At 42.5% G+C, this 237,152-nt stretch overlaps 4 protein-coding genes across 4 annotated transcripts; 2 read left to right on the plus strand and 2 right to left on the minus strand.

Annotated features, from left to right (window-relative positions):
* Window positions 1-18,289: 18,289 nt before the first annotated feature.
* PPP1R3F (protein phosphatase 1 regulatory subunit 3F) lies at window positions 18,290-59,677 on the minus strand. Its single transcript, XM_032211690.1, has 4 exons — window positions 58,456-59,677; window positions 32,777-32,832; window positions 28,005-28,081; window positions 18,290-21,994 (listed from the first exon to the last, which is right to left on the minus strand). Exons 1-4 carry the CDS (start codon window positions 59,586-59,588, stop codon window positions 20,894-20,896), a joined length of 2,367 nt encoding a protein of 788 aa, XP_032067581.1. The 5' UTR covers window positions 59,589-59,677; the 3' UTR covers window positions 18,290-20,893.
* A 39,379-nt stretch (window positions 59,678-99,056) lies between these two features.
* On the plus strand, window positions 99,057-103,555 carry FOXP3 (forkhead box P3). Its single transcript, XM_032210913.1, has 4 exons — window positions 99,057-99,242; window positions 99,979-100,055; window positions 100,884-100,982; window positions 103,131-103,555. The coding sequence occupies exons 1-4, from the start codon at window positions 99,062-99,064 to the stop codon at window positions 103,368-103,370; spliced, it is 597 nt and encodes a 198-aa protein (XP_032066804.1). The 5' UTR covers window positions 99,057-99,061; the 3' UTR covers window positions 103,371-103,555.
* A 497-nt stretch (window positions 103,556-104,052) lies between these two features.
* On the minus strand, window positions 104,053-138,163 carry CCDC22 (coiled-coil domain containing 22). Its single transcript, XM_032211094.1, has 18 exons — window positions 138,082-138,163; window positions 132,037-132,116; window positions 128,762-128,939; window positions 127,518-127,650; window positions 127,316-127,422; window positions 126,383-126,467; window positions 124,577-124,746; window positions 121,544-121,750; window positions 121,261-121,317; window positions 118,293-118,412; window positions 117,169-117,288; window positions 115,372-115,488; window positions 115,163-115,264; window positions 113,791-113,898; window positions 108,198-108,293; window positions 108,054-108,113; window positions 106,087-106,161; window positions 104,053-104,472 (listed from the first exon to the last, which is right to left on the minus strand). Exons 2-18 carry the CDS (start codon window positions 132,084-132,086, stop codon window positions 104,359-104,361), a joined length of 1,899 nt encoding a protein of 632 aa, XP_032066985.1. The 5' UTR covers window positions 132,087-132,116; window positions 138,082-138,163; the 3' UTR covers window positions 104,053-104,358.
* Window positions 138,164-142,476: 4,313 nt separating this feature from the next.
* Window positions 142,477-231,893, plus strand: CACNA1F (calcium voltage-gated channel subunit alpha1 F). Its single transcript, XM_032210685.1, is given in 49 exon segments — window positions 142,477-142,480; window positions 144,265-144,523; window positions 144,615-144,720; window positions 146,346-146,485; window positions 148,989-149,131; window positions 151,237-151,389; window positions 152,187-152,383; window positions 153,088-153,191; window positions 154,059-154,225; window positions 159,415-159,495; window positions 160,872-160,966; window positions 162,904-162,923; window positions 163,008-163,168; window positions 166,860-167,085; window positions 168,421-168,628; window positions 170,807-170,927; window positions 175,043-175,124; window positions 176,160-176,214; window positions 179,786-179,846; window positions 182,214-182,343; window positions 183,597-183,726; window positions 183,896-183,955; window positions 186,282-186,388; window positions 186,558-186,645; window positions 186,962-187,069; window positions 190,477-190,529; window positions 191,059-191,205; window positions 193,809-194,010; window positions 195,577-195,735; window positions 196,639-196,749; window positions 198,640-198,762; window positions 202,844-202,984; window positions 203,444-203,509; window positions 204,019-204,110; window positions 205,786-205,945; window positions 208,133-208,260; window positions 209,882-209,978; window positions 210,065-210,167; window positions 210,968-211,069; window positions 211,468-211,598; window positions 211,799-211,939; window positions 221,607-221,818; window positions 222,346-222,477; window positions 224,268-224,431; window positions 227,140-227,252; window positions 228,814-229,013; window positions 229,056-229,128; window positions 231,061-231,190; window positions 231,275-231,893. Coding segments are annotated over 49 exon segments (6,084 nt in total). The 3' UTR covers window positions 231,373-231,893.
* The last annotated feature ends 5,259 nt before the right edge of the window (window positions 231,894-237,152 follow it).

Below are 237,152 nucleotides of genomic sequence, written 5' to 3' on the forward strand. Positions count from 1 at the left end.
AAATTAACTTTGTAAGGGACTTTCTAAATGGGATAACATCTTTAGTAAACTCATTCATTCCCTAACCGTCAAAATAGCCCCTAATCTGAAGTGTGCAGATACATAAAGATCTATTTACATGAAGGCATTTTTACCTGTGTGGCAAAGATCCATTACAAATTTCAGCAGTTTTACACAATGTATGATCTATGATTCCTTGTTCCATCGTTTTCTCACAAATCCACCCCAAACACATTCTTGCTGATGTTCACTGCTCAAGGCTATTTTCTATAGCAGTCTCCCCCATCTTGGTACTCGGAAGATGTCTTGGGACTACAATAATAATCCACAACCATAATGAGCAAAGGCTGGGCTGGCAGCCCCAAGATAGCTGGAGAACATCAAGCTGGCAAAGGTCTTTTTCTATGTCGCACAGCGTTTTGCTAGCATCTGAACAGTATTCCGGTTGGGCTTTTTCCCCCTTGTTCAGATTCTCTATCCTATTGTCCCATATCAAACTGTTTCAGCCAGCTATGCCTACTAAAAGGGGCATTTGGTTTAAACTAGGCTTTCTCCTGTCCTGTTACATGTAGCTTGGTTCACTTACTTCTGAAGGAAATTAAGTTTAAGTTTAAGTTTTATTTTATTTATATGCCGCCCTATTCCCTGAAAGGGACTCAGGGCGGCAAACAACTTAAACGGGAAGGGGAAATATACAAGTACAAAATAAACATATTAAAATGACCAACAACCACACCTGTCGAGAGGGGAGGGGAGCTCATCAACCCCAGGCCTTCCGACACAGGGAAATTGTCTGTTTGTGATCCATTGGTTTGAATTGCACAGGTTGATCTAACAGGGACATGTAATTAGTAATTTAATAAATTTATACACCGCCCAATCCCGTAGGACTCCGGGCGGCTTACAAATACAAGAGTAAAATAAAAAATAAAATATAGGGAAAAACAAAAAGAGATTTAAAAACAACACACCATGCACTCAAACCTAGATGGGGGCTGGACTTCATTCGTGGGTCAACAGCCCCAGGCCTGCCGGAACAGCCAGGTTTTAGTGGCTTTTCGGAAGGCCGAGAGAGTGGGAAGGGTCCGGATCTCTGCAGGCAGATCGTTCCACAGGTGATAATTCTGACTTGCAATGATGAACCTTTCCCCAACCTGACAGTTTCCAGGCTGCAGTAGGGGATCCTCCAAACCTATGGTCATCAGTTAGCTTGACAAAAGGACAAATTTACATGGATTTGGGGGACATAAGAACATAATCAGTGCCTGCTGGATATTGGACCAACTAGTCCAGAAATCTGCCCTGACAGCAGTCATCCAACTCCATACAGAACTCCCAATAGTGTCTCTACATCAGAGATAATCACACTGCCATTAATAGCTATTAATTCCCCCAACTTCCCAGAATTGGTCCAAACCTGTTTTGAAACCAGTCAGCGCCGCCTCTCATAATAGTGAATTCCAAAATTCAATTGCATGTTGTGTTAAAATCTGTTTCTGTCCTGATACTTCCAGGATTCCAGGTGACCTCTGTTTCTAATACTTTAGGAAGGGGAAAATAACAATTTCTTGTCCAATTAATTCACAACTATGCATAATTCTTTACACTACAAGCCTATCCTTTCTCCTTGCTAAACTAGAAAACCTCAAACATCACAACTCTTCTTCATAGGGGGAAAAAAAGGATATAGCTCTACTATATCCTTTTTGAGCTGTAGCACTCAGTATTCCAGATACAGTTGCAACACACACACACTCACACACACACACACACATATAGTGTCACAACCCCTGGTAAGCCCCAATTATGGGAGGAAGCTAACTGCTTCCATCATCTGTCAATCGGCTCGTCACAAGAGTCCATCACGACAGAAACCCAATATTTTTACTGTTGCCTTTGTTATATTTGTGTTTTTATTTGTGCTGATAAATAAATAAAGGGAGACTAGTATAGATCTATTTCAAGTAAGGGTATGGCTAGCTGATGAGAGCTAAATAGCTTGAAATAGATCTATACTAGTCTCCCTTTATTTATTTATCAGCACAAATAAAAACATATATATATAACAAAGGCAACAGTAAAAATATTGGGTTTCTGTCGTGAAACCCAATATATATAATACCTTATAAAACAGGCACTCCTCAACTTGCCACAGTTTGTTTAATGGCCATTCAAAATTACAATGGCATTGAAAAATGTGACTCATGACCGTTTTTCACACTTACGACCGTCGCAGCATCCCCCATGGTTAAGAGGATCAAAATTCAGATGCTTGGCAACTTTAATTTAATTTAATTAACCACATTTATATGCCGCCCAATCCAGAAGGACTCATATTTATGACGGTTGCTATATCCTGGGGTCATGGGATCCCTTTTTGCGATCTTCTGGCAAGCTAAGTCAAAGAGGAAGCCAGATTCATTTAAGAACCATCTTACTAATTTAATAACTCCGGTGATTCACTTAACAGTTGTGGCAAGAAAAGTTGTAAAAATGTGGGCCCTAACATGTTTTGGGTCTTTTTACAGCACATATACACTATACCAACACCTTCATTGCATTGCATGATGTTACTCCAAGATCTGAAATGTATTTCGAACATAAATTACTCCAAGATCTCTCTCCTCATTAGTCATTATTAGTTTTGGTCCCATTAGAGTTTAGGAATAGCTGAAGACAGGAGCCACAACTATTTTAAGTGCTCGTGTTTGGCCCAACTCTTGATCCCTGAACTAGATTTTTCCCCTCAGATGGCAAATTATTCTAAATTCTATACTGCAGAGTGTGTCTAAGACAGTGTTTCTCAACCTTGGCAACTTGAAGATGTCTGGACTTCAACTCCCAGAATTCCCCAGCCAGCGAATGCTGGCTGGGGAATTCTGGGAGTTGAAGTCCGGACATCTTCAAGTTGCCAAGGTTGAGAAACACTGGTCTAAGAACTATTTTGCACAGTTGAGTCCCTGTCTATATAAGAAGAAAGTACTGTCACAGGAATAGAAGGGGTGAAGGACCCCAGTCAAGGCCAACCAATTGGTATTGTAGGAGTGACACCTGAATAGCCTTTGGTGTTTTGTTTTCTTGCAGACATTTCATTACCCAACTAAGTAACATCATCAGTGGTAGAAGGGAGTGAATTTACCCTCCGTTTATATATAAGTGGCTTGCTGTATCAGGGTTGGTGAGTTTGTTCTTGATGGTATCTTGATTACGCTATTGTTTAGACTGTTGGATTGACTTTTGAGTTGTTAGTTCCTTGATGGGAATATTGTTTACTGCTTGTAGCTGGCCTGGCATTAATCCTGGTGTTAATCTCTGCTTATCTGGGTGTTGATACAATCAACAGATCTGAGGATAAGCAGAGATTAACACCAGGATTAATACAAGGTCAGGCATCAAATAGTAGACAATATTCCTGTCAAGGAACTAACAACTCAAAAAACAATCCAACAGTCTAAACAATAGCGTAATCAAGGTATCACCAAGAACAAAGTCACCAACACTAACAGGGCAAGCCACTTGTATATAAACGGAGGGTAAACTCACTCACTTCTACCACTGATGATGTTACTTAGTTGGGTAATGAAATGTCTGCAAGAAAACAAACAAGCTCAGAGCCCACCAAGGACCCCACAATTTAAACCTGAGCTACAAATATTCTTTTCTGGAGTGGCACCTGTCAGCCATAATGGAGAGTGGGATGTTAATCAGGAGCTGCATTCTTCAACAGCAATACCTATTCTTATTATAGGTTAGGTTATTAGGTTATAGGTTATTATATAAAAAGAGCCGAGGTGGCGCAGTGGTTAGGGTGCAGTACTGCAGGCCACTTTAGCTGACTGTGATCTGCAGTTCAGTGGTTCAAATCTCACCGGCTCAAGGTCGACTCAGCCTTCCATCCTTCCGAAGTGGGTGAAATGAGGACCGGGACTGTGGGGGCAAGTTGCTGACTCAATTTTGCTAAAAAAATTGTAAACCGCTTAGAGAGGGCTGAAAGCCCTATGAAGCGGTATATAAGTCTAATACATAAATAAATAAATAAATAAATAAATAAATAAATAAATAAATAAAAATATAATCAGTACCAACACACTCAAAATAATATTGGTAAAATACATTTAGTAACACAGCTGCAATTTATATTAAGACTGCTTCATGAACTTTTGAATAATCTTGAAGGTATCCAGAAATGCATGGGCCAGAATTAATGCACAAAATGAGACACATTCATTCTAATCTGAGTCATATAAAGATTTGGGTCTATCCTATTCCATGTGTACATCAAGTGATACACATATAAAGGAAAAGGTCGTGTTGAACATGGTTGACAGGGCAACAAATGTTAATCTTTCTGCCTATTCCATTTCACTGATTTCTCTCATCTGGATGATCTATGAATAATTAGGCTTAATATGAATGGCAGAGATGCAGCATGTTAAAAAATATACATAATTTTATAATTATGAAGTACAAATTGTTTTTGTGGAAACTGATTGAATTGTAGAATTTTATAATTCAATGAAATCCAATTCATGAATAAATCAAGAAAAATAATATGGCTTATAGATTAATACATACATTTATGCAACAATGCACCCTTGTTCACTAAATAAGGTTCATTCACAAAAATGGCTGTATACATTTGGGTGACCTGAAACAAAAGCATCTTCTAAAGAGCCCCCCCCCAGGCAATGCAAATGCATAAAGAGAAATTTCTAATATAATTATAAAGAGAAAGTTTACTGAAATCAGGATTTAATGACTGAATAAACCTTAAGAACTATATTGCACAACATACTCATTCAACACTTGGACCCATATCCTCATGCATGCCTCATATCCACACTTATACATTCATTTACATACAGTGATTATTTACACATAGGTAAGTGACACTTCCAGTGAAATATACCTGCTACAATAAACTAATGAAAGCTGATTCTGATACCGTGCCACATTAAAAACATATTTTTTTCTCACCAGTTTTTACATACATAAGCACTTTGGGTATTTATGAAGAGAAAAGCAATAGTTACTTAAAAAATCCTAGTAAGCACCTATTACTCTCTTAACCATAGAAATTATAGCTCTACTTTAGTGTCTAGAATAACTGAAGTTTCTATGTAGATTAACAGTTGATTTATTAAGATCTTAGAGAAAAGCAAATAAATATAAATTCCTGGTATTATTTTATTAGATTACCTTGTGACACATAATTGGTTTACTGCTAATTTTAAAGCAGGAAGTGTAGTTATTAAACTCTTCAGACAGACCAGCAATGTTTTCTTTACCTTAGTGATAGGGGAGTAATATAATAAAGTTGTATTATTTCTGACTAATAGTTTACTCAACCTTGCAAATAAATTGGTTATAGTTATAGTGCACATGATTGGTTTTTAGTAATCTAATTTCCAAGTTTATATATCCTTCTTATTTAATCTCTGAAATACAACTAGGTAACTTTTATGAAGTTTTCTAGCTAATTATATGAAGATTATTTACTAATCAAAGATATCTAGATAAGTGGCTATCTATGATCGTGTTATTTATATATCACTTTTCCTTCAGGTGTTTTATCCATGACAAGGTTATATCCATGGCACTCTCTCCTTCCCTTTCCCCCCCAAAAACAACGAACCTGTGAGGTAGGTTGACGTGACAGAGTATGACTGGCTCAAGGGTGAAAGACAAATTTGCTTCTTGTATACGAGCACAATTGTTGGAATATTTGTTCCAAAAGAAATTTGTCTTTGACAGAACTTTAGGTGACAATTTAATAGCATTGAGCTCAACACCTCTGAATTAACATCAGAGTGACACAAAACAAGGTTTTTATTAATGTTGTTTTATTGTAGTTTGTGATAGGGATTTTGATCCAGATGTTTTCAAAAGAAATTTTTTTGTTTTAAACATAGCTTACTACCAATTTTGGTTATAGCATCAGGTGGGTGGGAAGCAGTGGTAGGTTTTAAATTTTTTTAGAACCTCTTCTGTAGGTGTGGCCTGATTTGTGGGAGTGGCTTGCCAGCCACGTGACCGGGTGGGAGTGGCTTGCCAGCCGTGTGACTGGGTGGGCGTGGCCAACTTGTAAAATGTGGGGAAACTCACTTAACTACTCTCTTGCTTAGCAATCAAAAATGTTGGCTTAGAAACTCTGGCATTGGAAGCACGCAAGTCTTAAAGCTGTCAAGTTATGAGACCCTTTTGCACCCCTAGCCCTTTAGAAAACAAACCCTAGGGGTGTTCAAACTTGACAGCTTTAAGACTTGTGGACTTCAACTCCCAGAATTCCTCCTCCAGTCATGTTGGCTCAGGAACTCTGGCATTGAAGCATGCAAGTCTTAAAGCTGTCAAGTTACAAGAGCCTTGCACCCCTAACCCTTTAGGAAAAAAAAAACCCCACGGGTGTTCAAACTTGACAGCTTTAAGACTTGTGGACTTCAACTCCCAGAATTCCTCCTCCAGTCATGTTGGCTCAGGAACTCTGGCATTTGAAGCACGCAAGTCTTAAAGCTGTCAAGTTACAAGAGCCTTGCACCCCTAACCCTTTAGGAAAAAAAAAACCCCACGGGTGTTCAAACTTGACAGCTTTAAGACTTGTGGACTTCAACTCCCAGAATTCCTCCTCTCGCTCTTCATCTTGATGATGTGCGGACGGGCGGGAGGGGAGGGAGCTGGAACCAGTTTTAAACGGCACTGTAGATTTGTGGAACCTTTTCTATAGAAGAGGATAGAACTGGCAGGAACCCACCCCTGGTGGGAAGTGAGGGAGGATCAATACCATGTCTCAAAATCAATGTACTTCTTTTGACAAAGCAGCTTATCAAACTGGGTGAAGAATCCTTTCGATTCAGTTAACAGCTTGCTAAAGACAAGCTAGGCCTTAGTGGATGAGAACAAAGGGATTTTACATTTTCCTTCCCTCAACCTACTTCATCATTCTGCACCCACCGAACTTTAGGCCTTTGTTATATTTTTACCACTTATATTATATAAGTGGTAAAAAATAAAAAAAAGAACGTATACACTGGGCTAATGGAATTGTTGCAAAAGTGTCTGGGTTTCATAGACAGGCTCACGCCTAGGTAATTGCTTCTCAAGTGACGATTTGGAGGTGGGATGATGAGCTTTCAGCACGAGATGTGTTCAGTCTTTCTCCTCTGCTTTCCATGTTTTTAGAGAAATGCATATATAAGATACCCTCGAGGAAAAGCCACCATGGATTGAAGACTGGGGGGGGGGGGTGTTTCAAGAGCAACAGGGCACAAAAGACCAAAAGATTAGCAAGCAGGGATCAAGGTAATTCTTGCAAAATGGAAATAAAGACTCCCACACCCAGCTTGATCACGAACACATGGGAATGATTTTTTTTAAAAAAAAAGAGCTGTCCCCACCCTTAGCTTCCTCCCCCCTCCCCCCCATGTAAAGGAAGAGAGGGAACAGGTGGTGGCTCCATGGAGACATCTGAAAAGGAGTGAAATGGAAAAGCAATACAGGGGAGGAGGCAGGAAGACAGAGATGGATGAGTAGGAGGAGAGCGGGGGGGGGGGTTCCTATTGTGGCGGCTAGGATGCAGAGTGCATAGGATAGGAAGCGGATCCGTGTGTGTTTGTCTCTTGGTTTGGGGAGATAGCAATAAGTGGGTCTACGAAGAGGTGGAGATACAGGAAGAGAAATACACAGGAGTGTGTGTGGTGGGGGGGGGGGAGAGAGAAAAAGCAGGAGGGGACTTTTCAAGGAATGGCCCTAGACAACAATCCCGCATCACCAGTTTTGAGCATGCGGTTTTGTCTAGTGACTGGGCCTGCTCCCCTCCGCTTCTCCAGTCTGGCTCATCAGAGGAGTGGTAGAAATACTATCCCAACTGGCTGACTGGGGGGGTGGGGGTGGGGGGTACGTGACATTAGATGGACGGCACTCGAGAAAGGCTGCCTCTCCATCCGTGGTACCCTGTTCTGGTATCTCAGGGGGTTCACACCCTATCTAGGGAGGGTGGTTAGGAATGCCCCAGAGCTGTTGCCTTGGAGACAGGGCCAGTCCTTCTCCCAGGAAAAGAAATGGGGCTGGGGGAAACTGCCATTTCAAAGGATTCCCCCACCACCACCACCATCTCCCTTGTCTCTTCCTGCAGGCCGTGATCCTGCCCCCCTCCCTCTATTGTCAGCCTGGGTAAGGTATAAGGAGCTGGAAAAATAATCCAAGCCTTTACCGTTTTGTGTTGTTTTTTTCCTTCTTCTTCTCTTCCTGTGATTTTCTTCTTCTTCTCTTCCTGTGAATGATGTTGACTTGCTTAGGAGAATGGCAAAACCAGCCCTTGCTGAGGAGGAGGAGGAGGAGGGTTGATGGGGATGGAGAGCAGAGTCTGCCACCAGCTTAAAGGATGCATCCAGAAGAACTGAGCTCCGTTTGCCATGTCTGGACCAAGGTTACTCCATCATCATTTTTTTTTCTTCCCACCGTGAAATTTAAGCGGGTCTAGTCTGACTCCCCCCCCCCCAAAAAAAAAAAACAGACAGCAGCAAAATCCAGTCTGCTAGGTTTTTCCTTCTGCCGGGTCCCACCTTAGATTCAGTCCATTTCCACTAAAATCCAACCAGCAGGAAGCCCCCCCCCCCCCCCGTCTCCCTTTAAGCCAAAAAATCTCCAGACTGATCCATTCTTATGTCAAAAAAAAACACCCCAAAAACAGACGCTCATCAATTCTTCCAGGGATTACTTTCATCGGGGTAACCAAAGCATCAAGATACACCCTTCAAAATCTCACAGCTCTCAAAAACTAGCTGTGGCTCGATTCATATATATATGAAAATATATATATATATATATTCTTTTCCAAGTGGGATCCCACCAGGAAGGGGAACCCCCCCCCCCAACCCCCCAAAAAAATCCAACTGCTCCTTGTCGAAGTGGAAGTCAAGCCATCTTGGTCCCGGTCTACCGGAAGATTCTTTAGCCCGGGAGAAGGGAGAGGATTTTAGGCCCCGGCATCTCCGGGTTTCGTGGGGAGAAGCCGCCGCCGGTGGTGACTGTCGGTCCAGGTCCGCCAGACGGCTGCCATGGGGGAGACAGAGAGAGAGGGAAAGGGCAGCGTGTTGCAGGAAGCGGCGTTGGATGAAATGGCTCTGGAAGCTTAACAAGGGAGGACAATGGACAGAGAGAAGCGCGCCCGCTCGCGCGCGCGCGCGCGCCCCGTGTGCGTGTGCCTGTGTGTGAGGACGCGCGCTCGCGCCCCCGTCTGTACGTGTGTGAGTGAGAGTGTGAGAAGGTGGTGCGGGAGAGGGAAGCCTCGGGAATTTCCGGAGAGCTTCGGCCCCAGCGGCGGTGGGAGGGATTTTTTTTTGGGGGGGGGGGGAGGAGGGAAGCATCCTTTTTTTTCCACTTGCAAGAACCAAGAGCAATAATATAATAATAATAGCAATAACAGTAGACTTATATACCGCTTCATAGGGCTTTCAGCCTGCAGTGCTGCATTTAACCACTGCGAGCAATAGCAATAGCAATAATAGCAGTTAGACTTGAGGAATGTAACTCAGCACAATGATCATTAACCTGAGCCTTCCTTCATGAGATTTGCCACGTAGCAATAGCAATAGCAGTTAGACTTATATAGCAATAGCAATAGCAATAGGAGTTAGACTTATATGCCGCTTCATAGGGCTTTCACCCCTCTCTAAGCGGTTTACAGAGTCAGCCTATTGCCCTAATCCGGGTCCTCATTTTACCCACCTTGGAAGGATGGAAGGCTGAGTCAACCTTGAGCCTGGTGAGATTTGAACCGCCGAACTGCAGAACTGCAGTCAGTTGGAGCAGCTGGTGGAAAGTACCAAGTGCCTCTGGGGGTAGGGAGGGGGGGGGTGATGTGATGGGGACCTTTGATAGAAGCCAACCCTCAGATCCGGGAATTTCGGCTTTTATGGGTCATTCACCAGCAAAGGAGGCGAGGGCTTCGTTTCTAAACTTCTGGACTAGGTCCGAGGGTCGAAGGGGGTCAACATTGCTTATGTAGAGAAGGGAAAGGCAGGGAGACATAAAAAGGACACGCACCTTGTCTAGTTCAATTCCCTTCTTCGCCCCCTCACCGGCTTTTAATACTATAACCCACCGCCCTTCTTTCCAATGCAATCTCAACACTCGGTTGCCAAGTCAACCATCGGAAGGAAAACTTTTGCAAATTAAACCTTAAGAATGCTCCTCCCTGTCTCATGCTCACAAGTGCACAACAATTACAGAGTGCTGCATTATATGGGGCCACAAAGGATACCTATGGCAAAGCATATTTAAAAAAAAAAAAACTTTCAGAAATTCTTTTTAAAAACTTGCAGGAATTTCAGGTGGTGGGATTGATTGAGATTGATTGAGAGTTTATTTATATGCCGCCCTTTTCCCTGGGGGGACTCAGGGCGGCTTACAACTCGAAGGGGGGGGGGAAACAAACATTTAACACGTAAAACAGTACATAATTAAAAGCACAACATTCGTACCATTCGGGTGGGTTACAGTCTTTAGCCCCAGGCCTGACGGGATAGCCAGAGTTTAAGGGCTGTGCGGAAGGTCTGGAGGGTGGTGAGGGTACGAATCTCCACGGGGAGATCGTTCCATAGGGTCGGAGCTGCCACCGAGAAGGCTCTCCTCCGCGTGGTTGCCAGTCGGCATTGACCGGCAGATGGAACTCGGAGGAGGCCTAATCTATGGGATCTGATTGGTCGCGGGATGAGCACGAGGGCTTCGGCCCCACCTAAAAAAAAAAAACTTGTTATGAATGCTGCTAATCCAAAACTCTCTTTTCTCCAGAAGTTATAAATATATATAGACCGTTCACGGTAAAAAAAAAAAAATTGCTTAGGGAAACCAACAAAAAGTAAGACAAGTCTAGCATGCAATATTATTGTTAAAATTATCGGCTTTGTCTTGTAAGAAGTTATCGCCCAGCCCTCTCCCAGAAAAATGAAATATCCTAGGAAATATTGAAATAGCAGATTATTTCTCTGGATGTGAAAAGGAAGAAACCTGTTTTAAAAGACAGAATAGCTGCCTGTAGCTTCCTGCCCATCCCTACTTTGTCAATGGGCCATTAAGAAGGCTAAGCTAGTCCACTTTACATAATAAAGGCTTCTCCACTTCAGCTGTAGAGGGGGTGGGATTAAAGCATGATAATATTGGCCCTTTAGCCAACTGACCACATGGCATCTGAGAACTCAACCAAACCTCCATTCAAAACACAGCCTAGAGAGTTGCTCCTGCATGGCCTCATAGAGCCGAGGTGGTGCAGTGGTTAGGGTGCTGTACTGCAGGCCACATCAGCTGACTGTTATCTGCAGTTCAGCGGTTCAAATCTCACCGGCTCAAGGTTGACTCAGCCTTCCATCCTTCCGAGGTGGGTGAAATGAGGACCCAGACTGTGGGGGCGATATGCTGACTCTGTAAACCGCTTAGAGAGGGCTGAAAGCCCTATGAAGCGGTATATAAGTCTAACTGCTATTGCTATGGGTGCCTGACAACCAATCAGAATACATTTCTTACACAGGAACAGGAAGCAGAGAGGTGGGACTAAACAGGGTATAAAAAGCCTAGCAAGCCCCTCCCTCAGCCCTTCTCTTCTTCTCCACCAACATTGAAGCATGTGATCACCTTTTCTGTTCAGGGCTCAAGCCATGTGGTCCTGTCCAACAATAAACCATCTTTCCAAGCAGCCTCCGTGTCTCCAGTGTCTTTTTCCCCACTTGGAGCCGAACCCAGAAGGACATTTCTTTCATCAGTTTAAATGCTGTTTAATAATATTTTGTTCAACCTTTGGTTTGGCGCAGAAATCCATATTAAATAATTCTTGACAGTAGCTGCAAGGGGAATCCACCATCTACCTAGAACATAAACGTGGCCCACTGTCAAACACCTTTTATTATTGCATTTTTCCCCCCAATCCAAATCTACCTTGTAATTTGTAGCCAGTATTTCCCAATCTGGAAGGATGGAGAATAGATTTCAGCTTTCTGGATGGTAATTTCTTTTTTTTTCCTTTATGGGATTAAGCATTTACAATTCCTTTTCTCCCTAGTATTCATTTTCCAATCTTATGAGTTTTGTTCACATTCACTGTAACTGTTCTGATGAAAGAAATGTCCTTCTGGGTTCAGCTCCAAGTGGGGAAAAAGACACTGGAGACATGGAGGCTGCTTGGAAAGATGGTTTATTGGTGGACAGGACCACATGGCTTGAGCCCTGAACAGAAAAGGGGATCACATGCTTCAATGTTGGTGGAGAAGAAGAGAAGGGCCGAGGGAGGGGCTTGCTAGGCTTTTTATAACCTGTTCAGTCCCACCTCTCTGTTTCCTGTTCCTGTGTAAGAAATATATTCTGATTGGTTGTCAGACTCCCATGGGGCCATGCAGGGGCTACTCTCTAGGCTGCGTTTTGAATCCAGGTTTGGTTGAGTTCTCAGATGCCATGTGGTCAGTTGGGGCCAATAGTATCATGCTTTAATCCCATCCCCCCCGGATGTGAAGTGGAGAAGTCTTTATTATGTAAAGGGACTAGCTTGGCCTTCTTAATGGCCCATTGACAAAGTGGGGATGGGCAGGAAGCTACAGGCAGCTATTCTGTCTTTTAAAACAGGTTTCTTTCTTTTCATATCCAGAGAAATATTCTGCTTTTTTAATATTTCCTAGGATATTTCATTTTTCTGGGAAAGGGCTGGGTGATAACTTCCTACAGTTCCAAACTTGTCTGAATCCTTTTTTAGGTGTAGTGCTTCAGCAAGGCATAGGATACCAGATGAGGTCTGACCAGTACCAAACGGACTGAAATAGTGTGTAAACTAAGTCTCCAGAATTAGAATCTCAGCATGATCAGGAGAAGGGTTGCAATGAGCATTCTGCTGCAGACACGGATGTACACATCAACACTCTGAATCATGATCAAGAATGCCCTGATAACCAGTGACAATATTTGTACATCACACCATCGCTGGTCCCAATCCAAAGTCTAGCATATGTACTTTGGTTTCCTTCCAGTTCATATGCTGCAATCAAGTGCATGGAGTTTGTTCAGGCTAAGTCAGTGAATGGCAAACCTTTTGGGCTTAGTGTCAAAACATTCAGAAAAATGTCTAATTTGATTCTGCTGTGTGTGTGTGACATGTACATACACTGAACAGAAGAGACACAATTATTTGTGTATTTGTTTTTTTAAAATGCAGACAAATTAAGGTAACTCCAGGTCGCACGAGGCCTTCATTCTTGAAACAGCTTCAGAAATTTTCTTCCACAGGCTTGTAATCTCCAGAAAGTGTGAAAGCATACTCCATTCTCACGATTCCCAGTGGCTCTGGAGGCAGCATGTTGTCCAGAGGCATACCCCCATTCTCACAGGGGCTGTCCACAACCAGTGAAAATTGTGTGTGAATAGGGTGTGCTTTCAATAACAGTTGTTGTCAGGTAATGGTGAACCAAAATGTAAATAGCGTGTCACCTTTGACACACGTGACATAGGTTTGCCATCGCTGGTCAGATGGTTTCCAGTAACAAAATGGGACACAAGAAACGTTTCCATACTGGGATGCTGTTCCTTTTTGGGAAATGCCACTCCACCCATGAAAATATTGGAAGCACCTGTCCCATTCCCCAGGTAGCTTAACAAGGTTGGCCTCAGCAACTAGCATTTTGAGATTGATTCTTTATATTATACATCTTAATTTAGGCTGCTGGGAGGCAGTAATATTCTTTTTGCCAGTTCTCTGCACTGGTGCTGTTTTTTCCACCCCATGTTCAACTCCTGACAGTGGTCCTCTTCTGGATAGGCTGCTCATCTCCATAGCTTCAAGCAGTTGATCTAACTTTTGTCAGAATGCTGTCACCAAAATGCTGTACAATTGAATGACAGCTACTGGTTTACATGACTTTTAAGAGATTAGACAAATTCATGAAGAGTAAGGCTATTAATAGCTGCTAGCTGTATGGTCCGTCTGCTATTTCTAAGTTCGTAAGTAATGCATTATAGAATGTTACTTGATGGAAATGTGACTGTCTTATATAGGCTTTCCAAAATGTTCTCCTTACCCACTGTGAAAAACAGAATATTGGATAGCCCTTTGTTTTGTTTCAGCTCTGATTGCTTTGCCTCATCTGGATTGGCTGCCTTTGTTGAAGGGACCATTTTGGATTGTCTCCCCCTCAACTAGGGGAGACATGAAAGGAAAAAACAAGATCTGGCCTAAGGGGGTGCAGGCAGCTAATGTCCTTTTGTAAAGTAAAAGATGTTGATTGCAAACTAACCAGAGCAGCAGTCTCCTGCAAAATAAATCCAATGACTTGTACATCCATAAACTTAGATATTTTGCCATCCTAAAATAGTCTTATGCTCCTGTTACTGACAAGAAATTTCCCAGCCTTCATTGGTGATTTATTTAATATTTTTCAGCAAAGCATTTATTTGCTCTGATATTTTGTTTCTAACCAATTGCTTCTAGATGGAGCATCCCAAAGGGAGTGAAGAATACCTCCAACAGACCGATCAGATCCCACAGATTAGGCCTCCTCCGAATTCCATCCGCCGGCCAATGCCGGCTGGCGACCACCCGGAGGAGAGCCTTCTCTGTGGCTGCTCCGACCCTCTGGAATGAGCTCCCCGTGGAGATTCGAACCCTCACCACCCTCCAGGCCTTCCGCAAAGCCCTTAAAACCTGGCTGTTCCGACAGGCCTGGGGCTAAAGAGTTTTTGCCCCCCTTCTCGAATGGTATGGTTGTTGTATGTTTTTAAATTTTGTATTGTTATGTCTCGTCTTTTTTATCCCCCTGTTTGTATCTCCTTCCCTGATTGAATTGTGAGCCACCCTGAGTCCCCTTCGGGGAAAAGTGCAGCATATAAATGTAATCAATCAATCAATCAATCAATCAATCAATTTACTTGAACATGTGTAAAAAAAATTCTTCCACGATGTTTGGAAAAATTTTCCAAACATTGTAGAAGATTTTTTTTTACACATGTTCAAGTAAATTCTTGTTGCTTTGCCTATGTTGGGTTGACTTCCCACACTGAAATCCAATGCCAAATCCAATGTTGGGTATTAATGTCTGTACCCTGTGATAGACACTTTACGAAACAGATTGCCAAGTTCTTAGATATTGCTAATCACCTTTTTTCTGAGCCAACTTCAATGGTTCTTTGCAAGAGTCAGCTTGAATCAGCAACTATGCGTTTTCAGGCATATTGAATTGTACTATATTACCGACTACCCGATTTCTCTATTTTTCTCCTGAAATTCATGCGTTCCAAGTGTCACTGAATCCCAGCATCCTTTATTACTGGTCACGTTAACTATAATCAGCAACACTGGGAGGGCCCCAAGTTTCCTGCCCTTGCTTGAGCTCGAATGTCCCAATTGGGACTGAGATAAAACGATTGTGGAATGCCAACTTTTAGGCTCCTTTTTCCTGATAATGACAAGTTAAATAATTTAGGTTTCAGTGCATATCACCTATTGGAGAAGAACAGTCTCTTGAAATAATATTATTGGGTTATTAACTGAATCAAAGGAAGGAAAGGGGGAATATGGAGGCAAATAGTTGGGGGGCTGAGGCTTCCAAATAATCACGGCAGAGAGCAGTTACCCTAACCTTAACCCATTTGTTGCAGTTTCCAAAAAATTCCCAAGGACACAAGTGCTATATAGTCAGGATGTTTATTAGTGCTTCTGAAGCAGGCACAGCTCAAAAGGATGTACACACATACACATATAAACACACCCACACCCACACACGCATACGTTAAGTCCCATCCAGTTCCTTGCTCTACAGTAGCAGATACATAACAGATCCCCTGCCATGCTCCCTATAGCCTGCCATGCACAGATCTCGTTCCATAGCAAAAGACCTGGCTGAGGAACATGATCAAATGCGGCAGCCTCAGTCTAGGAGATGGAATCCAAGACATCTAAAGGGCTCTATCTTGCGTGGCACGACAAAACCGCGGTCCACTAAAGCACGCCCGATTAAAGCGCGTACCTGACGTCATCAGCAGCGCGACAAATATGACAGCGGAGAAAAAAGGGCACTTTAAAAAGCGCTTTTAAAGCAAGCCGATTCACGTAAAGGTAAGGGTTAGGTTTAGGTTTAGGTTAAGGGTTAGGGTTAGGTTTAGGATTACGTTAAGCGTTAGGGTTAGGTTTAGGGTTAGGTTAAGGGTTAGCGTTAGGTTAAGGGTTAGGTTTAGGTTAGGTTTAGGGTTAGGTTTGGGGGGGTTAGGGTAAGGTTTTCACGTTAATTTTAACTTTACCACTCACAGCGTGATGTTTTCGTCGCGCTGTGATGACGTCAGGTACGCGCTTTCGTTGAGCGCGCTTTAGTCTACCGCGGTTTTGTGGTGGAACCCTATCTTGGGGGAAGGCTGCTTAAAACAAATAAGGCTTCTGGGGTTGTAATCTAATTCCACACCATGGGGTGATTGCAAAATTGAAGAAAGAATGCAGAGTTGTTGCTTTTAAATCATGGACAAACGTACCACTGCTAATTCTCCTCTTTAGTGTTCTCCAGCAAACTTAAGTTTCAAGGGCTGAACAAGATAAAACTACTGGACAGAACCAGCTGCTATACTACAAGAAGAGGTCAGCACAGCCTAAAAAAGCTAGCCACAAAAAGGGTCAAGTAAATCACTCTCTCATCCCCAATAAATTAGACATCTGGGCTATCGCAACCGTCTATCTGACCATTTTTAAATAATTCCAAAGTCCAAGCAATATAGTTTACTCTTACACCGATGAGCTGATTTAACACATGCAGTGTTATAAGAAAACCCTTGAACTTTTGTTAAATTCTGATAATTTTTGAATTATTGGCCAGTGTCTAAAGATAACTTTCAGTGTTTCTGACCTTACTTTCTACCATCTCCATTAACCTATTCTTCCAAATGACTGTGCAAATATAGTACTCTTCCCTCTATTCCGGATATCTAACAATATAGGCTATTATCCACAAAAATCTATGCTATATTATATGTAGGTCTTTAGGTTGTCATAGGATTCATTTTTGCCTTGCTCTAGTATACTCCCAGAGTATAATGTTGTTCTGAAAAATTACCTGGACTTTAGCAAATATAATATTGGAAATATAATGAGCCTCTATGCATAAATGGAAGGAGTTAGGAACTTGGCTCTCCTAGCTGTTTCTGTCTTTCATTTTTCATGACCCGGAAAAAATGTGTAACTTGTTAATGTATTATAAAGAGTAGCTGTAATTATTACACATTCTAACCTGTTGCATACAATTATATTTGTGCACTCTTACATCTATTTAGTTTCAACATTAATTATAAAGATTACCCAAACTTCCTACCTCCTCTGAATTACATTTTATTATTGCTGCTCAGAGAAGAGAAACCACTGATTTTTCTATAATAATGTTGGTGAAGAGTTAGTATACAGGATCAGGTGGGAGCAAAGATTTATACATTAACGCAGATACACAATGGTGGTTATAGAGATGATTTTTTTTTATAACAACCTGCAATCTAGCTCTTATTGATACTATGTTTAAAGTACACAACACTGAACTGAAGGAAGGTATTACTGAACACACTTCATTTAAAAATAAAGTACACGTAAGGAAGAATCTAGTATAGCTTTCTTGCACAAACTCTAGCTTCCTACACGCAGATGGAGAACCTTGAAACAACTGTTACTCTAAATTGGCCAGCTGAATGCTGAAAGTTAACAAAAACAATATAAAGTAAAAGCACTAAAGTAAGCCTGGTTTTACAAGAGCTAATCCAAAATACTTTGAAATTGGGTATCCCCCCAAATCCGCAGAAACCTCTTATTAATTAACATGAAGCACATTCCGCATATAAATTCTCCTGCACGTTAACTTATATGACCAGGAGCTGCGCGAAAGCATAGGAATGTTTTATGCAGATATTTTGCATTTCAATACAAGTTGTGCAGAAGAATTCTCTGAAGGATAATACTCCATAATGTATGTTTATATCCCACTGTGCAGTCCGTAATGTTATTCAACAATCTGCCACCAGAGGCAGCCTGCGCATTTATGAAGATTTTGGCTCTGGCCAGTGTTTCTATAGACCTGTGAAGTATAATCAATGCTTGCTCTGTAGTTGAGCTACCAAATAATTTTCAGAAACTTATGTGGTGTGGAACATGTGTAAGACGTATTTGTTTGATGAAGGATCTGACAGTTTGAATAAGGCAGAAGGAACAATAGTAGGACATCAAAAAATGTTAACCATGGGACAATTAACAAAAGAATGTGTACATTCTCACTCTCATTCACTCACTCACTCACTCACTCACATAGCCGTGACTGCTAATTACATTCTGATCTCAGATTTTATCTGGAAAATACAGATATATTTTTTAAGGTGACTGATGTCAGGACAGATCTCTCTTCATGAAGCACAAACAGTATTCCACTTTCCAAGCCTCCCTATGTTCCTTAATTAAGAGCATTCACCAATGGATGGGGAAAGCAGGGCCGTGTCTCTGGATCAGCAGACAGAAGTGGCTTCAGAACCCATACAAATATCTCCACTTCCTCCACAAGGCCCCACAAGCTATATCACAGCAGCTGCTGACAGTACAACATTCAAGAGGAAGTTAATGAAAAACATTTAGCAGCATGAAAGCGGGCGGGCTTCCTTCTTACAGCAAGTTCAGTGCCATTTCAACCTATTGCACATAAAGACACGGGGTATTTCCAATCTACTCCTTTGCTGCAGACATCGAACACGTGTATATATATAAATTATTTTAATCTTCTGCAAACCCACCAGCCTGGGTTTGTACTGCTAGTTGTTAATAAATAAAATCTCTATCTTGGGATGAATTCTACGGTAGAAAAAGTCAGCCTTCCCACCAGGTACAAAAATAAATATGGGGGGCCATCTGTTTTTAAGGATCTTTCCTGTAGTCCTCTATGCTGGACCCTGCCACTGGCAGAGAAGTGAAGGATCCAGGAGTGAAAAGGCGTCCTAGATGCACAGACAGTCAGCAGTCCAAAGTTTCTTCCTAAGAAGCTGGGTATGGCTCAGGATAGGGGGCATGAATGGCTGTCCGATTGTTGAGGCCATCTGGAATGGTTGTGATTGTATTTTGCAGAAGCTGTACGGGCAAAAAAAAAAAAAAAAAAGCTGAGAATGCTGCCAATCTTCTTTGGAATGGAAAACTTCTGTCTGTCTCCCTGTTTCATTCAAATCATGGGAAATTACAGAGAAGTGGAGGATTGCACAAATCCTTCTGAAATCAGGTGCTCAACGAAAGTGCTATTTTGCCTTTGGACTTTCCTTGTTTAAATTCACTGAGGCTGGCACAGGAGAACATTCTGAAAGAAAGTGCTTCATGATATTTTCAAAACATATTTACAATTTCCCAGCCTTGTAAAAATAAATGGGGATTAGGGGGTCATCTGTTCGTCTTTTTCACATTGATAGACTGCTAAGTCACAGGGTAGTGTCTTCAGGTTTAAGCCTACATTCTTTCCCAAAGAGCCAAGGGAACTTCCACAATAGATTAGCACTAGGCAGGGGGGGGGTGTCATTTTTAACTCAATGGGATTTTTGTTTGTTTGTTAATGCAGAATTCACTTAATTAGTAATCATTTCTACTTGCACATGAGAAAAGCAAGATAGAAACTGAGCTAGCTAGTTGATTTCTCCAAATCTCTTTTGTTAATGCAGAATTCACTTAATTAGTAATCATTTCTACCTGCACATGAGAAAAGCAAGATAGAAACTGAGCTAGCTAGTTGATTTCTCCAAATCTCTTTTGTTAATGCAGAATTCACTTAATTAGTAATCATTTCTACTTGCACATGAGAAAAGCAAGATAGAAACTGAGCTAGCTAGTTGATTTCTCCAAATCTCTTTTGTTAATGCAGAATTCACTTAATTAGTAATCATTTCTACCTGCACATGAGAAAAGCAAGATAGAAACTGAGCTAGCTAGTTGATTTCTCCAAATCTCTTACACAGAACAGGTTGGAACTGTGTAATATAATAAAACCAGAGGCTCCTCAAACTTACTAGGAATTTACCGTAGTTGCCAAACTTTGCATTAATATATAGAGAATGGGCATATAGAATTTAAATAAAACATTCTATCTTAAGTTTTACATGGGCCATTTTGACTTTTTTCCTTAGAAATGTAAATGTTTGATTTGTTAAGATTCTAAATAGTCTGAAATTATCCCTTAATATTGTTCTGCTTTGTCACAAAACAAGTTACAGTCAAAGCTCGCTAAAAGCGTATGTCTGTAAAAATAGCAAAGAATATGGTTATTTTAGGAAATGTTTGCCTCATTCTCAAATTGGAAATAAATTAATGACTTACTTCTTATAAGTAAGTTAATTGGATTTCATCCAAGAACCTGAAAGAGGAAGGCCAAAAGCAGAGACAAAGTCTACTAAATCTTAACAAGGAATTTTGTTTTTAAAGGCGGAAGGGAGAAATATTATTCTGGCTCTTTTGAGTAGGATTTGAGGCTGTTCAAACAAGGCATACTCAATTGCCTCTATTTGAAAATGAAGGGTGGACAATGCTGTTACTTCTAACCTTCTTGATTAAAATGTGCAAAGGGAGAAATGGGGGGGGCTATTGGGGGCTTTGAGCCCACCGTCACCTGCTCTGGGCCTTACAAATGTTACCTTCAAATCCAATTTCATGGCGAGTTTCACATATAGCTCATTTTTTATTGTCCAAGCAATTCATCTCTTATACCAGATGATTTAATAAAAAATAAATAGTTCTGAACCTTGGGAAATTTAGGATCGACGTGCCATTAACTCCAAAAAGATCTGATGCTACTGCCAAATTTTTAGCTGGTTCAGGTGAAACGGGGATAGAGCCAAGTTACAGATCTTCTCGCGAGCCTTTGGCACTTCTGAGAGCCACACTCAATTATGAGAACCAATCCAAAAGGAGGTATAGTGTAACGGCCACCAAAGGCATGCAGCTGTTGAAAACCATGGGAAGGAAGACAAAGAGGCTGAGGAACCGCAGGGAGCGTGTCAAGATCTTCTCAAGTTCATTATGAGGAGCGGGACTGTTTTCAGGGGGCTTGTGGACACAAAGGCCCTCGCCCAGCCAGAGGCTGCCATGCCCTATCAAGAAGCCCTGGCTCTTGCCTTGTCCAGGGGCATCAAGAGGGCTGGATGGCAGGTCTGTGGGCCGCTTTGGTAGGGGCGCTAGTGTCCGGGCTGGAACTACAAGGGGCATCACCATAGCCTCTGGAATTAGTGGCCTCAAGGTGTTAGGTGCCACCACTCTCAAGCTGGAGTCAGAGTCCTCCATTGGACTCTGCTGGACATTTCCCTCTTCCAGATGATTTAGAAAGCAGCCTTCTAGTAAGACTGGTGGGCTATCACGGCCTGTTCCCACCACCTCAGGTGGTCCCTGTGTTGCATAACCTGCCATAATCCCCTCCTCCTCACTATCTCTGGAGTCATCGCCCCGTTGCTTAGCATAGTACAGTGTGATCTCGTTTGCCAGGGAACTGTTGAGTGCTCTCTCTGGGCCTGTCCAGTTGACTATGAGGTCACGATCAGTCAAGACACTCTGACGCAACGCAATGAGAGACGGCACAGGACTGGCGTTGTTGCCTGAGCTCTCCTCGGACCACTCTCCTCTTCCTCCAAGCTCCTCTGCTCGAAGCCGGCTCAGATGGGACAAGTAAAGCTGTTCCAGTTCTCGATCTATGGCATCTTCCTCCAAGCGATGGGGCAGCTCTTGGTATCTTCTCAACTGCTCCTCCATGCATTCTTCCATGAAGGAGCCCTCTGTGGTGAGGTCACCCTTGCTAAATTCAGGAGCAGCATCCCACTGTCCCAAGGAATGGGGTTCAGGACCTAGCATGAAACCCAACGGCACTTTCAGCTCCTCGTGAGATGTAGTGTGGACCCTGATAGCATGTCCCTGTGGGGAATCAGTAAAATCTACGAGATGATCTTTAGAAGGGTCCTTCTTTTCTGGTGAGTTAGTAGTGATTGTGAGCTCTGGAATCTAGGCAGTGAAGGAAAAAGCAGAAAAAATAGACAAAATGTGAAAAGGAGTAGTAAAATAATATATTTATCTATATTATTGAACGCCGAATGCTCATAGCTACCTATGGAGTGGTAAAAACAGAGCATTAAGTTTCATCAGGAGAGTAAGGAATGTGCCTTTTTCTGCCTTAGGTGTTATGGCATAACAACCCCAAAATTGCATACCTCTAGAGGAAACAAACACCACACTTTACTTCCCAGTTCCATTTGCCCCAACAGGTATTGATTTAATCTCTTTTTCAAGCACACTACTTGGAAAAAATATGTTGTAGGTCAGAAAAAGTGTACATAATTGAATGCGCTATTCTAAAAAGACCTATAAAATCTGAAGTTCAAGCTCTTTTACTACCTATTTTTTAATTGTCCATCTTTAAGAGAAGAAAAATTACCATGTTTTATTTATTGAATTTTAACACCCATTACTTCTTCATGCTCAAGGTAGCATACATTGGTATGATCACTGTACTATCCTGTGAGTAGTATGAATCAAAAGAAAGTGACAGACCAAAATCAGCCAATAAGTTTCAATTATCAAACCAGGTTCATCCGTCTAACTCTGCAATTTTAACCACCATGTAACAGTTGTTTGCTGCCAAGATTTGGTAGCTTGGTGGCTTTGAAGGTTGAGTGGAGGGCTACAAAAATTTAGGATTAGATACAGCCTATAGGTTACAGGATCCCAATCTTATTAAAATTTTACTCTCAGTCTGTATCAAAAGTGTTAATTTTTAGGATAAAAATGGTTACATTTTAGCAAGAACCATTGGAAAATAAAACCTGTATATAGAATTAATGATACATTAATTTTAAGTGCACAATACTTATTTCTCCTCAGAATGTACTGCTTTATTTAAATGAATGAACATCATATATTTCTGCAAGGCAACGCTGATTAAGATGGTTATGTTAAGCAACAAGATAGTAGCCAAACTATATATGATGTACTTATGAGAACAGCAATTTTATTATAAATATTATTCCAGCCTCTGTTCTGTTATTTATGATTTTGATGTTGTTCTTTCCAGAACTAGTACATTTTTCATCTTTTTGTTGGCCTTGGTTTCTAATAATAGATTACAAATTATTTTATCACTTCTTTGTTTCAGTCTTCTTATATTTGCAATGGACAAACAATTTTTTCCCAGTAATCCTGCAGCTGTTGGCCCTAGTTTCTCAACCAACAGTTCTGAGTTCTGTAAACCAGCACTCCCCAACCTTTCTGAGTTGGTGGCCTGGCACACGCGAGGGGCAGGCACACATGCAGCTTCATTTGTGTGAGTGGTGGGCACAAGCACCTGTGCCCGCCACACACACAAGTAGGGCTGTAAGTGTGGCCCAGTTGCAAATAAGCCATGGTACAATAGTGGGCCATGGCCCACAGGTTGGGGACTCCTGTTGGAGACCATTTAAAAAATAAATGGTTGGAGTTGGAAGGGATCTTCGAGGTCTTCTAGTCCAACCCCCTGCTTAGGCAGGAAACACTCTACGACTTCAGACAAATGGTTGTCTAATCTTTTCTTAAAAACCTCCAGTACTGGAGTACCCACAACTTCCAGAGGCAAGTCATCCCATTGATTAACTGTTCTCACTGTCAGGAAATTTCTCCTTAGTTCTAGATTGCTTCTCTCCTTGATTAGTTTTCAGCTATGGCTTTTTGTTCCACCTTCAGTTGCTTTGGAGAATAGATTGACACACACCCCTCTTCTTTGTGGCAGCCCCTTAGATATTGGAATACTGCTATCATGTCATTCCTGATCCTTCTTTTCATTAAACTGGATATACCCAATTCCTGCAACCATTCTTCATTTGTTTGTTCCCAGACCCCAACTATTATCAGATCTTCAGGAACTCCAACACCTAAGCATGTCCTTGTTGACCTAGGCAACAATCAATCCAGTATAGTTTTCTGTTCTGACCCCCCTCCTCCATCCAGGAACCAAAGCCGAAACCAACGTAAAGGAGAAGGTTTCTTTTAATCAGTCAAGACTCTCGTTGGCTGCAAGCCACATAAACAAAGAGATAAGCACTCTGGCAGCAAGTCCTACAAACGTAAGCAGCAATACAAAACAAGCTCTCACAGCAAACCAATTCTCCAAGTTGGCTTCTCTTCATCGTGAACGTTGACTTCTGCAAAAGGGCGTGGCACAAGCAGTCTCTTTTATAATCAGGAGAGGATCTTAATAAGCATCAACTGAGCGTAATCATCTCCTATAATTACGCAGTTGTTTCTGCCGCCGAGTAGCCCTTCGACGGCGTGCATCCCGAAACAACTCACAAGTGTTTTCCTGATCCCTCCCTCTGATCCAAGGCTCCAGTGCTACCTGGTGGCCAACCAGTCTCTCCTCGCCCTGCTTGGAGTCGGCACCCTGTCCAGGGTCCTCCACCTCCTCCAGGACCAACTCATAAGACCCCTCGCTGTCGGAGTCTGATGGCAGCTCCAACGGCACTGCCGGGCCACAACAGTTTTCTATAAATCCCATTTCGCCATATTGTTTATGGGAGAGGCATTCTTTGTGTAGCTTCTCAGATGAGACTGGTCCGATATGGTTGAAGCTCTGCTGTAGCTCTTAATTCTCCACAGAACATGCAAGCCCCACAACCATGTTAAGGGTGTGCCTCATATAAGAAAATAAGTGTTTAGCTTTTTTGATTCAAGTGCTTTTTTAAACTGACTTTCTTCGGTGAAGGTTTTTGGCTTTTCTTAATGTAGTCATTCAAGCCATGCTTTTCTTCCTCCATAGTTTGTTTCACTTGTAAGAGTCCTCAATCCCCTTCAGCTCTTGGCAAATGCAGCCAATCAATATCACTCTTTCGATCCAAAGCATGGTGCACTGTCATTAGTTTTCTTGCCTTCCGATCCAAGTTAACAAATTCTATCTGGGTCCAGTCAGCTATTCCTGCTGTATCTTTAATAACAGGGACTGCCCCAGTATTATTTGCTTTGATAATGTTTCCACCATTTAGCTTTGATTTCAAAATTTTTCAAACACATTTGATATATTTGAAAGAAGTATTTTCTTGTACTTGTTTCTGAATAAATTGGAAGCTTCTAAAATTCCCAAATGTTTGTAGCCTTCTTCTGCTGCTACTACCTTAATCAAATCTTCATTATCTAAGTTGCAGTCCATCATCTGCAACAATTTTGCCTGCCCTTATGGCTATGGTTGCATACTTCTCAATGCCAAAAAACACTCCAATATCTGTTTTTTAATAGAGAATCCAACCTTTGTTTTTCCAAATAATTTTAAATCATCCATACAGAGTAAATATGAAATTTTCTACTCCTTTTTTGACAATTCATATCCATAATTTGTTTCACTCAAAATTGTCATCAGAAAGGCCATTGATACTTTACAGTAAAGCTGATGAGTCACTTAGGAAAATTCCGCATTTGATTTCAACTTCTCCTAATACTTCACTTTTAGTTGTCGGCTTCCTTCATCAAAGCTTCATCAAAATATTCATAAATTGCTGAATGTTTCTAACGATTGCAAAAACTTTTGAGACATTTCTCAATCCAGCTTTGTGAAACAGAATTGAATGCCTTTTTATTTTCTATTCCAAGCAATGAACAATTTTGTGTTTTTTTAAATCCTTTAAAACAATCTCATCATCAATAAGTGGTCTTTGGTTTCTCTAAAACTTCTGCAGCATCCTTTTTGTTCTATAGAGTGTAAATCACTACTTTTCAAATAGCTGTAGACTGATATATATATTGCTTTGATAAAAGGAAATTGGATATAAATTGTAAACTATGATTAAGAAAGGAGGTCTAGAAACTTTGTTATTAAATATAATCATTTTTTAAAATTAAGAACGTGTCATAAAGATGTAATGCTACTGGATGATAATGGAAACAGTTAACGGAATGCCATTATGTGATTTTTCTTACAATTTTGGAATATTTTATATAAAAGGACGTAAAAACAATTATAGTCAAATGAAGGTTGAGATATGATGATAGTAATATATATAAATATATTTGATTTAAAACACATAACTTGATATGAATTGTAGGTGATGACTGTGGAAGGGATGCACGAAAGTTTTTTTGTAACCAATTGACACACTTTCTACAATTTGTAATGGAAGATGGTTTTGTGATGTTTTTTGTGTTTTGTTTGTCTGTGTTTATTCAAAAATAAAAAATTCTTTAAAAAAAGAGAGAAGGCAGTCCTTACTTTATCGAGGCTCTGGGCTAGAAGGGAGCAAGGTGGGAGGATGGGTCCTCTTTTAACAACAGTGGGATTTGGTTAATAATGGCAACGGGGACTGCCTGGCTTGCTGTTGCCAAATGATGTGGTCATGTGATGTCACACTTTACAACTGCATTACTTAACAATGGAAGTTCCAGTCCTAATTACAGTCGTCACCCAAGGATTACATGGGGGAAAAGAATATGGGGAAAATTGTCAGCTGAATTAATCAGAAAACTGCTCAAATGGAAACATGAAATATAGATACAAAGTTTAAAATATAATTGAATGCACCTTGTTACTTATGTCTGTATGATTGTATATCGTCATTAGGTATTACCATTTTTTTGGAGTATAAGACACACTGGAGTATAAGACGCACCAAGATTTTGAAAGGGTAAATTTTTTAAAAAGGTTTTTGCAATTTGCAGACCTCCCAAATCCTCTGCACGCCTCCATTTTGGTGAAAAACGAAGTATGCAGAGAGTTTGAGAGGCCTGAAAAGTGCTCCTGGGGCTGGAAGGAAAAAACGAGCAAAAAAAGGGCATGCATAGCCTTTAGGCGGCTTGTAGAGTGCTCCTGGGGGCTGGGGGCAAAAACGAGTTAAAAAATGGCCCGTTTTTCACTGGTTTTTACCCTCCCCAGCCCCCAGGAATACTTTGCAGGCCTCCCAAACCCTCTACACGTCCATTTTTGTGAAGGGGCGGGGTTTCAGGAGGCCAAAAATGCTGTATTCAGTGTATAAGACGCACCAGATTTTTACCCTCTTTTTTGGGGGGGGGGGGAAAGATGCGTCTTATATTCCAAAAAATACAGTATGTATTATTTTGTACATTAGCATAATTATTACCTAAAATATTGCACAAAGTATATGGGTTGTCCTCGAAGTTACGGCTATTACTCATTCAGTGACTGTTGAAAAATATACCGGTGCTGAACGAGATGGACCAGTTTATGAAATTGTGGCCTTTGCAGCATCCACATGGTCACATGATTGTGATCCGGGTGCCTGGATGCCATTCTTGCAATTATGCCAGAACGAGCTGTACTCATGTGATCACCATTTACAATCTTACTCTGTAGCACCTCTGTGGTGGCCCCCACCAGCCCGCCCATACTCTGTAGTGCCTGTCTGCAGTCCCTGCTGTCCCACTTGTGCTCAGAATTACCTGCCCACAGCCCCCACCAACCTGCCTGCATTCAAAAGCACGGGCCTGTGGCTCCTGCCAACTGCCTGCAGCTTGCCCATATTCAGAAATTCTCTCTCTGCCAATCTGTCTGCACTCCTCTCCAGCTGCCCCACGCCCTGTAGCACCTTCCCGCAGCTCCCCCCCCCTCCTCAGCACCCACCTCCCCATCCACCCGGCTCCTTGCCTGCGACTCCTGCCACTTACCTCTTAACAACCCATATGATCCGGAGGCTATGATGGCAACTGGGACTGTGATTGCCAAGCAGCTGATCAGAAGCCAGCTCTTGGCCTCCCGGCACGCCGCCAATCAGCTGGTCTAAACAGCTGGGACTGCTGCTGCCGTTCGCTGCTGCCGCTCGTCGCTGCTGCCGCCTCTCCAAATCCCCCTTCCCCCAGATATGGCAAACCCCGCTAGGGTTTGACACAATGTGCTTTACGACTATACTGCTTAGCAATGGAAATTCTGCTCCCAATTACTGTATTATCATAACCTTTTTTCTCATGTGCTATATAAATATGTGTTGATGTGTATGAAGAATCAGTGGTGTCAAAGTCAGGCCACTCTGACTTTGTTGCTCTTTACCTGTTTGATTGGAGTTGAAAGCTGCACCACAGAAGAGTTTGGAAATTCCTTGGATAGATTTCCTTCAATACTTGTTTCTGTGATGAGAGAAAGAGAGAGGAAATGTATGGTGATAACAGGGAGAGAAAGTACAGAATCGGCATTCAATATGGAGGACGATTTATTGGCCACTCACATTCTCAGAACTGCTGGATAGAATCAGAAAATTGTACTTCTGTGAGCTCAGAATGGGATCCTGGACATCCAGTTTCTTAATAATCTTAGTTTATAAATATTTTAAACATTCTTTTAGAAGCCCCTACAGTCAGCATTGAACTTATATAATTATTGAATAAGCACCAATCTACAGTAACTAACAAATCTCAGAATTCAGTTGGCAGAAAGGCCCCAATTTTTTTCTTCTTATTTGTATCATAATGTATATTAGAGCCGAGGTGGTGCAGTGGTTAGGGTGCAGTACTGCAGGCCACTTCAGCTGACTGCTATCTGCAGTTCAACAGTAAAAATATTGGGTTTCTGTCTGGATGGTCTCTTGTGACGAGCCGATAGACAGAGAATGGAAGCAGTGAGCTTCCTCCCATATTTGGGCATACCAGGGGTTGTGACACTAAATACACACACACACACACACACACACACACACACACACACACACACACATATGTCCAGACCTTCAGATCTGGAACCAACAATAATTAGCACTCTTGTTCTTCAAATCCATGTATTTTCAGTGGCCTGGTACTTCAAAGCTGATACACAAAGAACCTTATTTTTCATCCTAGCTCATCCTGCTTCACTTTTTTTGCCATCTAGGACTTGGGATATCAAGGGGAAGTGGGCTATCAGACATTCTTGTACAGCAATGAGCCTGAAATCCGACGCCTTCTCCTCTTCCTGGTGGAGAAGTTCCCACGAGATGCCTCAGAAGATGCCAACCAGCCTGTGGGTATGGAGGACTCTGGGGTTTGAAAGAAAAGTCAGGACGCATCAAGGCCGAATCTACAAATTGTAATTGTGTGTTTAAACTGCTGTTCCTTGCAGGCAAGTCTGCCACTCTTCACAGAGCCATTGCTGATGCCATCAAGAGACAACTGGCCATCCCATGGGTACCCCCTGCCTGCCGCACTCCTGGCTTACAGCTTTTGCAGGTTTGTTTCCCGCTCCTCAGCTTAAGCCGATAGCTTGATAAGCAAGAGCCGAGGTGGCGCAGTGGTTAGGGTGCAGTACTGCAGGCCACTTCAGCTGACTGCTATCTGCAGTTCGGTGGTTCTAATCTCACCGGCTCAAGGTTGACTCAGCCTTCCATCCTTCTGAGGTGGGTGAAATGAGGACCCAGATTGTGGGGGCGATATGCTGACTCTGTAAACCGCTTAGAGAGGGTTGAAAGCCCTATGAAGCGGGATATAAGTCTAACTGCTATTGCTATTGCTATATCAGAGTTTCTTAAACAGTTTTCACTCAGGACCCCTTCCTACTTTTAAAATTTATGGAGGACCCCCAAAAAGCTTTTGTTTCTATAGTTTATATTTATTGATCTTTATCATATAGCTAAGTCCTTGACTTACAACCACAATTGACCCCGCCCAATTTCTGTTGCTAAGCAAGATAGTTGTTAAGTGAGTTTTAACACGGTTTATGATTTTTCTTGCCACAAACAAGTGGATCACTGTAGCTGTTAAGTTAGTGACATGGTTGTTAAGTGAATCTGGCTTCACCCCTTATTTTGCTTGTCAGAAGGTCACAAAAGCTGATCACATGACTCCGGGACAGTGCAACCGTCATAAATACATGCCACTTGCCAAGTGTCCAAATTTTGATCATGGGGATAGTTGCAACAATTGTAAATGTGAAAAGGCTCATAAGTAACTTTTTTCAGTGCTGTTTGCAACTTCAAACAGTCACTAAAGAAATGGTTGTAAGTCAAGGAATACCACCCTGCATTAAAAATTAAAATTGATGCATCTCCTGCCACTATCACTTCTCATGATTTCAAGTGGGAAATTTTAATATTATATTAGTTTTCAACAAATAATTTTGATTTGACAGGAATATATGAAATAAAATATAGATATAGATCTTTAAAATATGTAATATTATATATAGATATAGATATATAGGGGGATATAGGTATAGATCTTTTAAATATGTACAACTCCAAAAAGATTTTGAATACAAACTGATCTAAAATGAAAATATACAAGTTTAGAAAATACAAAATTGAACATAATTTTAGAATCCAGAAACATCTTAATTGAATGTTCAAGTTTATACTACTTTTGGGTAGTCTGTCAAGCCATCAAGATATAATAGAGGAAAAATTTGAATATTAAATTACTTTTCATTTTCTGTTGACAAAACACACTTTTCAGTTTGATTTTTTTTAAAAAAATTAAAAAATAAACTGAAAATTGTTTGATTTCAACAATAAAATAAACCGTAGAAGAAACAATTCAAAGGAACTGCCTGTACGATTTGTTCCCCTAGAAGTGTGTTAATTATTAAACTACAATAAGGTTTCTCCTTACAACAATCTGAAGAACAGCTTCACATTCACCAAGGACTGTGAAATGTATTGTGGGAACGCTAAGCTCACCACCATTTTTTGAATTGCTGATCCCAATGCTGTATACTTTTCTGCTGATACCATTGCTCCTAGCTGTTCACCTTGATAGACAAGGCAGAGAAAAGAGGAAGGAGAGAAATTTCAAGAGAGAGAAATCTAAGTTTCTCTTCGAGGCTCAGAGTTGATTTTTTAGCTCTTTAAGTCTTAGCAACAGGCTACAATTGTACATACAAATTACTTCCAATTTACTATAATGATATGCAGTTTGTTTACCTGCCATTAGATTATTACAACTTTAGCAATCAAATTCCCGTAATGTTATTGCGCTATATCCAAAACATTTGTAGGATTCCATGCAGCCTTAATTGTGCTTGAACTCTGTAACTATTCCTTGCAATCCTTTCCCAGAACTACCTCTGTTCTCTTGCCTAGCCCATGTTTACAGGATGAGAATCCCTCACTTCCTTTCTTGAACCATTTATGGTTTTATTTGCTCAGAGATGTATTTTATTTTATTATTTTGTTTCATTTCATTTTAGCGTGAGATAAACACACACCAGAGGTGGGTTTCTGCCGTGGATTTGCCCTGGATCAGGTGCACTGGTAGCGGTGGCGGCGGGAGGCTTCGCCCACTCAAGACAGTGGACATATCCAACACACCTTCCTTCTATTTTCCTCAGAACAACCACCATGTGGGTTGGGCTGAGAAAGAGGGGTTGACCCAAAGTCAGATTTTCATGGCTAAGATGAGACTTGAACTCACGGTCTCCCACTTTCTAGTCTGGTGCCTTAACCACTAGACAACCCATTTCTTTTGTACAGAGATAAACCATTAAGTCTATAAAGTACCAGTTGAGATCAAACTCTGGTTCCACGCATGAAAAGGAACAAACTATGAACTGTGGAACCTTCTTCCACTTTTGGTATCTTGGAAGAAGATACAACCAAGTGATTAATTTTGAGGATATATAGAATATATAGATTCATATAGAATATGTATGAAACACACAGAACTACATACCATGTATGCTCAATTTCTTTTCTTTTCCTTGTCTACATGTTTCCAATTCTTCCCCACAGTCCAGCATTTTCACCAATACTTGACTTATTTGGCATCCCTTTGAATTGGCTTTACTACCAAAAGATTTCACTGGGACAATTCTGTCTGCCCCTCTGAAAAAGGGCCCAAAATCTGATCTCACATTAATTAATTAAGAAATCATAAGAAAGGATCCAATGTGGTTTCAGGACTATCTGCTATTCATATGCTGAGGATATCTAGCTATATTTGTCCTTTTTTGGCATGCTGAATGTGGATGTCTCAAGATCCTCCCTGTGCTGATTTCTAAAGTGTAAATAACTGGTTTTGGAAAAACAAACTGAAGCTAAATTTGGACAAAATGGAGTTTTTTCTTGATTCAAAGACTTGACTTCTTTAGATTCCAATACTGATATGCTCAACATGCCAATAAAAGATTAGCTTACAGCTAATTTTGCTTTTCCACAGTGGAGCCCAGTCTATGGAATTCCTTGCAATTGGAGCTGAAGCTGTTCCTTGCATTGCTACAGTTCTGAAAAAGTCTCAATGTTTCTTTTTATTTAAGTTTTTCATATATGTTAATGAATTGTAAGCATGTTTTTAATCATGTAATATTTGGCTTTTATTGATCATGTTTGAAATGCAAAGGCATGGTTTAAATACACATTCTTTGAATGTTTGGCAAATGCTGCTTTTCTCGTCTCCAAGCCCTTTTTTCTTTTGTGGCTGGTACATGTCTATATTAAATATTAAACTCAATGGTTGTTGAACTAATACTCCCAGTTTAACTTTAACTGTTCCTCTTTCTGTTTATATGTATCTACTCTCAGTGCATTCCATGCCGCTGGCAAAATTACATTCCAGCATCCAGCATCCATCTGTACACATGTAAATTTGAATGGAACTGTGAATGGGTGATCTGTTGTAACATTCCTAATTTTTAAAAAACTCCAGAAGGAGAATTGAAGGTATTTTCCCAGTTTAGTAGATATAACAAAATAAAAGCTCTCCTGGATCTAACCCAAAGGCTTCATTTAGTCCAGCATCCTGTCTCAATGCAGGCATCTTCAAATGTTCAATGGAATTATTTACTTCGTCTGTATTGATCACAGTGACATTTTCTTCTTTGCCCTCAAATGCCAGGCGAAGAAGATCCAGCGAGCAACTTACCTTCAGAATAAATATACTGAGTTATGTCCTCTACTTGCAGCTCATTTTCACCTGACCTGCAACAGAAAGACTTTGTGAATACTGGCTGTTAGGAGACACATGAATTGTTGATATGATCCCCAAGACAAATAGGTATCAAATACGTATTGCACAATATGCACTTTTGATGCAGTCTGTGTTCTCTGCGATTTAAAGTTTTCTTATTAATCAACTTTATAAAAGCACTGATGATGTATTTCATGTGCTAAAGGACACATTGGGAATCCAGAATGGGACTGGTGTGCACAAGTTCCTGATAATGAAGGGCCTGGAGAAATGAACTTAAATTCATCACTTAAATATATTAGACCACAGAATATTTCTTTCTATATTTCACTGGGAGATTTGAACTCAGTTGGGACTCTTTAATAGGAGTTCAGGAAATGCTTCTGAACATGTGTAGAGTACTAAAAGAAGTAATTAGCAGCAGGTCCCAGCTATGAATAAACACAAATATACATTCATCATATTAATATATATGCAATTCTATCTATATGTCTCTTCTATTTAAACAATGGCTTCACGAGAGACACAGGCAGGAGGGAGAAAACAGGTAGTTCCTTAGTTTATTAAACATAAGAGTCTTACTTTACTACTATAGGCTGGATGACAGACATAGTATGAAAGAAACCTTCCCCTTACCCACAGAGGTGCTTACAAGTTTGTGAATCCATTTGAATTGTTAATATTTTTGCATCCCTGTATCTCTTGCCATTAACCTTAATGGTCCAAAGGTTCATAGATGGAAAGAGATAATGCAATCTTCCCTTCTCATCATCTGGAACACACATTCACTATTTCTATCCTGTTTGTGTGACTTGTGTGGTTGTGGCTTGGTTGGCACATTAGCAATAATTTGTTTTACAGGATAGTACTGTAATCCTTGCTCTTGTATATCCTGTTTTGCAGTGTCAAGGACTATCTGTACTCTTATATGTAACTTTCACTGCTGTACCCAAATTTGATCTAGTTATTGTTGACACATATGAGTTTTCCAAGTGCCTTCTATATTTACTGTTATCAGATGAGGATTGCTCTTCTTCCTTTAGGAATTTAGCCTCCATAGGTTTGTTGGCTGAATTGGTCACTGAGCCATAGACATTTTAAAACGACCATAATTTTCTGTTTCTACCTGAAGAAATGTTTTTCTTACTCAGCTTTTTCAAACTATAACAGGAAAATGCTACCAAGCTCTTCCCTGGCTGAGTCTTTCGGAATCTTCTTGTCCTGTTTATCCTCATTAAAACTTATTAAACCATCAATGTTAATTCAGGATAAAGGTGTCTTTATTACTTATAAATCTCAAGTTTAGACAGGATCAGCCTTGCTCTGTTCAAATCCTTCCTTAAACGACACTTGGTTTAGTTTCTCATTTCAGGCACTGACAGCCTGCTTTTATTTCATAAATGCTTTTCTGTAGTTTGCTCATCAGGTTCTGAAAGAATTCCTGGGGGCTGTTCCATATGAATCTCTAATTCTCCCTGTAAGTCTTTAGTTGGTCACCAACTGTGCTTCTCCTGCTGCTATGCCTAAGAGCATCCTGACTAAAGTCACTCTGTGAGTGAGATGGGAGGTATCTAAACTTTACAAATAAAAATAAACTATGCTTCATAACAGAGGCAAAATTCATCATAGTCCTCTTTCTTGTTTGGGATTATCCCTAGTCCAACCATCTGGCTTTGTAGCAGTATACTTCTCCATTTGATCTTGAAGCCTCATCTGCATTGCATTGGTTTTGTTCTGGCAGGTAATTTTTATTTTTATTTTATCCTGCCTTTATTATTATTTTTTTCAGATAGAAAATTTGTTTATTTTCCATTTTCATAGCATATAATCACATGTATACTATTACATAGTCAATATCATGTTGTATTATTAAGTAATTACATCAATTCATCTTACCATCAACTAACGAAGGGAAAAACAACAACCAATTATTGGCTCTTCTGCTCTCCATACACCATATTTATACCTTATCCGACACTTTCTTCCCCCTCTCTCCTCCCCCTTTCTACATCCTGTCTTCCCTCCATCATTTTCTATTCTACTTCCCCTTCCTTTCTCCTTCTCCTCTCTCCCCTTACCACTCCTCTTTATACACCTCATCTTCCCCCCTCACCCTCTCTCCTGTCCCTCTCTTCCTATCTTTCTTCTCTCCTCTGCTTCCCACTCTTCTACATCCTATCTTCCCTCCATCATTTTCTACTCTACTTCCCCTTCCTTTCTCCTTCTCCTCTCTCCCCTTACCACTCCTCCTTGTACATCTCATCTTCCACCCTCACCCTCTCTCCTGTCCCTCTCTTCCTATCTTTCTTCTCTCTTCTGCTTCCCCCTCTTCCTCTAATTCACTTGATGAATTTCAGCTTCTGAGCAAACTCCCTTTTGTGTTGATGGTATTTATAATTCCATTTCAATATACATAAAAAAGAAAAAATAGCAGTATACATGTACAATCATAATACCTTAAAGTCCAACACCCCCTTTATTATTTTTATAGATAACTCAAGACAACAAATTACCATAGATGTAATTAATACATTTCTACATTAGACTTAGATGAGGGAATAGAAGGGGAACTCATCAAATCTTCAGATGATACCGAGCCGGCAGGAATAGCTAACACCCTAGATGATAGGCTCCAGATCCAGGTGGATTTTGACAGACTTGAACACTGAGCCCTAACTAACAAAATGAAATTCAGCGTAGCAAAAAGTAAAAGTATTGCACACTTAGGCAAGAAAAAACGAAAGTACATATATAGACTGGGTGAAATCAGGCTTAATAGCAGTAACAATAAGAGGGATCTTGGAGTCTAAATGGACAACCAATTAAACATGAGCCAACAGTGTGCAGCCAAAAAAGCCAATGCAATTCTAAATTGCATTAACAGAGGGATTCAATCAAGATCACGTGAGGTACTACTGCCACTCTATAAAGCCTTAGTAAGACCACACCTAGAATACTGCATCCAGTTTTGGTCACACTATAAAAAAGATGTCGAGACTAGAAAGAGTGCAATAGCAGTAGACTTATAGCAATAGCAGTAGACTTATATACCGCTTCATAGGGCTTTCAGCCCACTCTAAGCGGTTTACAGAGAGTCAGCATATTGCCCCCAACAATCTGGGTCCTCATTTTACCCACCTCGGAAGGATGGAAGGCTGAGTCAACCCTGAGCCGGTGAGATTTGAACCGCTGAACTGCTGATCTAGCAGTAGCCTGCAGTGCTGCATTTAACCACTGCGCCACCTCGGCAGAGAAGAGCAACAAAGATGATTAGGGGACTGGAGGCTAAAACATATGAAGAACGGTTGCAGGAACCGGGCATGGCTAGTCTAGTGAAGAGAAGGACCAGGGGAGACATGATAGCAGTGTTCTAATATTTGAGGGGCTGCCACAGAGAGGAGGGGGGTCAAGATATTTTTCAAGGCACCCGAAGGCCAGACAAGGAATAATGGATGGAATCTGATCAAGGAGAGATTCAGCCTAGAAATAAGGAGAAATTTTGTGACAGTGAGAATAATCAACCAATGGAACAGTTTGCCTTCAGAAGTTGTGGGAGCTTCATCACTGGAAGCTTTCAAGAAGAGACTGGACTGCCATTTGTCAAGAAATGGTGTAGGGTTTCCTGCTTGGGTGGGGGGGTTGGACTAGATGACCTACAAGTTCCCTTCTAACTCTGTTATTCTATTCTATTCTGTTCTGTTCTGTTCTGTTCTGTTCTACATAATACTCCCTCCTCCTCCTATTTTCCCCACAACCACCACCATGTAATGTGGGTTGAACTGAGAGAAAGTAACTGGCTCAAAAGCACTCAGCCAGCTTTCATGCTAAGGCAGGACTAGAACTCATGGTCTCCTGGTTTCTAGACCGGTGCTTCAACCATTAGACGAAACTGGCTATTGTTACTAAATGTTATTTATCTAGTTGCCAAATGTTATTTTTGGTAAGAGATTCCATCTCTTCACTTGCTTTTCAGTTCCCAATTTCATTTCATTTTAGATGGCCCCCAAGTCTTTACTTCTTCATTTCTTTTCCCTTGGCCATAAGTAATAGTTTATCTGGTAGGAAGGGCATCTCTCTTTGTTAGATATCTCTGAACTGCATCTCAACTAGTGCTGAAACAGGCTGTAGTGCTGGTTTGAAACCACAGGCAAGGAACAATTGTGGTGGTATTGCATACTAGTAGCTGCTAAATTCAAATTGCCAGCTGGCTTTACTTTCTCATTAAAGTAAGTCACACTTATTATTTTAAGCCTTCTAGTGGGTAGATCTAGGATCCCTCTATTCTTTTGTGTCAGCTGCATACCCATTACTGTAACACGCTTTACATGGGGCTGCCCTTGAAGAGTGTTCGAAGACTCCAGCTGGTCCAGAATGCAGCCGCGCGAGCGATCGTGGGTGCACCCAGGTACACCGACGTCACACCTATCCTCCGCGAGCTGCACTGGTTACCCATTAGTCTCGGATCCGCTTCAAGGCGCTGGTCGTTACCTATAAAGCCCTTCATGGCATCGGACCTGGGTACCTGAGAGACCGCCTCCTGCCGATTACCTCCCATAGACCTATTAGATCACACAGGTTAGGCCTTCTCCGGATCCCATCTGCTAGCCAGTGTCGGCTGGTGACTCCCCGGGGGAGAGCCTTCTCTGTTGCAGCTCCAGCCCTCTGGAACGATTTCCCCGTGGAGATCCGGACCCTCACTACCCTCCCGGCCTTCCGCAAAGCCGTTAAGTCCTGGCTGCTCCAGCAGGCCGGGGGGCTTTCGAAATATCCAGCCCCTCGGAAATTGTGACTGTTGTACATTTTAATATGTTGTCTTGTGTATTATCCCCCTCCCTTGTTTTATTGTAAGCCGCCCGGAGTCCTTCGGGAGTGGGCGGCATACAAGCTCAATAAATGAAATGAAATCCTTGTTCAACTGTACTTCAATTTCCTTCTTTTCTCTTTAGAAATATAACCACATACTGTAGATCAAGACATTCTATTATTATTTAAACCAAATTTTCTGTTGAACCATAGCTAACAAGAATTGGCTTTAATGACTAGCCAGTTTGGAAGATAGCAGAAATACGTTTCTTCCTGCCATTTCTGATCCAGGCCTTAGTCAACTAGCATGCTGCTATAGAGAATAATACTTTCTTTCTGTTGATCCATTTTGTTCTAGTGCAAAGTCTTATGAATGATCCCATTTTCCTTTAAATAATTAGATATCTCTTCACTCAAAATTCAGTTGTTATCAGAGCATAAATTGACTTTCTTTCAATAGCACTTAGACTTATATATCACGTCACAGTGCTTTCACAGCCCTCTCTAAGCGGTTTACAGAATCAGCATATTGCCCCCAACAATCTGGGTCCTCATTTTACTGACCTCGGAAGGATGGAAGGCTGAGTCAACCTTGAGTCAGTGAGAATTGAACTGCCAAACTTCTGGAAGCCGGCAGTCAGTAGAAGTAGTAGCCTGCAGTACTCCATTCTAACCACTATGCCACCATGGCTCAAAAGTGTTTTCTATATAAACCAGAAACTGTCTGGATTGGTGACACTTCGTCCTTATGCCCTCTCAGACAGAAACAGCAAAAAACAAGGTGTTTCATCAAAGAAAATGATAAAGTCCCAGTTTCCTCCATTTGATTCAGCGGGGAAGAAAGAGAGGTCAGCGTAGATTTGCTTATTCAGAATACTGCTGTGGTGCAGCATTTCCTGTGCTTTCAGTATTTTTTCTTATATGTGATTCAAAGACATTTACTAAATAAATAGCAATAGCAGTTAGACTTATATACCGCTTCATAGGGCTTTCAGCCCTCTCTAAGCGGTTTACAGAGTCAGCATATTGCCCCCTCATTTTACCCACCTCGGAAGGATGGAAGGCTGAGTCAACCCTGAGCCGGTGAGATTTGAACAGCCGAACTGCAGAACTGCAGTCAGCTGAAGTAGCCTGCAGTGCTGCATTTAACCACTGCGCCACCTCGGCTCTCTGTACAGAGATGTACAGAGCAGCATAGCTTGGCATATTTGTTATGCATGATTTCAAAACTGATGGTCAATTCTTCCCTCTGTATCTGCCTGATTTGCTCTATATTCTGTTCTAGTCTTCTATGCCAAGATTCAGCGCAATTTCTCTTGCCTCCTTTTCAAGCTCAGCTGGTTGCCTCTTATCAGAGAATTACTCTGAAAAGTTTAGATTCTAACAATATTCCTTTCAACAACAGATCTCCAGCTCTTGTTCTTATTGAGCAATTTCCATCCGCAAATTAAACTCTTATGTATCTTTCTGACTGCATAATTAACACTCAATCATTTGGAGCTCAAATCTGGAGAGTACAGTGCAACGTGTAAAGCAATTGTCTTTTCATCAGTCTACATTTTATTAGCCTCCCTAATCTCTTGTGAGCTTATTTGCTGTCTGTTTATTCCTGTATCTGCCCTTTACAGCTTGTTTCAAGAGTCACAAAAAAAATCCTTATTTTAAAACATATAGTTGTTCCTCTATGTAAGTAAACTGAATTGAGACTACTCTGAATTTTTTTGTTTCTTACTCTGAACAATTCTTTCACAGAGTGCATTATTCTTTGCCCTTTGGGTTTAGTTCTGTTCTCTTCTTCACCCTTTCCCCATCCTGATCATTTTTCCTTCTTTTGAGAGAAAAACCCTTGATATTGGCTTGAACTCTTTCCATTCACATCTTTAAAGCGTTGGGAAGACCCTTTAAACCAGAGGTGTAAAACTTGTGGTGTCACATTGATTCATTTGATGTATTGCGACTTTTCCCCCCTTTATTAAAACGGGGGAGGGCGTGGCCAGCGCATGATGCATCCGGCACATGGGCCGCGATTTCGATACCCCTGCTTTAGATCCTTTTCAGGTAAAATACCCTCAACTGTAATCTGCTGTTGCAAATAAAGCTGGATTTTTCTCCAGTTTTCAAATTATCTCAAATAATTTCTCTTATTAGGGATTCCTGCACTCTATTTTGGATATTATCTGATCCAAAGTAGGTTTTCCTATTGCTTGCTTCAGCATATTAAAACATTGGGACATAAACATCACAAGGAAAGCAACTTCTATATTACTTCACCTTGCAATACACATTATTTTAAAGCAGTTTTGCTTGGATCAAGCATTTGGTTCACATAGTATGAGATGCTTGTGCCATCTTGCCATCTTAAATAGCACATTGTTTTTCATTAAGAAGATGGAACAAGCAGAGTTTTTATAGGTAAGTTTCTTTAATTACTCCCAAACCTCACTCACGGTTGTCAGTTCCTTGATATGAATAAGCATATCATTATTTCCATTTATAGAAGTATGTACTTTCTGTTAAGTATTTTCTCTTCCTGGCTTCTCAGGATCTTTGCCTCTTATTTTGGGTTTCCAGAACTTGCCATTTTCCAAAGGTTCCCAAGAATAATTCCATACAGGAAACCATTTTTCCCAATCCTGGCTTTTGAAATTTAAAATAAAGTAAGAGGTATGTTATCTCATTCAGCTGCATTTGGCAGCTGCTTGCCAAGTGTCAAAAATTGAAAAGATCAACTGAAAATCCTAACTGGGCATTTTGCCACCCTAGTCCTGGGATTTCTGCACTTATTTTAGTAATCCTTAATTCCAGATTACCTATTAGTTCATAGTTTAGAAGCTGGTCTCAACCTATAATCCTGTTTGAAGTCAGCATTACCCCTTGTTAGAAGATGTGCTCCTGAACATATACAGAGTACTAAACAATACTGGGTCACATTTGCAATGAAGAATGCTCATAATATATTTGACGGATGCAGAATATAGTATTTGAAATACAAGATAGATTTCTCAATACACAGGATAAGAAAACTGCACTTTTATCCAAACTACATGTTGAAAAAAAAAAAAGAGAAGAAATGCCCTTGTCTCTTAAACATAGAGACCAATAATAGGCTAGTGAGAGAAAGACATATGGAGAGTACATAAAGAGTACACTTCCCTCACATCTATGAGAATTGAATGAAATGTACTATCTTCAATGTTGTACATCACCAATAGATGGCAGTCCTGATGTGATAGAAGCTGTAACATGTTCTTTAGCATCTGCCCTTTCATTTCTGGGTGAAAATTTGCTGTGAAAAAAAAGTGAGTTGCTGTGAAAAAAGTTGCACTGCTATTCTTTATGAAAGGGAAGCTGCAGTGGGTTACACATCGTGTACTTTTAGCAGCCTGCTGTGATTGAAATGAAGTTGAAGAAGTCTCTCCAATTGAAATTCACCACCAAATGTAGGTTATTTAGGGTGATGTCATGAATACTGTGCATTGCTGCAGAAAAATATATATTTAAAGCAAGATGATTCCTTGCAGGCTGAATCCAAAGATGAAAGCTTCAAAGGTTGAAAATTGTCAACAATTGTTACTTATACAATAAGAATGAAGGTGAAGAAGTTGTTTCCTTCATTGTGACAGCCAATGAAACATAAGGGTCATTGTTGTGATCAAAAACAAAGTATCCGTGTGTGGTTTAACTTCACAAATCTGCACATGAAACAAAAATTCAAAACTGAAAGGGTTTTTAGGAAGCAGAAGGTATTATTTACATGAATTTTACTGAACCTGGCACAAGTAGTGACTCAAAGCTTTAAAACAAAATTGAACACAAGAAGAAATTTTGCTGCAACTTGACTAGGCTTCAAACCTGATAAGCCATCCAAGAGGCAATTGTGAAGTTGCATATCGCTATCTTACTCTATCTGTCATAGGGTCCACACTTGGTACTATGCAATTTCCATCTTTTCCTGAAATTAAAAAAAAAAAAACCTTCATGGGCATCTGTTTGATTTAAATAAAGATGTAGAGAGAAAAGACAAAGTATGGAGTTCTTTCATAATAATTTTAAAAAGTTTGCCCATTGTTGATAGAAGTCTTCAGCAAATGGAGGCGATTATGGGGAAAAAGAAATACAGGGTACAAAAAAGCTCATTTCAAGGATTATTTTCCTGTTTCATTTCTTTAAAATATCCCTATTTAAACTAATAGCAATAGCACCTAGACTTATATATCGCTTCACAGTGCTTTATGGCCCTGTCGAAGGGATTTACAGAGTCAGTCTATTGCCCCCAACAATCTGGCTCCTCATTTTATGATCTTGGAAGGATGGAAGGCTGAGTTGACTTTGAGACAGTGAGAATTGAACTGCCGAATGGTTGGCAGAAGGAGCTTGCAGTACTGCATTCTAACCACTGCGTCACTATGGCTAATATTATGGAAATGGAAGAATTACTTTTCATTCAAGTCTCCATTTGCCTTAATGGTCATCAGTTCTCTTAAATGCAAAGAAATAATGTAAAAAAAGATTCAAACTCTGGATATTCCTGCAGCACTCAACCCAAAACATGGAAATCAACTGTCACAATGAAACTGTGATTTGTGGTCAAGACAAAAGAGACTCTACCTTCAGCATGTGGGAATGTGATTTGTACAATATTGAAAAACACAGCTTTACCAAAAGGCCACCGTGGCAATAGATCAGTAACGACCTTAAAAGTCAGGAGACAGAATCCTCTCCCCTTCAACCTTTGCTTTTTCTTTTTAAATCTGTTTTACTTATTACAGAAACTGCGAATGAAACTGCTGCTAAAACCAAGAGATTGACAGAAATCCAAAGCCAAGCTCTGAAGCTGGCATATTTGCATACTTCCCCCAGATTGTTAATTATGTCACACAGCCTTCATAAGTTTCATACTGTGGTTTGTGGTAAAAGACACAGGTCTCGTGTGTCTGTGCAAACATCTCTTGCTTTCTGATTTAACCTATAAAAACTGGAGTCAGAAGCTGTGAGCCTCTTATGCAGAAGAGACGCAGGTTACTTCAAAGCCGTGGAAAGTGGTTTGAAGTATGTTAGGTAAATTTAGGATGACCCAAACTGAAGACGTCGTCCCTCCATAGAAAAAAATATGCAGTCAAAAATCCGGGTTTGTTATATCATTATCTCTGAAGGGCTGAGCAGTAAACGGGATTGAACTGGTGATCTTTGTTTAGCGTGGGCCAGAGTCACTTGTCCCTTCTTGGTACCTGGCTCCCCTCCAGATGGGATACTATATGTATGGATGTGAGTAGCAAATTAGAGCCGAGGTGGCGCAGTGGTTAAATGCAGCACTGCAGGCTACTTCAGCTGACTCTCACAAATCTCACCGGCTCAGGGTTGACTCAGCCTTCCATCCTTCCGAGGTGGGTCAAATGAGGACCCGGATTGTTGTTGGGGGCAATATGCTGACTCTGTAAACCGCTTAGAGAGGACTGAAAGCCCTATGAAGCGGTATATAAGTCTAACTGCTATTGCTATTGCTATTGCTAAATTGAACCACATTTTTGGATGCTGAATGATTTACTGAAGCATTCGGGTGCCAGATACAGTCAGGTATTTTGGATGTGTGTCATTGGTCATTACCCCCAAAAGCCCACTGGTCACACCACACATGCACGCGCACACAAACACAAACACACAAACACACACAGCCATATGCTTCCCCACCACTGATGTTCAGAAAGTGATTGAAAATTCAGCTGTTCTCTCAGGCCTTGGGACAGAGTACTGATTGAGACCCTGTTAGATGTTTACCTTCTGGATGCTTATGATGTTTTGTTTTTTAAATTTAAGTCATCTAGAATCATCTGGAATTGGCAGCCACTAGAGTGTGTTAAATAAATAAACACCCCTCTAGTTTGGAATACTGCAAATCCCCTTTTCAAGGAAAAAGGAGGGTTAGAGGAGGATAGGAATTATGAGGAAGAAAATAGACAGTAACATTACAGTAGTGATGAAATAAGAGAGAGAGTAGGGTGCTCTCAGGGAAAGAGCAGTCACAATTCTTGGTTGCAGTGCAGTGTTCTAGGGTTCCACCACAAATGCGCGCACAACAAAAGAGCGCCTGACTAAACCGCGGTGTCTAAAGCGCGGTGACAAAACCGTGCGACAAATGAGCGACTAATTAGCCCTGAAGCGCACCGACAAAAGCGCGCCGACAGAAGCGCGCTGTAACGTAACCCTAAACCTAAATGTAAATCTTACCTTAAATTAAATTGCGCTTCTGTCGGCGCACTGTTGTCGGCGCACTGTTGTCAGCGCGCTTTTGACATCGCGGTTTTAGCCCCGCGCTGTTGTCGGCGCGCTTATGATGTTCGCGCTTTTGTCGGGTCACGTTGTTCTAGCCCCCTGTACTTAGCCCCGAGGCCTAGTCACCAGAGTTTCACTGGCTCTGGCCTCCAGCTGCTGCTACATAATACAAGGCCAGCCTGTAATAATGCCTACCTCGTTCATTTATTTTCTTTATTTATATAATGATGCCTATCTCTTTCATGATTTTACCCAGGATATCAATACCAGTTTTGGTAAGGCATACCAGGTTGGTCTTCTCATCGTCTTACCGTTGGATGAGAAAACCCATCTGATATGCATCACTAAAGCTGACTTGGTGGAGAAAAGAGGTCCTCGTTTGGAAATATTCCCACCTGGATTTGGCATCAGGGTGTAGCGGCAGAAAATGGCTAGTGTCATCCAAAAAGATTGGCGGCTTCCAGGGATACTGCTCCAGAGACAATGGAAGTGAGATCCTGTTTGTGAAGTGAACCTTAAGGCTGAGTTGGGTAACTTCAAATGTATTAGTGCAAAGTAGTACAGAGAAGAAAGTAAATGACAACTGTTTATAAACACGTCAGCTTAGTCTGGAAAGATAGGAGGAGGTCAGGAAGAAACTTATCATTAACTCTCTTTGGTATAAGCGGGAGGGGAAAAGAAACTCTTGTCAGGCCTTCACAATTCTGTTATTATAATCCATATCCTTGAAGTAGCATTCTAGTAGCTCTTGCAATGTCTCTTTCCTAATCTTATTTACCTCAAAAGACCACTTTACTTGCCTACCTGAGCTACTCAATGCTATGGCCAAGTTTTACCCAGAGTTCCCTAGACCTATGATTCTAGGGAACTTCAAACTGTCTTCTCTGGGCTCAAAACCAGAGATAACTTGGAAAGTCATAGATTAAATCTAGGTTATTGATGACCTAGATCACATACTAGATCTGGGTTTTCTCTTGGAATTGTAGTAACATGATATAGAGCTGTGAATGTTGTCATCAGTCCAGTGGTGGGTTTCAAAAATTGTTCGAACCTACTCTGTGGGTGTGGCCTCCTTTGTGGGAGTGGCTTGCCGCCCATGTGACCGGATGGGAGTGGCTTGCCGCCCATGTGACCGGATATGAAGATGCCGACGACACTTGTCAGAACCACCTTAAATTACCTCACACACAGCACTGGCATGCATAAGAATATGATGTAAACTTGTTTTTTAAAAGGCATCTTTGGTTTGCGTTAAAACAACTTCAACACACGCAATGTTCTGATTGCACCACAAACGCAGGAGTCATCCTTACCTTTCACAGAGGCACTGAGTTTTATAAATATGAGCATGAGGGTGTAGAATAATCATATCCAAGGACCAGTGGTGGGTTTCAAAAAATGTTGGGACCTCTTCTGTAGGTTCTGCTTTCCGGGTCCACTGGTGGAACCTCTTCTAACCGGTCCGGTAGATTTGACGAACTGGTTCTACCGAATAGGTGCGAACTGGTAGGAACCCACCTCTGCATCAGTCCCTTGTCAGTCACTCCCTGCTGACCTTCAAATTGATGCAAGGAGAAAGTACCTATTTGGCCAGGGTGCCCACCCAGACACTTGATGGGGGCCGTGGGGGTCCAGAGGGTTGTCCCTGAAGCTTCGTTGCACAGCTCAACTGAGGCCTTAATCATTGTTTAGAATGAGCAGAAGACAATGGTTGCGGATCAAATTATGCCTATATAGATTCTGTCATGACTAAGATCCAAAATGTGGGCAAATTGGGCTACATCGTGGTAAGCAGTACAGCAGGCTAATTCTGCCAACTGCCAGCAGTTCGATCCTGATAGAGCTCAAGGTTAATTCAGCCTTCCATCCTTTCAAGGTCAGTAAAATGAGGACCCAAATTGTTGGGGGCAATATGTTGCTCTGTAAACCGCTTAGAAAGGGCTATATAGCACCATGAAGCGGCATGTAAGTCTAAATGCTTTTGCTACACCAACGGATTCATCAGTGGCAGGCCGTTCCTTTGCCACCATCTGTTCTACCAAACGTTTTGCTCATGAATGCTCAGTTCAATGCCATCACAAGCCTTGCTGCAATCTCACTACTCTGTTACTCCAGCACTTTCCCTGCAGCTGTTACTCCCTCACTTCCCCACTATTGTATCTTCTGCCAAGCCCCAGTTTGTGCTTCATTCCTAGGCATTCCTCTTTAAGCCTTACATATGATTACATGCACTGCATCGGCCACTTGCCAGCCTACTATATGGACATTTACACCCCCTGGTTGGAGCCAAGACATTTTCTATGTATGTGGATCCCAGATAATCTCCAGACTCTGAGAAATGAAGTGGCACAAGAGACATCTACACCATCGCTGGAGAAAGAAAAAACTTACAGGCCAGGTTATAATGCTGACACAACACTGATCAGATTTATGAATTACTGGCAGGCTTCAAACAGGGGTGGTGTACCTGTCTGAGCCCTCCCTGATCTCTCAATTCCTTTGAAACAATCAATGATAGTATCTATCTGGGTCAGCTAAGGGAATTGGGATCTCTTCCTGCACAACTGTGACATTTACCCGAGGAACTACCGCCACTGGCCCTCCCTGGCCCTCCCCAGTCCATTTTGCTGCACTCTCCATGGTCTATATAGGCTATCACTCTTCATGTTGGTGGTGGAAGATGGGGCTCCTCCACCTGTACTGTTGTCCTTCGTCCTCCTCCTGGCTCACATGAAGTGTTAATACCACCTTATAATGCCTTGATAAAAATTTGGAGTATTGCATCCAGTTTTAATCACCACGATATAAAAAAGATGAGACTCTAGAAAGAGTACAGAAAAGAACAATACAACACAATAGCAGAGTTGGAAGGGACCTTGGAGGTCTTCTAGTCCAACCCCCTGCCTAGGCAGGAAACCCTACATCGTTCCAGACAAATGGCTATCCAACATCTTCTTAAAGACTTCCAGTGTTGGGGCATTCACAACTTCGGGAGGCAATTTCTGTTCCACTGTTGAATTGTTCTAACTGTCAGGAAATTCCTCCTCAGTTCTAAGTTGCTTCTCTCCTTGATTAGTTTCCACCCACTGCTTCTTGTTCTACACTCAGGTTCCTTGGAAAGTAGTTTGACTCCCTCTTTTTTGTGGCAACCCCTGAGATATTGGAACACTGCTATCATGTCTCCCCTAGTCCTTCTTTTCATTAGGCATACCCAGCAACCGTCCTTCATATGTTTTAGTCTCCAGTCCCCTAATCATCTTTGTTGCTCTTCTCTGCACTCTTTCTAAAGTCTCCACATTTTTTCTACATCGTGGCGACCAAAACTGAATGCAGTATTCCAAGTGTGGCCTTACCAAGGCCTTATAAAGTGGTATTAACACTTCACGTTATCCCTCTTGTTTATGTAGCCTAGAACTGTGTTGGCTTTTTTGGCAGCTGCTGCAAACTGCTGGCTCATATTTAAATGGTTGTTCACTAGGACTCCAAGATCCCTCTCACAGATACTACTATTGAGCAAGGTATCACCTATATTTTACCTGTGCATTTCGTTTTTCTTGCCTAAATGTAGAACCTTACTCTTTTCACCGTTGAATTTCATTTTATTAGATAGTGCCCAATGTTCAAGTTTGTCAAGATCCTTCTGTATTTTAAGCCTGTCTTCTGGAGTGTTGGCTATTCCTGCCAGGTTGGTGTCACCTGCAAATTTGATGAGTTCCCCATTTATTCCCTCATTCAAATCATTGATGAAGATGTTGAAGAGTACTGGGCCTAAAACAGAGCCTTGGGGTACTCCATTGCATACTTCCCTCCATGTAGATGCAGTTCCATTGAGGACTACACATTGAGAGCATGAAAGATGATTAGCGGATTGGAGGCTAAAATGGTTGCAGGAATTGGGTATGCCTAGTTTAATGAAAAGAAGGACTAGGGGTGACATGATAGCAGTGTTCCAATATCTCCCAGGCTGCCACAAAGAAGAGGGAGTCAATGTATTCTCCAAAACTACTGAAGGCAGGACAAGAAGCCATGGATAGAAACTCTACATACACATTAAGCAAAAAAAAAAGCAGTGAATGTATTTTGTCAGCTGCAAGAATTAGGTGTTAAATCTACTAAACTATGGTCACCTCATGAGTAAAATAGTTGCCATAAACACTACTAAAACTTAAAACATTATTTCTGTCCTGACCATATTCAGGATAAATTTGATGCACCAAAATCACCTTCTGGTGGCTGAGAATCCTGGAAATTATGTTCCAGTATATCTGCAGGGCTCCAGAAGGGAAGGTTAGAAGAGACTTTTCCATAATTTCTTCCCAAAATTGTAAAGGATCACCTGAAAAAAGCCAAACTTTTGACAAAGCCAAACTTACAAAGGTCATCACTGAACCTGCACATGAATGGTGGTGGGTGGGGATTTCTGCTGAGAGTGAAAAATCAAGATGCAACCTACTCATTTTAAATACTAACATTAGAATAGCAACAGACCACAATGAACAGTTGTTCCCATTGAGGGTGGGAAATTAAATCATTGCTTACTTTTTTTTTTAATTCTTCCGTCTACTGAGACACCTTATAAACCACACTTAAAGGTTTTTGCAGACATGTTTGCAACTCTGTTTAAAAAGTATTTTCTCTTTAGATAATAATAGGTAAATTTCCATGGTTCTTTCTCTGTATAATACATTCTATTGCATTTTAAATTGTATAAAAAATTGTTATATACCTTATGTCAGGCCTGCAATTATATTCTTTTTAGAATTTTAGCCTGCCACACTTTCTCTTATTTCAATATGCTGTTTCATTAGTATAGTCGATGGGAGGGGGGAATAGACAGGAGTAGGATTGTGGAATGTATTGTTGTCATTCTTTACTAGAAGACCAAGGTCATCTTTTGTCTCCGCACTTTTACACCTGACCGGAAGCAACTGGGTGGAGACCCCAGCGTGGAAGAAGATTGGACCATGTGATGGATTGTGGGTGTGGGGACAAGATCATGAACTTTTAACTGGGTGGGATTGTGATGTAATTTCCAGAATTGGGATTAACACAGATGTGCTAAGATGTCTACTTTATTAAATTGGAACTTTAAGGATCGTTAAGCCTTGGACTCTAATTTAATTCTACATGATACTTGGAACGCTGACATCTTAGTACAGGAATCCTCAACCCCTGGCCTGTGGACCGGGACCGTGTTGTGGCATGCCAGAAACTGGGCCGCGCAAACACGCAAAGCCCCATTCATGGAATGCAGGCAGCGCACAAAACCATGCCACATCTGGTCCACAGAAAAACCTCTCTCCAGGGAACTGGTCCCTGGGGCCCAAAATGTTGAGGGTCACTGCCCTAGTATACAATATGAATCATGACAAGTGGCAGAAAAATGTGTTAAATTCTTTATCTTTAAACTAACTACATAAAAATCAACAAAGTATATGGAATTAATAGCTACTTGAAAAGCCACTCAAGTTGTGATAGTTGTTCATTTAAAATATTTAATTCTTTTCTCTAGCAATCTAACCCTGGATTTTTATAACCTGGATTTGCTAGTAGCGTATTATGTTTGTATTCTATTAATTTACAACTATTTCTGTAATCCTTGTGCCAAACTGTTCTATATTTTTCTTAATAGCAATAGCAATAGCAGTTAGACTTATATATCGCTTCATAGGGCTTTCAGCCCTCTCTAAGCGGTTTACAGAGTCAGCATATTGCCCCCAACAACAATCCGGGTCCTCATTTTACCCACCTCGGAAGGATGGAAGGCTGAGTCAACCTTGAGCCGGTGAGATTTGAACAGCCGAACTGCAGAACTGCAGTCAGCTGAAGTAGCCTGCAGTGCTGCATTTAACCACTGCGCCACCTGTGTGAACCTGCTTCCTAGAACACCCATGTATTGATCCTTCCATTAAATCGTATCAATTCTGCCTTAATATCCATCTGTTCCATGAAGGTTTTGGCACTACCCACTTGTTCTACCCTGTCATGCCCTGTATGAAGCTGTTTGCACTTTATATTTATTGTGAATGAATCCAGGTAGCTATACTTGTTTTAATGATGATAGTAAACAAACCACAGAAGCTCCTTTCAAAGTATGTTTAGTGTAGGGCTAGGCAACAGATGTCATTGAAGCCCAAAGGCTACAGAGGGCAAGATGACATTATAATGTGGATGAAGCTGTCTCTCAGATGCAGGTGCAGGGACAGAATTTTCTTTCTTTACTACAAGCCCTCATGCTTCTTAAGGCAGTGTTTCTCAACCTTGGGGACTTTAAGTCCTGTGGACTTCAACTCCCAGAATCCCCCAGCCAGCACAGCACAGCTGGCTGGGGAATTCTGGGAGTTGAAGTCCACAGGACTTAAAGTCCCCAAGGTTGAGAAACACTGTCTTAAGGTTCTTTTAAAACTATGTCATATGTAACTACAAGACTGAAATAACTGCTAAATGGAAGAAAATAATTTTCTGGACTAAAAGAAAGTGAATTTAAACTTTCTGAGCAAAACATCAGCAACCTCAGATAGGCTGGTGATACTACTCTGACAAATGAATGCAAGGAAGATTTGTGGAATCTCTTAATGCAGTTGAAACAAGAGCCTGCAAAAGCTATTCAATTGTTTTAAAAAAAAACCTAACATTATGTCAACATGCAATTATAGCAGTGTTTCTCAACCTTGGCAACTTGAAGATGTCCGGACTTCAACTCCCAGAATTCCCCAGCCAGCGAATGCTGGCTGGGGAATTCTGGGAGTTGAAGTCCGGACATCTTCAAGTTGCCAAGGTTGAGAAACACTGAATTATAACCTAATGAAAATAGGCAGAGAAGCAAGTGTAGTAGTAACAGTTTATTTTATTAGGCACAAAAAATTGTAAGGATGGTGACTGTGGCCATGAAATGAAGAGATATCTGCTGCTTGAGAAAAAGATTGAAGATAGATCAAGACAAAATACTAATGTGTTGTACACCGTAGTACAAAATACTAGTGGATGTTGGTTTTCTGATTAGGTCATCTAGATGCAGCAAGCCTAAATGATACGCGTATGACTCTTTATTGTTGCCATTGACTTGCAAAACAAACTAGAAAAGCATCAATGATGGTGGGTAGCCTGAAGGCTAAATTCTATGAAGAATGGTTAAAAAAAACTGAGTATGTTTTGCCTAAAGAACAGAAAACTAAATGTGACATAATAGCAGTATTTCAATGCAATGTCACATGAAAGGAGGCAGAAGCTTTAAAAACTTTTAAGGACACTGACAAGGAAACCCAAACCCATAGCAAACCTAAGCAAAATCCATCTAGAGCTAATTGCAAAAAAAAAATACTAGTATTAGCAACATAGAATGGTGACAAACCTCCCAATGAGATTGCATTTTTAATTGCCTCCTTTATTGGATAATATAAAAAGTGCCAAGAGAAATAATATGCCATACTTTTTCATGTTATCTCCATCATCGCACCTGTCGGTACTAAAATATTCAAGGACAATCTTATCTTCCCTAGAGACATCCATGCTTCACCTGGCCTTTAAAAAATGATATCAATGGGGGTGGAGTGGGGGAAACCTGATATGCTTCAAGGCAAAGTCCCAACCTCAAACATACCGGGAAAAGGGGGTAAAGGTCATGATAATAGCGTAAAATCGGGAGGGACAGACCCGAGGGACGTGTGCGTGCCTGCTCGCGGTCATTCGATTGCGAGCTTCAAGTTTGTTGCTGCGCAATGTGAAACAGAAATTGTTTTGAGATCCCTTCAATACTCAAGGTTCATATAAACGGTAAATTTTCAAACTTTTTTCATATATAAGGCGCACCGGATTATAAGGCGCACTGCCGGTTTTTGATCAAATTTTAGGATTTTCAGTGCGCCTTATGGTCGTGAAAATACGGTACTTATTTCTGGCCATGTTTCTGGGCCCTCATCATACGTTGGGACCTTTCCAGAAAAATAGAGATGGAAAATTCAATTATCTATTTATAAATTTGCCCAGCTACCAAGAAAAGTGACCGAAATAAATGAAATATAGGAATTATCCCGGAACTCGAGAATGAGTAACTGAGAGAACAAGATCAGTTTGCCTTTTAGTAAATTCCACCAGGAATTCCAGCATTGTAGTTAGACTGAGAAATCAAAACAAAACGAAACACCATGGAAGAAAACAATGGAAAATCACTTCTATTGTTATCAAGGAACTATCGAATATAACTGTGTGGTATCCATATGCTCATTAGGAACTGAGGTTGACTTGAAAAATATGGCACCGTTTTGCAACAGTGCAACATGTCTGAAAATCCACACACCAGTCCCCAAAGTCTCCTGGTGTCAATAAGATAATGGATTGTTACGATTTTAGAAATAATACTGAAGGCTTTATGACAGTGTTTCTCAACCTTGGCGACTTTAAGTCCTGTGGACTTAAAGTCGCCAAGGTTGAGAAACACTGCTTTATGAAAAGGATCCCAAACTACCATAAGAAATCTATGCCTAGGCAACGAAACACCTGTTTGAGCTTCCTCAGATATAATTACAACATGGCAAAACAATAGTTGAGTCTCTCTTATCATCCCACCCTAAATGCAACAGAAACACAATTGTTAAAATTCAGATTCTCTTCAAATTTTAATATTTCCTAAGGGGGATGGGGCTGAATCTACATTTCTATCCAGCACTTCACATGAACACAGAATAATATTCATGATAAATGGACACCAGCTGAGTGTTCAACCTCCTCTGGTCTTCACCAGATAGAAAAATGCTTTATATAAATGCTACATTGCATCTAGGACACAGAACTGTGGAAGAAATACATTTCATCCATTTTGTAAGTTATGTTTTTATTATTTATTTGTGAGGCAGGCAGACAAGATCATTCTTTCCCATTTTCCCCCGTGACCCGACAAAAGCGCGAATGTCAAAACCGCGGCGCTAAAACCGCGGCGCTAAAACCGCGATGTCAACAGCGCGCCGACAGAAGCGCGATTTAAGTTAAGATAAGGTTTAGGGTTAGGGTTAGGGTTAGGGTTAGGTTTAGGGTTAGGTTACAACGTGCTTCTGTCGGCGCGCTTCAGCGCTCATTCGTCGGCGCGGTTTTGTCACCACGGTTTAGTCAGGCGCGCTTTTGTTATTTGCGCATTTGTGGTGGAACCATTTTCCCCATGTTCTGCTCTTTATATAGGGCTCTATATCCATTGACAAACCTATTCCATGGTTCCCCTAGTATGTTTGTAAGAAAAACTCTTTCTTGGACTGATCAATATTCATGAGCACGTAGTTACTCATAAGGAACTTTGCCTTAAGTCAAACTTCTCTTAACCACCCTAGTGGGAGTGCCTTCCTTTCTCCTGGATAAACAACTAAGATAACAATCTGCAGCTATGTTTATTACTTTCCCATACCTAAGCACGTGCTCTATGCCTTAGTTGTAAGCCTTTAAGAACATAAGGTGAGGGACCGCCTCCTAACTACACACATTAAATAAATGGAGTATGGTCCTATTTCAGTATCATAAGAATCAGATATGTTGCTTCCAGATAAGAACTCCTTAAGTCTACTAAGCAGCTTTTTATACAGCATTTAGTATACTAGTCAACAAATTCCCAGGTGTGGTGGGGTTTCTTCCCTTTCCTTTTGGTAATAGATAAATCTGGTTCAGCAATGGACTTTGCAGGCCTATCCTTTGTATTCCTTCCTGTTAAAAGTCTGGCAGGATCAATAACCTCTTAACTGACCTTTGAATAGGCTCTCTAAAGTAATGCAACTAACCCCTATCCCTACGTGTTGAGGAAATGGAACCCAATATCATAGAGGAGGAAGTATTCTGAGCACTCAATCAGTTGCCTAACTGCAAAGCCCTAGGAGTTGATGTAATTCCTGCAGAGTTGCTGAGACCAGTGCCAACAAAAGCACTGGCAAGCACTTTGCCAAAGTGTATGGAAGTGTGGTCAGTGGCCAAAAGAATGGAAAAGGGTCAATATTTATCCCAATATCAAAGAAAGGTATACGAAAGACTGCTCTAACCAACAAGCCTTGATGCCACGTATGAGTAAAATTCTCTTGAAGTTAATTTAGCATCATTTGAATTCAACTGCCAACAGGGAACTGCCTGATACACAAGCAGGATTTCAGGGTTCACCGACAAATGCGCGCTCGACAAAAGCACGCCGACAAAACCGTGGCGAGAAAACCACGAGGTCAAAATCGTGCCGACGAATGTGCACAGAAGCGCGCCAACAAATGCACGCCATCAAAAAAACAACACAATAACCCTAACCCTTACCTTAAATTAAATCGCACTTTTGTGGGCGCGGTTTTGTCGGTGCGTTGTGGGCGCGTTTATGACATCGCAGTTTTCTCGCCGCAGTTTTGTCGGCGTGCTATTGTTGTCCGCGCATTTGTCGGGTCACGGGATTTCAGAAAGGAAGAGGAATGTGTGATCATATTGTCAATCTATGTTGGATGGTGGAAAAAGCAAAGGAATACCCAAAAGATCTCTATGTGTGCTTCATTGCCTATACATGGAATTGACCATGAAAAGCTCTCAAAGAACTGAGAATATCACCACACCACATCCAGCTCATTCAGTCATTGTACTCTGATCAGGCAGCCACTGTAAAAATGGAATATGGAGACACAAAATGGTTCAGAATTGAAAAAGGCACTCAGCAAGGTTGAATCTTGTCACCTATAACACCACCCAACATTTACACAGAAATGGTTACGAGGAGTGGACATTTAGAGGAATCTACCATTGGGGTTAAAATCGGTGGTAGGAATATCAACCTCAAATATGCAGGTGATATAACATTCCCTGTGGAAAGTGAGAAAGATCTGGAGAGGTTAATCCTGAGAATCAAAAATGAAAGTGAAAAAAATTGAACTGCACCTTAACATCAAGAAAACAAAGATAATGGACAACTGCAGAGAACACATAGGTCAGAGTGCAGATCGACAATGAGACCATCAAAACGGTAAAAAAAAATTAATCTTCCTGGGCTCTACAATCAACCAAAGTGGTGACTGCAGCCCTGAGATCAGAAGGCATATAGCGCTTGGAAGAACTACAATGTTTAGCGTGAATAACATCTGAAAGAGTAAAGATATCAGCCTCGCAACCAAATTCAGATTAGTTAAGACAACAATTTTTCCAATTACTACTTATGGCTGCGAAACTTGCATTCTGAAAAAGGCAGATAGAAAAAGGGTGGATGCATTTGACCTGTGCTGTTGGAGAGGACTATTACACATCCCATAAGCTGCAAAAATAAAGTCCTAGACCGAACCTCACCCAAAATATCACTTGAAGACAAGATCACCAAACAGAGGCTGTCCATACTTTGGTCATGTCATGAGAGCAGATTCACTTGAAAAGACAATCATGCTGGGAGTAATCAGTGGAAAAGACTAGAGCCGAGGTGGCGCAGTGGTTAGGGTGCAGTACTGCAGGCCACTTCAGCTGACTGTTACGTGCAGTTCAGCGGTTCTAATCTCACCGGCTCAAGGTTGACTCAGCCTTCCATCTTTCCGAGGTGGGTGAAATGAGGACCCGGATTGTTGTTGGGGGCGATATGCTGACTCTGTAAACCGCTTAGAAAGGGCTGAAAGCCCTATGAAGCGGTATATAAGTCTAACTGCTATTGCTATTGCTAAAAAGGAAAATGGGCTGCCCTAGCACCTGCTGGGTGGACCTTATAAAAGATGATAATGGGATGACAATCACCAATGTGAAGGAGGTGGTGCAAGACAGAGGGATATGGAGAGTGCCTATCCATAGTGGCAAAGGATCAGACATGACTGATGACTATGGGTTGAGGAGATGATCCCGTCACAATCAACAGGAAACAGAAATATGGACAAAACCAGCAAACCAGGAAAGAAAGAAAGTTTAAAAGCTTCAGTAGTGTTTTGTCTACCATGGCCAGGCTGATGATAAAAAAATCAGTTTATTTCTCCTCCCATGTGTACATTCAAGTATATATAACAGTGTTAGAAACATCTTAGATTAATTAAAAAAAAATACTAGGTTGTAATGATTTTTCCCAATTTTTCCCAATATATACTGTATGAACAAAGTAAGGTAATTCCAAGAAAAAAAGCCTACTGCAGAATCAGATGGAAAAAGCTTTGGAATGCTATGCTTATAAAATATACACCACTGGTGATAATCACTTGTTGGTGACCATCTTCTTTATTACAGTACATAGAAAATGAGTTGTTACTTATGTTGGTTCCCAGTTCTGGTCTAGAGAGGGCTGTTTTCACAAATGGTACTGAAAGGAACAAACTCACTTGCTGTCAATATTTCTTACACCATAATAAAAAAAATATTTCTTACAGTAAGAAGTTAGGCTATTTGATCAAAATAAGGTACTCAGAAATCGTGACCCGTCAAAACCGCACTCGACTAAACCGCGCCCGATTAAACCACGTCGCTGACGTCATCAACAGGGCGACAACAGCTAGCATGGAGAAAGAAGGGCGCTTTAAATAGCGCTTTGAAAGCAAGCCGATTCAACTTAAGGTAAAGGTTAGGTTTAGGGTTAGCTTTAGGGTTAGGTTTAGGGTTAGGGTTAGGTTTAGGTTAAGGGTTAGGGTTAGGTTTAGGGTTAGGTAAAGGGTTAGGGTTAGGTTTAGGGTTAGGTTAAGGGTTAGGTTTAGGGTTAGGTTTAGGATTAGGTTTAGGGGGGTTAGGTTTAGGTTTAGGTGTTAATTTTAGGTTTAGGGTTTACAGCGTGCTTCTGTCTCCGCGCTGTTGTCGCCCTGTTGATGACGTCAGTAACGCGGTTTAGTCGGACGCGGTTTAGTCGAGCACGGTTTTGTGGTGGAACCCTCAGAAATTGACAATTTGGTACCCTTAATGACACATCAAAAACTCCTGCACAGTTCATTAGGTAAAGTGAGCAAGATTGTGTCAATCAGAAAATCTGGAGCTATCAGTAAACATACAACATGTGGACAGGAAGCTATGAAGTGCTCATGGTTCATATAAACCCCTGCCTTGATAGCAAATTGGTACAGTCCCTATGTATATTTACCTCTGAAATGAAAAATAGTCCTAAGAAACCTAAACCAATCAGGGCCCCAAGATGCATACAGGTAGCCCTTGACTTATAGTCACATTTGGGACAAGAACTTAGTGATATAAATGCCCGATTTGACAACTTTTTTTGCTATAGTCATTAAGCAAATCACACAGCACTTAAGCAAACCTTGCTTGCCCCATTGACTTCGCTGGTTGGAGACCAGCTAAGGAGGTTAAAAATGGTGATCATGTGACTTGGGAGACTAAATACATGCCAGTTGCCAAGCTCCTGGATGTTGATCATGTGCCTATGTAGACATTGCACCAGCCATAAGTGCGAGGACCAGTTGTAAGTCACTGTTTCCAACATCATTGTAACTTGGACAATCATTAAACAAATGGTCACAAGTCAAGGATTACCCTTATGTGCATATTTTTAAGCCATCCATGTTGGTTCATTTGTGGCTGGAAAAAGTGCTGCATGTGCAGCCGTTGGTTTTACTGCATACATAAAGGTAGGGAACCTCCCATAAAACATTTTTTTCATAATCTGAATACAAATGACTACACTATGCATTTGCCTTAAAACAGTCCTCTTCAACTTTCTCTTTTTAAACCTTTGCCCTTTCTATAATTAGCAAAATGATGCTTTCTGGATCATGTGTGAAAATACCTTGAGGATTAACTGGAATAGGACAGGATGAATCTCAACACCTTCTTTGCTGATTGCATTATCTTTAGCGATACCCGTCTCACGTTTATGAGAATGTTCATTTTATTCAGGGTAAAGCAAAAACTTCCAAGGATTCTGCCTTAGGGTGAGCGTGTGTCTTTTCATTAGGGCATTTCTAATCTTTTACCGGCAGAAGTACCTTAAATCCGGAGATCTCTCTTTATTTATTGTTATTCCATCATTGCCGATTCCTGATTTCAGTTTGATTACAGAGACATATCCCGAAGATCTTGATTCATACATCAACCACCACCCCCACCCCAAAAAAATCACTGTTCAGGCACTCCCACTAGCAGGAGGATTCAAGCAAGAGAGACTAAGCAGTATGCATCAGCACTCTTCCTCCTTCATAGTAAATTAGATTTCTTTGGAGTGCAGGCTTCTATCACACAAGAGTACAACTAGTAAGTGTCATTTGCGTAATAAAAGAAAACAGAATCTAGAAAATAGGCAAGAATTTGAAACAAACTTCTCTTTAGTTCCTAAACACCCTTTTTTTCTTCTTATCCATTTGTGTTCTTAGCCTATGAAAGGTTCGAGATACCTGAAAAAGATACATAGATTAACTGATAATAAACATATTAGATTTTTTAAAAAGCCCTTGATATAAATTCTATGGGAATGGAGTAGAAAAGCAAAGATACTCAGTCTTGGGAGTACAACTACAGCTCACTTCATCTTTGGGGTTGATGGGAGTTAGAGAGGCCAATTGTTCTGGAGGGCACTGCATTGGAGAAAGTTAGATTACAAGAATAGAACTGATAACTCAAAGATGCACTTTCTTCAGGTAGATGAAAGGCATTGAAAGTATTACCTGATTTTGACTGGCCTCATACAGCTCTTGAGCCGACGTGATTCACCTTCTTTAGAAGACCTCGTGGGTAGAACGTGGGTAGCCGCCGCCCCCTTCAGCACCACACTATAATTCTTGCCCTGGTTATTGGCCCAGTAAACTCCTTCTTCAGTCTGATAGCGCACCACAAAATCAAGCCGGGCTCCTCCTTCTTCCTCATCTTCCTCATCCTCGTCGCCAAACTCCAGGCGGAAGGCAAAGCGGTCAGTCAGGCCCCCATCTGGCGACCCCCCTGGAATATAGAGGGCGGGGTAATCCCGGTAACTTTGCCACCGGTCCCTGCTGGCCCGCACATGCACAGCCTTGTGGTACGAAACGTTGAGCACGCGCACCGTGCCACGAAGCACTCGCAACTCTCCGGGCTCAGGTGGCAAAACTTCTTCCAATTCTACCTTGGCCTGGCGCAGCCGCTCAAGCTTCTCGTCCTCATCTCGCCCCACCGGTTGCAGCACAAAAGATGGCAAAAGGTAAGGGGTACCTGCGGAGGGAGGGAGGGAAGCCAAGGCGGGCACCACCTCAGGGGGGGACTCTGGGGAAGAAGAAGGCGGCGGCCAAGGCTGGTAGCGCCGCCAGCGTGCCAAGGGCAGGCCCAAGGCGTCGGCAAACAGCACGTGCCGGCCCGCGGGGTGCTGAGAGGGCTCCTCCACCGGGGTGGCGGCCGCAGGGGCATGTTGGGGAAACAGTCCAGGGTGCCCTTGGGCATGCTGGGAAGGGAGCCCTGGGCTGCCCTGCACTGCATGCTGGGAAAGTGGCCCAGGAGGCAGGCCTGGGGGATGCTGAGAGAGTGGCCTGGCCGAGCAAGGGTGCTGCTGGTGGTGGTGCCCGTCATCCTCCTCCTCCTCCCCGTCGTCCTCTGACGAAGAACAGCAGCTCTCTGAGGCGCTGGGGTGCTGAGGCCTGGGCACCGGGGAGGAGCGTGGCATGAGAGCCCGGCCTGGGGGATCTTCCTCCTCTTCCTCCTCCTCCTCGTCTTCCTCGTCTTCCTCCCCGTCCTCTTCCTCCTCCTCCTCCTCCTCGGCCGCCTCCCGCGTGAGAGGCAAGGGAGGCTGTGGCGGCGGTGGCGGGGAGGAGGAGGAGGCCCCCGCGCGAGCCATGGCGGGCGGCTGGGAGAGGACGGCGGCGGACTAGCGGCGCAGACAGCGGCTTTGCTGCTATTGCCGAAGCTGCCGGGCGGGCGGGGGGGCGGAGGACGGCGACGACGGCGACGACGACGACGGCGAGCCGGGGTGGAGCGAGAGCCGGCAGAGGGAAGGCGGAGCGAGCGGAGAGGGAGGCGAGGGACGCGGGGGAGTCGCCGGCTGGTGTCAAGGCAGGCTAGCGGCTGCGCCAATCGGAAAGCAGAGCGTAAAGGTGGGGAGGGGGGCTGTATGCGTGGAAAGACCCTCTCCGTCTCCCCTTTACCCGAGGGGAAAAAAAAAACAACCCCGCAGGCGGGCGACCCTTAGCCGGCATCCGCCAAAGCCGATCTATTGCCGGCCGAACGCGCGGATAAAGCGGAGGGAAGGCTGAGCGCGGCGTCGCCCGCCTCCTCCTCCCGAGCCAGACGGGCTGACCGCAAGCCAGGGACGCAATGTGAGCTGGATTGGTTGCGGAGGGCGCTTTATTTTATAATCTCCGAACATCTGTCGGAGAGGAAATGGGGAAGAAAGGGAAAATCAGATAAGCGGTGACCCGCGCCTGCATTTTTTTTTACACCAGGACGTAGATCTAAGAGGAGGAGGTAAAGTCGGCAGCGTAGTAGTGTTTATCCCAGGAGAAGGGACTCTTTGATGCCCGTGCAGAGTGTCGGGGTGTTGTTTTTTTTTTGTTAAACGTGATCTCCCAGGCCAGGCGAAATGAAACCTCACCTGTAATAAATGCATGCTTTTTATTGCCCCCACGTTGTTCGTTGAAAGTCCTTCGGGATTGGGCGGCATATAAATTTTATAAATAAATAAATAAATAATCAAATAAATAAATCAAATAAATAAATTAAATAAATAAATAAAATAAAAAGGGTTACAAATCCAATATGGAGAAGTGCATTCAACTAGATCCAGTTCTCAAATCAGATTGATCCGAAATACTTTATCCCAACTGTATATGTGGGATATTGTTTTTGTTAAATGTGATCTCCCAGGCCAGGCGAAATGAAACTTAGAATAATCCTCACCTGTAATAAATGCATGCTTTTTATTGCCCCCACGTTGTTCGTTGAAAGTCCTTCGGGATTGGGCGGCATATAAATTTTATAAATAAATAAATAAATAATCAAATAAATAAATCAAATAAATAAATTAAATAAATAAATAAAATAAAAAGGGTTACAAATCCAATATGGAGAAGTGCATTCAACTAGATCCAGTTCTCAAATCAGATTGATCCGAAATACTTTATCCCAACTGTATATGTGGGATATTGTTTTTGTTAAATGTGATCTCCCAGGCCAGGCGAAATGAAACTTAGAATAATCCTCACCTGTAATAAATGCATGCTTTTTATTGCCCCCACGTTGTTCGTTGAAAGTCCTTCGGGATTGGGCGGCATATAAATTTTATAAATAAATAAATAATCAAATAAATAATCAAATAAATAAATAAAATAAATAAATAAAATAAAAAGGGTTACAAATCCAATATGGAGAAGTACATTCAACTAGATCCAGTTCTCAAATCAGATTGATCCGAAATACTTTATCCCAACTGTATATGTGGGATATTGTTTTCGTTAAACGTGATCTCCCAGGCCATGCGAAATGAAACTTAGAATAATCCTCACCTGTAATAAATGCATGCTTTTTATTGCCCCCATGTTGTTCGTTGAAAGTCCTTCGGGATTGGGCGGCATATAAATTTTATATATGGGTTGTAAAAAAAATCTAATAGATACCTTTCACCCTGGTTTCGCTGATAACGGATAAGAGCCTGTGGCCTAATGGCTAAGATCTCTGCCTAGTATGTAATATAGCCCAGGTTTGAAAATAAAAAGGGTTACAGATCCAATATGGAGAAGTACATTCAACTAGATCCAGTTCTCAAATCAGATTGATCCGAAATACTTTATCCCAACTGTATATGTGGGATATTGTTTTTGTTAAAAGTGATCTCCCAGGCCATGCAAAATGAAACTTAGAATACCCTCACCTGTAATAAATGCATGCTTTTTATTGCCCCCACATTGTTCGTTGAAAATAAAAAGGGTTACAGATCCAATATGGAGAAGTACATTCAACTAGATCCAGTTCTCAAATCAGATTGATCCGAAATACTTTATCCCAACTGTATATGTGGGATATTGTTTTTGTTTAAGTGATCTCTCAGGCCATGCGAAATGAAACTTAGAATAATCCTCACCTATAATAAATGCATGCTTTTTATTGCCCCCACGTTGTTCGTTGAAAATAAAAAGGGTTACAAATGCAATATGGAGAAGTACATTCAACTAGATCCAGTTCTCAAATCAGATTGATCCAAAATACTTGAACCCAACTGTATATATGTGGCATATACATTTCAGAATTAAATCCATATATATTGGACGACAGCTGTTTAAATTTATAGGAGTTAAATATGGTTTACTTTAACATTTAAAGTATACCCAAAAGGATTAATTAAAATGTATTTGTATTCATATACTACCGGTAGTATGATAAAAACAGCAGTTTGGGGTTGCAAAATTCTTGAATAGGTGTATATAGAAATGCCCTAATATGTCAAATAATTGTCATCTTTTTTGTATTAGCATATTATGCAAGGAAGCAGAAAGGGGGTTGTTTTCTCAAGGAAGGGAGGCCTTCACCATTTGCCCATCATTGAAGACTAATAGATTTGTTAAAATAACACTTGTTGGCTGACAAAAGTGAGGAACCCCACTACTTCCTTCCACTCATATAATTTGGAATACATCAGGTTTCATCACTGCTAGTTTTTAAATACTTTTGCTCTCTATATAAGAAAAAATAATTAAAATAAACATAGTAATATTAAAATATTATTCCCAAAGAATTAACCTAGATTTTTATAAAATGGTTACATTTGTGGACAACACCAAATTGTTTAAAAAGCTAAGACAAAAAAGGCAGCAAAGATTTGCAAAAGATTCTCAATGGTAGAATAAGTATTAAAATAACAAATTTTGTTCCACACAAACATATATAGTAGAAAAGGAAAGATTTTTCTTCCTCATACTACTAGAAACTAGAGTTTCCCAATTAAATTGAACAAATGATGTTAATGATTTATTAAATGTATATGATGCTCAACTGCCTGCCCTAGAGAAATACGCATTCATACAGTACATAAATAATTAAATTCATTTCTATATGGTAATTGAAGAAATGAATGATGCATAACATTAGCAATCAATCAGAATAGCTGTATTTGTATTTGATAATCTAAGGAGACAATGAGAAGAAGAAAAAGGGGCACTAAGGATGCAGGAGGGAAGAGGATTTAAAACAGAATTATATACTTATACGGACTCTACTGTAAAATAATCCAGTAGGAGGGCTGTTTGGAGATATTGCTGCAACTAGAGCTCTGCCAGATGTTTTAGAGAGAGTTGAAATATTTTGGTGGATATTAAACGTCCCCATTTATTTTTAAGCTTGGTTGTTGCAAAACACTACTATGTTAGACTTATGGCTGAGGATATTTTCATAGACATGTATGAAGACTCAGTAATGAGACTCCACCATACTATTCTATTCATTAGATAAAATTGCACCATTACATTTGCTCATAATTGGTCAAGATAAGGCAGGCAAGAATCAGACATTTTTTTCAGTAAGCAAAAAACATTGAGGCCATTTCTGAATGTAGTCAAGATGTAGAAATAAAGGATAAAAGTTTCTGCCAGGCCTCTAGAAAACTATAGAATCCAAATAAGATTACAGCAATATGCAGATAATAAAGATATCACCGTAGTTTATTTCCCTCCCTACGTCTACAAACAAGCCATTAGAGAGCAAAGAACATACATGTGATGTGATGCTTACTTTTTGTTAGAAATAAGGTAGAATATGCCATTCAAAGGAACCAAGTTGTCTGCAGCCAAGAGTTTTTGAATGATGGAGCTATACTAGCTACAGAAAATGGCATCAATTTCCGAGCAAGATATGAAAGGTGAACTAAAAGAATTAATGAAGGGCCTCTCAAAAATTGTTTGAAAAAGCAGGCAAGTTGTTTTAGTCATGTTTCTATAAGACGCAGGCCTAGAAAGACTAGATTGTTATGCATAATATTTACACTTCACACAGCACAAGTCAATTTGTTACCCAACTAACAAAATGTTAAGAGATTTTTGTATCAGGTGAAGAATTGTTTTACCTTATATAGATTATATGGTCTTATTTGATCAGAAGTGACATAATTTCTTTAAAGTCGCTTGCAAGTGCAGAATAGAATGTATTTCATCATGTGTTTTTAAGTTCCCATTGTTTTATCTCTACTTTTGTTATGTTTTTGTTAGGCTTGTCAATAATATTGCTAATGAAGATTTTTATCATGCTTATTCTGTTTTCAGAGCTGGTGCTAAATCTTAAACAGAGGACTGCTTTTGTTGGCAATGTAGGGAAACATTAAATGTATATAGTATGAATGATTTGATCACTCCTTTCTATGCCTGCAATTCATTTGTGAGAAGTAGCTAATTGGGGGGAGCCCTAGAAAGTGCACCTGCTGTTGTTATAAGTGATGTTTGTAGTTTGTATTCAGTGTAAAAACACAACCTCATTAGGCAGAATCAAAATCTTTAGATTCTAGACTAGAGTGAAAATCATCCTGGAATTTTGTGCCCAATAAATCAACTCCCAAAACTGAACTATTTGGAAATGGATTGATTACCGACTCTTGCCTCTTCACTTGCATATAACAAATGCAGTAAATTATATGGATATCAATATAGTTTTATATGTTTTTTTTATTTATCAGTTATATTATAAGAGCCAAGGTGGCGCAGTGGTTAAATGCAGCACTGCAGGCTACTGCTAGATCAGCAGGTCAGCGGTTCAAATCTCACCGGCTCAGGGTTGACTCAGCCTTCCATCCTTCCGAGGTGGGTAAAATGAGGACCCAGATTGTTGGGGGCAATATGCTGACTCTCTGTAAACCGCTTAGAGAGGCCTGAAAGGCCTATGAAGCGGTATATAAGTCTACTGCTATTGCTATATTGCACTATTCACAGAGCCCCTCTTTCAGGGCGATGGGTGGTTTAGAAACATGAAAAACAAGCTAGCAGGCAAACAAACAAAAAATTAATTGACACTTTTTACTTCTGCTGAATCTAGGTAAGTAATGCTTCTTAAATCATAGGAAATTAAATTTGCAGATAGTATTGCTAAATTTCTGAATATTGAGATGTACTAAAACCAGGAAAGAAAGCAGAGCCTTAAAAAGGGTGGTTTTTTTCAAATGTATTTATTGTTTGCTTAAAATTATATCAAATCAAATTAATGCTCCCAAGGAGAAGTTCGCACAGAAATTTGTGGATCAGCTAAAGTTGGCTACAGTTTGGCATTTATATGGAATTGCTATAAATCATTTTATCATATACATAAATTCAAATGTACAAATGTAAGTGTGCGTTTTTTTAAAAAAAGCGAATCTGAATCCTTTGCAAACTATTACACATCCAGTAAATATATTCTTTCCTAATTCTTTTCCGTAGAGTCCTATAAACACCTGGAGTTAGTTTTATTTTTTTTTGCCAAGGATACACAATAATTTTGAGTTGATGGGCAATCTTGGTCTTTGGATAACATGTTGGTATAGGACCTATATTGCTATGTGTGTCCCATACCAAATTTGATTTGATTAAATTTGAAATTAGTTTACTTAAACTTGAAAATAGTTTAACTAAATTTGGAATTAGTTTAATTAAATTTGAAATTAAAAATTGAGTAATTTTGACTAAACTTTGGAAAAATCAACAGTTTTTAAATTCTCTCTGGATTGTATGTAGGACAAATTGTATCTATTAATTTAATAGCAGGATTCAAAAAAAATAATAATATCAGGACATTCCAATACAGATTTCAAAGTAGTTTTAAATATATATATATCAGCGAAGTTGAGGGAAAAACTCAGGTCTCAATTGATTTTTAACACATCATAAAATGCTTATAATAAAATGCTTGTTTTACATGTGATCCTGCAACCAGATAACTACCCTTTCTTTCTGTCTCATTACTCTTCCATCCTTATTTCAACTGTACTTAAGTCTTGTCCCTCTATGCATCTGAAAAAATAAGCTGGGGTTGATAAAAGCTTATGCTTTTTAATAAAATATCTTTTTATATAACTTGCATTGAAAATGTTTTAACAAAGTTAAAAAAATAAAAATAATAAAGATTTTTAAAAAATGTTTCCTATTTTCATTATTTACTGTGCTTATTATTCCTTAACAAAATGTCTTAATCTGATCTGGGCTACAATACTAGATTTCTGAAATTTCTCTTTGAAATGATTAACCAAACCTTCTTTCCATTTCTTAACATCTTGTTTACGGTGTCAGTGAAGTCAACCTAAAAGATATTCTTTCAACATCTAATCCACAAAATTATTATTTTTTGCCTAGTGTATTTGTCCCATGTATTTTTATTTAATTATTTTGATTGCAATTAAGCTATAATTGTCGATTAAAAGATGAGATATCAAAATGAGTCGATCAGTAACGTGCGAGTTCTTTGTGGAGATTATTTTTTATTTGATTAAAAAAAAATGAAAAGCTCTAGATTTAGGCAGGCACAATCATCAGGAAATGAAAATGTCAGGTTGATCAAAGCCTGGGGAAACTTTAGAGTTTCTGAAGCAAATTCCACTTTGCTGGTAATACCTTAAGAATGCCAATTATCTCAGGTTCCTAGTATGATGGAACTAACAAAAAGTTGTAATTCAAAGTAATGAACAACAGTCAATTATTTTATCACTGTTGCTTTAGCAAACCAAATATTATGAGCAATTGTACAAAAAACTAGCACATCCTCTTTGTCAGTTACCGTTGTATTCTTAAATTATCTCCTCCTAACCTCTAATAAAGCATTAGAGGCTTTAGAGAACAAGGCCAAAATATTACAGTTTGGAAAACCAAATAAAATTAAAAGAATTTTAATTTTTTTAAAAGACCCAGGTATTAACTAGTTATTACAACAGGCAGAGAAAGCTAGTTCAGTTGCATTACAAACAGAATTAATGTATACTTACAATATACTTGATATATGTATATAATTTATACTTACAAGTTGAACAAGTAGTAAATTTACCAAAGGTCCAAGATGAGGAGGAGTCTCTGAAAAACGTGTAGAAGCTAAGCTAGTGATCTCTTGAGTCATATTTTTAAATTTATTTTTAAACCACCTGACTCCTCTTGGCTCTAGTTGGTTCACAGTTAATAACACAAGAGGAATAAAATAATACAACAATAGAAACAAAGAACAGAACATGACATAACCCAGATAATAACCAAAGCAAACTTTCAATACCTAGAAGGAGGCTTCAGTCACACTCGCCAAAGATCTGGGTGAAGAGCCAGGTCTTCAAGTTCTGAAATACCATCCAAGTGAAGACTATCTGAATCTTGGGGAAGGAGGGGAGTTTACTCCAGAGGGCAGAAATGCTAAAACAATCCCATCAATGATTTTCAGGAATAGATAGTTATTCTGGTTAATTTAAGAAATAACAGTCCATGATCACAGACATTTCTGATAAACACTTATTACATTTAATGTATTTGTTTATATGGTGATCAGCAGATGGAGTACACCAAAAATCAAATTGAGTATCTAATTGCTAAAAAAACGGAGCAAAGACATGATCAGGTGCTGGCTGTGAGACAGGACATGAATTGCTTATCTGTAAGTTATAAATTAAGAAGAAAGGAGGAGGAGGAAGAGGAATGAAATTAAAGAAGCCATTAAAACTGAATGTGAAAACTGAACTGCCAAAGATGAAACTGAAGAAAATTTCTTCAGAACAAACCAGAGGTGGGTTCCTACCAGTTCGCACCTATCCGGTAGAACCGGTTCGTCAAATCTACCAAACCGGTTAGAAGGGGTTCCAACAGTGGACCCGGAAAGCAGGCCACACCTACAGAAGAGGTTCCAAAAAATGTTGAAACCCACCACTGGAACAAACCATGGAAATTGGTAAGAGTGGAAGCCAAAACCAAGAAATACAAAGTTCTGAGGAAGGAAACGAACCAAGAATTTCAGAGAGTTGTTAGAAGACACAAGAAGCAATATGATAGCAACCTCTATATAGACACCGAAGAGGCAAAAACAAGGAAAATCTTCAAACTGACCTCCAATCTCAAATTGGTAAGCCAATAGATGGATAGTGATTCAAACAAGATCAAATGAAGATGGAAGGCGTATATTGAAATACTGTACAGTAGAGGTGTCAACATCTAAGATAACCAAGATTTTTACAGTTATCTCTAGCACTCTAGAAGATGAAATTAAATCTGTACTCCAGTCGTTAACAGAGTCAGAAGGCTTCAGGAACTGACAGAATACCCACAAAAATATGATAAGCAACAGGGGAAAAAATCAGTAAAAGTTCTAACCAAATTATGTCAGCAAATCTGGAAAATAATGCTGTGGTCAAAAGATTGGAAGAGATCAATCTTGATTCCAATGCCATAAAAGGAGACTCAACATAGTGTAGAAACTATAATACAATATCCTTAATTTCATACGTGAGCAAAATAATGCACAGGATCATCCAGTGCAGCAAAGGATGCTCTGTATGGAAAAGGAGATGCCAGATGTTCAAGATGGCTTTAAGAAAAGCTGAGGAACATGAAATATTCCTGATAAATGCTGAATAATTGGGGGGGGGGACACAAAGAATACAAAAAAAAAACCCCAAAGCAGTGTCATTATAGGAAGGTCTTTAATTGTGTGGATCATATCATGATGTGGAATGTGCTTAGAAAAATGGGAATCCCAATATATCTTTTGTCTTCAGGGGAAACATATACACAGGTCAGGAAGCTACAGTACAGATAGAACTCGGTAAAACAGGTGACACTATTGGGAGAGACGTGGCTGTATACTTTCTCCACTTATATGCTGAATATACTAAGGGAAGCTGGATTGGAAGAAGATGAATAGCAATAGCAGTTAGACTTATATACCGCTTCATAGGGCTTTCAGCCCTCTCTAAGCGGTTTACAGAGTCAGCATATCACCCCCACAGTCTGGGTCCTCATTTCACCCACCTCGGAAGGATGGAAGGCTGAGTCAACCTTGAGCCAGTGAGATTAGAACCGCTGAACTGCAGATAAAAGTCAGCTGAAGTGGCCTGCAGTACTGCACCCTAACCATTGCGCCACCTCGGCTCTATAGGGATTTAAAACTAGAGAAGGACATTAATAACCTTTGCTGATGGCCAAAAAGGCAAAAATCTGTAAACTAGTTTTAAAAAGTCAAGGGAAACAATGACAAAATGGGACTAAGATTATGTATAAATACCAAACTAATGATAACTGATTCAATTCCACTCTTAGACTTGACAATGAAGATATTGAAGTGGTAGGTAGTGTCAGCCTCTATATCGCTTGCTTGCTATTGACTGCCATAGTAACGGGGAGGGAGGGGGTTTATGGTATTTGGGAGGGGAATCGTGCTGGTGAAGACATCGTGAAAAAGGGAGTTTTGTTCTCACCATCTCCTGCACATGCTGAAGGCTTGTGTTTGGGTTTGGTCAAGGCCAACTGTCTCTGCTTACCAGCTGGATGAGGCCACCTGAAGATGCACCCCACATGACATCCTTGGAGATTGGACATTTAGGCCAATCTGGGGGGAGGGATTTGGGTAAACTTTTGATATGCACAAGTTCGCTCCTTTTTGGCTCAGATCTTGCTTCACTTTTGCTGTTTTCACTTCATATCCAGTAAAAGTATCTTTTCTCTAAATCAATGGAGTTGGGGGGGTTCCCTTTCTTGGATTTTGAAGGAGGCACGCTTGACAGGTAGCTTCAACATTAACTATCAACAGTAATATTGTAAGCCTCCCAGAGTTAACCTGTGGAAAGATGGGCAACCATCTAAATTTAATAAATAAATAATAAACCATTAACAATAAAGAACAAGCAGTCAAGAAATATGCTGCAAAATAGCCCTTGGTACATTAGCCATGAAAGCCACTGAAGAGATTTTCAGATGTTGTGATGCATTTGGGTTTACAGAGATGAGACTCATGCATGCAATAGTATTCCCGGTGACCTTTATGGAAGTGAAAGTTGAAAGAAACAGAATAAGAAGAGTATTGACACTTTTGAACAGTTAGGGAGGACTCCTCAGAGTAACATAGCTGAGAAAGCAAATGGATCACCGAACAAATCAACTCAGAATTCTCATTTGAAGCACATACTACCACCATCAATTTATCATATTTTGGACTTATGGGAAGACGTAGTTCTCTGAAGGACGCTTTGATGCCGAGAAAGGTAAAAGAAAAGAGAGGAATAGGAAGGCCAGTAGCAAAATGGAGGGACCCAGTTACAGTTGTAATGAGTGCTTTATTGGGAAACCTGAAGGAACAGATTGCCATTGAGAACATTTAACTTTGCGAGACCACTAAAATGGCACACATTGATTTTCAGTTAATGAAAATCAAAGGCCAAGACTGGAAAATACCAGATAAAAGTTGCTGATTCCCCACTCTTGCATAGCACTTCTGATCATTTTATTAGATTTGGGGTTTCAGTGTTTTTTTTTTCTTTTCTAACAGATCAGATTCATGTTTACTGCTAAGTGAGAATTCTAGATAAACAGAGAGAGGTCTGCACTATAACTTATACTGTGATTTTTAATACACACAGTATTTATGTAAAGCGGAAATTCTTTTGCAAGTTTGGGGTTGGAAATTTAGCTTGGACCCTGTGGAATGTAATTACTCAAACTTAGTTTTTTTTTTTTTTTTTAAATACAATGATGCAGTTCTGTGTATTTAGCATTGCAAGCTGTAAATTGCTGCAAATATTTTTCTTAAGCAATTTTTTTTTTCATAGTTAATCACATAGAAAAAGACAGTTTGGTGTAGTGATTAAAACATCAGGCTAAAGCAGTGTTTCTCAACCTTGGCCCCTTGAAGATGTCTGGACTTCAACTCCCAGAATTCCCCAGCCAGCATTCGCTGGCTGGGGAATTCTGAGAGTTGAAGTCCAGACATCTTCAAGTGACCAAGGTTGAGAAACACTGGGCTAGAGATTGTGAGTCCTAGTCAAATCTTAGGTATGAAGCCAGCTGGGTGACTTGAGTCAGTCCCTCTCTCTCTGCCCTAGACATGAGGCAAGGGCATGCCACTTCTAAAAAACCATGCCAAGGAAACTTCAGGGACATATATACATATATCGTCACACACACACACACACACACACACACACACTCCCTCCCTCCCTCCCTCCCTCTCTCTCTCTCTCTCTATTTTGTAATTTTCATTGGGATGTAAGTCCTTTTAATTCTGTTTTTTTAATGGATTTACCCATCACCACTACCTAAGATTTTAATCTCATTGCTGACTTAAGTATATTCGTTGATACTTTATTTGTGAGATTGAAAATGCAGAGTTTAGGAAATGAACAATGTCCTTTGATGGATGGAATGTCAAAGATATCCACAAGTTTATACAGGAATCCATTTAATTACTGAGCCCTTCCCCTGATTTAATAATTCATTTTCAATGAGAATTACTCTTCTTCGGTCATATATTAAGCATACTGTATTGTAATCTTTGTGTTTATAATGTAAGCAAATCATGCCATACTTACCAAATTTTAATAGGAAAATTCTAAATAAAGTAAGAGGAATTATAATGGCTACATGTTGTATGTCTAAGTACTAGATAGCATTGCTTTGTTTTGAATTGGAATGCCTCAACTATCATTTGAAGCACTATATGTAACGTGGAAGATACTTACTATATGTTTTTTTTAAAGAAACACTACTGAGTTGTCAAAGGAGAAACATTTTAACAAAGGGTGGGTTTATATTGATATCTAAGTAACATTCGGTTTTAGCCTAATGAATATGGGTAATGCTCAATTGTAAAGTAGTTCCTATTTATAGAAAAAGACCCCAGATGCATCCAAATTTCAAAAAGGCCATTAGAAGAATATTTAATAACAGGATGTTTATTAATCTGGTTTAGAAGATCACAGGCCTCACAAAATATGTTTGTCCAGTGGTGGTTAGGATTTTTGGTGTTTTGCTGATACCCTGCTTCATCTAGCATAAATCATTCTCTCCTCTTCTCTCTAACATAGCTTCATCTAGCATAAAACTTTCTCTTTATCTTACTCTAACATAAGTTGCTGCCAGTCTTGCTTAATTTCGGGTTGAATATTTCTTATACACTAATTTTACCTTTTTAAGAAATGAAACCTGGTTGATAACTCTAAAGTTTCAGTCTCATTTATTCTTCTGCTGACCAGCTTTATTTACAATGTGCACACTGGGTGAAGGTTATTGAAATTGAAAAATTTACACCTCTGGAGCGGTTAGAAAGTAATGTGCGCTTTGTATATCATGACACACATTAATGTGCCAAGCCCTGTATTTACTTCAAGATTATTTCACTGTGCCTAAGAATGCTAATATGTTGTTCCTATTAAATTTCCTTCTTTTTTTGTTGTGTTTTCAGTGACTCAAAATTCCAGATTCCATTAATTCCATTAATTCATGTTAATCTGTTGCAAGAAAACAATAGTTCATTTCATTTAATTTATTGAATTTATAGGCCGCCCAATCCCGGAGGACTCCGGGCGGCTTACAGAAATGAAAAATATTAAAAAAGGATTATATATTTTCAGGTGTAGCAGTTTTATTGAATCAGACATTTAACTTAGCTGTCTCTAGTCTACAAAAATCATACCATTAGAAAATTGCTAATCTTGATGATAACATAGGATTTGTTGTGGAGATTAGTATGATTACTATTGATTGCTATTACTATTAATCCATTAACCACCCAAACGATCTTAAAGCCATAATTCATTCTTACCATAATTTAGCCCTTTATCTAAAGTCCATATTCTGTAGAGAGAACAATCTCAGAACAAGCCCAGTTGCTCTGTCAGTTCCTGTAGTGCAAGTGACAGGCCAATTTCACTTTCTCAGACAAGGTTATAGGCAAAAGAAAGAAGAAAAAAAGAGATAGTAAAAGCTTATTGAGGGAGGGTTGCTTACCTCAGTTATTTGTATTTGTTTATCTTTAATGTCAGATTGGAAATTGCCCTGTACAAAAAGAAGAGTCTAGGACTTCTCCTCTCTTTACAACATCCCCCCTTCCTCTTAGGGGGGATGCCCCAGATGTCTGGGGAGGGACTATGGAGGATGACGCAAGAAGAAACATCAATAAAAAGAAATAGACATAGGTGTGCTAGTTCAGAGCAAGGTCCCATGTCTATAAGCATCTATCAAGTCACCAGCATATCCGCTGAAGGTCCCAAGAGGATGAGGCCACCAAAATATCCTAAGGTGAAAAAGGTAAGGACGAGTGGAGTTTTTCTCACTCAAAATATGAATCGGATATTTAAAAAAATGGTAGTGGGAGGAAATTATTACTTGTTCACTTATTAAGTTGTCTCAGATGTGTTAGGGACATAGCTAAGAATCAACTTACACATACACACACACACACACACACACCCTAAAGTAGTACATATTCAAAATGCCCTTGGGGATATATATTTGTTTGTTTATGTAAGCAGTGGATTAGAAACTAGGAAGGACAAACCCTTAACCGCTAGGTACAACAGAGCACAACTTGATGATGTGGCTTTTATACCTATCAATTTGCGCACACAATCAGTCATGCATTAATGTGTTAATTTCAGATTTCCCAGAGAAAATAAAAATGCCTGAGGGCAAGCAATCATTGTGTCAGTCATTGTCAGTGTGTATGGCTGTGATCAGATACATATTTAAACCCTGTAGACAAACAAGTAATGGACTGTTTGCCTAGATTATGCTCTCCTGAGCATCTCAAAAGGATCTCAATTCATTAAGAATTGAGAAATGCACAAATTCATTAAGAAATACAAAAACAGCTGTATTTTTATTTGCCCCTCTCCCTCATTCCATTTTTTATGCAACTTCAGGTACTAACTAAGAAGAACCTGCAATGTATTTGAAATATATTCAGGCCAGGAAATCAAGATAAATACTGCATAACTTAAAACAGTTGCAACCTTTCTGGCAGATATCAATTACATGAGTCCACCATGCCATTAAACAATGAGCTACTAGTAGTTAGTGGAAAAATTATCAAAAACAATAATTACATTATAAAGTAGAAAATTTCACAGCTAGGTAGGAAGATAGATAAAGTGAATTCAATTATTAAAGTGACAAATTTTGTTGGGAATTTGTATCTTTCAAAATCCATAACAGATTAACAGAAAATTACAGGCTTGGTAATTGTGTATAATGAAGTATGAATTTAAAAAAATATATATTAAGCTATTTTTTTGGAAGAGGAGTGAAACAGTGGAAGAGGTGATCTTTTTTTCTGTATCATTTTTTTTCCTGCTGAAAATCACTATTTACTCTGTGACTTTCTTGGTGTGTAATTATAATTACAAAAAGCACACGGTATTTTCAGAGAGGCTGAACTGAAAGTCCCTCAAGTCTGAAGAGAAAGTTAAACTCCTCTTTCTCATTTTACTTTTCTCATCTTTGGTGTTCTCTGAGCTTGGTTGTTTTCTTGCAGAAATTTCATTACCCAAATTAGGTAACAACATCCGTGCTCAGATGATGTAAACATTCTGTGCAAAATATTCTCCTTTATTGGTACTTTTCTGATCATAATTGCATTCACTGAAGATTTATTTTTGTGGGAAAATTTCCATTAGATGTTTCACTGAAGTCAGAATTATATTCAGACTGTTCATATAACCCTTTATCATTAGTATCAGAGCTAGTACTTAATTTCATATTGAGGAAACATATATTCCTTGATCTTGATGCGTTTTTCCAAAGGTCACCCCTTGAATTAGACTGAAGCAAGAATTTCTGGCTGGCTGATTTGGGTGTTAGGGATTGTTTTCTTTATATATATTTTTCTCTATATTTTTATTATTGAAAGGGAGGGCGAACACTTGCAGGATTTTCTGCCTCAGGTGCCAAAATAATTCATCTACCAATGTCAGTTGTTTGGGAAGGGAGTGGTGCTATTTACTATTTTCATTCCAGAAAGCAAAATGTCTTAGACTGATACATTTTGAGTATGCATAGTTATGTTTGCATATCTCATTCAGTGTCAATGAATTCAGCAAACCAGAGGAGTTACTTTCATAGTTTATTTAGGGCCGGGCAACATATTTTATGATAGCCCAAGGCCAAGCGGGCCAGATGAAAAATGACATGGGTAGCTCATGTGAGCAGGGCAGAATTGTTTGTTCCCTGGGTTCTGAATCAATTTCAAAAAATACAATTCTTTAAAAGCACTGGTAAGAAGAACTGCCATATCTGGGATTCAAAAATCTGTATGATCACTCAATAGAACATAGTTTTGTGTATCTCTTTGCTACTTTTTAAGGGTCTTCTGGAATTTTGGCAGTGCAGATATAGATGCCTGATTTTTAGGTTTATTGAGGGCTTTCACCACAGTTTATATCATGTCTATTTGTTTTTCAAACAGTGTTAGCTCTTTTTTGGAACTTAAACTATCGATTTTGGCTTTTGTCAATTTTTTGTCTCATATTGGCCTGAAATTTTACCATCAATTATTGTTAATTGTGGCAGGTGAAGGATTGGAAACAATTAAATGAATGGTCATTCTGAGGACAGCCCATGCTTCTTTGGTAACTTAGTTCCCACAAGCCTGATTCAGTAGGATTCATGAAGCTAGACTTCTGGCTTGTAGTCCTATGATATCTGAGTTGAAACCAAGAACCAAGATCTTCAAAAAAAACATTTGATTGCCTAGCAAGACATTTCCAATTTATATGTTACACTAAATCAGTCTTTCTAAAACTTGACAACTTTAAGATGTGTAGACTTCAACTCCCAGAATTCCCCAAGCAGAAGAAGGAGCGATTAAGCAGTGGAGAACTACATAAAGCTCATTCACAATGATCCAAAATTCACTGTGTATGACAATGCTGGCGGGTAGCTGTGAGTGACACCTTTGGAGCCTTCCAGCCAGTGGTGGGTTTCAAAAATTGTTCAAACCTACTCTGTGGGTGTGGCCTCCTTTGTGGGAGTGGCTTGCTGCCCATGTGACCGGATGGGAGTGGCTTGCCGGCCATGTGCCCGGATATGAAGATGCCGACGACACTTGTCAAAACCACCTTAAATTACTTCACACACAGCACTGGCATGCATAAGAATATGATGTAAACTTGTTTTTTAAAAGGCATCTTTGGTTTGCGTTAAAACAACTTCAACACACGCAATGTTCTGATTGCACCACAAACGCAGTAGTCATCCTTACCTTTCACAGAGGCACTGAGTTTTATAAATAGGAGCATGATAGTGTAGAATAATCATATGCAAGGACCAGTGGTGGGTTTCAAACATTTTTGGAACCTCTTCTGTAGGTGTGGCCTGCTTTCTGGGTCCACTGGTGGAACCTCTTCTAACCGGTTCAGTAGATTTGACGAACCGGTTCTACTGAATAGGTGTGAACTGTTAGGAACCCACCTCTGCTTCCAGCACACAAATTCATTGCCCAGTCATTTAAAAAAAAAATCTGAAGAAGACAAATCGTAGAACGAACAGTAAGAAAATATAGGATAATTAAATGTGGAAGATTACAGTCTGAAACCTCACCAGATTCTATGAAAAGAAACAGAATATGATTGTATGGCTATGTTTCCAAAGTTAGTTAGAAAGAACAATTACTTTCTCGACTGGTACCTTATGAAGTCATCCTGTGTTTTTCTGTGATCCTTACTTTGTAGGATTAACATGATTGAAACTCAGATTCTTTAATTCCCTAACTTCCCTAACATTTTACCTTCTTCATCACTGTATGGGACTTCTTAAATCTCACTCTACTAGAAAAAAAAAAGGCTCCTTTCCTGAATATAAAACTTGTGTGGATTATAAGTAGAAGGCAAATAGCAATAGCAATAGCAGTTAGACTTATATACCGCTTCCTAGGGCTTTCAGCCCCCTCTAAGCGGTTTACAGAGTCAGCATATTGTCCTCAACAACAATCCGGGTCCTCATTTTACCCACCTCGGAAGGATGGAAGGCTGAGTCAACCTTGAGCTGGTGAGATTTGAACAGCCGAACTGCAGAACTGCAGTCAGCTGAAGTAGCCTGCAGTGCTGCATTTAACCACTGCGCCACCTCGGCTCTCCCTACCTATGACCTAGGGAAAAACAATTAGGTAAACAACAATGGCATGATGACAACAGCCTCTTCTTAACACACACACACACACACACACTGTACTATACATCTGAAAGACCAGTGAAGGACTTTGATCTTTGCTTGCGAGGCACTTGAACACAAAAGCAGAGAGAGTCCGAATAATTAAAGAAGGATGGCTTATGAGAGTTTGCAACCCCTGAAACAAAAAGTAAGATGGAGCCACTTCTTCATCCTAACTAGACTAACAGTTGAATGATTATAATGGAATTGAATCCTCCGTGACACATGAAGGCCATGGGGTAGACTTCTGGACTCAATGAGACTGCTGCTGCTACTCACCATCTAATACTACTCCACCAACTATTGTATCCTAAGGCAATTCTGCCTAAAGATGAAGCCAGCCTCTTCTAAATTAAGTACTGAAGTGAACTGGAAGCACTATTAAAGCCCGATTTCTTCCTTCTCTTTGTTTCTTATCTGGGTTCTCTACATTGTGTGACTTGTTCTTTACACTGAAAAACTGAATACATTGATAACATCTGAAATATCTGCATTTGGATCTTTATGACTGAAACGGTGCAAAGCTATGTTTGGATAAAGGAAAATTATAAAGTGATGGTGTCAGTCATTTTGGTCTCGGATATTTTGCATTTGCCTGGAGCTGACATTTGGGGTAATCCAAGACGGGGCCAAAGAGTTGGTGTCCGTGAATATGAAAGGAAACTTGCTTTCCAGGACAAGGTGTTTCAGGTTTCTTTCCATTCAATGCAGCTAATTTCCGAAAATTGATAGATTATCTAGAGGTTGTATGCATGTATGGGTTTCTGATCAGATGTGGATAAAGCTGTATAAAATATTTGTGTATGTATTCACAACAACCAATATGTTCTATTTTTTCCTAATTATTATACTGCAGGTGCAAATTGTGTGGATTGTGTATTCAGTTCAACAACCAACTAAATGTGTGTGTGAGAAAAATATGTAAAAGAAATCTATTTTCTGAAAGAACCTCAGGGTTCCTGCGAGATGACATTTATATTGTATTTTTTAAAATCTTTCTTGACTGTCCAGAGTTGGCTTTGTGAGATTAACCACCATATAAAACTATTTAAATAAATAAATTTCTAACTGCTAAGGCTGTTCAGGGAAGGCTGGAGACTCTTGTCCTTTTTTTGTTATCAATGTTATATTTTAATTCAGTTAAAAAATGGATTTTTTCCCCACAAAAACAAAAGAAAAATAAAAGTGTATAAATAAAGACACAAACTTTGTTTTGATGAAAGAAAGTTCATTGTGTCTTAGTATTTATTGGCATCTCCTTTTCTTAAATTTAGATTCAAATGGGAGACCACCAGGGAAAACTGGGGAATCTAAAGAACACGATAATAAATTAATTCCATGCTGACCAGAAAATTACCCATGGTGATTTCAGGATCTGAGCTTAACTCAAGGGTGTGCTTACCATTTCTAAATTGCCATCTCAGAATTTCAATAAAAACAGGAAAAGTAATTTAAGAATATACTACGGGGAAAAAAATAGATTTTCTCATTGTGAGATCTGCCTGAAAACACCTGCATAAATACTTTAAAAAAATAAACATATTTAATTCAGTAACTTGAATTAGGTTGTGTAAAAGGTGATTTCCCGTTCAAGTACTAATTTAAGAAAAAGGGATGCCAATAACTATATGAAGTTATATGGAAAAAAGATTCTGGAATTTATTTTCCTCTTATTTTTACAAATATTATAGTTCTATTCTTAATTATTTTTCTTCTGAATTAATGCAAAAACGAAGTTAATACATATTTCAATGTTAGCTTTCTATAAGGGACTTTATTTTTATTTGTTAGACATGCTACCAAAACTAAAATTCTCTAAAATAAAATACTAAGCGGAGATGTTTCTAAGATGGATGTTTCATGGATATAGTGTGCTGTATATAAACAATTGAACATTAAACCTGTATGGACTGATTGGTACTCACTATACGAGAGTTACATTTTGAACAGTTTGTCAAATATTGTAGGATAGTTTTTTTTAATTATCCTGCCTTTTTTTCATTTACAACCCAAGGCAGCAAACATATTAATACTTCTTCACAACAACATCCCTGTGAGGGGAGTTGGGCTTTATACCTATTAATTAGGGAATAAACTTCATAGAACTTAATGGATTTTTTTTTCTGTGTAGTCCATGGTTGTAACCCATATAGGAGGAAATTAATTCACTAAAGTCAGTAGGACTTATTTTTGATTAAAAAGTGATAGGATTGTGCTGTTAAAATGCTTTCTCTGCTTTCAGTGATCAGAATTTGCAAAAGAAATGGAGACAGAGGACAGCTTTGACTGATTAATGCACGTAGATAAGTTTTAGAAATATATACCTAAGAAATATCAGAAAATGTGAAAGAATCTGAAATACATTTGGAAAATTTATATAGGGATATCCTTAAACAACATGCACACCAATTTGCCCTTTTTATAGTTATTCTTTTTTGATGTTGTCTTTTGGGATTTATCACATGTGTAGATACAAGTGCATGGATGGCATGATTATACATGAAATATGCTTTGTGTGGTTTAACATAAAAGTCAGTCTGATATACTATGTCATGTTTTTATGTCTCAAAAGAGGAAAGAAAAAATTAAGTCATTGTGTGTAAAAGGGCAGGTTGACAAAACAAAGAAGAAAGATTAAAATTTTCACATTTTCCATATACCACTTTATAGTCAGAAAAAGAAGAAGAAAAAAATACCCCTGATAAGCAGATTGGGCTATGACAACTCCTGTGGCTTTGACAGTGGCTTCCTCACAATATAAATACTGATTTGTTTTTGAGGATTCTTCACTATATATCCATCCACTGACCTCATCTGATCTGAAAAGCAAAGCCCCCGGCGGTAAGTTCACTTGGCTTTCCAATTATTCTGAAAAATCAAACTATCAAAGATTTTATAACGTGTTTTTTTTTTTTAACCAATTGGATTACCTACATCGCCAACTGTATTCTATCCAATTCAAAATAGTATCTCACAATACTTGAGGGGACATTTAGATTTTCACAAAACGTGGTTTACTCAACCAACTCCATGGATTTTATATAAACCAATATAAATTGGATACAATGTTTGCTCCAAAATTCAGGATGTGTGCTGATGTTGTCAATGTCAATGAGATGTGCAAATTGAGATGGCATTAATACTGACACTTCTGATACCAATACAAACTTAAAATTTTTGTATTTTGCAACAGGATCTCAACAAACGTTGCAAAAGGAATTGACTTGTAAAATTAATTATCTAAATACTGGCTTCTTAAATACTGTAGTTAGGAAATATGTATTGGGGGGGATTTCAATGTGTTTAAAATATATTCAGATTTTCTGAATAAGCTCAATGCCTTGATATATGATATATGAGAAATGCCCTCTTAAATTCATTTATTTTAATTGAGATATGCTGGGTGGTATTCTAAAATTCAATGTTAAAAAATGTCAGATCCAGAGACTGTATTTTTTCTCAGGCATTCCTGTGTTTGTTATAAAGTTGTAGCAGTTTGAAAGAATGGAAAACTTCCAGAACTCTATGCATCTGATGCAATGAGCTACAGTTCACAAAACCTTATGCAGTTTATGAAATTTGTAGTTAGAAAACATGCTATCAGATTTCTAAAGCAGACATAACTATTCTTTTTTTGTTTGTGTCATAGAAGCATGGGCTATTCCAATTAAATTGATTGTCTATAGGTTTAGGATCAAGAAAGAAAGAATTTCTTCTAACAGGATGGGTTTAATTTGGGAAAAGCCACTGTCAATGCAAGACAGTGATGATGCAGTGATTAATTCAAACAGCTACTTAAAATAATTATACAGAGTTATTAAAACCTATTAGTTTGGCTATGTGGAATTTGTATACTTGGAGGCAGCATGCCTAAAGATTAGATGCTGGACATAAATATCATAATGGCTGTTATTTTAATGTTGGGCTTGTTGTTTCACAAAAGCCTCTGGCTGGACAGTGGTGAAACCAATGGTTGAAAAAATTGGAAAACAACGTTTTATGGATTTGCTTAAAAAAAGTCTTCATAACAGTAACAGATATGAAGGCATCTCTTCTATGAAAGAAAGAGAATGCAGTATTTGGCCTTCCACCGAAAATACCAGAGAAAGTTCCACATGATGAAAAATTCAATAATATGCAAGCAGCACTTTGAGGGGTGTGTGTGTGTGTGTGTGTGTGTGTGTGTGTGAATCTGAATTATCATTGAAGCAATTCACAATCTATGAATGTTTAAGTTCTGAATTACTTGCCATTAAATCGAAACATGTTTTTCTGTTTATGTATTATTTAAATTCCTACCTCTAATGGTAAGCCAACATTCTTGTTGAAATATATGTGCCAATATAGATAAAATTACACATGCTATAATACATGTAGAAAACATTTCTTTTGTTTTTGGAATTGTAAATGTCTTATTTATTTGCATTAAAAATATAGAAAGTTTCTCTGAAAATGATGGAGGACTAGTTAACCAAGATTTTATCTCTCTGAACTATTGCGATCTGAAAAGGTAAAACTAGGATATATAAACAGTTCGCAAGAAAGAAAATAATAATAATAAAAAAACTTACAATCTCATGTTTTGACTTTAGGTTCATCTGTCAGTTGTGAATACAAGCAATTATGTGATAGTAGTTAATGTTTAAATGTCAGTCATAATTTATGTAATAAATAAATTTGACTTAATTTAAATTATATCAGATAATTTAGTAACCATATGAATTACAAAATCACAAATGGGTTTCCAGAACTCATATACTAAATCAGTTCAGGATCTATCTTGTAATTAATATTTTCAATATAAACTTTTGAAGATCAATGCTGTGACAATAGATTTTGCAGTTTTACAACTGTAACTGAGAGGTTGAAAGCAGTACCGCATAGTACATAAAAATTAGGGTAATTTTTGAGCAAAAATGTAAACGAGAGGCAGGAATTTAATTTTTATTTTTTCCTTTGCTCTGCTGCTTATTTCCACTCTATTTCCCCCCCAGAGAGTTTCAGATTTTGTGCTTCCCTGTTTTACAGATGGGAAAAATTGCAGAGGAGATATAGGTGGATCAAAGTAATTGTTCTGTGTTCTTGGTACTTCTGTTTTTTTTTTTAGTATTTGTACGCCACCAAAGCTGTTAAAGTCATTGTATGTAATATTTATACTATGTAAAGTTTTGGATACATGCATTTATGCAAACTAATCCAACCCCTGGCTTAATCTATAAATTTAATGGTCAGTGAGTTGTAATTTCTGGATCATGTTTTCATGAAAAAGGTTTTTATTTTCCATTTTTTCATTTTCATACACTCACATATATACTGTGCATAGCTGGAGCCATACAACATTAAACAATAATCGCAGCAATTCCTCTTGTCAACAATACCCCAAAAAATAGAAACCCAATATACCTCTTCCACTCTCCGTACACCTCTTTCTTCCACCCCCCTCCAACTTTCTATCTTCCCTCCATCATCCCCCTCTACCCTACTTCCCCTCCCCCTCTACCACTCCTCTCTCCCGATCCACTCCCTCCCTTCCTTCTCACCCTCTCTCCCATCCTCTCTCCCGCCCTCTCTACCCATCTTTCTTCTATCCCACTCCTTCTCCCCTTGGTGTATTTCCACTATATGTCAATGTACTTAACTTATCCTATTTTTACAGAGAAATTAAAGAAAAACAGTATACATGTGAGGTTGCACTACATTGAAATCTAACACATCGTATCTAACCAAGTATATATCCCTCCCTCCCCCCCAACAACAATCATGTTTTGATTATAAGGTAAACAGCATTGCATATGATACAACAATGCAGAATTAGTTGTTCAATTTCCCATGAACAGAACTTCCTAAAAATAAAAAAATAATAATTAGTGGTTTTATTGAAATCTCATGTACAAAATGGTTCACCACAGAATTTCAACGTATTATTTAATGTCAGCTTGGAAGAATTGTCTAATTCTATTATCTAATAATTAACATGGACATCATGCATATAAGTATATTTTTAATGGGGACATTTTTACAGCTTTGGAATTAAAGAGTTTGAAAAACAGATGGTTAAAATGGATTTTCATGGACCTTCCAAGGCTTTCTGCTGCCATTTATCCAAGAAAATCAGAAGGGAAAGTTCATTTAAGGATTGTCATTCTCACAAAATCCTCTTTGTCTCTTTTTGTAACAACATTCAACCTTTAGCAAATAACTTCCAGCCTATTAATTTTAGGGCAGCCATTCAAACATGTCTTTCAAAAAGAGAAGTCAAGAAGTGGGACTCTTATAAATAACAGTTTTTTTGTTTTATTCTTCAGGTATCCACATTTTTGTAATTGCAATTATAACGGATTTGTTGTTTATTGTGGCGTTATAGCCTTTTTACTGTAAGAGGGAAATGTAAATTGCTTAGAATCCCTTTGACTGAGTGTCATACACAATCTAGTAAATAAATTTAACAATGTTTATAGATAATCCTGATCTGTAAAAACTGCAGACCCTGTTCCATGAGGTGAATTTGAGAACACGTGGTGTAAATTAGGCATTTCTGGCTCATCCATTTGCCAAGAGGGGAATTTTTAACCCCATAGAAGGTGTTCAATACTTGGTTTGACGTACAGGAAAGTTTTTATGTATGGTATCAACCGCTTGTGACATACATTTTCGGGGAATGTGGACCAGCGGTTTGCAACTCATTTTGTGAAACCATTTTCTTCTCATTTCTTCAAAATAAGCGTAGGGTTTGGGTTTGCAAAGCATGCTGATGATGGGTTCAAAATTTCAGGAGGCAAATGAGTATGACTTAGGATGAAATAGGATGAGGCCAGGAACAGAAATACTATATTACAAGTTTGGGATTATAGGAGGGGATACATTTTTACATTTCGATGACTCCTTTTTGTTTCCGCTGTGCAATACTTTCCACTGATAACAAATGCGCTACTGTTTTTTCATGTAGTCCTTAGAAAGTATGAAAGTCACAACTATGTAAATTCCAAATCGTCACCTGCCAAGCAAATATTCAAAAGAGACACTTCTTGAAACAAACTAATTTAATAGACTTTTTTTTAATCATTGCATTTGTTTCTGAATCAGTTCTAGGATCTATTATAGTTCCCTACTATAGTTTACTATACTGAGATACTAACAAAGGCTTTTTGGTAATTTCAGTGATTTTTTGTTTAGATTGAGAAACAAAATATAATTCATAAAATAATGGTAAACCTAGAAAGATGAATATACATGTTATGGCCTTTTCTGCTTGAGTCATATGGAACTAAATAGAGGAGAGGATTATAGTATAATGTATTTAGTATGACCTGATTCTTCTACATTTGATTGATTATGTGCATTAAGTCAGTGATGATTCTTAGTGATATAGATAGATTTTATCCATGAATACTTTATTACTTTGAAATTATTTTTTCCTCCTTCCCTATTTACCTTTGTATAAACCCACTGTGGTAGATCTGATTATTGAGGGAGAGCTGTCTTTCCCATGATAATTTCTTTTTCAAGAACATTATATATTCATTTTTATAAAGGATTTGTTTCCTACCAATAAACATCACATATTTTTGGAAACTGTATGTATTTAGGTGCAATACTTTTTTTCAGAAAGTTTATTTCATTCAGAAATTCTGCAGGTTTACATTCAGGAGATATGCCTGTGAACAATTTGTATTTTCAAATATCTATATTGTATGCATAGAAGGAGTTTATTTTAATGATTGATGTTTATTATTTCAAAAGAGGTTTTATGATATGTTAAAAATGAATGCTGCACCTTTTTAGCTCTATTTTATCACCTGGCAAAACACTTTCATATGCCAATGACCATCAATTCCCTGAGGTTAATATATATTTGGATTACTGAGAAAAAAAATATTTTTTCTGTAGCAAATTTGCGAGATTTGGGGAAAATGTGCAAACATAAGTTATAAGCAAATATGCACACTCATTTATAAAATCCAAGTAGAGCAAGCTTCTCAATGAATACACATGGATGTTTAAAGCACATGTCATATATACAAGCCATCTTTTCTTTTTGGACTTCACACTTTCCTGCCACACTTTCTACTGTGGAAAAATGGGAGGGGGGATTATATGGAGTTGGGTGATATGTAGCCATAATAACATTCTTCTTAGAAAGTCAAGGTCATCTTTGTCTCTGCATCTGGCTGGAACTGTATGGGTGGAATCTGTCTTTGTGGCAGTGGAAGATTGGATCATGATGTGATGAACTTATGGGTGTTGGGGCAGGATCTTGAACTTTCAACTGGGTGGGAAAATCAGGAAGTTTTCTGATTCAGGTTTTCCCAGATGTGCCAACATGACATTTCTAATAAAGTGGAACTTTGAGGAAACACAAGCCTCAGAGTTTTATTTTGTTGTTGTTTTTTTCTTGTAATAAATTAGGATTTCATCTATTTCGGGGTTTTTTGAGGTTTGATAATAGCAAAAACAAGTAGCACGCTTTCTTAAGAAATTGCAAATTTGGCTGAAATTTATATTGCACAGCTGGTTTAAAATAGGGAAAGTAATGATTCTACAGTTAAAATAAATTATTTTCGAAAGATTGAGACTGTTTAACAAAACAATGCACATACGAACTAGAATAAAACTACAACTTTTAGGATGCCTCGCAGTCTCCTATATTAGGTTAAGCTGCCATTTCCTTTGTGGAAAAGGAGACACAGCAAACAGGATAAATTGCCTACAACTCCCAGAAGGCTATGCAGAAAAGAGCCACAGCTTCTTTGACTCGACCCCTTTCTGGAAAAATAAAATTATACTATACTTTTATATGCCTCCTTCTCACTATCAAGTGACTCTGAGCAGCTTGCACAATTAAGTTGTACAGTACAGTGTTGTGGCCCGGCAGGAGCCGTTGGAGCTGCCACCAGACTCCGACGGCAAGGGGTCTTATGAGTCAGCCCTGGAGGAGGTGGAGGACCCTGGACAGAGTTCCGACTCCGAGAAGGGCGCGGAGAGACTGGTTGGCCACCAGGTGGCCCCTGAGCCTTGGATCAGTGGGGAGGAGACAGGAATGAGTGATCCAGAAAATACCTGTGAGTTGTTCCGGGATGCACGCTGTCAAAGGGTTACACGGCGTCAAGAACAGCTGCATAATCACCAGAGATTATTACTCTCAGCTGATGCTCATTAAGATCCTCTCCTGATTATAAAAGAGACTGCTTGTGCCACGCCCTTTTGCAGAAGTCACGATTCAGAGAAGCCAACTTGGAGAATTGGTTTGCTGTGAGAGTTTGTTTGCATTGCTGCCAAGGTTTGTAGGACTTGCTGCCAGAGTGCTTATCTCTTTGTTTATTTTGGGCTTGCAGCCAACGAGAGTCTGGACTGATTAAAAGTATTCTTCTTTACGTTTGTTTTTTGGCTTTCGTTCCTGGACGGAGAAGGGGGGGGACGGTCAAAACAGTAATCCTTTTAAGGCAATAGGAAACACTGCTTTCCAGTTTGAGGAGAGTTTTAGAATGTATGTAGATTCTAGATTGTATGTCGAAAGTAGACTATAATGGAACTACCCTCTGTTTTTGCAAATATTTCAGGTAATACCATAAGACTTTCTTGGGAATAACAATACTGGAACTGAGAGGTTGTGAAGCAACACACATGTTGAAAGTATATGTATATTATTTTTAGAAAAATGGAAATAACATTTGCCCTTCTCTTTGTTTCTCTGCTAGAATAGCAAAAAGTGTGTTTTTAAAATTTTATGTCAGAAAGAGAGAGAGGAAGAGTCCAAGGCAGTTACTGACATTGCTTTTCTCCCCCAGCACTTTTAAGACTTGGGTCTTGACCATATAGGGGCTGCCCTTGAAGAGCATTCGGCGACTTCAGCTAGTCCAGAATGCGGCCGTGCGAGCGATTGTGGGTGCACCTCGCTTCACCCACGTTACACCTATCCTCCGCGAGCTGCACTGGCTGCCTGTCGATCTCCGGGTGCGCTTCAAGGTGCTACTTATCACCTATAAAGCCCTTCATGGTAGTGGGCCTGGGTATTTGAGAGACCGCCTACTGCCAATTACCTCCACTAGACCGATACAATCGCATCGATTAGGCCTCCTCCGAATTCCATCTACTAGCCAGTGCAAACTGGCAACTACCCGGAGGAGAGCCTTCTCGGTGGCTGCTCCGACCCTCTGGAACGAACTCCCCGTGGAGATTCGGACCCTCACCGCCCTCCAATCCTTCCGCGCCGCTTTGAAGATCTGGCTGTCCCGGCTGGCCTGGGGTTAAGATTCCAACCCCACCCGAATTGTGTGACTGTTGTGCTCTCTTTTAATATGTTGTATTGTTTCCATATTGGAATACTGTTTGTCTTCCCCCACTCCCTTTCTGAATTGTGAGCCGCCCTGAGTCCCCCCAGGGAAAAGGGCGGCATACAAATAAAGGAAATTTAAAAAAATATATATATAGAAAAAAGATGGTTGAAGCGTACGTTAATTTGATTAAATTTTATTCCAGATATCACCAATTCTCAATGCCTGGTCCCAAAGCACCCTGTTCGCAAAGTTCCAAGATAGTATTTCAACCTAGCCTGAGAATAACTAACCAGAATCGACCATCTGTGGTGATACGGGCTGCATCATATAAGCAACCAGTAAGTCATTGTATGTGACAGTGAAGGTGGGCCTGTCATGTAGCTGGTGCATCCATTTCTGTTGTTTTGCTTTCAGACAAGGTTTTTGTGGAAGTGGCTTGCCCATGCCTGCTTCCTAGAGCTGAGGGAGACCATCCAGTGGCAGGATTCAGCCGATTTGGACCGGTTCACTAGAATCGGTTGTTAACTGTTTGGTCAGTTCGCCGAACCGGCTGAAGCTTCACCCCATTTGGGCCTGGAGGCCTCCCTGGCTTGTTACAGGCTGAAATGGAGCCTCTGTGAGCCTGATCCAGGTCTCCTAGGCCCCAATCAGGCCTCTGGAGCTCTTTTCTGGCCTGTTACAAGCCAAAATGGAGTCTCCATGGGCTCACTTATTCCTCCCCAGCCCAACGGGGCCGGGCGTCCATCACATGCATGCACGCAGCATGCACGCAGCACGTGCGTGCTTACTTACCACCTGCGACACTCCAACTGCTCAGTGGAGCGTCGCGCAGGTAGCGTACACTCTGTGCGTGTAAGACCCAATCAGCTCAAATACAGATAAGGAAGGTGGGTGGGCCCTCCAGAGCACAGTACCAGCAGGCACTGGTACACCTGTACCGGAGTGTACCGGTCGTATCCCACCACTGATAGGCAGGCTCTATTATTTTTGTAACTGGAGGATTCCCTGCATAATGAGAGTGAGGGAGTCCTGCCTTATCATCACACAAGTCCCATGTCATGCCCATCCCGCCTACTCCCACCCAGTCACATGACCACCCAGCCGGTCATTAAGGCATAGAACCGGTTGTTAAATTATTTGAATTTAATTCACTGATTAAATTCCACTGAAATCCCCCTTCTCCAGAGATAGTAGCTTGATCTTGGGTATGCATGTAATTTATCAAAAATGTTTTTAATACTGCCTTTCTTGGCAGCATTCATTTGCTAATAAAGGAGATAAGATTGTAAAAGCACCAGTTGTTTACACACTGAACATAAATATATGTACAACATTAGCTTACCAGATAATAGAAGATCAAAAGATAACTTGGTGTTTCTACATCTTTGCAGTTCTAGCTCATTAGCAAGTCACAACATTTTCCACACAATCCACTGAACTGCTGTACAAACTAATGGGTTACCTATATGCTCATTAGCCTTTAGAGTGACATGTGAACTAATTCTATACTTTTGGGGCCATCAAGTGGCAGATATTTGCCTTGTAAAATGTTGAGAATCATAGAGCTGTCTGGACCCAGCAGTAAAGGGCATGGTTTAAAAATGTGTGCTGAGCATGTGTCCTGGATATAAGAAGAAGGGTTCAGAACAGTTCTGCTTTATCCTCATTGGACATCCTTCACAAATCGGTTCCACCACAAAACCACATTCGACTAAACCGCGCTCGACGAAACCGCGTAGCTGACGTCATCAACAGCGCGACAACAGCACGGAGACAGAAGCACGCTGTAAACGCTAAACCTAAAATTAACCCCTAAACCTAAACCTAAATCTAACCCTAAACCTAACCCTTAACCTCACTCTAAACCTAACCCTTAACCTAACCCTAACCCTAACCCTTAACCTAACCCTAACCCTAACCCTTAACCTAACCCTAAACCTAACCCTAAACCTAACCCTAAACCTAACCCTTACCTTAAGTTGAATCGGCTTGCTTTCAAAGCGCTATTTAAAGCGCCCTTCTTTCTCTGCGCTCGCTGTTGTCGCCCTGTTGATGACGTCAGCGACGCGGTTTAATCGGGCGCGGCTTAGTCGAGCGCGATTTTGTCGTGCCATGTCACAAATCCAGATGTGTTGGGGCTCGGACTATGAGTTAGGTAGGCTTAGAAACGCTTCAAGATTTGGGGCTTGGTGTTCCAGTATTCAGTTTTTAATCCACACATTTTTTTACTCTCCGCAGAACACCCATGTGGATAGGAGTCAGCAGTTGCAATTCCCCCTGCCACTTTCTGGCTCAGTCTTGCCACCAAATCTTCAGCCGGCAAGCTCAAACCATGACTTAACATCTCGTAAGTAGAAGCTGGGAAAACGGCACCTGTAGCAGGGGTGGGTTTCTCGCCCCGTTCCAACCGGTTTGGTTGGAACGGGGCCGGCGGCGTCCTTGTGCACGCGCGCAGTGCACGCATGCGTACTAGCGTCCGTGCGATGCTCCAGCTGCTCCTGGAGGATCGCGCAGGCGCTGTATGCATCCTGCGCATGCGTGGAAGCGCAGAACTCGTCAAAACCGGGTAAGAAACGCGGGAGGGCGGGTGGACCCTTCGGCGTTCCCGGAAGTTACAGGGCGGGGCATAACCTTTTCCTAGGGGGTCACAGCAAGATCGACAGCAGTTTACAACTTCCGCGACACCTCATTTTAAAGCCCATAAAAAACTGAATTGAATGAGCTATTAAATGTTAAATTTGCTTTAAGAATGGCTGGAAAATTCGATTCGGAAGAACAAAGGATCATTGACAGAATAAAATGCATTGCCTTTCGAGAGGCTCGCGATGCTGGAGCGACGTTTATCAATCGAAAATGGATTGCAAAGAAATTGAAACGTCATCCGGATTGGGTTACTGATAATCATACTGACTATTAAATCGTGTCAATAAACTCAGTTTTTGATGGGCTTTCGAATGGTGTATGAATTATTTGTGTTGTTATTACAAGTGTTGCTGTGACCCCCTAGGAAAAGGTTATGCCCCGCCCTGTACTTACTTCCAGGTTCGCCAACCAACCGGTTCGCGGGGACCGCCGCGAACTGCCTGAAACCCACCCCTGACCTGTAGCCTGGAGCTTCTTCCCTGCCTTCCTCCTCTTCCTAACCAGTTTTGTTTCAGGGATTAACACTGGGAAAAAGGACTGGGCTCACCAGTCTGCTCTTACTACATCTGCCATCAGAGAAAACGCCCAAGGAAAGCAGCTTCGCACAGATGCCACCTCTTGCCTGCACCAGTACCAGGAAAGGTGAGGCAGTCTATCTTCATTACCTCTGCCTACTTCTTCCACCAAAAGCATCCCTCCCAGATATCTCTGCAAATATTAAAGCGGAAGCTTTGCTGTTTCCCATTGCAATTTGTTCCTCTGCTGCACTTCTCGGTGTTCAGAAAGTTTTGCTAATCCCTTTGAATAGCAGAAGATGAATGCTACAGATGGAATTATAGGCTGACTCGTCCAACAAGGTGAGATGATTCCTGGGGAATCAAGCTGGCTGGATGCACCATTTGAGTTGCTCCATATGATCTGGGAAAAAAGGGGTAGTGGTTAGGGCATCAAGTCAGAAACTGGGAGACCATGAGTTCCGGTCCTGCCTTACACACAAAACCAGTTGGGAGACTTCAGGCAAGTCACACTTTCTCAGTTCTAGGGCATAGACAATGGCAAACCACTTCCAAAAAACCTTGCTAAGAAAGCTGCATGGATTAGTACAGGCAATGGCCAGGAGTCAAAACTGAAAGGCTCATTGTCACTATTCGATATTCAGTTGTTGGTCTACTTGCTTCTGTACAGGGAAATTGATCTCTCTGTGGTGATTTTATCTTGTCCTCTGGCAGGGAAAAAAAAGTGTTTGACCATGTCTGCATTCAGCTTACTTACAGTAATAGGGGTTCACCGACAAAAGGGCGAACGACAAAACCGCGCCCGACTAAACCGCTGTGACAAAACCGCGTGTTCTAAAGCGCTCTGACGAATGAGCGCTGAATCGCACCGACAACAGCGCGGTGACAGAAGCGCGCTGTAAAACTGAACCTAACCCTAACCCTAAACTTAACCCTAAACATAACACTAACCCTAACCCTAAACGTAACACTAACCCTAACCCTAACCCTAACCCTAACCCGAACCCTAAACCTAACCCTAACCCAAACCCTAAACCTAAACTTAACCCTAAACCTAACCCTAACCCTTACCTTAAGTTAAATCGGCTTTCTGTCTCCGCGCTGTTGTAAAGCGCCCTTCTGTCTCCGCGCTGTTGTCGCCGTGCTGTTGTTGGCGCGTTGATGACGTCGCGGTTTTAGCGACGCGGTTTAGTCGGGCGCGGTTTTGTCGTTCGCCCTTTTGTCGGGTCACGGGTAATAGGAACTTCTACACTGGTGTTCATATACTAGTTCTTCCTGTTCATTCACATATCACAGAATGACTTAACGTACAGTAACATGCTGTAGAGGCAGGACACTGCTTCAACTAGCAACTAGCTAGTTAAGGCAACTAGCCCTGCTACCAACCAAACCCACATCTGCAGTTCCACTACAGCTTTCAGATTTCTCATCCAAAATGCCGGGAGGGAATTCTGAGAGATATGATCCAACGCATCTGAAAGAGGCTAGAATGGAACAAGTGACTCAAACATTATCTGCACAACCCTTGCCTGAATGGAAATCTAAAGGACTTCACAACCTTCGGTTTGGACTCTAGGCTCAGGCAGAGTTGGAATGCTCCAGGTCCCATCCATTTAGTACCACCACCGAATTGGACCTAGGAAGTCTATTTTCTTTCTCATAGCACCTCCCTCTAGAGCAGTGTTTCTCAACCTTGGCAACTTGAAGATGTCTGGACTTCAACTCCCAGAATTCTGGGACTTGAAGTCCAGATATCTTCAAGTTGCCAAGGTTGAGAAACACTGCTCTAGAGCAACACCTCCCCATCCCCAAGATATGTCTGGCCCTCCCTTGGCCCTGCTTCTGAAAACCAAGCTTTTCCCCAGACCTTAGATTAGAATGTGTATTGGATCCTATTTGTCCTTCATTGTTTTTTTTTTTTTAATTGTTTTTTTTCTCCCTCAGTGTTAAGATTTTGAAATGGTATTTTATATCATCTGAAGAGTTGCGACTGTATAATTTATTTATTTTTAAAAGCAATAGCAATAGCAGTTCGACTTATATACCGCTTCATAGGGCTTTCAGCCCTCTCTAAGCGGTTTACAGAGTCAGCATATTGCCCCCAACAACCATCCGGGTCCTCATTTCACCCACCTCGGAAGGATGGAAGGCTGAGTCAACCCTGAGCCGGTGAGATTTGAACAGCCGAACTGCAGTCAGCTGAAGTAGCCTGCAGTGCTGCATTTAACCACTGCGCCACCTCGGCTCTTGAAAATGTTGCACATATAGGCTAGACAGCTGCATGAAAAAGTTTTCCAATTATACACACATTTTTCCCTGTATAGATAACCTGATTTGGAGAGCTGAGTTTACTGCTCCATGTGTGCTCATTCATTAGTAACGTGGCAATACGTGGGCCCCATACCACAAATACAACGGAGGCATGCTTGTTTTAAAAAGTTGCTGGGGATGAATTCTAAAACATTTTTAGTACGCTAACCAGCCAGTATGGTTGAACAAATGAAATTATGTTGAGACAACCTGAGATAAGAGATACTGATGTCTGAGAACTAACTGGGCGGTATAGGGCTGTTATTTGCTAGCTTCTGCCCTAGTTAAGAGCCGAGGTGGCGCAGTGGTTAGGGTGCAGTACTGCAGGCCACTTCAGCTGACTGCTATCTGCAGTTCGGCGGTTCAAATCTCACCGGCTCAAGGTTGACTCAGCCTTCCATCCTTCCAAGGTGGGTGAAATGAGGACCCAGACTGTGGGGGCGATATGCTGACTCTGTAAACCGCTTAGAGCGGGCTGAAAGCCCTATGAAGCGGTATATAAGTCTAACTGCTATTGCTATTGCTATTCCATTCTTCTCCCATCAGATTCTGCCAACCTGGTGTGGCCCCTCTCCTCTGCTCATGGACAAAGACAGTCTTTTAAATATAAGAGTTGCCCTTAGGATGCACATTATGGGCTGTTTAGAGATTGACCAAAATAATAACTCAAATTGTGCTGTGAAGGGACCTTCTCCTTGGCTTGGGTGGCTTTTCACTTTGCTCTGTGTCCAGATAGGCTCAATTCCTCAACTGCCACATTCAGCCAGGTCCCTCTTTCAGCCAAGCAAACATTGCTACCATGGTGCCCCACCACCACCAAAGCTCCACTACCAGAACCTCCAAGTATTAACCTCTAATTTGAGGGTCAAGGACAGAACATTAGGAACTAGCAACATTGATTACTCTACAGATAGTTCTCGATGTACAACACTTCATTTAGAGTCTATTCAAAGTTACAATGGTACTGAAGAAAGACATGACAGTTTTTCATAGTTAACGACTATTGCAGCATCTCCATAGTCGTGATCAGTGGTGGGTTTAAAAATTGTTTGAGCCTACTCTGTGGGTGTGGCCTCCTTTGTGGGAGTGGCTTGCTGCCCATGTGACTGGATGGGAGTGTCTTGCCGCCCATGTGACTGGATGGGAGTGGCTTGCCGCCCATGTGACCGGATATGAAGATGCTGATGACACTTGTCAGAACCACCTTAAATTACCTCTCACACAGCACTGGCATGCATAAGAATAGGATGTAAACTTGTTTTTTAATAGGCATCTTTGGTTTGCGTTAAAACAACCTCAACACGCGCAATGTTCTGATTGCACCACAAACGCAGTAGTCATCCTTACCTTTCACAGAGGCCCTGAGTTTTATAAATATGAGCATGATAGTGTAGAATAATCATATCCAAGGACCAGTGGTGGGTTTCAAAAATTTTTGGAACCTCTTCTGTAGGTGTGACCTGCTTTCCGGGTCCACTGGTGGAACCTCTTCTAACCGGTTCGGTAGATTTGACGAACCGGTTCTACCGAATAGGTGCGAACTGGTAGGAACCCACCTCTGATCGTGATCCAAATTCAGATGCTTGGCAATTGACGTATTTATGATGTGTCCCAGTGTTATGTGATCACCTTTTGCGACCTTCTGACAAGCAAAGGTAATGGGGAAGCCAGATTCCCTTAACAATCATGTTACTAACTTAACAACCATAGTGATTCTTTTAACCACTGTGGCAAGAAAGGCCGTAATATAGAGCAAAATTCACTCAACAGTTGTCTCACTTAGCAACAAAAATTCTGGGCACAATTGTGGTCATAAGTTGAGGACTACCTGTAGTATCAATTTTAAGTGCACAGAGTAGCTATTTTTATAATGCATTTTCTTTTTGCAATCTAATCTGAACAGTACCAAAAGCAATTTTTTGCAGCTGCTGACAATCTTACTGTTCTATTAGAATTTCACACCTCTGCATTTCTGCTCTACGATTTTAATAGCTACACAGATTTGCAGCACATAAATTTAATTGGGAAAGACAAAAGAAAGCTTCTGTTTCCAACCTCAAATTATGTTCTTTTAGTTAAGATGCCACCTCTAAATCATAATTGCAACTTGTAGTGAAGGTTAAGACCCAGAGCTCTAATCCAAGTTCCGATGAACCATCCCCACAAAATGAGAATGCAACTCTTGCAGACTTGTTTCTGGATTTCTCAGCTTTTTCCTGAAATGTCTTGCACTATCAACTTTGAAGGGAAGGCCTATGATTGGTGATGACTCTGGCAATTCCTATTTCTGTATTCAGTGGATGGAAGGAGAATTCTAGGCTGAATGCAATCATTTACACCAGTGGTGGGTTTCAAAAATTGTTCGAATCTACTCTGTGGGTGTGGCCTCCTTTGTGGGAGTGGCTTGCCACCCATGTGCCCGGATATGAAGATGCTGACAACACTTGTCAGAACCACCTTAAATTACCTCACACACAGCACTGGCATGCATAAGAATATGATGTAAACTTTTTTTTAAAAAGGCATCTTTGGTTTGCGTTAAAACAACTTCAACACACGCAATGTTCTGATTGCACCACAAACGCAGTAGCCATCCTTACCTTTCACAGAGGCACTGAGTTTTATAAATATGAGCATGATAATGTAGAATAATCATATCCAAGGACCAGTGGTGGGTTTCAAAAACTTTTGGGACCTCTTCTGTAGGTGTGGCCTGCTTTCCGGGTCCACTGGTGGAACCTCTTCTAACCAGTCCGGTAGATTTGACGAACCGGTTCTACCGAATAGGTGCGAACTGGTAGGAACCCACCTCTCTGAGTTACACCCACCAAGCAAAACAAAATGTTGCCCTACTGCTTCTTCAGGATTCTGTCTTGAAGTTGGCCCTGATTAGAAGCAACCATAGAAGTTTCAGTTTCACATGCCTGGATGAACGCAATCAAGCTGTCTATATTCTGCACAAAGTAGTTATTACGGTGCTCCATCTTGCCCAATGTGCACGGGTAACTCAACAGTGAAATACCACCAGAGAATGACCATTAAAAAAAACCCAAACCCTTGAGGGTCAGTGATCAATATGGTTTGAAAAAAGTGGTAGTTGGGTGATATGACTAAAATGGTCTGTGTTTGTTGTCGTTTGCAGAGTCACATACAGGGAATGCAGAGCAGATAATAGTGGGTGGCAAATTCAAGAGGAGTTGGTGCGCAAATTAGAAGATCAGGTGAGTGCGATCTTGAAAGAAAGGCACATGCTTAAAGGAAATCACATTCCTCTGATTAATCTAACTGCACCTAGCCTACACCATCTTCCATAATTCTTAATTATGGCTATAGCAATAGCAGTTAGACTTATATACCGCTTCATAGGGCTTTCAGCCCTCTCTAAGCGGTTTACAGAGTCAGCTTATTGCCCCCAACAACAATCCGGGTCCTCATTTTACCCACCTCGGAAGGATGGAAGGCTGAGTCAACCCTGAGCCGGTGAGATTTGAACAGCCGAACTGCTGAACTGCAGTCAGCTGAAGTAGCCTGCAGTGCTGCATTTAACCACTGCGCCACCTCGGCTATACTAGTTGGGGGATTCTGGGAGATAAAGCCCATAAAACTGAAGTACCCAAGATGATCTAAATCAAATTGAATTCTCCAAGTTATGTCACTTCCATAACCAAACACAAATAACAAGAGGTATTATGAACAATTTCAGGGCAACCCTTAAGGTAGCAAACCTAGCCCTTCCAAATGGGGAAAACCCTCAAAGCAAGAACACCGCCCCCAAATAGCCAAATATAGTTCAATCCCTAAAAAGTTGGAAAGAATAGACTGGAGTTACTGCAAATACAGATGAAGTACAATTTAAAGACACTCCCAAGCTCTGGGCTCCTTTTGGAGCATAAGACGCACTGGAGTATAAGATGCACCAAGGTTTTGAAGAGGCAAATTAAAAAAAAAGTAGGTAGGTAGGTAGAGAGGGATAGAGAGGGGGAGAAAGAGAGAGAAATTCAGTAAGTAGGTAGGGAGAGAGAGTGAGTAGGTAGGTAGGTAGATAAAGGGATAGGGAGAGAGAAATAGCAAGAGATAGAGAAATACAGTAGGTAGGTGAGGGGGAAGAGAGAGTGTAGGTAGGTAGGTAGGTAGGTAGGTAGGTAGAGGGATAGAGAGAAATAGAAAAATACAGTAGATAGGTAGGGGGAGAGAGAGTAGGTAGGTTGGTAGGTAGAGGGAGAGAGAAAGAGAAATAGAGAAATACAGTAGGTTGGTGGGGGAGAGAGAGAGTGTAGGTAGATAGGTAGGTAGAGGGATAGAGAGAGAAATAGAGAAATACAGTAGATAGGTAGGGAGAGAGTAAGTAGGTTGGTAGGTAGAGGGAGAGAGAAAGAGAAATAGAGAAATACAGTAGGTAGGTGGGGGAGAGAGAGTGTGTAGATAGATAGGTAGAGGGATAGAGAGAGAAATAGAGAAACACAGTAGGTAGGTGGGGGAGAGAGAGTGTGTAGATAGGTAGGTAGAGGGATAGAGAGAGAAATAGAGAAATACAGTAGATAGGTAGGGAGAGAGAGAGTAGGTAGGTAGATGTTTACAGGAGTATTTATCCATGTGCTGAAGAAGGAAATCACTGACAATCTGCAGCACCTAAGACTGTTTCTGCTAGAACAACACTTGATCAATGTAATTCTCATCAATCAGTTAAAGAGCTTTCCAAAAGGGAAAAAAACGTTTTTGCACTCTGCAAACCTCCCCCAAACGGCCCATTTTTTTGTGAAAGCAGGCCCGTTTTTTTCTTCAAAAAAAAGCATGAATAGCCTTGGGGGGGGGGGAGCTTGTAAAGTGCTCCTGGGGGGTGGCGTAGGGCCAAAATTGAGCAAAAAATTGCCAATTTTTCACGAAAAAAGCCCTGGTTTTTGTCAAAAAAATTTGCATGCATAGCCTTATGGAAGCTTATCGAGTGCTGCTGGGGGCTGGGGGGGGGCAGAAACAGCCCATTTTTTGCTCATTTCTGCCCTCCTCAGCCCCCAGGAGCTTTCTGAAAGCCTCCATAAGGGCATGCACGGCCATTTTGGTGAAGGGGGTGGGGCTGCGGGAGGCAAAAAATGCTGTATTCAGTGCACCCAGATTTTCAGTCTTTTTTTTTTTGAGGAAAAAAAGTGTGTCTTTTATACTCCAAGAAATACGGGGTATATGAAGAATTTTCCTTTAATATGGGGTTAGATAAAATGATAAGTGGGAATATGCATAATGTTTCCTACATATTTTCAAAGAAGTTGAAAGGTTCATGCTCGTCCCTCTGGAACGAGCTCCCCGTGGAGATTTGGACCCTCACCACCCTTCAGGCTTTCCGCAAAGCCCTTAAAACCTGGCTGTTCCGACAGGCCTGGGGCTGACGAATTCCCGTCCCTGCTCGAATTGTGTGGTTGTTGATTGTTTTTAAATTGTTGTAGTTGTTTTCCTCTTGTTTGTATTCCCCCCCCCCCTATTTTGGTTTGTGAGCCGCCCTGAGTCCCTCTGGGAATAGGGCGGCATAGAAATGCAATAAATCAAATCAAATCAATGTAGAAACTGACCAGTGGTGGGATTCAAATAATTTAACAGCCAGTTCTCTGCCCTAATGACCAGCTGGGTAGGCATATCTCGATGGCCATATGACTGGGTGGGCGCGGTCAACTCAACGTCACTCACATTGATGGGCTCTTCACCTTAACTGTGACAATGTCATAAGGGTTAACCAGAGAGGCAGTTTCTGTAAGCAGGGCAATAAAGATTAGGCTAGAAACAACACCAGAATGTTTCCTTCCTGCCTTCCTTACAGGATTAGCCCTGTAAAGTGGGGAAAAACAAAAGGAGATTTCTTCAAGGTACTAATTATGACCTTTAAAGCGCTCCATGGCTTAGGCCCAGGGTACCTGCGAGACCACCTACTGCCACCGTTAGCCTCCTATCGTCCAGTGCGATCCCACAGAGTTGGCCTCCTCAGGGTGCCGTCGGCCAGACAGTGTCGACTGGTGACCCCCAGGGGGAGAGCCTTCTCTGTGGGAGCACCTTCCCTCTGGAATGAGCCGCCCCCGGAGCTTCGTATAATCCCCGACCTCCGGTCCTTCCGACGCGCCCTAAAAAGTTGGCTTTTCCAGCAAGCCAGCCTGGCCTGAACAAAACAAATCAAAGTATTGATTACTGTTAATTTTAATTTGAATTCTTTTAAAAAATGTGTCATTGTTAATTTTAATTGGGTTTGGGGATAGCCTATTTAATTTCTTTTTAACTTTTGTAGTATGTCTTTCTTTTAATGTTGTACGCCGCCCTGAGTCCTTGGGAGAAGGGCGGCATATAAATCGAATAAACCTCAAACCTCTTCCAACAACCGGTTCTCTGAACTGCTTAGAAAGTTAACCATCGGTTCTCACGAATAGGTGCGAACTGGCTGAATCCCACCACTGAAACTGACCTTAGTTTCCCTGTCTTTGTTCTGTGATGCAGCTGGCACAAGAAAAGCAGAAACTGGCTGTTATGAGGGCAGAGCTAGCATTGACCTCCCATTCACAGCTTCCATATGGGTCAGGGCTGATCTTCTCACCACAGACCAAAGGGCCAAGGAGTGAACTTGTGAATGGGATCTGTGTTTCCAATCACCATGGGTTCTACAGCAATTCAGGTGAGAAGTGCGTTGTGGGAGACTGGAGGCAGGATTCCATTTTCTAAATTTCAAATGTTAAGATTACAGAAGTTTGCTATTTGTCTAGAACAGGGTGGACGGTTGCAAAAACCCACCTGGGATGCATAAGGCTGAAGAGACAGCATAAAAAAAAAGCAGAATGGTGTAGGTAGATCCATTTTGATTGGAACAGCTGGACCTACATTCTAAGTTCTGCTTCAGAATTCTAGTTTCAAACTGGAATGTAATCTAGGTTTTTACTTTAAACAAATCAGAACAATTTAATTGCTTAATATAAAGCAGTGGTTCCCAAACTTGGCAACTTTAAGACTTGTGGACTTCAACTCCCAGAATTCTCCAGCCAGCAGCTGGCTGGAGAATTCTGGGAGTTGAAGTCCACAAGTCTTAAAGTTGCCAAGTTTGGGAACCACTGATATAGAGGAAGTGCCACTTAAAAGCTTCAGTCCATTGATAAACAAGTTTCTGTGCTTTATGAGACTGCTCAGCACGAGGGTTAGAGCCAATAGGAAGCTAACCAGCTTCTGGATGTACCTATACAGTAGTGAATTTTTATTTGCTGTACCTGAAGACTTGCTACAAATTGTTGGTCAGCTTTTACATCTATAGAAGCAGTATCAGGTTTCTAATATTTAGAAAGAAAATGCAGAAAGGAAATAGGACCGGAAGACTCCAGAAAGCAGAAGATTGCCTGACTAACTACTTTTTGTCACCACAGTGAAAAACCCCAGCATGGACTATTACCGGCATACCACAACCCGCCCACCCTTCACATATGCTGCCCTGATTTGTTGGGTAAGTTATTGCAAAATATGCTAACTTCACACAAATAGCAAGAGATTATTTTAAAACAGGATGCATACTTTTGCAAACTCATTCTCCTCCAATCCTACTTTCTTAGAGTACTGAACGCACTTGCAAATGATGCTATGTTTCCCATGCTCTTGCCATACACATTTTCTCTTCTTAGCTACAGCAGTATCCCACATCCACAAATACCTATTCTCTGTATTTAAAAAAGTCACATTTTACCAATAGCTATTTTTGTAAGCAGCAACTTCCGATGTCCTACAGAAGTGCAAAACTCTCTTTAAACAGGTTGTTTGGGGATGGTAAAAATAACATTGGGGCAAAGGGTTCCACCACAAAACCGCGTTCGACTAAAGCGCACTCGACGAAACCGCGTAGCTGACGTCATCAACAGGGCGACAACAGCGCGGAGACAGAAGCACGCTGTAAACGCTAAACCTAAAATTAACCCCTAAACCTAAACCTAACCCCCCTAAACCTAATCCTAAACCTAACCCTAAACCTAACCCTAAACCTAACCCTTAAACTAACCCTAAACCTAATCCTAACCCTTAACCTAACCCTAACCCTAACCTTAAGTTGAATCGGCTTGCTTTCAAAGCGCTATTTAAAGCGCCCTTCTTTCTCCGCGCTGGCTGTTGTCGCCCTGTTGACGACATCAGCGACGCGGTTTAATCGGGCGTGGCTTAGTTGAGAGCGGTTTTGTCGTGCCACGGGGGCAAAGAAGCTGCTGGTTTTCCTTTGCACACAAACACACCAATATCCCTTTCAATAAACAGACACACTATGAAGTACTGATGCTATGATTTGCAGGCCATCCTAGAATCTCCCAAGAAACAACTCAACCTGAGTGAAATTTACCGTTGGTTCAACAATTTTGGCTACTTCAGACACAACACTCCTACCTGGAAGGTGAGTTGAACTCAGGTTTGAACTCAAAAGAGGAAAGATAAAACTGAAGTTTGTGGGAAAAGAGGTGCTTCCATATGAAATTGGCAAGAAAAACCAAAGGAACAGAAAGGAGAAAGAAATAGGTGCCTTACAGCTAAGAAGATCCGTGTGAATTTACACATTACAGTGAATTTACACATTACAGCTAAGAAGATGTGTGTGAACTTCAGAATTTGGAAATAAGTCCCTCCTAAGTATTTCAGTTTAAAATGTAAATGAATCACAGAAACACATCTGGTTACAATCACCTAGTAAGTCACCTAGGCAAGATGGGCAGCATACAAGTGTAATAAATAAGTAAATAAATAATAGACCAGTGATCTGATTTGATAATAAAGAGCCAAGGTGGCGCAGTGGTTAGGGTGCAGTACTGCAGGCCACTTCAGCTGACTGTTATCTGCAGTTCAGCGGTTCAAATCTCACCGGCTCAAGGTTGACTCAGCCTTCCATCCTTCCGAGGTGGGTGAAATGAGGACCCGGATTGTTGTTGGGGGCAATATGCTGACTCTGTAAACTGCTTAGAGAGGCTGAGAGCCCTATGAAGCGGTATATAAGTCTAACTGCTACTGCTACTGCTATTGATAAGAGCAGCTGCTGTTATAGAATGTTACCTAGCTCTGTAATAGCAGTGATGTGTGGTGAGGTTTATGGCTGGTGAGGCAGTCCTCTCCCCCGACACCCCACTGACTAAAGCACTTTCTTTTTCCCCGCCTGAGCTCACACCAGCCCGCCTGAGCTCTGCCGCGAGCTCAGGCGGGCAAAAGAAAGTGCTTTAATCAGTGGGGTGTCGCGGGGGAGGAGAGAATGCCTAAGCATTGCATTTATTAAAGAAAAAAAGGAAATTTGAAGGAAAAGAGGGAGCATGAGGTGGGGGTGGGGGGCATCAGAAACGGAGAAAGAGGAGAAAGCGGGAGCGCGACGCTGCAGCTTTAAATAGAACGACAGAATTGAAGCCTCTAAAAAATGCGCCCTCTACTAAGAGGCAGCAGAACTGCGTGCCTCAACTACCTCGGGATTTTTTAGGCTTTTAACCCTCGCTTAACTCTGCTCGAGCGCCTAAAAAGTCAGACTAGATGAGGCATGCAGTTCTCCTGCCTCATAGTAGAGGGCGCTTTTTAGAGGCTTTTTTTAAACAGGCAGTCATTCATGGCGTGGCAGCAGCTAGCTAGCCTAACCTCAGCACTCACCTTTTCCCGTTTACATTTTTTTTCCTTTTCATGATTGACAGTGGTGAAGCTGTGCCTCCCCTGACTGCACGTCACTGTGTAATAGTCCCTAAACATATTCCTGCTAACAATTTATAGAAGATTTGCTTTAAAAATTAACTTCAGAACAGACCAAAGTTAAGAGGTTGAAAAACAAATAAAGGAGCATTAAGACCAGACTGTAAAAATAGCCTTGATATATCTGCCCATTGAAAGCATGAGAAAGATGTTATTGACTTTTTTTTAATTTCCTTTGTCTTAATATATTTTAGACTGTTTGTTAAAAATCTACACCGTGTACGGGCTCTGGGAAGTCGAGGGGGGGGAAAGGGAGGTGGGGTCTTAGGGGGGAGGGGGGAGGGGGGATATATAGTATGTGCTAGATTTTAAAGTAACACAATTGCACTTGTATACTGTTGCTCTTTAATTCCAGTGTAAAAATAGGACAAGCTGAATATATTAATAGATAGTAGAAATACACCGAAGGGAGGAGTAGAGGGATAGAAGAAAGAGGGGTAGAGAGGGTGGGAGAGAGGATTGGAGGGAGGGTGAGAAGGAAGGGAGGGAGTGTATTGGGAGAGAGGTGTGGTAGAGGGGGAGGGGAAGTAGGGTAGAGGGGAATGATGGTGGGAAGACGGAAAGTTGGAGGGGGGCAAAAGAAAGGGTGTATGGAGGGTCGAAGAGGTACATTGGGTTTCTATTTTGGGGGGTATTATTGACAAGAGGAATGGCTGTGTTTATTGTTTGTACAGTATATGTGTGACTGTACGAAAATGAAAATGGAAAATAAAACACATTTACATGAAAGCATGAGAAAGTTGAGAGATTTTGGAAGGCAACCTGAATGAAGACGGACTACCAAGAATGCAAATTTAACCATCGCTGCCTTTTTTTCAATCCACAGAATGCTATTCGACACAACCTGAGCTTGCACAAATGCTTTGTGCGAGTGGAGAACGTCAAGGGAGCTGTTTGGACAGTGGATGAACTTGAGTACCAGAAGAAAAGAAGCCAGCGTTGTGCTACTTATCCATACCCAGTTCTGTTCAACCAAGGAGTAGGGGGTTCTGTTGCACCATTGGAATCCACTGCCCAGCCAAGAACACGTCTCTCCACCTTTCTGGTTTCCCAGGAGCCCCTGTGAGATGAGCTGACTCTCTCCCATCACACACAAAGTCAGCAGTGTTCAAGATCCTGTTTCCAAGCTATGGATGGAGAAGCATCGAATTTGGAGGCAGAACATCTGGAAGCAGAGGCAGCCCGTGGCACGACAAAACCGCGGTCCACTAACGCGCGCCCGATTAAAGCGCGTACCTGACGTCATCAGCAGCGCGACAAATAAAATTAAAAATAAATTAAATTAAAATTAAAATTAAATTAAAGCAAGCCGATTCACATAAAGGTAAGGGTTAGGTTTAGGGTTAGGTTAAGGGTTAGGGTTAGGTTTAGGGTTATGTTAAGCGTTAGGGTTAGGTTTAGGGTTAGGTTAAGGGTTAGCGTTAGGTTTAGCGTTAGGTTAAGGGTTAGGTATAGGGTTAGGTTTAGCGTTAGGTTAAGGGTTAGGTTTAGGGTTAGGTTTAGGGTTAGGTTAAGGGTTAGGCTTAGGGTTAGGTTTAGGGTTAGGTTTGGGGGGGTTAGGTTTAGATTTACACGTTAATTTTAAGTTTACCGCTCACAGCGTGCTGTTTTCGTCGCGCTGTGATGACGTCACGTACGCGCTTTCGTCGAGTGCGCTTTAGTCTATCGCGGTTTTGTGGTGGAACCGAGGCAGCCTACACTGGCCACGCGCTGCAGTGTTCTGTTAATTCATAGCAGCATTCCTAGTATTCTGAATAAAGAAAACAGAAAAAGGGGAATTTTATTGGGTTTTTAGAAGAAAAGGAACAAGGGCCTTGTTTGAAATAATAAATGGAGGAAAGAATGTCCCCATTGCATATCTGTTTCTCCAGGGTTCATGTTGTGCCCGAAATGTGCTGCACTTGGATTGGTTTTTGCAATCTAGGCAGAGCCTGGAAGAATGAAACCCGCTCACTCTCCCCACTTTTTCTGGCTAGAGGCACAGGAGAGTCTTAATGAAACGAGCTTGGTTGGGCCCTTGAACCATCTAGAACTGTGTTATCAAGATGGGATCTTCATGTCTCTCGGGAACGGCTGAGCAGTGATATATTTTCCTGCTTTATGGCCCGATAATCTCCAAGGATCCTCTCCAAATTGCTCAGGGTTTTCTTGCTGGTTTCACTCTCAATCTGGAAAGGGGAAACAAACAAATAGGGGGGGGGGGCATTATTTTTGACGGGAGGCACCCCTGCACACTCTGCAATCCATCATGCTGAATTAATCCGTCAAAAAATGAAGAAAAAAAAAAAAAAAGGAAAATAATGGCATTCGCTTCCCAAATTATCACTTTCACACCAGCACACCCCTTTTCTAAAATTAAACTTTTATCCTTAATTATTACAGCTTTTAACTGTAAAAGGGATATCTGGAAAAGATTTCAAACCATTTTCCCAATAGGAGGTGGGAAACCTTTTAGTTGATGGGGGAACTTCATTTAAACTTTATTTTTATGGCATGATTATCTTCAGCTATCAAGCGCTGCCATAACAGAATGGTTAAATATCCAATGGTAACACCAGCATTTCCAAACTACTGAGAGGGATGTTTTTGTAGGCTTTGGTCATCTTATAGCCCAAAGGTGATTTCTATAACTTTTCAATATAACTTTGACATCAGCATCAAAAACCTTTTGGTAGTTTGCCATCAAAATTCAGTGGTCAGAATTTGTGTGTGTGTGTGTGTGTTAAAGGATACTGTGATTTGCTCACACATGTCTTGGAAGGTCTGTTTGATACTGCCAGGCTAATCATGTATCTAAAATTGCAAATGCTTATCAGGAAAAAAAATTTTTCTACTTCTGCTTTTCTAATCAAGAGTTAACAAAATTATTTTTAAAAAACTGATTTTGATTTTATTCCTAGGATTGCGGGGTTTTTTTTTGTTTTTTGTTTTGCTAGATCAGGTTATGTTAAGAACCCACACCAAAACCTTACATTTGAGGTTCCCAAACTGTGCCCCATGGCATCCCCAGGCCACAAAGCAAACTCACAGGGCACTGTGTGAGATGTTTTACTACTTAATAAATGGACCTATTAATGAATTTGCTGTGATGCCCCGGGGCACTGCAGCACCCAATTCGGAACTGCTAAGGATGCCATGAACCAAAAAATGTCTGAGACTGCCTATTCTAGACAAACATAAAAAAGAATTAATAGGGATTGTTGTATAACACTGAACAAAAAACTTTATTACTCAAGAAACAGACAATATACACCACAAGATATATGACCCGATTCCTAGGGTCATAATCTTATTCCTGCTTAATGGAGAGAAAAGAGAAACTGAGCAGGCATTCATGGTCCTACTTCAGGTCTAGAGGGATTCTGGCTTTTTAATAGCTGCCTCTATAACAAGAGAGTGGGCTTTTCATTAAAAATAAACAAAGGATACTTAACGTTATTCCCAATTTCAGCTGAATATATTAGGGGATTGCAGAATCAGAAAGCAACACAAATTATTACCAACCTCCATCATATTTTATACAGCGTTTAGAGAGACTTTCACACATATTCTCTCACAAAGCAACGAGGTAGGAGAGAGAGAGCATTACGAGAAAGCTATCAGAAAGACAGAGGGGCAGGTATCTCTATGCAGAAATGCAACTGTTCAAGAGCTATTTTATTTCAAGGAATGAACAGCTGGCAATGGGCTGAAACTAACAAATTTCAAATACATACAAATAGTGATAGCTGTGAAAGCCATAATTGTTTCCATCTGCCACCTGTATTTCAAGTCAGACCCACCTGCTCCTCAAGATCTCGGATTTCTCGCAAGATGGTACCCGTGTCCTCAATCGTCTGGATCAGTTGACTGCAATTCTAAGGGAGAGGCAGAAATGGCAGCTTCAGTGGGGAAGGGTCCCAAGGAGGTAGAATAGAATAGAATAGAATTTTATTATTTGTATGCCGCCCTTCTCCGGGAGGACTCAGGGCGGCGAACAATTCAAGGGGGAAAAAGGGGAACATAAAAAGACAAAATACAAATAATAAAAGTAAACAACAGTCGCACAACCATACATGTCGAGAGGGGGGGGGAACTCATCACCCCCAGGCCTGCCGGCAAAGCCAGGTTTTGATGGCTTTTCGGAAGGCCTGGAGAGAGGTGAGGGTCCGGATCCCTGCGGGGAGTTCATTCCAGAGGGCCGGAGCTGCCACAGAGAAGGCCCTCCCCTGGGTAATAGCCAGGTGGCATTGGCTGGTAGATGGCACCCAGAGGAGGCCAACCCTGTGAGATCTAATGGGTCTGTGGGAGGTAATTGGCAGCAGGCGGTCTCTCAAGTACACTGGTACACTGCAGTGTGGACCATCTTGGGTATATAACAAAGCTAGGATTACATTTACAAGGGCACTTATGTGAAGTACCCTAATAAGATTATATACCCACATCACATACCTGCACTCATACCATGATTTTGTTGTGTCTCGTAGGCCTATCTTTCAAGCTGTCCAGAAATATGACTGGTGCAAAGCATCCCCGCTGGGATGCTAAGCCGTGTAAAAATTCCAATATATCAGTCCTGAAATATCCAGTTGCGAAGTATTTACTGGGCTCAAATCAAGATCCTGGTTTTAAGCCTTAATACTTGTAGCTAGACTACGCTGGAGACTGCTTGCCTCATTGTTCAACCCTCCCAGATGGGCAGTTCAGGCTCACTTGTATGGTCCATAGCCAAGACCCCTCTTCTGCATTGTCTTTAAATAGTGGCAGGGCTTTCCTGGAGGAATGGCATGGGCATGGCTACCTGTGGTCCTTGGCTTATTTTCAACTGCCTTTTACAAGCAAGCCATCTCTAAAAGATATCAGACCCTTCCCTAGCAGCAGGGGTGGGTTCCTGCCAGTTCTAACCTCTTCAATAGAAGAGGTTCCATAAATCTACAGTGCCATTTAGAACCGGTTCCAGATCCCTCCCCCCCCCGTCCGCACATCATCAAGATGAAGAGCGAGAGGAGGAATTCTGGGAGTTGAAGTCCACAAATCTTAAAGCTATCAAGTTTGAACACCCCTGGGTTTTTTTTTTCTAAAGGGTTAGGGGTGCAAGGGTCTTGTAACTTGACAGCTTTAAGACTTGCGTGCTTCAATGCCAGAGTTCCTGAGCCAGCATGACTGAAGGAGGAATTCTGGGAGTTGAAGTCCACAAGTCTTAAAGCTGTCAAGTTTGAACTCCCCTGGGTTTTTTTTTTCTAAAGGGTTAGGGGTGCAAGGGTCTTGTAACTTGACAGCTTTAAGACTTGCGTGCTTCAAATGCCAGAGTTTCTGAGCCAACATTTTTGATTGCTAAGCAAGAGCATTGTTAAGTGAGTTTCACCACATTTTACAAGTTGGCCACAACCACCCAATCACATGGCTGGCAAGCCACTCCCACAAAGCAGGCCACACCTACAGAAGAGGTTCTAAAAAATTTTTAAACCCACCACAGCCTCGCAGCCTCCTAGAGGGAGATTGAAAGATAACAGGGAAGGGAAAAAAGAAGTGCAGGGAAAAGAAAAAGAAGGGTATCAGAGTAGAAAGATACCTCTATTCATTATGCACATTGTTCCCACTTTGTGTCCCGCAACAGATTATACCGTATCTTTAGGAAACAGCCCTTAAAAAGACGCTGCTGTTCTCTTGCAGGAATTTCTCTTCTCTAGGTTCTAAAAATCAATCTATTTCTCTCTTGCGCACACCCATAAACATCTGCTGTGTATTATTGCGATAGGAAACCTCTCACCTCATGCAAAGCTGCCAAATACTTATAGGCCTTCCTCACAGCCTCATCCCGCTTGGCATCCTGTGGAAAGAGACAAGGGGAAGACGTTAGCTTCTTCAATCTGCCCCTTCAGTGCTCTTCCCTCTTCTGATCCCCAGCCATTACCTTAAAAACCAACTCATCAGTGACAGCGAAAGTCCGGTCCAGCTTCCCAGCAAGGCTATTAATTTCCTTTTGGAGCTCCTTGGTGTCGTGTAAGATCTTGGGAAGGAAAAGCAAGTAGCCACAGACATAAAACAGCAGCAAAGCCTTTGCAAATGAGAATTTAACAGATTTCATAATTGCCAATAAGAAATCTTTGAACAATGCTAAAATAATAGCAGCAATTATTGTAAACACCGTTAAGTGAAGAACCTTCCTAATAATCAAAGCTCAGTGATGAGACAAATAGCCTTTGTCCAATATAGACAGGCACAAGTTGAGGGCCCTGTTGAGAAGAGAGGGACCATTACTGAAAGAAGCTGATGAAGCTTGCTCAGTGCCACCATTTTTGATTGATGCTGTATGTTTGGTTAGGCAGAAATGTTAACGAGTTCAAAGATACTGGCACAATAGCAATAGCAGTTAGACTTATATACCGCTTCATAGGGCTTTCAGCCCTCTCTAAGCGGTTTACAGAGTCAGCATATCGCCCCCCAGAATCTGGGTCCTCATTTGACCCACCTCGGAAGGATGGAAGGCTGAGTCAACCCTGAGCCGGTGAGATTTGAACCGCTGAACTACTGAACTAGTAGTCAGCTGAAGTGGCCTGCAGTACTGCACTCTACCCACTACGCCACCTCGGCTCAAGAAGAGTCCAGACTTCCAGGAAGATAGGCAATTTATTTATTGCACTTAAAATTCTATTTTTGCTCTGAGAATGCATCAGTGGGGAATCTCCCCTCATTTTACATAGTGGGCAGATGGCCTTGAGGGACAGGAAGAAGAGCTGGGACCAAGATAACGGTTAGATAAAATACTGAGACCAGGGGAGGAATGTAACCTTAGTAAACAAACGAGACTCTAGTTTTCACAAAGCCAGAGAGGGAGGTGGAAGTGCATTTAGATTTGCACAATTCTATTGCTTGTGATGGAATATAATCTTGATTCCCCAGGAGGAAGGGAGGGCATTGCAGAGGAGCAAAAGACAGTGAAGTTTAGATAGTTTGGCTGGAAGGAAGAGAGTTAATTCCCTAGAAGTTCTCAGGGTATATCTTTAATGATGCAAGTAGTTTGCTTGAGTTTGGCAAGATCTTTATCTATAGGTGAGGGGCAGGAAATGGTTAGAAGAAGCTCAGTGTGGTTTTTCTAGGGGGGGGAGGGGGTTGGAGTCTGATATTACTACAGTTTTACAATTAAAAAATAGCATGGCGCTGCATGGTATTAGATTCCTCGCCTGATTTATCCTCACGTTTTACCATTCACGTGGGCTCTTTTGGGACGTGAGAATGTGATCAGACCCAAAGCACCAAAAGAGAGGATACTTACACCTGGCACTCTAAAAGGTTCTATACTTTTTTGCCAATGGAAGTGGCAGAGTACTTGTAAAATCGACAAAGGGATTTTCATACATTCCTCTTGGATCCCAGCCAGGTGAAATGACAGATAATCAGAAAACTATTTATCACACTCACTGGACTCAACCAAAGTGAAGGAGAGTCAGACCACAATGAGCTTTTGCACAGAAGGAATTGGAAACCACCTGTACATTATAGCTGGGCGTTATCCTTGTATGCATACGCCTGCTTCTTTATCTGTTACCTTTGAGGGAGGCAGATATGCTTTATACAACACTGTTACTCACTTTAGTGGTGGGTTTAAAATTTTTTTAGAACCTCTTCTGTAGGTGTGGCCTGCTTTGTGGGAGTGTCTTGCCAGCCATGTGACCGGGTGGGAGTGGCTTGCTGGCCATGTGATTGGGTGGACGTGGCCAACTTGTAAAATGTGCTGAAATTCACTTAACAACGCTCTTGCTTAGCAATAAAAAATGTTGGCTCAGGAACTCTGGCATTTGAAGCATGCAAGTTTTAAAGCTGTCAAGTTACAAGAGACTTGCACCCCAACCCTTTAGAAAAAAAAAACCCAGGGGAGTTCAAACTTGACAGCTTTAAGACTTGTGGACTTCAACTCCCAGAATTCCTCCTCTCGCTCTTCATCTTGATGATGTGCGGACGGGGGGGTGGGGTGTAGATGGAACCAGTTCTAAACAGCACTATAGATTTGTGGAATCTCTTCTATAGAAGAGGTTAGAATAGCAATAGCAATAGCAGTTAGACTTATATACTGCTTCATAGGGCTTTCAGCCCTCTCTAAGCATTTTACAGAGTCAGCATATCGCCCCCACAGTCTGGGTCCTCATTTCACCCACCTCGGAAGGATGGAAGGCTGAGTCAACCTTGAGCCGGTGAGATTTGAACCGCCGAACTGCAGATAGCAGTCAGCTGAAGTGGCCTGCAGTACTGCACCCTAACCACTGCGCCACCTCGGCTCTTTTTAATGCCAAAGTGAATATAGTAAACCGAGCAAATAAAACCATATCCAATGGAAGAAGTCATAACTGTTGAAACGGCTTAATACAAATGACAGCAACACACACGAAACGACAATGCAGGAGGGGGGAAAACCCTCTGGGTGAATAAGTACGTCTTCAGTAATGCTGACATTGAAGAAAATTGGTGCCAAGCCAAACCTGGCAGAGAAAGAATTTGACACTGTTGTCAAGTGTATCTATAGATTTGACATGATTAAGATTTGGGGGTGGTGCGTATGGAGAGGATAAAGATCGCCTTTCAAAAATCACCCCAGTGTTAAAATGCAGAGCGATGGTATGGCAGGAAGTCTGAACAGATTCTGTACCTTCCCTGGCATGGCCCTTTCACTGTGTCAAATATGCTGTTCTCGTGACAGCTCAGCACTTCAGCATCTGGCTGAAGTCATATGTTGAACAAAAGACATGCTAGAGGGTTTAAAAAAAAAAAAAACCAGCAATCCATGTCTGCAATTCATCAGCACATCCTCTGAAGACCCAAAGCCCCCAATAGTAAGTTTTCCAATAATACGTTTTGTTTTAAAACTGGGGTAATTTTAAAGGGCAATTTTTATCCCCTCCCCCAAACCAAAAAAATAATAAAGTATACTTTGTGTTCTAGTCATTACTTTTAAAGCCCTACATGGTATCGGACCTGGGTACTTGAGAGACCGCCTTCTGCCAATTACCTCCTCACGACCGATTAGATCCCACAGATTAGGTCTCCTCCGGATTCCATCAACTAGCCAGTGTCGATTGTCGAGCCCCCCCGGGGGAGGGCCTTCTCTGTGGCTGCTCCGGCCCTCTGGAATGATCTCCTCGTGGAGATTCGGACCCTCGCCACCCTTCAGGCTTTCCGCAAAGCCGTTAAAACCTGGCTGTTCCGGCAGGCCTCGGGCTGACGAGTTCCCCGCCCCCGCTCGAATTGTTGCGGCTGTTGATGAGTTTTTAAGCTGTTTGTATTTGTCTGTCTTTTCGTTTTTTGTATTTCCCCTTTCCCCTCTTTAGTTTGTTAGCCGCTCTTAGTCCCCCCAGGGAATAGGGCGGCATACAAGTTCAATAAAACTAAACTAAACTATTGTCACCACTGTTAAGAGCAGACCTTAGCATAGCTCTTAAATCTAAGAAAATAGCGTACCCCTATAAAAACCTTTTAAGATCCAGTATTTCCCTCTCTGTTGGTATAACACAATTTCCACTTGCATCCAAATGCTATTATTCCTGAAAGACTTCTGTATAGCATTCCTAAAAAGTTCGTTAGTTTAGGCAGTAAAATTTATAGCAGTGTACAGGAAGCAGGAAGTTACCAAGGACTCATTTTACCATTACATCATCCTTGTTTCTAGATTGGGCTGGGCAACAGGTGACCAACCAGACAGTGAGTGGCCAACCAGTAGAAGATAGCTATTGGCATAGTAAATGCAGAATAAAACATGCTGCAAGGTTGGCCTTTTAATTGTTTTATGCTTAGATTATTATGCTTAGATAATAATCTCTTGGCAGGAATTTCTGATTCCTCTCTCGGTCTCCTGATCTTAGTCCACAACAGTACTGCTTAGATCAGTGTTTCTCAAGCTTGGCAATTTTTAAGATGAGTGGGCCTCCTCAACTCCTAGAATACCCCAGGCAGCATGGGAGATGGATGTGGGATTTACAGTACAGTGCTTGAGGATCCAAGTGACAGGAAGATCACTTAGGTGCCAAAATGTCCTCCCAATTGCTACCAACCCTGAACATATTATAGTTAGTCCTCCGTGACCCGACAAATGCACGCACGACAAAAGCGCGCTGAGAAAACCGCGACATCATACACGCGCCCACAACGCACCGACAAAACTGCGCCCACAAAAGCGCGATTTCAGTTAAGATAAGGGTTAGGTTCAGGGTTAGGTTCAGGGTTAGGTTCAGGGTTAGGTTCAGGGTTAGGTTCAGGATTAGGTTTAGGGTTAGTTTCAGGGTTAGTTTCAGGGTTAGATTCAGGGTTAGGTTCAGGGTTAGGTTCAGGGTTAGGTTCAGGGTTAGGTTCAGGGTTAGGTTTAGGGTTAGGTTTAGGGTTAGTTTTAGGGTTAGTTTTAGGGTTAGGTTCAGGGTTAGGTTCAGGGTTAGGTTTAGGGTTAGGTTTAGGGTTAGGTTCAGGGTTAGGTTTAGGGTTAGTTTTAGGGTTAGTTTTAGGGTTAGGTTCAGGGTTAGTTTTAGAGTTAGGTTCAGGGTTAGGTTTAGGGTTAGGTTCAGGGTTAGGTTCAGGATTAGGTTTAGGGTTAGTTTCAGGGTTAGGTTCAGGGTTAGGTTCAGGGTTAGGTTCAGGGTTAGGTTTAGAGTTAGGTTTAGGATTAGGTTTAGGGTTAGGTTTAGGTTAGTTTTAGGGTTAGTTTTAGGGTTAGTTTTAGGGTTAGGTTTAGGGTTAGGTTCAGGGTTAGGTTCAGGGTTAGTTTTAGGGTTAGGTTCAGGGTTAGGTTCAGGGTTAGATTCAGGGTTAGATTCAGGGTTAGGTTCAGGGTTAGGTTCAGGGTTAGGTTCAGGGTTAGGTTTAGGGTTAGGTTCAGGGTTAGGTTCAGGGTTAGGTTCAGGGTTAGGTTTAGGGTTAGGTTTAGAACTCGCAGTTATTGCTTGTTTTTGAAGGCGCGCTGTTGTCGGCGGGCTTCTGTGCTCATTTATCGGCGCGATTTAGAACTCATGGTTTTCTTGCCGCGGTTTCAGCGGCGCGCTTTTGTCGAGCACGCATTTGTCGGTGAACCTTAGTCGTCAACTTACAACTATTGATTTAGCAACTGTCTGAAGTTACAACAGCACTGAAGGAAATTACAAGGACTTACAAATGATCTTCCCAATTGTGAGTGTCACAACATTCCCATGGTCACGTGGTCAAAATACAGGCACTTGGCAATCAGCATGTATTTACAATGGTTGCAGCATCCTGGGGTTACATGATTGTCATTTACAACCTTCCCAGCTCGCTTCCAACAAGCAAAGTCAATGGGGGAAGCCAGGTTCACTTAACAGCTGCAGTGATTTACCGAACAACATGGCCAAAAAAAAGATTGTAAAATCAGGCACAACTCACTTAACCACCCCTTTGGTTAGCAATGGAAATCCTGATCCTAATTCTGGTTGTTAAGTCAAAAACTACCTGTCCAGCGGATTTACAGCACACACATTTGATGCTTCCCAGATACAGCTGTTTGAGTGCTTTACCTTTGTGATCTCTTCCTTCTGCTTACAGATGTTTCCAACAATCTCCAGGATGCGCTGGGTATAGGCAGAGCGAGAGATATCTTTGGGAAGAGATTCCACCTCTACAAGCTGCACATGGAGAGAAAACGGGGAGAGGAGCACAAGGGTAAGTTTGTTGTTCTGAAGGAATTAAGTATTCCTGGCACAGTACAGTATCACACTTTTGCGAGCAGGAATTGAACCATGGAATATTTAAAATTTAGCTATATTGGCAAGCAGAGATATCAGATAGGAATAGTATTGTATCCTAGGAAATCATTTTTTTTAATAGTTAGTAACATTTATAGGACCTACAACATTTCTAGAAAGGCTCTATGTAATGCATTTTCACCCCATGCAAAATATTTTGTCATTTCCCAATTAGAAAAATTAGAACAAACATTAGGGAAAGGTAAAGGTTCCCCTAGCATATATGTGCTAGTTGTTCCCAGAGCCAAGGTGGCGCAGTGGTTAAATGCAGCACTGCAGGCTACTTCAGCTGACTGCAGTTCTGCAGTTCGGCGGTTCAAATCTCACTGGCTCAGGGTTGACTCAGCCTTCCGTCCTTCCGAGGTGGGTAAAATGAGGACCCGGATTGTTGTTGGGGGCAATATGCTGACTCTGTAAAACCGCTTAGAGAGGGCTGAAAGCCCTATGAAGCGGTATGTAAGTCTAACTGCTATTGCTATTGCTAACTCTAGGGGGCAGTGCTCATCTCTGTTTCAAAGAACCAGCGCTGTCCGAAGACGTCTCCGTGGTCATGTGGCCGGCATGACTAAATGCTGAAGGCGCACGGAACGCTGTTACCCACCAAAGGTGGTTCCTATTTTTCAACTTGCTTTCACACTACCTCCACAGAAATTGTGAATGTTGGTTTTGTTTTTAATATGTTGTCTTTGTCTCATTCCCCCCCTTCCCTTGTCTTTTGTGAGCCGCCCGGAGTCCTCCGGGAGTGGGCGGCATACAAGACAAATAAATAAATAAATAAATAAATAAATAAATAAATAAATAAATAAATAAATAAATAAACAAACACTGCTAGGTTGGCAGAAGCTGGGACAAGTAATGAGAGCTCACTCCGTTACACCGTGCTAGGGATTTGAACCGCAGAACTGCTGACCTTCTGATCAACAATCTCAGCGTCTTAGCCACTGAACCACCACGTCCCTATCATTAGCTAATATGCCCTAATTAGAAAAGACATGAAAGCAGGAAGCTAGGTGGAAGGACTCTAGCTGTCATCTAGCTATCATCAGTCATGGAAGGAACCATTGTCCCAATCACTCTCCTATGTATGGCAAACTATGTTTTTGCAAGGATCCAACTGCAGAAACCAGCCAGACACATCACCAACCAGTTGTTTGTAGAGGTCATCCTTGCGCTTAGTCTCATCAGCGGCCAATCGGATCCTCTCGTGCAGCTCCCTGATCTCCAACAAACGCTGTGATGATTCCATCTGAAAGGGGAGGAGAGGGTCAGTATCATCAGAAGGTCGGCATCATCACCACCACCAAGTCTCTCTTCTGAAGAAGGCTTTCCCTCACATCCCTTTGCTTGCATCACCTCCTTGGAATCGTGGAGAGCCTTCAGTTCTCGGAACTCCTGGATGAGTGGCACCCGATGTTTCTCCCATTGGGCCGCCAGCTGGATGACTCTTTGCGCACTGCTCTCAACCAGCACCTGAAGGATGAAACAAGATGTTGGGACCCATAGCAGAATTCCCAGCTCTCCTCCCATCCAGATATTTGCTGCTCAATGTTCTCTTCCGTTCATAGAAGAGCAGGAAAAGAAAGAGAGATAGGCTGCTTGTCTGCATGCACTAAACCCCTTTTTCCTCCACAATTACAGGAGGAGGTTAGATGTTCTATTCTCTTCGAGTAGACAATTCCACCCTTTGGAATGGCCAGCTAGCAATACTGAGAATAACGAACTGGGGAGGTTGTAGCAAATTCATCTTAATAAAAGTTTGTTCCAAACACGGGTCAAGTGTTCTCTTTCCCCATTCCATCTACAAGGACCAGCTTTTCTTCTGTGGCACGACAAAACCGCGCTCGTCAAAATAGCGGTGATAAAATCGCATCGCTAAAGCCGCGATGTCATCACCGCGCGTCATCACCGCCGCGACAACAGCGCGGTGACAGAGGGGCGCTTTAAAACAGCCCGGCGGCAGAAAGCGGATTTAAATTAAGGTAAGGGTTAGGATTAGGTTTAGGGATTTGTTTTAGGGTTAGGTTTAGGGTTAGGTTAGGGTTAGGTTTAGGGTTAGGTTTAGGGTTAGGTTTAGGATGCTAAGTGCTTGGGAATGCGCGGATTTGCCCTCCGCGATTATCTCATCGCGGTAGAGTCGCGTTTTTCCTTAGCGCTTCGAACGGTGCGAATTAGTCTTCGCACTTATGTCTCCGCGGATAAGGGCTTCGCGGATTTGTGGTGGAACCCTTTTCTTCCACATTCTCTGCAATCCATATCCACCTGTTGTGACTCAGCAGAAACCTGTGAGTTGTTTAGGGATGCAGGATAATGAGCAGCTGTTGCTCGTTAGGGTCTTCTCCTGCAGATAAAAGACTGATGGTGCCACGCCTTAGTTGCAGAAGCCTTAGTTGCAGAAGTCAACGTTCCTTCGTTGTTCTCTGTTCGTGTGTAACCATTGAGAGAAGCCTGTAGCCAAGTGTCTGGATTCACGTAACTCTGTTTGGTATTTAGTTTGAGTGAAGACTTTTTGTAAGAGCCGTTTATCTATGTTTATTTTGGGCTTGCAGCCAGCTTGAGCCAGGACTGATAAAGACATTCCTTTACAAGCTTTGTGTGGCTGTAGTTTCTGAACGAGCAAAGAGGGGGGTCAGAACATCCACCAATGGTCTGCCCTTTGCTGCAGCCATTGTGAGCAAGCCATAGAAAAGGCTGTGATCTCCCTTTCCAATGGCTCCAGTTACAATTATTTTAGAACCATTTCAGGGGTGGGTTTCAACTGGTTCGCGGCGGTCCCCGCGAACCAGTTGGTTGGCAAACCCGGAAGTAAGTAACTTCCGGGAACGGCGAAGGGCCCACCCGCCCGCGCTCCTTACCCGGTTTTGACGAGTTCTGCGCTTCCACTCATGCGCAGGACGCATACAGCGCCTGCGCAATCCTCCAGGAGCAGCTGGAGCATCGCACAGACGCTAGTACGCATGCGTGCACTGCACGTGTGCACGAGGACGCCGCCGGCCCCGTTCCAACCGAACCGGTTGGAACGGAGCGAGAAACCCACCCCCGAACCATTTCCACTTTTCATTGTATTTTCCGTTCCTGATTATTTGTACTCCCAAGTGCTGTTTTCCCTTTTCAGTCTGGCTCCTCTATCACTTCCCCACTTCCTGTTGTTACCTGTAGCTTAGCCATGTTGTTCTCAGCGTCGGGCAATAGTTCCACGGTGCGTCCTTTCACACGCAGGATCTGTTCCTGCTCTGTCACCCCCATTTGCTGTTGCCGTACTTCCCCTTCCACCTGAGGAAGGAAGGGATTCCTCTCAAAACAAACTCTGAAGGGAGCCCAGATAGCATTCTCACAGTAATATGACTACAAACTCCTGGGAAATTCCGCTACGTCCCATTTATTTCAGAGGGATTTTCCATAGGAATTTATTTAGCGATGTGGATCATTGCTGACTCCCAAATCTCTCCACAAAGTCTCCCTAAATCATTCCATTGCCATCCCGCATCACAGGTTTTACTAAAAATCCAGCTTTCATCCACCAGCCTTTTCCCTGCTGCAAGGCCTTGGGGTACAAAGGACACTTGACAATTCTTGATTGTCTTGTGTCAGACTTGATTACTGTAACGCGCTCTACATGGGGCTGCCCCTGAAAAGTGTTCGGAGACTACAACTGGTCCAGAATGCAGACGCGCGAGCGATATCAGGTGTACCGAGATACACCCATGTTACACCTATTCTCCGCGAGCTGCACTGGCTCCCTATTGGTCTCCGAACGCGCTTCAAGGTGCTGGTTATCACCTTTAAAGCCCTACATGGCCTAGGACCCGGATATCTGCGAGACCGTCTCCTGCCACATACCTCCCAACGGCCGATAAGATCTCACAGGGTGGGCCTTCTCCGAGTGCCGGCGACCGGACAATGCCGGCTGGCGACTCCTCGGGGGAGGGCCTTCTCTGTAGCTGCTCTGACCCTATGGAACGATCTACCCCCAGAAATCCGGACCCTTCCCACTCTCTCGGCCTTCCGAAAGGCCACTAAAACCTGGCTATTCCGGCAGGCCTGGGGCTGTTGACCTCATGAATGAGGTCCAGCTCCGCCTACATTGTGTGCATGACGTGTTTCTTTTAAATCTGTTTCTTCTTCTCTATTTTTAATTTTTATTTTTTTAAATTGTATTCTGTAAGCCACCCGGAGTCCTTCGGGATTGGGCGACATATAAATTCATTAAATTTCAATTTTCTTTCTTTGGGTTAGTACGGTCCATCCAGATGACAATAACATTGCTGAGTTCTCACCTGTGTGAGGGTCAGCCCCAGTGTGGACATCTGGCCCTCCAGTTCCTCAATCTGTGCTATGAGATGGCTCAGTTCACTTTCCAAATTTTCCAGTTCTGCTGCCTGGTTTTCCCGGAACTCCTGAGAACAAAAAAGGAAAAAAAAAAGAGGAGAGAAATCAAAAGGATATTCATTGAAAACAGTGGATTTCTAAGTGCTGGAATTTTCTGTTCAGACATTCCATTCTTATTCTTGCTTGCGTTCTGTAAAACAGACAACGTATACTCTGTCAGTGGGCTTTAAACAGCTTTATATAAGAAACTGATTTTTGTGTAACTGGGCTCCCTATTTTTCCTTTGGACATAAACTATCCAAAAGGAAACCAGGTTTCATACGACAGCAAGCAATTAGAGGCTCATGAAATAAGTCAGCTTGGACTCAATAAGCTTTGAAGATAGCAACCAATGTCTTCCGACACATTTCTTACTTCTCCCTTCCAGGGGTGGGTTCCTGTCAAGTCTAACCTCTTCTATAGAAGAGGTTCCACAAATCTACCAAGCCGTTTAGAACCGGTTCCAGCTCCCTCCCCCCGCCTATCCGCACCACGCTTGCCCTGCCCGCCGCTCACTGATTGGCTGGCTCACCTATCATCCCGCCCACCTCTAAGAGTCCTATCTAAACCTTAAAGCCTTAATGCTGTCAAGTTTGAACACCCCTGGGGTTTTTTTTCTAAAGGGTTAGGGGTGCAAGGGTCTTGTAACTTGACAGCTTTAAGACTTGCGTGCTTCAATGCCAGAGTTCCTGAGCCAGCATGACTGGAGGAGGAATTCTGGGAGTTGAAGTCAACAAGTCTTAAAGCTGTCAAGTTTGAACACCCCTGGGGGGGGGGTTCTAAAGGGTTAGGGGTGCAAGGGTCTCGTAACTTGACAGCTTTAAGACTTGCGTGCTTCAATGCCAGAGTTTCTGAGCCAACATGACTGGAGGAGGAATTCTGGGAGTTGAAGTCCACAAGTCTTAAAGCTGTCAAGTTTGAACACCCCTGGGGTTTTTTTTTCTAAAGGGTTAGGGGTGCAAGGGTCTTGTAACTTGACAGCTTTAAGACTTGTGTGCTTCAAATGCCAGAGTTTCTGAGCCAACATTTTGGTTGCTAAGCAAGAGTGTTGTTAAGTGAATTTCACCCCATTTTACAAGTTGGCCACGCCCACCCAGTCACATGACTGCCAAGCCATTCCCACTCGGTCACATGGCTGGCAAGCCACTCCCACCCGGTCACATGGCTGGCAAGCCACTCCCACAAAGCAGGCCACACCTACAGAAGAGGTTCTAGAAAATTTTGAAACCCACCACTGCTCCCTCCCCTGATTTTGTAGCTATCTTTATCCGCAGTCTATCATTCAGGCTTATAAGGTACAGTCAACAGAAGAACAAGGCTGTACAGTTAACTTAATGTTGTCATATCTTTTATTCGCTTTTGCTGAAAGCTTCATGGCTTCATGTATTTGTGCTCCAACCCTTTGGGATAAGGAAAGCCAAAAGTAAATTAAAAGCCATATGCATTAGGAACAGTGCTTCAAAGCATTTAGCAGGATGTCTCTTTGCCTTATCAGGGAGCCTTTCCTGTGCAACAATGCTATACATTTGCTTTCAGGACTCAGCACCCCCCACACACCATATTAAAATTCTGCAGAAGAGTTTCTGTTTTGTATTTGAAGTACCGTATTTTTCGGAATATAAGACGGACCTTTTTCCCTTCAAAAAGAGGCTGAAAATCTGGGTGCATCTTATACACTGAATACAGCATTTTTGGCCTCCCGAAACCCTTCACCAAAATGGCCATGCAAAGCCTCTAGGAAGCTTTCAGAGAAAACAGGCTGTTTTTTTTATCAATTTTGGCCCCCTCCTCCCCCACCAGCCCAGGAGTATCTATAAACCTCCTAAAGGCTATCCATGTCCTCTTTTTTTGATGAAAAATGGGCCCGTTTTTGCAAAAAATGGGCCGTTTTTTGCCCCCCACCCCAACCCAGGAACACTCTAAAAACCTCCTTAGGGTTATTCATGCCCTTTTTTGGGGGGGAAAAAAACGGGCCTGTTTTCACAAAAAATAGACCGTTTGGGGGAGATTTGCAGAGTGCACAAACTTCTTTTTTTAATTTGCCTCTTCAAAACCTTGGTGCGTCTTATACTCCAAAAATATGGTACGTATAAATCAAAGCTTCTGAAGAGGAAGGACACTCCCTGAGTTTGGTAGCTGAGTGTGAAATCAGCAATTTATGGCAAGCAGTATGCAAACCTGAAAATGGGGCACCTTTGAATAGAATATTAAGATGCAAAATAAGACGCCTCACATGTTGTGGTCAATAGTGAAGGATACCTACTAAAATTCTATGCAGTAAGAGAAGCCACAAAGTCACAGCGGGCCGCCCAATTAAAATGTGCTCTCCAGCTTGCTCTTCTGAAACATCCTACAATACGTAAGCAATCCTTTTCCAAAGAATGAGTTAAAGAAAATGGGTTGAACCCACCTCTCCTACGGTTCCACCACAAAACCGCGCTCGACTAAACCGTGCCCGACTAAACCGTGTCGCTGACGTCATCAACAGGGCGACAACAGCGTGGAGACAGAAGCACACTGTAAACCCTAAACCTAAAATTAACCCCTAAACCTAACCCCCCTAAACCTAATCCTAAACCTAACCCTAAACCTAACCCTTAACCTAACCCTAAACCTAACCCTAAACCTAATCCTAACCCTTAACCTAACCCTAAATCTAACCCTAACCCTTAACCTAACCCTAAAGCTAACCCTAAACCTAACCCTTACCTTAAGTTGAATCGGCTTGCTTTCAAAGCGCTATTTAAAGTGCCTTTCTTTCTCCGCGCTGGCTGTTGTCGCCCTGTTGATGACGTCAGCGATGCGGTTTAATTGGGCGCGGCTTAGTCGAGCGCGGTTTTGACGGGTCACGCTCTCCTACATCTTAAAATTGCTTACCTGTTCCGAGGTCCGAGAGTTTGGCAAAGTCTCAACCTGTGTTGGGATTTCTGCATCCTGTTGGGGGAAACAATGGAAATGGAAGGTCGGCTTCGGGTATTTTACTTCTTCTGCCCTTCCCACCAACATTACTTTGACCAATAGACTTCTCCAACTGATGCCCACTGGAGAATTCAAGTCACACTGATCGACCCAGAGCAAAGCAGCAGCTCTGCCACGCGCACCCTTGTTTAAAATCCTAATTTCCCCATCTCAAATTAAAGTCAAATATTTCCCCTCGTACCTGCTTGTAGGCCAAATGCTGAGTGTGGGTGAAGCGAGAGCCCTTGGCTAATGCACCAGCCTGCTCGTGGCCAGCACCGAACGTCTCCAGTAGCTGTAGCAGCTCTCGGTTGGTTGTTCCTTGTTGAGATGGGCCAGCACGAGAAGCTTGTCGTAGCTGGTCCAGGAGTCGATGGTGCAGTCGTTGATGTTTCCATTGGCGGTATTCCTGAGAAAGGGGCAATATGGGGTGAGGGGGGGGGCAGGTGTGTGTGTCAAGTTAAAAGAATTAAGAGTGGGAAGTTATGAGCAACATCCCTGGAAATAGCAACCACCCACACTCTGTTTGCTGCAAGTTAATTTTATTTCTTTATTGCAGTAGCAGAGTAGCTACGTCCTTCAAATATCGCTGAACTGAAACACCCGGCAGTCTTTGCCAGTGCAGTCAATTAAGAAAGTTGCCGAAATGTTTACTTCAATAATATTTGATGGGGGTGGTGGTCCCCAGCCCATAGGTGCAAACTTCGGTTAGATTCAGAGTTTTGGAAATCAAATAACACAAAACATTTTAAGGTTTATCTGCACAGAAAACCCCACATCTAGCGAGGCATCCTGCATACTCTGAAAAAAGCATTATGAAGGACTTGTGGAAAGGTGCAATCTGAGGAAAGGAAGAGATTGAATTGAATTGAATTTATTATATTTCTATAATAAAAACAATCAACAGCCACACCATTCGAGCGGGGACAGGAACTCATCAGCCCCAGGCCTGTCGGAACAGCCAGGTTTTAAGGGCTTTGCGGAAAGCCTGGAGGGTGGTGAGGGTCCGAATCTCCACGGGGAGCTCATTCCGAGGGCCGGAGCAGCCACAGAGAAGGCTCTCCTCTGGGTGGTCGCCAGTCGGCATTGGCCAGTGGATGGAATTTGGAGGAGGCCTAATCTGTGGGATCTAATCGGTCTGTTGGAGGTAATTGGCAGCAGGCGGTCTCTCAAGTACAAGATGGCTTAGGACCAGCCTATCTGCGAGACCGCCTACTGCCATACACCTCCCAATGGCCGATAAGATCCCACAGGGTGGGCCTCCTTCGGATACCGTCAGCCGGACAGTGTCGGCTGGCGGGCCTCCGGAGGAGAGCCTTCTCTGTGGCTGCTCCGACTCTTTGGAATCAGCTACCCCCAGAGATCCGGACCTTACCCACTCTCATGGCCTTCAGGAAAGCCGTTAAAACCTGGCTGTTCCGGCAGGCCTGGGGCTGTTGACCTTAGTGTTAAGGTCCAGCCCCGATTAGAACGAATGCGTGTTGTGAATTTTAAACTATTTTTTTACTTATTTTGCTTTTCTTTTTTTTCTTCCTTCTCTGTAAGCCGCCCGGAGTCCTCAGGGATTGGGCGGCCTGTAAATTTAATAAATGAAATAAAGAGAGGAGATTGGCCCTTCTTCTGCTTGGACAATCTCTGAAAGCAGGTAGGAAAAAGGGAATTTGGACATCAGAAGGGCAATAAACCAAGGATATATTAAGTATGCCCAGGTAAACTCTGCAAGCTGCACGGCTTGTCAGTTTGCTTCTGGGTGCAATTCCAGGTACTGGTCATTACCTTTAAAGCCCTACATAGCACGGAGCCCGGTTACTTGAGGGACCACTTGTCTCCCATAGTATCTGCCTAGTCAATTCAACCTTGCAGGGTTGGCATGCTCCTAGTACATTTGATTGAACAATGTTATCTATTGGGACCTTGGAAGGGTACCATCTCTCCGTGACCCGTCAAAACCGCGCTCGACTAAGCCACGCCCGATTAAACCGTGTCGCTGACGTCATCAACAGGGCGGCAACAGCCAGCGCGGAGAAAGAAGGGCGCTTTAAATAGCGCTTTGAAAGCAAGCCGATTCAACTTAAGGTAAGGGTTAGGTTTAGGGTTAGGGTTAGGTTAAGGGTTAGGTTTAGGTTAAGGGTTAGGGTTAGGTTTAGGTTAAGGGTTAGATTTAGGGTTAGGTTAAGGGTTAGGTTTAGGGTTAGGGTTAGGTTTAGGGTTAGGTTAAGGGTTAGGTTTAGGGTTAGGTTAAGGGTTAGGTTTAGGTTTAGGATTAGGTTTAGGGGGGTTAGGTTTAGGGGTTAATTTTAGGTTTAGGGTTTACAGCGTGCTTCGGTCTCCGCGCTGTTGTCGCCCTGTTGATGACATCAGCAACGCGGTTTAGTCGGGCGCGGTTTAGTCGGGCGCGGTTTTGTGGTGGAACCCCATCTCTCTACAAGCACCTACAGTATACTCTGGAATGAAGTACTCCCTGAGAGCAGGATGGTCCTCACTCTGCTACTGTTCAGAAGACCTGGTTCTTTACCCAGGCCTTTGGCAAGGGAGAGGGACAGCCCTTGCTTCACTCCATCTGGGCCTGCTCCTCTTGTCATATTTTATTATCGATTCTCTCTTGTGTTTCATTGTTGTTAACCGCCCAAAGATATTGAAAGTTAGGCAACACACAAGTTTACTAAATAAGTGTAATACATTAAGCTGAATTGGGCAAATCCTTCTTCCAGCCTCAGTTCCTCCTTCCATATAAGGCTCTCCATAAGGGGGCTGAGGTTTTGTGAGACAAAAATGGGAATCATTAATGGTTGCTGTTAATCCTACCACCAGTGGCCATGAAGCGGTAGGTAGGTAGGTAGGTAGGTAAGGTAGGTAGCTTCCATTCACGTCTCGTGACCCAACAAATGCGCGCATGACAAAAGCCAGCCGACAAAACCGCGGCAAGAAAACCGCGATGTCATAAATGCGCCCACAACGCACCGACAAAACCGCGCCCACAAAAGCGTGATTTAAGTTAAGGTAAGGATTAGGGTTAGGTTCAGGGTTAGGTTTAGGGTTAGGATTAAGGTTAGGGTTATTAGGTTGTTATTAGTTGTTTGTTGAAGGCGCACTTTTGTCGGCACGCTGTTGTCAGCGCGCTTCTGCGCCCATTCATCGGCACGATTTCGACCTCGTGGTTTTCTCGCCGCGGTTTCGTCGCCGCGCTTTTGTCGAGCCCGCATTTATCAGTGAACCTTCACTTCTTACTGCCCACCTCTGGGGTCATGCGGGAACCAAGCCCCTGGCTCTTCCACTCGCTGTCCCACTCTTGTGCCGCACTCAGCTCAGTCATATTAAGCTCCAACAGGGATGGCACCAAGGATGCAGGCTGAGGAAGCTGGGCTGACACAGGAGGCAGGAATTTGACAAAGAATTCTCTCCTCTCTAGGGAGAAGAAAACAACTCCGGTCACATCGAATCAAAGGGTTAGTATTTTCTTTCAAAATCCCAAGTGGACAGATGGCTATTTTTTTTAATTGAGAATTTTGAAAAAAAATTTTTTACAAATATTTACTTCCCTCCCTTCACCCTCCCCCCCAACCTTCCTCCCCCCCCCAGACTTCCCAGAACCAATACAGTGTATAAATCTTTAACAAAAACATTCTAAAATAAACTTTAAAAAAAGTTAATATCATCTTTCATTTGCGCTTTAACTCCTCTTTGCTAGGCTAACTCTAAACAGATTATATCATTCCTTGTTTCTTCAGTCATAAACTATCTGGAATTTCTTAGTCCCATATTTATTTTGAGTATAGTCAATCCATCTTCTCCACTCCACAGTTTATATCTCTCGTTTGAATGGTCCTTGAGATATGCTGATATTTTAGCCATCTCTGCTAGGTTTGTTACTTTCAATGTCCATTCTTGAATAGTAGGCAAGTCTTCCTTCTTCCAGTATTGCGCCACCAACAATCTAGCTGCGGTTATTAAGTGCAAAATCAGGTTAATCTCTACAACTGTACAATACCTAACAAGAATAACTGAGGGGTAAACTTTATCCTTTTTTTAAGAACATTTTGCATAATCCACCATATTTTTATCCAAAATGCTTTAACCTTTTTACAAGTCCACCATATATGATAGTATGTAGCATCAGCACAATCACATCTCCAGCATTTAGGTTGTAAATTCGGATACATACAGGCTAGTTTTTTAGGATCTAAATGCCATCTATAAAACATCTTATAAAAGTTTTCTCTCAAATTTTGGGCTTATGTAAACTTTACATTTCTTACCCAGATCTTTTCCCATGTATCAAACATTATTGGTTCTTCAAAATTTTGGGCCCACTTTATCATACAGTCGACAGATGGCTATTAAGTACACAAATGAGAAGTTTCCACAATATTGTGAAAATCCTGCAGTTTTTGCATACACGACCATCTCCTGGGAGATGAGGTGGGTTTTTTTAAAAAAAGAAAAGAAAAGACCTTTGTCATATTTCAGTGTGAGAGGCTCAAGAGTAATGTGCATACACTGCCTGTGTGAGTATTCTGGAAATTTCTCTCTCTCTCTTTTTTAATAACAGAAAAGCAAGACAAAAAAAATCACCTACATAGATGTAAGACGCATCCAATGCCTGTTAAGCGAAGAACCCCGGAAAACTGGAAATCTCAGATAAAACTACAAGTTGTCTGAGCAGGAACACAATGTCCAGGTTATATCCTGGGTTTATTTTTAAACATGTTGGATTTCCACAATTCTCAGTTACACAATCCAGCACTTGCTGCACACTAAATCCATGTTTGTGTGACTGTAGAGAATGCATAATATTTCACTTTTTAACCAACTTCCTGCTCTTCTTCTGTTGTCTCCTACGCCTGAAAATTGTAAATGCCTTGAGGTGCATTCTTTCCCTCTCATTTGTACAGCATCATGTAGGGAACTTCGCAAACAGCCCCACTCCCGTTGTTGCTGCCCATTGTTTTCAAGGAGATGAAATCTGCAGGCTACGCCAAAGAGAACAATTCAATCTCAAGAACAGTATTACTTTTTCCTGAGTCAAGAAGCAGAAACCCACCTGGTGATACTTTCCCAATAAACGGGTCTGACTCTTGTGGCAGGATCAATTGTTGCGCCTGGAACGGTTTCATTAAGCGTGAACCCTGGCAAGAATGAAAGGAGGAAAAAAGGCCTGAAGAACAAATTATTGTCTTTAAAAAGAGAAAGAAAACCAAGAAACATTATAGAGCAAAAAGGGTTGTATAAGGATAAATGCAAGAATTAATGCTGGAAACAAAAAAATGCATAAACAAAGCATCAAAGCCGAGGGAGAGAGGAAAACAGATTCCCCAGTGGAGTGTGCACACCGGGAGAGAATATCCCTGCCTTTTTTGCTTGCATTTGCAAATCAGTGAATATATGTTTGCTTAATTTAATATCTCTCAGTACGTTTTGTTCAGAATGCTATAGCTGGGGTGGCTGTAGACTTTGAGGAACTATTATCAAACAGGAAGAGAAATATTGTTGTGAAGCAGAAACGAATGAAAAAAAAATACTGGGAAAAGAAGATGGCTGATCTGGGAGTTAAGGAAAAGACTCAAGAGTCACCCTGGGCTTCTGCAAAATCTTTCTGCATTTCTCCAAAGGAGCTTTATAAATTCATGAGGATTAGAAAACTTCTTTCAAAAGTTTTGGTTTTCCAAGGAGCAAAAATGCTGTGCCAGATTTTAGCAATAGCAATAGCAGTTAGACTTATATACCGCTTCATAGGGCTTTCAGCCCTCTCTAAGCGGTTTACAGAGTCAGCATATCGCCCCCACAGTCTGGGTCCTCATTTCACCCACCTCGGAAGGATGGAAGGCTGAGTCAACCTTGAGCCGGTGAGATTAGAACCGCTGAACTGCAGATGGCAGTCAGCTAAAGTGGCCTGCAGTACTGCACCCTAACCACTGCGCCACCTCGGCTCTTGCTTATCAAGCCATTGGCTTAAGCTGAGGAGTGGGAAACAAACCTGCAAAAGCTGTAAGCCAGGAGTGCGGCAGGCAGGGGGTACCCATGGGATGGCCAGTTGCCTCTTGATGGCATCAGCAATGGCTCTGTGAAGAGTGGCAGACTTGCCTGCAAGGAACAGCAGTTTAAACGCACAATTACAATTTGTAGATTCGGCCTTGATGCGTCATGACTTTTCTTTCAAACCCCAGAGTCCTCCATACCCACAGGCTGGTTGGCATCTTCTGAGGCATCTCGTGGGAACTTCTCCACCAGGAAGAGGAGAAGGCGTCGGATTTCAGGCTCATTGCTGTACAAGAATGTCTGATAGCCCACTTCCCCTTGATATCCCAAGTCCTAGATGGCAAAAAAAGTGAAGCAGGATGAGCTAGGATGAAAAATAAGGTTCTTTGTGTATCAGCTTTGAAGTACCAGGCCACTGAAAATACATGGATTTGAAGAACAAGAGTGCTAATTATTGTTGGTTCCAGATCTGAAGGTCTGGACATATATATGTGTGTGTGTGTGTGTATTTAGTGTCACAACCCCTGGTATGCCCAAATATGGGAGGAAGCTTACTGCTTCCATTCTCTGTCTATCGGCTTGTCACAAGAGACCATCCAGACAGAAACCCAATATTTTACTGTTGCCTTTGTTACATGTGTGTTGTATTTGTGCTGATAAATAAATAAAGGGAGACTAGTATAGATCTATTTCAAGCTATTTAGCTCTCATCAGCTAGCCATACCCTTACTGGGATTTGAACCTGGGCTGTATTACATATTAGGCAGATGTGTATTGTTACCTCACACATCTGATGAGAACTAATATTAGAGGAAGGACTAGTTTATAATAGTTCCACACAGCAAGGACCTCAGGTTTAAAAAGAGCAACTTATGGCACTAGAGACCAGGAGATTTTTACCAAAATGAAACTACTGCAGGAGACAATATTTCATCCTTCATGCATTAGGATCAGTGGTGGGTTTCAAAAAATTTTGGAACCTACTCTGTGGGTGTGGCCTCCTTTGTGGGAGGGGCTTGCCGGCCATGTGACCTGATGGGAGTGGCATGCCAGCCATGTGTTTTCTTTCTCTCTCTCTCTCTCTCTCTCTCTCTCTCTCTCTCTCTCTCTTTTTCCTTCCTTTTGTCTCTCTGTCCCTTTTTTCTTTTTTTCTTTCATCTCTCTCTCACTCTTTTTCTTTCTTTTTTCTTTTTTGTATTTATTTATTTCTTCCTTTCTTTCTCTTTCTCTCTCTCTCTCTGTCAGTCAGTCAGTCAGTCAGTCTGTCTGTCTGTCTCTCTGTGTGGCAATGGTGGGTTTCAAAATTTTTTGGAACCTCTTCTGTAGGTGTGGCCTGGTGGTTCCTGGTGGAACCTCTTCTAACCGGTTCGGTAGATTTGACGAACCGGTTCTACCGAATAGGTGCGAACTGGTAGGAACCCACCTCTCATTAGGATCCACTTACCTGACATGCTTGGGCCAGGCTCATGCCGATCCGAAAACGGGCAGACATGCCTGGAGGGAGAACATGGCTCAGATTTGCTCCCACAGAAGGATTGATGACCCGCAGGCAGCGTACCACAGATTCAACAATCAATTCGGTAGTGAACTCACGGATGCTCTGAACCTCCTCTGGAATATCCCTAAGTGGGAAGATGAAGGGGGGGAATGGTAGAGCAAATATTATATTCAGCATCAACTCACCTTATACTTCTCCTTTGCTGGGAGAGGAAAGCCTACGCTTTTTTCTCACTCTCAATTCTTAAACTGCAACAGAAACTACACTAGCATCCAATAAGATCGCACAGGGCAGGCCTTCTCCGGGTACCGTCAGCCACACAATGCCATCTGGCGGCTCCCCGGGGGAGAGCCTTCTCTGTTGCTGCCCCGGCCCCTTGGAACAAGCTACCCCCTGAGATCCAGACCCTCCCCACTCTTCTGGCCTTCCGTAAGTCTGTTAAGATCTGGCTGTTTCGGCAGGCCTGGGGCTGTTGAGCCTGACTGAACTTCAGCCCCATTATAACTGAGTGCATGTTGTGTTTTTCTGTTTTAAACTGTATTGTTTTGGTGTTTTTAATATTTTTAATATTTTAATTGCTTTTATGTAAGCCGCCCGGAGTCCTTCGGGATTGGGCGGCATACAAATCTATTCAAATTACAAAATTACAAATTACTAGAGAGCACATGTCTGTCCAGCATCACAGTCAAAGGTGGCCTCTGAGCTAAAAAATGAAACGTGAATAAGTTAATGGACTCTTATGTTTTAGTACTGTTGAATCTTAATAGGATTTCACTCAGTCGGTTATCTGTCCAAGCTGCCCAGTTGTGGGGGGTGTCGAATAAAGGTATAACAGGAAGAAAACCAAGAGAAGAAAAACTGGAAAATAAGGAATAATTGCTCTTCCTTGTATGTTTAAGCATTTTCCTAGCTCCAGAGCTCCACTACAACTGAACAGGACTAATCTTCTATAGCAGTGTTTCTCAACCTTGGCAACTGGAAGATGTCCGGACTTCAACTCCCAGAATTCCCCGGCTGGGGAATTCTGAGAGTTGAAGTCCGGATATCTTCAAGTTGCCAAGGTTGAGAAACACTGTTCTATAGCTAACAATTTCGTCAGAGTGCCATTGCTCATTCAGTGTAATGAATCAGGTTACAATCCCAGACATGCCTTTACCAATTAAACATTGGGGTCCATAGCTGTGAGCCAAGCTGCTATTTATCTCAGGCCCCTGCACCCTCATTTGTGTTCCAGAAATACCGAGTGCTTAATGAAAGATCAGCATGAATTCTCGTTTGAAAGAGAGTACAGTGACGGTACTGGGATTCTGCAAAAAATGCTAGTTGTTTTCAGGACTACTGTGGTTAAGACCTGGCTAGCCTGCCAGGCCTGGGGATAAAGATAATCTGTCCCCACCCGAATGATGAATGAATATTGCTTACTATTTTACTTCTATGTATTGTTTGCGTCTATTGTTTGTACTCCCCGCTTCCTTATTTTATGTAAGCCGCCCTGAGTCCCCTCAGGGAAAAGGGCGGCCTATAAATATTAATAAAATCCTAAATCCTAAATATCTGCATGCCCATTTCATATTTTGCTGGATTTATTGCTTTCTAGCAAGCTTGCACAACTCATGACTCACCAGCCAAATGTTGCACGTAGCCACGTAAGGGCAGTCTAGGAAGAACTGAACACGAATCTTGGAACTGCAGAGATAAAATGGTCTCCAAACTTTTAGTGGAGCACTATAACTGACTGGGGTTTACCTTCAATCAGAGGGGTTATTAATCTTATGGATCTGCTCTTTAATGCTAATTATTATGGCTATTCAAAGGGAATCAGGGGATTGCCGGTAAGGGTTTGCACTCCAATGATTAAGCTATTCATACGTAGTTGCTAAGCAACTGTCAGTTGCTTCCTCCCACACGGCATTCAGAAGCAGTGAAATACCTACATGGCCAGGATATCTGCAAGATAGCCAAGTTCTCTAATAGCAATAGCAGTTAGACTTATATACCGCTTCATAGGGCTTTCAGCCCTCTCTAAGCGGTTTACAGAGTCAGCATATTGCCCCCATAGTCTGGGTCCTCATTTCACCCACCTCGGAAGGATGGAAGGCTGAGTCAACCTTGAGCCGGTGAGATTAGAACCGCCGAACTGCAGATAACAGTCAGCTGAAGTGGCCTGCAGTACTGCACCCTAACCACTGCGCCACCTCGGCTCTTCTCTAAGCTAAGGGTAGAAACCAGAGCGACCGAGTAAACATTTTGGACATGCCACCTTGATTTCTTATATTTTCCAGAGCTCAGAGGAAACTTTTCCATAAAGGCAGTGGTGAATCTGATCTCTTGGATAATTTCGATCAGTCCTTTGTTCCATGGATTTGATTTTATTACAGCCCATTATATTGGAGCTCTAGTTCGATTTTCTAGGCACCTGCAGATTTTTATGTGTTCTGTAACAGAATGCAAAACTGAAATAGGGAGCAACATGTCATCTCGTTGCATAAAAGTTGAGAAGATGGAGTTTGTCTTTAGAAGGGCAACACCAGGACTGTAGATTAGCAATAGCAATAGCAGTTAGACTTATATACCGCTTCATAGGGCTTTCAGCCCTCTCTAAGCGGTTTACAGAGTCAGCATATTGCCCCCACAGTTTGGGTCCTCATTTCACCTACCTTGGAAGGATGGAAGGCTGAGTTAACCTTGAGCCGATGAGATTAGAACCGCTGAACTGCAGATAGCAGTCAGCTGTAGTGGCCTTCAGTACTGCACCCTAACCACTGCGCCACCTCGGCTCCCTTAGATTAGATTAGAAAGAGTCAATGGCAAACCATTTCTTCACTACGGTCAAAAAAATACTTTGTGCGTCCATGAAGTCATCATCCAAGGTGGCGCAGTGGTTAGGGTGCAGTACTGCAGGCCACTTCAGCTGACTGTTATCTGCAGTTCGGCAGTTCTAATCTCACCGGCTCAAGGTTGACTCAGCCTTCCATCCTTCCGAGGTGGGTAAAATGAAGACCCGGATTGTTGGGGGCGATATGCTGACTCTGTAAACCGCTTAGAGAGGGCTGAAAGCCCTATGAAGCGGTATATAAGTCTAACTCCTATTGCTATTGCTATCTCTCAAGCAAAACTTAAAGGCATCTTTGCAAATACAAAGCTCCCATATCAAATCACTTCCTTGCTATTCCCATCCAACAAACATACACGACACGGCACAGGTAAAGATGAACGCTTACGTTCCAGAGAGGCGGAGGGAATGTATCAGTATCTTGTCCACTTCTTCCATGATGCCGTGACATCTAGGACAAAGGAATGCCTGGTAGAAAAGGATGACCCAGTGTTACAAGACGGCCAAAATTTATAGCAACAAAACTCAAACAAGGAGTTTTCTTTTTTAAATTTTTTTTTTTATAAATTTTTATTTTAAACACATAAGCACATCAACAGAAACAAACACATGACTTAAAAACAACATAGGAACAATAAGTCCCATCGTATATCATATCTGGGTACTTGAGAGACCGCCTGCTGCCAATTACCTCCCACAGACCCATTAGATCTCACAGGGTTGGCCTCCTCCGGGTTCCATCTACTAGCCAATGCCATCTGGCTATTACCCGGGGGAGGGCCTTCTCTGTGGCAGCTCCGGCCCTCTGGAACGAGCTCCCCACAGGGATTCGGACCCTCACCTCTCTCCAGGCCTTCCGAAAAGCCGTCAAAACCTGGCTTTGCCAGCAGGCCTGGGGGTGATGAGTTCCCTTCCCTTCTCGACATGTATGGTTGTGCGACTGTTGCTTATTTTTACTATTTGTATTTCGTTTTGATGTTCCCCTTTCCCTTTTTGGATTGTTCGCCGCCCTGAGTCCTCCCGGAGAAGGGCGGCATATAAATAATAAATTCCATTCCATTCCATACAGCAGTTCCGTATCGGTTTCTTTGCAGTTAGTGTTTTCCCTTCTATACATTTCTATCTTGCGTTCATAATCTCCTTATTCGTTATCCATTTTTATGTACAATTCTTTATTTATATATACTGAGCTACTTATGACCAAATATTATTTACCTATATTGTGCTTTATATTTTTACTGTCATTTATTCTCTTACATACAGTTATAGGTATACATTCACAGTTATTCTTTTTCTTTGCCATTCTTATACTATTATTATTCCATTTAAAAGGTTATAAGGTATAGTTTGGATTGCTTTGTTTACACATCATTCGCACCTGCCGTGACACCTCCTTATTTTCTCTTTCTTTTCTTTCAAACAAGGAGTTTTCAAGAAACCTCTTCATGTCCTTGGGGGATAGGGACAATTCTTTATCCCCCCCACCCCCCCAGCTCTATTTGCCAACTGCATTTCAGCTAGCAGATTAAGAACCCATGAGTAAATTCTCAAATGTTACTCATCTACCAACAGTTTTTACTTCTCTGGTGCTCTACACATAACCTTTTACATAATTTCTGGCACTCAAATTACCTAAAAAAGAAAGAAAAACTAAAAACAAAGCATTTCCAATTGATAAAAAAAGGTCACTGCTCAGTTAATTCAGTTAATTCTTGCTATGGTGATCCAGCCTAGATTGTAGCCCGAATTTACAGAAGTGTCAAACTGGTGGCCTGTGGGCCGGATCCATCCCACAGAGGCTACACCCACCTGAGTTCCGCAAAGGCAAAAAATATCGCAATACATCATGTGACATGATAGAGTTTGACACCTGTGATTTAGGACAATGATTTCTGGTTCTCTTATGCACACAAGATTCTCTTATACACAAGAATATATAAGAGCTACCACCCTAAATCAGCTCAAGAAATGTAAAGGGTCTCCTCTGTTACAATAGTGTCCAATAGATCTTTCAAAAAACCAAAAACGGGACTCGCAGGGGATTGTGGCGCTCAAGGTTTGTTGGTAGAGTCTCAAATTCAGTATTAAGCTTTTTTTTTTAAATGAATGTCTATACAGCTTTCCTGCTAATACTTCTACTGATGCCCCCCACCCCTGATAGAATTCTTATTTTAATCAAAAAGTGAACTCTACTAACCAGGAGGGTGAGGGGGGGGGGGAAGCCTAAAAGGCCATTAACTTGGTTTAAACAAGGTTCAAATTCGTTACTTATAAAGCCCTGCATGGCATCGGACCTAGGTACCGGAGAGACTGCCTCCTGCCAATTACCTCCCAAAGACCGATTTGATCGCACAGGCTTGGCCTTCTCCGGGTTCCATCTGCCAGCCAATGTCGGCTGGCAACCCTCCGGGGGAGAGCCTTCTCTGTTGCTGCTCTGGCCCTCTGGAATGAGCTCCCCATGGAGATCCGGACCCTTACCACCCTCCCGGCCTTCCGTAAAGCTACCAAGTCCTGGCTGTTCTGACAGGCTGGGGGCTGTTGAGATATCCAGCCCCGTTTCAATTGTGAATGTTGTGCATTTTTAATTTTTTGTATTGTCTTATTTATTCCCCTTTCCCTATTTTATTGTGAGCCGCCCGGAGTCCTTTGGGAGTGGGCGTCATACAAAACTACTAAACAACAACAACAACAAATTGCCCCCGTTAAAAATCAAATTGCCCCCCTGGGAACCACTGCACTAGACTAAACTGGCTCAAGATTATGATTTATTTTTTTACATCCCTTCATCTTCTTTCAGCTGTGGCATCACTAATAAAGGCCAACTTCTTCAATGTATAAACAGCTATAAAACAAGCAATGGGACCCAGAAACAACATAATGTAGTTCACGCAGTCCGTACACTAGTGGTGGGTTTCCAATTTTTTGTAGTACCGGTTCGCTCGCACGACGCTTCTGCACATGCTCAGAAGCATCCAGCCGGGTGGGCGGAACCTCCCACCACTGCTACTACCAGTTCGTCCAATCCAGGCCGAACCAGAAGCAACCCACCTCTGCTGTACACCTATAAAGTGCTTGTTTAATTTTGGCTATCCACAATGCAGGAACCCAGCGACTTTGATGTCACATGACGATGGTTTTGCAATCAGGTCAGTAGCAATCAAACTTGGAGTGGGCAACACTCCTACTCTGCTGCTTGGTAAAAAAAAAATGAGTTGCTCTCTGACAACACCACACTATTCCCACTCCCAAAAATATATAGCAATTCTTTTTAGAGATGGAAAACATACAAAGACAGGGTTATTTTTGTCCTTGCAGACCAATACCATGGTACTGTAAGTCAACATCTGTATCCTTCCCATTGGAGCGTAGGGATGAGATATGGGGCTGAAACAACGTTGCTCACATTTATGATTATCTCTGGAGAGAGTGGGATGGAAATAGTTCATCCATCCTTGCAGGGCTGGGTTTCAACCAGTCCGTGCAGACCGGTTGGTCAATGAACCCGGAAGTAAATAACTTCCGGGAACGCTGAAGGGCCCACCCGCCCGCCCGCGCTCCTTACTGGTCTTTGAAGGCTTCTGCGCTTCCACGCAGACGCATGGCACATACAGTGCCTGCGTGATTCTCCGCGAGCAGCTGGAGCATCGCACAGGCGCTAAGACGCATGCGTGAACTGCGCACGTGCACGAGGACACCGCCGGCCCCGTTCCAACCGTACCGGTTGGAACGGGATGAGCAACCCACCACTGCATCCTTGCTGTCCTTGATCTCTCAATAGCTTTGGATACCATCAACCTTGGTATCCTTCTGAACTGGCTCCAGGAGTTAGGAGTTGGGGGAATAGTGTTATGTTGGTTATCCATCCAAAATCAGTTGTAGTCACTGTTGGGGAGAGAAATCTGTTTAATGGCCTCTCTTGTATAGGCTACCATACATCTCTCTCCATTCTTGTTTAACATCTACATGAAGCTACTGGGTGATGTCATTTGAAGGCATTGAGTAAGGTATCGTCAATACACTGACAATACCCAGGGTCATATCTCCATCCCTGGCTGGCCAAGTGATGCCACACAAGGCAAAGGCAAAGGGTGGGCAAAGGGGGAATAGAAAGTTACAGCACAGCATAGGGGAGAGAAAGGGCATGTGTGGGAGTAGCTGGCTCACATAGTCCATGTTACATGAGGCTGCATCGTGAGTCCTGGCCATTTAGGCCGGAAAGATGTTTCTGGTGCGATGTTTTTGCATCCCTGTGTATGTGTGTTTCAGACAGCAGAAACTGCCCTGCACACACACACCCGGAATGGATTCCAACACTGTCTCAATGCCTGGAGGCCATGAGGCAATGGATGGGAAAGAACAGGCCCTAACCAGATGGAGCCGTGTTTGGTTTTATGCTTTCTGGATCTGGTGGTTTTTCAATTTTAGTTCTGGATGGGTTTGCATTGCTACAGATAGAACAACGTGTACAATTTAGGAGTTCTCTTGGGATCCTAGCTACTGTGCAACAAACAGGTGGCAGTCATGACCAGGGATTGGGAAGTAATTGCACAGTTTTGTGTTGTGCCTCAATTGTGGCTCAGGAGGTACTGCACCGTCACTCATGTTTTGATCAACTCCCAAGTGGATTACTGCAATATACTCCACATCACGGGTATCAAACTTGATTACATCACATGACGTATTTCAACACATCGAAATGTTTTTTGCCTTTGCAGAGCCCGGGGTGGGCGTGGTCCATGCGTGATGCATCCAGCTCTCGGGCCATCAGTTTGTCACCCCTGCCTACATGGAACTGCCCTTGAACAACATCCAGAGATTTCAGTTGGTCAAAAGCGCAGTGGACTGGTCAATTATAGGTGTGCCTTATACTCACTGTTTCTACTCATCCCATTCGGTTGGGCAGAAGGAGCAGGCTCTCAACCCTGTTGAACAAGGACTGTCATCTAAGAAGACCCGGGAAATGTGCATTCTCTATGACTAAGCCTGCCCTCTAAAACACCATATAACCGAGGTCACATTGGGCCTCGGTCTGCTCACCATTCAGAAAGCTCTGAAGACCAGGTTATTTTCCAAGGCATGGGGATTGGGAGAGTAACTGGACCAAGGGTGGGTCCCTGCCAGTTCTAACCTCTTCTATAGAAGAGGTTCCACAAATCTACCGTGCCATTTAGAACCGGTTCCAGCTTCCTCCCCCTGCCCGTCCGCACATCATCAAGATGAAGAGTGAGAGGAGGAATTCTGGGAGTTGAAGTTCACAAGTCTTAAAGCTGCCAAGTTTGAACACCCCTGGGAGTATTTTTTCTAAAGGGTTAGGGGTGCAAGGGTCTTGTAACTTGACGGCTTTAAGACTTGCACACTTCAATGCCAGAGTTCCTGAGCCAACATGACTGGAGGAGGAATTCTGGGAGTTGAAGTCCACAAGTCTTAAAGCTCTCAAGTTTGAACACCCCTGGGGGGGGGGATTCTAAAGGGTTAGGGGGTACAAGGGTCTTGTAACTTGACAGCTTTAAGACTTGAGTGCTTCAAATGCCAGAGTTCCTGAGCCAACATTTTTGATTGCTAAGCAAGAGCGTTGTCAAGTGAGTTTCACCATATTTTACAAGTTGCCACGCCCACCCAGTCACATGGCCAGCAAGCCACTCCCACCGTCACATGACCGGCAAGCCACTCCCACCCAGTCACAGGGCCAGCAAGCCACTCCCACCCAGTCACATGGCCGGCAAGCCACTCCCACCCAGTCACACGGCCGGCAAGCCACTCCCACCCAGTCACATGGCCGGCAAGCCACTCCCACCCAGTCATATGACCGGCAAGCCACTCTCACCCAGTCACATGGCCGGCAAGCCACTCCCACCCAGTCACATGGCCGGCAAGCCACTCCCACCCAGTCACATGCCTGGCAAGCCACTCCCACAAAGCAGGCCACACCCACAGAAGAGGTTCTAAAAAATTTTTGAAACCCACCACTGAGCTGAATTCACACTCTTAGTGTGTATAGGCACCACGATAGCTATTTTGTGTTTCAGTTGGTTGTGATTATTTTCTACACTGTATTTATATTGTATCTTTTAGTCTTTGTCAGCAGGGCGGTCTCAGAAATCGATTAAAATAAAGATATCAGAAAGCAGCCTACGACGCTTTCCCAACCTGCGTGTGCAACCCCAAAGGTTTTGGCCCCAGCTGTTCCCTTGCCAGACAGTAAATGCATTCGCCTCCTGCTGTCCAAAGACCCCCCCCCCCCCAATAAGCCACCTAGAAGCCCCAAGTCCACTCCTCTCAAAGGCGAAGTCCGAAGTCTTTGCAAAGGAGCCATTCAGCCCCAAGAGGTTGCTCCAGTTTTTGGAAGGGCTGCAATAAAACCTAGCAGGCATTTCAGAAGGTTCTTTGCAAGGAAACGAAAGAAGCCGCGGGGGGAAACAGATCGAATACTCACCGCTCCGAGGTGGGCCAGGCACTCAGTCACAGGACCCACCGCAGAGCACGATGGGAACTGTAGTGCGAATCTCCCTCCTGGCCTCCCCGCCCCCCTCTCCCCCCACTGCGCTTTGCACGTTGGGATTTGTAGTGCGGGCCCGGCGGGCAATAAAAAAGCGCTGCAATCCCGGCCGTTGGAGCAGCGATATTATAGATAGACCAAACACGGTCGGAGAGGGAATTTCCGCTCTCGCTGCGAATGTCATTGTTCCGAAGGAGTCATTGAAGCCCGCGGAGAAATATACAAGGTCTTTAGTGCAGTGGCCTCCAACCTTGGCAACTTTAAGACTTGTGGACTTCAACTCCCAGAGTTCCTCAGCCAGCTTTGCTGGCTGAGGAACTCTGGGAGTTGAAGTCCACAGGTCTTAAAGTTGCCAAGGTTGGAGACCACTTTAGAGACCCTATGGTGGGCTCTTTCCTAAAGGGTTAGGGGTGCGAGGGTCTTGTAACTTGACGGCTTTAAGACTTGCACACTTCAATGCCAGAGTTCCTGAGCCAACATGACTGGAGGAGGAATTCTGGGAGTTGAAGTCCACAAGTCTTAAAGCTCTCAAGTTTGAACACCCCTGGGTTTTTTTTTTTCTAAAGGGTTAGGGGTGCAAGGGTCATGTAACTTGACGGCTTTAAGACTTGCACACTTCAATGCCAGAGTTCCTGAGCCAACATGACTGGAGGAGGAATTCTGGGAGTTGAAGTCCACAAGTCTTAAAGCTGTCAAGTTTGAACACCCCTGGGTGTTTTTTTTTTCTAAAGGGTTAGGGGTCCAAGGGTCATGTAACTTGATGGCTTTAAGACTTGCACACTTCAATGCCAGAGTTCCTGAGCCAACATGACTGGAGGAGGAATTCTGGGAGTTGAAGTCCACAAGTCTTAAAGCTGTCAAGTTTGAACACCCCTGGGGTTTTTTTTTTTCTAAAGGGTTAGGGGTGCAAGGAAAGAAAAGTAACTTTCTTTTCAAAGCAGTTTTGCCCGCATTTTTTCCCCCACGCCTATTTTATTTCATGTGAAAAGTGATTTGCGGGTAATGCTGCTGCTTTTAAGAATTATCCTACAAATACCGATTAATTTCTCTCCGATTGAGAGCTGTTGTGTTGAAGACGTTAATTTACGTGCAATGCAATCCCTTATCGGGGATTGAACGAATGAACAAATGTTCTTTTTAGCTTTCTGCACCAAACGTTCCCAACTGATAAAACACTCTCGGGTAGCTGCAATGAATCCCTGTGCGTTTCCTGTTAAATTCACTTCCTAAGGAGAAGACAGAGGGTAGGAGTAGGGGAGAAGTAAGGGAAGGAAGAAGGGGAAGGAGAAGAGGAAGGAAGGAAGTAGAGAAGGAAGGGAGGGAGAAAAGAAAAGAAAGGGAAAATAAGGTGAGATGTGGAGGAGAGGTAGGGGAAGAAGAAAGAGGTAAGGAGAGGTGGGTGGGAGGGAGAGAAAGAGAAGGAGAGGAGGGAGGAAGAGAGAAAAAGAGAAGGATAGAGGGTAGGAAGGAGAAGACAGAGGGTAGGAGTAGGGGAGAAGTAAGGGAAGGAAGAAGGGGAAGGAGAAGAGGAAGGAAGGAAGTAGAGAAGGAATGGAGGAAGAAAAAAAAAAAGGGAAAATAAGGTGGTGTCATAGCAGATGTGAAGGATGGTAAACAATACATTCCAAATTATACCTTATAACCTTTTAAATGGAATAATAACAATATTAGAATGGCAAAGAAAAAGAATATGTGAATGTATACCTATAACTGTATGTAAGAGAATGAATGACAGTAAAAATATAAAGCACAATATAGGTAAATAATACTTGATCATAAATAGCCAAGGTGGCGCAGTGGTTAAATGCAGCACTGCAGGCTACTTCAGCTGATTGCAGTTCGGCTGTTCAAATCTCACCGGCTCAGGGTTGACTCAGCCTTCCATCCTTCCAAGGTGGGTAAAATGAGGACCCGGATTGTTGTTGGGGGCGATATGCTGACTCTGTAAAAACCGCTTAGAGAGGGCTGAAAGCCCTATGAAGCGGTATATAAGTCTAACTGCTATTGCTATTGCTATTGCTAAGTATAAATAAATAAAGAAATGTATATAAAAATGAATAACGAATAAGGGGACCAGGAATGCAAGATAGAAATGTATAGAAGGGAAAACACTAACTGCAAAGAAACCGATTCGGAACTGCTGTATGATATACGATGGGACTTATTGTTCCTATGTTGTTTTTAAGTTATGTGGTTATTTTTGTTAATGTGTTTATGTGTTCTGTTGATGTGCTTATGTGTATAAAATAAAAATTAAAAAAAAAAAATTCACTTCCTAATTCAGATGCATTTCATTCATATCCTGGCTTTCTTCTAGGAGCAAAACGTGAGCGGAATCCTCAACGTATCCTCACGGCAACCTCATAAAGTAGCTTGGATTAAGAGAAAGCAGCTCTCTTAAGGTCACCTCCTGAGCTTTTATGGTCAAATTATAGTGACTTGTCTCTGGGTGCTATTGTCCCAGCAATAATCTCAAGGTTAAAAACGTGCGCGCTCTTTCCAAGTTATCATCCCACGAAACAGTGGAAGCATCCGCATTTGCATCATTTCTTCAATGATTCTTATTCATATCTTATTTTCATTTGTGGGGAGGGGAAAACAAAGGAAAACGTCAATGAACGCAGAAGTTCGACGCATTGGTCTCTCTAGATGATATTTATGGTTCGGCTATTTATGGTTCTGCTATGCCCTTTGTAAAGCAAGCGGGGACGCAGAGCATGCCGGGGGTTGTAGTCTTTCTGTGCTATTAAGCAAGCAAGGGGAGGAGGGCAGCTAGAAAGCGGGCAATTAGGAGCAGCTGTCTCCTAGCAACTGAAACCTCGTAATGTCAGCCAAATTTCAGCCTTAGGCTGAAAACATTTTCCCTCAACTGCATCAGGTTATAACCTTCCACCACTTATGAGAAAGTAAATTAAACGCGCCCTAACTGACTGCTAAAAAGGCCACGATCGCTTCCTGTTAAGATATGTGATTGGACAGCATTGCAGTTTAATTAAAAATGCAAATATTGGCCAGCTATCAAACCTGGCGGCCACACACACTGTGTATGACACACATACATAACAGGCTGGGATGGAGAGTGAACGCCAAGGTAGTTTAAAACAGCCCTCATGAAATATGTTGATGCCTCAAAGCTGGAAAATAAACTGCTTGATTAACACGGAGTTTCTCTTGCTCATTTAATGGAACCATTAAGCCAGTGTTTTTCAACCTTGGCAACTTGAAGATGTCCGGACTTCAATTCCCAGAATTCCCCAGCCAGCTGGCTGGGGAATTCTGGGAGTTGAAGTCCGGACATCTTCAAGTTGCCAAGGTTGAAAAACACTGCATTAAGCCAACCAACCAATCTTTTCTTGTTAGAGAAAAGTTCCTGGAGGAATCTCATTCTTCACTTGCAAAGAAGTATTGCACATTCCTCTCCTTTATTTTTTTTAATCATGCAATATTTATAAGAATATTTCAAGGTGAAGTTTGTTTTTTTCATACAAAGGTACCTTTGCAGCATTTTATTGGCTGGGAGCACACAGAAACCCTGTGATTATTTCCTTGCCTGAGTTAGGTGCATATTTCTGGCTGCTGCAACTTTACCTGGAAGAATCCTAAGAAGAAAAACTAATGTATTAACTATAAATTAACTATATTTTTATGGCAGGTTGATAAAGTATTTTGTTTATTTGTTTCCCTTACTCTGGAATAATAAGTTTGTTATATTTATTATATTTCTTAACCACCTATCTTTTTGAGATATCCTCTTTTATAAAAACAGTTGCACTATAATTGTTACAGTAAGCAGAACCAATTGCAACTACCGGTAATTAAAATTTACAATTTTAAAGGCTTTGAGGAACAAAAGGGTTGTAGCTTGAATTTGCAAATACTAGGTACTGTAGATACATTTAGAATTTTATAATTGCTTAGTGTTACTTTTATTGGGACTGCAAATGTGTGATTGATGTTATGTAATTTTAACTTCTAGTTAATTTTTATTTTATTGTGTCTAAGATTGTTGTAGATATTAGAGTAAAGGTGAAATTGATTAAATCTTTGTAAGTATATTTGTAACAGTTTTCTCTATAAAATGCCCTCTTCCTGGCAAGCATTCATCTACCTTCGTTTTTTTTTTCAGGAGCACTTAGAGAAGGCCTCCAATTGCAGGATTTAGATATGGGCAAGATGGTCTTCCAGGTAAATGAACCCTGAAGTAGATAAACAAGGTTTGGATGGTGTTTGTACCACATATGGAACTGTAAACTAACTAAATGTCCTTTAACCTAACATAGAAACCCAGCCCATGTAATTAGTTTATGGTTTAGCAAATCCATTCAGTAAGCTATGGGTAAGCAGGTCATACAGATGCAACCCTTGAGTTAGAATTCCAGAATGCACTGTTCTAGAAAATCAGCGAGCAGATAAATTCAGGCAAAGCTACTTGGAAAAGGAAGGGTAGGTGCACCGGACTAATATAGCAATAGCAATAGCAGTTAGACTTATATACCGCTTCATAGGGCTTTCAGCCCTCTCTAAGCGGTTTACAGAGTCAGCATATTGCCCCCAACAACAATCCGGGTCCTCATTTCACCCACCTCGGAAGGATGGAAGGCTGAGTCACCACCTTGAGCTGGTGAGATTTGAACAGCGGAACTGCAGAACTGCAGTCAGATGAAGTAGCCTGCAGTGGTGCATTTAACCACTGCGCCACCTCGGCTCTTATAAAAGACTTGAGCTGTGTTTGTCCATGCACTGACCCACAAATTGGCCAACTATATTTTAGCCCAGTGTGTATTGGGCTGAATTCAGTCTCTGTGGTTAGTTCAGTGTGTTGTGCAATCCTTACAAAGTGAATTCGTTGATAAACTATGGTGTGCGAGCACATTTAAGCCATCTGTTCAATTTTTGGTCATAGGAAAAAATTTATATGCAAAAGCTCAACTATTCTGTCCTGAACATATTCAGTTGTGCTGTCTTGCATTGGGATAAGGCTGTATCCCTTTTCTAATGCCCCAGAAGATCATGACTACTCTCTGGGCCACATCCTGTTGGTTGATTGGGATGTCCCCACCTCTCCACAAACTGTGACCTAACCAGCTGTGGGCTCCCTCCTCCCTTCCCCCTGCGCTGCCCTTTAAAGTAGGCAATCTGCCTTAATCCTCAACCCAGTAAGGGAACGGAGGGAGAATGACGGAGAGGGAGCAAATGAGCACGAAGCAGACACAAGGGGGAAATCTGGTTACTTTCTGAAAAGCCCCTACAGTGAAAGCAAGAGGTGCATCTGGGGACTGGTACTCCCTTTTCATGAGGCCATTAGCTTTTAAGTTGGCCCTCCTTCCCCATCTGGGGAGAAATACTAAAATAATGGAGATCCTTCCTTGCACAGTGGAGAGATAATCGATCTGAACTGTAGAATTCTTTTGGCGAATTTACACAGCTTCTTCCCTTTTACACAACCAACCTGCGAGATGTTTAAGTCGGAGTGCAACGGAGGACGTGAGTAACCCCACGTTGATACGTTTTGTTATAGGAGTAAGAGTGTGGACAGATGGAGATTTTACAGGGCAGCCTACGCATATCGAATTAGAAGCATATATTGGATAGCATCCTCTGGGGCTTGTTCCAAAAATTAGTAGAACTGATTAGTAGTGGGTGTTCAAATAAACAGGTTTGTTGGGCTCAATAAAGGATGGGCAACTTGTAGCCCCACTGTTAGAAGATTGGACAGAACTTTGATGTTACAATAGCTGTTTGAAATAAAACCCTGTCACTCTAGTAAAGTTAAAGTAAGGCATTTGTGGCACAGTTTGAGATTGGAATGGTACCGGAATAATAGAAGTGTATAGATTTGATAGTAAAATCAATAGGGGATATACACTGGGACAGAAATGCAAGAGAAACTTATAAATAGATTGACCTCATAGAGGCCTTCAGCTTGCATTAATTTTCTGGCTGAAGCATGCTGTATTGTATTTTACATTAACTGCTTCTCTTTTTTTCAGAATTTTTTTTAAAAAGAGGAGATTAAAGTTATTTTGCCGCTTCACTCACACTTGCACACAAATTTCAAATAAGATGATGGGGTCCTACTTAATTCCTCCTGTCTCTTGTCGCCATACTCTTCCTTTGCAGCATTGGGCTCTCCAGAGGCACCACCCCAATCAGCAGCCGAGGCTTTTGTGGAAGCATCAGGCCAGGCCATAGCATGGACGCTGACGAGCGGGGGTTCAGATACATTGGGCTCGACTGGCAGCATTGCTCAGAAGAAGCGTCAGCAGAACAAGCATAAGCCCCAGGGCTCCAACGTGGCGCACCGTTCACCACGAGCCCTCTTCTGCCTACGTTTGAACAATCCCATCCGCAGAGCTGCTATCAGCATAGTAGAGTGGAAGTATCCTCAATTTGCAAATTAGGAAAGGAAGAAAGGAGGGTGGGGCGGGGGGGGGAATCCTGTTTGATACCTTAACTTGAACGTCTTCCAGACCTTTTGACATCCTCATCCTTATGACAATCTTTGCCAATTGTGTGGCCTTAGGAGTCTATATTCCTTTTCCAGAAGATGATTCCAATGTCTCCAACCACAACTTGGTGAGTGCCTTTCCTCAAGTTATGAGTGGAAAGGAAGTAGATGTATGAGCAGTGAGAAGAGTGCGTGGACTTAATGAATGAAGCATGGACTTTGCACATCAGACTGAAGATCTGAGTTCCTTTACAAGGCTTTAAAGTGTAGAATTGAGAACTGTCTCTGGAAGGCCTCTGGAGCCTGAAAAATTGCTGCTAATTGCTGTGTTAGAAGGATCAACAGACACCCAAAGACAGATTCCTGCAAATTTAGGAAGCCTGATTTTGACTTCTGCTTCCCGGTTCTAACGCTACTGTGTTAACTATAGTTTCTTCCCAAAAAATCCTGCACAACAGCCTCTTCACTCCTTTCTTAATGGTTCCATCTTTACCTCTTGATTTCTGCTCAAGGCCATACCTTAATACTAATTAAAACTATTATCTCCTAATAGGCATTAATCTACCCATGTGACTCATGGCAGCTGAGGTTACAGTTTCCCCTCTCCACTGCCAAGTCAGATCAAAATCTTAATTATGGGAATAGATTAGCATAAAAATACAAATTTAGAAACTAGTATATAGTTTTTAGTTATGCAAGTATCTGAAAAAGCAATTTTTGTATTTAATGTTTTTATCCCTTTTACAGTTTTTAAAAGACTCATTTTAGATTTTATTTTTTTTATATAATATAGTGATTTTAAAAATGTTTTAACCTTGTTTGTGTAATTTTTTTTAAATTGTATTTTTTATGCTGATCTACAAGTGTAATAAATATTTGAGTTGACCCCAATGGACATACCACTCTGGTTCTGGTCACTCTGACTAAAAGCTTTCAAATGCAGCTGTTCATCTGCTTATTGCAGCTGGGGTCAACACTAGAGTTGGAATAAACTCTAGAACTCTCAACTTCCTTGGAATAAATCCCAAATAATCCATTGACAGAAACTGGAGATGATGACTGCTTGTCTCTCTGAGGCAAAATTCAGAAACACCTGTAAGGTCAAGCACAATCCAATTTCCTAATCAGTTTTGGTGTGTGTGTGTGTGTCTTAAGCATGAAAAGTTGCGCAATTCATATATAACATTTGGTGAAAGGGGAGGTATTTCATAAATTATGATGTCAAGGCAGAATTGGTTTTAACCAATTAGTTTGCTACGTGAAAAGTGAGCATTAATTGGTACAGAAGGCTGTGCTGTACATTCTTTTTTCCAGCACTTGGAAGAAATTTGATAGGAAAAGAATATGGAAAGAATAGGTAGACCTATGCTTCTTTTTTGCTCTGTGTATTGCTTCCCTAATTTTGGATGCTAGGATCTGGGCAATTTTGCAAGATGTGTTTCTGTGTGTACAGATGTCCAGCATGCTGCGCTTCTATCATTTGTGTCTTCAGTATATGCCTCTCTTCTTTCCTAGCAGGTTCGGTAAAGCACTCGTGGTGGTGTTGAACTGAAATAGTGTTAATCCAGATAAATCCTTGTCATTTTTCCCTGACTGGAATTTCCAGTCCTTTTCAGTATGGGTTTCCTGGAACCTACAATTTGGATCTTATAAACAGCTCTGATTTTGGACTATTTGTCAACACACTTGGTTTCAAAATACAGAATGCCAGTATAACTCGGTATTCCTGCTGCTATTCCTCCCAATTCTACAGGAACAAGTGGAATATATTTTTCTCATCATCTTCACAGTGGAAACTTTCCTCAAGATCCTTGCCTATGGTCTGGTCATGCATCCCAGCGCCTATATTCGCAATGGCTGGAATCTTCTTGATTTTGTCATTGTTGTAGTGGGGTAAGTTTTTTAAAACAGTATTTATTTTATTTATTTATTTATTTATTTATTTATTTATTTATTTATTTATTTATTTATTTATTTATTTATTTTCTTCTTAACAATTTTTCCCTACTGTTGACAATATACTTGAAGATTGCTTTTTTAACATCCCATAGATCCATCTTATCTTACGACGGTCCTACTTCTTCTTCCCTCCCTCCCTCTTTCCTTCCCTCGTTTCTTCTCTCCTACTCCCCTTCCTTCCCTCCTTCCTTCCCTCCCTCCTTCCTTCCCTCCTTCCTACCCCCTTTCTTCTCTTCCTTCCCTCCTTCCTTCCCCCCTTTCTTCTCTCCTTCCTTCCCTCGTTTCTTCTCTCCTACTCCCCTTCCTTCCCTCCTTCCTTCCTTCCCTCCTTTCTTCTCTCCTTCTCTCCTTCTTTTCCCCCTTCCTTTCCTCCTTCCTTCCCCCCTTCCTTCTCTCCTTCCTTCCCTCCTTCCTTCCCTCCTTGCTTCCCTCCCTCCTTCCTTCCCTCCTTCCTACCCCCTTTCTTCTCTTCCTTCCCTCCTTCCTTCCCCCCTTTCTTCTCTCCTTCCTTCCCTCGTTTCTTCTCTCCTACTCCCCTTCCTTCCCTCCTTCCTTCCTTCCCTCCTTTCTTCTCTCCTTCTCTCCTTCTTTTCCCCCTTCCTTTCCTCCTTCCTTCCCCCCTTCCTTCTCTCCTTCCTTCCTTCCCTCCTTGCTTCCCTCCCTCCTTCCTTCCCTCCTTCCTACCCCCTTTCTTCTCTTTCTTCTCTCCTTCCTTCCTTCCTCCTCTCCTTTCCCTTCTCTCCTTCCCCTTCCTCCCCTTTACCCTTCCCCTCTTCTTCCCATTCCTCCCCTCTTTCCTACTCTTACATTCCCTCCCATTCTTCCTCTGCCTTTCCCTTTCTCTTATTTTATTTAGTATATGTGTTTGACTCACAGTGGTCTGATTCTTCAATATAATTTCCAAGTGAATCATCTGTTAATATAAAAGAAAGAAAAAATCTATGAATACATTGGAAAATAAAATCTAGCTTTAGCTTAAGTGGAAAGAAATAGAGTAGGCAGTTCAAGTAAGGATGTACGGTAGAACAGAAAGTTAAATCCTGTCCTGAGTGACTTCTTGTGCCTTAAAGCATTGCAGAGGAAAATGTGTTTGTTATCCGAGTATTATAATTGGAAAAATGCAGCTATCATGATTTTTCCTCCTATTACATTTTCAGAGTAAAACATGCCATTATTTCATAAGAGGCAATGGAGCTGTCTGTATTTTTCTTCTGATGAGGGAAGAAACAGAGTGGCTTTAATTTAAATAGTATAATGGCTTTAATTTAAAAAGGAGGTTTCTTCATCACTTCGTATTACTTGTAATACTGAAACTAGGTTTATGCATGAACTTTAACACTATATAAACACCATATTACTTGCCTCTTGAAACTGAGGTGACACATGTATATGTTTTGCATGCATCTTGTTTAACAGACTCTGAAGCAAATTGTCCATTGGATTGTATTAATTTTTTAAAAACATGGGCATAGACCAGGAGAAGCAATTAGGATTGTCATTTGGCATTAGGTTTATAGAACATTTTTAAAGGGTGGGAGAAAGTAGAACTAGAAAAATGTACAGTAGCTTCCCTGTGGAATTCTTCACTGACTGGAGGCAGGGTCCCACATCAAACTCCAGATCACATTGTGATCGGCTGTAAGCTGGGGGCATATACCAATCCAGTGTCCATTTTCCCCCCCCATGTAAACTGTGCTGCACTTCAATGGTCAGATGGCCTAGATGTCGGCATCTGAATATAGATCTTTTTAACAGTCATACTTTATTGTGTTTTTTTATAATCTAGGCAAACTCTTTATAGTGCAAGTCCATGCATGATATGCCATACGCTAAATAAGTTAGCAATAGCAATAGCAATAGCAGTTAGACTTATATACCGCTTCATAGGGCTTTCAGCCCTCTCTAAGCGGTTTACAGAGTCAGCATATCGCCCCCAACAACAATCCGGGTCCTCATTTTACCCACCTCGGAAGGATGGAAGGCTGAGTCAACCCTGAGCCGGTGAGATTTGAACAGCCGAACTGCAGAACTGCAGTCAGCTGAAGTAGCCTGCAGTGCTGCATTTAACCACTGCGCCACCTCGGCTCTTAGTACAGTAGTTAATACAGTAGTTTGTCAAACATTTCTAACACTGAATTGTTTAGATGATAGTAGAGTCATTTAAAAATGATTTGATTCTGACTGAAATACACCACTCACTCCTAACCTAATTTTCCCCTACTTGAAATGTGACCTTAGCTCTCAAAATTCTTTAATGAGCAAAGCCATTGGTAGGAATTCTGGAATTTAAAGTTAACAGATCTTGAGTTACCTAGGTGGAGGATACCGTTTGTATAAGGAACCCCAGTGATTTCAGAATGCTAGTGAATGGAAACTTGGTCCATCTTCCTGAAATCAATCTTCCCCTGCCTTGTCTTGTCCTTTGTTTTCCCTATAGTCTCTTCAGTGTGATTCTGGAACAATTCTCCCACAAGCCTGGGGAGGCCCATCACATGAGTGGGAAGCCGGGTGGCTTTGATGTCAAAGCCCTGCGAGCTTTTCGTGTCCTGCGACCTCTGCGTCTGGTCTCTGGCGTCCCTAGTAAGCATCTCCTGTACTCATGCTTCTCAGACATATGCCTATGAGGGAAAGACTGAATAGGAAAAAAAAATGTCCCTTGGTATGCACTTATATGTTGTGAGGCTAAACTCTGCTGACTGTCTCTTATAATCAGTGGTCTCCAACCTTGGCAACTTTAAGACCTGTGGACTTCAACTCCCAGAGTTCCTCAGCCAGCTGGCTGAGGAACTCTGGGAGTTGAAGTCCACAGGTCTTAAAGTTACCAAGGTTGTCTTATATGACTGCACATTACGAACTTCATTATATATGATTGTTTTATTGCTGCTGATTTCACAATGATCGTACTATACTTTTTGTTATATCTTACTAAACACAGAGGCTGTTACCTCTGTTGCAGAGGTGGGTTCCTACCAGTTCGCACCAATTCGGTAGAACCGGTTCGTCAAATCTACCGAACCGGTTAGAAGAGGTTCCACCAGAAAGCAGGCCACACCTACAGAAGAGGTTCCAAATTTTTTTTAAACCCACCACACACACACACACACACACACACACACAGAAAGAGAAAGAGAAAGAAAGGAAGAAAGAAAAAAAGAAAAAAGAAAGAAAAAGTGAGAGAGAGATGAAAGGAAAAAAGGAAAAAGGGACAAAGAGACAAAAGGAAGGAAAGAGAGAAAGAGAGAGAGAGAGAGAGAGAAAACACACGGCCGGCAAGCCACTCCCACCAGGTCACATGGCCGGCAAGCCACACCCACAGAGTAGGTTCGAAAAAGTTTTGAAACCCACCACTGCTCTGTTGCCACTGTTATCCCTACGATACTTTTTCAATAGCAGTAGACTTATATACCGCTTCATAGGGCTTTCAGCCCTCTCTAAGCGGTTTACAGAGAGTCAGCATATTGCCCCCAACAATCCGGGTCCTCATTTTACCCACCTCGGAAGGATGGAAGGCTGAGTCAACCCTGAGCCAGTGAGATTTGAACCGCTGAACTGCTGATCTAGCAGTAGCCTGCAGTGCTGCATTTAACCACTGCGCCACCTCGGCTCTTTAAGAGGCAACTTCAAGAGGCAACTAGACACTTTGTCAGGTTTTCCAACTCATTTGTTATTGTTCTACAGTACAATTTAAGACCACGTTCCAGCTGATAATAATTCTTCTGTACTATATCAGAGATACTGAATCACATAGAACTAGACACGTATAGGACTATGTGTAGGTTTATATGCTGGTGCATTGCACAGCCTGAAGTGCTCTCCATTTCATCATGGCTGTTCTTGACGCAAGCTGTGTACTTCCTCTTCAGGGCCACATGACACTATTACTTTGCCATTCTGACTCCACGCTGTATCCTATTATTAGTGATGCATAGCACGCTGTTGGCTTTGCTATTCTCTGCATCTCTGCATGATAAATTCTAATGGACTACCTTGATGATGATATATATGAAGTTTAATTAGGCGATCTAAAAACAATTGACTTCCGTGTCTTCCACAAATCTGTATTGTGGAAGGGCAATATCTCCCAACTGTGGCAACTTTAACATGGGTGGATTTTAACGAGGGGATTCTGGGAGTTGAGCTCCACTCATCTTAAAGTTGCCAAAGTTAGTAAACCTTGTGCTAGGGGAAAAGAGAAATTCTTCTATTCAGCACTGTATTTCTGGGATGGGCCAGTTGAAATTGAACCCTTCAATTTCAAGGGGAGGAGTAGAGGGAAAGAAGGAAGAGGGGTAGAGAGGGTGGGAGAGAGGAATGGAGGGAGGGTGAGAAGGAAGGGAGGGAGCGTATCGGGAGAGAGGTGTGGTAGAGGGGGAGGGGAAGTAGGGTAGAGGGGAATGATGGTGGGTAGACGGAAAGTTGGAGGGGGGGGCGAAAGAAAGAGGTGTATGGAGGGTCGAAGAGGTACATTGGGTTTCTATTTTGGGGGGTATTGTTGACAAGAGGAATGGCTGTGTTTATTGTTTAATGTTATATGGCCCCGGTTCTGTACAGTATATGTGTGACTGTACGAAAATGAAAATGGAAAATAAAACTATCTATACATAAGAAATTGAACCCTTCATGCTGGAAGATGTTCTTGTGCTCTGAAAAGCTGAAGTTGTATCCTAAACATTTCTGTGTTATAGGTCTGCATATTGTCTTGAATTCTATCATGAAGGCCATGGTGCCACTTCTGCACATAGCCCTACTTGTCCTTTTTGTCATCATCATCTATGCCATCATTGGCTTGGAGCTCTTCATTGGTCGCATGCATAAGACCTGCTTCATCATTGATTCAGGTCAGGTATAATTCACCAAGTATAGCACAAGTTTGTCAGATCAATATTTTAAAAACTCCGGATTATATAAAATGACAGCCAAAATGTGGTTTTCAGAATAGCCTTCATTGCATCCTGTGGATAATCTGTATTTTTATTGCCCGGTAACCCTAGGCAAGGGAACGTGACCACTTTCAAAAATAATACATTTGAAAGTTAGTTCAAATATGAAATAACTGGAGGAAACAATTCTGCTTTATCCTTGTAGAACAGGGTACAGTATTTGGATAAATTTTCTGAAATGCAAGTTTTGGTTGGAAAGTATTCATTTTGAAGATTATGAAAGGTTTCTGTAACACATCTTTTCCTACTGGTTTGAATAATTTTCCATTTTGATTGAAAGATCTTTTCAAGATAAGTCATACGTCCTAATCATGTGCCTAGATTTAAAAAGCAGTATGCTAATACATTTTTATGTTGGATTTAACGAAATAACAGAAATTGTAAGTCAATTTTATTCACGTGCCTCCTTTGGGTGGCCTAGGGCTATAGGATGGGGAGATTTATAAGAGATTTTTAGCATACCTTGGAAGTTGATTCAGCTCAGCAATAAATCTGTTAGATCAGTGGTCTCCGACCTTGGCAACTTTAAGACCTGTGGACTTCAACTCCCAGAGTTCCTCAGCCAGCAAAGCTTTGCTGGCTGAGGAACTCTGGGAGTTGAAGTCCACAGGTCTTAAAGTTGCCAAGGTCGGAGACCACTGTGTTAGATGATCTTGTTTCTCTCGTCACTGTGATTCATCTTCTACTTGTTGCAGATCTGGAGGCTGAGGAAGACCCATCGCCTTGTGCTTTTTCTGGACACGGTCGGGAATGCACAGTAAACAATAGCGAATGTCGTGGCAAGTGGGATGGACCCAATGGTGGAATCACCAATTTTGACAACTTCTTTTTTGCCATGCTTACTGTCTTCCAATGCATTACCATGGAAGGTTGGACGGATGTTTTGTACTGGGTAAGTTATGGCCTTCTGGGCAAAGGAACAGGACACTCCTCTGTTCATACTTCCTTGTAGTATGTAACTAGTGTCACAACCCCTGGTATGCCCAAATATGGGAGGAAGTCCACTGCTTCCATTCTCTGTCTATCGGCTCATCACAAGAGACCATCCAGACAGAAACCCAATATTTTTACTGTTGCCTTTGTTACATTTGTGTTGTATTTGTGCTGATAAATAAATAAAGGGAGACTAATATAGATCTATTTCAAGCTATTTAGCTCTCATCAGCTAGCCATACCCTTACTGGGATTCAAACCTGGGCTGTATTACATATTAGGCAGATGTGTTAACCACTAAGCCACAGGCTCTCCTCCTTTATCAGCTGAGCCAGGGAAATAGGTATGTAATTAGTGTCACAACCCCTGGTATGCCCAAATATGGGAGGAAGCTTACTGCTTCCATTCTCTGTCTATCGGCTCGTCACAAGAGACCATCCAGACAGAAACCCAATATTTTTACTGTTGCCTTTGTTACATTTGTGTTGTATTTGTGCTGATAAATAAATAAAGGGAGACTAGTATAGATCTATTTCAAGCTATTTAGCTCTCATCAGCTAGCCATACCCTTACTGGGATTCCTTGTAGTAATTCATACAATTCAGCCTCTCTTGATGTATGATTCCTTAAGTATTTTTTTTTTGTTTGTTTGATTACTTCCAGATGCAAGATGCAGTGGGTCATGAACTACCGTGGGTTTATTTTGTCAGCCTTGTCATCTTTGGCTCTTTCTTTGTGCTTAATTTGGTTTTGGGTGTGTTAAGTGGGTAAGTCAGATTTGGAACATTGGACATGTGACCAGAATGTATTCCTCCTCCTCAATAGGGAAAAAAGCATGTAAACTAACGTTTACACATCTGCTTAAATTGCACAAACATTTTTTTTTTCCATATTTGTGCCTATCCTATTTTTGTTAAATATGAATCAAGGGCAAAGAACTGCAGAAAGCATTGTCTGGAACTCTTGTCTTTTGAATTTTTTATTCAGATTTCAGCAAATATGGCTTACACGTTTTCAAGTCTAGCCACGAGAGATGGAATGTGGCTCTGTGTACTTTTGCATTTTTAGAACAGCCTTCTTCCTCATTAGAAAAACCCTAAAGGATCTAGAATAAAAAGGGAAAACAGTAGAAAAAAATAAGTAACAGGTAATGTCCCATGTTCTCATCATCTAATTACACGTGAGATATATGAAGGAAGAGATCAGGAAAAATAATTGGACTACAGCTAGGAGATTTGAATTATAAAACAGGTTCAGGAAACAACTTATAAGAGCCAAGGTGGCGCAGTGGTTAGGGTGCAGTACTGCAGGCCACTTCAGCTGACTGTTATCTGCAGTTCAGCGGTTCTAATCTCACCGGCTCAAGGTTGACTCAGCCTTCCATCCTTCCGAGGTGGGTCAAATGAGGACCCAGACTGTGGGGGGCGATATGCTGACTCTGTAAACCGCTTAGAGAGGGCTGAAAGCCCTGTGAAGCGGTATGTAAGTCTAACTGCTATTGCTATTGCTAAACGAGATCTAAAGTTAATACTCTGCACGTAATAGCTAGCTGCATCAAAGGCAAGGAGAGCTTTCTTAGAAATTTTCAGATGTTGTCCAAACAGTCAACTAAATTTGACCTCTTCCATCCAAAGGGAATTCTCTAAAGAACGAGAGAAGGCGAAAGCCCGGGGAGACTTCCAAAAGCTACGAGAGAAACAACAGATGGAGGAAGATTTGACGGGCTACCTGGATTGGATCATGCAAGCAGAAGACATTGAGCCTGATGAAGACAAAGATGAGACAAGTGAAAAGCATACTTGTAAGAGCTTTCAGGACCATTCCTTCCTTGTTTGCTAGGGACTGTCCTTTGCTGTTCTAGAGATGGTTTAGTTAGCAGCCTGGATGCTACCATCTGTAACAGCTCTGTATGAGGGGATTAGAGAGGAATCAATCCAAGCCACAGCAATGCAAGATTAGCGGAAAAACCAACCAAACTGCCAGCTTGAAAAGGAATTCTGATTGGGATGAGGAGGGCAGGGGGCTCCAGTGCGAATGCGTTGGATACGTAGCTGAGATCTTCATTTACGTATTTATTTTGAGTGCTTTTGTGCTGCTTCAGTTGTATGAAAGCGCAGTAAACAGCATACAGCAAATTCACTGTGAGCGGAGCATGCCAGCTTAGTGGCAGGAATAGAGTTAGTGGATAATAGGGCAGAGCAGGCTGATAGCTTGGTGGTTTCCATTTCCTCATGTTGCATCTATTGTTTCTTTCTCCCCCCCCCCCCTCATGGCCATTCGGTTGCAGTAAGAGACCTGTGGTTGTGCTCTTCCCATTGGCAGAGCCCAGAACTGGCCAATTAGTGACAGCTTTAATTTCCTGTAGCTATAATTTCTAGCCTGAGAAAATGGCATTCAATTCCAAGAATCCATCTCCTGGTGCTAATTAATTCACTGGAGCTGTATCAGCCGCTTTGGGTTCGTTGAACAAGTCTTGAGAGCAGTGGAGAAAAATGAAGGTTACCTTCTCTGTTCAGCCCATCAGCTTGCATTTCCCTCCGATTTAATTGAAACAAGTTTCAGGGATCTCGGTCCTTCCTTTTGTTCAGATTACTTCCAAAAATGAATGCAAGTATGTTGCATTGTGGTCCCACAATACAGAGGAATAGCTAACGTTCCTCACTCACTTTTTACAGGGCATTTAGAAAACAATTTTAATAATATGGAAATATTTTTATTTATTTATTTATTTATTTATTTATTTATTTATTTATTTATTTATTTATTTATTTATTTATTTATTTGTCTTGTATGCCGCCCACTCCCGGAGGACTCCGGGCGGCTCACAAAAGACAAGGGAAAGGGGGGAACGAGACAAAGGCAACATATTAAAAACAAAACCAACATTCACAAATTCCGTGGAGGTAGATGCTTCTCAGCTCCTCCCAGCCTGCTGGAACAGCCAGGACTTGGTGGCTTTGCGGAAGGCCGGGAGGGTAGTAAGGGTCCGGATCTCAACAGGGAGCTCGTTCCAGAGGGCCACAGCTGCAACAGAGAAGGCCCTCCCCCGGGGAGTCGCCAGCCGACATTGGCTGGCAGATGGAATCCGGAGGAGACCTAACCTGTGCGATCTAATTGGTCTGAGAGAGGTAATCGGCAGGAGGCGGTCTCTCAGGTACCCAGGTCCGATGCCATGTAGGGCTTTATAGATAGCGACCAGCACCTTGAAGCGGATTCGGAGACTAATAGGTAGCCAGTGCAGCTCGCGGAGGATAGGTGTAACGTGGGTGTACCTTGGTGCACCCACAATCGCTCGCGCGGCTGCATTCTGGACTAATTGGAGTCTTCGAACACTCTTCAAGGGCAGCCCCATGTAGAGCGCATTACAATAATCCAGTCTCTCACAAGGGCGTGAGTGACTGTCTGAAGGGCCTCCCGATCCAGGTAGGGTCGCAATTGGTGCACCAGGCGGACCTGGGCAAAGGTCCCACTGGTCACAGCCGACAGATGGTGTTCTAGAGTCAGCAAATAGACAATAGAACAGTTCTTTTCCGTGCTACTTACTGTGTCTTTTTAGGGAGAGTGATTGTTTTTAAAAAATATTTTAAAATGACAAAAAGCACAAATACATTTTAAAAAATACACAACAAGTACTTAGAAATAGATGAAAAATAAGATACAGACGACCGTAATATATTGTTAGAACAAGTTACAATTCTATATATAATTTTCTAATAACAAATATTCAACATACCCACACACTGTATAGTTATAGATGAGTTCCATATTTTCATATTCATACAAAGTCTACGTTTTTAGGCAATCATTCATAAGTACAGTAACAAGTGAGCATTGAGTAGAAAGAGAGTGATTTCAACTATTACACCGATTTGTGTATCCAGAAGCAAATTCCTAATTATCTTTTAGCTTGGCATCATATTTAGTTTTTTTAAAATGGTGCTAAAATATTTTTACCTACATTATGCCTATGTGTGTTTATGTGTGCAAAGATGAGTTTACAATGAAAGAAATTATTCAGCAAATTTCAAAAGAACATTAGCACAGGGCCTTTATTCTTTTAAGTAATAAAATATGTTTTATTACATTTAATCAAAAGTTGATTAAATATCTAATAAAATTTTAAAATGGCACATTTAAGCAACATGCACCTCCCATTTTATATTATACTAATCAGTATGTATCGGGTGGGTTTCAATATTTTTTTACTACTGGCTCTGTGGGCGTGAGTAGGTGGGGGCATGTGACTGAGTGGGCATGGCCTACTTGACATTGCACACACAGATGCAGTCACATGCCCCCCCCAACCTAGCCATGCCCACAGAACCGTGAAAATTTGTTTTGCCAGCTGGGAGGCTGGCAAAGAAGTCTTGGTTTCCCTGCTGCTCCAGCTCTTGGAGGAAGGAGGAAGGAATGCTGGCCTGGCGCTCACTTCCCTTATCGCTCATGGCGCAGTGGTTAGGGTGCAGTACTGCAGGCCACTTCAGCTGACTGTTATCTGCAGTTCAGCGGTTCTAATCTCACCGGCTCAAGGTTGACTCAGCCTTCCATCCTTCCGAGGTGGGTGAAATGAGGACCCGGATTGTTGGAGGCGATATGCTGACTCTGTAAACCGCTTAGAGAGGACTGAAAGCCCTATGAAGCGGTATATAAGTCTAACTGCTATTGCTATTGCTATTGCTCTCCCTCTTGCTGCTTTCCCAGCCAGCTGCCCAGCTAAGCAGGGCAAGCAGGACCCGGGCTGCAGCCGGCGGAGAGGGGACGGTAACGCTCCATCCCGCAGGGACAGTGATGGTAAGCGGTAAGGGAAGTGAGCCCCGTCCCATGGGACGGCCCGCCTCCCCCGCCGCTGCACCCTCGACGTCCACGCAGAGCCTCTACCGGCGGGGCTCCTCCCATTTTGCCCCACGCATGCCCCCCTCCCCACCGCCACTGCTTCTACAGTGCCGAATGGTCCGTGTCCCTCACCCCCCTACACACACACACACACAAACACACACCACGCTTGCTGCAGCACTTACTGCTCTTTGAGAGCCGCTTTGCAAAATGTGAGAAAAATCCCCATTTTCCAAGGCAGCTCTCGAAGAGAAGGAAGCGGGTGCAGTGCTTCTTTGCAATAGCCGAGGCCAGAACTGTGTTTAACCCCCCCCCCTCCAGCCTCCGATACTCTGAAGAAGCACCATGCTCGCTTCCTTCTCTTTGAAAGCCGCCTGACATTTTTCAAGGCGGCTCTCAAAGAGAAGGAAGCAGGCGTAGCACTTCTTCAGAGGAAGCGAGACTGGAGCGGGGTTCAACATGGCTCTAGTCTCAGCTCCTCTGAAGAAGTGCTACGCCTGCTTCCTTCTCTTTGAGAGCCGCCTTGAAAAATGGGGAATTTTCGGACATTTTGCAAGGCAGAGAAGGAACCGACCACTGGTGCTACTCTGGGAACTTGGCCTGTGGAGTCCAGCACTCCAGGGGGAAGGAGACCCCTCCGTGTGAGGGGTTGCCCCCCTGCCAGCGGCTTCTGCTCCTTGCTCCACTTCTTCATTGGCGATAAGCGGCGCCACAGCTGAGGAGCAGGCAGGAGGCTGGGTGGGAAGCCAATGGGCTGCTTCCTGCGGAGCCATCCCAAAAGGCATGTGGACCCAGGTGGAAGGCAGCCTTTTCTGCAGCATCCCCCTCCCCTCTTTGGATCGCCCTGCAGTGGGGGAGTAGGTGTATGTGCAGCAGCCCCAGGATGTCTGCTTGCCCTCCCACAGAATTGCTGCCGCCGCCCCTCTCAGCCCCAGCACAGTGTCTGCATTTCCACCAAGGGCCGCCTGCCCACCCACTGGCCAGGCAAGCGAGTACGGGGCACTGCCGGTAAGGCCACATGGAAGGCAGGGAAACATGGCAAGGCCGTGGGGAAGGGAGTAGGCTGCTTGCTCCCTTCCTCGCCGTCCTGCCATATTTCCCTGCCTTCCACGCAGCCTTCCGGATGTCTGCCTTCGCAAACTGGCCACGGGGGACACCAGGAAGGCCGCGTGGAAGGCAGGAAAGCATGGCAGGGCCGTGGGGAAGGAGGCAGAGGCAGCTACCTAAGCCGTGGCTGGCAGGCTTCCCTGGCAGACAGATCGGGCGCAGCGCTTCAGGCAGGCAAGCTGCAGAGCAGAGACTGGGTGGGGCGGGGCGAGCAAGCGGTGACCAGGCAACCAGTTTGGGGTGTGTGGCCAGGCTGCCATTACTACCGTTTCGGAAAGGTATGCTAGATTTTTAATACCTATTCGGGCGAACCGGACTGAACTGGTAGGAGCCCACCTGTGGTATGTATGGAATCTAGAGGAATAGGCACAAAACAAACGTCACCCGACAAATGCGCGCACGACTAAAGCGCGCCAACAAAACCTCGGCGCTAAAACTGCGACGTCATCAACGTGCCGACAATAGCGCACCGACAACAATGCGCCGACAGAAGCTCAATTTAAGTGAATGTAAGGGTTAGGTTTAGGGTTAGGTTTACAGCGCGCTTCTGTTGGCGTGCTGTTGGCACGCTTCAGCGCTCATTCATCGGCGCGGTTTAGAACTCGCGGTTTTGTCACCGCGGTTTAGTCGGGCGCGCTTTTGTTGGTCGCCCTTTTGTCGGTGAACTCAAAACAATTGGAATCATAGAGTTGAAAGGGACTTTAAATGTCTCATCTACTCAAAGCCCTTCCTAGTTCAGGATCCAAATTCATTCTCTGTTTGAAGACCTCTAGTTATCACTACCCAAATGGAAGGGACCTTGGGTAGCGACAGCTGCTTCTACTCTTGAAATTCCAAGCTTTTTAGTTCTAATAGCTTGGAAAGAAATGGAGAAGACATTTGTAAGGAGGGTTCACCCCATTTCCTCTTTTCTGTCACTGGCTCTCATCGTTTATGGTTCTCCATCCATTCCCTTCCACTTTGTTCCTAAATAATTCCCTTTCCTATTCATCCCTCCTCCCTTCATGTTTTTTTCCAATCTTTCTCTTACCTGTGCCTTCTTTGTGGAAGACGTTACTGTGGCCGACCTGATGGAAAAGAAGAGGAAGAAGAAATGGTTCAGGCATGGCAGTCATTCCTCCGAGAGCCACAGTAATTTTCAAAGTTTTCTTACTCCTTTGGGTACATGCTTAGTTTTCTTTAAGGGCTAAGCAGAGAAAGATGTAGATCCTATGTTTTCCACCTCATTCCTCATCTATGCTTCATTCTATAGAATGAAGTCTGTTGATTTCACAAGCCCATTTGGTAATTATGTTGAGTTCTTCTATTTTTATTTCTTTGGTTTTGGTTGATTATTGGGTTTTTTCTTACTGTATGCCCTTATGGCAGTTCCTTATCCAAGTGTTTTTCCTCTCCCAGGGACTTTTCCTATCTATTTCCATTTGCCACGATGTGTCTTTCCTCTCCCTATGGCATAATTGCAGCAATAGGATACTCTCTGCCAGTTTCCAGGTCTGGTGGCCAAACAGGATCCATGATTAATAGGAGGACGATATCACAGCCCCTGGTTCAATCTGCAGTGTCTCATTTAAGAAACTCTGGCTCATCCAATCTTCCCAGCAGTTGTGATCTATTATTTATAAAGTCTCTGATTACACTTTTTAATTCAAAAAGGTAACAGAGGAACAGATAAAGGGATAAAAAGGCTTTTGACTCTTTAAATAATTAAAACTAGTATGTATATACTGTACTTCCATTGCAAAATAATAACATTGTAAAAGCTGATGAAACTGAATTATGCCCAACAGCCAAAGAATACATGATGGGTAATCCTCTACTTATATCCATTCATTTAATGTCCAAAGTTACAACGTCACTAAAAAGTGACTTACAACCAGTCCTCGCACTTATGACTATCGTAGCATCCCATGGTTACATGATCAGAATTCGGGCACTTGACAACCGGCATGTATTTGTGATGATTGCAATATTCCCAGGGTCATGGGATCACCACTTGTGATATTCCCAACGAGTCAATGGAGGAAACTGGATTTGCTTAACAACCTCACAATTCACTTACAACTATAGCGATTTGTTTAACAACCATGGCACAAATTGTAAAATGGGGCATGACTCCCCTAGCAACGCTTTGGTTAGCATTGGAAAGTCTGATCCCAAATGTAGTCGTATGCCGAGGACTACCTGTATTAAGCATATAGATATTATAGTTGCATTCATTCCTAAATATCTGGAAAATATAATGTAATTTGAAAGGGAATTTAAGTTGATTGTTTACGTTGCCTTGAAAATTTGCAACTTTTTAAAAATCTGAAAAGTCTGTTCATGGGAGGGCAGTGTATTTCCTGTCTCCTTTTCTTCTGCATATCATAAAGGCATCAAACTGATGGTTTGAGGACAAGTCAATCCTATGGTTTCAATGGCGGCAGATGTCTTTGTGAACAGAAATACTGCAAGAAGAACTTGCAGTTGTTAAAAAAAACACATCTCATCTGCTTTTCTCTCCCCAGCCAGTCTTCCTGCCAGCGAAAGTACCTCGGTCAACACGGAGAACGTTGAAGATGAAGAGCACCTTCAGAGCCACTGCTATGATGTGTGTTTGTGAGTTTGCCTGGCCACAGAGAGGAGGGCTGGGAACTGCAGGACAATGCTAATTATTAGTGTTCTACAGGCCAAGTTAACTCTTCTAGGAAGCTAATGGGGAATCCAAACGGTTGCCTCCTGTTGCCTCCCCCCCCCCATTTGAGTATCTTCTCTGCTGGGGTAAGAGTTTTGGGGATTAGTTCCTGGCATTTCCTGTTGAAAGGATCTCAGAGTGATGGACTGAGAAAGCAATGTCCCTAATCTGTTTTCAGTCTTCCATTCTTGGATCAAGTCCACCTAAGTCTTTCAGGGATGCTCTAAATTTTAAGATCAAGTGTTTAGATTCCACTCTAGTGCCAAATAAGACAAGCAACCAATGTTTAAAATGGGGGTGTCCAACCTTGGCAACTTGAAGACTTCAAAACTTTAACTCCCAGAATTCACCATCTAGCTGGCTGGGAAATTCTGGGTTTTGACATCCTTAAAGTTGCCAAGCTTGGACACAACCTGATTTAGAAGATGATTCTTTAAGTGACAGTTAGTTTGGCTTTATATCTGATAACTGATCAGATTTTAATTTTTGGTTTTAGCTTTAAACTGATTTTAGTTTTTACTCTTTTAAATATTCTTGTCTGCCTTGAAGAAATCCTCCAGAGAATGCAAAATTCTCCTAAACCTGCAGCTCATGTCTCTAATTAAATCTTGCCTCAATAAGCACTTCTTACTGCAGACTGAACTCTTCCCTCTATTAACCAGGGGTGGGTTTCAACTGGTTCGCGGCGGTACCTGCGAACCGGTTGGTCGGCGAACCCGGAAGTAAGTAACTTCCGGGAACGGCGAAGGGTGCACCTGCCGGCCCGCGCTCCTTACCCGGTTTTGACGAGTTCTGCACTTCCACGCATGCGCAGGATGCATACAGCGCCTGCGCGTTCCTCCAGGAGCAGCTGGAGCATCGCACAGATGCTAGTACGCATGCGTGCACCGCACACTTGCACGAGGACGCCGCCGGCCCCGTTCCAACTGAACCAGTTGGAACGGGGCGAGAAACCCACCCCTGCTATTAACTAATAGGCTAGTTAAGCAAATTTGCTGGGCAAAAGGACATGCTGAATATATGGCCTTCTTGCTGAAGCCTACTTGCTGAAGTTGCTATCTCAGAGGTGTCACTTTGTTTTGTTCTTCCCTTCTTTTTTTTAAACTGGCCTCTAGAAAAGTAACCTGCTTATATGATAAAGGGGAAAATGTAAGTCTCTATTCTATGCCACACTGCATTTTTACGTGCAGGCCAAAGGTCAGCAATCTCTTTAAATAGGGAGGGGAGGCAAGGCAGAAACTCATCCTGCTGGATAGATGGCAACCTGCAGAAGACCTTTCACTCATTCCACTGAAAGAAGTAGGCTCAAATGTTCAGGATTTGATTGAAGACTCTCAGTCGGAGAGAGAAAGGAGGAGCAAAATGAAATGTTTTACCATATAGAGATCCTATCATCACCCATACTTTGCCATCCCTAATGTGCAGCTGGAAATCATCATTCTGGTAGCAGATTTTAGGGGTCTCAAACAGATGAGAGAGGGTCTGCATGTGGCCATGGATTGCCATACCTATGGGATGAGAGCCCATTTTTACAAAACGGTTATTGATTCTGTATTTAGAAAAGATGTTCTAGAGCAGTGTTTCTCAACCTTGGCAGCTTTAAGTCCTGTGGACTTCAACTTCCAGAATTCCCCAGCCAGCTGTGCTGGCTGGGAGATTCTGGGAGTTGAAGTCCACAGGGCTTAAAGTTGCCTTGGTTGAGAAACACTGTTCTAAGAGTGTATTAATGATGATTTGTGGAATTTCATTTTGAGCCATTTCCATAGCATCCCAGATAGATTTGTAACTTCTCTTTGGGTCTTTCAGCTTTAACTGAAGAATTCATTTTGAGTTTTTACTAAATTTCTATTTTTCACAGACGAAAGTTTTCCAAGACCAAATTTGGGTGAGTATAATAACAGCCTAGTTTTCCATTCTTGCCCTGTCCCTAGGCTGTTCAATAATTTCTGTTCTTTCTTTTGTGCTCCAGACGCCATGTTCAGCGCATCAACCGACTTTTTCGGAAGAAATGTCGTTTGGCTGTCAAATCTGTGACTTTCTACTGGATAGTCCTGCTCCTTGTCTTTCTGAATACCCTGACTATTGCTTCTGAACATTACAGGCAGCCTTATTGGCTCACCCAAATCCAAGGTGAGACTACAAGACATAGTAAATAGAGACAACTTAAACAAGCGAGACTTGTCTAGAGCCATTAGGGCTGCCTTGGATAGCCATACGGGAAATGAATTTTTCAACACAGGGCTGAGAAGCAGAAAACTCATTGTTTTGAATTCAGTTTGAGAGACAGATGATTGGAAGGAAGAATACCTGTAGCAGGTCACACACATTCTATCCCCAATTAGAAATATAAACTGCGGATTTCCATCCTCCTCCTTCTTTTAAACAATTTTAGTGTTAGTTAATTTATTTATTTCTTTGTAATATTTATATAACCACCCATCTTGTACTAAACTTTGGGTGGCTCACAAAGTTGGCTTTTATAGCAATAGCAATAGTAGTTAGACTTATATACCGCTTCATAGGGCTTTCAGCCCTCTCTAAGTGGTTTACAGAGTCAGCATATTGCCCCCAACAACAATCCGGGTCCTCATTTTACCCACCTCGGAAGGATGGAAGGCTGAGTCAACCCTGAGCCGGTGAGATTTGAACAGCCGAACTGCAGAACTGCAGTCAGCTGAAGTAGCCTGCAGTGCTGCATTTAACCACTGCGCCACCTCGGCTCTTTTCCAGCAAGCCAGCCTAGCCTGAACAAAACAAAACAAATTATTTATTATTGTTAATTTTAATCGAATTTTTTAAAAAAATAATGTTATTGTTAACCTTAATTGGGTTTGTTTTGGATATTCTATTTATAGAATATCTGCTTTTTTTCTTTATCCTAGTGATATATAGACAGTTCCGGTTAACAACTGCAACTGGGCCTGGAATTTCCATCACTAAGTGATGCAGTTGTAAATACAACATCATGTGACCGCATCACTTGGTGACAGCAGTCCTGGCAGTCCCCATTGTCGTCATTAAATGAGAGTTACGGGTCATTAAGCAAGGCCCTCCTTGCAACTTCTTGTTGGCTTCCAACGAGCAGAGTCAATGGGGAAGCCAGGAAGAAATTGCAAGGAAGTATCTCAGGCTGAAGTCCAGAAATGAGACGGTGAGATCCAAATGAGTCCAGTTCCTTTATTTGCTTACATCTAATATAGAGAACCTTGCCAAACTAAAGGTATAACTTTCTAAGGTGCTGGTCGTTACCTATAAAGCCCTACATGGCATCAGACCTGGGTACCTGAGAGACCGCCTCCTTCCGATTACCTCCCATAGACCGATTAGATCTCACAGACTAGGCCTCCTCCGGATTCCATCTGCCAGCCAATGTCGGCTGGCGACTCCCCGGGGGAGAGCCTTTTCTGTCGCAGCTCCAGCCCTCTGGAACGACCTCCCCGTGGAGATCCAGACCCTTACTACCCTCCCGGCCTTCCACAAAGCCGTTAAGTCCTGGCTGCTCCAGCAGGCCGGGGGGCTTTCGAAATATCCAGCCCCACGGAAACTGTGACTGTTGTGTATTTTAAAGTATTGTTTTGTTTATTTATCCCCTCCCTTGTTTATTGTAAGCTGCCCGGAGTCCTTCGGGAGTGAGCGGCATACAAGACCAATAAAACTAAACTAAACTAAACTAAACTAAACTAAGCTACTCAACGCATCCTGAGAAATTCTAGGGTGTGGTTGCCCTGAACTTCTTTCCCCTTCCCCCATCCAGCTTCGGATTACACAGTCTCCTGATTGATTTGATTGATTTGATTGATTTTATTGTATTTATATGCCGCCCTTTTCCCCCGAAGGGGACTCAGGGCGGCTCACAATTCAAATCAGGGAAGGGGATACAGACAAAAAATAAAAATGAAACATAACAATGCATAATTTAAAACACACAACAGTCATACAATTCGAGACGGGGGCAACAGCTCTTTAGCCCCAGGCCTGTCGGAACAGCCAGGTTTTAAGGGCTTTGCAGAAGGCCTGGAGGGTGGTGAGGGTCCGAATCTCCATGGGGAGTTCGTTCCAGAGGGTCGGAGCAGCCACAGAGAAGGCTCTCCTCCGGGTAGTCGCCAGTCGACACTGGCCGGCGGATAGAATTCGGAGGAGGCCTAATCTGTGGGATCTAATTGGTCTAGTGGAGGTGATTGGCAGCAGGCGGTCTCTCAAGTATTGAGACTTCTTTTGGGAGTGTTCTGGCAAAAATCCTCCCCCTCCGCTGCTGCAGGTGCACATTTCCTCATAAGGTTCTAGGCTGGGGTGGCTGCTGCTGGGGATGGGAGGAGGTCGAGGCTGCTGTGATGGCCCCGCGTGCCACAAGCCTATCATTGTGGCATAAAGGCCTAACTGTCCCAAGCCTAGCACCACAGCGCAAAGAACCAGCCATAGCCACCCTGTGCTCTGCATAGCCGGGTGGCTATGGCTGGTTCTTTGCACTGTGGTCCATAGGCTGTGCTAGCTGTTCTTTGCCATTTTCCTGCTCCTGCTGATAACAAGGCACATCCAGCCTAGCCCTTCACAAGGCAGTTAGCAATAGCAATAGCAGTTAGACTTATATACCGCTTCATAGGGCTTTCAGCCCTCTCTAAGCGGTTTACAGAGTCAGCATATCACCCCCACAGTCTGGGTCCCCATTTCACCCACCTCGGAAGGATGGAAGGCTGAGTCAACCTTGAGCCGGTGAGATTAGAACCGCTGAACTGCAGATAACAGTCAGCTGAAGTGGCCTGCAGTATTATTATTATTATTATTATTGTACAATTGTATCACAGCGGCCAGTTGTTTCGCCGGATTTGGCATTGGTTACTAGTCGGGCCCCACCCAGGGGCCTAGGACGTCGTAACATATTTTCGTAATATGCGTGCAGATCCAAGCAGTGCGGCTTTTTGCATTTGACTGATGGTGATTTTGTCAATTTTTAACTGTTTTAAATGTAATTCCAGTGCTTTTGGAATAGCACCCAGTGTGCCAATTACCACTGGAATTACCACTGCTGGTTTGTGCCATAGTCGTTGAATTTCGATTTTTAAGTCCTGGTATCTTGCGATTTTTTCATGTTCCTTCTCGGCAACCCTGCTATCACCTGGTATTGCGATGTCTATGATTGTGACCTTATTTTTCTCAACCAGTGTGATGTCTGGTGTATTATGCGCCAGTATTTTGTCGGTTTGTATACGGAAATCCCACAAGATCTTGACCATCTGATTTTCTGTGACTTTTTCAGGCTGATGTTCCCACCAGTTTGTTGCTGTTTTAATATTATAATTTTTGCACAAATTCCAATGGATCATTTGTGCTACTGAATTGTGCAGTATTATTATTATTATTATTATTATTATTATTATTTATTTATTTATTTATTTATTTGTCTTGTATGCCGCCCACTCCCGGAGGACTCCGGGCGGCTCACAAAAGACAAGAGAAAGGGGGGAACGAGACAAAGACAACATATTAAAAACAAAACCAACATTCACAATTTCCGTGGAGGTAGATGCTTCTCAGCTCCCCCCAGCCTGCTGGAACAGCCAGAACTTGGTGGCTTTGCGGAAGGCCGGGAGGGTAGTAAGGGTCCGGCTCTCAACAGGGAGCTCGTTCCAGAGGGCCGGAGCTGCAACAGAGAAGGCTCTCCCCCGGGGAGTCGCCAGCCGACATTGGCTGGCAGATGGAATCCGGAGGAGACCCAACCTGTGCGATCTAAAGTACTGCACCCTAACCACTGCGCCACCTCAGCTCTGAAATGATCCACAGCACAGTTTGAGAACTTCTGCCCCCATACCTTTTGTTCTTGCAGCTTATGCTAACAAGGTGTTGTTGTCACTGTTCACCCTGGAGATGCTGCTGAAGATGTACAGCCTAGGCCTCCAAGCCTATTTTGTCAGCTTCTTCAATCGTTTTGACTGTTTTGTGGTATGCGGTGGGATTTTGGAGACTGTCCTGGTAGAGTTTGAGATCATGCAAGCCCTTGGAATCTCCGTGCTCCGTTGTGTCCGTCTCCTGCGAATCTTCAAAATAACCAGGTAAGGAAGTTGCCATTAGCCAAGGATAAGGCGTTGACTTAGATTGCTTGGCTTAATAACATTTACTTATGGTATATATTGCAATGCCCTTAGGTGGAGATGATTCGAAGTGGTATTTGCTATTCCGGCTATTGCTGCTACTACTACTATTATTCCTCCAGTTCTTTTATAGTTAAATGCAGCTGACAGATGATATACTATATGCGATTGTCTGGCTTTCTAGAGAATATGAATTGAATTGAATTTGAATTTATTGCATTTATATGCTGCCCTTTTCCCCGAAGGGGACTCAGGGCGGCTCACAATCCAAGTCAGGGAAGGGGATACAGATAAGGGATAAAAAAGACAAATGAAACAATACATAATTTAAAAGCACACAACAACCATACCATTTGAGGGGGGGGGCAAAAGCTCTTTAGCCCCAGGCCTGTCGGAACAGCCAGGTTTAAGGGCTTTGCGGAAGGCCTGGAGGGTGGTGAGGGTTCGAATCCCCACAGGGAGCTCGTTCCAAAGGGTCAGAGCAGCCACAGAGAAGGCCCTCCTCCGGGTAGTCGCCAGCTGGCATTGGCCGGCGGATGGAATTCGGAGGAGGCCTAATCTGTGGGATCTAATCGGTCTATTGGAGGTAATTGGCAGCTGGCAGTCTCTCAAGTACCCAGGTCCATATGGAACTTGGAAACATGATGTTTTAAAGGGACCTTGAACCATCAGTGTGAAATATTTCCTGTGTCTACAAAATAGTTTTTTTTTAATGTCTGTAGGTCTATAGCGTGTAAGCTTAAGCACAAAATATGTTGAATTCAACTCCACTAAATCTGAGACTTGCTTTCAGAAAAACAAGTAGAGATTTTAGGCTGCATCACTATTTCTTGTAGAAAAAGATACCAATTTTTTTAAAAAAAATCATAAAAGGTAGATAATTTGAAACCAAAATAGGAAATAATTATGTAGAAAATAACTTGCCAATTTTTTTGTAAGGCTTAACAAGTGTTCAGTAATGCCCTAAGAAAAAAATCAAAACAATTGAAAGACCTAGGTCACCAATATATAGTTCTTTGACAGCTGCTGTAATTCTGTACATCTGTAATTCTAGCTAGCAGAACTACTGTGGGGAAATAGTGAGAGATGTTGATAATTTACTAATACGGGGATAGCTAAACCTTTTCCTAGCCGCCTGACATTCAGGCAGTTTACAACGCTAGACCTGTTTTGTTTCTGTGAATTGCCTGTCACGGTGGTCCTCAAAAGCTGTTCTGTAATTCTGACTGAACTCTTGGCTTCTAAAGATGCTCCACGCTACTTCGCTTGCTTACTTTTCCATGACTTGTCTTCTAGGCATTGGGCCTCACTGAGCAACCTTGTGGCTTCTTTGCTGAATTCCATGAAGTCCATTGCCTCCTTACTTCTACTGCTGTTCCTCTTCATTATCATCTTCTCCTTGCTAGGCATGCAACTCTTTGGGGGCAAATTTAACTTTGATGAGACCCAGACCAAACGCAGCACCTTTGACACTTTCCCCCAGGCCTTGCTCACTGTCTTCCAGGTAAAAAGGCTGCGCATTATGCCAGTGGACCAGAACCTTTAGGACGATGATTAAGGGCCAATACCACCGTATTTAAGTGGCTTTTTAAGTTGTTTTCGGTTACAGCTCTTATAGTCTTTGCTATTGGCCCTGATATCTGGTGCTTTTGGGAGTTGACATTCCCTCTTCTGGCTTAGAGCCTGAATCAGTGGTGGGTTTCAAAAATTGTTTGAACCTACTCTGTGGGTGTGGCCTCCTTTGTGGGAGTGGCTTGCCACCCATGTGACCAGATGGGAGTGGTTTGCCACCCATGTGACCGGATATGAAGATGCCGACAACACTTGTCAGAACCACCTTAAATGACCTCACACACAGCACTGGCATGCATAAGAATATGATGTAAACTTGTTTTTTAAAAGGCATCTTTGGTTTGCATTAAAACCACTTCAACGCACGCAATGTTCTGATTGCACCACAAACGCAGTAGTCATCCTTACCTTTCACAGAGGCACTGAGTTTTATAAATATGAGCATGATAGTGTAGAATAATCATATCCAAGGACCAGTGGTGGGTTTCAAAAAATTCTGGAACCTCTTCTGTAGGTGTGGCCTGCTTTCTGGGTCCACTGGTAGAACCTCTTCTAACCGGTTCGGTAGATTTAACGAACCGGTTCTACCGAATAGATGCGAACTGGTAGGAACCCACTTCTGGCCTGAATGATAAACTGTTGCTCCTTAGACCCATGTACTTTCTGGAGTTAGTAAAAACACTTTCTTTGGTCCGGATTCTTAATGAAAAAATATATGAGATGTGATTCATATAATTGGTTACATTGTGAATTACTTCCAAGAAATAAATTCCAGGCACATGGCTGCTAGCAATCCTTGTCTCTAACTTTTAGGGCTGAGAAAATATTATCTTTAAAGCTATTCAAGAATTAGTGCTATCTCAAGGTTTGAGAAACGGCAATGGCTTTCAGGAAAATGGTTCCTTAGTCTTATGAATCATTTTAGGAGCAGCTTCAAATTTCTGCAATGATTGAAGTCTAGCTCCAGAAAAAGGCTTAAGAGAATAGTCAAGGAAACAACATAGCATAGGTTACTGAAATATTGTAATCGACCTCAGGTGCAGAAGTAAATACCGTACTCAGCGTTGTATGTTAGAATTTTAATAGGTGTACACTTTGGATGGAAGGGTATACTTGTTTACACCTAGGTAAATCCATGAAGTTTTCTAAAACTATTATAATCCAATTGGCTTTTCCTTGATGTACTCCAGAACTGAAATTAAATCCTATCAAGAGAAGAAGAAAAAACCCACTTGGAACATAAACATTTAAGAGCAAAATGTGTGGGGGCAGCTCTATTAACTCTGCTTAACATAAAGTTATGTCTCTTCTACGTACTGTACTCACCCAAGCTGGCCCTATCTTTTGTCATTTTCTGCTTTGAACCTGAAATGCGTAAAACTAAAGAAATTGCAGTTCTTGCTTCCTCTCACCTTTAGCAACATTAAATATAAAAAAACACCATTTTCCTGCCAGAAGTAATTATTTCTCCTGACTTCTTAATGGGTTTTAGTATTATGAAGAAAACTAAGCTGGTTATGCTTAAGAGAAGAATGTTTTACTGGGTCTGAGGATGTAATAAAGGTTTGTGGTATATACCCACCAGCCAAATGTTAACGCGTGGAAGAGCTAACAGACAGTTGCTAATAGCAATAGCAATAGCAGTTAGACTTATATACCGCTTCATAGGGCTTTCAGCCCTCTCTAAGCGGTTTACAGAGTCAGCATATTGCCCCCAACAACAATCCAGGTCCTCATTTTACCCACCTTGGAAGGATGGAAGGCTGAGTCAACCTTTGAGCCGGTGAGATTTGAACAGCCGAACTGCAGAACTGCAGTCAGCTGAAGTAGCCTGTAGTGCTTCATTTAACCACTGCGCCACCTCAGCTTTTAATCCAAGCGAGCCAGGAGAGTATGTGACTGAAATAGCTCGAATTACCACCTGCCGTTCACAATCATCTTTAAATTGTGAATTTATACCCAAAAGAACCAGGATTCCAAAATCTCTGCTCACTGGATCGAGACTTAATAATTTGTTCACTGCAAAGTTGTGAGAAGTTCTTCTTGGGGAGGAGTTGTAGAATTATCTGATCTGCTGTCGATGTTTTCCCTGTCCAACTGTGAAATATAGATCCTGACAGGAGAAGATTGGAATGCAGTGATGTATGATGGGATCATGGCCTATGGCGGCCCCGTTTTTCCTGGCATGCTGGTCTGCATCTATTTCATCATTCTCTTTATCTGCGGCAACTGTATCCTTTGACCCTGCAGTTGGCAGGGATATTATTTCCACGTTAAGGCCAGGGGAATCATGAAAGGTTGCTCTAGTGCTAATGAATTTATAAATTAGTTGCTATGTCAGTCTCAGCCACCCTTAATTCTCTTTAGAAAGCAGATCAAAATGTTGATCACATGCCTTTTCAGAGCCTATATTTAGTTCCACTATACATGGATGGCTTTTTGGTGCTGAGTGCCCAAAGAATGCACGTGAAACCCCAAAATGCAATGTGAGCGCCTCTGTGCATGCATCCCTTGCATGCACCCCACCTCTGCACATGTGTGTGCATCCCCTCTGCATGTTCCCGCCCTGCCCCTCTCGCCCATTTTTGCCTCCAGGTTGGTGCAGGAGGCTTTCTGGGCCCAAAATGGGGTGTAGGGAAGCTTCATGCGGTGCACCTGTGCCCCATTTTGGCTTCCAGGTTGTTGCAGAAGACCTTCCAGGCCCAAAATGGGGCATGGGGAGGGGCGCACACATTTAGTATTTAGTATTTAGTATTTATTAATACTTATAGGCCGCCCTTTTCCCTGAGGGGACTCAGGGCGGCTTACATAAAATGAGGGGGGGGTATACAGACAATAGACACAAACAATACATGCGTGCAAACCCCCAAAATGCAATGCGAGGGCCCCCTGCACATGCATGCACTCCATAAATGTGTGGCAGAGACCCACCAGCTGGCCGGTGGGAGGCGCATGTGCATGCACGGTGGAGTTGGGCTGGGGCGACAGCTGGCGTTCCTGCAGAGAGGGCTCTGCATGTCACCTGTGGCACATGTGCCATAGGTTCACCGTCACGGCACTATCACAAAGGATGGCTACATAAAACCCTAGGCTCAACTTTTATGGGCCTTGTGGCTTAAATGTTCAAGTATTTTATTAGCAATCAATTTAGTTCTTGGAAAGAGCAATCCAACTTTAATTTAGCACTCCCCATATGAGAAAGAAAGAGAAGATATCAAAAGAAGGCAACAGAAAGTTGGCAATTAGTAATTAATTTGTAGTTTAATAGATTTGTATGCCGCCCAATCCCGTAGGACTCTGGGTGGCTTACAAGACAAGATAAAAAATTAAAAGTTAAAAACAGAAAGATACAATTAAAAAATACAATTTTAAAACAACACACTCATACAATCCGTCTAGGTGGGGCTGGACCTTGTTCAACAGCCCCAGGCCTGCCGGAACAGCCAGGTTTTGGTGGCTTTTCGGAAGGCCGAGAGAGTGGAAAGGGTCCGGATCTCTACGGGTAGATCGTTCCACAGGGCATTGGTGAAAGGAAAGCAGAGAATTGCCAGAGAAAATAGGTTCCCTGTGCACTACTGATTACAGTATGGTCTACCATTTTTATGCAGCCTTCAACAGTTACACTTCAAGAAATATGACCTTGGGAAAAAAAATGCCCACCTTAACAGCCAGAGATTAGTTTCTAAATTAGTCACAGTCATAGCCCAATTCCTATACTCTTTATTATATATTTCAAGCTATTTAGCATTTGTGCTGATAAATATGGGTTGTGACACAATACAACTGCCTAATATGTAATACCGCCCAGGTTCGAATCCCAGTAAGGGCATGGCTAGCTGATGAGAGCTAAATAACTTGAAATAGATCTATACTAGTCGCCCTTTATTTATTTATCAGCACAAATGCAACACAACGTAACAAAAGCAACAATAAAAATAATGGCTTTCTGTCTGGATAGTCTCTTGTGATGAGCCGATAGACAGAGAAAGGAAGCAGTATGCTTCCTCCCATATTTGGGCATACCAGGGGTTGTGACACAATACATACCTATTTCCCTGGCTTAGCTGATAAAGCCTGTGGCCTAGTGGCTAATACAACTGCCTAATATGTAATACAGCCCAGGTTCGAATCCCAGTAAGGGTATGGCTAGCTGATGAGAGCTAAATAGTTTGAAATAGATCTATACTAGTCTCCCTTTATTTATCAGCACAAATGCAACATACATACATACATACATACATACATACATACACACATACACACACATATATTAGATTTTTTTTACACATATATACATACATACATACATACATACATACATACATACATACATACATATAATGAGGATTGAACAATTTCATAGATATTAGGCTACTAGTTGTGACATTTACTATCTCTACAATAAATCCAACATACCTTAAATACTAGTTATTATCAGTCAAGATTGGAATTTGGCTACAATGTGACACAGAACACTAAACTACATAGGCTGTTTTTTGTCAGATAAATATAACAAACAACCATATCTTTGGTTCTCTTGTGATTAGAGAAAGATAAAATTGAATTGGTAACACAGATGTGGGATTGTCAACACTTTCTTCCATTTCCCTCCCTCCCTCTCCCTCTCCCTACCTACCTACCTGTATTCCATCTTTATTAGTTTATAAGTAACTCAAGATTGTGAACATATCCAATATATTTTCCTCTTCCTATTTTCCCCACAACAACAACCCTGTCAGGTGAGTTGGGCTGAAACACAGTGATTGGCCCAAGATCACCCAGATGGCTTTCATGGCTAAGGCAGGACTAGAACTCACTGTTTCCAGCTTTCTAGCCCTGTGCCTTAATCACTAGACTGAACTGGCTCTCTGATGAATTATTAGCCATGTTATGGTACCTTAAACTTTCTCTCCTAAGTCTTTTGCTTGTTCTAGACAATGGCATTATGAATGAATGAATTATTCATTCATTCAGTCTTTCCAGTCCATAAAATGAACAATCAGGCTGACTTTTCCTGGTCGTAAGAACCACAATAATTTTGCAATCTACCCATAGAACTTCATCTGTGGGATAGATTGGGAATAAAATGAACAAATGAATGAATAAATACATAGCAAGGCTGTCATTGCAAAGCAGTTGATAGCCTTTTGATTGCCCCCAAAAAGGTGCTTAGATTCACCAGCAGAACACCAAATACTCACATCTGCCTGCCCTGTGGAACATTCTTTGCCTTGAAGTCAGGTTAGCTCCATTCCTTGTTACCGTTTCAGAGGTCCCTCAGGGGAACCAATGGCATTCTAAAATGGCTCTAGTATTGATATATTCTCTCTATCTGTGCCTTGTAATGGTTCCACCACAAATCCGCGAAGCCCTTATCCGCGGAGACATAAGCACGAAGACTAATTCGTGCCATTCTAAGCGCTAAGGAAAAACGCGACCCTACCGCGATGACATAATCGCGGAGGGCAAAATCGCACATTCCCAAGCACTCAGTACCCTAAATCTAACCCTAAACCTAAACCTAACCCTAAACTTAACGCTAAACCTAACCCTAAACCTAACCCAAAACCTAACCCTAAATCTAACCCTAAACCTAACCCTAAACCTAACCCTAAATCTAACCCTAAACCTAACCCTAACCCTAACCCTAAACCTAACCCTAAACTTAACCCTAAACCTAACCCTAAAACAAACCCCTAAACCTAATCCTAACCCTTACCTTAATTGAAGTCGGCTTTCTGCCGTGGTGCCGTTTTAAAGCACCCTTCTGTTGCCGCGCTGTTGTCGCAGCGGTGATGACGCGCGGTGATGACGTCGCGGCTTTAGCGCCGCGATTTTATCACCGCGATTTTGACTAGCGCGGTTTTGTCGTGCCACGCCTTGTAATTGGTTTATTTTAATTTTCAATAATGTTTTAATTTTTATTAGATTGTTTTGTATTTTTATAATTATTGTTTTTATATATTTATTGTTTTACTTGATTGTTGTAGGCTGCCCAGAGTCATCTCTTGTAAGAGGGCCAGCCATATAAAATTGATAAATAAATAAAATAAATATAAATGGTAATCTCTATAAAGGCCTCCTCCTTTCTCCCATGCGCACAGGAAGAGAGAACTCTTCTAATGAATGAGTTCTTTATTTTAAAATGAAGTAAGTGTGCTTTGTGTTTCAAGATTGTGTTTCCACATAGACAAAATGCATGCACATTATTAACCAATCAACCAAGTAAAACTCGGATGACTAACCTTTAGATCTTTAATTGGGCTACAAAACTGTTCTTCAAGTGTCTTCAGATTGAATTAGTTCCTCTTATATCAGATTGTTTTCTCTAAACTTCTCACCTCAGATATCCTACTCAATGTCTTCTTGGCTATTGCAGTGGACAATCTTGCTGATGGAGACGACATTAATACCTCCAAAGAAGAGAAGTGAGCATAGCCTAAGTGAGGGAGGGCAGGATGGGAAAGAAATTTCAACTAGTCAATAGCTGTTCGATTTGTAACTTTGTAAAATTGTTTGTTTTACTGCTATAAACTAGGGTTCCACCACAAAACCGCGCCTGACTAAACTGCGTCGCTGACGTCATCAACAGGGCGACAACAGCGTGGAGACAGAAGCACGCTGTAAACCCTAAACCTAAAATTAACCCCTAAACCTAAACCTAACCCCCCTAAACCTAATCCTAAATCTAACCCTAAACCTAACTCTTAACCTAACCCTAACCCTTAACCTAAGCCTAAGCCTAAGCCTAAGCCTAACTCTTAACCTAACCCTAAAGCTAACCCTAAAGCTAACCCTAAACCTAACCCTTACCTTAAGTTGAATCGGCTTGCTTTCAAAGCGCTATTTAAAGCGCCCTTCTTTCCCTGCGCTGGCTGTTGTCGTCCTGTTGATGACGTCAGCGACGCGGTTTAATCGGGCGCAGCTTAGTCGAGTGCGGTTTTGACGGGTCACGATAAACTAGCAGTCCCCAATCTTTGTGACTTGGCAGCCTGGATGGGGAAGGTGGGGAGAGAGGGGAACTGGGCTGTATGAGTGGGGGGCCAGCATGCACACACGTGTACAACCTGACCTGCGCAAACGGTGGGCCAGTGCGCACACACGCATGCACGGCAGCCCCCTGCTTGCGCTAGTTGAGCTTCACACATGCACGTTGGCCCACCGCTCGTGCGGCCTGATTCTAAATAGACCGCGGCCCAGTAGTGGTTGTGGCCCGGGGTTTGGGGTCCCCTGCTATAAACCATCATGTAAGGGCATTTATACTGCAATAGGATTGTTTTAAGTAAAAGTTTGGAATGTACAATACTCCAATTTAAGAAGGCAATAAATACAAGAAGTGTTTCATTAAATGGGGATTGAGTATAGAAGAATACTGAGAAACTCAGATGCAAGATAAAGTCTAATGTCTTTCCTTTTTTGTCCTCTAATGTTCTCTCTTAATGTCCTTTCTTGTTGTAATGCAGACAGGCACCAGCAGAGGGAGAACAGAACAAAGAGGAAGAGAATAAAACTCTGAAGGTGAGGTCCAAGTTCAGGTTCTGATCCAAGTTCCCTGGATAGCTATAGATATCAATAAGTGAAGTGTTTCAAATTTTAATGGTGCCTTCCCAATGTGATACCCTCCAGAGGTGTTGGATTTCAGGCAGCCTAGAAATTATAAGACAAGAGTCTTAACACATTTTATGTTGTTACGCAAGGGTGTCAACTACATCTAGTTGGAAACAGCAGCATTGCAACAGATACCTTCTCAGATTTTGTTAGTTTTCAAGTGGAGGGAATTCCATGGTTATGTACTACTACTTCCAACAAACAGCGCATAATGATTTTTATAGTGCAAACACAAGAAAAATCCACTTATTTTCTGTCCAGCTCATTTTTAATCCAAACAAAACAATGTCTGTCTGTCTGTCTGTCTGTCTGTCTGTCTGTCTGTCTATCTAACTATCTATCTATCTATCTATCTATCTATCTATCTATCTATCTATCTATCTATCTATCTATCATCTATCTATCTATCTATCATCGTCACATAAGGAAAAGAGACACTCGAAATTATATAGACTTGAGTGAAATTAAGAATAAAATGAAATGAAGGATAAAAGAAGAAATGGAAAAACCAGTCCAAGTTGAGAAAAAAATATATATAAAGTAGCAACTTTTGTTTTAAAAAAACAAAATTACATGTACAGATAAAGCTAATATAAACCATATTATATAAGCACATCTTTAAATCCTCACTCCCTTCTAGTTAGCAAAAATCTATTAAGGGTTGCCAGAAATAACAAACTGTCCATTATAAACTTGATCTAATTAATCCAATTGAATTCCTTTCTTTTACATTTATATCTCATTTATATTATTAAACAAATACCGCAAATGTCATCTTTCGAATCTAATCAAGAAAAATCCAATAAAAATTACCAGAGATAGCAACACACTGTGACTATTATAGTTTCTTAAATCAACACTCTCACTCTAATCACCCTTTTGCTGTTAATTCAGAAAAAGAAAAAAGAAAACAATTAAATATGTACTTAAAACGTCTTTAGTAATGGACCGAAGGAAAGTCACCCAGTGAAGTCCATAAAAGCTTGCCATTCCAGAGGATCTCAATATTAAAAAAGCAATAAAAAGTGAATGCCAAAGTGATTAAAAATGTGGATCAGCCAAACTTGAGTCCTTAATTACGATTATGAGCTTAGATGTAATCCCTTGACTCCCAATGGCTCAACTGTAGTTTACTCATAAGGAGCAGCTGTCCAAATTGTGTGCAGACTACCTCACACTCTCTCCTTTCTCCAATTGGTCCGGAGTCTGCATCAAACTGCGGATTTCAGCTATAATGTAATCCCTATTTTTTCAAGCATATCTTCAGTTCCCCATGACCGGAAGTCCATAAAGAAGCAACTTCCAATCTTTACAGCAGCCACAGAGTAGTTTCTTATCTGTCCTCCAGAGGTGGGTTCCTACCAGTTCACACCTATTCGGTAGAACCGGTTCGTCAAATCTACCGAACCAGTTTCAAAATTTTTTTTGAAACCACCACTGGTGGGTGTGTAATGTCCCGCAGTTATCTACGCATTAATAATGATCTAGTAATATTTCCTTATACATTTTAGGGACCTTTCCTTACATAATTGGTGTTTTCTTTCATACTTTTGGATTTCTAATTTCTGTTTCCGTTAGTTGGCAATTGCTAAAACCAATCCCACGCGAAGAAGTATTCAAAGCCTTCTTGATTTTAATTGTCAATTTATTTATTCCTGCACATTGTAATATTTATTCGTTTACATACTGTATATACTCGAGTATAAGCCTAGTTTTTCAGCCCACTTTTTGGGCTGAAAAAAGCCGCCTCGGCTTATACTCGAGTCAGTGAAAAATTTGCCCGAAATGGAGGAGAAAAAGGGGCGGGGCCATGCCGCTGGGTGACACTCGTGAATGGCCCAGTGCCCCTGTGAGTTTCCCCTCCCTCTGTGTCAGTTTGCCGCGCAGCGCGCACCGCACCATCCCCCCTCCTCACGTTCTAATGTAATGCAGGGCTGTCTTACGATTCCCCTTCCTCCCCCTCCTGCCGCTCTGCAACGATGTCCCACCTCCTCCTTGTTATGGCAAGCAGCCACATAGCGATGTCCCACCTCCTCTGGTACAGTGATCCAATGATAGGAATCACTGTGCCGTGTGTCATAGGAGGCGGGACATCGCTCCCGCGGCTGCATGGGACATCATCATCACAGCGGGACATCAGCATCATGAGGTGAGTGAAGTATTTCATTGAATACACCGCTAGTTTACTGTTTTTCTTTGAAATAAATATTCAAAAACATTATTGGTATCTATTTTTATTTTTGAAATTTACCGGTAGCTGCTGCATTTCCCACCCTAGGCTTATACTCGAGTCAATAACTTTTCCAGTTTTTTGTGGTAAAATTAGGTGCCTCGGCTTATATTCGGGTCGGCCTATACTCGAGTATATACGGTATCTCTGTTTTTCCCCTGTTGTGCAAACACAATTCCAGCAGCTGCTAACATGTGTTAAATTAAATATATATTATACTCCCTTTCAAATAGCCAACAAAATATTTCTGATTTTAATTCCATATCTTGCTTTACGATTGCTTCTAACCACTAACTTCTGAATAGCTACTTGGACCGACCTAAGAACTAATTCATAATTTCATATCCGGTCACATGGGTGGCAAGCCACTCCCATCGGGTCACATGGGCAGCAAGCCACTCCCATCCGGTCACATGGGTGGCAAGCCACTCCCACAAAGGAGGCCACACCCACAGAGTAGGTTCCAACAATTTTTGAAACCCACCACTGCTGTCCGTCCTCTTTAAAGTTACCACATGGTTCTTCCCCCCCCCCCATATTCAACCCTTTGATTGAATAGCAAATCTATACATGAGTTCATTTTTTCCATTTCCAGCAAAAAGTAGTTGCCAATCTTTTATAAAAACACTTGTTATCTGTGACCAAACAAGTCAATTTTGCCATGTTTGCATTGTTAGTCTGTGCGGTGATTCCATCTTCAACTTATCAGTACCTTGGACAATTTTCTGTGTGCCTTCCATAATCTATAATCAGCCTTATGTTTGGCAAAATTTCCACTTTTAACCAAATTCAATCCAACCGTTTTTATTGCAGGATAGGCCATACTTCAGTCTTCTTTGATGTTATGCTATCCAGATAGAGTAAATTAGAAAAGAATTAATTTTCAAGTAATTAAGGCCTTGCCTTTAGCTCATTGCCTTTATACCCTCCGGCTCTTTTGTTCAGCCTCCATTCACCCAAATGTCTCATTTCATCTACTATTTATATCCCCATCTCCTGCTTTAGATACAAGCATAGCATGTATGTGAATAAGAAACATGTAGTATATCTGGCAGCAAGGGAAAGACTTTGTAGGAGAAATGTATGCTCATTTTTCATTGGTTTTTGTGTGTCCTTCCATGTTTGCACACCTTTCTCTGCCCAGATTGTTCTTATGCACTTCCTTGAAATAATTGGGGAACTTTGGGGATGAGTCTCTCTTTCATTAAAATATCTCTCCACATTGGACCTCCCTGATTTCTTTCTTTACAGGTAGAAGGTGGTGAGGAAGAGGAGGAGGAGGAGGCTGTAGAAGAAGGCAATGAAGGAGCAGGTAAAAAATGGGATTCTAGTACTGTGATCAAGTCATAAAGACTGTAGCCCCTACACAAGGGTGGGGTTGTTTGTGGGTGAGCATTGCATTCTCTTATTGATAGTTTATTGGGAGCCGTGTGGTAGGCAGGTTGAAGAAAGAAGTTGAAAGGGTCACGACTGAAGTCCCTGGAGATATTCACTCTCTCATTCTCTCCTCTTTCTCTCTGAAATCTTATTTTCTCTCTTCCAAGCCAAGTAATTCAGGGGAAGAACAGATTACCTCTTCATAGAGATTTGAACTGACCTTTTACAATGGGCTTTTGCAATTAGACTTCAGCCAGATTGCTCCAATAGTGGCATATGACTCTGGGACCATGGGTGTCAAACCCGCGGTGTCATGTTGCCGTCCCATGACGTTTCGGGACTTTTTTCCCTTTGCGGAGCTTGGGTGGGTGTAGCCTGTGCATGAAGCATTCGGCTTGAGGGCTGCCAGTTTGACAACCCTGTACTAAACTGAAACAAAGAGCTATTTATCTTTTCCAGAGAGGGAACTTGAAAAAAATCTTTAGTTTTTCAGTTTCTCTGGGCTATTTAGAGCCGAGGTGGCGCAGTGGTTAGGGTGCAGTACTGCAGGCCACTTCAGCTGACTGTTATCTGCAGTTCAGCGGTTCTAATCTCACCGGCTCAAGGTTGACTCAGCCTTCCATCCTTCCGAGGTGGGGGAAATGAGGACTCAGACTGTGGGGGCGGATATGCTGGCTCTGTAAACCGCTTAGAGAGGGTTGAAAGTCCTATGAAGCGGTATATAAGTCTAACTGCTATTGCTATTGCTATTAATCCTCACATGTGAAACAGCCGCTAACTGCAAGGAAAAAAGGAAGAGAAATGATATAAATTAATTATGCGTTGAAATTCATGGACCTCCATTTTTGCTGTTAGTTGGCAAATTTTTATATATACCAATAGCATCCTATAATAATAAGAATTTGGAGAGACATGTAAGTTAGATACCCATAATTGCTCCAATTTTGAACCATGTCATTGTTTCAGATGACACAATTATAACACATTTTCATCCTTTACAAATCTTCAGAGATGAGTAATGCTCCCTGTAACACTTCCTTTCTTCCACTAAGGGTCACTGCCTGACAGGCTGATGCTTTCTTCCCCTTATCTGTGCTTTTTTTTTCTGCATTTACCTCAAACCAGAATAAAGATGTATCTTTATTTTCTCTAAATGTGCAAATTTGCTACTAGAAACCTGGCAGAGGGATCTCAAAAACGAAGTGTAGATACTCGGGGTGTGTGGGTACCCATTAACTATGTTTTGGAAAGTCTCTTTAGCGTCAAGGTTAAAATAGTCTTTTATTTAGGATAAGTAAAAGCTGGAAGGGAAAAGCTGGCCCTAGTAAAAATGAATCGTTTATGTTTTCGTTGGTGACAACATTTATTGTTTCTTTGGCCACTGACCCATTCCAGGAGAAAATAATGCTTTTTAAGCAGTTGGATACAGGAGTTGGATTCCTGACTAGGAAGATGGAGAAGTTATATCAAACTAGCTTTCTATCCATTCTTGAGTGGGAACAAACTTTTCAAAGTTTTGCTACAACACTCCACCATTCTCTGTTGGTATATCTCTCCTGGTTTCACCTGTTGAGGCTTCGTTAGTTTCACCTGCTCTGCTGATACCAGGAAGAAGATTACACGGCAGGAGAATAAAAACAGGCCCCAGTTAAGGTTGCAGGACCTTGGACAGCTCACACCGATAACTTACACTCTGGAAAGCATAAAGAGACAACTGTGTTCTGAAATTTCATCTTTATTGCCTCTTACATAGTTCATTTTAAGTCCAATGCCTGGCTTGGAAAATGGGCTTTCTGAAACGGCCAGCAACTATACAAAATATATAGATAAATAAGCTAAGATTCCTGCCTAGAGACTGCCATCTGCTTAACTCAAGGCTGTAGCTATTTTGGGAGATAGTCTCAAGCTGATTTTAACTTGAATATTAGTAAGTCATGATATATCCAAAGATTTCTGTTCATTTCAAGGACTTTCCCCTTTCTTGCTCTTTGCTATGTCTAGGACTGCTTTTCTAGAATTTTAACATGTGTCTCTCCTTTCCAATGTCATATTTTGCATTAATTCCTTGCATAACTCCTTGGATCTCTTCCTTGTTCAGATGTTTAGCCTAACTTAACCATTCCCACCCATCCCCACCTGACTATTTCCATCCTTTTAATTACTGCTTCCCCCCCCCCCCGTGTTGTACTTTAAACTATAAACTCTTTGGGGACAGAAATGTATCTATGTTACTCTAATGCACTGTGCACATGTCTATCATTATAAAATCAATTATCCGAAACTGGAGTCTCCTTTGCTTTAGGGGAGGAAGAGGTGGCAGATCAGCAGAGCTTGGCCGAGTCCCACCTAGACAAACTGGAAGACACTCCCACGGAGAAAGTTGTACCAATTCCTGACGGAAGCGCCTTTTTTTGCCTTAGTCAGACAAACCCGTGAGTATACAAAGTGGAAAATAGGGGGAATATCTTTTTGGCTCAATGGGAATGTGACTTCAGCCTATAAAAATCGTAGAATGAGGTCCAGATTTCCTCTCTTCTAGTGTCAGAGCCTGTGGGATTAGTGCTGCAATTTGTCAGTTAGAACAGTGAGCTGGCTGGAGAATTCTGGGAGTTGAAGTCCACAAGTCTTAAAGTTGCCAAGTTTGGGAACCACTGAGTTAGAAGATTCAGAAAAGGGAACATAACCTTTGTCTAGTCAAAATTCAACTACTACTGTATTTGGGGCAGACAGAAGTCAAGTCAACAGCAGGTAGACTGGAGGAAGGGGCTGGAAGGCTTTTCTAGTGACTAGTTGCTCAGCCTGAGGAACCAATCTGAAGCACCATTGATACAAAGTCAACCAGACTCTTACTGCCTTCAAGTCTGACTAGGCTGATGTACTGCAGTCCCCTTCATTTATGGTTTCTCAGGTTATTTATTTTATTTATTATTATTTATTATCAAAATTTATATGCCGCCCAATCCCGAAGGACTCCGGGCGGCTTACAAAAAAAAAGAAGAAAAAAAAAGAGAGAGAAAAAAGAAAAAAGACAGTTTAAAATCACAAAACCACATGCATTCACTCTGATCGGGGCTGGACCTCAGCGATGAGGTCAACAGCCCCAGGCCTGCTGGAATAGCCAGGTTTTTACAGCTTTCCTGAAGGCCATGAGAGTGGGTATGGTCCGGATCTCTGGGGGTAGCTGATTCCAAAGAGTCGGAGCAGCCACAGAGAAGGCTCTCCTCCGGGGGCCCGCCAGCCGACACTGCCTGGCTGACGGATCTGTGGGATCTTACTGGCCGCTGGGAGGTATGTGGAAGTAGGTGGTCTCGAAGTTATCTTGTTGCACAGCCCAGTTTACGTCAATACCTTCCTTGTTAGTGCAAGAAAAGGTACCAAGTCCTTTGCTTCTGATGTAGGGTCACATTTCCTGGCATTTGATATTTCAGGAGATTGCTATACCCCCAACGCATTTTAATGTATATCCCTCCAATGGCTTTGCTATATGTTAGGTCTGCTTTTGTGGTCACAGAGTTTTCTCCAAATTTACCATTCATATTCTGCCCTTATTTGTAATAAATTGCATGTGTGTTCTATCACACTTTTTTTTTAGTGCCAGAGCATCACCTCCTGATTTTTTGGAATTTGGATCTCAGATCAGTTCTGCCTTATGTTATTAACTTACTGCCTTCCCTTCTTCCACTAGCCTTCGTGTTGGATGCCACAAGCTGATCCACCATCACATCTTCACCAATCTCATCCTTGTCTTCATCATTCTTAGCAGCATCTCTTTGGCAGCTGAAGATCCCATCCGAGCACACTCCTTCCGCAACAATGTAAGCTATGACCCATGTTGTTAAAGAATGGAAGAAAGGAGGTGGAGGCAAAAGAAAAAAAAAAGCCTTCTTTTCCTTCATCCACACGCTTGTCTCTCTTGCTCGCTCTGCTCTTCGGCTTTTATATTTCAGCTATTTTTCTTTCCTTTTCTTCTCTCCCATTACTCAGATTTTGGGCTACTTTGACTATGCCTTCACGTCTATCTTCACTGTTGAGATCTTGCTTAAGGTAATAAGACTAAGTAGAGTAAGGGCAAAGGGAGCAAAGGAAGGAGAAAGCCTATCAACTCAGAAATGAAACATGCATCCTGTAAGGAGGAGTGGAATGAAGAGAGAGGAGAAGGAGAAAGGAAGGGGAAGTAGAGTAGAAAAGGATGATGGAGGGAAGAAAGGAGGTAGGAGAGAGGCAGACGAAAGAGGGGTATGGAGAGCAGAAGAGCTAATAATGGGTTTTTATCTTTCTGGGTGTCGATGACAAGAGGAACTGATGTAATTACTACTTAATACAATAGGACAGTGTTTCTCAACCTTGGCAACTTGAAGATGTCTGGACTTCAACTCCCAGAATTCCCCAGCCAGCAATCGCTGGCTGGGGAATTCTGGGAGTTGAAGTCCAGACATCTTCAAGTAGCCAAGGTTGAGAAACACTGCAATAGGATATTGGCTATGTAATAGTATACATGTGATTATATGTTATGAAAATGGAAAATAAAAAAAGTATATTTTAAAAAAAACATGCTTCCTAGAGGCCACGATATCATTCAGATAGCCTTGTGGATACTAAAACTATAGGGCATGAAGCAGATGAGTGGGTTGAAGAAAACTACAGAATGAACTGCTTAGAGCCATGATGGTGAACCTCTGACATGTGCCAGAAGTGGCACGCAAAGCCCTCTCTGTGGGCACGTGCATTGTTGAGTTGTCCTTCTGGTTTCCGGCATGCACAGGCACGCCAGGTCTTCACAGGGGCTGGAAAACGTCCTGAAAAGCAGACAAAAAACAGTCATTTTTGGGCCGCTTTCAGGCTGTTTGGTGGGCCCTTTTTTGACCCCCAAAACCCAGTCTGAAAACAGCCAAAAAACAGGCATGCGTGTGCCGGTCAGCTGGTCTTATTTATTTATTTATTTATTTGTCTTGTATGCCGCCCACTCCCGGAGGACTCCGGGTGGCTCACAAAAGACAAGGGAAAGCGGGGAATGAGACAAAGACAACATATTAAAAACAAAACCAACATTCACAATTTCCGTGGAGGTAGATGCTTCTCAGCTCCCCCCAGCCTGCTGGAACAGCCAGGACTTGGTGGCTTTGCGGAAGGCCGGGAGGGTAGTAAGGGTCCGGATCTCAACAGGGAGCTCGTTCCAGAGGACTGGAGCTGCAACAGAGAAGGCCCTCCCCCAGGGAGTCGCCAGCCGACATTGGCTGGCAGATGGAATCCAGAGGAGACCCAACCTGTGCGATCTAATTGGTCTGAGAGAGGTAATCGGCAGGAGGCGGTCTCTCAGGTCTTCAGGTTTCCGGCGCTCCAGCACACGCACATGCATGCAGGTTCCATTTTTGGCACTTGGTGCCGAAAAGGTTTGCCATCACTGTTCTGGAGACTGTAAAAATGTAAATGTAATTGGGATAGAGATCCAGAATTTCCAATAATGACTGTCAAGGCATGAGAACTCTCTGTTTCTGTACTAAGTTATCCAAATGCTTATTTCTCTTGCTATTTAACCTGTGTTTATAAACAATTCTGGACTTGGAAGGCTACAGCTACCTCAACATGTTTGCATTCTTAAGTCTGAGTTGCACCATCTGAGAACTTGAGAATACCCCCTTGTTTATAATTGTAATGGATAACTCTGTATTGAAGTCAGTTTACCTCTAGGATAGAATGTATCTGATGTGCCACGAGAGGTGGGCAGAAATATCAGAAGAAATCAAATCTTTATTTTAATGTATGTTTGATGTTGCATTTAGGCCACTATTCCGAGACTAAAATACTTTCCTAAGCCTCTGTATTTATCTACATATTTTTAAAATCTTGCTATATATTTGTTGTCCATGGAAAGAGGTAGGGTTTTGTACAAGGCATGGAAGTCCATCTGATTCAGGAAGTCCTATTAAGGCATCCCTCGAGGTCTGAGAGTTTATTGCTCATACTTTGTGAAGCATATCTTTATAAGCCTAATCAGAAGTAACCTGTCTTCCTCAAAACATAATTGCAAATATATAACTGTTTTCTTAAAAATATAATTGCAATATCCATGAGATTGTACCTATTTCTGTGTTCTCTATATATGGGTGTGATGTTGGTCTATTCCAATACAGTGTTGACATATACCATCTGTTCAGGGACAGAGAAACCAGTACAGCCTTTAGAACTAACGGAAATGTCTTTATGGACCTTGAGGGAGGGGAGAGATCTCTTGCATACAGCTGACTTGTTTTATGAAGCAGTCACTTACAGCAAAATAACCAGGCATTCATTTCCAAGTTACTTCATTCTCCCAACACCTATGAGAGGAAGGGAGAGAGACACACAGCTGTTTTGACATCTCTATCTACAGATGATTTCATACGGTGCCTTCCTGCACAAGGGCTCATTCTGCCGGAACTGGTTTAATCTCCTGGATCTGCTTGTTGTCAGTGTCTCACTCATCTCTTTCGGCATCCAGTAAGTTGGAAAGCAGGATATGCAAAGGATAAGTAGGCTCCCTGACAAAGAGCCAAACGGATTAAGAAGGAGCAGAATTAAGCTCTGGGCATCCCATCTGAAAAGTGGGTCCAAATGGTTGGGTATGGGCCTATTGGCTCTTACACCTGCCTCCCTGTTTCTCCTTCAGCTCCAGTGCCATCTCTGTGGTGAAGATCTTGCGGGTACTAAGAGTACTCCGTCCTCTCCGAGCCATCAACCGAGCCAAAGGGCTGAAGGTGAGGACTTCTCTAAAAGAATAGATGCTGGTTCTTGAGCGATGTTCCCAATCTGGTGCTTTCTAGATATGGCCATGCTAAGTAGGAATTGCGGCCCAATGCATCTAAGAGGCCCTGGGCTGGAGAAAGCTGTCCCAAAATGCAGAACTGGATAGACCCATCCATTTCTTTCTTGCCATATGAGTGCATGTAAGCTGTGAATGGGTGGGCCCTCTCTCTGTCCCACTCCCTCTTGGTTCTTCAGATGACATAAGGGCTGAAAAGTGTTATTTTCAACTATGTCTTCCTCTCTCTGTGTGTCTCCTTTCCCAAACAGCACGTGGTACAATGTGTGTTCGTAGCAATCCGCACCATTGGAAATATCATGATCGTCACCACCTTGCTGCAGTTCATGTTCGCTTGCATTGGCGTTCAGCTATTCAAGGTAAGACATACAGTATTTGACATTTCAAGGGGTGACTGAGGTGAAGAGAGCATGGAAGACAAATATGTGTTCTTGGAACGATCAAAAAATATACTGAGTGATGACCAAACTCATGGAGCGTGTGTGGGTGGGCTTCTTTCGATTTTGCCTAAACACTTTTCCAAACACATCACCTTAGCAACAAATCTTATGCATGCTTCTTGATTTATCTTGAGTTGCAGATGCCACCAAGAAAAAGCTAAGACTCAAGTAAAATTAAAGGAAACACAATAACAAACACCCTAGCTAGTTACACAGGAAACCTAAACATTTTTTGTAATACATTTCTGAGAACTCTTTAAGGCAGAGACCATTTAAGAACTTTTAAATGGTCCCCCTGCCTCTGGAGGCTGAACAGCCATGTCAGTGATAATTTAATTTGGATTTCTGCGGTAAACAGGAAGGTACATTGAATGACCTCTATGGTCCCTTCGGTTCACCCACAATACCGTGAAGCCCTTATCCACGCCGACATAAGCGCGGAGGGCAAATCCGCGCCTTCCGAAGCACTCAGCACCCTAAACCTAACCCTAACCCTAACCCTAACCCTAAACCTAAACCTAACCCAAACCTAACCCTAAACCTAACCCAAACCTAACCCTAATCTAACCCTAACCCTAACCCTAACCCAAACCCCTAAACCTAATCCTAACCCTTACCTTAATTTAAATTGGCTTTCTGCCGCCGCGCTGTTTTAAAGCACCCTTCTGTCGCCGCGCTGTTGTCGCCGCGGTGATGACGTCGCGGCTTTAGCGACGCGGTTTTGTTGCCGCTATTTTGACGAGCGCGGTTTTGTCGTGCCACGGGTCCCTTCCACTCCAACATTCTATAATCCTATATGAAAGTTTGGGATTTGGCCCTAGCAGAGATTAGCAACATGCTGGGCCCAGTTGAGGTGCAGAAGGCAGAAGAGTAAGAATTGAAAATAAGAAAGGGGAAGGAATCAACTAGATAGACTAAGAAGTATAGAGATGAATGAAAAATAAAATGTAGAAAGAGTTATTAGTCTTATGGCTTGACATCAGATTGCCCCCCACCTCTTAATTCAACATTCTTATACTTATGCTCATGCGTGTTATTTCCTTGCTCTTACCAGCCACAGCTCAAGGACAATGAGTGGGATATGAACACAATGAGATAATAGCTTTCCCAGCACAATTTTGTGAGTCTAAATTTAATGGAGGGAAAGAAGCCCTCCTCACACAGACCTGCTGATTTTCAGCAGCAGTCCTGTGGCAACAACAAGAACCTTAGGATAAATCTTTCTCTTCCCCTTTCTAGTTGCACATACCCTTCCAGTGGTCTTTGATAAATCTTTATAAGGCCCCCCGAGAGTATACCTCCCATTGGTTCATTATGAGGTATCATTAAGCTGGTGATATCCAGTTACACGTTGCCATGCTGACTTAAATGGGAAATGTTAAGATCCCTGCTCAATGCTGGGGATTTTGATGAAATGAAGCCAGCAGAGCTTCAATCAAAACAAAACGAGGCCATCTGGCTATGTCTGCTGCAATAGTTGCTGTTGTTAGATGGAATAAAGGGAGCAGATCCATGAGCTGAGTGTTCTCCTAAGCTCATAGCTGCTGCTTGATGGCTAGGTAAGAGCTGTGGCCAGCGTGACCCGTCAAAAGCGCGGAGGACAAAATTGCGCTCGACGAAAGCGCGCATGTGACATCATCACAGCGCGACGAAAAAAATTAAAAATTGAAATAAAATTAAAATTAAAGCAAGCCGATTCACATAAAGGTAAGGGTTAGGTTTAGGGTTAGGGTTAGGGTTAGGTTAAGGGTTAGGGTTAGGTTTAGAGTGTTAGCGTTAGGTTTAGCGTTAGGTTAAGGGTTAGCGTTAGGTTTAGCGTTACGTTAACGGTTAGGTTTAGGGTTAGATTTAGGGTTAGGTTAAGGGTTAGGTTTAGGGTTAGGTTTAGGGTTAGGTTTGGGGGGGTTAGGGTAAGGTTTTAGCTTTATTTTTACATTTTTCGATCACAGCGCGATGTTTTCATCGCGCTGTGATGACGTCAAATGCGCGCTTTCGTCGAGCGCGATTTTGTCCTCCGCGATTTTGTGGTGGAACCGTGGCCAGAGGTGCCTTGGTCTAGCTCAGTGGTTCCCAAACTTGGCAACTTTAAGACTTGTGGACTTCAACTCCCAGAATTCTCCAGCCAGGAGAATTCTGGGAGTTGAAGTCCACAAGTCTTAAAGTTGCCAAGTTTGGGAACCACTGGTCTAGCTTTACCTGATGAATCATTCATGGCCCTGGAACTGGAGGATCTGGCAACAGTCATTATGCCTCCTCTCCATCTATGGATACTATTGTAAAGTGCATGACAAGGGGCTATCTTTGAAGATTACTCAGAAGCTGCAGCTGGTTCAGAATGCGACAGCGCCCATGCTGAAGGTTGAGAGCGATTATGGCAGAATTGCATCTCTTATGTTGAATGCTGCATGGCCTTTCTGCCAGTAGGCTTCTAGATACAGTGCAAAGCATAACTTCCTTCTCCAGGCAGAAACAACCAGTTTAGTATATTTGACCTGGATGGGAATGTTGCAGGTTCCTACATGAAGTAAGATTGGCATGGCCCAGGGATAATGTTTCCTGGTTATGGGGTAACCAACTTAGGGAAAAATCTTCCAGTGGAGATTACAGTAATGATGTTCTTAGCATATTTTCCAGTGGAGATTACAGTAATGATATTCTTAGCATATTTTTTAAAAGTTGCAAAGTTAGAGGTATTGTGCAGGTCTTTCCAAGTGAAAATTGCCTTCTACTGGTGTTTTTGCCTGATGGTTGAAATTATATCCATAATCTATTTGATCCGTATTAAACATGTTTTTATCTCTATTGTTTCATAGTGGTTTTTTCACTATTGAAAATTGCTAGGATCTTGGGATTCTAGTAATATATATGGTAGGTAGATAGGCAGGTAAGTATGTAGATAGGTTGATTGACTGACTGTATAAATCAGGATATTAAAGTAATTAAAGTATTTATATTTCATCCTTCTTAACGGCCCATCTCTCTAACATTCACAATATTACTGGGAATATTTACCAAAAACAATATGACAATATAGCCTAAAGAGTTGGTGATATGTATAATGATAGTGGTACAAATGGAAATACACAAGGGATTCTATGGACTGGATAGAGAGACACTCGCTTTGATACCTAGTCCATAGATTGAAAAGACCTCACAACTGCTCATGATGAAGAACTTCAGTCTGAACTGTTTAAAGGCTGTTCCTGTGTGAACTGATATATAAAGCATTTCCTCTGCATTTCTGTAAGCTCCAAGAGACTAGATAGTTTTCCCAGAAAAATCCCTCTCTTGTGATTGCCTTCCTTTTTTTATCCTTGTATCTTCAGGGCAAATTCTATAGCTGCACAGATGAGGCCAAGCATACCCCAGTTGAGTGCAAGTAAGTATAAAATCTGCTCTAATAAGAGTTCCTAAGTGGGAGACTGATAAAGAACTCCCTGTATTATCAGTGGTGTAGTTTTGCACTGAAATAACTGAATAAAAAATGGATTTGATCTTGGTCCCTGCCATGTTCCCTTGATTCATTTTAGGACCTTTTATGAACACTGCTGATTCCCGCTTTCCAACTGTGCTACTGTTTACTACTAGTAGCAGAATGACAAAAACTCAATTCATGCTTATATTAATGATTGGTCCCCAGGTATACTTGCAGTGAGATCAGAGCTGGAAGCTAAAATTTAATGACTTAATTGCCACTTAATTGCATATTCTTTTTAGCTCTATTACATAAATACTTGTTTGTTGTTTGTTTGTTCTATATTTAAATTGCTTAAAAAGCAATTTGCAATCATTTTAAATGCACGTATGCAAATTCAATAGATATGAATAATCTACTCTCCAATTGATTCAAAACTACCATATTCCTCCTTCTGTCCATTTTCCATTCCTTCTCTTCCTCCCAAATCCAGAGGCACGTTCATTGTGTACAAGGATGGGGATGTGGCTCACCCAATGGTGCGTGAGCGCATGTGGCTCAACAGTGACTTCAACTTTGACAATGTGCTGTCGGGCATGATGGCTCTCTTTACTGTCTCCACTTTTGAGGGATGGCCAGCGTGAGTTACTCTGTAGAGGTTATGCTCAGCGTATATGCATGTCTATTTGATGTTTGCCATTTCCCTGATGTCTTAACATTTTTCGCTTTATGCAGCTGTTTAGATACTTTTTGCTTTGCTCAGAGGTGTAGTAAGAGCAGTGATGGGTTTCAAATTTTTTTGGAACCTACTCTGTGGGTGTGGCCTCCTTTGTGGGAGTGGCTTGCCAGCCATGTGACCTGGTGGGAGTGGCTTGCCGGCCATTCTCTCTCTCTCTCTCTCTCTCTCCCCCCTCTCTCTCTTTCTTTCCTTTTGTCTCTCTGTCCCTTTTTTCTTTTTTTCTTTCATCTCTCTCTCTCACTCTTTTTCTTTCTTTTTTCTTTCTTTCTTTCTTTCTTCCTTTCTTTCTCTTTCTCTCTGTGTCAGTCAGTCAGTCTGTCTGTCTGTCTGTCTGTGTGTCTGTGTGTGTGTGTGTGTGTGTGTCAGTGGTGGGTTTCAAAAAATTTTGGAACCTCTTCTGTAGGTGTGGCCTGCTTTCCGGGTCCACTGGTGGAACCTCTTCTAACCAGTTTGGTAGATTTGATGAACCGGTTCTACCAAATAGGTGTGAACTGGTAGGAACCCACCTCTGAGTAAGAGAATATGTTCTTCTAGCCCCCAAATGAGGGGTAGTTGGTGTTTTTTCATCCTCTTTTTCAGGAACAGAGATAGATGTATGACTACAAAATCCACCAAAAAGAATTCTCTCCTCTCTTTCTTTCTCCCTTTGCCTCTTTGAATACTCTGCCACATTTCTATGGTTATAAAAAAGACTGTGTTTGATTAAACGAAGGGGATGGAAGAGCCCCATTGAGGTATTCCACGTTTCACAAGCCGATAGAGATAGACAAAGTGCTGGAGGCTTCAATAATTTAATTGAATCCTGATTTTTTTTCTCTAAATCCAGCCTTTATTATTTTTATAAATAACTATTTTCTGTGCTTTTTGTAATGTTGCTTATCCCAGAGTGGGTATGTATGTAAGTATTTATTTATTTTCCTGACAACCTGAATCCAGAGGAATTGGGTCATCAGTGAGAAAAGAGCAGAAAGAGCGATGTGATATTGTTCAGGCTGAAAATTAGGTTGCAGGATGGAATTGCATTGGTTCCTTCTGTTTCTTGAGCAGATATGCTGAGTCAGATGTGGGACATGTAATATAAAATATCTTAGCAATATCTTACCTCCTGAACTTGTTTAGAACCTTGAATTCAATCAATCCAACTTAATTTAGTTATAGACAGCAGATAACCCTGATTTCTGTAATTCTTGGTTTGAATCTTTTCTGAAGAGAGAAAATGCTCAAGTCTTTTGGGACTTTGATTATGTTCTTATTGATTGCAGGACTCAGCCATCATACTTTGTCCTGACCATTCCTCAAAAGACTAGAAATAATGGTTTCTTCTGGGATTCTAGCAATTTTGACAAGCCACGACCCCAATTTGGAATGTTGTATCCACAGTAGTTGCTAAATGCTTCCACAAAGAATTACAAGCAGGGCAGAATGTTTTCCCCTGAATCCCCAGTCTCCAGTCCTCAGAAGTATTCTTACCATGGCGTTGATTGAAGGTCTTCAAAAAATCTCATTTCTAGGAAAAAATCTGGGGAAAGCTACGGGAACAATAGAATCAAAAGGGAGAAAAAAGATTGGGAAGAAAAAATATAGAAATTACAAAAACAAGAAAAAGAAAAAGCTAGGTGAATGGGTGGAAAGAAGAGAACATAAAAGAAGTCAAGTTTCTGAGAGACCAAGAAAAAATGGTTAGGAAAGAAGGAAAATAATTTACCAGTAGAATAAAATGAAATATGTTAACATTGTTAATGGTATGTAGTTAATATGATATGAGGGAAATAGATTAATACTATTAATTGTGGATAATTAAGTGAACTGTTTATTATACAAAAATTAAATCTGAGGATATACGTTGTCTATAGTAAAATAGAATAACAGATGAAAATGAAATGTTAAATTTGATTAATTTGGAGGGCCACATAATGATATTGTTTATCTATTGAGAAGAAATTAAACTTAAGATGGAATATATGGAAATAACATAATATGGCTGAAATTGGAAATAGAAATATGATGTAAAATGAATGATACGTATGAGAAGATGTTAATGGGGAAAACCCAAGCTACACTTTGCTTATAAAATAAAATAAAATATGTAACAAAAATTTTTTTAAAAAAATTCGAACCTACTGTGGGTGTGGCCTCCTTTGTGGGAGTGGCTTGCCGGCCATGTGTTTTCTTTCTTTCTCTTTCTCTTTCTCTTTCTCTCTCTCTCTCTCTCTCTCTCTCTCTCTCTTTCCTTCCTTTTGTCTCTCTGTCCCTTTTTCCTTTTTTTCTTTCATCTCTCACTTTTTCTTTCTTTTTTCTTTCTTTCTTTCTTTCTTTCTTTCTTTCTTGAATTGAAATTGAATTGAATTGAATTCTTCCTTTCTCTTTCTCTCTCTGTGTGAGTCTGTGTGTGTGTGTGTGTGTGTTTGTGTGTGAGTTTGTTTTTTTAAAAAAAACATTTCTTTTTCTCCATTCCTGCTATGCCCCCTCTTACACTTTCTTTGTCACCATCTAATCTATGCCAGGCTCTTGTACAAAGCTATTGATGCCAACGCAGAAAACCAAGGACCAATATACAATTACCGGGTGGAGATCTCCATCTTCTTCATTGTCTACATCATCATCATTGCCTTCTTCATGATGAATATCTTTGTGGGCTTTGTCATCATCACTTTCCGGGCCCAAGGAGAGCAGGAATACAAAAACTGTGAGCTGGACAAGAACCAGGTAGCATTCCAATTCCCAACTCCTTGGGTTTGCTTGTGAAATAACATCTCAGATTCCATTTTTTCCTTCTCTAAATGACATTGGCTTAGTCCAGTGGTGGGTTTCAAGTTTTTTGGGAACCTCTTCTGTAGGTGTGGCCTGCTTTCTGGGTCCACTGGTGGAACCTCTTCGAACCGGTTCGGTAGATTTGACGAACCGGTTCTACCGAACTGGTGCGAACCGGTAGGGACCCACCTCTGGCTTAGTCCACCTTTCCCCAACTTGATAATCTTTATGTTGTGTTGGGATTGCAACTGTAAGAAAGCCACATTGGCTGAGAATTCCGAATATCACACAGTTCCATCATATTTAGAAAGATTAGTTTACTCCCATAATTACTCATTCAGCTCAGAGAGAATGAAGGACCCCACAGTCCTTTTCCTCTTCCTCCTCCTCCTCCATTCCTTCTCCTCCTCTCCCTCCCCTCCTCGTCCTCTCTGCAAACCTCACTTCTTTCTAGCACTGATGATGTTACCTAGCTGGGTCGTGAAACATCTGCAAGAAAACCACCAAGCTCAGAGAGCACCAAGGACCCCACAGTCCTTTTCCTCTTCCTCCTCCATTCCTTCTCCTCCTCTCCCTCCCCTCCTCCTCCATTCACAGTGATCAAGGACTTTGCCATTCTACGTCCCATTCACCTACCTTTAATGGGGATCAAATTACTATTTCCCTCCTCAGTTTTCCCTTTGTACTGAGAAGAATGAAATCATTCCCAGTTTTTCCACACTGAATAAAAGAATGCTTTTCATTTCTGAAGTTTTACCCCTATTTATTAATTGTTTTTGTTCTGAGAACACTCCTTAATAAATACAATCCATTATTCATCAGGTTTAGAATGCATTCTAATAATATACATCAGTACAAAAGTGTTATCATTGGGAAAAGGAGATGGAGTTTGAAAAGTCATGCATGTTTTATTATTTGTATTTATTTATTGAGGGAGAATATACAGCCATAGCAAACTGGAAAAAGTAGCAGTCATGTGAGCCATTTTGGGTTCCTTTTATTAAAAAAAGACAGAACAAAGGGGAAAAAAACCACTATAGTTTAGTTCTTCTGATTTTTGAAAGTAATAGATAATTATTTTTGCAAGAACTTTTTGGTATGAGGTCTGATCAGAGTTTTTTGTTTCCCATGAATTGCTTATAACCAGATCACCTAATAATAATTCAAATCCAAACAACACCTATCCAGCATTAACACCCCTCATAACAGAATAAAGAACAGGAAAGTGCAGGAATATTGTATTTGGAATTTTGTCAGTAGATAACAGTAGACTGTTAGTATGCAGAAAGAAATGGCATCAGGAATTTCAGCACTCATGGAATGACATATACCAGTCTTCTTCATGTGTATTGGAGCTTTGGTTTACAAAATTAGAAAATATTGCTCTCGGTTGTGAATACAGTTGCAGCTAGCAGCTCAGGGTGTTGCTGAAGAAATATGCAAAAGATTTTTTTTTTTTGGGTGGGGGGAGAGTTCTCTGTTACTGCTCAGCTGAATTGCTTTCTTTTTCTTTTCCCGTAGCGGCAATGTGTGGAATATGCCTTGAAGGCTCAACCCTTACAACGCTATATTCCAAAGAACAAATACCAGTACAAATTCTGGTATATGGTCAATTCCACTTGTTTTGAATACATCATGTTTGTACTGATCCTGCTGAACACTATTGCTTTGGCTGTACAGGTGAGAAGCATCATTTATAGTGCCACAAATAGCAATAGCCATAGCAGTTAGACTTATATACCGCTTCATAGGGCTTTCAGCCCTCTCTAAGCGGTTTATGGAGTCAGCATATCGCCCCCACAGTCTGAGTCCTCATTTCACCCACCTCGGAAGGATGGAAGGCTGAGTCAACCTTGAGCCGGTGAGATTTGAACCACTGAACTGCAGATAACAGTCAGCTGAAGTGGCCTGCAGTACTGCACCCTAACCACTGCGCCACCTCGGCTCTTAAATCAAAAGGCATTGCCCAGTTATTTCCTCTTTAAGGAAAAAAAAATAGAAATGGTGAGAATAGATAAGCGGGTTACAAATCTATCCTTATAAAATCTATGAACAAGGCAGGACAACCCATCGCTTTCTGGAATGAATTCATGTGTGGACCTTTAGAATAAAAATGGGATCCAAATGCGTACAGAAAAAATGCAGTCATGCTATCACTACTGTAATAAGATATGAATAGAAATACTTATTTTCAGTAAGATGAATAGACAAACGTAGTTCTAAAATAAATATGTAAAATTAATATTTGGGGCCTCGGTAGTGAATGTAATGAATTGGTAAACTATGAGAAAATTCACTCCAGGCCATATGAAGAAAGTGGAGATGCCGGAGGTGCCCCAGAAGTTGGGAATTCAGCTGCAGAGCAGCAAAATAGAGGACAAAGATAAGGCCATGGGATCATCTGCACAAACCTATGTGTGCCTGACTTTAGAAGAAAGAAAGAAAACTCTAAAGAACCTAGGAAGGATGATAATTTGAGTTCAGCGTTCATTCTTATTATAAGGAGATTCTCGACAAATCCCACTTGAATCACAAGATTTGCAAAACTCTCCTGTATTATTCATGCCTTATCTCTTCTTTCAGCACTATGAACAATCAGAGCCTTTTAATAACGTGATGGATCTGCTCAATATGGTGTTCACAGGCCTCTTCACTGTTGAAATGTTTCTGAAGATTATTGCCTTCAAACCCAAGGTTTGGGAGTTTTGCAAAAGTAAACACATACCGTAAATCCAGAACCCTTTGATCAAGACCAGGTTATCACTATCATTGTGTTGAAGGATTTTCATTTAAGAGGCTTAAAAGATTACTTACCTCAATCGTCTGCATCATATATAACAATTTGTTGAGAGGAACTCCTGTTACAAGTTTTTTAATAGAGCTACCTTTAGAGGACCTCCTTGTTCCCGATGGTGCAGTGTTCACTCCAAGAAAATGCTAACATTCCTTCCAGTATGCTCAGTTACTGCTGTAATGTGAGATTATTTGCCAGACTTTCAGGTTCTGGTAAATATGTGGCTTTGCCGATCTCTAGAACCCTCCACTTTTAAACTTTGCGTGTAAAAATGCTTTTATTTGGTGCATATCATCTGTTGAAAGCAATGTCCTTCTGGGTTCAGCTCCAAGTGGGGAAGAAGACACTTGAGACATGGAGGCTGCTTGGAAAGATGGTTTATTGTTGGACAGGGCCACATGGCTTGAGCCCTGACCAGAAAAGGTGATCACATGTTTCAATGTTGGTGGAGAAGAAGAGAAGGGCTAAGGAAGGGGCTTGCTAGGCTTTTTTATACCCTGTTCAGTCCCACCTCTCTGTTTCCTGTTCCTGTGTAAGAAATGTATTCTGACTGGTTGTCAGACTCCCATGGTGCCATGCAGGGGGCTACTCTCTCTGTGATGAGTTCTCAGTTGCCTTGTGGTCAGTTGAGTAATATCCCTTCCCCCTACAGCTGCAGTGAGGAGAAGTCTTTATTATGTAAAGTGGGCTAGCCTGGCCATCTTAATGGCCCATTAGCTGGGGATGGGCAGAAAGCTATAGGCAACTATTCTGTCTTTTAAAACATGTTTCTTTTCACATCCAGAGAAATATTCTGCCTTTTCAATATTTCCTAGGATATTTCATTTTTCTGGGAGAGGACTGGATGATAACTTCCCACACATCTTCAGGAATTTAGGATATCCTTCTAGATAGACATACATCTTTGCATTAAATTCTGAAGCATTAATATAATAAAGAAACAATAACAGTAGACTTATATACCGCTTCATAGGCCTTTCAGGCCTCTCTAAGCGGTTTACAGAGTCAGCATATTGCCCCCAACAACAATCCGGGTCCTCATTTTACCCACCTCGGAAGGATGGAAGGCTGAGTCAACCCTGAGCCAGTGAGATTTGAACCGCTGAACTGCTGATCTAGCAGTCAGCCTGCAGTGCTGCATTTAACCACTGCGCCACCTTGGCTCTTGAAGCATTCAGTATTGCAGCACAGGAGCCTTTTCCCAACACAATTTTTTTATACTTTAAGATCACACTTTCAAGTAGAATAGGTGGTGGTGAAAAATGTGTCATTAATGCCTTTGGGTTTTTAGACCAAGCCATACCAACAACTCAGGTTGGTTAATAATGCTGAGTAAGATATTGTGCCTGTGCCTTCCCTCCACCTTTCAGTCTTGAGCCCCAAAGGACAAAATTGAACTGTCCAGGTTTTGAATTTTGTTAAGATGATAAAAAGCGTCTGGAAAGGGAGTGTTGTGTTTCCTCATTGCGTGCTCTTTCTGGTTTTTCTGCAACATGAATAATAATCTGAAGCAGGAGCACTACACATCGGAAAAATCTTAAGGAAGCAGAGGCTCTGCCCAAGATTGGGCTTCAGTTATTTTGATGTTATATAACCCAAACTCTACCTTGAATTTTGCCCAAGGGAAAACAGAGGCCAAACGGTGCTAATAGGACAGCCCCATGCTATTTTTGCTCAGTCAGATAAAATAGGTGTGTGTGTGTGTGTGTGTGTGTGTGTGTGTGTGTGTGTGTATGTGAATTAGTTCTGACTGGCTCTTTCTGGAGGTTTTTTCTCTTGTTCTCTTGCAGCACTACTTCGTTGATGCCTGGAATACCTTTGATGCTCTGATTGTGGTTGGGAGTATCGTAGACATTGCTGTTACTGAATTCAACGTGAGTGATCCCCAGTACGATACTTGTCCCATAGAAGTTATCTGAGCAGTGTCGAAGTTCATTTGCAGAACAGCTGTCGAAAGAGGCAGAATATGTCATACTGTGTGTTTATTTGATTGATTGATTGAATTTCGATTCTGGATAATGTACACGGTTCAGTGGTGGGTTTCAAAAATTTTTCGAACCTACTCTGTGGGTGTGGCCTCATTTGTGGGAGTGGCTTGCTGCCCATGTGACCTGGTGGGAGTGGCTTGCCGGCCATGTGTTTTCTATCTTTCTCTTTCTCTTTCTCTTTCTCTCTCTCTCTTTCCTTCCTTTTGCCTCTCTGTCCCTTTTTCCTTTTTTCTTTCATCTCTCACTTTTTCTTTCTTTTTTCTTTCTTTCTTCCTTTCTCTTTCTCTCTCTGTGTGAGTCTGTCTGTCTGTCTGTCTGTGTGTGTGTGTGTGTCTGTGTGTGTGGTGGGTTTCAAAAAATTTTGGAACCTCTTCTGTAGGTGTGGCCTGCTTTCCGGGTCCACTGGTGGAACCTCTTCTAACCGGTTCAGTAGATTTGACGAACCGGTTCTACCGAACTGGTGCGGACTGGTAGGAACCCACCTCTGACACGGTTAAAAGATAAAGTAAACAATCAACATAGTTTATCCATTAAAAACAATGTAAAAACGGTAACACAATAACGCAGTCTAAACTTATAATGCCCATTTAACAGGCTCCACCCTTCCATGGGATCCCCAGGCCTGATGGCAAAACCCAGTTTAGAGGGCCATTCAGGAGTTGAAGAGTGTTGGGGCCAATCTCACTTCAGGAGGAATGGTGTTCCGAAGGGCGGGTACCGTGGCAGAAAAGGATCTCTCCCTAGGTCCCACCCAACAAAAGCTCCTTGGCTGATATAACTTGCCCCCACCTCTGCCAGGCCTGATGCCACTGCCTGGCAGTGGTGGAGGCAACTTGACTGCCAATGCCACTGCATTTTCCACCAGCTGAAGCTTCCAGATACTCTTCAAGAGCAGCCCCATGTAGAATGCTTATTTTACTGAAAGGACCTGGTTTTTTTTCCCCCACCTGACTATGTAATTCAAATATAGCTCCCTGCTTTTACAAAGGCTAAGAATTTGCTTTTGTTATTTATTTGCTATATTATTTGTTAGATGGGTTAGCCTGCCTTTTTTCTAGGAGCTTAACAAAGCTTACATGGGTCCCCTTTCCTTTTATTCTCCAAACAATCAACAGTTCTCTCTCAGTGCACAATCCTGTGATCAGCAAGAGAGAATGACTGGCCAACATGAGCCATTAGGTTTTCATAAGTGAGGACCTAGAAATCACAAAACAAACAAAAATCAACTTTCTCCAGAGCTTTGGCTTTGTTGTAGTTATGCAGGAAATGAATACGTTTTGGGGAATATATAATATGTTCTAAAGTTATTTTATTTTCTGAATTTCGTTGTCTTTTATTTGCTCATCCCCGGATTCTATCCTGCTATTTCTTTTTTCCTCCATATATTGTCTGCATTGCTGCTTTCATGCACTAGATCAGTGTTTCTCAACCTTGGCAACTTGAAGATGTCTGGACTTCAACTCCCAGAATTCCCCAGCCAGCATTCGCTTGATCTTATGTACTTGATCTTATGTACCTCTACCATATCTTCAATCATGTGATTGCTCCCCTCCAACGGAAAGGAAGCTATAGTGTGAGAGTATTACCCCATGAATCAAAAAAGTTAAGCCATGTAATACAGAAGCAATGACTGTGACAAAATCCACAGTGGAGTCAAGGGGGCAGTGTGGTTAGAGTGCCAAATTACAAGAAGGAAGGCATAGGTTCAAATCCCCATCGATTCACAGAGTTGTTCTTATTTGCCTTATTTCAAGGGTTGCTGTGAGGATATAAAGAAAGTAAGGTGATAAAAAAACTGTATGCCAAAGATGTAGGCTAAAATAGTGGTCCTCAACTCTGACAGCGTGGCGAGGGTGGTGGTGGTGAGGAAGAACCAGACTGCACAAGGCACGGGATGGCGCATGAATGCGCAGGCCAGCCCACTACTCATGGATCCTGGTTCCAAATAGACCATGGCTTGGTAGTGGGCCCCGCCCAGGGGTTGGAAACCCCTGGGCTAAAAGGAATGAAGCAGACCAGTGATAAAGCACGGAGGTTTAAATGTTGGTGTGATAATCCTCCCTATCATAGGGATTGCAAATTACTGCATAAAATAAATGTCTTTCAATTCAGGCAGACTTCAGTAAATGCTCTGTATCAATGTGTGTTGTAAATGCTGAAGAAATGTGGTGGAGGGCTTGGGAATGAATGCAAGATGTTGTTGGGCAAAGATAACCAAAAGAATAGCATGGGAGTATCATTTTGGTCTTGCCAACCATACATGCAATGGTATTATTTTTTTAGGTTGGTCTTGAATAATGGCAATTTGGCTCCACTGGCACTTTTGCCCCCACTTATAGCTAAGTATTTCCTTTCATCTTTCTTGTTTCTGGGACCAGCAGGCTTTGCTACAGATGGAGGCAGGAAAAAGGAAAGTGACATAGTTGCCTAGCAACTACACAGCTCTGTTCTATTAATCCTGGACCAGAGAAATGTCTGGATTAGGAACAGAACAGGCAGCTGTGCAGGCAGGGGGAGTCATAGCTATAGACCCAATATATTGTGGCCTGCTCAGACTTTCCTGGAGGTAGATACTGGTGGCCGAGGGAATGCAACTTACTTCTCACGTATTTGCAGATATACAAATGTGTTTGTCTGACAAAGTGCATGTGTTAACTATGATAACTAAATGGGAGCGTCATGTACAATGGCAAAGCCATTCATCTAAACTCCATGGTTCCACCACAAAACCGCGTTCGACTAAAGCGCGCTCGACGAAACCGCGTAGCTGACATCATCACAGGCCGACAACAGCACAGAGACAGAAGCATGCTGTAAACGCTAAACCTAAAATTAACCCCTAAACCTAACCCCCCTAAACTTAATCCTAAACCTAACCCTAAACCTAACCCTTAACCTAACCCTAAACGTAACCCTAACCCTAACCCTAACCCTTAACCTAACCCTAACCCTAACCCTTAACCTAACCCTAAACCTAACCCTAACCCTTAACCTAACCCTAAATCTAACCCTAAACCTAACCCTAACCCTTAACCTAACCCTAAACCTAACCCTAACCCTAACCCTTAACCTAACCCTAACCCTAACCCTAACCCTAACCCTAACCCTAACCCTAACCCTTAACCTAACCCTAAACCTAACCCTAACCCTTAACCTAACCCTAAACCTAACCCTAACCCTTAACCTAACCCTAAACCTAACCCTAACCCTTAACCTAACCCTAAACCTAACCCTAACCCTAACCCTTAACCTAACCCTAACCCTAACCCTAACCCTAACCCTAACCCTAACCCTAACCCTAACCCTAACCCTAACCCTAACCCTAACCCTTAACCTAACCCTAAACCTAACCCTAACCCTTAACCTAACCCTAAACCTAACCCTAACCCTTAACCTAACCCTAAACCTAACCCTAACCCTTAACCTAACCCTAAACCTAACCCTAACCCTAACCCTTAACCTAACCCTAACCCTAACCCTAACCCTAACCCTAACCCTAACCCTAACCCTAACCCTAACCCTAACCCTAACCCTAACCCTTAACCTAACCCTAAACCTAATCCTAACCCTTAACCTAACCCTAAACCTAACCCTAACCCTTAACCTAACCCTAACCCTAACCCTAAAGCTAACCCTAAACCTAACCCTTACCTTAAGTTGAATCGGCTTGCTTTCAAAGCGCTATTTAAAGCGCCCTTCTTTCTCCGCGCTCGCTGTTGTCGCCCTGTTGATGACGTCAGCGACGCGGTTTAATCGGGCGCGGCTTAGTCGAGCGCGGTTTTGTCGTGCCACGAAACTCCACTGTTGGAACAGAATACAGTAGAAGGTCATCGCTGTCATGGCTGCTGCCCCCAGTTGAAAGCTGATTACAGGGCTAGATGGACGCTGTGCAGATTCAGCAAGATGGTAGGATGGATTTGGTATGCTGACCTGTGTCATATGTATACATACGTTTCTATTACGGGGCTGCTTGTTCTAATCTAACCTCTCGCTGACCCCATTCCACTCGACTCCACAGAGCTCAGACGACAGTTCCCGTATCTCTATCACCTTCTTCCGCCTTTTTCGTGTCATGCGCCTGGTCAAGCTCCTCAGCAAAGGTGAGGGTATCCGTACCCTCCTCTGGACTTTCATCAAATCTTTCCAGGTCAGAAGGGGAATGATGAGAAAGTAACCATTGCCTTAAACCTAAGACTTAAAATTGCTGCATACTTTGTCCTAGCAGGGTAGGGAGGAAAAAAAAACATACTTGGGAAATGTGCTAACAGGAGCATTGAACACTGGTTTTGCGTCAAACCAGGAGGATAGCAATAGCAATAGCAGTTAGACTTATATACCGCTTCATAGGGCTTTCAGCCCTCTCTAAGCGGTTGACAGAGTCAGCATATTGCCCCCAACAACAATCCGGGTCCTCATTTTACCCACCTCGGAAGGATGGAAGGCTGAGTCAACCTTGAGCCGGTGAGATTAGAACCGCTGAACTGCTGAAGTGGCCTGCAGTACTGTACCCTAACCACTGCGCCACCTCGGCTCTGTTTAATCTGGCCCTGGCTGCAGACTTAATTCTCTAAATTCACTACTGCTTTTTTCTCCCCCCCCCATCCAGGCTTTGCCATATGTAGCCCTCCTCATTGCCATGATTTTCTTTATCTATGCTGTCATTGGCATGCAGGTGAGCAGATCTTCCTTGCTGCATTTTTTTTTTCTTGCAAATGAATCTTTGCACAGATCTGAGTGACTTGTAGGCGTTTGCGGGGTAGGAGTTAGAACTCTGCACCTTTGTATGAGGCTCTGTGTTATCAGAACTGAAAAGATTTTGAATCTTTCATTTGTGCACGGCAACGATGTCCATGCAACAGATATTTGTACGTGCGTAGGTGTTCCAACCAGCCTAAGTACTACCTACATTTCTACAGTGTGCAGATTAAATGCATAATGTTCCCAAGAAACGTTTACTGCCCCTCTATGGTTGGAGCCAGAAAATTAGCTCTTGCTGTATTCTAGAAGCATCAACCAGCTGCACTTCTAGCAACATAGCAGAAGTCTAGTTTTTATTCTCTGTTCTTATAAAGGAGAAGACAGAATGCAAGGAAGACTGAACTATGTGCCCCAGTTTTGCATTTTGAGTTTTTATTTGTTGTATCTTGTCATGACCCTGAAATTGGATTCCTTGTCTTTCAGACCTTTGGCAAAATAGCTATGCAAGATGGTACAGCCATCAATCGCAACAATAATTTCCAGACCTTTCCACAAGCTGTGTTGCTGCTTTTCAGGTATCTCGCTTCCTCTCCTTCTCATGCTCCTTCTTAATTTGGGAGAAGATAAGCAAACGGCTTCTTTCTTACTCCCTTCTTTCCAAAGGGCTGACAGAATCTGGCCCGATTCACAAACTAAATTCTAATTCACAAAGTGTGGCTGTACAGAATGTTAAGGTAGGGTAGGACAGGACAGGACAGAATAACAGAGTTGGAAGGGACCTTGGTGGTCTTCTAGTCCAGTGGTTCCCAAACTTGGTAACTTTAAGACTTGTGGACTTCAACTTTCAGAATTCTCCAGCCAGCTCTGCTGGCTGGAGAATTCTGGGAGTTGAAGTCCACAAGTCTTAAAGTTGCCAAGTTTGGGAACCACTGTTCTAGTCCAACTCTCTGCTTAGACAGAAAACCCTATACCATTTCAGACAAATGGATATCTAATCTTCTTAAAAATTTCCAGTGTTGGAGCATTCACGACGTCTGGAAACAAGCTGTTCCACTGATTAATTGTTCTAACTGTCAGAAGAACTCCCATCTGAGTGTTTGGCCCAATTCAGGTTTATAATAAATCAGAATTAAAAGCAAGATGTTGGTATTTGGAAGCAGGGATAGACAACATTTATCAAAGCATTACTTTGTCCCAACAGACTGGTTATTTCCCCTTTAATACCCCCAAAATAAGAACGGTGTGGGGAGCACAAGTTGAAAAGGCACCAAAGGAACTTTTCAAAGATACATCTACATAGTAGGAATGTAGTTGTGCTCCTTTTTCTACCCTGTTTCCCTGAAAATAAGACCTCCCCGGATAATAAGCCCATTGGGCTTTTGAGCGTATAAGCCCTCCCCCGAAAATAAGCCCTCCCTGAAAATATTGCAGCACAGCAGCAGCCACGCTTGCCTCCTCCTGCACCTCAAAAATAATAAGACCTCCCCCCCAAATAAGGCCAAGCGCTTATTTCAAGGGGTCAAAAGAAAATAAGATCCTGTCTTATTTTCGGGGAAACACGATATAATGGTGATTTGGAGGGTGCAATCAGTGAGTTTACCAGCAATAGCAATAGCAGTTAGACTTATATACCGCTTCATAGGGCTTTCAGCCCTCTCTAAGCGGTTTACAGAGTCAGCATATCGCCCCCACAGTCTGGGGCCTCATTTCACCCACCTCGGAAGGATGGAAGGCTGAGTCAACCTTGAGCCGGTGAGATTTGAACCGCTGAACTGCAGATAACAGTCAGCTCTGCAGTACTGCACTCTAACCACTGCGCCACCTCAGCTCTTACCAAAACATGCAGTGCTTCTGAGCATCACAGATGATTTCTAACAAGTCTTTTATTATATCTGTGGTATCTGTTTTTCTGTCTTTCCTCCTAAAATGTAATAAAAAATAGATTCCATCAATATTAGCTTGACTGCTCTAGATGGGCACATATATTGTCATGGAATGTACCCTCCCGGGCTGACTTCCAGTCCTCGGATTTCCTACTTGTCTCCTATCTTAGATCTAATAGTATTTGACTCTGTTTAATCCTTTTTCCCCCCAGCATTGCACTTTAGGAGGTGCATCTCCTAAATCGTCCCCCAAAGAAATTTAAAGAGGGTTTTTTTTGTCTATTCGCTCCATATTTTTTTACCTTCTCTCTGTTCTGGCAGGATACATTCAGCCTTTCTCCCCCCCCCCCCCATCTTGTCCTTCTAGGTGTGCCACAGGGGAAGCCTGGCAGGAGATCATGTTGGCCAGCTTGCCTGGCAAGCGCTGTGACCCCGAGTCTGATTATGAACCTGGGGAGGAATTCACTTGTGGTAGCAACTTTGCTATTGTCTATTTCATCAGCTTCTTCATGCTGTGTGCCTTCCTGGTGAGTTCCTGACATAAGAGTACCCTCTGCTCTTCCCATTTAGCAGCTGGATTCTAGATCCATCAACCTAGCCCTTCTTCTGCAGAGCCACGATCCATCTCATTATAACTACCGAACTAAAACATTGGTTCCCGCCGTGCATGTCAGTTTTGATGCACCGGTTGTGCTGCCTGAAAATAGACCTAAACTCAAGAGAACATATGTGTCATCTTGAAGTTGTTTCTGCAATTGGAAGCAAATTAACAGCTGGGAGCCAGAGTGGGTGCCGCTTAGCTATCTCCATTCCTGCAGTTTATCTCTTTAAAATTGCTCTTACCCCCCCCCCCCCTCTGGCTGCTGTTTCATCTCCGTTGCACAGATCCTGTAACGTGCTTCTCCTGTTTCTCTGCTTAGTCAGTAACAGCAGGAGCAACAGCACTGTTTCAGCCTCGGATGAGGCTCTTGCATTGTTACTAATGATACCAATGATCTGTGTGTGGCTTATCCCATTTCCATTCCTCATTGGTTCAGGCTCAATTGCTAAAACGAGGAGAATTGATGCTCAGGAACATTCTCTGACAAAAAGGCCTCCTCCGATCCCAAATGTGGGGCATACGATCCTTGTTGAAAAGAAAGCTTGCCTTTTTTAAAGAAGGAAAGGAAAGAGAACCGGGTCGCCCTCAGTAGAGGAAAATATGTAAATGCAACAAAGGTTAGACTGGGGGGAGGGAGGGGTAGTAGGAAAGACAAGATGGAGAGGAGAAAGGAGAGGAATAGGAAAAAGGGAAGGGTAGAAGAAGGGGGGGAAGGTTAAAAAAGGACGAAGAGAAAGGAGAGAAGGGAAGGGAGAGGTGGAAAGGTGAGAAGAAAGAGAAGAAAGTGGGATAGGAAGGAGAGAGGAAAGAAGGCAGGGAAGCAAGGAGGGCAAGAGGGAGGGAAGGAAGGAGAGAAGGAGAGTAGATAGGAAGGAGGGAAGGAGGGAAGAAAGGAGGGAACTTAAGAGAAGAGAAAGGAAGGAGGGAAGGAGGAAAGGAGGGAGGGAAGCTATGAGAGAAGGAGGGGGGGAAGAAGAGAGGAAAGAGAGAGGGAAGGAAAGGTAGGATAGGAAAAGAAAGGAGGGAAGGAAGGAGGGAAGGAGAGAAGGAGGGAGGGAAGGAAGGGGAGGGGGAAAGAAGAAACAAGGGAAGGAAAGAGGGAGGGAGGGAAGAAGATACCAAACCTCTGAGGTCTATAACGATTTTGATATTATGGGAACGTCTTGAAATGCAGTCAAATGTAAAGCGAAACAGTGAATGTTGTATTGTTTTTTACCAGTTATTGGTTGTTGTATTTTTCTTTTACTAATAAAAATATTTTTAAAAAAAAGAAAAAAAAAGAAAGGGCATTGTGGGCAAACGGTGTTCTCTAACTAAATGTCTTTCAATCAAATGTAATACAATGTAATATAGCTCCCCTCATCCCCAGCCAAAGGGGAGGCAAATTACAGTCCAAAATACTGAGAGACATCCTACCGATGACACAGAGGTGGGTTCCTACCAGTTTGCACCAGTTCGGTAAAACCGGTTCGTCAAATCTACCGAACCGGTTAGAAGAGGTTCCACCAGTTGACCCGGAAAGCAGGCCGCACCTACAGAAGAGGTTACAAAATTTTTTGAAACCCACCACTGACACACACACACACACACACACACACACACAGACTCACACAGAGAGAGAAAGAGGAAGAAAGGAAGAAAGAAAGAAGAAAAAAAAGAAAAAAAAGAAAGAAAAAGTGAGAGATGAAAGAAAAAAAGGAAAAAGGGACAGAGAGACAAAAGGAAGGAAACAGAGAGAGAGAGAGAGAGAGAGAGAGAGAGAACACATGGCTGGCAAGCCACTCCCAACAAGTCACATGGGTGGCAAGCCACTCCCACAAAGGAGGCCACACCCACAGAGTAGGTTCGGAAATTTTTTGAAACCCACCACTGCGACGACAGCACACTTTCTGTTGTGTTATTGAATATATTCCAAGCCCAAATCAAAGCGATGACCCTTAGAAAGACCTGCTGACTCTCACTAAGGCGCTCTGGCGCATCAATTCCTTTTCTTCAACTTGAGTAGTTTTATGGACACTTGCTGAGCCCAACAGGACTTATTTCTAAGTAACCTTCACAGGATCAAGCTGCTTGCTTCTGATTTTTTTTTGCTCTCCTCATTTTAATCTATTAGATCATCAACCTCTTCGTTGCTGTCATCATGGACAATTTTGACTATCTCACTCGGGACTGGTCCATTCTGGGTCCCCACCATCTCGATGAGTTCAAGAGGATCTGGTCGGAATATGATCCAGCTGCCAAGTAGGAAACTTAATTCCATTTATTGAAATAGTTTCAGTAAGTGCTTTTGGAAATAGTAGCAATATCTTCCAGAATTTTCCATCACAGACAATAAGGAGAAATCTTTAACTTCTCTTCAGCTGCACAATTTCTAGTGTTCTACTGTTACTGGAGACAATAGAAGAATATTACTTTTTTTCCGATAGCTTTGATGCATACCACAAAAGGCATTGTAGATTATATATTGAGTTAATATTTTGAAAGGGAAATATAAGTGGTAGTCCTGCCTGAGGAACTGGTACTATCATTTCGAGATCATGATTTTACTATTTAAGGGTCTTTCCTACTACTGCAATGCACTCTACATGGGGCAGCCCTTGAAGAGTATTCGGAGACTTCAACTCATCCAGAATGCAGCCGCGCGAGCGATTGTGGGTGCACCTCGGTACACCCACGTTACACCTATCCTCCGCGAGCTGCACTGGCTACCGATCAGTCTCTGGATACGCTTCAAAGTGCTAGTCGTAACTTATAAAGCCCTTCATGGTATTGGATCTGGGTACTTGAGAGACCGCCTGCTGCCAATTACCTCCCAAAGACCCATTAGATCACACAGGGTTGGCCTCCTCCGGGTTCTGTCTACTAGCCAATGCTACCTGGCTACTACCTGGGGGAGGGCCTTCTCTGTGGCGGCTCCGGCCCTCTGGAACGAACTCCCCGCAGGGATTCGGACCCTCACCTCTCTCCAGGCCTTCCGAAAAGCCGTCAAAACCTGGCTTTGCCGGCAGGCCTGAGGTTGATGAGTTCCCCTCCCCTCTCGACTGTGTGGTTGCGTGATTCTTGTTTATTTTAATTATCTGTAGTCTGTTCTATGTTCCCCTTTTCCCCTTTTTGAATTGTTCGCCGCCCTGAGTCCTTCCCGGAGAAGGGCGGCATACAAATAATAAAATTCAATTCAATTCAATTTCCTCAGTGCTGAGTTAGACGACCCTCCATCCATCTGGAAATTGCACAGGCCTATAATTGTGACATTGAGTATCCCAGTTGCTGACTCTCTCCTGCCTCTATTTGTTGCAAGACAGTCAATTTCTCTTCAGGATGCTGAGTGACAAAACCTAACAGATTTTACACACCCTGAGGATTTTCTTTGGATGGTTTCTAACTAAGGAAAGAAATGTCACTTAACAGCCCAGGATGATTAAGTCTGTTTCCCTCATGGATTTCAGATAAAATAATAGCAACATCATTGGGACAAGTCAAAGTGTGTTTTCCTAGTAGTGGCATTGTCTATTCCCTACATCTTTCTGATTTAAAATGTTCTTTGAAATGTGTTTCGTATCATTATTACTTTCTACGCTGCTGTTTGATAAACATTTGAATTAATAGGCCTCTGGTTTAAATCTATACTTTTTAAATTGTGTTCCTTTATAATGCTTGGCTATTCGTGTGCTTAATACATGTGAAAATGTAATTTATGTTCATGCAGATTAATTTAGAATACCTGCAGCCTATAATGAGAGATGACAGGTGTGTTTCACGTTTTCCCATTCACCATGGGAACTGGAGGTGATGAGAATATTTCATCGAAACTAAAGGACGTCAGGTAGAGGAAGGCTTAATTAAATAAATGTTGCTCTTCCAGAGGTTACATCAAACATCTGGATGTGGTGACCCTATTGCGCCGGATACAGCCACCTCTGGGTTTTGGGAAGCTGTGTCCCCACCGCGTAGCCTGCAAAGTAAGTCAACAAAAATCAGATTCATCTGGACTATAGTGACCACTAAGAGAAGATTACAGGGATTCTTGATTTAATTTATCTTTTAGAGGCTGGTGGCCATGAACATGCCATTGAACTCAGATGGAACTGTCACTTTCAATGCCACCCTCTTTGCTCTGGTGCGTACATCACTAAAGATCAAGACAGAAGGTAAAGCACTAATTTAATGCAGAGAAGTATTTTGTACATGGAGAGTTCCTTTTTTCCAGGCTTCTAGTTAAGCTTCCACAAACCTTTTCCCTGTTCTCAACTGCTCCTCCTATGTCCTACCTACCCTAATCCCACAGACTCCTCCCTTCTCTCCACTTTTTTTCTCCTGCTTTTGTTTTGTGGAATAGTGGAAAACAAATTAGATAAGTCTGTGCTACCGTAAAATAATGCAATTGTTTTAGAATCATAAATATGAGCATGATAGTGTAGAATAATCATATCCAAGGACCAGGGGTGGGTTTCAAAAAAGTTTGGAACCTCTTCTGTAGGTGTGGCCTGCTTTCCGGGTCCACTGGTGGAACCTCTTCTAACCGGTTCGGTAGATTTGACGAACCGGTTCTACCGAATAGGTGCGAACTGGTAGGAACCCACCTCTGGTTCTAAACCTGTCCTAATATGCTGTTCTCAAGAGCCAATCTTCCTGTTTTATTACAACAGATGACAATGATAGTGATGCTTTCCCCAGGCTTCGTACCTGCCATTTAAATTGGTTTTCTCCAGATGTGTTGGACTACAATGGGAATCCAGCTATAGTTATAAGGCTGGGAAGATGTCTATAGATCACATATCTAAACCAGAAATGTTTTTCTTCCCCATTTTCTTTCCTTCCCTAATTCATTTCACCTCCATCTGACTGTATTCCCACTATTCGTTTTCTTAGTTCCAAACTACTTGGGGTAGTTTTGGATAATTTAATAGAGGAATCAGGAATAAAATCTCATTCTCCTCTTCTCTTATAGGAGACCTGGATATGGCCAATAGGGAACTCCGTTCTGTCATCAAAAAGATCTGGAAACGGACTAAGCCCAAATTACTGGATGAGGTGTTACCTGTTGCAGAAGGTCAGTGTTCCTTTGTCCTTTCTCTTAAATATAATCTCTTATCAAGTCTCCAGAAAGTCAAGAGGGGAGGGAAGATTAAACATTAGGTTAGCTTAATGGGCCACTTAAATATTCACAGAAATTGAACAGCTGTTAAGACTTGTTTGGTGCTGCACCAGTTAAGATTCTGCAAGTGTAACAAAAATATTTTTTTCCCCTGATAACTGTTCTTGATGCAAAATGGAAGTCATCCTTGAAAACAACAAAACGCACTCGCTACAAGAACAGTGGTGCTATTCTCTTGTAGTTTGAAAGAAAAAGCCAAACATTTCTGTAGCATCCCCTCAAGGTTTTTAGGGGAACATGAATGCTTTGAACTTAGCCACAGGTTCCTAAATGCTTGCATCTTCCACTGGCAGGGGAGGAGATAACTGTAGGAAAGTTTTATGCCACATTCCTGATTCAAGATTATTTCCGTAAATTCCGTAAGCGGAAAGAAAAGGGACTGCTTGGACCGGATGGATCCCCAAGCAAATCCTCAGCCTTGCAGGTAACCCTACCACTTTTAAGACGGATCCCTTAAAACAGGGGTCTCCAACCTTGGCAACTTTAAGACTTGTGGACTTCAACTCTCAGAATTCCTCAGCCAGCTTTGCCAAGATTGGAGACCCCCTCCCTTAAATGGTCAGATGAGGAGGCCCTGAAACACAGATAGTTGATCTTTTTGTTTTGGGACCTCCCCCCCATAAGGCTGGACTGAGCTGCTTACAAGATCTAGGGCCTGAGATCCGCAGAGCAATGTCCTGTGACCTGGAAGGAAAAGAGGAAGAGGAAGAGGAGGAGGAAGAAGTTGAGGAGAAAATCATTGAGGAAGAGACAGCCATTTACAAGGTAAAGCCTTTGTTCCAGTCGGATTTAAGGAAGCAAATTTGTAAGTTGTGAAAAGCTTAGAAGGTTGAAAGCACTTTATTGATTTTTCTTCTGGTGAAAGAAATGTCCTTCTGGGTTCGGCTCCAAGTGGGGAAAAAGACACTGGAGACATGGAGGCTGCTTGGAAAGATGGTTTATTGGTGGACAGGACCACATGGCTTGAGCCCCTGAACAGAAAAGGTGATCAATGTTGGTGGAGAAGAAGAGAAGGGCTGAATGAGGGGCTTGCTAGGCTTTTTATAACCGGTCACACCTCTCTGCTTCCTGTTCCTGTGTAAGAAATGTATTCTGATTGGTTGTCAGATTCCCATGGGGCCATGCAGGGGCAACTCTCTAGGCTGCGTTTTGAATCCAGGTTTGGTTGAGTTCTCAGATGCCATGTGGTCAGTTGGGGCCAATATTATCATGCTTTAATCCCATCCCCCTGGAGCTAAAGTGGAGAAGCCTTTATTATGTAAAGTGGACTAGCTTGGCCTTCTTAATGGCCCATTGACAAAATGGGGATGGGCAGGAAGCTACAGGCAGCTATTCTGTCTTTTAAAACATGTTTCTTTCTTTTCACAACCAGAGAAATATTCTGCCTTTTCAATATTTCCTAGGATATTTCATTTTTCTGGGAGAGGGCTGGGTGATAACTTCCTACACTTCAAAGAAAAAAAAAGAAAATAGATTAGGAAGAATGCTGGGTTGGAACCCTTTCGGACGCATTAGGTTTTTTAAAATTTATTTACAGGAGATACGTATTTTTCCAGGGAGGAATTTTCACTCATGTGAGCTCTGTTCTCTGAAGTGAGAGAACGGTTTTTTGCCAGTTTAGTAAGAATGAGGTCTCCATTGTGTGGATGGCTGTTATCAATCTAGAACAAGGCTACTGTTTATTGGAACCTTCTTTGGAGTAGAGTTAGCTCCATATTCATAGTAAAACCCATGCTTTGCTATGTTTGACATAGTGGCTGAAAGTGCTAGGAAATCATGAGTTTTCATGTTCCTTAGACATGAAAACTGGCTGGGTGACCCTGAGACTGGCAGACTCTGTCAACGCAATCCATCTCTCACAGTTTATTATTGTAAAAAAAAAAAAGCATTTCTATAAAAAGAAGGCAGGATATAAAGCTAATAAATAATAAAATATTACGTTTGGGAAAGAGTTTTGTTGGAACTGGGGTTAAAAAAATGCTTAATTTTCTTCTCTGGTTGAGGTAAGTTTGCAAGTTTGCAAGTTTAATAACATTTATATGCCGCCCAATCCCGTAGGACTCCGGGCGGCTTACAGTACAGAAAATAAATCAAAAATAAAATGCAGGGAAAGAAAAGATAGATTTAAAAACAGCACACCATACACTACGTTCTAAATGGGGCTGGACCGTATTTGGGGGTCAACAGCCCCGGGCCTGCCGGAACAGCCAGGTTTTAGTGGCTTTCCGGAAGGCTGAGAGAGTGGGAAGGGTCCGGATCTCTGCGGGTAGATCGTTCCACCGGACCGGGGCAGCTACAGAGAAAGACCTCCCCTGAGTAGTCGCCAACCGGCATTGCCCGGTCGACGGTACCCGAAGGAGGCCCAGCCTGTGAGATCTTATGGGTCGTTGGGAGGTATGTGGCAGGAGGCGGCCCCGCAGATATCCAGGTCCCAAGACATGTAGGGCTTTAAAGGTGATAACCAGCACCTTGAAGCTCGTTCGGAGACCGATGGGAAGCCAGTGCAGCTCGCGGAGGATAGGTGTAACATGGGTGTACCTTGGTACACCCGATATCGCTCGCGCGGCCGCATTCTGGACCAATTGTAGTCTCCGAACACTCTTCAGGGGCAGCCCCAAGGAAAGCGCGTTACAGTAATCAAGCCTAGAGTAGCCCAGCCTTTTATTGAATCATACAGCTTGTTTTTGCACAGCTCCCCATGGTGCACCTCCAACGTGTGGACTACAAGTTCTGATAAGTTGAGAATGATAGCCAAGTGCACCACAAAACCCACTCAAGAGCATGGGATCCCCGGAGTGTTAACAGAGCACTTAACTCCAAGCACTAGTTGCTCATTGATTTTCCTTTGGCTGTGATTTGGTTCGATATCGTTATTTAAGTGAAGACAGGGTTTCAAGGTGGAAATAACATGAATAGATTCTAAAAGATGAATTATTTTGAAAGTCAACTCCCAGTGCCCCTCCAGCTAATTGCAAATGAGATAATTCAGCTAGCCAGTTCTGTTCTTCCACACCTACTCTTCTCTGCTGAAATTGGAAAAGGTTGCTACTAGGTTTCTAGGAGAGCAGATGCACGTACAATATGGTGTTATGAACTGCAGAAGAGAAGAGAATTTTGAGATTTTTGGAGAAAGGGAGTGAGAATTCTGCCTGCAGACTTAGAATGTGTTTCTAGCTTGACAGGGCTAGAAAGTCAGAGAGCCGTCTTTTTTCTAGCAGGTTTGGAGATAAAGAATATGCAGCAATTAATTTTCTGCGAGTGAGCAAAATTAACATTTACTTCAGATTATTCCAAGGGTGTCTGCAAGGGGGGTGGGGGGGGGAAGGGGGTTAAAAAAGTCAAAATGATGGCCTCAACCTTGCATGTAAAAAGTGTTTGTGTCAGGTGCTGCTTCATTTAATAATCAGGAAAGAAACCACTCCAACTCCATTTGTTAGAAATTAAGTGTACTTTTACTAATTACAAACGAATAGTAGCAAAGCTAAGCTGAATCTGGTTAATTAGGCACGAAAGCAAAGAATATCATGCATAGGTCAATCCCCTCCCCTTGGCACCCCAGTCCATAGTCCAATTATAATTCACTCAACTGTTAGATGGGAGCAGGGGTGGGTTTCAACCGGTTTGCGGCGGTCCCCACGAACCGGTTTGTCGGCGAACCCGGAAGTAAGCAACTTCCGGGAACGGCGAAGGGCCCACCCGCCCGCCCGCATTCCTTACCCGGTTTTGACGAGTTCTGCGCTTCCACGCATGCGCAGGATGCATACAGCGCCTGCGCGATCCTCCAGGGGCAGCTGGAGCATCGCACAGATGCTAGTACGCATGCGTGCGCTGCGCGCGTGCACGAGGATGCCACCGGCCCCGTTCCAACCGAACCGGTTGGAACGGGGCGAGAAACCCACCCCTGGATGGGAGATATATTCAAAAAGCATCATCAGGGTGGAATACTGGACAGTTAACCTTGGGGGGAAACTCCCTTCCTCCACATGCGCAATGAGATGGTCAGGACAGCGTCTAGAATCTTCCTCCAGCACATGATTCCCCTCCCAAATACCATGCCCCCCCTCCCCGTTTCAATGGCAGCCGAAGCAGCAGCAAAGCAGAGGCTGACAGTTTGATTGTATGATTGTGGCTGCCATCTATACTTTTTTGAGCCCCTCCCTGTGGACACCCATTATTCATTCTCTTTTCCATGACTGCATTGTTTCATATTCAGTTTCTGGGTGCTGAGCCTGGGCATTACAATTTCTTATCCAACTTCAAACCCTAAAATATTGGATTATCGTCAAATTGTGGAATTGGAAGAGGCAACGTGGACTTTTAAACAATCCCTCTGCAATTTGCATTAGACCTGATTAAACTAGCCTCAAGAGGGTCCAGGCTCTTAAAAAACTCCCAAGATAGAGAACCCCCAACCCCATTACACTTCCATTGTTGTACAGATCCTATCATTTAGAAGTTTTTGTTTGTATTTAAAAAAGAAATCTAGGTTGGTGCGACTTGTAGCCATTATTTCTACTTTCTGTGGACCCTATGGACTACTGCAATGCTCTCTACATGGGGCTGCCCTTGAAGAGCACCCGGAGGCTTCAGCTGGTCCAGAATGCGGCCGCGCGGGTTATCGTGGGGGTACCTAGGTGCTCCCATGTTACGCCCCTTTTAGGCAGCCTGCACTGGTTGCCGGTTTTCCAGGTGCGATTCAAGGTATTAATTCTGACCTTTAAAGCGCTCCATGGCTTAGGCCCAGGGTACCTGCAAGACCCCCTACTGCCACCAGTAGCCTCCCATCGTCCAGTGCGATCCCACAGAGTTGGCCTCCTCAGGGTGCCGTCGGCCAGACAGTGTCGGCTAGCCACCCCCAGGGGGAGAGCCTTCTCTGTGGGAGCGCCTTCCCTCTGGAATGAGCTGCCCCCGGAGCTTCGTATAATCCCCGACCTCCGGTCCTTCCGACGCACCCTAAAAAGTTGGCTTTTCCAGCAAGCCGGCCTGGCCTGAACAAAACAAAATAAATAATTGATTTAATTGTTAATTTTAATCTAATTTTTAAAATGTTATTTTTAATATTAATTGAGTTTGTCTTTGGATACTCTATCTAATTTCCTTTTTAACTTTTGTAATATGTGTTGTTGGTTTTTTTATGTTGTACGCTGTCCTGAGTCCTTTGGGAGAAGGGCGGCATATAAATCCAATAAACAAACAAACAATGGTATGGTAGTTCCCTATGGTACCTTTTAACATCTTGAATCAGTATCAAGTCTCCCATTAATCTTTTCTCCAACGGAGCATGGAATGGAATGGAATGGAATTTTATTATTTGTATGCTGCCCTTCTCCGGGAGGACTCAGGGCGGCGAACAATTCAAAGGGGGAAAAAAGGGGGAACATAAAAGACAAAATACAAATAATAAAAGTAGACAACAGTCGCACAGCCATACATGTCGAGAGGGGAGGGGAACTCATCACCCCCAGGCCTGCCGGCAAAGCCAGGTTTTGACGGCTTTTCGGAAGGCCTGGAGAGAGGTGAGGGTCCGGATCCCTGCGGGGAGTTCATTCCAGAGGGCCGGAGCTGCCACAGAGAAGGCCCTCCCCTGGGTAATAGCCAGATGGCATTGGCTGGTAGATGGCACCCGGAGGAGGGCAACCCTGTGAGATCTAATGGGTCTGTGGGAGGTAATTGGCAGCAGGCGGTCTCTCAAGCATCCCAAGTTTCTTTCATCTGTTTTTGTAGACATATCCTCAAATTCCTATATAATCTTTCTTGCTACACTCCGGTTTGGAGTAGAAGAATATAGGTACTTGATGCACCTTTTGTGCAGTGCTTCTTTTGATGAAGCCCATAACTATCTTAGCTCTTTTAGCAACCGTCTCACACTGCTGATTCATGTTCAGCTTGTTCTCAGTAACTGAATCCTTTTCCTTCTATGATGTTGCTGCAAAGCCACAAATCTCCCTTTTGGGGGACATCTTGTTTCTCTCAGTTCAGGCTTCTCACCTGTGCAATCTCATTCTGTATTTTTGAGTGTAGAGACCAAACCATCAATTTCTGCGTCATCCACCTATTATCCAGGTCATTAATAAAGATATTGTATAATACTGTCCCCAAGACAGATCCTTGTGGGATCTCATAAGTTACTGCTTTCCAATTTCCAGATCAGGTTTTCATGTCATTTCATGCTCATTGTTTTGGGTATAGTTAACCAGCTATTTCCTTGGCCAACATCCTACTATGTCATCTAAACAACGCTTTAATTGTTTATCAGTGAAAACATTGTATGGAGCCTTGTCAAAAACTTTGCTGAAAGATAGGTAACTCAGATTCTCAGCATTGTCCTTATCTAAGTTACCTTGCCAAGAAATGCAAGATTTGTTTCTCAGGACCTATTTTTGACACACACTTACTAACTTTTAGCAATCATAGCACTGTCTTCAAGACACTTTCAAGTGGCCTGATTCCTACACTTCTCATTTGAAGCATTGTAAGTGGTCCTTGCTTGTTAGCTGTTCCTTCCATTTCCAGTGAACATCCTTTTTCATTATCCGTTCCTTCTTGAATTCTGTAGTCAACTACATGGGCTTCTTGAGAAATTTCCTAATTTTCTTCCTCCTAGTATTGTTGGAGGCTATGTAACCCTTAATTTCCTGTTCAAAAAGTCACAGCACCTACATTTTTGCTTTTAGGGTTTTATTTCTATAGCACTTTTCTTACTTCATTAAAATTTGCCTTTCTAATATGCGTGGTTGGAGTTTTTTGTGAAACTTTTTTTTAATTAAAATCAAGAGTTGTAGGAATGCATGGTTACTTGCTCCCAAAGTTCTCACCACTTTAATATCCTTAAACATCTCGTCCTGGTTAGTAAGTATCAAATCCCAGACAGCAGATCCCTTAATGCCTATCTCAATCATTTGAAAAAAGAAATCACCATTAAGGACGAGTAAAACATGTATGTGACATCTTATGTTTGGTAGAATTTATCTTCCAATAGATATCTGTTCTGACTCCCCTCGTCCCACACCAACACACACTCTGAGCCAGAGAAGTTACAGCATTTAATTAACAGACAGACAGGTCCTTGGCAGCAAACCGGCACAGATAAGCCTTGGCAGCAATCCAACACAGATAAGCCATGGCAGCAATCCAGCCTACCAAGCTCACAATAATGTTCTCTGACATTATTTCCTGCGTTGACTTCTGCAAGAGGGGCGTGTGCACAAGCAGTCCTTTTATAGTCTGGAGAGGAGCCTAATTACCACCAGCTGGATGCAATTACCTCCTGTACTTGCGCAACTGTTCCTGACGCCTATTAGCTCTTTGGTGCCGGGCATCCAGGAACAACTCCCTTGGCTCCTCCCCACTGCTGACGTCTGGATCACACTCCCTTGTCTCCTCCCCATTGGTCCAAGGGTCAGGCGCCTCCTGGTGGCCAACCAGCCTCTCTGCACCCTGCTCGGAGTCAGAACCCTGTCCAGAGTCCTCCACATCCTCCAAAGCCGACTCATAGGGCCCCTCGCTGTCAGAGTCTGGTGGCAGCTCCAACGGCTCCTGCTGGGCCACAACAGATATCTAAATAGTTGAAACCTCCCTTCAGAAATACATCAAGGGGTATTGGGAGTTTAGTGAATCTTTTTCCTCTTCTGACTAGTTTGATGATTTATAACAGACTTGTAGCAAGTTATTGCTTCTATTAGCCTGCTGTGCTATATTAACTCAGATGCTTTCAACACTTGTATTACCATCAGTGATTCAGACCAGCTATAGGGAAGTTCATACCTTTTACCCAGCACTAACCGGCCTTCTCTCTGATGTTGTCTGTTCCTCTGAAGCCATCCCATTGTGTTTCTGTAATCATTGTTTATCATACTGGCCTTTCTGTCTCATGACATCTGACTGGTGTTGCTTGTTACTCATCCTTTATGTATTAATGTAGAGACAGTTAAGATAATGGGTTAGATCCCCTGTTTCGACCTCCCTGTATTTCTTTTCTTCTTCTTTAACTAGTAATTGCCCCCCCAAAAAGATCCTTTCTCTTAAAGACTGTTTGCTTTCTTTGGGAAGCATTGATTAGAAATACCAGCTTTTCCTCTTCTCTCCAAAGCCATGAAATAAACCTTCCAGTGGTGGGTTTCAAAAATTGTTCGAACCTACTCTGTGGGTGTGGCCTCCTTTGTGGGAGTGGCTTGCCACCCATGTGACCGGATGGGAGTGGCTTGCCACCCATGTGACCGGATATGAAGATGCCGACGACACTTGTCAGAACCACCTTAAATTACCTCACACACAGCACTGGCATGCATAAGAATAGGATGCAAACTTGTTTTTTAAAAGGCATCTTTGGTTTGCGTTAAAACAACTTCAACACACACAAAGTTCTGATTGCACCACAAACGCAGTAGTCATCCTTACCTTTCACAGAGGCACTGAGTTTTATAAATAGGAGCATGATAGTGTAGAATAATCATATCCAAGGACCAGTGGTGGGTTTCAAAAACCTTTGGAAGCTCTTCTGTAGGTGTGGCCTGCTTTCCGGGTCCACTGGTGGAACCTCTTCTAACCGGTTCGGTAGATTTGACGAACCAGTTCTACCGAATAGGTGCAAACTGGTAGGAACCCACCTCTGGATGGGACACAACTGCAAATATAAGATCCTTGTGGTTGAAGCCATCCTTGATTTTGAGAGCTGGAAAATATGATCCCATATGACCTGGGCAACCGGTTCTACCGAATAGGTGCGAACTGGTAGGAACCCACCTCTGAAACCTTCATATGCTGGATGGGTCATGCGTGTCTTACGGTGTCATTTGTGTCCAGTTGGATGAGTAGAAAGACCTGCGATCAGCCATGCCGAAAAGTCTTGTCAGGGTCGTTTTGACATCTCAGATCTGGGCACCCAAAGGGCAACATATAAAAGGGTTCTCATACGTTTTCTCTTGTTGGGCCACTATCTTTCATCTAAGGATTGTTAACAGTACAAGGAGAATACAGAAAAACCTGAAGCGCAACTGCTAAATCCATGAAAAAATGCCTTGCCTTCCAGAATTATACTTCATGCAGAAAAATAAATCTAAATGCATGTAAGATTGTGGAAGATACAGTGGTGGGTTCCAAAAATTTTTCGAACCTCCTCTGTGGGTGTGGCCTCCTTTGTGGGTGTGGCTTGCTGGCCATGTGACCTGGTGGGAGTGGCTTGCCGGCCATGTGTTTTCTTTCTTTCTTTCTTTCTCTCTCTCTCTCTCTCTCTCTTTCCTTCCTTTTGTCTCTGTCCCTTTTTCCTTTTTTTCTTTCATCTCTCTCTTACTTTTTCTTTCTTTCTTTCTTTCTTTTTTATTTCTTTCTTTCTTCCTTTCTTTCTCTTTCTCTGTGTGAGTCTGTGTGTGTGAGTGTGTGTGTGAGTGTGTGTGTGTGTGTGTGTGTGTGTGTGTGTGTGTGTGTGTCAGTGGTGGGTTTCAAAAAATTTTGGAAGCTCTTCTGTAGGTGTGGCCTGCTTTCCGGGTCCACTGGTGGAACCTCTTCTAACCGGTTCAGTAGATTTGACGAACCGGCTCTACCGAACTGGTGCGAACTGGCAGATAGCACTTCCATCAATGAAGCTGCTTGCTGCAGAATAGTTTAAACAGAGCAGATGAAGCTGGGAGTGGGCATAAGGGCATGGGTGAAACATACAAATATATATAAACTGAAAGATGCCATTAATCACAATTCTTTATAAATAAATGATTTTTTTCTAAAGGCCTGGGTTTCCCAGTAGTGTAACTGATATTGATTTTACTTTGGAAATCAGAGTGGGATATCAATTTGGTCTAATTCCAGGAAGGATAATTAGGACTGCTATTTTGGGAATGATACATATACAGTCTAAAGAAAATGGGGAGACACCAGAGCAGTGGTGGGTTCTGGATTCCATTCCAACCAGTACGGATGGAACGGCTCCGGCGTCACCCACATGCACACGCGCACCATACATGCACAGCAAGCGCATGTGTTGTAGCTGGAAACGACGCTTCCGCAAGCCTCTGCGATGCTCGGCAGAGCATCGCACAGGTGCTGTATGTGCCATGCGCGTGCGTGGAAGCATCGACAGCTTTAAAAGACGGTAAGGAGCTTGGGCGGGTGGGCCCTCCGGAGCACCGTACCGGAACGGTATGTGGTGCTCCAGGCAGGATCTGATACCGATCTAGTACCGGGCCGTACCGCCTACAACCCACCACTGCACCAGAGCCAAGAGCACCAAAGACTAGAAATCTGCAGGCATGCAAATTTGACAAAGGAAAAGACACTCCGAAAATAAGACTGAGGTTGGCACATAGATTTGAAAGAACAGGCTCGGTTTAAAATATTTGGCTAGATCACATGTGTAACATATTAAGCTATCCAGGAACAGCAATGAACAACAGGAAAAGTATTGATTTCTAAGACTTCCTTCCTTCCTTTCTTCGTACAGAGTTCTGAGTTATATAGTGAAGCCCCTGAGCGCCATGCCTCGGTTGCTGAGACTCCAACAGAACAAGAAGACAAGAGTGTGGCCTCTCAGCACCTCTCTAAGACCAGCTCCTCCCATGTGTTAAATGGGCTGAAGCCCTATGACGAGAACATTAGTGGCGGTGATGAGCCTGCTGACTTGCCTCCTGTTTCCATTCAACGGAGGATTAACAGGTGCTGAAGGGTTGAATGGGCTTTTGGGCAGGGGAGGAAAGAAGATAGTTGTAAATGCAGTGGGGCATAGTAAATTATGGGAGGGGAAAGAGCTTGGGAGACCGCCTGCTGCCAATTACCTCCCACAGACCCATTAGATCCCACAGGGTTGGCCTCCTCCGGGTTCCATCTACTAGCCAATGCCATCTGGCTACTACCCGGGGGAGGGCCTTCTCTGTGGCAGCTCCGGCCCTCTGGAATGAACTCCCCGCAGGGATCCGGACCCTCACCTCTCTCCAGGCCTTCCGAAAAGCCGTCAAAACCTGGCTTTGCCAGCAGGCCTGGGGTTGATGAGTTCCCTCCCCTCTCGACTTGTATGATTGTGTGACTTTTGCTTATTTTAATTATTTGTATTTCGTTTTATGTTCCCCTTTTCCCCCTATTGAATTGTTCGCTGCTCTGAGTCCTTCCCGGAGAAGGGCGGCATACAAATAATAAAATTCAATTCAATTCAATTCAGTTCCTCACAACCATATAATTCTATCTAGGCAACGCTCCAGTTTCCCACCAAGAGTAGAAGAAATAGTTAACAATGCTGAAGTTTGTATAGAGGACACCTCAGCTGAGCAAGGAAACTATAGCCGGGAGGAAGACTCTGAAAACCTGCCCCCACATGACAAGTAAGTGTTACAGTGGTGGGTTTCCGTTTTTTTTTTTTTTTACTACCAGTTTGCTCATGCGTGCATGTGCGTGACGTTTCTGCGCATGCGTGCTGGATTTTCTTCTTGGTACTCCACTTCCATTTTTGTTTGTTTGTTAACTATCCAGTAGATCAATAATATCTCTTCCAATGCCATGTCCACAGTCTATCCTGGTCCCTCTGGATATTTTCACCAGAAGAGGAGAAAAGGTCAGATGAGCAGAACATTCGGAGGATGTCCTCTCACCTGAAAGAGTAGATCTTGAGCGTCGAGTAGGGGCAAAACTAAGCCTTCCAATTCTTCAGAACCTATGTCTGACTTGGAGGATACTTCCTAATCCCCCAACTCCTAAAAACAATTGTGTGAAGCAGAAGGGCAATGCAAAAGTACAAGGCTTACAAGATCAGCCACCGTGTCTGTAAAGTTGTACTCAGGAGCCAGGAATATCTCCCTGAAGAGCTAATAAATGTGATCTGAATATGGGAGAAGTACTCCACTGTTTCTGCATGAAAGCCTTCAGTAGAACAAATACCATGTTTATCATCTGTGTGTCCCAAATCTTGCTTTACTTGCTCAGCTAGACTAAACAGTTCACCGACAAAAAGGCGAACGACAAAAGCGCGCCCGACTAAACCGCGGTGACAAAACTGCGAGTTCTAAAGCGCGCCGACGAATGAGCGGTGAAGCACGCCAACAGCACGCCGACGGAAGCTCGCTGTAAACCTAACCCCAAACCTAACCCTAAACCTAACCCTAAACCTAACCCTAAACCTAACCCTAACCCTAACCCTAACCCTAACCCTAACCCTAAACCTAAACCTAAACCTAACCCTAAACCTAACCCTAAACCTAACCCTAACCCTAAACCTAACCCTAAACCTAAACCTAACCCTAAACCTAACCCTTATCTTAACTTAAATCGCACTTCTGTCGGCGTGCTGTTGTTGCCGCGTTGATGACGTCACGTTGATGACATCGCGGTTTTAGCGCCGCGGCTTTGTCGGCGCGCTTTTGTCATGCGCGCATTTGTCGGGTCACGAGACTGAACTACTCACCTTACCTGCTTTTCTGAATAGCAAGCTTTGGCCCTCCTATTTTTGTACCTGGACTGGATAAAGTCCAAGCTGATTTCTCTTCATGGTCAGAACGTCATAATCCCTGACCTTAGTTTACCAGACTATGTCCTTTATCCAGGACAGTTTCCTTCTGGCTACTTTATGCAGATGGAGGGGTTATTTTTGAGGGACCACATAATGCAGCTGGCTCTTAGCTATCGCAGTTTATGCTTTGCAGGCTTAATTCAACTACCTTGGAACCGAGCAGATGAGTTTGCCGCTCCAATAAAAATGCCCGGTTGTCTCATCTGAGAAACGTTCCTGGTGATCTTTCACACGTTCAAATAAATTTCAATTATCGGGAATAATCCCTTCTCGGTGGCTGCTCCGACCCTCTGGAATGAACTCCCCATGGAGATTCGGACCCTCACCACCCTCCAGTCCTTCCGCGCCGCTTTAAAGATCTGGCTGTCCCGGCTGGCCTGGGGTTAAGATTTTAACCCCACCCGAATTGTGTGACTGTGTGACTGTTGTGCTCTCTTTTTAATATGTTGTGTTGTCTCCATGTGGAATATTGTTTGTCTTTCCCCCCGCTTTTTTGAACTGTGAGCCGCCCTGAGTCCCCCCAGGGAAAAGGGCGGCATACAAATAAAGAGAAAACTAAACTAAACTAAACATAAGGGGCTGAACTATGTGGTTGCATTTCTCATACAGGCAGCCTCATCTGCACCACCCTCAGTCCAACCAGCATCACTGGCAGAGTGGCTACGGGGGCTCTCTGCCTCTGCCCTCCCATCGGCTCAACAGCAGACTGGGCAAAGGAGTCCTGGACGGGAGGCAGACCAAGCGCCGGCGCCTCTTGCCTGCCACTCCCGCAGGTCAGGAGGATGATGATGGGGATTTGGTGGTTAGGTGGAGAGTAGCTGGAAGAGGGAGGCAAGAAACTGTCCAAACCTGTCTTAGTTGCAGGAACATTTGTCTATCACGGTATCTACAAATGAAACAACAATGTCTGTACAGTCTCTTTAGGACCAATGAATGGCAACGGTTCCACCACAAAACCGCGTTCGACTAAAGCGCGCTCGACGAAACCGCGTAGCTGACGTCATCACAGGGCGACAACAGCGCGGAGACAGAAGCACGCTGTAAACGCTAAACCTAAAATTAACCCCTAAACCTAAACCTAACCCCCCTAAACCTAATCCTAAACCTAACCCTAAACCTAACCCTAAACCTAATCCTAACCCTTAACCTAACCCTAAACCTAACCCTAACCCTTAACCTAACCCTAAACCTAACCCTAACTCTTAACCTAACCCTAACCCTTAACCTAACCCTAACCCTTAACCTAACCCTAAACCTAACCCTAAACCTAACCCTTAACCTAAACCTAAACCTAATCCTAACCCTTAACCTAACCCTAAAACTAACCCTAACCCTTAACCTAACCCTAAACCTAACCCTAACCCTTAACCTAACCCTAACCCTTAACCTAACCCTAACCCTTAACCTAACCCTTAACCTAACCCTAATCCTTAACCTAACCCTAAACCTAACCCTAACCCTAACCCTTAACCTAACCCTAAACCTAACCCTAAATCTAACCCTAAACCTAACCCTTACCTTAAGTTGAATCGGCTTGCTTTCAAAGCGCTATTTAAAGCGCCCTTCTTTCTCCGCGCTGGCTGTTGTCGCCCTGTTGATGACGTCAGCGACGCGGTTTAATCGGGCGCGCTTTAGTCGAGCGCGGTTTTGTCATGCCACGAATGGCAACGGGCCGGGGGAAAGAATAGGGGATAAAATTAAATTTGGAAACGGTACAATTTCAAGACATATGGAAAAAAGTTTGGAAACACAGGCTTTCAAGTGAAGAACTAAATGCAATTGAATAGTCCATTGGTTAGAATGGCTATAAACAACTGTAGAGTTACTTTATCCATTGTGTTTTCACTTGCATTCCTTCTTGTGGTCTTAGAAAAGTGTGTAGCCATACTATGTTTAGCTTTTAAAAAAAATTATGACGAAGAACCGTTACACATTTAGTGAACGAATAAATATATATAGTAGAGTAGATATTTGGCTAAGCTAAACAGGGGGCTACCGTGTTTCTGCGAAAATACGACCTGTCCTGAAATTAAAGCCTTGCCACATTTTTCACATGGGCAAAAATATAAGCCCACCCCCGAAAATAAGCCCCCTGGACAATCCCCCCCCCCTCCAGCCAGGCAGAGCACCACTCGCCAACTTAGCAGTATCCCAAAGGCGCCAAGCTGCGGGAATGAGGTGGGGAGCAAAGGCGCTCGCGTTGCTTGGTGCTTTCGGGGTACCGCTAGGTCAGTCAGGCTGTGCCCAGCTGAAGAGGGGGGGTTGCCGGGCAGCTGCTCTCTTGCGAGCGGGCTCCTGAAGCGCCAGGCACAGCCTCAGGGTCGAATGGCTGTGTTGCGCTGTCGCTTTCCAGCTGGGCACAGCGCCACTGACCGATCTAGCGGTACCCGGAAGGCACCAAGCAACGCAAGCGCCTGTTCGCCACCCTCAGCCTCCCGTGGCTCAGCACCTTCAGAATGGCCCTAGGTGAGTGAATAGGGCTCTGCATGGCTGGAGGGGGGGGGATTGCGTGAGCGGCTTTTCCACTCCCTGTGTGCGCGACTCATAGGCTCACAATGCCTTTGGCTAACTCTACAGTACCTGCAGAGCCAGGGCATCTCCGCTGCTGGGGCCGCCCGCCACTTGGGGTTTTTTTTGTTTTTTTTCCAGCTTTCAAAGCATGGAGGATGGATGCCACTCTGGAAGTACGCTCTATGGTAGTGTACAACCATAAAGCGTACTCCCAGAGCAGTATCCTACCTCCATGCTTTGTAAGCTGCAATGGAGGACGGATGCCGTTCTGGGAGTACGCTCTATGGAAGTACGCTCTGCAGCCCACAACCAGAGAGCGTACTTCCAGAGCGGCATCCACCTTCTGTGCTTTGAAAGCTGCAAAAAAAAAACCAAGTGGCGGGCGGCGCCAGCAGCGGAGATGCCCTGGCTCTGCAGGTACTGTAGAGTTAACCAAGGGCATCGTGAGCCTGTGAGTCGCGCAAGTGGGGAGCAGAAAAGCCGCTCACGCAACCCCCCCTCTCCAGCCATGCAGAGCCCCATTCACTTACCTAGGGGCATTCCGAAGGTGCTGAGCTGCGGGAGGCGGAGGGTGGCGAACAGGTGCTCGTGTTCCTTGGTGCCTTCCAGGTACCGCTAGATCACTCACCGGCGCTGTGCCTGGCTGGAAAGGGGGGTTGCCGGGTGGCTGCCTGCGAGGGTGGTCACCTCATGGCTGCTGTGTTGCTGCTGCGACAGCGCAACACAACCATTTGACCCTGAGGCTGTGCCCGGCTCTTCGGGAGCCCAGTCGCAAGGGAGCAGCCGCCCAGAAACCCAAAAACAATAAGCTTTCCCCTTTAATAATCCCAAGGCCATATTTCGTGGGTCAAAAAAATATAAGACTCTCTCGTATTTTTGGGGAAACACGGTAGTAGAAGGTGGTCCTGCACCAATGGCTACTTAACGCCTGCTCTGCCATTCCCTTCCGTCACTTTCCTTCTTTGGGCAGGTCGCAAACCAGCCTTCAGCATCCAGTGCCTGCAGCGTCAAGACAGCTGCGATGACATCCCCATCCCAGGCACCTACCACCAAAAGGCACCACTGGGTCGAACACACGTGCAGGTAAAAGAGCATGAATAGAGTCTTCTTTCTAAAAAAGAGACTTTAGAAGAAGCAAAATCCTTCCTGAAAACATCCCTATTGCTCTCAGTATGTGAGGACTGTTTATGAGACAGGCATTCTAGTAAGATTGCTTCACGTGTTGTAGGGATGAACCTGAACGCTGAAAACAGGTGTTAAGTGTCTCTGTCTCTCTCTCTCTCCCCCACCCGCCTCTCTCTCCCCAACTCCTCTCTCTCACACACACACCAGTTCGGCCTCTCCTAGCTGAATGAAATAATGAAATGCTGTGTGTCCCAGTGGTGGGTTTCCAATTTTTTTTACTACCGATTCACTCGTATGTGCGCTTGCACTCGCGTGAGATGCTTCTGTGCGTGACCCGTCAAAACCGCGGTCCACTAAAGCACGCCCGATTAAAGCGCGTACGTGACGTCATCAGCAGCGCGACAAATACGACCGCGGAGAAAAAAGGGCGCTTTAAAAAGCGCTTTTAAAGCAAGCCGATTCACATAAAGGTAAGGGTTAGGGTTAGGGTTAGGTTTAGGGTTACGTTAAGCGTTAGGGTTAGGGTTAGGGTTAGGTTAAGAGTTAGCGTTAGGTTTAGCGTTAGGTTAAGGGTTAGGCTTAGGGTTAGATTTAGGGTTAGGTTTAGGGTTAGGTTTGGGGGGTTTAGGTTTAGATTTACGGGTTAATTTTAAGTTTCCCGCTCACAGCGTGATGTTTTCGTCGCGCTGGGAGGACGTCACGTACGCGGTTTCATCGAGCGCGCTTTAGTCTACCGCGGTTTTGTGGTGGAACCGCTTCTGTGCATGCATTCGGGCGGGTGGGCAGAGCCTCCCGCTGCCACTACTACTGGTTCGCCCGATCCGGGCCAAACCGGGAGCAACCCATCTCTGCTGTGTCCATTATAGCAGTCATGTTGTATGTAACTCAACTGAACATTTCAGGATGGTCTTCTGTAATGGTTCACCTTTCTTTCAGTAGTTGAACTTGTAATATGGTTGTTTTATGATCAAACCAGGTTAATATCGTTGGCTGTTCCATTATTTGATTGTACCATGCGTCAAACCATTTACACCCACACTTTCCAATACATTTCCAAATACCTTGCCAGCATGCTGGCTGAAAATTATTGCATGTTAGTTCCAAACAGCGTAAGGTCTCCAACCTAGAAGAAAATAAACGCACATTGTTTCCCTGCACTGTTATCTACCTGGAGTATCCCAGTTTCCATGGCTCTTCTCTCCCGCTGTGCTCTAGTATCAGTGAGCGCACCGAGCTGCTTCTGCTTTTCCTTGGAGCATTTCTTCATCTACTGTAGCTCCAAACGGTTCACTGATTGGGAAATGTTCTCCACATACAGTTCCAGACACCGAATCATTGTGGGCAGGGCGGGAATAGACCGTGTCAACTTGAGATGGCCTTGCTCTGCCCACCGCGATTCTGGATTTCAAGCTGTCAAAAGACTAAACTGGCCTTTTTTCCTTTGTAAATCGAAAGGCTGTTAAAAAGCACAGCGGCATTATTGTCATTGGGCTGACTGCGTTTCCCCGTTCTCTTTCAGTCCCACCAGGGTTACGGCAAGTATAGCTCATGGCACAGTGGCAGCCGCACTTCGACGTCTTCCTCGCAATCATGGGCCACGCCTCCGAAACGAGGGCGGCTGCTCTATGCGCCGCTCATCCTAGTGGAGGAGGAGAGGGTGCCAGGATACAGCTGGGAAAAGAATAGCAGCAGCCTTCCACCCATGTCGCAGGCCCACTGGTACAGGGATGAAGCCGAGCTGACCTGCCACACCTACGGAAGCCTCCAGGTTCCAAGCCCTCTCCGGCACAGCTCCGGTGGCAGATCTGGCAGCGCGGACAGTCTGGTGGAAGCGGTGAGCGTGGGACCGATCTCTTGTTTCCTTCAAGTACTTTCATTTCGACTATCGCATTAAAGATACAAGTTGCACAAGCAGTAACACAAATAGAAGGGCTGCATTTCTTTCTGTTTAAACTCATAATGTAGCAATAGCAGTTAGACTTATATACCGCTTCATAGGGCTTTCAGCCCTCTCTAAGCGGTTTTACAGAGTCAGCATATTGCCCCCAACAACAATCCGGGTCCTCATTTTACCCACCTCGGAAGGAGGGAAGGCTGAGTCAATCCTGAGCCGGTGAGATTTGAACAGCCGAACTGCAGAACTGCAGTCAGCTGAAGTGGCCTGCAGTGCTGCATTTAACCACTGCACCACCTAATTTACACCTAATGTAAATTATATACCCCCCCCCAAAAAAAATTAAACAGGAAGAACTCAAACAATGTATCAAAAGAGTGCAGAGAGAAAAATCAAAAGAGTATGAAAAAGTGAAGAAAAATAACGTTAATGAGTAGCTGTGTTATATTAAGCTTATTCAAATTGTTACAAATAAATTTTCAACCCTAAGGTGAACCAGAGAGCTACATTGTGTAGCCTTTTCTGCCACATAAATCCTTTCAAAGCCTGAGAAGTGACAGATTTCATGGAGTCGTAATTCGGGACATGTGTCCTTCCAGTACACAGAACTGAATATAGGACAGAATGTTTTGACCAAGGTATTTTAGAGAATAAATAATTCCCAGTCCTCCATTTTTAGATCTCCACTTGTTGGAAGCCTTGGAATAAATGATCTGCAAGTAAATTATCCTTTTTTCAGGTATAATCCTGGGACTGCATTGATCTCTCTTATGGATGACCAGTGGCAGGACCAGGATGGAGCAGTGCAAACTTTCTCATCCCAAGCAGTTGACGTGATGTGCCAGTGCCTCGAGGCTGTTAGGGCCTGGATGGGGGTTAACAAGCTTGTACTCAATCCGGATAAGACCGAGTGGCTGGTGTGTTTCCCTCCTACTAATTGGCCAAGTTTTCCATCTCTCAGGCTGGGGGGGTCAAACAGTACGCCCCTCAGTCAGGGTTCGCAATTTGGGAGTCCTCCTGGACCCACAGCTGACTTTTGAACACCATTTGTCAGCTGTGACCAGGGGGGCATTCGCCCAGGTTCGTCTGGTGCACCAGTTGCGTCCCTACCTGAACCGGGAGGCCCTCACCACAGTCACTCGTGCCCTTGTGACCTCTAGAGTGGACTACTGCAACGTGCTCTATATGGGGCAGCCCTTGAAGAGCATTCGGAGACTTCAGCTTGTCCAGAATGCAGCCGCGCGAGCGATCGTGGGTGCACCTCGGTTCACCCACGTAACACCTATCCTCCGTGAGCTGCACTGGCTGCCTATTGGTCTTCGGATACGCTTCAAGGCGCTAGTCGTCACTTATAAAGCCCTTCATGGTATTGGACCTGGGTACTTGAGAGACCGCCTGCTGCCAATTACCTCCAATAGACCGATCAGATCCCACAGATTAGGCCTCCTCCGAATTCCATCCGCCGGCCAATGCCGACTGGCGACTACCCGGAGGAGAGCCTTCTCTGTGGCTGCTCCGACCCTCTGGAATGAGCTCCCCGTGGAGATTCGAACCCTCACCACCCTCCAGGCCTTCCGCAAAGCCCTTAAAACCTGGCTGTTCCGACAGGCCTGGGGCTAAAGAGCTGTTGCCCCCGTCTCGAATGGTATGACTGCTGTGTGTTTTTAAATTATGTATTGCTATGTTTTGTCTTTTTATTTTCTGTCTGTACCCCCCTTCCCTGATTTGAATTGTGAGCCGCCCTGAGTCCCCTTTGGGGAAAAGGGCGGCATATAAATGAAATGAAATAAAAATAAATAAATAATAAAAAATAAATATTTGACCTCTCAGTAAACCATAATACTAAACCTGCCTTTCTTCTTTGTCTCCTAGGTGCTCATCTCCGAAGGCCTAGGCATGTACGCACAGGACCCAAATTTTGTGGCCTTTACCAAGCGGGAGATTGCCGATGCCTGCCACATGACTCTGGATGAAATGGAAAGTGCTGCCACGGACTTGTTGAGTCGCAAGCCTGTTGGCGGTGATAGTCCCAGCCGAGGTGGTGGAAGCCACCTTCTGTATAGCAGTGATGGGGAACATAGCGGAGCTGAGAGTCTAGGCCTTGTTTATAGTGATGAGGAAAGCTTCCGTTCCCGTGAAGAAGAGGACTTGGCTGACGAGATGATCTGCATCACCACTTATTGACCAAGAAATGCCCTCCCAGCAGGGCACAACGAGTCAGTGGCTGCAGAACTGCTCAAAACGTGGCTACGATGGTTGTGGTTATTTAAAAAGCACTGGAGTTCGGGGTTAAGAAATCAAATGCCGTCTTCACATTGACCGTAGCAGAAACAATTATTAGAAAGGTTGGATAATAAGCTTTCCTGATTTAGAAAGTCTGCTCTTTATCTTCCAAGCTTCTTCCAAAAATGGCACAAAAACATCAGCCCCCAGAACCTTCTCTTCACAAAAAGGGTTCTGGAGTTGAACTGGAATCCGCATACAATTAGTTGTACTTTTTTTCCCCATCAAAAACAATAGATATTGTTTAAAAGATCTGGGATGGGAAGCTATTTTGCCAGATCGTATTAAAAAGAGAGAGAAAAAGTAATTATCCTCCAACATCTTTTCCCTGATGTCCACTAATTACAACCAGTTCTTTTATAGTTGCTTTCCCAAACCTCGTACCTTCCAAATACTTTGGATTTCAGCTTTTATACTGTATTTTCCCAGCTTCCCATAATGATAAATGAGATCAACATCCCACAAATGATCTTGGTATCCTGAGCTTTATATAATAAAGAATCCAGAACAACCTCTGGAGTTCCTCCTCTTTTACTCCCTTGAATTAAAAGAATGTGTATGATTTGGGGGAAGTTGTCTGTGGGTGGGAATCCAAAGTATCATGATGAAATTGTATGAATTTGGGGGGAAAAAAACCTTTTTACAGATGTTACTTAATCCAAACTATTGTCCTCATAGAAGATTTCCCTATGTCTATTGCCATACATACTAGAGTAACCTCCCAATCCAGGAAATTCTATGATTTCCCTAAATTAAAAATGGGTAACTTTCATCTAATTTCCTGAATTTGCCCAAGGGTGCTCAAGTTATCCACATTCAACAGCCAGCTACTGAATAAAGATGGTGTAATTTTCTGCATTTGCGGGGTGGGGGGGGGTGGGGGGTGGGGCAAAAGAAAAAGAGACTGTTGGTCTTTGTTGATAAAAATAGTTTAAACAGATTGTATTTCTTCCTTGCAAGGCAAAACAAAGTAGAATTACCCTCTTAGGACCAAAGTCCCCTGAAAACATTTTTTTAAAAAAATGTAAATTCTTAAAATACTATTTTATCTCCCTATTCAGCTCAAAAGGCTCCCTGAATATTTTTGTAGAGTGCATAGCTTCAGGTCTTGAAACTGAAAGACAGGCCATAATATTCTGTGTTTCACCTGAATCTGGTTTTATTTTCTCCTTATCCTTATTTTACTTCTAAGGATGAGGGGAAAATACAGAATGTTTTTAACGATCAAGCAGGATGGAAACAGTTCTGGGAGAAGATGAAGGAAAAAAGAACAGACATGTCAGTAAAGCTGAGGAAGGGTGACTTTCCTTCCTTCTTCCTCTTTTCTTTCCTGCTATAGCTGGATAGAATTTCTTTTTCCGCCTACAGTGGGGAAACCTGTTCCTCCACAGATTATAATTCAACCATTATAATTCCCAGCATCAATCATTGTATTGCACAAGCTCTCTGAGGCTATTGGGGTTAGTTTGACAGCACTGAAAGGGGCAGGGACACTCAAATTTCTTCCCTGTTTGCATCTTAAATCATGTTAAAGGAAACCTGGAGTAGGGTAGCTATTGAGGCCTACATGTATATTAAATTACGTTTTTTCCCAGTGTCAGAAAGGCCAGTTTTTCAATTGCAATATTTTTTCTAATCAATCTTTATTTTCAAGGACATTATTATCTAGTGATAATTTAGAATTGATGGCACGTTTTTGAATTTCACCATAAAAATGTATGACTTGGTCGTGAGATTTTCTGACTACAGTGATCATAGATTTATTTGAAGGGGCCGGATTGAAGCCAATTGCAGAAATCGGGGAATAAATAACATAATTGTAGGCTGCCAAGTCTGTTAACAGACAAGGCAAGCCACGAAGCAAACAATGTACACAATCAAAATGCATCAAATTTTGAATGAGTATTGTTGAAAGAAATGTCCTTCTGGGTTCGGCTCCAAGTGGGGAAAAAGACACTGGAGACATGGAGGCTGCTTGGAAAGATGGTTTATTGTTGGACAGGACCACATGGCTTGAGCCCTGGACAGAAAAGGTGATCACATGCTTCAATGTTGGTGGAGAAGAAGAGAAGGGCTGAGGGAGGGGCTTGCTAGGCTTTTTATAACCTGTTCAGTCCCACCTCTCTGTTTCCTGTTCCTGTGTAAGAAATGTATTCTGATTGGTTGTCAGACTCCCATGGGGCCATGCAAGGACAACTCTCTAGGTTGTGTTTTGAATCCAGGTTTGGTTGAGTTCTCAAATGCCATGTGGTCAGTTGGGGCCAATATTATCCTGCTTTCCTGTAGCTGAAGTGGAGAAGTCTTTATTATGTAAAGTGGACTAGCTTGGCCTTCTTAATGGCCCATTAACAAAGTGGGGATGAGCAGGAAGCTACAGGCAGCTATTCTGTCTTTTAAAACCTGTTTCTTTCTTTTCACATCCAGAGAAATATTCTGCCTTTTCAATATTTCCTAGGATATTTCATTTTTCTGGGAGAGGGCTGGATGATAACTTCCCACATGAGTAAGGCTAACAATCTCTTTAAATTTACCAAAATCATGTGGGTAACATTTTAAATAAGCTTTGTATAGTATATGGAACCACTAGCGTTTGATCTAAAATTTATAGGTATATCAAATTAAGTATTAGTTCTTAGATGAGGGAATAGAAGGGGAATGTACCAAATTTGCAGAACATAGGCTCAAGATCCAGAAGGCTCTCAACGGTCTTGAATACTATCTAAAAGTAGTAGAAATGTGCCCAGAGGGTTTTCAGGTGCTTCATCAACCGCGACTTCAGGGAAGGGGCGGAGGAGAGGCCATTGTTATCCGACAGTCTTTAGTTCCTCGTAGGATCCCTGCTCCGGAGCTTGTCGGGTGTGAGTCCTTGCTGGTGAAGTTGGACCTTGCGGGTCAAGTGGGCTTGTTGTTGACGTACCTGCCTCCCAACAGCGTGACAACAGCCCTCCCCTTGCTCCTCGAGTCAGTAGCCGAGCTGGCAGTTGAGTTCCCCAGACTTATAATACTGGGGGACTTTAACTTGCCTTCGCTCGGCGAACACTCTGATGGAGCACAGGAGTTCATGGCTTCCATGACAGCCATGGGCTTGACCCAAGTAATCCAGGGCCCGACCCACTCAGCGGGTCACACACTCGACCTCGTATTTCTCTCGGAGCAGTGGAGTTGTGATCTTGGTTTGAGGGGTAGTGAGATCTTGCCCCTGTCATGGTCAGACCACTTCCTACTGAGGCTTGACTTTCGGAGACCAATCCCCCGCTGTAGGGAGGAGGAACCGATTAGGTGGTTCCACCCCAGGCGTCTTATGGATCCTCAGGGTTTCCAGACGGCGCTTGGCGTTATGCCTGATACTCTCACCCGCAGTTCGGTGGAGACCTCAGTTGCTACTTGGAACTCGGTAGCGTCTGAGGCTCTCCACAGAATTGCGCCTTTACGGCCGATCCGCAGCAATGGATCCAGGAGGGCTCCTTGGTTTACCGAGGACCTCCGGGAGATGAAGCGCCAAAAGAGACGCCTAGAGCGCTGCTGGAGGGCCAGTAAATCCGAGTCAGACCGAGCACTCCTGAAAACCTGCATCGGAGCATATCTATCGGCAATACGGACAGCTAAGAACAATTACATTGCCGCTCTGATAGCGTCCGCTGAGTCTCGCCCTGCCGCCTTGTTTAGGGTGACCCGCTCCCTCCTAAATACGAGGGTTGCGGATAACCCTTTACAAGGTAGAGCAGAGGAATATGTCCAGTTCCTCGCAGACAAAGTTGCTCGGCTTCGGATGGACCTGGACTCCAATTGCGCAGAGCCAGCCGGGGTACCGGGGGAAGGTCTTGAACACCACCTCTGGACTGACTTTCAACCTGTTGCTCCTGATGAAGTGGACAAGGCCACGGGAGCGGTGAGTGCTGCCACATGTGTACTGGACCCGTGCCCCTCCTGGCTGGTCGCAAACAGCAAGGAGGTGACGCGGAGCTGGGTCCAGGCAATGGTGGATGCTTCTCTTCGGGAGGGCTTCTTCCCACTGGCATTGAAGATAGCGGTGGTGAGACCCCTCCTGAAGAAGCCATCGTTGGACCCAGCTAGTTTGAACAACTACCGTCCAGTCTCCAACCTTCCCTTCATTGGGAAGGTTGTTGAGAAAGTGGTAGCCTCTCAACTCCGACGGTCCTTGGATGAAGCCGATTATCTGGACGCCTTTCAGTCGGGATTCAGGCCTGGCTACAGCACGGAAACCGCTTTGGTCGCACTGACCGATGATCTCTGGAAAAGGAGGACTCTAGAGGTGACACGATAGCAATGTTCCAACATTTGAGGGGCTGCCATAAAGAAGGAGTCCACCTATTCTCCAAAGCACAGAAGACGAGACAAGAAACAATAGATGGGAACTAATCAAGGAGAGAAGCTACCTAGAACTAATTTTCTAACAGTGAAAACAATCAACCGGTGAAACAGCTTGCCTCCAGAAGTTTTGGGTGCTCCATCAATGTACATTTCAAAGAAGAGATCGTACAGCCATTTGTCTGAAATGATGTAGACTCCCTGCTTGGGCGGGGGTTTGGACTGGAGGACCTTCAGTGTCCCTTCCAACTCTAATTATTCTGTTTTGTTAGTGTTATTCTTTCTAGATCGCATGTATCCATCCCATGATGGTGGAAAGAATAACAGAATAACAGAATCAAATCATCAAGTTGAAAGGGACGCTGAATGTCTTGCAATCCAGACCCCCCATCCAAGCCTAAAGAAAGCCTGGAATGGTTTAGCATCTCCTGCCAGTCAGGGAGCTGAACTAGAAGACCTCCAAGGTCCCTTCCAACTCTATTATTCTATTTTCTCCCTTTTCTAGGGGGGAAAAATGGAAGTTGCTGTTCAATTAACAGAAGATGTATTTTAAAGAAGCAGGTAATCAAAATTATGGGTTTCACTCACGTAGTCAGTAACATACCCTTACCATTGCCTTTTCTTTTTTTTAGAATCCTCTGATTTTGAAAAGTGACACAAAACTAAAACACTATTTTTGTAGACTTTTAAAAATCATATATACAAGATACACAAAACCATTGAGGCTGCAGTAATAACTGGAACATAAAGGAATAATAAGACAGCCCTTTGGGGTTTTTTTTTTAAAAAGATTTTTATTAACAAACATGTAAAATAAGACAGCCCTTTGTTTTAAGAATATCAAAACACAGTATTCTGTTTGAAGGCAGCATTTATTTGAAAGGTTCCGGTCCATATCTGATTTTAAATCTAAAGCCCTCCCAGAAAAATGGCTTAAAATGAACCATTCAGCACCTGGGGGAAAAAGACTGCAATTGCCATCTTCTGTTATTGCACTCATATTAATTATTTCTAAAGTTGTATTTGTACATATTAATTTACCTGCCAAGGTCCCTTCCAACTCTATTATTCTATTTTCTCCCTTTTCTAGGGGGGGAAAAATGGAAGTTGCTGTTCAATTAACAGAAGATGTATTTTAAAGTAGCAGGTAATCAAAATTATGGGTTTCACTCACGTAGTCAGTAACATACCCTTACCATTGCCTTTTCTTTTTTTATAATCCTCTGATTTTGAAAAGTGGCACAAAGCCTATCAGCTTCCTCCATTTTCAGTAGCATTCCTGTATTTGGGGGTTAAGAGGCCTAGCGTTAACTTTTGCTATGCAGAGCAGTGTTTCTCAACATGAACAAAAT

This window comes from Thamnophis elegans, chromosome 2 (assembly GCF_009769535.1).
Source record: "Thamnophis elegans isolate rThaEle1 chromosome 2, rThaEle1.pri, whole genome shotgun sequence".
In the NCBI taxonomy this organism is placed as follows: Eukaryota; Metazoa; Chordata; class Lepidosauria; order Squamata; family Colubridae; genus Thamnophis; species Thamnophis elegans.

Bases quoted from the DNA above. Each gene is read 5' to 3' on its own strand.
- PPP1R3F (XM_032211690.1), bottom strand. From the start codon at position 59,588: ATGGCTCGCGCGGGGGCCTCCTCCTCCTCCCCGCCACCGCCGCCACAG. The intron at 28,082-32,776 runs GTAAGTTGCTCG...CTCTCATCACAG, and splicing joins TCAGTATATTTATTCTGAAG to AAACAAGTATTGAAGGAAAT. The intron at 21,995-28,004 runs GTAAAGAGCAAC...TTCACTGCCTAG, and splicing joins TTTCAACTCCAATCAAACAG to ATTCCAGAGCTCACAATCAC.
- FOXP3 (XM_032210913.1), top strand. From the start codon at position 99,062: ATGCAGCTGGCACAAGAAAAGCAGAAACTGGCTGTTATGAGGGCAGAG. The intron at 99,243-99,978 runs GTGAGAAGTGCG...TTGTCACCACAG, and splicing joins TGGGTTCTACAGCAATTCAG to TGAAAAACCCCAGCATGGAC. The intron at 100,983-103,130 runs GTGAGTTGAACT...TTCAATCCACAG, and splicing joins ACAACACTCCTACCTGGAAG to AATGCTATTCGACACAACCT.
- CCDC22 (XM_032211094.1), bottom strand. From the start codon at position 132,086: ATGGAAGAAGTGGACAAGATACTGATACATTCCCTCCGCCTCTCTGGA. The intron at 124,747-126,382 runs GTGGGTTTCTGC...TCTTCTCCCTAG, and splicing joins TATTGGGAAAGTATCACCAG to AGAGGAGAGAATTCTTTGTC. The intron at 104,473-106,086 runs GTGGGTCTGACT...TCCCCTTTCCAG, and splicing joins TCCGAGATCTTGAGGAGCAG to ATTGAGAGTGAAACCAGCAA.